At 48.0% G+C, this 287,032-nt stretch overlaps 4 protein-coding genes across 11 annotated transcripts in view; 3 read left to right on the top strand and 1 right to left on the bottom strand.

Moving 5' to 3' along the window:
* The window catches only part of SBK1 (SH3 domain binding kinase 1), an 83,254-nt gene extending 405 nt beyond the window's left edge, over positions 1-82,849 (bottom strand). The window contains exons 1-5 of one of the 3 annotated variants that reach the window (XM_030578640.1): positions 81,868-82,849; positions 13,145-13,347; positions 11,669-11,871; positions 4,792-8,477; positions 294-305 (exon numbers count right to left, since the gene is read on the bottom strand). In XM_030578640.1, coding sequence (XP_030434500.1) covers positions 7,689-8,477; positions 11,669-11,871; positions 13,145-13,347; positions 81,868-82,076 — 1,404 coding nt within the window. In that variant the 5' untranslated portion in view covers positions 82,077-82,849 and the 3' untranslated portion in view covers positions 294-305; positions 4,792-7,688. Of the gene's footprint in view, positions 1-293; positions 306-4,791; positions 8,478-11,668; positions 11,872-13,144; positions 13,348-15,289; positions 15,353-50,285; positions 50,528-81,867 lie in introns of those variants that run through there. The other 2 variants (XM_030578641.1, XM_030578642.1) reach the window with 2 other exon arrangements.
* Positions 82,850-132,940: 50,091 nt separating this feature from the next.
* XPO6 (exportin 6) lies at positions 132,941-233,885 on the top strand. 2 transcript variants are annotated; one of them, XM_030576759.1, is made up of 24 exons: positions 132,941-134,101; positions 166,458-166,548; positions 169,068-169,180; positions 172,998-173,195; positions 179,083-179,242; positions 179,888-179,965; positions 184,977-185,433; positions 189,247-189,373; positions 192,484-192,593; positions 198,330-198,438; positions 199,795-199,884; positions 204,773-204,842; positions 207,124-207,283; positions 208,017-208,109; positions 211,735-211,879; positions 212,464-212,610; positions 213,984-214,173; positions 215,394-215,549; positions 217,143-217,257; positions 219,186-219,357; positions 219,848-220,009; positions 223,780-223,878; positions 229,741-229,971; positions 233,170-233,885. In XM_030576759.1, the coding sequence occupies exons 1-24, from the start codon at positions 134,099-134,101 to the stop codon at positions 233,269-233,271; spliced, it is 3,378 nt and encodes a 1,125-aa protein (XP_030432619.1). In that variant the 5' UTR covers positions 132,941-134,098; the 3' UTR covers positions 233,272-233,885. The 2 variants fall into 2 exon arrangements, with proteins under 2 accessions (XP_030432619.1, XP_030432618.1); XM_030576758.1 differs by having other exon boundaries at positions 199,792-199,884.
* A 9,114-nt stretch (positions 233,886-242,999) lies between these two features.
* On the top strand, positions 243,000-252,968 carry NME4 (NME/NM23 nucleoside diphosphate kinase 4). Of its 2 annotated transcripts, XM_030576760.1 has the most exons (5): positions 243,000-243,267; positions 249,256-249,386; positions 250,321-250,422; positions 251,987-252,099; positions 252,535-252,968. In XM_030576760.1, exons 1-5 carry the CDS (start codon positions 243,120-243,122, stop codon positions 252,653-252,655), a joined length of 615 nt encoding a protein of 204 aa, XP_030432620.1. In that variant the 5' UTR covers positions 243,000-243,119; the 3' UTR covers positions 252,656-252,968. The 2 variants fall into 2 exon arrangements, with proteins under 2 accessions (XP_030432620.1, XP_030432621.1); XM_030576761.1 differs by lacking the exon at positions 250,321-250,422 and having other exon boundaries at positions 243,009-243,267.
* Positions 252,969-263,636: 10,668 nt separating this feature from the next.
* On the top strand, positions 263,637-286,047 carry DECR2 (2,4-dienoyl-CoA reductase 2). Of its 4 annotated transcripts, none has more exons than XM_030578531.1 (10): positions 263,637-263,720; positions 264,063-264,172; positions 267,613-267,681; positions 268,979-269,030; positions 277,650-277,785; positions 278,823-278,947; positions 280,449-280,542; positions 281,632-281,736; positions 282,575-282,763; positions 284,922-286,047. In XM_030578531.1, the coding sequence occupies exons 2-10, from the start codon at positions 264,075-264,077 to the stop codon at positions 284,954-284,956; spliced, it is 903 nt and encodes a 300-aa protein (XP_030434391.1). In that variant the 5' UTR covers positions 263,637-263,720; positions 264,063-264,074; the 3' UTR covers positions 284,957-286,047. The 4 variants fall into 4 exon arrangements, with proteins under 4 accessions (XP_030434391.1, XP_030434394.1, XP_030434392.1 ...); XM_030578534.1 differs by having other exon boundaries at positions 282,575-282,792; XM_030578532.1 differs by having other exon boundaries at positions 263,659-263,709.
* The last annotated feature ends 985 nt before the right edge of the window (positions 286,048-287,032 follow it).

Raw genomic sequence — 287,032 nt, 5'->3', positions numbered from 1 at the left:
TCTCTTTTGATTATTTGTTTGTTTTCCCTTTTCCAGGAGGGGGCGGGAGAAATCCAACGACAGCGCCGTGTCTGCTCATTTTCATTCTGTGACTGCCCCTCTCCAGGCGCACAGTGCAAGAACGGAGTATATACACCCAACCAGTTCACAAGGCTAAGTCAAAACACAACCAACGGGATGCAGTGATGCTTCATGGGGAGATCAACAAAAACAGCTGATGGAGAAGATGCCCACACTGCTGTAGAGATCAGATTCAGTTGGGGAAAATGGGATGTCCAGCCTGTGACATCTACTCTCACCATCTCCTGATCCATCCAGCTGGATCTGTCAGTCTTGCTCAGTAAGTTGTCCATTTAACACATGCAAGGGCCTTATCCAACTCCCATGGAAGCCAATGACCAAATACCAGTTGGCTTCAAAAGGAGCAAGGTCACTGTCCTACCTGCTCTGAGTTTCCTGGTGTGGTTGCTGGCATGCTGAATGTCTGGAGGGGTTTGCGGGGTTCAGTGCATGGATTTCTTTCACAGGTTCAAATCAAATAATGTCATGAACCCTAGCCCAAAATTCCTCAACTTTCCAAGGCTCGCTGCCCAAGTGAAGGGCTAAGCCACCCCCCATCAAGGAAATATCCATGGCATCCATATAGTCTAGGGTGACCAGATGTCCCAGTTTTATAAGGACAGTCCCAATATTCAGGGCTTTGTCTTATAGAGGCACCTATTACCCCCCATCCCCATCCCAATTGTACACCCTAACATAGTCTCAACCAGATGGAATGGGGTTCTCACCAGGGGCAGCCTGCCTGTGGGAGATTCCCAGCCTGGTTTCTGCTCCAAAGATGGTTCAGCTCGGAGCACATCCAAGCTCTTAGAAACTATCCCACTGACTGGGAGAAGAGCAAGGGACACCTTCTTCATCTGGGTTTTGCCTAAACAAGAAGCAAAGGCCTCTGGATTATTGTCGCCCCACCAATCAGAGCACTGCAATAAGGGCTGCAGCAGGGTCAGGGAAGGGCGACTGGTTCTCTGCTTGGTCACCTTTACAGCAGGGGGGATAATGAGCGCTGACTTGGAGAAAACCATATATGGGGAGGAATGGACTGTCCTGTCAGAAACTGCCTTCTCCCTACAAACCCTTCCCCCACACTGAAATGATGAAGGCTCTCAATCCTTATGCTCTAGGACAATGGTTTGGGTCAGGAAGAATTTCCCCTGGTGCGATAGGACTGCACAGCTAGGTGTAGTATGGAAGAGGGGACTGACACCTTGCTTCAAAGCATCTGGAACTTTAGCAGCCAGGATGCAGGGCCAGATGGGCCATTGAGCTGCTCTGGTGTGAGACCAGGCCAATCACTGGCTGCCAGCCTCATGTACTGGACTTAGTCTGCAAGGGAGCCAAAGGACAAACTCTTCTTGGGATATTTTGGGCTGGACTGGGAATCTGACCAGAAAGACTGTTTCAGGGACATGTCTAGCTGGATGGTCAGACGCTGACCGTTCTGGCTAAGCGGCTGGTCCTTTGCCAGTCATGGGAGACCTCTAACTCAAGTGGGGTCTGTGCAGTGTAGTTGAGGAATTGGATTCTAGTCCAGGGGCTGCATGGGCAGGTGTGTAATATATGTAGTAAGAGTGTCTGTTCTCTGCAGCACATGCATTCATTCCACTCTCCTCTAAGTGATGCCACGACGAGACTCAGGGAGGTTGTCAGAAGAGCTGGTTGGAAAATTTAACTTTTTTGGCTGACATTTCAACTTCCGCTGAAAAAACCCCAGGGCAAAATGTTTGCTAAATAAATAAAAATCACAGCCCTTTTTTTGGACCAAGAGTCAAAACACAGGCTCCAGCCCTTCCAGAAAGCAGCCATTACATTCAGTGCTTTTTGTGGTGGCAAAGACTCAGCCCCCTCCCTTCAAATGGGACAGCCCGGGGGAAAACATCACTGCATTGTTACAACAGAGAACCACTTTATTTCTTTTTTTGTTTGTTTTTTGAAGGCCTTCACATCCATTGAGTTTTTGCTTTTTTTTTTTTTAAACTATATCCATTTTGTTGTTTTGTTTTTTTTTTTGTCATTTTTGTTTTTTTTCTTTTTAACAGTGACAGGAACTGAGGTAACATCTGTGACACTATAACCTCTCCTACAGGAAGAATATCCACAACCTGACAGCCAAAGGAATTACCACCCCCCTCAACAACCTAATAACAACAGTGCAACAGAAAAAATATCTCACACACACATACACACACCCTGAAAATCAACGAACCAACCGGAAAAATTAAAAAAAGTTCTATGTGGTGTTCTTATTACTTATCTACATTATTGCACGAAAGATCAAGGACGTCGAGGGACCTAAGGCAAAAAGGAGAAATTGCGGCTCTATTATCTAAATCTGTGCAATGCTACCTCTAAAAAATACTCAAGCCCTGGTCTTCCCCAGAGCACAGGGTGACACCTAAACAAGAGGGCAAACAGACTGCGTTCACCCAAAACGTGGACTGTTGAGAAGGAGGAGGCGACACTGGGTGTTGAAATGGGGGGAGAGGCCCAGTGGATGGGATTGGTGACGCCAAGGAATGGCAGGAGATTCAGGGGTCAGCAAGCTGCTAGTTTGAAGGGTAGGGGAAGCCTCTCAGATGCTGTCCCTTCCTCACCATGGATAGGTAGTCATTTGGATGGATCAGTCCTGCCAAGGAATGGAGCAATGGGCTATCAGACATGGTGCCCCTCAGATACTGTACCCAGAGGTGCTGGAGAGTCACCACTGGTGCTCTGGCAGTGGTAGGGAAGGAGGCCAGGGCTGGGTGTGTGCTATGGTCAGCAATGGTTATACAGAAGACACACCCTCGCTTTCTGCTGAAGTCCAGTGGCACTGGCTGTCAGGTGCCCCGTGTGTTGGGTGCAGGGCTCAGACCGTGCCCACCTGCCTGGTGTCTATTTGTAAACTGTTGTTGCTGCTTAATAGCATGATAGCCCTTTGTGCAGTAGTGAGTGAGTTGGGCCATGCCCAGAGGCTGGGGCTCAGGGGGCGGGAGCTGCTGGCCAGTGCAACACCTCCACTCAGCCAGTCTAACTCCCCTGCCCTGAAATGGTCCCTGCTACGGCCCCTGGGGAGTGCAGCCAGCCCTGGTGAGTCTGGGACAGGGTGGGGAAGGGGAGGGCGCAGAAGGGTGGACAGCACAGTTCTGTGCCACTAAAGCACCAACGGATGGCAGGACTGAACCTGTCTGTGCCCACACTGCAAGAAACAGGCAAGGGGGCCAAGCCAGATGCTCGACAGGGATCTGCCTTTGCTGGAGTGCTAACCTAAGAGTCTACTCACTTCATCCTCCCTTCCCATTCCCACACAAGCCTGATGGTGCTTTACACTTGCACTAGCTGGCCTGGGCTATAAGCTAAAACCTGGGTGCTGATTATGCTCGGACTGGTAACCTGCCCACTTTGCAGTGAGGATGCCAGCTAAACCACTCATGTTCTGCTAGTCCTCTGACAACCTTCCCACAATCCCAAAAGGGCAGACAGGTTCCCCACAGTGCACTGTGAACGCATCATAGACAGTGGCTCAGCTCGCTGCAGTGCAAAGCACCATGGGATGGGCCACCCCAGAAGTCCTAGCAACACACACAGCGAGCACACCACCAGATGCAGCTGTATCTGGCTTTGCACAGTGGCTGTTCACATAAGCCTAGAATCTGGGCACTGAGAACACCCCACCTGTCACCAGTGTTAGCTCTTCAGGGAAGATCTGCCCTGAGGTGCAGGTGGGGTAGACACATGGCAGATCATGGGGGGTAAGTGAAGCCCCCTGTGGGATGGCAGGGACTGTAGTCCCTGATCTCAGGAGGCAGTCCTTTTGGTGCATGCCCTTGATTGGGAAAGAGCCCATACGCCTTGCTCTTCCAGTACCCTGGGTACCCTCTGCTCAGGGCCAGAGCTGAGATGCAGCAGAAGAGAGTCTGGAGAAGGCAGCTGAGCCAACCCTGTGGGCACTTCCTGGCAGAAGCCAGAGCCCCAGACACGCCCTCAGGGCCTGGGTCCAATGTTTGTGCATGGCCTCGGACTCTGCAATGAACTGTTTCCCCAGCCCCCGACCCCCAATACCCACAGGACCCTCTGTGGCTCTGAAGCACCCATATGTGTTAATTCAATCCCCCACCATGGCCCTGGGCAGGGCGTTCAGCCCCCTTGTCCCAGAGCCAGCCAGGCAGGTGCCCTGTGCATCCCGGTGGAGGGGGGGTGTTAGTTACTGATTGGACCTGCTAAGGCCCTTCCCCAACTTGCCCATGGAGAAAGCAACTCTGGCCTCCAGGTCTGATTCAACAGGAGACCAGAGAAGAGCTTATATCCACCCCTCCCCCTCACACCCTTCAGTTGCTCTCACACAGACTCCCACCTCTCACACACACACACACACACGCCCATCTCTCTCACACACACACCCTCCCATCTCTTTCTCGCTCACACACACCCTCCCGTCTCTCGCTTACACACATACTCCCACCTCTCTCTCTCTCATATACACACACACACACTCTCTCTCTCTCTCATTACCAGGGCCAGCTCCAGCGTGTTTACTGCCCCAAGCAATCGGTGGCACTTCAGAGGCAGCTCTACCACCTCTTCATCCTTTCGCAGCAATTCAGCAGCAGGTCCTTCCCTCCAAGAGGGACTGAGGGACCTGCCGCCAAATTGCTGCCGAAGAGCTGGATGTGCCGCCCCTTTCCGTTGGCTGTCCCAAGCACCTGCATGCAGTGCTGGTGCCTGGAGCCGGCCTTGCCCATTACATGCACAAACGCCCCCCTTCCCTGTGCCTTCCTGTCTCGGTACAGCCCTGCTTGTCACAGGTCAGTCTCCCAGTACACTCTGGCAGTGCAGTCGCCATGGGCCTGCCTGTGGCACCCTGCCACTACCACAGGGCTAGGGACGTCCCACCATTCTTTGGCCACACCGGGGTTTGCAAACCTTGCCTGCCAGTGACGGAGATGGGACCAGCTGAGTTAGCAGATGCCAGTCAGCCTCCTGCAGCTGTCACAACACAGCCCAGTAATGCAGGTACGTGGGGGGGCTGATCTCACAGCTAGCGAACAGCTGAGCACAGCTGGGAGATGAAGCCCTGCTGCTATCACTGGGCTATATACAAGCTTTGGGCGGCTAGGGTGCTAGCGGGCTCCGGCATGCCAGGGAAACCCAGCTGCCTGCCCCACTCAGCTTGTGGCTGTGGAAGGCTCACATTAAGAGGGGACCATGTCGGGGGGGGTCATTTCCACCTGCTTGTTCCCAAGCCACTAAAGCTACTGCCCCAGAGGTGTCTGTGCCTCCATCAAACAGCCTTGTCATGGGCCTCTGTTGGCAGTGAGTGGGCTCCCAGCAGAGCCCTGGCTAGGGGACAGCTAGCTTCAGGATGTGACAGTGGCTGAACAGGGCTCACCATGGCACTGGTGGGGCATGGAGGGTTAGGGCTGGGAGCTGGCCAGCAGCTTCCGTGTGGACTGGGTCTAAGTGGATGCATCCTAGAGGCCAGGGCAGCTCAGCCCATCTCCCCAGGGGCCCATGGTGCAGCAGCGCCTGGCATACCAAGGACATTGCCTCCCTGCAGCCCCACTCAGCCCTTCACGCTGCTCCTAGTGCAGTGCATGGTGAGTCATCCAGAGCACCCTGGACACAGGGCTCTCGCCTGCACTGTCAGTGCCACCACCTTCCGTCTCTTCTCTGCAGCTCCCCCGGCTGCCTCCAGCTTGTCATGGAAACTGGTCAGACTTTGGGGGCAGTTAATAGCTTTCCCTTCTGGCCACCACTTTGGGGTTTGGCTCCAACGCACCCATCTAAGGGGTGGGTGCTGTGCCAACCCCCATGCCTACTGGCTTGCCTTGGACAACCCCACCAGCTGGCTCTGTTTCAGGTTGGTCTCACCTGTCCCCTGTGCCTTCCACTGGTGTGCACCTCCTCCCCAGGGGCAGATGCAAGCAAGAGCCATCCAGGCCAGGAAGCAGGTACCAAGCCAAGCCCATCAGGGGTATCTGTGAGCACCCTTTCCCAGGCCCCTGCCTGCCATCCAAGCCCCAGCCCCATACGGCCCAGCACTGCATGCTGATGAGAGCCTAACCACTGCAGCCACCAGAAACTCCATGGAGCAGGGGATCCGGAGCCTGACGGCAGCTCTCCTGCTGCCCACGTCCCTCCAGTTAAGACCAAATGGGTTAGGTCTCTGCTCCTCACAAGGCATCATGCGCTATGTCCCCTTGCTCCCCATGTGGGTCCCAGTGCCCAGCTGGCCCATTGGGGTCAGGGATGGGGGAGGCTGTTCCCTGGGAAGGGTGATCATGACAACAGCCAGGCCTAGCCGGCTCGACACACACTGACACATGAAACACATCGACATTTGCTACATTTAGCGCTTGCTTCCCCCACTGGCACAGAGAGGAGTGTCCTCACGATCTCTCAGCAAGGAGGGGAGCCGCAGGAGCTGGGGCTGCCCCTGGGGGATGTGCCCTGGACATGGCAGGGCTCAGGCTGTCAGAGAACTGGCCTTGAGGACACTCCCTTTACAGCCAGGCCAGTGGCTCAGCCAGGCTTACTGGCTTCTGCTTTATCTCCTGCTCCCCATCACAGACAGCCCTCCAAGCAGGATGGCAGTGGGGGATGGGGCAAAACCATAGCCTGCTTGGTATTAAATAAGCTGGTGCACGCTGCCCCCCCAATATCTCCAAAGGCCTCCTCCACAGACTGGGCTCATGAGCCTTCCACCCAAACCCGCCAAGTCCGCCCCGCCAGGCCCCGCTCCAGGGAAATCACAGGAGAGTCGCCGGGCCTGAGCACGGACACAAAGAGCCAACAAAACAGCGATAGTGGGCAGTGCTGGAGGGCAATGCTGCTGCAGTGCCCGCTGGGACGGTGCTGGCCCCATGCTCTCTCACAGGGATCCTCTAGCAAGATCCAGAGCCTCAGCAAACAATGCACCAGTTTGCATACCAAGCCTTGACAGTGATACGATCCCTCAATGACCCCCAGAGGCCCATACCGGCTGCAGCCTTGTTGCTTATTAACGACAAACCACCCATTACTGGCAGCCCCACACCATCCAATCCCCCAACCCCCTGACACACCTGATGGTTGTGATATCCCTGCTGAGTCCCTGCTGCCCGCAAGATGGCCACCCATCCGTGTGTCCAAAACTTGGTGCCAATTTCCTCCTTCCTGCACCCCTGTGGCTTCCCGCTCTCATCCCTGTAAAAGTCCCTGCCCACCCCCAACAATGGGAAGAGCCTCAGCACTCCTCCCAGGCCCCACTGACAAAGCAGGGGCACAGCGCAGAGTGTCAGGGGAAACAGCCTCCAACCCCAATCATGGAAGACGTGAGGGGGAGGGGCCGCCATGCCACACATGGTTCTTCCCAGCCACCAAGCTGGGGCCTTTCTGACTGGCTCTGTGTCTGCACTCTGGCCTTTCCTCCAGGGTTTAGCTGTATGTCGCATCCTCAGTATCAGTGAGTACTAGCAGCGTGAGTATTTTTTGCTTCGGGAGACATGGCTCCTGGTCCCTTTTCACACAAAAAGGAATCCCCTCCGCCCCCCCTTGACTCCCATTCACCAGTGGGGCAGGGAGGCGGGGGTGCTGACATCATCGTTGCAGGCTGTATGGAGCAGAGCTGTGTCGCGAGGACCAGCTGTCCCCTCATTCCCACTGAGCCCTCATCAGACACAAATCTCTATTGCTGTGGCCAGGACCATCTGCCCTTTGCCTTTGTCCTGCCGCCCATCCGTCCGGCTAGCTCCCCCGGGGGAGGGCAGGCCTGGCTCAGAGGCAGAGGGCCGGGGGCCACTGCCTTCTGTCAGGATGGTTCTCTTGAGCGGGGTGGGGGTGCAGGAGCTGGGTGTCTCATGGCGGTGGGGGCCGGCAGAGAGCTTATCTCCGGCATGCTTGCGGGAGCGGTAGGAGGGCCGGCGGCGCACCTCTGACATCAGGTCATACTTGATGAAGTAGAAGACCTCCTTGACGGGGCAGCGCTTCTCAGGGTCCAGGGCCAGGAGACGCTGGAACATGCGCAGGGCGCTGTCTGTGAAGCGCCGCCACTGGGATGGCAGGCCTGCCAGGCGACCCTTCTGCCACCGCACAAACTCCTCGAAGAAGGTGTCCGAGGCAGAGGCTGCCTCCCAGGGGAAGTTGCCAGTCAGAACGCAGAAGATGAGCACCCCAAAGGCCCACACATCAATGCTGGTGTCCACGGCGAAGCCTTCGGCCCGGCCAGCCTGGCACACCTCAGGTGCCGTGTAGGGTATGGTACCACTGATGCGCTTCACTCGGCAGCCCACCTTGCGGGTCATGCCGAAATCGGCCAGCTTCACTCGGCGGCAGTCGCGGTCAAAGAGCAGCACGTTCTCTGGCTTGATGTCCCGGTGCACCAAGTTCTTGCTGTGCATGTAGTCCAGGGCCAGGCCCAGCTGCTGCACACAGCGCTTCACCATGTCCTCAGGGAGGCCCACCTATAAGGGTAGACACAGCACATTAGCACCAGGCACGGGGATGAGGGGTGGGGGGTCACACGTGGAGTCAGACAGGCAGACACTGGGGGTTAAGCCACAGAACAACAGAAGCGAATGGATTAACACAGGTTGGCTCTCCTGGGGACTGTCCATGACTGCCAGGCTGCTCACAAGGTGTCTGTGGTGGGTCCCATACATGTCCTGTTGGAACATTTCAGGTTGCAAAAAGACTCTCCCCTTAGGAGCTTGAATTAAGGAGGTCCTACTATAATTCCTTTATCAGAGCTTAAGTTCCTCTTTCCCCAGGTCTCCATGTGCCCTCACACAGATGGAAGTGTGTCACTTCGAAATGGCACATGCCCCATGCTCCTGATCACTGCGGGGATCACCGCCCACTCCAAGCACTGTCCCAGACCTGGCCACACTATGTGTCTCTTCTCTGGTCAGTATCTGGTAACGAGCTGCCCAGACCTGGCCCCATCATGCTCCATGGCATGGCGCCGTGGCTCTCCTCTGAGGACGCATAACCCATCCACTGTCACCCTTCAATCCCAGTTACAGTTCCCTGCTCCCAGTGCTGGACCCAGAAGTCAATTGGCGGCAGGATCTCAGTTGAGGACCTTCTCCCTGAGAGAGGCCAAGTCAAGTGCAAGTGAGTCTGGAAATCCACCTCAGCCTCTCCTCCTCCTGGGTCTCTCTCTCAGGAGATTGCAGTTCAATTCCCTGGTCTGCCATGGGCTCCCTGTGTGACCTTGGGCAGCAACTTTGACCCCTCTCTGTCTCGGTTCTCCACCCAAACAGGGTAGGGCTGTAAAGCAAGGAGCAGCCTACAACAGAGAGTTTCAGAGCCAAGGCTGGAGCACCCATGGAAAAAAATGAGTGGGTGCTCAGCACCCACTGGCAGCCAGCTCCCCTCTGCCTTCTGCCCCTCCAATCAACACCTCCTCCTCCCTCCCAGCTCCAATCAGCTGTTTCACAGAATCACCTGGTACAGGAGGTGCTGGGAGGGAGGGGGTGAAGTAGGGATGGGGAATGCTGGAGGGAGAGGGCGAAACTGGGTGAGAAGAGGTGGGGAAGGGGCAGGGGTGGGAAGAGGTGGAGTGGCGGTGGAGGCTTGGGGGAAGAGGTAGGGTGGGAGCAGGGTCTGGGGTGGAGCGGGGGGTTGAGCATCCCCCAGACCCGGAGGAAGCTGGCTGAGAAGAGCGATGGAGCTAGAGGGGCTGGTTGAGGAGGCAAGATGAAGGGTGCTTGGCCGAGGCGGTGTGAAAGGGAGGAGAGGAGGTCGTGGTGTTCATGTGGGAGCAGGGAGAGGAATTGCTTAAGGTGCTCTGGGGTTGGGCAGGGTAAGAGGAAGGAGACTGACAAAAGGGAAGTCTAGACTGAGCTTCAGGAGAAATATCTAAGGCGGAGAGGTCCAGGGGGACATACAATAAGCTCCCACGGAAAGTGGTGGCAGCTCCACTTAGCATGGGCCAAGGTCCTGGAGAACAACCCAACACTTGCCCCTGGGTGGGGAGAGGATGGACTAGGTGACCTAAAAGCCCTTCTCCACCTCTAGTGTCTCTGATGGCAGCATTGCCTCGGGTCCCTATCCATGTGCAACACAGAAGCTGGGTGGAAATTTGGAAAATGACACCATCCTGAAATGTCAGCCAACAGACTGTCTCCCTCCCTCCCTCCCACACACCAAGGGTTTGAGGGGGCAATCAGGCGGCTGGGTGAGAACTGCTAGCCACTGGACAGGGCTGTTGAGTTCAGCAGGGGTGGGGATACAGTTCCCCTTCTTTTCCAGGGGGGCAAGGTCCTTACCCCTCACCACCACCTTGGAGACCAGAGCAGGCCTCGTGGAACCAGTCCCGAACCCATCCCCCAGAGGAGATCTTAGCCAGAGCCCAGGCTAGTCTGAATCCCTGGGCCAATGGCAGACACTGACGCCAGCCATCCAAAGATCAAACTGGTGAGGGTCACACAGGGGCTAGAATTTCCTGGGTCACAAAGGAGAGGGCATTTCAAGGACTCACTCCCCCAGACACACATACATCCTGTCTCTTGTCTTTGCTACAGCACCCGCTGAAGCTGTATAATCACATTTTCCTTTATCCATTTTACATTACGATTTCATTACACTTCCAATTCAATTATGTCTAATTATATTTGGGGAGATCTCTTTCTCCTCTTTGGTCATCCTTTCTCCTTGGTTCTCTCTCAGTTATGTCTGCTTATTCCTCCCTTTCCCCCTCGCCTTGTTCATTAAGTGCAGAGAGGGGAAATGTTTTATGATCAGAGCAAGCAGCACTATGTGTCCCTTTGGGCTAGCTCACCCCAGGAGATGGCTATGAACCCCTGGTCACTGTTGACCCCCCCCCTGCTTTTGTAAGGATAATGAATCATAGTCATTAATTTCTTATTTTCATCTAGCATCTTTCAGGATCCCAAAGCACTTTGCAAATGGTGGAGACAAGAATCACTTCACCCACCACTGAAATGCAGCCCCCTCTGGGGTGGGACATGCCAGCAGTGTAACAGCGCACAGCATCACTAGGCAAAGGTTTAGGACAGGAAGTGATGCATAATGCATCCAGTTGCAACTGCATGGCAAACATAAGCAGGAAGGTTATAGTGACCCCAGTTAATATTCAACAGCTCTGCTCTTGTGAAAATTGCTACAGGCTCATTAACAGGACACATGTGTCTCATCTGAAGGCATGCTGTCCCCAGGGATGAGGTCTGATTGCAGAGTCGGGGGGAAGAGCACCACCTACTGAACACCCTGTACATGCGGGAGCCACTAACACCCAGGATGCTACCAAGTCAGAGCTCTCCACTCACTCTCACCTTGCCCAGGTGTACAGGAACCCACAAGGTGCTAACAAGAGGAGAGTCAGACCCAGGCGCTCTCATACAGGAATGTCAGGGCTTTCCTGTGGAGGTATTGCACTCAGGCACCTGCCAGGCCTGAGCCTGGTATGCTGACTCCAGTCAGCACCCTTGCTTAGCACATGAGATCACAGCTGGAGGACAGAGTCTGCCTTTAGGTCTCAGAGTAGCAGAAGTGGGACAGGGGTCTCGTGTAGGAAAGGGGTTTATTGTGCAGGGGAGCTGGGGCAGCCCCAGTTGAGGGCCATGGGTGTTAAAGCTCAGACTCTGGGGGGCAGGAGAGAGGCAGTCCAGGGAAGCTTCCCAGGCGGTACCTGTGGAGGGATGATGTCAAAGAGGTCCCCGCCAGGCGCGTACTCCTGAGCAAAGACGTAGCAATCCTCAGTCTCAAAGACCACGTCGAAGACCTTGATGATGAAGGGGCTGGAGGAGAGCGTGTTGGTGATGCTGAACTCCCGCAAGAAGTTCTTCAGCTTCGTCTTGCTCTTGTTCACGAATTTCAATGCCATTTTGGTGCCTACAGGACAAAAGGCTCAGGAGAAGGCTCAGCAACATAGGACTCCTCCCAGACCAGTGGGGAGGTTGCAGCAGACACAACGCTCCCCCGAGAGCTCCCAAAGTCACAGCCCCCGGCTCAGGCACCACCCATCCTAGCAGTGTGGTCCCAGCAGGTGCTGTTCTCCGTACCAACCCAGCTCTACATGGCTCTTGTCAGGGCCTGGCCCATATCCACTAGACCTCTGGAGAGGCATGTGCGGAAGACACTGGCCTTTGAGCACAAGGACTGAGATTCTCCTGTCCCTTGACCATTTTCAAGATTTTAAAAAATATTCCCATCCCAAATCAGAACAAAGAGTTGAAATTTCAAAAAAATGGGCAAACTGAAAATCTGGGAAAAAAATTGATTCAGGTCAGTGTAATTGTTTCATTTCCATTTTCTCCATTTTTTCAATATTTGTTTAAGTCTCATTAGCTTAAATTTCTAAACAAAAAGTCATTTTGAACCAGAAAAGTGGAATTTTCGAATTTTAAACTCTTTTTTCCAAAAATGTTTTGAGTGGAGAAGTTCATCGACGCCGCCCCTTTCCCAGGAAATGTATCCATTTGGATGAAAAACATTTCATTGAAAAATTGCTGACCAGATCTGCTGGGGCCAGTAGCTGGGCAGGGACACTAACAGGAGCATCTGGCACCTTCCCCAAAGGGCTTCGCCCCCCCAGAACTACAGAACAGCCTCAAAGCAGCAAGTCTGGTCCATTTGGAGCTGTACAGAAGGGATCGCCACAGCCTCAGCACACCATGGAGACCTCCACACCTATCCTGTCAGCTCACCGGGGGCAGAGGACTGTGGGTGTGCCAGAGAATAGCCAGTGGAATGGCACACAGAGTGGATCCCTGTGGCCACAGGCCCTGGTAAGAGGCAAGCAACAGGGGTCCCTGTCTGATCAACTCCTGACTCCCCCATGAGCTGAACCCAAGCTGGGATACAGGAGCCTGACACTTCCTACAGCTGGAGTGGCTGGAAATACCAAGAGATCAGCCACTCCCAGTGGGCATCAGTCAGTCTGCAGCAGACAGGCACCAAGCCAAACAAGAGGGACAAGAATCTTAGTGCTCCTCAACCTGCTAACAGGTCTGGGCTGAACCTCAGATGGCTGCTCAGTTCCTCCACCCCAGCTGTCTCTCCCCTCCCCGTCCAGCTGCTCCCAGTCCATGGCTCGCTGAGTTGCCAACAAGCCGTGCCTGCCCAAATGTCCAGGCCTGGCTGCTAGGAGCCAAGCTGGCCTCACCTGTGCTTTTGTGGGACACCAGGTCCACCTTGCCGTAGGTGCCCTTGCCGAGCTCGCGGATGAGGTCATAGTGCTTGTTGATGTCGGTGCCGGAGAGCGTGCGGATGGCCAGCGATTGCATGTCCTCGGTGATCAGGGGCACACCACAACAGGCCAGCTTGCGCGACGGCTCCTGCTCGATCGAGCCAGCACTCATCGTCGCACTGCAAGGCAGAGATGTGGTCAGGGGCATCGCCATATGCTGCACACCTGGGGGTCTGTCACGCACACTGCCTGGCCCCCAGCCAAGCACTCACTGTCATGTGTGCGGAGTCCTTTGGGGTCTGGGGAGGGTTGCAGGGGCAAGAGACCCACTGTGCTGGATAATTTCCCACCCACGTTGTACAGAAACAGCCCCTCCTGTCTAAATTCCCACCCATTCCCTCCATGGCAGTCCTGGTCTTTGCCACCTCTCTCACCCCTCTAATCCCTTTGCTGGCTCCCCCTTCTCCATCACCAGTTCCAGAGCTTCAGACCTCTGCCCTCCCTGCTCATCTGCCCAGGCACCATCTCATCAGCTCTGTCCATGGTGCCCCATTGCCCTCTTCGTCTGCGTCCCCTGTGGCTGTGCTTTCTTCCAGGCACCTCCTATACATGAGGCACCCCCTGCATCGAGGCTGGACGGCTTCTCTAAATCCCCCCAGTGGCCCCCCCTTCCTCCCACAAGGCCTGCCATAGCTGTAGGCAATATCCAATACACTTGTCCACCTCGTGAGTCAACCACTCACCTCCACAGAGGGAAAGGTCAAGCACGGGGAGAGAAGTCAGGACTCCAGGACTAATGCAGGGAATTCCTGGTGGGTGGGGGGCACAGGAGGGCTGAAGCATTTAATATGATGTGTATTGCGGTAGTGCCTTGGACCCTGTTGTGCTAGGTGCTGTACATTATTTATTAGGGGTATTACAGTAGCACAGAGGAGCCCCAGTCATGGATCAAGCCCCATTGTACTAGGCACTTTATGTTATTTATTAGAGGTGTGACGGCAGCACCGAGGATCCCTGGCCCCATTGTGCTGGGTGCTTTACATTATTTATTAGGGGTATTACGGTACACCAAGGAACCCTGGCTCCATTGTGCTAAGGTGCTGTACAAACACACAAAAAAGCAGTGGTCCCTATTCCCAAAGAGCTCAGTGTGTTGACTTTATAGAGCTCCCAACCCCTTGTAAGTGAGTGGCCATGTCCCGGGATCATTTGACCTGCGTGTTGCACCCCTTTCCCTCTCCCCTCAGCTTTTCAGTCTGTCAGCTCCTCCCTGGCAGTGTTTGGAAGTGTGGACTATGTTGCAAGCGCCTTGTGACAGGGCTTTCTCCTGGGGTCTGCAAGGTGTGGTACCCCTCTGCACACATCTCCCCTGCCCTGCGGCTGGCTATGAGCCACACCATAGACAGCGAGGAACTCAGACGATCAGGGAGAGCTTGATAGCAGAGGGGAGAGCAGGATCCCAACCAGTGGCAATGTCTCAGCTGGCTGGGGGTTTCCATAGCATCTCCCACAATGCTCTCCTGCAGAATTTGGTTGAAGTCACACTCACTGTGCTGAGGTGGGACAGAGAGCAGGGAGGAAGAGAGAGCTGCTTACCAAACTGTGAATGTTGGAATACCACAATGAGGCTGTCTGGAAAGACATTTGGTGTAAGCACTGGAGGAGCAGCTTTATTAAGGGTACAAAGAGCAGCTATCTGAACAGGTAGGAGTCCATCTAGCAGGGGAGAGTGGTGCATGCCCACATCCACGGTTTTGTCCAGCAGGATGGATGCTCTTGTGGCTAAGGTCTGGTACTGGGTCTCAGGAGATTGCAGTTCAATTCCCTGCTCTGCCATGGGCTCCCTGTGTGACCTTGGGCAGCAACTTTGACCCCTCTCTGTCTCGGTTCTCCACCCAAACAGGGTAGGGCTGTAAAGCAAGGAGCAGCCTACAACAGAGAGTTTCAGAGCCTAGGTTTTCAGGCCTGTGCAGTGGCACTAGAAAGAATTGTGTAGCTGTACGGGCTCACGCTCTGACACCCTGATCCAGGGGAAAGCTCACTGGAGTGGGGCTGAAGGGGCCTGAGCTGTGTCCTTCACTGCCACGGACTTGCTGCGTCACCGTGAGCATGTCTCCTCACCTCACTTCCCCGGCTGTCAAACGGGGAATTGTACATCCTGAGCACTAGGAGATCTGTGTGTGGAAGAAGAGTTAAGTATCATTCTAGCATTTGCTATACAATCTCTGTTGGGGTGAGGCGGGGGGGAGATGCCCGGTGCTGAGGAGGAGGGCAGGCTAGCAAGGTGGATTTCTAAGGGGCCCACATACCAGAGGATCTAGGCACCAGGAGAAAGTTACTGCTCTGCTGCTTGTCATTTGGGTTAGCTGTCATTGCCAATTCTTTAGTCTTCCCATAACACCGCATTACCCTCACTCCGGCAGAGAGGATCCAGATGCCAGCAGTACACAGCAAAAAAACAAGATGCTGTTACTTATCCCCATGAAACTAGTGGCATTTCTGTTCTGAAAGTAAGTCAGGGCACAGAGGCCCAAGCTGCCCACTCTCTCCCCCTCATTCACACTCACAGATGATTTCTGAGGGGGTGCTGGTTTAGGCAGGATTCAGGCAGATGCAGTTGGTGCTGGCCAGGATCTGAAATCCAGGAGATCCTGGGTTATAAACAGGGAGCCTTTGCGCAGTAGCAAATGCACGATGAAGGCCAGCTGGTGCGTGGAGTTTTAAAGAGCAAACCTCCCCTGCTATGCCAACGGGTTTTCATTCACAGAAAGATAGGACCTGATTATGTAGAGAACTGCCCCCAACACAATCCTAATCCCTTCCCCTAGGATAGCTGGTACTGCCTATGATCTCATAGCACCATACAAAGAGACACTAATTAAGCCTCACATCACCCCTCCGAAGCAGGATTGGATCTTTTATCCTCATTCTGCACATGAGGAAACCGAGGCACAGAGCCGTGAGGTAAACTGCCTGGATTCACATAGCAAGGGTGAGGCAGAGAATCAGATCGCCCAGCTTCCAGGCCTGTGCTCACACCACTAGCCCATCCTGCCTCACAGCATTCAATACTCAAATCACCTACAATGATTCTCTCACCAGCTTGAGTGTAGCAAGGACTAGGGTTGATGTACTGCAGACTCTGGATGCTATGGTGTGCTTCCTATAAAGGAAAATAGTCTGTGCCCCCTCTCCTGGACCTTCCCCCTCCACACATACGGTGCTGCTGCTGCTGCTGCAGGAGACATCAATCAGCTACTGCAGGGCCAGCTGTGTAGCTTATGGCCCATCTGTATACAATGTGACAAAGCTGCTTTCTCAGTTTGCTGGCTGACTTAGGGATTTGGTAATCGGCTGTAGAATTTTTCACTGGGTTACTGGTTCAAATCCAGCCCAGATCTGTGCTTATCCCATAAAATGGTTGAGGAGGGGTCTCTGCCACTTCCTTCTGTATCACAAAAATGCCACCGATAGCCCCTTTCTTGGTTGTCTCCAAACGTTATGTGAGGACTGAAGAGGGAGGTACTGCCTGGCCCGAGCAGCAAGTACACGGTGGTTTGCGAAGAGGGTTGTACAGCTGCTGAGGACAATCCAAGCGTTTCATGTTCCAGGACTGTTCTGCGACCGGGTGCCCATCGACTGCACAGAATTCACTCTGGAAATCACTTTAGTTAACAGCATTTGGGCAGAAGAAACCAACGCTGCAGTAAAACAATCCCAGAGACCCCAGCTTCCTGAGCAGGCTGATATGGCTCCTGCCGTTCCTACTACGAGTAAGAAGCAACAAGCCCAGCATGCACAAACTGTGACCAGAGCCCGTTGCTACCCTCCACCAAGGGAAGATTGTGAAATGAAAACAGGGATGCCCCTGTCTCAAGTCATGTTCTCACACACTGCAGCTAACGTCCTCCCCGGCCAGTGTGCAAGAGAGGAGTGTGACTGCCAAGGAGTGCACAGGTGTGTACAAATTCAAGAACAGGGGAGGGGAGTGTAAGAGGGATGTGTTTAAGTGCATGAGAAGTGTGTGTTGCAGAATGCCTGAGCAGGGTGAGCAAGAGAGGGGTGCACACATGTGAGATCTTCCTGGTGTGCCTTCCCCCACTCCCTGGCACAGAAGCACGGTGCACCATGGTTTAAGTTGTGCGCTACTGCACTTCCCTTTGAGCGGTTCTCTTCTTGGGCAGGTAGAGAAGCACTGTCGACAACTGAGTCTCTGCTCATCTTCTCCCACTGCTCATCTTCTGAAGGGCCCTGAAGGGAGTGTAAGTCCCACTGGGGCTGTACCAAGCTCCCAAGTACGGATACTCAGGGGTAAAGTGCCCCAGATGCTCAGCTTCTGGCTTTAGAGGCATCTGGGCTTTCCCCCATGCACTGGCCCTGCTCATTCAGCATTTCCCAAACTGGCTGTGGGGGTTCTCGTTGGGGAGTGCAAAGGGGAGCCCTTGCGAGCACTGGATAGCCAGAGCCCCCAAGGCAAGGCTGAAAGGCTGTTTTACAAAATGCCACTGAGGTTGGAGACCTCCATTTTTGGAAGCGCCTGACTTGGGACCAGGGGCTGGTTCCCATCAGTGCTGAGCTCCTGGCAGTTTCCATCGGAGTCAAGGGGAGAGGAAGGAAGTGCTCAGCCCCTGGGAAATCAAGACCCAAGTGGTCACAAGTCAGGTGCGCAAGCTCAGTGGCCATTTTGACCTAAGTGGCTGGACAGCCTGTGACTGCTGTAGTACTGTATGGCCCCTGCCATTCTAGAGCTCTGTGGAGCAAGAAGGGGCTAGGAAGTGGCCAAGTCCAATTGGCAAACAGGGGGCCAATTCGCCCCCAGGGGATGACATCAGCAGGAAGTACTGGTATTCCGTAGGAAGGGAATCAAGCCTTGGGAACCACCACTGTGCTGAGGTGTTTGCAAGGCTGTTTCTTGCTCTTCCCAGGCTCTGATGCTGCTTTGAGGTCGTGGTAGGGATTGTCCGGGGCACAGAGGGGCATGGGCAGAGGAGAAATTCAGGCTGAATCCTGAGATTAGACTGTCAGCTCTTTGGGGCAAAGACCTGCTAGTTGTTCTGTGTTTGTGCAGCACTCGGCACAGCAGGGTCCTGGGCCATGTTGAGGGCTCCTGCGTGCCACTGTAATACACCTAATAAATAATGTACAGCGCCCGGCACTAGGAGAGCCTGGTCCATGACTAGGGCTCTTAGGTGCACCCACATAACACATACTAAATAATAAACATGGTGGGATCACTTGGAGTTGTCTAGTGATGTTGGACCCCATAGTGAGTTTCCATGTTATCTCACGGGGACGGTTATCCTGCTGTGGTTGTGCTGTCTAATGACTAGTTAAAACTGCTATTCATTCACACAACAGGCAGGTGAACACCAGGACTTAATTACTGGTCATGATGGGGTTTGTATCCCACACACACCCAGAAGGGGTTAACGAGGCCTGGGAGGCCAGTGATGTTATGTGGCTGCACCCAGAGGGGGAGCCAAGTTTAACTGATCTTGATGCCCAACTGGGAAGGAGTGGGCTGGTTAGTAAAAAGCCAGGAAGTTGAGAGCATAAGGGGGCTGCAAGGAGAGAATCTGCAGTCACTGTCTGGGAACGGACAGCTGGTGAGGAGGAAACCTGGGAAGAGAATAAGCCCTGGGAGCCTAGCCTTGAAAGAAGGGCCAAGCCAGAGAAGCTATGGGGAAGAAGGCCTGTGAGAGGCGGAGTACAAAGAAGCCCAGGGAAACAGCATCTAGGAGTTGGACTGTGCAGACCTTGGCTGCCAGTTGCAGGGTCCCTGGGCTGGACACCAGTGTAAAGGTAGGGCTTGGGTTCCCCTACCACCTATTGAGAAAGTGGCATGAGCCCAGAGGAGAGAGCACTACAGCAATGAAGCAACAGGAGGGGGCGCCACATGGGGACACAGCCGCTCTACCATGCCTGGCCACAAGGAGTGCTAAGAGTGACCACCTTACACTTGTTCATACATAATACATATATTTTTAGATTACATAGTGTTTACACTGGAATTACTCTGTCATGTAGCCGCTGCCTTCCAGTTACAGGAACTGGTGATAAAAGCACAACCGCCACAGAACTTCAGTGATTGCTGCATAACTGTTGCAGAACTTCACTGTGTTGACAGTGTAGTTATAGTACGGCTTCACAGTGACTGCAGCAGAACTACAGGTAATTATGTTGTCATTGCAGCATAAATACCACACCATTACATTGTGACTGTAGTGCAACTACAGCATAATTACAGTTGCCCTATTATATCACCGACTGTGATGGGACAGCAGGATTTCACACAGTCTTGGCCACTCCCTGGGGTGACATAGGCACCCAGCTGCCCCATATGCATACTGCAGGGCAATCTCAAGAAATGATGCCAAATACAATAGGGAATTAAGTCCCATCCTTCCTCCTGGCCACTTGGATCTAATTGGCTTGGTCCCAGCCATATAACCGGGCAATAGGAGGCCAGCCTTGGAATATAAGATACGAAAGCCCATGAGGCATCCATGCAGCAAGAGGATCTCATGCACAGCTGGGGTAGGGAAGACTTTCTAAGCACCACTTCGAAGGTCATGCAGTTGTAATGCTGCCTTAAGACCAAGCCAACATCTACATGAAACCCCACTGGATGGATCCATCCAATATGGCCAGCCCAAAGTCTCCTACCAATGCTGACTTGCTCTTAAAGTAAACCTTAGATAGATTGCTGAGGACTGTTTCTTCATTGGTGCTTCCTGCTCTGAGTCCATATCAGGGCAGTAAAGGCCCCTGAAAGGCAGGACTACCACACAGCCCTGATGGAGAGCTATTAACAAAAATATGGATGGGCTTGGTCTACACAGTTTTTGCACTGCTTTCACCATATTGGTTTAGAAATAGATACAGCTAAAGTAGTATCAATCCCATGCGTGGATGCACTTATATTAGTATCAAGGTGCTTATAGCTGATTCCCACATGGGAAGGGGAATAAGTTATATTGATATACAGCAGCTTTATACTGGTACAACTGCAGCCATACTTGGAGTTGTAACTGGTATATTTATCGCAGTAACAAAAATCACAACCATAACATACAATTAGACTGGCGTAAAACCTGTGTGCAGAGCAGGTGGGAGAAACCAGGGCAGTGACAGAGTACTGCAGAAAAGCAGAAGCTGGAGCAATCATTGGAACACAAAGAAGAGCAATCATGACTATAACTGGCCCCTACATCTCACCTAGCTTTCAAGTAAAATAATGAAAACTAAAATTGTAAAGCATCCAAGGCCTCCCTCCCTACTGACCTGCACCACGTGTCATCCCCAAGTGGGTGTACAATGCTACTCAACTCTGAACAGTACAGCTTCACATCCACTTTGGATTCTGCATGGCTGTAAATGGTCTCACTAGTGCATTGGCCAATCAGACCCCAAAGGCTGGATGGAAACACGAGCATCAACTAGCACTGGGTGTTTGCAAAGAACAGATCTGCCCGGATAAAGCTGAAGGCTTTTCTTTTGCAAGATTTCCAAAATCACTGGGCAAGAGGAAAGCAGTTGCTGTACTACAGTTAGATGTAATTACAGTGGCTCATGACATCTCTCAACATTAATTCCAATTAGCTTGCATATAAACAGTGTCTTGTAGATGGAAAATGGTCTGCAGGGCCCTACGCCACGGTTTACATTATCACAGCAGCAAAGAGCCTAGGCTAACAAATAGCAAAACCATAGATGGCGGGGAGGTGTCTGCTGCCGTGCCCCAGGGATAAACCACATGTGATGGGGTAGACAAAGCCCACACTGGGCAAGAAGGAGTTAACAAGAGCCTGTGGACAGTCAGTCCTGGGAGGGAGAAGAGCTGATACTGGTTCTCATTCAGCAAGAGAAGCTGAGCTAAAAGTGGGAAGCTACAGGTGCGCATCTACACTGCAACAGAACACCCATGGCCAGCCCAGGAGAGCTGACTTGGGTTTGTGGGGCTATAAAATTACAGTGTAGACACACAGGCTGGAGGGAAGACAACTGGCCCTGGGTTCTCTGTGCTGGTAGAGGGGCCTGCAGGGAGCAGGAAGACTCCAGTTGTGTCAGGGACGGGCCTGCCAGGGGAGCAGAGAAAACTCTCCTGCAGCAGAACCAGCTGGGCGGCGGAAAGTGCTCTGAAGCTCTGCAGTGAGCCTAAGGGGAGAGAGAGAGCTGCCAATACACCCCAAGCCTGTGCAAAAAGTGGAGGCAGGAAGTGGTCCTGGGAGACAGTGGAGGTCTGCGCAGATAAGCAGCCAAGGCCTATTAGAGCATCCCTGAACTGGACGCCAGAGGACAGGAAAGGCCATTCAGGCGCCAGGGTAAGTACCCTTGCACCCCCAATACCAGGGCAAGGACAAGTGAGTCTGGAGTCAGGCTGATGTCCCAGGGAGAGGTCGATGGTGTATTGTTTGTTGGACTCTTGGTTTACCCCAGAAAGCATGGGGCTGTATGTTACCTGCCCAGGGGCCAAGCCACAAGAAGAAATGACCCACCAGGCTGTGGGGACTGTCTTGCAATGCCCAGCCACAAGGGGTCACTCTGGCAGCAAGCCACACACTGACACCACACAGTAATCCACATACCTAAGGCACTTCCATGGCATTCACCACATCTGAGCTCTTCCCAGTCCTTAATGTATTTACCCTCACAACACTCCTGTGAGGCAAGCCTCTTGTCCCCATTGTACAGAGGGGGAAACTGAGGCATGGAGTTGCTAAGTGACTTGCCCAAGGTCACAGAGAAAGCTTTAGCAATTCAGGGAACTGAACCTATGTCTTCAGAGTCATTTTAGGCTTCTACCTTTACCACTCGCCTATCCTTCCTCTCTAGGAATGAGCTGCAGCTGATACTGAATTAGGAGGTGCTGTGACTATAAGTGAGGGCTGATAAATAGAGAGGGACCTGGAGAGGTTACTGACATAGGCCCGATCCTGCAGTCAATCCAGTCTGACACAAGGGTCTATCCACGTGGATCCCATCCTGGGATCAGGGCCATGGGCAGGCAATCCCACTTCTAAAAATGCAGCTAATGTCCTAAAATTGTGCAAAGTCCAGGATCCTGGATGGGAGGGAGGAAGCTGGGATCAGTGAAAGATTTAGGGGCAATATCAGATAGCAACTTAGGCATAAGTATTATGGCAAAAGGAGTGGCCAATCAGTGCAATTTTAGGGTTGCACACCCAGGACAAGTAGATAGCCATCCATCTCAATGGGACCTGGCACAACCTCACCTGAACTCCTGGGTTTGGTTGTGGGTTATCAGAAAGACATCGATAAACTGATAACAATACAAACCATCCAGATCCTAGAGGGACCGACATGAGGAAAGCTGATGAGAGTTAAGCGCGGATTGCATGGCTAAGCAGGGGGACAAACAGAGGGTGCAAACGTCAAGAATGGGAGAGTAGAGCAAAGGGGTATAGGGAGGAATAGTGGGACATTTAGGCTAAAGATCAAGAATCTGTCCCGACTGAGATCTATGAAGCTTTGCAAGGGAACAGGTGGAGACCCCATGGCTTGGCCTAGGTCAAACTAGACTGGGTGAAACATTAGTAATTATACCATGTAGGGGGAAATCCTGCATTGGCAGGAGGCTCTGATCTAATAGGATGTTTCCATCTCTGCAGGAATCACCACCCTGGCACAGACCAATGGTCCATCTCTGCCCAGCCTATCTTCAACAGAAGCCAACACCAGACAGTTCAGAGGAAGACACTAAACACTCATAATGCACGTAAGTGTGCAATGCTCCACCCCGGGGGAATACTTCCGCCTGATCCCATCTGGAGATCAGCTCATGCCCGAAGACATGGTTGGGAGCCCTTGTCAGGTGCATTCTAACCAGGGTAACCACAGAGCCTGGCTCTTTTTCTGAAAGATCTGCTCTAGGAATTATTTGGAGACAGTTCTCTGGCCTGCGTTACCCAGGTCAGATTAGAAAAATCACTGTGGTCCCTTCTGGCCTTGGAATCTATGAATCCAAAACATTCTCCTTTACTACTAGAGATAGGGCTGCAGTAGCTTCCTCAGAATGAAACTGATCTTCCCGAAATGTCTCATGCTCCATCTCATCCCAGGGTAGGATTTTTCTGGGATGTCACAATCATACAGAGCTGTTTTCACACCATTACAGAGCCCAATTTCACATTCTCTAAATCTTTGTTTTTCAAGAAAAATACAAATGCCCAGCCAAGCACACTCTGCAACATATGAGCCCCTAGTGTTAGCCCAGCAGTGATTTTAAGAGCTATCATGCAGCAGGGAGTTCCAAAAATTAGGTCTAATGCTAATAATGGACTTAACAGAGCCAGAGCTTTAGAACCGACGGTTGCTGGACAGTGACCCAGAAGGACTTAAGTCACTTTTTAAAATCCCAAAATAACCATCCTGCCAACAGCTAACCCAGGCCCTCTGAGACACTGCATCATACATGGAATCCATGGCAGCGAGAGACACCAGGACTGGGTGCAATAAAGCCTCCCTTCATCCACAGAACAACTGGCTCCTTCTGCCTCGGCCACATGGTGGAAACAGCAGTGGTCGCATGGCAAAGGAGAGAGGGAGTGCCACCTAGTAGTTACAGAAGGAGACTGGGAGCCAGGAGACCTGAGTTCCACTCCCACCTCTGCTGCTGACCAGCTGGGTGACCTTGGGCAAGTCACTTAATTCTCTGGACTTCAGTTTACCCATCTGTATGATGAGGATAATTGACACTGACCTATCTCCAGAGGGGAGCAGGATTCATTGTTTGCAAAGTGCTTTGTGGCCCTCGTAAGGGAGCAATTTGAGAAAGGTTACAAGCCAGGGGGAGGGACTGGCACCAGCTCATTCAGTGCCACAATGCAAAGACCCTCATGAAGAGAAGCAGCTCACTGCATCTCCTCCTGCTGGTGACAGTGGCCTGAAGTGCAGGGTACATGTAACATTGAAAGGACACTCCACTGTCTGAGCCCTCAGCTTGCTCCTAATTAACCCCTGCACTGCTGAGGATGCTCCCACCCAGCCACTGACAACCCCAAAGAGGGCCAAGTCAGACCCTAGACTGTCTACTGCCACCCTAGCACCTCAGGTGCCTCCAGGATGTGGCCACAGGCACATCTGATGAGAAGGCCCCATTGTACTGCTGTGCATCATGGGTATGGTGGGGTGTCCAGCCCACACCAGCATGAATAGGAGCTCAGTGAAGCTACCTGGCTACACCCGGAGGCTGGGCCAGCCCCAGTGGCTGATGAGCTGGGGTGAGCATAAAGAGAGGAATGGGGAGCTGCAGAAGAGGGAGGAATTCTCTAGGATGGGAGGATGGAAAAGAGCCTGGAAGCTGTCACCTAGGGCCCATGAGAGGGATGAAAGGTCAAGGCTGAGGAGGGAGAAGGGGGGTTGAATTCATAATGTCCCACTGGGATTTAGTGGGGAGATCCCAGGAGAGCTCTGGGAGTCCTAGCCTTGCAAGACAGGTGAGCTGATGGAGGCTCTGGAGAGACCTACTGCCAGGCTCTGGAGAGACCTACTGCCAGGCTCTGGGGGGCAGAAGCCTAAGGAGGAAGCAAGGGATGGTCTGAATATGGGTAGACCTTTCCTGCTTGCTTCAGGGTCCCTGGGCTGGAATCCAGAGAGAAAGGTCCTGGGCTCCGTCACTAGTCACTAAGGAAGGGGCTGAGAGATCCCCCCCAAAGGACAGGGATGACAATGACCAAACTCTAGGAGAGGGGTGTGAGGACCACAAGACCCAGAAAACCTGACATAAGGACATTGGGCTTCTTGTTGGGTTGGGCTCTGTTAGCCCAGCCAGAAGGGGCAGGGCTTAAACACCACCTGGCTTGAGGCCAAGCAGCAAGAAGAGGAGCAGCACAGCAGGCCCTGAGCACCCGTCAGCAGGGGGCCCTAGAGAAGATGAAGCTGGTATGCCATGCCCAGCCACAAGGAGACGCTACAGTGGTGAGTCCAGTTATCTACACAAATGTTGAACACCGTTATTTATAGCTTGGGCTGTGACTGAGGTCGGGGCCCCCTCGCACAAGGTGCTGTAGAGATGCAGAGTGAGCCAGTCCCTGCCCAGAGCTGGCCACCGAAACAGACAAGACAAAGGGGGCATCCCTGTTCTACCAACAGAACACGGAGCCAGAGATTAAATGAGGGACAGAGCCTCACTCCCCAGCAAGTCTGTGGCAGACCCCCACCAGGCCTGCCATCGCTAAGGGCAACAAAGCCTGCCAAGTGAGATGAGCCAGCAGGAAAGGGTTAACCTGCTAGCTGCTGGCAAGCAGTTCCCCAGGTCTCAGGGAGCCCTATGGTGCCTTGCTGAAAGCCAAAGTCCCCCTGCCTCAGCTCACCCAGTGCTAAGGTGCCAAGCAGAGCTGGGGGCTGCACTGATGTCAGAAGCCCTGCAGAGTTGTGCCATAGGCACCAACTCTGTGCATGCTCCAGCGCTGGAGCACTCACGGGAAAAAAATTAGTGGGTGCTCCATACCCACTGGCAGCCAAGCTCCCCCCTCCTCACCTCCTCCTTCCCCTCTCCCTCCCTCCTAGCGCTTCCTGCTCCACCCCCACCCCCAAAACACAGTGCTTAGGACTTTCTGGCAGGAAGGTGGAGAAGCGGGACGCTGCGCACTCAGGAGAGGAGACTGGAAGAGGCAGGGCAGGGATGGGGCCTTGGGGCAAGGGGTGGAGCGAGGGTGGTGCAGGGAAGGGAAAAGGCACAGTTAGGGGAGGTCAAGCACCCACCAGGCAGAGAGGAAGTCAGCGCTTATGAGTCGCTCCCTTTGGCAATTCAGTGGGAAGAGGATCTGCCCCACAGGACAATGGAGAGCAAGATAGCTGACCTAGCTCGGGGGGGGGGGGGGGGGGGGGGGAACAAAAGGCTTCAGTCTCCTACCCTGTCCCCTCCCCGTGAGTGTCGGGGGGTGGGGGGGTTGAGAATCTCACACAACAAACCCATTGTGCGTTGCTGGGGCCCCAAGCAGCCTGGCCATGCCTCATTGACTCCTTGCATGCCAGGATGCCTGCTGGGCTGCGCTCCCCTCCGAGGGCTGGTGGCTGCCAGAGCTGGCAGGGTTAATAGCTCCACTTGTCTCAGCAGCGGCCAGCTCCTTGTCACTACATATTAAAGCCTGGTGCTGGTGTGAGAGGGAAAGCGCTTCCCCTAGGAACTGAGCCTTTTCGCTGCAGCCCCAGCCTGCTCATCTGGAGCGTATTTAGTTATGCAGTATGTGGGTGTCGTCCACAATGCTCACCTGGCGTGGCAGCCCACCTGCACCTGGGGACATGAAACAGACAGGGCTAGGGGGCACCGGGGGCTTGGGGAGTCACATGCTCTCAGCAAGTTCTGTCACTCGTTTCCGCCAGCCCCAGTACTGGAACCTTTCCTGGGCCTTGGGGACCTCATGTCCCTCCTCATCTCCATAGGCAAGGGCTGCATTGTCCTGCCTCTTCATTTCTCACCTGGACCAAGTCTAGATTCTTGTACATTACAGTAACTGGACTCTTCTCAATCTTCAATGGATCTATCCTCACACATCCCTGGGAGGCATGGCAATCATCCCCATTGTACAGCTAGGAAACTGAGGCACATAAAGGCTAAGTGACCTGCCCAAGGTCATATAGGAAGTCTGTGTCAGAGCAGAGAATTGAACCCAGGTCTCCTAAGGCCTAGGCTAGGGCCCTGGACCAGTCTCTCACTCCCTCATAGCTGACCTTGTGCTATTCTGCCCACCCTGTGTCAGCGACAGCACAGTGAGAACTCAGGGCCTCCTGCCACAAAAGCGGAAGGCGAATCTCCCTTAGCTGTTAGCACATGTGTAGCAAAGCCACATTGCTAAGCTGATTCCACCCAGGAGAGGGCAGCAGTGCACACTTACAGTGAGCAATCTATTGTAATAATATGGCATTTAGTCCACCTCCCCATCCCCCAACCCAGGACCAGCGCAACCCCCTCTCCCCAAGCCAGGACAGTCTCCCATCACTGCCAGCTCAAGCTGGGGTCTGGCTGTCAGGCTGGGCTCCCTCCTTAGCCGGCTATAGGGATGCCTCTGAGTGAGGCTGCTGATGTGCATGGACTCCAACTAGCCACACTCTGCAAGGCCCCGAGCAGGCTCACTCAAGCTGGGCCCTAGGAATGGCCCAGATGACAGTGCCCGCAACCCACTTTGCATGCAGAGACAGGGGATCCCTTACAGTGGTTAAATCCTGGGCAGGGCATTGAGCAGTCAGAGTTCTAATCCCGGCTCTGCCACGTTTGCCTCACCTAGCAGACCAGGTTCTGACAGAAACCTGCCTGCTTTGCTTTGCTTTGCTGCTGTGGAGCCTGGGAGTCCAGCCTCCAGGGCCATGGCTCCAGGACAGCCAGTTGGGTGGGCTGAAGGGTAGCTGGGAACTGGCTCCCAACTCCCGGTGGAAGATGAGGAGTACTTTGAGATCCTGAGACGCAGGTGAAGTGCTGTGTTTTATTGAGCGGGGGCATGCCAGATGAAGCAGTGGTGCTGGTGTCACCCGCTGGTCAGTGTGTGTTATGGTCCCCCTTAGTGTCTGACCCACAGAGGATCTGAATCTCCAGCTGGAGACCTTTAGCAACTCGCCCTTTCTGCATTGGCAATCAATCCCTCATTCAAATTGGCAACATGCTGGCCAAGGGGCAGTCATTACACTTGCACATTCACTGTACAGCTGCGCCCAGTCTCCACTGGGGTGGAAAGATGGCAGCTGCCATGCGAGGGTCTTGAGGCCAGGGGAAGAGGGATATACCACTCCAAAGTGATAAACACCAATGATCTAAACACACCGAAGTTCAGATCTGACAAGCAGGAACCTTAATGCAGAAATACTGTTGATGCTTGCTCTTTGGACTGCCCAGCACTAATATGAGCATAAATTGGCTGGCTGCTTTAAGCTGTGTTTGAACTGTCTTGTCTCCCAGCAAAGACTCAGTCACGCTGGAACAGAAAACTGAGGGGAGAGCAAAAGAATTCACAGGCATTCCTTTTGTTTCTTTTTTCTCCCACAAGCCTCCTCTCTTCACACTTTTCTTTCCTTCTGAGAAGACTGGGTTGATCCATATCTGGAGTCAGTCCTGGCTCTGCCACTGACTTTCTGTGTGACCTTGGCAAAGTCCCCTAATCTTGCTCCATGCCTCAGTTTCCCCATCTGTAAAACAGAGGTAACAATCCTTCTTTTGTCTGCCTTGTCTGTTAGATTGTAAGCTCTTGGGGCAAGGCCTCTCTCTCGGTAGGTTTCTGTACCACACCTGGCACAATGGGGCTCTGATCTCAATTAGGGCACTACCATCAGGTGAATAAAAGTGATTTTCTGTTATAAAACACTTGTCTCCTGCCATTGCTTCGCTCTGTCAGGTCAGTGAAAAGGCAAAGAGGAAATAGTATGGACAAGAGACACATGGGGTGACTTCTGGATTGTCGCTGTGTTCCCGATGGTATTTCGTCTGTGGAAGGGTGACGAGACAAGAGCCATACAACGTTCACTACGAATTTTGCAAAGCCTCTCTCTCCAGGTGTTTGAATCCCACGCTCCCCACAAGTGATGGATGGCTAAATGGATGGATACAATGCAGCTCTCAGTGAAGTGACAAGGGACACACCATGGGCTCCCTGGTGGCAGAGAACAGGAGCGCAGCAGTGCCTGCAGTGACGCAGACCGGAGGAGCCGTGGGGAGATATTTACCCCTCTCCCCCACTCATGAAATCACAATGCCATCTCTCTCCTGTTTATAGCAATTGTGTGAATAGTTCATTGGTTCTGCAGGAATGTGGCAGAGGCCTTCATCATGCATGAGTGTCACATTAGATGCATGACATTTGGTAGGTTTGGCAAGAGATTCCACCTCTTATGTGCTACTGCAGAAACACCTGTGGGTTTTTCAAGCCCCTAGAGGATGGGGGAGAACTCACTGGATTCAGGATGTCTAGGCTGCTCTCCCACAAGCCCCAGTATAGGGGTCATGTTGGGGTGGGGTGAGGAGTGGGAGAAGTGGGGGGCCAGAGCACATGGGCTGCCCTGGGACGGCTGCCATAACTTAGAGCAGCCCCAGGGATGATCAAGGTCTTACCTATACACAGTCTTGCACTGGTTTACAAAGGTGTGTTTTCCAGTCAAGTTTGCATGTAGACAAGGGCTAGGTTACACTGGGAACACCACTCCTGGAGCAGCCCAAAATTGGAGGCCTGCAAAGATGGCTTTGCACTATGCCTGCTGGACTGACTCGTGCAGGTGCAGCCCAGAACTGACTCCTCCACAAAGGGAGAGAAACGTGGTTTGGCCAAAGACTTGGGAACATACTTTCATTAGATCTTTGCCTCTGGATCCACTGTAAACACTGTGACGCCGCTCTGCAGTGGTTCAACCAGGGCCTGCAGGCCTTTTCTCCCAGGACTGGTCCCTGAAACACACTGGCGAACCAGGCTCTGCATAACCATCCCTCAAGTCAGAAGACAGCCACCGTTGTGGGCAGCAGCAGAGCCAGGTTTTGAGCAGGGGTGCAGGCAGAAGGGCAACGAGTCACTGGTGGTGCCATTTTCAATTATACCTGTTGGACTGAAAAGGTGCCACACATGCACCTAAAGGCCACTGGGGAGGACAGTGCTGCTGCCCCCTGCTATTAGCTCTGCCACTGACTGTGGGTCCTTATTTGTCACATTATCCACAAGCTGCCTTGTGTGCTGCAGCACTGCATGGAGCTTGGCTGCAGCTTGAGGCCCCAATCCTGCAGTCAGAGCTGCACTGCTTAACCCAGGTGCCCAAATGTACTTGCAGACAGGGCAGGAATCCACCCGCAAGGACCCGACTGCAGGCTGGGGGCCCACGGGTGGGTTGTGGAGGGCAGTTTGGAAGCTCTGCCGGTTTTGAGTTATTAATGTGCAGAAGGAATGTGCTTTCCCTGGTTTTACTCGACCCCAGCTGAAGTCTCACACTTGAATGATCTCAGGAAAACTGGCTTAGGGGGAAAAAATGGGGGAGAATTGTCTTAGATCAAAAACTTTTTTTTTTTTAAATTCTTGAGCAATTTTTAAAAAAAAAATTAAAAGGAAATCTCAAACAAAAAGTCAAACTGAAAGGTTCTATTTTGCCAGAATGTTTTGGGGGGGTTCGAATGAACCGGCTTGCTGAAAGCAACACGAAGCCACAAACTGTTTCACTGTCACCAATCTGAGTTTTTCATTGAAAAACAGTTTGGATCAATAAAAAGTTGGTCCTGATCCCCGGTCCCCTGCTCTAATCACTAGGCCTCACTCCCATTTGTAGGGTGGGGAAAATGTGGATACCGAGCTATGGGGAGCAGTGGGTCCCAGTGGTCCCCATTCAGTTGTCATGGGGGGGGTTGCAGGGAGTCCTGGGTTAGCTTCCAGTCTCCCTGTCTAGCTAGGAGTTGCCTCCTCGGCAGCTGCAGCACAGCAGGGTCAGATGAATGATTGGGTGTAAATCCACCAGCCCCAGCCCAGCTAGGGAAGGTGGTGTTTATGGACCCAGACTTTGGGTCGGATCAGGATCCACTCACCTGGCCCTTCCAAATATCACTTCTGAATCTCCTGCTGGGGGAGGGGAGCGAGGAGGGGGCTGTGCTGCACTGGTGCCATGCAACAATTAATGACTTTCCAAAATGCAAGGTGAGCAGAGTGAACGAGCCCCATCCATCTCCCTGCTCTGGATACGTCAGCCCCGGTGGCTGCCTGCAATGCTGCACCTGTTTACAGTCCCCGTGTCCTTTGATAAAAATAGCACAAGCTCCGTCCGTTCCTGCTGTTCCCAGAATCCTCACTGTTGTACCTTCTCCCTGAGATAGCAAGTGGGGCCAGCACTACCACAGCACTAGCTGGCCCTACAGCACCTCCTGCTGTGAGAGGTGGAACAGCAGGAGCTGGGAGCGTCCTCTCAGCTATGCTGCTTCTGCACCATTGCCGGCAGCACCTCCTGTGGGATGTAACGGGAACTACAGTATCTTCCAGGCAGCACTCCCACCCTCATGCAATGCCTCCTGGTGGGAAAGCTGCATGCTCAGCTTTCCACTGTGGCTAGAGGCATCTGCAACCTTCTATATCACCTGCCAGAGGTGCACATGGGGGAAATGGAGCCAGGGCTAACTTGCCAAGAAATCCCAAGAGACTGGATTCTAGGACAGAATCGATACTGCACCAACCAGCCTCAGGACAACTCTGGAGCAGTCCTCAGATGTAATGGTAATGCCCCAGGCTCATCATTTGTCGTCATCGGACCTCAAAGTGCTTTACCAAGGATGGAAGAATCATTGTCCCTGTTTTACAGATGAGGACACTGAGGCCCAGGAAGGTGAAGTGACTTGCCCCAATCCACATCTGATTGGAGACCAGGTTCTGTTCTCAGTTCTGCTGAGTCTGAGCCCAGTGCACTAGCTGCCAGACCATACTGCCAACGAAGAGGAAAGCGATGCTTCAGCCCCCAGGAAATAAGGCCCCTCAACATCACAGACCGCATCTAAAAAGCATGGCCCTGGTGCAATGAGTTCTACATACATGGAGGGAACTGTTCACCAGCTGGAGCCAGTGCCATGGCTCTAGCTGGTGAAATGAGTGAGCCATGGACACATTCACTGGGATGCAAGGAACACAAGAGCAGACTCAAAAAGGGGCAGGACTGAGCGCCTGTGCCTGCTGAGAGCCAGACAGCTTCTGCTTGGGAAGCTTTTGCTAGAGTCTGGCCACTAGATACAACCTGTCCCAAAGAGCTCTCAGTGGAAATAAGAAGTGCAGCCTCGCTTTACCGAGGGGGAACCAAGAGCGGTGGAGAGTAAGCGGCTTGCAAGGGTGCACAGAGGATGTGCAGCAGAGCCAGAAATTGAACCCACCTCTGAGTACCTGTCCAGTGTCTTAACCACAAAACGATCCCTCCTCCTGAGTTTTGCTCCACGTGCAAAGATCAACCCTCCCGTTTCAGCCTGAAGGGGTTTCTCTTAGATTCAGGGGAACCACTCACCAAAAGCGAAGTCTCTCACAGTTAGCGCAGGGTACACCATCCCAGCTCAGCAGAAAGTGGGCAACTAGCAATGTACACAGAACACGAGTGACAAATGCTGTACGTCACCCTTAAAGCCCAGCTCTGAAGCCTGTGGCTAACCCACTTCACACTCTCCAACGATGGCGATCCTATAACTCCCAGGTGGCAGCTCCCTCTGTGGGCTCAATGGCTTGATTGGTGCTTCCTACTAGTCAGACTGAAATTGTTCTCTGTTTAAGCACAGGAATCATTTATCTCATTGACTAGGGAGGATAATCCACCCACTTCTTCCTCACTCCATGGCTGCTGTATGTATTTATAGACAGTGACTGTCTCCTGTAAGCAGGCGGCTCTTCTCTGCAAGAGTCACATTTCCCGATGCTGCTTTGGCTTTGTCCCTGTTATCCGGCTCTCTGGTAGTGCCTGACTTTACCCCATGGCAGCCTGCCCACTGCTAGCTGACAGAGTGTTCTCCCTATTTTAGTATCACAGCCAGGCACATGCATGACGGAGACAGAACGCAGTGGGCCTGTGTGAGATGGAAGGGAATATAGCTGGGTAATGAGGGATGGGTACATGGGGTATCAGAGCAACCCCCAACTGCAGGGGCCTGGGGCAAGTTTGTGACTGCTCTGAGCACCCCCAGAGAAAGGCTACATACAGGTCGATCAAATGAGTGACATCCCTGGTCCCAACCCCCACACAGTGGCCAAGATTGATACTAGAAAATTGGTGAGACTTTGGGCTTCCCCCATCCCTAGCTCCATGCTCGGCCTCCTGCACGGACATTCCTGCATACCCACCCTGCAGCTTGCTAATCTCAGGCTGGAGAGCCCACAGAGCTGGGCACTGAGCATAGCTGGGCAAACAACAGATTTTTCAGGTCACTGGCAATTCTGAAGAATCGGAAAAAAAAATATTGCTTGGGGTCATCCCCAAAATGAAATTTAAAAAAAAATAAAAATTTGGTGAATCAAACAATAAAAAAAATCTTTTTCAGGTCAAACAAAACATTTTATATCCGTTCTGATTGTTTTTTAATGTTTTACAAAAAATTAAACAGCATTAAAGGAAATTTCAAAATAAAAAAATCATTTTCAATTCAGAAAAATCAAAGGCTTGTTCAAAAAATGTCACAAAATGTTTTGAACTTTTTTTTCCCAGACTGTTTTGTTGTTTTTCTCCCCTCAGCTGAAACCATTTGACAAAGCTGCCACAAATTTGTAAACCATGTCAGTGAGGCCAAATCTGCATTTTTCACCAAAGCAAAAAGTTTCAGTTGAAAAACGTTTGCCAAAAGCAGGGAATGGACAACAGGGGATGGATCACTTGATTATTAGCTGTTCTCTTCGTTCCCTCTGGGGCATCTAGCATTGGCCACTATTGGAAGACAGGATACTGGGCTAGATGGACCTTTGGTCTGATCTAGTGTGGCCGTTCATATGTTCTTTCACCCAGCTAAAGCCGTAGACAGCAGTGATCGGTGCCCAGTTCTACTACCTGGCTGGCATGTCCTCTGGTAGGAGACATCGCAGCCTGTGTTTCTGTTTGCCTGGAGTGGAAGCCAAATTCACCCCCAAAGAAATGGAGTTTTATTTGCTCCATAGCCAGATTTCTCCTTACAAATTCTCCAGAGGATCTGCAAGAGGTACATTTTATGGGGTTATCCCATAGCCCTGCTGGTTACTGAGCTGAGACTGCCAACATGGGCATAGTTTGGAGAGTCGGGGGGGGGGGGGGCATTGCTTCCCGCCCCAACTGCAGGTGGCAAGTGAGGCAGCAGCCCAGGGCACAAAGCTATGGGAGCAGTTACACGCGCTCTGTCTCTCCTAGTCTGTGTCCCGCGCAGATCAGGGCTGATCACCAGGGATCCTAGTTTTCCATGATAAAAAATCCAAAATTCTCCATTAAACAAAAAACAACAACATTCTGCATTTTTCCACAATTAAAATGAAATGCTGATCTTTGGATACCCTAGCCATAATATCTAGAGGTATCAGTTGAACACAATGTTTTACTGATATACAGCAGAACCCCGCTTATCTGAGCCTCTATTATCTGACTCTCTGCATTAACCAAACCCCTATAAAAAAAAGCTAATTCCATGTTTTTCTGTGGCAAACAGATTTCTAGGATCCCTGCCGATCACTCTTTAAAGCTTTGTCTGAAACTTTGCCTCAGTTACCCCATCTGCAATAGGGGAATAACACGTGAAATTTGTCAAGATATGGGATCTCTCTCGATGAAAAGTCCTATTTAAGTGCAAGTAGTAGCATAAGAATTGAGATCCAGACATAAAGTGGTTCTTTTCTGAACTGTCTTCCAAGGGCCCAGGGAAAAAAATAATTTGCCAACTACAGGTGGCCTTTAAATGGTTTTCAAACATGTCTATATTGTAGACTGCTTGAGAAGGCCTCTCGCATACACATCTCTTCCCAGATCGCTCGCCACTCATTCCCTGCGTGACTGTGCACTGTTTGGTTACACGAAGAAGTCATGGAAAGGCATTATTAAAGATACAGGACCAAATCAGCTTGCTTTCATTCAGTAGCTGGGGCCACATGGTTTCTGTCTGTCTGCTGTTTAATTTTAAAATGTTTCTAGCCTTTACAGTTGCGAGGTGTGTTCTAAATATAAACGTGAGGCAGTAGTGTCATGCCGGGTTTGCAGAGAGCATCACAGCCCCAGCTGCTGCTGCTCAGAGTTTTCCCAAGCAGCAGCAAATGAAACTTGGAAGACTGGCTGCTTTCACTGATGCAGTACAGAGCTCTGTGGCAGCAGTGGAAATGAACAGCATGGGAAAGCTAGAAGCCCTGGCTTTGCATTTGTTAGTACCAAATCTTTTCCCACAAGCCCCTTCATCTCTCCCTGCCATTCTGTGGTGCTGAATCAGTCTTCTTGTGTGTTAGAAAACACAAACTCTCCTTTGAAAATTGTCCGTAGGGCTCCCCGCTCTGAAAAAAGTCCACTCCCCGCAACCTCTAGTCAGCAGCAACTCCAGAGGGTCACTAGGGTTTGCTAATCTGCTAAGGGGGATTCACATGAGGAATGGTGGGAAGAACAATAACTCCCCCATGTGGATCCACCCCCCTTTACCACCTTCCACATTTTGTAAGTCTCCAGTTAAGTATTCATAAACAAATGGAGTGAACTAAGACACAAATGAGGCCTTTTGTTCTCCAGACCCAGAGTGAGGGAAGATGAGAAAGCACAAGGCTGCAACCAGGCAGGGCGAGCGGGGCAGCAACCCAGGGCGCAAAGCCACAGGGGCGGAAAAATGACAACAACAAAAAAGGGCCACCAGGGGCAGGCGCCCGGCCCAACGGGCCACCAGTGGGCCCAGCCCTGCAAGCCTTGGGGAGGCACAGAATTTCCCTCCCCCTCTCCCCCCGGTTCCATTGGCCTGGCTGCAGCTGCCCCCACAAACATAGAAGTAAAACTACTCCTACGGTTGCCAAAGAACAAATCAAGACTCCTGCTATCTCCTGCACAGGCCACTCTCTGCCTTGTCTTGCCCTGTTGGTGCTCATCTGTGCCTTGAGACTTGATACCTGTTTGGGGCTAACCTACTTCTGTCCAGCACCAGATGCACCTCTGTCACCTGTTGCATTATCATCAGTGCACTGTATTCATCTGACCCCCCTCCCGATGCCCTGGGAAAGAGGGCTGCGAGGAAGGCTGTTGTGATACTTAACAGGATTTAGGAGCCTGCCCCTGGGCAGCAAGGCCACCTACCCCTGGGCAGCAAGGCCACCTACCCCTGGGCAGCAAGGCCACCTACCCCCCACAGGCTCAGATTCCCAATAGCTCAGAGGCACAGGCTGAGAGTTATCCCTTCCACAGAGATGGCCTGGACTCCCTAACAGGCTTTTCCATTTCAGGGGATAGCAGCTTGGCTCCCACAGAAGGTGCTGGTGTGAAGGATGAGGCAGTGGGTTAGAGACAGACATTAAACCCCAATGCTTCCCCAGCATTCAGAGGCGACAGGTTTTTACTTCTAGGTGCAGCAGTATTTCAGCTCTGCCAGTAAGTAATTGGCCACTCGTTAACAGCCCTGGAGACCCTGTGACAAAAGCTCCCCCCAGGACATCAGCAGGGAGGGGCAGAGCATCTGTTTGTCAATTACAGGGTGGGAAACCTCAGCACCAATCAAAAAATTACAGGCCAGGAAACAACCTGATTATTAAATGGAGTCGAAGTCAATGGGTTCAGAGCTGGATCTAACATGAGCAGAGCAGGCAGATGCTAATGGAAACATCTCAGCGAGGCTTGGCTGTATGACAGTGGCACTGCCCAGACCCTCGCCAGGTGACCTTGGGCCAGGGGAAATAAATCAACCACCACATTGCCTGAGCTCTTCGGCCCTCACTCCATCCAGTCAGAAAACTGGGTAAAAGGCAGCAACCTAACTGCTTAAACCAGACTTTGTGTCTGGGGTGAGAGCTCCCTGGGGAAGGGAATGAAAGGAAAAAACACCTGCTTTGGAAACCTGCTACAGACGGTGTGAATTACAGCTTGTGCCATGGGAGAAGGCAGAAACTGGGCCAGAGCCCTAGCTGGTGTGAACTGCAGCAGCTCCAATGGGTCAATAGAGGGTGGGTTACACTAGGATCGGGCCCATTCTGTTTAACATCTGCGGAGTTTTGGTTTCATCTCTGAACTCTCACCTCATGGTCTGTCTCTGTTACACCCACTTATTAGGTACCCAACCCCAAAGCAATAACAATAATGAAATCCTCTGATTCTCACGCACCTTCCGCCTGGGGATCTCAAAGCACTTTAGCAATGTCCCTGACTGCATCTTTGGGGAGAGAGCATTATCCTCCAGTACACATGGAGAAAACTGAGGCACAGAGAGCAGAAATGATGGGCTCAATGCCACACAGTGAGGCAGTGAATAGAACAGTGAGCCAGGAATAGAACCAGAAGTCTCAGTTCCTTGTCCCATACTTTGGCCTCCTCCTTCTTTCTCTCTGGTGAAATTATTTTACAGGTAGGCTATTGCTCCCCGCTGATCACATGATGAAGAGATCTACCATGTCCACTGTCTACCTAGGCCTAGCTAGGAGACACCAGATGATGCAGCACAATCCCTTGTCACCCCACCCAAAGCCAGGGAAACCAGCTAGAAAGAGACCATTGGCCCAAGGGATAGCAGCAGCTGTATCAGGGGTCAGCCTGACCAAAGACGGACTCTCTTGTGCCGGCTCCAGGGGGCCCGCAGTCCCAGGCAAAGCTCTGCTCCCACAGCCTCCCACTTCTGAGCCTTCTGCTGCCAACAACCCCTGCCTCCATGCTAGAGCTACTGCTGAAGACTTGGGCTCTGATGGCCCATCAGCAGGTGCAAGTTCTAGAGCACCGCACGTGTCCGCTGGGGGAGCTGATGGCAGAAGTGCCATTGCTAACTGCAGCGGCTGGGGGGAGGGGAGGGAAATGAGGCTCCATCTGCACCAGCACCCCTTTGCTCCCACTGCCCTCTGTTGACATCACAGGTGGAGCTGCAGTGGTGGGAGTCCTAGTGGACAGAGCTCTGGACGGTGGCTGGTGTTTTAGGCACTGTGTTGTGTAGCCTTGCCTTGAGCAGGGCTGCTGCCTCGAGCCCTGTTTAGACAACACTCCCAACCCTGGAGCTGAATGGCAAATGGACCTTAGTTCGGACACAGCCATGGGAGAGTGAGGGGTCCCTGAGATCAATGGACCTTGGAGCACCTACTGCTCTATGAAGAGCCACCAGAATCTCTGGCTACTCCATAGTCCTGGACGCTGGTGTAATGAGCTGTGTCCCTGATTACACTGCCTGTAGGTGGAGCCCTGTTGACCAGACCCCACAGCAGAACCCCAGAGTTCCTCAGCATCATTAAACTGGTTTGCTGGCTCTTGTGATGTTTGCAGATGGCCCTGTGGGCTAGGGTCACTAATCCCTTGTAAAAGGCAGCAGCGACCAGTGCACCTGTGATTCATCATCTGTCCCCTAATTGGGCTTAAGAGATCTCATCTGGGCATCCAGAAGTGACACAGACAGGCCGAGAGAGCGTCAGGAGACAGCTGCCTGAGAACAGAGGAGAGAGTATAGAAAGTTGCCTGCAGGAAAGCTCTGAAGGTGAACAGTAAGTGACAGCTGTCGGGGATGAGTTAATGTTGAAAACTAGAGCCAGGTGCCTAACTCCCCTTGGCTTTCAATGGGCCAGTGCCACACCTCTCCAGGGTGCTTTTGAAATTGTCCCCCATCGGTTTGTATTTAAATGCAAGTGGAGATGATGGCACCATTCTGGGGCCTGGGCAGTGGAATAGTGGCAGAAGTGGGCAGCTCCATTCTATACTTACTGAAGTGTCTGGGTAGCTTCCAAATGGCCAGGCCTCATGCTGGCCCTCTGCACAGGGTGAATTTCACTCCCTGTGGGGGATCTAAACAAAGCACCTGCCTGTTGTTTAAGACCAGCTGTGCATCAGGCTACTCCATGACCATAGCTTGGACAGAAGCTTTCCTCCATCAGCCTGACCCTCAGAGGTGTTGGTTTGCAGCCCCACCTGGTGGATCTGAAAGGCAGCGGATTATGTAAAGCGATCCACCCCTCTTAGCAAACCTGAGATAGGTGCATACAAGCCTCATGCACCCTCCTAGAGCTGCCCCACCACTGATTACTCAAGGGAAGGGCACCTGCTTATAGTGACTGACCTGAACCCAGTCCAGCAAAAGCTGGGAACCTACAAGGTATTTTCTGCACAACTTCAGATCCCACTGGGACAGGGAAGGGAGTGCACAGCCTAGCCTCAAGGGTTGGACACTAGATTAGGACTCTGCAGACATGAGTTCTAGTCCCCGTTTGATCCCTGACCCACTGCATGATCTGAAGCAAGTTGCTTTGCTCCTCTGTTTTGTCTATTTAGGGCTGTCTCTCATGCTGGGGTTGGACAGCTCCTAGTGCTCAGAGCCCAGCAGTAACAGAAATAACAACAGGCAAAGCAGGCAGCCAGCCCTTCCAGCTTCCCAGCTGTGCTTCCCCACCAGGAGCTGTCTGCACTTTTCCCTTCGCTTCCTGCTGAAACGAGAAAGACCAAGGGCAGTTTATCACACAGCTCATCTCCCTGAGCACGAGTCCTTGTTCTGTAGGGTAGCAGGGCTGCGTAAATCAGTATTTAATTTGGGTGTCTGTGTGAGCTGAGTGTTCAGGAAAGCTGCCAGAGCAACACCCTGGAGTGTCTGGAGAAGTCTCTCTCAACACATGCAGGCCATGCTTCACACAACACCAGCATTTGCCAGTGCCTCAGTCCTGACCTAGAGGGACCCAGAGGCTGGAGAATGAGCCCTTCTCATCCCATTAGCCACAGCATTCTTGGGCTCCTTTAAAGCTGCTCAGCAGTACCAATGCCTGCATGTTGGTTTTAGTTATGGAACTGCTTGTCTATATGGAACAGGACTGGAACCGGTGAAGTCAGACCATAGAGAGATTAGACAGAGAGACCAGATTAGATTCCAGATTTCGGTCTTGACTGGAACCAAGAACTGCACAAACAAAACAATAAGGAAAAAATATAACCCATGTCAAACCTCCAAACAGATTCAGTTATCTGGGCAGGGACTGTCTGTTCTGTGTCTATACAGCACCTAGCACGATGGGGATCGCAGGCCCCTGAAACTCCTGGGTTCCATCACAATACACATAATCAATATATGTTTGTATTACAGAAGCTTCTAGAGGTCTGAGATGCGATCAGGGCTCCACAGCATTAGACACCAGACAAACAAACAACAAAAGATGGTTCCTGAGCCAAAGATCTTGCAGTTTAAACCAACAAGAGAAACAAATGATGGAAGGGAGGACCAGGAAAAGTGATCTACCCAAAGCTACACTGTAGATCTGAGGCACAAGTGGGATTAGAACTCAGCTCTCCTGAATCCAATTCCAATCGCCCTGCCTCAGTTTAGCTTTGTTTGATCCAAATCAGTTAATCCACCATTAATTTTTAAAGATGGGTGAAAACTGGATATTCCAGTTTGTGGGAAATACCACTACAGTTGACGCTTATTTGCAGCAACACTTTGTAAATGCAACCAACACTTACAAGTAACATTTCCCCCAGGAACACTTTCCCCTAGATGAATTGTTGACATTCCCCATAACAGCAACAGTCGCATATGGGAAACATAAAAAGAATGAGGAGTACTTGTGGCACCTTAGAGTCTAACAAATTTATTTGGGCATAAGCTTTTGTGGGCTAAAGCCCACTTCATCGGATGCATGCAGTGGAAAATACAGTAGGAAGATATATCTAGAGAGAGAGAGAGAGATACACACACACAGAGAATATGAAAAAATGGCTGTTGCCATACCAACTCTAAGGAGACTAATCAATTAAGGTGGACTATTATCAGCAGGAGAAAAAAAACGTTTGTAGTGATAAATCAGGATGGCCCATTTCAAACAGTTGACAAGAAGGTGCGAGTAACAGTAGGGGCAAAATTAGCATGGGGAAACATAGTTTTTACTCTGTGTAATGACCCATCCACTCCCAGGCCTTATTCAAGCCTAATTTAATGGTGTGCAGTTTGCAAATTAATTCCAGTTCTGCAGTTTCTCGTTGGAGTCTGTTTTTGAAGTTTTCCTGTTGAAGATTTGTGACTTTTAGGTCTGTAATTGAGCGATCAGGGAGATTAAAGTGTTCTCTGACTGGTTTTTGAATGTTATGATTCTTGACGTCTGATTTGTGTCCATTTATTCTTTCGCATAGAGACTGTTCGGTTTGGCCAATCTACATGGCAGAGGGGCATTGCTGGCACATGATGGCATACATCATATTAGTAAATGTGCAGGTGAATAAGCCTCTGCCATACCATCAGATATATATACACCTCTACCTTGATAGAACGCTGTCCTCGGGAGCCAAAAAATCTTACCATATTATAGGTGAAAATGCGTTATATTGAACTTGCTTTGATCCACCGGAGTGCGCAGCCCCACTCCCCTAGAGCACTGCTTTACCATGTTATATCCAAATTCATGTTATATCAGTTGCATTATATCGAGGTAGAGGTGTATATATTCCTAGTGTATTTTCCACTGCATGCATCTGATGAAGTGGGCTTTAGCCCACAAAAGCTTATACCCAAATAAACTTGTTAGTCTCTAAGGTGCCCAAGTACTCCTCGTTCTTTTTGCTGATACAAACTAACACGGCTGCGACTCTGAAATATGGGAAATACAGTAGACCAGTGGTCCCCAACCTTTTTGGCTGGCGGGCGCCGGCCGAAGGACCACTGCGGCAGTGGAGCACCCGCCGAAATGCCTCTGAATTTCAGCAGCATTTCGGCGGCGACACCTCTCGATGACGAGAGCGACGCCTCTCGATGACATCACTTGTCAGCGACAAGCGTCGTCATCGAGAGGCGTCCCCGCCAAAATGCCGCTGCAGGTGCTCTCCTGGGGGCCAGGACGCAGGCGCATTAAGATGTCCAAGGGGGCACCATGGCGCCCGCAGGCACCGCATTGGAGACCCCTGCAGTAGACCCTCATTAGTAGCAACATATCTATGCCCTTTTGCTATGTTCCTCCTAAGTGACTGTTGCTGTTATGGGGAGTGTCGACAATTCATCTAGGGAAAGTGTTCCTGGGGGGTAATGTTCCTTGTAAATATATATATTTAAGTTCCAAAACAACATACCCCCAAAATTCAAAATTTCCTGCAAAACACAATTTTGGAAAAAATACAATTATTTCAGGTTGATCAACACATTTCATTGCAATTTCAACTTTTAAAAATCTTTTTATATTAAAAACCTCCCCGATTTTTTTTTGTAACAAAAAAAAAAAAAAAAAACCAAAATGTCATGTTCTAAAAAAGGATGGAACAGGAATTTTGATATTATCAAAATGCTTTGTTTTGTTTTCTAAACAACATTTCACTGAAATTAATAGAGTTTTCTAAATGTTTCAATTTCAAACCAAAACACACATATTTTGGTCAAAAAACTATTTTGATGAAAGATTTCCAACCAGCTCTATTAATTTTTCCATGCAAATACTAGTTACATTCATATTCTTACTGCTGGATATTCTTGAGCTCTTTTCTGTCTTAAGAGGCAGTCAGTAGCTAGGTAGGTTTGTACATGGATAATTGACTTAGCCCTCCACAAAGATGGGTCCCCTCCCCCACCCCACAGACACATAAATAAATAATTATTTTTTGCACTTCCCTAGCAAATTCCATCAGACAGCTCATTACACATATTAATTAATTCAATCTCACAACAGCTAGGTTAAATTTTGCAGATGTGGAAACTGAGGCCCAGAGTTGCAAAGTCATTCACAAATGTCACAAGCTGAAACAGAAGCAGAGCCCAGGAGTCCTGCTGTGCTACTCCACTTGCTAAACCACATCCCCTCCTTCCTTCCTTCTCAGCAGCAACCTTCACTATAGATCACCTCAGCATATCTGTTCTTTGTATAATGATTTGTGTTTTTCTTTCATCCTCTTTTTTCCATGGATGCAGCTATAACCTTTAGTGTTTATTGCTTTGTTAATAAAAACAACACATAAATTACAATGTGGGGAAGAAAAGGACTATATGCATATATCAGGAAGGCAGTGTGGTGTGACTAGAGTACTGGGACTGCTGACCTGCTGTCTGACCTTGAGCAAGTCACATCACCTCTGTGCCTTTATATCCCCCCTCTTGCTCTAGTCCTTGTCTATTTAGACAGCAAGTCCATGCGGCAAGAATTGTCCCTCCATAAGGCCTTGTCTACACGTGGTGACATGTAGGGTACATGGAGCTATGCTCTGCAGTGAAAGGCAGGCTGAGTCCACACTCACCGTTATGGGTACACATGGCAGTGAAAGACTCCAGCAGCGGGGAGCTGCCGGAGCCTTTCCCCACTGCTGGAGTCTTTCACTATAGCAGGGAGAGGCTGAGAGTGTGGGGCACTGCGGAGCTAAAACCAGTAGTGTAGACATGGGAAGCATTGCTTGGGCATGCAGAGAGCCACGTGGGGTATATATCCTTGGCTTCAGGCAAGTAGAACCTCTGCTTAACTTGCCTAAGCCATGCCTCACCCTCCACACTGCTCTTTACACCCGTGCTAGCTGGGTTTGCAGAGTATGTACTCTATGCTTTCAGGGCATATAGCCGTAGACTAAACGTTTGTACAGTAGTCGACACGACAGGGCCCCGATCTCAGCGCAGACCTCGAGGCAATATTGTAATACAGACAATAATAATCTGGTAATCTGCAAAAATTACATGACAGCAATTCCTGGAGGGAATTAAGGCACTGATTCAGCATACTATGTCCTGCCACCAAACCCCCGAGACTGTCCCTCTCTGTCCCTAAATCCTTATCCAACGGACATGTTGATCTCAACCTTCCAGCCCCATCTCCGTGCTGACAGATTCCTGGGAACAAAGTCTCAGCTGCTGTAATCTGTCACAATTTGGTGGGAGTTAATGGAGTTCCACCAATTTAAACCAGCAGGATATTTGGCCCTTGGTTTCTCACTGACTCCCTACCATGACGGTCTCTCTGCGGCCACCAGCAAGCCTGATTTCAAAGATCCTGCTCTAACCCTCCCCTGGATAGGCCACGCCAACTGTCTCTTATACAGATCCGGCCCCTTACCTGGGCATCTCACGATCTTTAAATGTATTTATGCACACAGCACCCCTCTGAGGAGGGAAGTGCCATCATTTTATAGATAGCAGCTGAGTCACAGAAAGATTAAGTGTCCCCCCTAAGGTCACACAGGAAGTCTGTGGCAGAGCAGGGTATTTAACCCACATGCCTTGAGTTCTAGGCTAGCTCCCTGGCCACTGGATCTGGGTTCAATTCCTGCTCATGGATTATGGGATCTCTACCTGTCATTTGTCAATACCATTTTCTACACTGCTTCTTCTGGTAACTCAGAATCAGCATAAGTAATTTCCGATAAGGCTTTTGTACCATAAGATTCATCCCAAAAGCAAAAATTAACAGCCACATAATAGACCCTCACAGATTAGAATATGTGCAGTGTAAACAGTCATAAGCATAAATATTGCAATATAGCCCCTGGAAAACATAGGCATTCAGTGGATATTGTACTTAATTAACTGATTAGGAGCATAGGAGAAAAAAACCCTTCAGTTCATAATTATGGTATCATGAAAGCCCGGTCACTAAGATGTCATGGATACTAATGGCCAGCTCGGCTGGCCATGAGCAGTACAGTGGGCAGCAGAGTAACTCACCAGGACAGGTCATGTTATACAGATAACATGACTAGACTGCATCTCAGCAGAAATTCATTATTTGTACAGGGTCCGATTCATAGGAATTGCCACACTGGGGCAGACAAATAGTCCATATCACTAATATCACGTAACTCAGAGGATGGTATAACCATCACTGCCCAAAGAGAGCATCTACAGACGCAATATCCCATAGCGCAATATTTCTTCCTGACCCCAGTTGATGTTATGAGGCATTTAGATTGAGAGTCCTCATAACCAGTGTCACAAATGTTGCTATTCTTAATCTATCTGCCTTGGTGCATATACGGCTCCTGTCACTCATATCAGAGCAGCTCAAAAGATTTATGCTCAAAAAACCCCTGGGAGGTAGGGAAGTATTATGCCCATTTTACAAATGGGAAATTGAGGCACAAAAATATTAAGTGACTTGACTAAGGTCACAAAGGAAGCATGTGGTAGAGCCAGAAATGGAAATCAGATTGCTTGACTGGCTATCCAGTGACTGAGTCTCATTCCAAGACCATCTTCCTCACCCTGTATAAAGGTCTAATCATGCCTTAATCTTTCTAGCCTATTTACCTCAGTGATATCCTGCAGCAGGAAGTTCCACAACTTCCCCATAAAAAGCAGCTCTCTTCATCCATTTCAAGTATGCTGCCTTTTAATTTCCAGTGACCTTTTGTTCTCGTGTGATGATGAACTAGGAGCACGCACGTGGCACTCACTAGACAAAACTAAATCTGAATGTGACGCTGTTCAAGGTAATGATGTTATAACGTTTTCTGCATCATTCTCCATCCCCTTCCTATGTCATGCTAACACCTAATCCACTCCATTTTCATGGCTGCTGCACATTGAGCAGGCAGCTTCATTGTGTTGTCCACAATGATGCCTAGATAATTCTCTGTAGAAGTTACAACCAATTCAGATCCTCAAGGAGTGGACGAGTAGTTTCAATGATCCCTTGACAGGAATCACAGGTTGCCTGTGATAGCAGGGCACTGTCCTATGTTCCTTCCAATGGGCACACCTTTGGCATTTTTCTATGCTGAATTTCAAGTCACCTGATTTTTCCAGATTCTTCTGGAGAGCCTGCCTCATAATGCCTCTGAACTAAGTTAAATCATATAGGGCCTGATTCAGTTCATACACCGCTGTAAATCTGGTGCGACTCCTTTGTAGCTAATGCAATTACAGTGGTGTATGTGAGCTCTCGGTCCTGCTCTCTGTGTTGGGAGCAAATTTTTCCACTTTGGAACCCAGCCCCCCTTTCTAGGTTAATAAATATATTGGACACAGGTCCTGGTACAGACCCCTAGGACATCCATATGTAATGTTTCCCCCCAATGAGATCCCTTCATGTCTCACGTCAGCTTTTAATCAGCAACAGGACTTCACTATTCTCCCCATGGTTATCAGGGATCTTGAATAGCATCTTATGAGGCTCTTCCCCAGAAGCTTTTGGAAAGAGAAAATAACTGAGCTCCATCATTTCTGTTCTACCCATCAGTTTGATCATTCAGTGCTAACAAGTGAGACAAACACCTTTCTTCTTATGGAAGCCATCCCTACACTCATTTCAATGCTTTGCAATTCTCTCTTCCATAGCTTTTCTCTACTGTTTTCCCTGGCCTATTATTTCCAAGCACACCCTTAGTGTAGCACCTTTTTACAGAGATGACACAGCGTTGGCTGCCTTCCAGTCCTCCGGCTTCTCAGCACTTTTTAATGATAAATTATGAATCTTTGTTACCAGCTCAGTTCTCCATTCTTTAGCACACTCTGAAGAGCGACTTCAGTGCTGGTGATTTATGGGAACTCAATCATTTACTCTTCTTTCAACCCCACCACCCCCAATTCTTCCATCTTCTCTGGCAATGTCTCACTTTCATCACCCCATGAAGAGTATCCCGATAACAGGTATTCGCCCATCATCTTCTGTGATGGAGCATCAGGGTAGCTGACCTCTTCTTTATATGCACTGACGACCAGGACCCCTCACCAGAACTCTTCTGATGTGGAGGCTGACTACCAGATGTGTATTCTTGCGACCCGCATCATGAGTTTGGGTCTCCTACTCTTATCACTCGAGCAGTCTCTGTGGCATGGATCCTTTGGCTATAGCCCTGCTCCCCATGTATAGTTCATCAGAGCATCTTGCTAATCGCTCCCTTCCCACCACAGAAATGCCAGTGATGGCAAGATCTTACCCCAATCCCAGCCTTTCCAGCTCACCCAGGTATGTCTCAAACATTGCAGCTGATAGTAGCTGTGATTTGTAACAGGACAGCCCATTTTGCCAAAACTGTTGTTATACCTTATTGGATTATTCCTCCTTCTCCTCACCCTACCCTTCCCACAGGGCAATCCTAGCCCATTCTACTGGATACATACTGCAGTGGAACTTGTACCTCTGATGTCCCCAGCTGATGTCCATTGTCTGACTAAAGAGCTTCTCTATACCTGCCAGCTTTCCCCCTCCCCCCACCCTCTTGCACCCAATTTAAACAGCCTTCAAACTCTTCTTTGCTGTCATTGCCAGCAGTGATTAAGAGCCCTCCTTTCCCCACAACCTAATAAACTCGGTCCCTCCCCTGAGCCACAAACTGTGGCTCTTCTATCCTCCTGCATGTGGGACTAGAAGAACCTCAGCACACAAAGTCCCTAACCTCAGCCTTGTTTCTAAGCATCTACAGGAAGATCACAGGTGCCATATCCTACTAGTGCCTGCCACTAGTGGTGCCATTTACCATGCCCACCAATGCCCCAAGTCTCTGTAAAAGACTTTACATAGCTCATGAGATCCATCATCCCCCCTCTGATCACCCCACACCCAGCTCTCTCTATGCTGGTAAAAGCAACATCCATCCAATGCACCAGCTCTCTCTCTTTCGCCCAGAGGGATTTGCTCAGTCTAGGAGGAATTATTATCCTCCTCAGCCTATGCCAGATGGTGGCTCCCTGGACCCATCTCTTCATGCTTCTTTGATCTCCTTCCATCCCAACACTGGCTTCAACTGAAGGTAATTGGCAGGCCCATTCCAGCAGGTCTCTAGATGCCATGAACCAGATTCTCAGCTAGTACAGCAATCAGAACAAAAGCCTTATGCCACTTTATAGCAGCTGAGGATCCAGCCCCATATAGGCACATCATGCACCCTGCTGTCTATCTGGTAGGTCAGCAACCCTGACCTTGAGTTGCTTCTACCCTCTGCAGACACAATTTGGCCACATGGTAAGTAGGTGGTCAATGGGTATTTAACTGGGTCACTCTCACCCTTCCTAAACCATAGCTGATTCTTGAGCTAGACTCTAGCTCAATGACAGGTTCTTTCCACTGCATCCTGCTAAGAATGAAGATAAAAAACAAAACCCAATCAGCTCTCACCTTTCCTGCCACGCCCCTCTGTTTGTCCAGTTCAGGTGGGCAGCTCACCCCTTCACTGCCTGCCACTACCTAGCTTCTGATCCCGCCACTGGAGATGGCCTCTTGCTCCCCCCTCTCTTTTTATTTTTCCTGCCTTTTCTAGCCCAATCCATCAGCTCCATCCCAGCAATCAATTTCGTCAAGTCAACAGAGTCACCTCTATTCACAGTCCTCAACCAATCACTCCAGAGCAAAATCACTCTCCTGTCCTCAGGAGCCATTACAGCCACGCTCTCCCTCGCGGCTCCGCTGCACAGTGACTATCTAAAAGGCACATTTAGAAAACTAAAGCCCACTAACCTCTTCACCAGTCCTTACCCCTGGATTTCCATTGCCACTCAGGCTCCAACTCCTTTCAAGCATGACTCACTCTGTTTCCCTCTCTGGTTCAGAGTTTCTGTAAGCTACCAACAGGAACTGATCCCTGCTGAGATCATTTGGTTCCTTGACAATACAGCACAATCAAGCAATTGGGCTCTAGTCCCCTCCCAACCTGGGATGCCATCCCTAGGGTACAGGCAAAGCTGAATGACAAGCAGCACACTCAGGCTGGAAGAGAAGACTCCAGCAACAGCAGGATCATCAGGCAGAAATGAAAATAAATGCCCACACATGGCACAGCCACACCAGCTGCGTTCCCTGTCTCACCAGCTACCCCAAGCAACTGAATAGCTGGGCCACCTGGAAAGGCTGAGCCCAAGAACCGAGTGAGAGGAAATCAAGAACTATCTAGCTCTATGACATGTCCCAGGAGGTGATCACCATGCCATGCTTAAAGAACGTGCTGGGAGGCCCAAAGGGCAGGTGAGTCACGCCCCCTCCCCCCCACACACACCTCCCCTTAAGGCCAATGACATCAGGAGAAGTCACCAGGACAAGATATCTCCTTAGCTCACAAGGACCGCTGCTGTTAAATGGCTCCATTAACTAGTATTTACAGCATGTTGTTTGCCAGGAGAAAACAGCCCTGGCCAGTTCTCAAGGTGTGTAATGATGGAGATATTGCTCTGCACCTATGGAGAGAGGGGATATGCCACCTTCTGAAAATCAGCACTCCTCCCCCAAGAGAGATTGCCAGCTCGGCACTTTGACTTACCCACCTGGGGGTAGAGGACAGGCCATCTTTGGGACAATGTTTCCAGCAGGCTTGCCTATAGCAAAAGATTCTTCCAGGAGGGTTTCACAGCACAAACATTGGAGCACATCTGGAAGCATTAGAAAGCCTCAGAGGAGGCAGTGCATGATATATGGGGACTTTCGAATATAATCCCTCCTCCTGCTCTTCTTTCACTCACTCACACACACTCTCTCTCTCTCTCTAAAGCCAAGCCCTAAAATCCACACAGCAATCTGACAAAGTTTCAGCAATTCACAGAGGGGAGGTAAACAAGGGATCAAATAAGTAGCCCTAAGCAGCGCTGAAGATTCCCTCCTAGAACAGCAGTGAGGATTTAAGGCAACAAGGGGAGGTATGGGAGTGGCAGGGGGGGATTGTACCTCAGAACTGGCTACAAGGACCCTAAACTCACAGGGGAAGTACAGGTGGCAAAGAGGAAAGCTGCTGTGGGAGCAGGTGTGCATAATATGTAGGATCTCGCCACTGCTGGGAACTTGTCACCTCAAACACTGGCACCTGGATACACAGGTACTAACAGATTACAATGTGTCGATGGAAGAGACCAATTCAAACGCTGAGGTTGTGCCAGCTCTGGGAGAGCTCAGGGGTGGAGGGACAATAGAATTTGCTCCTGGTGCTGCTACCAGCTCACTGACATCCTAAACGGCCTGACAGAACCACAGCCAGAACCAAGCCATACCGATGCTGCTGTGTATTTACTCCAGTACCCATTACAGGGCGGGGGGGGGGAACACCTGGAGTGAACGGGGGAAATCAGGATTAGGCGGGATCGACAACCATTAAGAAAAAGGAGAGGTTGGATCCCTGTTTCACCGCCACTCCCCACCATGTCAATTTCCATGCCAGTAGTGGGGGGGGGGCGGTTTCCAGAGCAGGACAATGGGGGGAGGCTTCGCGCCGTCCCCAGGCAAAGCCCCGATCTAGCGCATGTAGGGCGTGTATGCAGAGCCCCTGTGGAAGGCTGGCCTGGGGCTGGTGCCGTCGAGCGCAGGCAGCCCCCCCCGGGAGCGACTGAGGAGGGGAGGGGGAACTAGGATTTGCACACAGGACAGACACAAAGGAAAGGGCCCTTCAGACGAACAGGGGGCTGGAGCAAGCAGCGGAAGGGGAGCTCAACCCTCCCTGCACCTGCCTCCGGCCGGAGCATCCGCCTGCAGCTGCACAATGGGGGACAGACAGACCGCCCGGGGGGTGGGGTGTCCAGCCTTCCAGCGACCTCCTTATCTTAGCAGGGCCCTGCCCGGGCTGGGGGCTGCCGCTGCATTGTCCGGCTGGGCGTCACCTGGACCCGCACCCACGCCGCGAAGGGGAGATCTGGGCCCCAGGGTGGCTCGGAGCGCGGCCTTACCTGGGTGGGGGCTGCGGCGAGCCCCCGGCTCCCTCACACACGTTCGCCTTCCCTTCTCCTGGCCCGCCGACGATCGCCCCTGCGTGCCCGGGCGGGGCTCGCTCCCTGTGCCCCTGGGGGGCCCCCGGAAGGGGCTCGGTCTCCGCCTCGCCTGGCTTCGCTGGGGGGCTGGGACATGCCCCCTCCGCCGCTCGCCTGGCTCCGCTAGGGGGGTCTGGTCCTCATGGCCCCGGGCACGGGGCAGCCGCCAGGTCGGGTCCGGAGCGCGGAGCGGGGCGGGCCGGGGATGGAGGGGGCGGCTCAGGCGCGGCGAGCGCCCCGGGCTGCTACAGCTGCCGGCGCCGGGCGGGGTCCTCGCTGGTCCCCGGACAGCAGCCGCCGCTCAGTCCGGCCGCCGCAGCCTCTCCGCTCCATCGCGGCGCCCCCCGGCCCCTGGAGGGACGGTCCCCGAGCTGCCTCGCCCCTGGGATCCGTGCGCCCCAGCCGCGCCGCCAACTCCCCGCTTTGTCCTGGCTCGGTGCGTGTGTCTGGGGATGTCCCCCCGCCCCGTCTCTGCCGGGAGAGCTCAGCCACTGGCCGCCTTCCTCTCCGCACTCAGGCTCCGCCCCCGGCGGGCAGAGCCAGCCGGGTCCTAGCGCTCCTGCGCCGCCGCCTTCCTCTCACCTCGCCGGTCCGAGGATCTAGGTCACACGCGCCTGGATCGGCTGCCAAAGGCCCGGGCTCGCCTTGGCTGACGGGCGGGGTTAATCTGCGGGCGGCTATGTTTGTTTTGGCTGGAGCGGTGTCACTCACTTGTAGGACTCAAGAGCAAGGATGAGAAGAGCTTGGCTGTCTCTGCAGGAGACACCCGTTGGTGGGCGCAGTGTCGTCCAGCTTCCCTGCCCCTGGACCAGAGCCGGAGCTACCATTTAGGCAGCCTAGGCAATCGCCTAGGCCGCCAGAATAATTGGTGGGAGGCATTTTGCCGGAGGGGGCGGCAGGCAGCTCCGGTGGAGCTGCCGCAGTGGTGCCTGCGGAGGGTCTGCTGGTCCGCGGCTCCAGAGCTGCTGCAGTCGTGCCTGCGGACTGTCGGTTCCTCGCGGGGCTCCGGTGGACTGCCCGCAGGCATGACTGTGGCAGCTCCACCGGAGCCGCGGAGCACCGGACCCTCCGCAGGCACCACTGCGGCAGCTCCACCGGAGCCGCAGGACCAGCATGCAGCCCGGCCAAATTGCTGTGCGCCTAGGGCGCTCAAACCCCTAGTGCCGGTCCTGTCCTGGACAGATGCAGTGAGCCACCCCTGCAGCTGCGAATGGCCACCAGGAGGCGCAGCTCAGGCAGTGCAGTCCCCTGCTCAAAGAAGATGGGGGAGCAGAACTCAAGTTATTTGGGGGTGCCAGTTATTCAGAAAGGGAGGGATACCTCTGTGGTTTGAGCATTGGCCTGCTAAACCTACAGGTTGTGAGTTCAGTCCTTGAGGGGGCCATTTAGGGATCTGGGGCAAAAATCTGTCTGGGGATTGGTCCTGCTTTGAGCAGGGGTGTTGGACTAGATGACCTCCTGAGGTCCCTTCCAACCCTGATATTCTATGAAAAGTGGAAACAAGAAGGAATTGCCATGGAGAAGTACAAAAGAACAGCACAAGCACCTGGGGACAAAATCAGAAAGACTAAGGCCTCAAATGAGTTAGAGCTGGCAAGGGACAAAAAGGGCAATAAGAAGAGGTTCTTAACTACATTAGGAGCCAGAGAAAGACTGAGGACAGTGCAGGTCCTGCACTTAGTATGGAAGGAGAACTGATGACTTTGAGAAGGCTAAGGTGTTTAATGTTTATTTTGCTTTAGTTTTCACTAAAAAGCTTTATGGTGACCAGATACTCAAAACAATATTCATAAGGGACAAGGAATGCAGGCCAAAATAGGGAAAGAACAGTTTAAAAATATTTAGATAAGTTAGATGTATTCAAGTCAGCAGGGCCTGATGAAATTCATCCTAGGGCAGAGGTGAAAGTGGGCCAGTACGGGCCGGTACAACAGTACCATAAGAAGTGGAAGTTCCGGCCTGTATACAGCCCACGTTAAAGCACTTTAATGTCACTGCCCCTTTTGTCTCCAATATCGTAAGTGTCTCATTTGACCTGGCTGACATAGTCAATTCAATTTTTTTTTTAATATTTCATTTAACTATTTGAATTAAAAACAATTTTAACAAAAACAAGCCTCATTTTAAAAAACTTGAATGTTTAACTAAATTCAAAATTTTATATGCTTGTTTTGTTAAAATATTATGTTTGCTGTTGAAGAAAAAAATCCAGAATACATAACATTGTTTTTTTAGTTAAATAAAACCATTTAAATCTCTGTCTGGTGATGTTCTCCTAATACAGCATGGCAAGAAAATCCTCCGTATATTAATGATTAATCTGTTGAACTGGAGATAGTTCACCTCCCAGTGACTTCATAAATATCTGCTTCAATTACCTTTGGTAAATGAAACAACCAACAATGTCATTTTCTGATATAGCTGTAAAACTAATCTGAAAAGTTTTCAAAATAAATCACTTTTAAAATGTATATTATGTACCTTCTAAAAATGAAACCTACATCTATCCCTGAGTTGTGAAGAATATATTACGGTTATACCAACCAACAAGAATGCACTTTTATATAGAAATCCATGATTAAACTGAGTCTTCCGGACTAGTAATTTAAATCATGATTTAAATCAATTTGATTTAAAGCAAATCCACCCTGATCACATAGCTGCAAAATGGGGAATAACCGGCTAGACAATAGTACTGCTGGAAAGGATCTGGGGGTTATAATGTATCACAAATTGCATATGAGTCAACAATGTGATGCAGTTGCAAAAACGGCTAATATTCTGCAGTGTATTAAAAGAAGTATTGTATGTAAGACACCGGAGGTAATTGTCCTGCTCTGCTCAGCTCTGGTGAGGTCTCAGCTGCAGCACTGTGTCCAGTTCTGGGCACCACACTTGAAGAAACTCAATACATTGGAGAGAGTCCAGAAGAGAGCAACAAAAATGATAACAAGGTTTATTAAACCTGACCTGTGAGGGAAGGTTGAATACCTGGGCATGTTTAGTCTTCATAAAAGACAACTGAGGGGGGACCTAATAATAATCTTCACATCTGCTAAGGGCTATTATGAAGAGACCAGTGATCAGTTGTTCTCCATGTCCACTGAAGGCAGGACAAGAAGCAAAGCAGCCAGAGGGATGTAGGTTAGATATTAGGAAAAACGTTCTAGCCATGAGGGGAGTTAAGCTTTGGAATAGGCTTCCAAGGGAGGTTGTGGATCCCTGTCATTGGTGTTTTTTAAGAACAGGCTCGACAAACACCTGTCAGGGATGCTCTAGGGTTACTTGGTCCTGCCTCAGTGCAGGGAGTTGGACTTGATGGCCTCTTGAGGTCCCTTCCAACCCTACATTTCTATGATTCAAGTTCCTTAACCATGAGGCCCTCCTTTCTCTTCCTACAGTCTCCTGCCTCAGTCACCAAACATCTTCCAGCTTCTGCAACAAAGGAACAGGAATCCTACAGATTGCAGCCTCCTACACTACCTAGTTCTGATCCATTCACAGTCCATCCTGTGCTCTGAATGAGGCAGGGGCCCCATGGAAAAAATAGTATCTGATCCTATCATTAAAGACTTTAGCATAATGCATACACACAAGGGGGCAGTATTAAGGTTGCACAGACTTCCTTAATTATGGCATTTCCTAATTTCTGAGTGCTTGACTTTGCCACCTTACTTGTGACTTTTCAATATAGTTTTATGTGTGTAATTTTCTAGGTTTTTAAAAAAAGCAAACTGAACAAATTCCATCATGTAAAATGATGCTGACACCCCCATGTGGTTCATCACATGGTCACTTTTAGATCCACCAAACAGACCTCGGCCAGTTCAGCTACAGGCGTAATCTGCAGCAGTAATAGATTGTCATCCTTTATATGGATCTGCACTAAAAGGGGGAAGAGAGACATACTTTGCATGGGGACTACTGAAAGCACAGGAAAGAGAGTTTCCCAGTTCTGGTGCCACAGCATACCCCAGCACCTGGGAGCAGCAACTGCAGGGAGAGACCTACTCAACAGCTGCATCCCTGGGCTGGAGCATGCTCAATGCAGACAGACTCTTCAGAGAGTCTGACAAGTCTCTACATAGCATGTGCAAAGAGAGATTTTTTCTAAAAACGTTTATAATTTGCCCAAATTTGGGCAGATTTTTGCAGGAATGGAAAAAAGGTGACCCACCCTCTCAAGTTTCTCAACCAAACAGCTAAAAGATCTTTTTAACATAGCAAAACAACACCTTTTCCCCTAATTTTGTTCTTAGAAATGACTGGAACATCTTAGCTGGACCTTGAAAAGAAAATCCATCTTGAGGCAGACACCCAGCATGGAAAATTTCAGTCCAAACAGCTGAAGTTTGGTAACGTTTTCAAACAGCCGACAAGAAGGTCTTTTATAACGGTAATCTTAACTAAAGGTGGTAGTGCAAGGTCTGCCTATAAATGTAGATAACAGATTAGATGAAAGGCAGTTAGATAGTCCTTCCTGAGCAAGCCCTAGACAAGTCCTCTCTTTCCTTTTATGTCTCCTTCCCACCCTACCATTCTTGGAATAACTGACAGATCTGGTCAAACTATTCATTACAAATAATGGGTCAGATCCTCAGCCAGTTTAAACTGGCATTGCTCTGATGTCAGTCAAGCTGCATGGATTTCCCCCAACTGAGAACATGGTACTGGATCTGTTACAAATGCAGACCTGTGTTTGGTTTGCAACTCATTTGAAAGCTCACTCTTTGTAAGTATTAGCTGAAAAATTTGGACCAATCATTTTCACGCCATGTGTTGTCCACAAATGCTTCATTCCAACTATTTTCTATTCATTATTCACATTCTGTGGTTGGTCTCTCTTAGGGAGGTATATAAACCCCACATCACCTGAGAAGGCCTGAGAGCTCTATTAGCTGCACCTTGTTATACCGGAAAGGGTGTGTCAAGCTCAGGGTGGAGTTAAAAGGAAGGAGCTGAGAGTGGTGGGGTGGTGGAGACCCAGGAGTGAGATGGCCTGGAGTGCCTTCTCCATGGGAAGGACCTGACTGAAGCCAGCTGGAGGAACAACTGTGGGGAAATGTACAGGAGTAGTGTTAGCTGCTGTGATGGGCCTTGAACAAGGAGTGAGGTTCCAGGGAGGGAGCCTTGTGGGTTAGCATTCAGTAGAAGAGTCGAGAACTGGGAGGAACATGAGATGGATGAAAGGCTCAAGTCTGAGATGGGTCAAAGTTGCTTACTTTGTATTTCGTCTGGTCTGGGGGATTTGCGAGGGACCTGCTAGCCAGTGTCCTGGAAGAAGCTTGGAACTGACGAGGTTCCCTGGAGGGTTTGAAGATGTTGTGCTGATTGCCATTATTTTAGGATACAGATAATGGGATGGAACCACAGTGTGACCTGATGGAGGACAAGCTCACCACTGAAGTCCTGGAGACGAGAGCAAGGCAGAATTGTTGAAACACCATGTCATGGGGGATGCTGCAGGACGGTGAGTTGATGACAGCCCCTAATGCGCATAGTGTTGTTTCCCTCCCCAGTTGGATGATTGAAATGGTTTAAGCAAGAGGATGGCTGATAATGAATAATGCACTTCGCCACAGGAGTATTGGGAACATCACTGGTGTTAAAATCCGCTGACATGTTCAGGCTTTGAGAACCTTTTTTGTGACCTCCGCCTGTTATCCAAATAATGAAACGGATAGCTCCCAGCGCATGTATTGTGCAAATCAGGGTTCCTTTGTCATTCTCATTGTCTGGCCCTTCAGCCATTTCCTAGCCAAAACATTCACTGTTCCACGCACTGTTGCAAGGCCTGCGATGTCCATAGACATTCCTGAATTAAGGGAAGCAGCCTGACTAGGGGAGGAGGAGGACCCTGCTGGAGAAGGGGATGAGGGAGTTTCTCCCCCTAACTCCACCCTGGGGGCATGTGCTTTTCCATGCTGGGACCTCCCTCCTGCACCCAAAGCTTGCAGGAGCTCTCTCCCTCAGCTCTAATCTAAATCTCGTTTAGTGCACAGAGCAGTTAGGTTTTTTATGAGTGACTTTAAACCAAGAGGCTAAATCAAGATCTGACACTTCTCTTTAATTTATTGCCAAGTGCTGCTATATGACACCAAGGGCCTGTCTGCACTAGGCAAAAGAGGCGCTGTCAACCAACCATTTCTTGGATGACTCGGCGTTTTCAGCACTTGGGCATCCCAATGCAGCGCTTGTGCTGGGATGAAGCTTCTAGCCCAGGCCCATGTGAACTAAGAGCTGCAATCATTTGGCCCCCGTGTAGCTGAGAAGTCAGGAACCGCATGGTTTCTCTGGTTCAGTCAATCCCCTTCAATCCATCCCACTGTGCAGTCCCCTGCTCCAAGCCACACTGATGGGCATCTGTTATTATTATTTCTATGGCAGTCGCATCTGATCAAGGGCCCTGTTGTGCTAGGTGCTATATAAACACTTAGCCAGAGATCGCCCCAGCCCTGAGGAGCTCACAATTGACATGGACAACGGAAATGTCACAGATGGCAGAGATATTATACAGCTTGCCCATGGTCACACAGGGAGTCTGTGGCAGAGCCAGGGAAAGAACCCATATCTCACACCCATGCCTCTTCCTCAGCCTCAGGACCATCCCTGTCAAAGTAAGTGTGAGCAATGCCACAACCCCACCATCATCCCTCCCACCAGGAGCACACATAGACAGGCTGCCACACCTGGGCTAAGAGCAGCTGGTTGTTTTGACTATGAGTGACTCTAGGCCCAACGGTTGTAGCATGGGGATCTTAGGGGGACATAGGGATTGGGACTCTGACCCAAATCTACCCACACCACTGGAAGCTGGTTCCAACCACTGGAAACTGATTCCAAGCAAGCCAAGATTACCCCCCATTGCTGCAGAGTCTGTGCCTAGCTTGGATACCAATGGAATTCATACATAGGATAAAACACATCTAATTTGTGTCTTGACTCCAAATCCTGACACCACTGATTTCTATGGCCTGACTCCATAGGCGAAGGGTATCGTAGGCCAGGGGAGGCTGAACCTCGCAAAACTGCCACCCGTGGCCCCCACTCACGCTCCACCCCGAGGTCCCCTCCTGCTTCCAGCCACGTCCTCCATGGCCCCAGCCCAGGCAGGCTGCTCCTCTTCCCCAAAGTGGACTGGGGCTAGGGCTGGCTGGCCTGTGGCCCAGGACTTGTGGGGTGAGGGCCAGTGCTGAGGCCACCTGGGGCTGGGGCAGGGGGAGCCGGCAGCCGCAGGGGGGGTGGGGCTCAGGACTGTGGCAGGAGAGGGAGGTGGAAGGGGCAGGGGAAAGGGGAAGGGGCCTTGGGCAGAAGCGGCAGGGCTGGGGACTAGTCTCCACGAACAGGCAGTTCATGTGCCACCCATGCTTGAAGAGCGGAATCATACAGCAGGCAAATGACTAGGCACCTTAAATGGAAGCAGAGAAAAACACATACACTTGCTTCGCCCTGCAGATCAAATGCTTGTTTCTGTTCCTCTGTAGAGACAGGCAAAATTGCAAGGCAGCTGGGCATGGAAGACATTCTCTGCACTTAAATATACACAAGATAAGGACTTGTAAAACCACTCTAGCCTCCCTTATGCTCTCCATGCTCAGATCCTGCCTGAGGGAGCTACTAAAGCAATTTGAAGCAAAAAGACCCCCCACACACACTAAACCATCTTCCATAGAATCCTGGAACCATAGAAGATTAGGGTTGGAAGAGACCTCAGGAGGTCATCTAGTCCAATCCTTTGTTCAAAGCACGACCAACACCAGCTAAATCATCCCAGTCGGGGCTTTGTCAAGCCGGACCTTAAAAACCTCTAAGGATGGAGATTCCACCACCTACCTGGGTAACCCATTCCAGTGCTTCACCACCCTCCTATTGAAAAGTGTTTCCTAATATCCAACCTAGACCTCCCCCACTGCAACTTGAGACCGTTGCTCCTTGTTCTGTCATCTGCCACCACTGAGAATAGCCAAGCTCCATCCTCTTTGGAACCCCCCTTCAGGTAGTTGAAGGCTGCTATTAAATCCCCCTTCACTCTTCTGTGGACTAAACAAGCCCAGTTCCCTCAGCCTCGCCTCATAAGTCATGTGCCCCAGCCCCCTTATAATTTTCGTTGCCCTCCACTGGACTCTCTCCAATTTGTCCAAATCCTTTCTGTAGTGGAAAGCCCAAAACTGGACACAATACTCCAGATGTGGCCTCACCAGTGCCGAATAGAGGGAAATAATCACTTCCCTCGATCTGCTGGCAATGCTCCTACTAATACAGCCCAATATGCCATTAGCCTTCTTGGCAACAAGGGCACACTGCTGGCTCATATCCAGCTTCTTGTCCATGGTAATCCCCAGGTCCTTTTCTGCAGAACTGCTGCTTAGCCAGTCGGCCCCCAGCCTGTAGCGGTACATGAGATTCTTCCTTCCTAAGTGCAGGAGTCTGCACTTGTCCTTGTTGAACTGCATCAGATTTCTTTTGGCCCAATCCTCCAATTTGTCTAGGTCACTCTAGACCCTATCCCTACCCTTCAGAATATCTACCTCTCCCCCAGCTTAGTTTTATCCTCAAACTTGCTGAGGGTGCAATTTATCCCATCATCCAGATCATTAATAAAGATGTTGAACAAAACCAGCCCCAAGACCGACCCCTGGGGCACTCCCTTTGAACCAGCTGGCAACTAGACATGAAGCCATTGATCAGTACCCACTGAGCCCGACAATCTAGCCAGCTTTCTATCCACCTTATAGTCCATTCATCCAATCTATACTATTTTAACTTGCTTGCAAGAATACTGTGAGAGACCGTATCAAAAGCTTTGCTAAAGTCAAGATATATCACGTTCACTGCTTTTCCCATATCCACAGAGCCAGTTATCTCATCATAGAAGGCAATCAGGTTGGTCAAGCATGACTTGCCCTTGGTGAGTCCATGTTGACTGTTCCTGATCACCTTCCTCTCCTCCAAGTGCTTCAAAATGGTTTCCTTGAGGACCTGCTCTTAATCACAAGACAATAAATGTTCTGCTGATAATCAACCTCTCAGGTCTCATTCTGATTTGAATGAAGATCATCCTGTCTGCTACTTGGAAGGAAAACAATAAAGTTCTGGAGAGCAAATTGAAAGATCAAATCATTTTAGACCCAGCACAGAGATATGCCAGACACCCCTAGGTCGGAGGGAAGAGGCCCACTTTTTTATTTTTTTAGCCACATCTGTATAATTGTTCCCCCATTCTGTGCCGCCATAAGCCTCCTCTCTGGTGTGTTTCAAGGGGTGGCTATGATTGTTTCACCAAATGTTTAGCTGTTTCTAGATCAAGAAGTGTTTAGCTGTTTCTAATTCAGGTCTGAGTAGCTATGTATACAAGCATGCTGGAAAAGGAGCTAGCCTTGAGGTGAAGGTACTAGAATGGCCCTCAGGAAATCCAGATTTCATTTCCTGCTCTGCCCAGGTGACCTCGGGCAAGTTGTAATTCTCTGTGCCTTATCTCTACTCAGCCTGCGAGCTCCCCAGGGCCTGCAGTGATCTTTACTAGGCGTGAACAGCATGGAGTACTAAGAGACTTTGATCTTGGTTCATGTGATATTGGTCACAACAAGGATAAGATCAGAGTAATTATAGCCAAAAACTCCTCTCAACAGAGGTCAGGAAAGCATCTTTCCCCTGCACAGAGGATGGTGAACAAAGCCAAGCATGCACCTAGCCAGCTGCCCAGTGATCCTGCATCTACCAGACTAATGGTTTGATCTAAGACAGTGAATCCTCTGCACCTGCATCTCTAGCCCTCCTGGTGTCACTCCGGCTGGCTAACCCCCATGCTGAGTGACACATTCCCCTCCTCACTCTTCAAAGACAAAGGCCTTGCAGGTTCCCCCCCCCGGGCACCAGAATCTTTCCAGGAAGTGGCTAATTCTTGGTTGCAGAGCCAAGCAGTTCATTTAGAGCAATTAAACCGGAGCTCAGCCCTGACCAGCTTAGCAATTGCTCCCCTGAGCAGCTCTGATGCAGCAGCTGGGGCTGTCATCCTGCTCAATGTACTTTGCTATGGAGCAGGCATGTGGGTCATGCATAGATTGAATAATAATAATAATAACAGCACTTAACATTTGCATAGAGCGCTCCATCTTCAAAGCACTTTACAACATTAACTAATTAAGATCCAAGAGATGAAAGGGGCCTGGTCATGAAGCCAGTATTGTTTCAAACACATTTCCACCTTACACAGTTTGAGGCTGCATCTAAACCATTTTATAAAACCCGACTCTAGTGCAGTCTCTCAGCAGTTTCAGCCAGGAGAGTTATTAACGAAACTTCCTGCCCACACTGTGGTAGCAATAAGGGTCCTTGGCGCTGATAGTTAGGGAGCGCACTAGCAAACAGGTGTTTGAAACTTTGATCAAGGTTCAAGACATGGTATGGACAGAACCTAAAGGTGGCTTGCTGGTCAGTTGGCACCTGTTGTAGTGACCTCAGCCTTGGAAATAACACAGACAGTACCCCAGGGACATGGAATGAGATAGACAGATGACCTCGGAGTGAATCTGTACCAAGGAATATAGAAGGCATGTTACTCTTGGAATAAATCTATCCATTGTTCTAGTAATGAATTTAAAAACTGCCAGGTATATTACAGTACCCCCGGCTGAGGAATAGCTACCTCTTAAATGGATGGGGATGGACACAGACCAGGAGTGGGGCTGGGAAGGGAACTGGCAGAGGCTGTACAAACTAAAACTGATTAGAGGGGAAACACATGGGAGAGAGATGACCCCAAGGGAAAGTCCAGTAGGTGCCATTAAGGTCCTTCGGCGAATCTCTGTTAGTGGAACCAGGAACCCCAGTAGGCCCATAGATCCATTGCTCTATCCCAAAACTTAGCTGGCCAACTGGAACCTGCTGGAAATTTTCAGTGGGAATTTCCCCTATGTGTAACTCAGCCCAGACATCAGAACTATGTGTAACGCTGACCCAAACATGGGCGTCAGCAGCAGGGATCAAACGTGGGACCCCTGGAGCTAAACATATGAGCTATAAAAAACATGTCTGTTAGCAAAGGTTATAGCAGGCTCATCATTCTCTAGGGCAGGGGTGGGGAAACTTTTTGGCCCAAGGGCCACATCTGGGAACAGAAATTCTATGGTGGGCCATGAATGCTCACAAAATTAGGGTTGGGGTGCAAGCCAGGAAGGGGTGAAGGCTATGGTTGGGGGTAGGGGCTCCAGGGCGGGGCCAGAAATGAGGAGTTCAGGGTGTGGGGATGAGGAGTTTGGAGTGTAGGAGGGCGCTCTGGGCTGGGGCTGAGGGCGTTGGAGGGTGGGGGATGGCTCAAGAGTGCAGGCTCCAGGCAGTGCTTACCTCAAGCAGCTCCTTGAAGCAGCAACATGTCCCTTCTCCAGCTCCTATGCAGAGGCGTGGCCAAGTGGCTCTGCATGCTGCCCCATCCACAGGCACTGCCCCTGCAGCTCCCATTGGCTGTGGTTTCTGGCCAATGGGAGCTTCAGGGGTGGCACTTGGGACTGGGGTAGTGTGCAGAGCAGAGCCCCTTAGCTGCCACTTCACATAGGAGCTGAAGTGGGGCTATGCAACTGCTTCCGGGATCTGTGTGGAGTGGCCCCTGATCCTTTTCCCCAGCTGGAGCTCGAGGGTAGGATTAAAACGGCTGGTGGGCCATAGTTTGCCCACAAGGCCGTAATTTGCCCACCCCTGCTCTAGGGGCCCTCGCCATCACGAGAGGGGGTCAGAGCACCACTCTGAGCAAGCATGGGATTACATGTTACCCATAGAACCCGCTGGCCAGTGTTTGTCATGCATCCCACTCTCTGCTGGATCTGTAGAGCTTGTGAGTATATCACAGGTCCCAGCGCTTCAGGGCAAGCAGTAGAGACTAGTGCGTTCAGCTCTGGAGGTGCCTGGTGCCAGCAGAGGTGGCAGCCATCACACCTAGCCTTTTGTAACAGTCCCCACCGCTCACCGACCTTTCTTTCTCTGCTACCTCCTCTCTGAGGATCTCAAACCTGCAGTAACCTTCCAACCTCCCTGGGATGCGAGTGTCTTTCCCCCATTTTGCTGACATGGGAATCGAGAGGGGAAATGGGCGTGGTTTTCATGGGTGCTGAGCACCCTAAATCTGTCAGAGTTCACAGGAGCTGTAGGGGCTTTCCCCACTGCAAACCAGGCTCCAGGCGACTTGCCCTCACCCAGGGCATCCTCGGCAGGCCCCTGCTCTGAGCACCAGGCACTCCCCCTGCGAGGGTGCTGCTGGGATGGGGTCTGGGCTTGGATGTGGTTGTTCCCTTTTCCACCAGTGGTGGCCCCTGATCTGCTGCACTGGGCGAGGGATGCTCACCAGGAGCTGCAGGCTGCCCAGCTCCAGTTGAACAATCCCCCTGCACTAAGGCAGCCAACAACCCCTTACAAGGGACGTCTCTTATGTCTTCCTCTCTATGCAGGAAGATCAGGAGTGGCGGAGTGCTGCAGAAAGCAGCAAGAAATAGCCCTGGTGAGCATAGATGAGTCCTGTTTATTGGTATTAATACTAATAACGATGATGATAATAATGACAATATCAGAGGAGGGATGGAGCAGGGAAGCTAAGCAAACAGTTTCTGAAATACAGTGTTCGCAACCAGCCCCTGCCCAGGCCGCACAGCCTAACCGAGTAGAAGAGTGACTGGATGCCAGCCCAACATGCTCCACCCACTCTGATGATGGGGGCTTTCGCTTGCTCCACATCCTGTGTCCTGGGGCATCAGAGCCAGCTGCCCCCTTCTGGCCCTGCTCACGTCAGATCTAGCTACCTCCTCTCCTCAGCACTTCTAAGGCACGTGTTGGAGATGTTTTCTGGCCTGTGTTCTCCAGGGCTCAGACTAGACTGACCCTTCTGGCCTTGGAATCTCTGAATCACCATGTCTCCTGGCGTGCCCCCGCTAAGGCTGACTCATTATCACCTGCCTCCCTGCCCTCCTTATCCCTAGCCTCAGCACTGCCGAGCCAGGATGCAAATCCTGAGTTACTCGTCCTCCAGAGGAGGGTGGTGTCCCATGGACAGTGCCACTGACCTCCAGCAGGAGGCCATGTTCCCTGGGGGACCAGTGGAGCCTTGTATGCGCTAACTTTAAATCTCATCTGGCAGCTGTTTATGCCCCTTTGATAGAAACCAGTCTGACCTGTCTTGGTGCTGGAGTCTCAAACCATCCACCCCAGCATCTCCTGGAATGTGACTGCATGTGGGCTGAGGGCAGCCCCCTGACCAGGACAGCACTGAGCTGGTTTGCTTTGCTATTCCGCCTATTACTCACCCTGGTTCGCTGTCTCCTGCTCACAGAAAGCAGCAGCAGGTAATGAGTCCACAGCATGGGAGCGGCTTACAAATGACAGCTCAACCCCACTGGTAGATGGGTGCAGAGCGGAGTTTGTAGAAACTGTGGGGGACAGCAGACGGGAGCACAGCCTGGTCATGCTGCAGCCCAGATCCACACCTGAGCTCACTGTTCCCCAGACGTGGGGGGGGGGAAGGGGAGCTGAGAAAAGCCTGCAAAACACTTCAGTGATCCAACCCCAAACAGACAGTGGGCCCTTTGCAGAATTCCACCAACTCCCCCCATCTCTACCAGGGTCCCCCTCCCCCTCCATGCCTCAGTACCGACCCTCCCCATCACATGAAGAGGCAGCCCATCTCCAAGGGCTAAAGGGAAATGGTTGGTATTTTAGTGCAACGATGCACTAACCTGCATGTTTCAAGGGAGAACGGTCTGAGCGGGCTTGATGGGTAGTTATGATGTAAGGCAGGGTGGCTCAGTGCATGGGACATAGGGCAAGATGGCTGGAGAGTCACAGATCTGGGTTCTGTGCCTGGCTCTGCCACACCTTCCCTATGTGACCTTGGGAAAGTCACGTGTCCACTCTGTGGCTCAGTTTTCCCTTCAATACAATAGGAATTCTCACCTTTGCAAAGTGCTGTGAGGGTTACAGATGAATGGTGCCGTGCCTGTGCTGAGGGTTAATGTAAATTCATCCCCATGCCTCAGAGCATAGGCTGATCCCTGGCTGAAGTCAGGAAGACCCCCATCCCCATGGTCAGGGCTGGTGCAAGGATGTTTCATGCCCTAGGCGAAACTTCCACCTTGCACCCTCCCCCGTCCCCAAGCCTCCACCCTGAGGCGCCCCCACCTGCAGCAGCTCCCCCCCTTTGCCCTGAGGCGCCCCCCCGAGGCAGCTCCTCACCCCCCACTCTCTGCCCTGAGGCACTCCCCCACCCCAGCTCACCCCTGCTCCACGCATGATCACGAGCACCCCGAGCACGCCGTCACTGCTTCACTTCTCCCGCCTCCCAGGCTTGCGGCGCCAATCAGCTTAGGCGCAGCAAGCCTGGGAGACAGCAGATGTGAAGCAGCCATGGCGTGCTCAAGGAGGAGGCGGGGCAGGGGTGAGCTGGGGCAGGGAATTCTCCTGTGTGCCCCTCCCCTTACTTGCTGCAGGCAGCCCTCCCCACGTTCCCCTGCCCCAGCTCCCTCCACCTAAAAGTCGGCGGTGACCAGGGTGGCCAAAGATCTGGCCACCATGGTCACTGCCAAAGAAAATGCCGCTCCCTAAATCCTAGCAGGCGGTCACCTAAATGGTTGCACCGGCCCTGCCCATGGTATACTGTATAGTTATGGAGTGCGGGGTGAGGGTTATACCTTTCTCTGAAGAATCACTGGCTTAAATGGACATTGGCCTTTTTTTGCTGAGGCAGACTATGGGCTAGCTGGACCCTGGTCCAGCCACATTAGCAGCATGATCCTGAGGTAGCAGATCAGATCCAAATCTTTACCGCACAGTGACATGTGACATGACCTTCAGTTCCAAATAATCGCCAGGAAGCTCCAGTTCAGCCACTCACTCGGAATTGTCCTGTTACCAGCTACGCATATCTCAGCCCTGACCTAGCCCCAGGTGCTCTGCACGGCCAGCCAGTCCAGTCTGCCCTCAGAGTCCTGGCTGCTCTAAAGCTGTGTGGGCTGGGAGGGGTCAGGGCCTTTAGTCTAGGGGGCACAGGGAGAGAGAATCCAGACCTCCTGAAAGTGTGTCTGTGGAGCCCCCAGACTCCAACAGAACTGCCACATGCAGCTGCCAGTCACTTTTTTCAGGTTTAAACCTCTTCATTAGGCATGAAAATAACTGCTGAGCTCAACCACTTATTCGGGGGTGGAGAGGGTCCATTTGCTGGGAATTTAAAGGGTTAAATTAGCCCCTTTGCCCAGTGTTTGTGCCTGCTACTTACCATTGCTAGAGCTCCCTCTAGTTCCCAAATGCCCTTGTGTTAACTCTTCAGATGCCAGGTCACCTTACAACTGAACAGAATCTCATGGACAGGCTAATTCCAGAACAGGATTAGAGAATGAATGAAGGGCCAGATCCGACATGCTTACACCTCTCGAGTGGCATCTTACTCCACAGCGAGCCCCATTGATTTCTATTACACTACCCCTGGAGTCAAATGCTCTGCATCTTGTTGGCAGAATCTGGTCCAAAGGAAGAGAACCCCCAGCAGCTAAAGGATAAAACGGGTTAGATGTGTTACAATTCCACAGGCCATAACACTGACCATTACAGCCCCCAGCTCATCTGGGAGAGAACACAGTGCCTGGAGAGCTTGCCAGGCGGGGGATTGCTGGGCCTCCAGGGAGGCATTTGTCTGTATGTGCCATGCACCTCCAGCCTAGAGGTCAGTGCTCTCTGAAGAGCTTGGAGAGAGCTGGAGAGGCCAATCACCATTTAGAGAGCAGATGTATCTGCCGAAATGGTGCATGTGCAAAATGTGGGATATTCAAACTGCCCTGCCCCTGCCATGCACAGGCCGCTCCCCTGCCCCATGACAGCTCCTAACACCAGAGGCAAGAAGCACCAGATACCAACACAGAGCCAGGGTTGCTCTGGAAATGGAGAACACCCTGCTCTGGCAGGAGGAGCTTTTGACTTAATCACCCTCTGCCAGGATATGGTATGAGCTGGCCCTTCCTGGTGAGCTGGGGCAGAGGAGATGCCTGCAGTAAAGCAACATGTGCTCAGCTCCTCCACACAACTTCTCCTATTGTGGGAATTTGAGGTTGAAGCGCCCTCTAGTGTGCATCCTGCTGTGCAGCAATGTGGCCTTGTGCTAGCAGCCTGCTCAGCCAGCGCTCCTGGTCCTTGGAGCCAAAAGTTAGTGTGTTCTTTGCTGTACAAATTGGGCAGTTATGGAAAGTTTAGCTCTTGGGTCACTGAGCGACAGCTCAGGAAAGCCAGGCCTAGTACAGACAGGTGACAGGAAAGCTTCATCCTCCCTGGATACCATGCACAGAGCTCTGCCTGTGCTCCGGGCGGCTCCAGCCCTGCCCATCTCCGGCTCTGCAATGCCCCTGGGTCAGGGACTGCAGCACCTCCCATAGCAGGCTTTGCTGCATGCAGGGGAAAGCACTAGCCGGAGACTATCCAGGCCCCACTCACCTGGGCTGGGGAGGATCTCAGCATTCCTGCCTCCCAGCTCAGGTTAAAGGCTCTGGTGATTCCCCACAGGCATATGCATAGGTCCTAGTTCATCCCAGTTCCAGAGGAGTCATGGAGGGGTTCCCAGGGCAAAGGGTGGGGCCTTACCCCTGATCAGATGTCCACGGGCTCCCCAGAGCTCTGAAGGAGGGGTGAGATCTGTGTGCCCACAACCCTCCATCTGCCAGTTCAGCCTTGGATCAAGGAGCTTAACCCTCTGTGATGGGCTGTCCTACAGGAGGTGGGCAGGCAGGGAAGGAAGGGGGTTCATGGACATATGGGGTTGCAGTTTGTGGCACTGGAATGACCCACTGTGACCCAGTCCTGTGGTCAGAGCTCTGCACATGGAAGGCTCCCCCACTTCATGTGACAGAGGCTTTTGAGTCAGACTGGGCCGGGACTGGCTGGTTCCAAATGTGACTCTGCCGTGGGGTGACAAGAGAGAACAAGCCCATCTTGGCCAACCTATAGTAATTGACTGCCTAGGTGTCTGCTTGGCAGCTAATTGACTAATGAGCACCTGGACTTGATAAAAAGCTGCTGTAGCTTAACTAAGGGAGGGTGCTCCTTGAGAGACAGACTACCCCAGTCACTGGGACTTGCCTGTTTGGTACACAGCATACTGCCCTGAGGAGCTACTGAATGTGGGAAAGGAAGCTGAACTGAACCCTGATGTGGACTCTGGAGGGGCTGGGACCTGAGGGTCTGAAAAAGAGGTGCTTAGACTCTGTCTAGGAGTTCATAAATCAGAGCCCCACAAAAGGGGATCTCTGCTTGAAGTACTTGGGTCTGAATAAGTCACTGAGGGAGTTTGGGAAAATGCAACTTCAGGGTCACCATGGAGTGGGTGTGAGGGTGGTGTCCCATTGCCGGCCTCCTGCAGCTCTGCCTGTCTGAGGCTGTGGCTACACTAGGGAGGCTCTTCCTGCATAGCACTGGAGTGTAGATGGAGCCTGCACTGACAGAAGGGCTATCCTGTGGGGTAGGAACCTCCCTGAGCAACAATAGCTAATTCAACAGAAGCATTCTTCCCTTGCCATAGCTGTGCCTAAGCTGGGGGTCAGGTTGACATGGGGGGGGCAGGTCCACACCCCTGGCTGATGTAGCTATGCTGTTGTAACTAGTCATTGTAGACTAGACCTGAGTCTGCAGGCAGCCTGAACAATAGCTCTGCGAGAGTGCTGAGCTGTTCCTGTTCATCCCAATGGGGTGCTCACCCTGAGGCCTCATGGTGGTAGCCTTGTTAACTCTTTTAGCGCTTAACAGGAATCCCCAGCTATTCTTGGAGTGTGAGTGGAGCTGTGAGCAGGCACCGCAGATGGTGAGTCACCTGGTCCTGGAGGCTCTGTTACAGGATCTGAGAAAACAGCTGCTTAACTTAGTTTCAAGCCCCATTAACAAGTGCTGTTTTATTTCAACAGAGGTGGCAAGCATCACTTCACAGCCCAGAAATAGCCAGGCACTTGCACCTTCCCAGCTGCAGGGCCCAGAGTGGAGGGAGTGCCTCTGCTTTCTGCCAGATCCAGCTGCTGCTGCTTGGGCTACATCCCTTTACTAGTGTCTTCCCCTCCCTTCAAGCCTCTCACCCCAGGACTCTGCCACAGCCTGTGTCTCCAATCCCCTTTGTTCCCACTCCCCAGCTCATTTCCTTAGCTCCACCAGTGCCCCCTGGTGGGGGAGAAGAGACAGGGCTTATCTGGAGTGACTAATGAGCATTTGTTACTGGTACTGCAGGACACAGACAGACCTTATGGTTCTCACAATAATTACCCCCACACAGCTGGGGTCTGGCCTGGAACGAGTTGCTTACTACACTGCATGGCTCACCAGCCCCCATCCTGTCCCATTCCTGGCTGTGGGCCTCCCTAACTCAGCATGCCTAGTGCCACCTTTCATCCTGCTTCTGCAACATCTATTCTAGTCAAAACAAAATCCATTGGTCTCTAACTGCTGCATGCCCAGGGCTTGGTGTGTTCAGGGCAGAGAGCTTGTGTGTCTGTGTCCTGGACAGCACTGAGCAAACAGCAGGCCATCTACAAATTCTAATCGTGTGTAATGATGCCTTGGGCTTCTATTCTGCTTGCTGCATATGGGGCTCAGTCAGAGCCTGGCTTGGCCTTGGCTACTTAAAGAGACAGACGCACTAATGAACAACACCCACATATCACTTACTGGCAGAGGAGCTCAAGGGCAGAGGGGTGTAATCAATCCCCCTTCCACCAGTGAGCAAACCGAAGCACAGAGCATGAAGTGATAGGCCCAAGGCCACTCAGTGGCAGAATGGGGCCTAGAACCTGCTCTTCCTGATTTGTAGCCTATTGTGTCAGCTGCTGGATCACCCATGGTCAGGCTGTAGGAATAGCCCCACTGCATAGAGAGGGTTGGTCACTCAGTGACTTCTTGCACCCTTAGCTGCAAGGCCATCCATCCCCATTCCCTGAGGGCTTCCTTACAGCTGGCCTTGGAAACATGATCACCATCCCTTTACAGGGAGGAGCCAGGACTAAACAGAGGGTGATGCCCTCCCCTAAACCTTCTGCTAGGACTGGAAATGCAACCTCCCATGCCTGCTGGGTAGACAGCCAAGCCCACCTGCGATGGTGGCAGGACAAGGCATATGCGCTTGCATCTCATTGAACATCCAGGCATGACAGGCGGCAGTGGCCTGTGTGGAGCTAATCTCCGCCTTGGGCCAGCCTAGACACCTGTAACCCCCAAATAGGGGATTATCTCACATGAGAGCGATGCTGTGAAGAGCAAGGAGAGGAGAGAAATATCTTCAGGGCCTGGGCTGTTCCTGTGGGGATCTTGGCCTGATCCCAACAGGGATTCTATGGATGTGACTGCAGCAGCACCTTCACCTGCCAGTGAGATCCGTTAAACCGCAGAACCATCAGTGTGTAGGACACATCCTGTGCAGGACAAAGCCCCGGGGAATATGCTGTCGGGAGCAACCCAACGCACCAGATAATCCCTGGACTGGAGCCTTGTTGCCCTCCATTTCACCAGGCATCACAGTGGCAGCCTGGGTCCTCTTCAAACTTAATCTCTCCAGCCACCCTGTGGAAAGGACTTAACTAAAGGCTGCAGCACGGCTGCAGAGCTGGGATGGCAGCATAGGTGCCGCTGGGGGACGAGTGCGGGGAAGGAGCCAAAAGCGGATCCACTTCAGCTCCATTAAACACGGTCAAGTCCCCAGTGATGGGGCCAGAATGGTAATGGGCTAAAGGGGGGTTGAATAAGAGGGAGTGTAAGGACAACTAGTACAACTCCGGCCCAGGCCAGTAGCAGCTGAAGTCCATTTACAGCCAACAGCTGATCCTGGCCTTGATGGTGGCATTACACCAGGGCTCGGAGGACCCATGTCCAGGTCAGAGGTTGCACTGTTAGCCCCCTTGCTAGCAGTCCCCACAAGGAAGGGCAACAACAGCGACTGGCTGTGGAAATGGAAGGCTCAAGGCATGGCAGAGTGGCAGCTCGTGTTGAGGCGACCTATGCTATGACTAATTTGAGGCTGTGAGGCTGAAGATCTGCCTGTCGCCTGTGTTTTACTGGAATTAAACACACAGGGGAAATGAACCGCATGAGGCCTCTAGAAAGGCACTAGGAGTGACAGCATAGGTGCTGACTTACTCAAATCCTGCAGGGTGCTTGACCTCTCTGCCACAGGCCCTGCCCCCACTCCACCTTTCCGTCCCTGCTCCTCCCTCCCAGCGCCTCCTGCATGACACTGAATAGCTGATGACAGTGGGTGGCAGGGAGAGAGAGGAGCTGATCAGCTGCTGGCGGAAGAGAGGCACTTAGGGGGAGGAATTGATGGGTGGGGCTGCCAGTGGAAGGGAAGCACTGAGGGGCAGGAATTGATGGGTGGGGCTGCTAGTGGAAGGGAGGCACTGAGGGGCAGGAATTGATGGGCGGGGCTGCTAGTGGAAGGGAAGCACTGAGGGGCAGGAATTGATGGGTGGGGCTGCTAGTGGAAGGGAAGCACTGAGGGGCAGGAATTGATGGGTGGGGCTGCTAGTGGAAGGGAGGCACTGAGGGGCAGGAATTGATGGGCGGGGCTGCTAGTGGAAGGGAAGCACTGAGGGGCAGGAATTGATGGGTGGGGCTGCTAGTGGAAGGGAGGTACTATAGAGGAGCTGGCTGATGCTGGGTGCTGAACACTCACTTTTTTTTTTCCATGGGTGCTCCAGCCCCAGAGCACCCATGGAGTTGGTGCCTCTGAGTGAGAGAGCATGGGAAAAGAGAAATGAAAGATAGGAGCCAACAGGCGACATTCGCTGAGAACAATAATTCAGGCCACTCCCTCCCTATAGGGAAGATCCTGGGCTCCTAAGCCCTTCAGAGCACAGGCCATGTTAGCTATCACAGCTCCATGGAAGTGGGCTGTCCTCTCCTCCCCAGGCTCACAGCATCCAAGCTGGTCAGTTTACCGTGTAATCTGAGTCCAAGGGGCAGCAGCCATCCAGGTACGAGTGTCTGGCCCAGGCCTGGCCCAGGATGCAGCTAGAATTGCTAACTCTGAAGGAAGCTATTCCGAGAGACTTTTTTCCAACATGACGTAATGTCATTTTCTTAAAATATCCTATAAAAATCTCCCAGCTTTCTTTCAATAGTCACCGGGAGATCTCTGTCAATTCCAGGAGACTCCAGGCCAATCCTGGAGGATTGGCAACTCTAGGTACAGCAAGGATCAGAGGCAGGCCTGAACCACAATGCTCAGCCCCAGATCACACAAGGGTGCTGGGATCCACATGCCTCTATAATCAGCCCTTGCTTAGGAAGCACCTTCCTCCTTCTAGAGTGATGCCGTCCCCTGTCCTACGCAAACAGCCACCTGGGTGTTTATTCCTGGGCAGGACTGTCATCACAAACAGTGACTCACAGCGATCAAGGCGCCAAAAAATAGGATTTACACTAAAGGAATGAATCCCCCAGCTTCCTGAGCTGGGCTGAGTCCTGCAGTGGGGTCTTGGCAGGGTTGCGGACGGGGGGAAAGACTGCAGCAGATCGAAGCCCGGGTCTGGCGAACGACACACAGGCGGAACATGAGGCCAGCTGTACATAAGGTACAGTCGAAGCGCCAAGGTTCTGTTGTTGTTTTTGCAAATAAGGCAGAAATCTCCCAGGAGATGAGGCAATGCTGGGCGAGCGCACGCACCCAGCCCAACGGCACCACGACAGCTGTAAATAATGCAGCAGGGGAAGGGGGCGAGGAAGAGACTCATAATTACCACGCTGTCAAAAGCAAACAGAGCTAATGGGGCCGACCGCAGAGCTGGGCTGCTCCAAGATGCCTATCGATAACAGGGGCTCTGAGCATCCTTAATAGCACTGGGGACGGAGCGAGCTGGGGAGTAAACAACACCCAGTCAATAATGCTGCTTCCCAGAGAGTCTGGACTGCAGGTGGGGACTAGGAGAGAAGGGCATGGATACAGACCCCCACAAGAGCTTTGTTCACAGGCTTCTCCCATCCCTGTTAATGCTTAGGAGGAAGACACACAAAGGAGCAAGCCCAACAGCAAACAGTAGCCAGGAAGAGCAGGGGTGGGGCTGGCACGCAGAGCAGGGCATCGCTCAACACACAGCTGGCGCTGTCTATAATGACTCGGGTGACCAGACTGCAAGAATAAAATATCAGGACACATGAGGGGGTGGGGCAGCCACAGGCTCACAGCCTCCACTGAGGTCGGGAGGGTGCACAGTCCTAGGAAGCTGTGGGTTAGGGGTGCGCAGCCCAGACTCTGGCCCCCACCACAAACTGCAGCTAAATCAGAGGCACATGGCCCTGGCTGCAGCCCCCAGCTGCAGTCCCACTGCAAGCCGCCCACCACAAGTTGTGGGTCGGTTGGGGGTGCATGGCCCCTGCTCTGGCCCCTTCTGAAAAGGGGGGGGCGGGTCTCAGGGGTGGGATAAGGGGTTGGATGCAGCAGGGAGTTTGGGGTGCTGACTCCGGAAGGGAGTTTGGGTGTTAAAGGGGGCTCAGGGCTAGGGTTTGGGGAGTGGGAGATGGGGCTCCGGGTGAGGCTTAACTCAGGTGGCTCCCTAGAAGTGGTGACAGCTCCCTCTGGGTCCTAGGTGGAGGTGCAGCCAGGTGGGCACCGCCCCTGCAGCTCCCATTGGCCACAGTTCCTTGCCAATGGGAACTGCAGAGCAGGTGCTCATGGCAGGGGCAGCACGCAGATACCCCTGGCTGTCCCTGTGCCTAGGACCTAGAGAGAGCTATCAACACTTCTGGGGAGCTGCGCTAAGCTGAGTAAGGAGCCTGCCAGCCCTGCAACAACCGGACGCCTGACAAGCAACCCTACAATATCGAGACAAATGGTATCCTGATCGTACATCGGTCAGGACATGGGACAAAGAGTTAAATATCGGGACAGTCCCAATTTTATCAGGACATCTGGTCACCCTAGTGCAAGGACGCCTGAAACCCAAGCTTAACCAGCCACTGGGGAATCTCCAGGTGGCCTAGAGCTGGGGTAGCAGCAAGGGGTATGATCCTGAGGCTGCTCTGACTAATGCCAGGAACCGGACTGATCTCCATGTAGCCCCAGAATCCAGAGTCACAAAGGAAGGACCCTACGTTTCCTAAGCCACATTGAGTGCAGCTGTACTTCAGTTTGGAATTGGGCCCTTCACTGGGCATGGTTTACTGGGTAGAGCAGGGAACTCTGAATTCTTGGCTCTGCTGGACAACATTTGCCAGGTCACGCCTCTGCTTGGTGCCTCAGTTTCCCCATCTGTACTCTGGGGATAACGATATCAACTCTCCTTGCAGACAGGGTCGCCCAGAGGATTCAGGGGGCCTGGAGCAAAGCGGGGGAGCTGTGGCATTTGTACTCACCTGGTGGCGGTCCAGATCTTTGGTGGCATTTCGGCGGTGGGGGGACCCTTCAGTCGCTCCACTTCTTCAGCAGCACTGAAGGGCCCCCCTGCCACCGAAATGCCAGCTGAAGACCTGGACCACCGCTGGGCAGGGCTCGCAGGGCCCCTGCGGGGCCGGGGCCTGGGGCAAATTGCCCCACTTGCGCCCCCTCCCCGGGCGACCCTGCTTGCAGAAGGCTAAAAGAGTAAGTGCCCAAAGCACATGGAGACCCTCAGAGGAAAGTCAGGTCCTGTCTGGATGTGACCTGGGGGAGGCTGGTCTGCCAGCCTGGGACTGGCTGCCCCGCTTTCCCATTCAGCCTGCACTGTTCGAATGCTGTCTGGCTTGGCTGCTCCCTGCTTCCCTTCCAGGGCCGGCTCCAGGCCCCATCATACCAAGCGCGTGCTTGGGGCGGCATGCCGTGGTGGGGGGGTGCTCTGCCGATTGCCGGGAGGGCAGCAGGCGGCTCCGGTGGACCTCCCACAGGCATGCCTGCGGAGGGTCCGCTGGTCCCATGGCTCCAGTGGAGCATCTGCAGGCACGTCTGCGGGAGGTCCACCGGAGCCGCAGGACTGGAGAGCGGCAGAGCACCCCCCGCGGCGTGCCGCCGTGCTCGGGGCGGCGAAATAGCGAGAGCCGGCCCTGTTCCCTTCCATCTGCCTGTTGAAATTTAAAGCACTGCCAGATATGAGAGGTGGTCCCAGTGCCAACCTGGAATAATCAGTCATTACATTCTGGGGAGGCAGCCAGCCCAGGCTTGCTGACTCCATGCTCAGCTGCTCTGTTCTCCCAGCCTCTTCCATCTTCACATGCTTCAAAGAAGCTGTAACTTCCCTGAGAGGACTTGCCACTCTCCCAGGGGCCTAGGGAGGATGCTAGGTACAAGGAATGTGCAGTGAGCCACTTATAGCTCTGCCAATCTTGGGAAAATACCCTGGGCTGCAGGCTCAAAAGATTATATGGGATGGGCACAAGGCCATCCTTGCAGTGAAACCAAGGGGTGCGCAGAGGAAGATGGGAGCTGTTTGGGAAGGCAGCTGTTGGCTGAGCGGGGAGGGCTGGTATACTGGATCACTTGGAAGTTGACTGAGCGGGATGCTGGGATACAGAGAACAGGATAGGGGCTTCCTGCTTAAGGTGTGATGGGCCCACCACTATTGGGCGAGCTGGCACCTGTGCCCTTTACCACAAAGAAGCCACTAAGCTCTCAGTGTCTAGGCAGGATTATTGTGTGCTGAGAGCCCATGGAGTGCTAAAGGATAGTGGGCATGCAAGGGCAAGAGGCCCTGGGCAACCCTAGCCCTAACAGCTTGGTCTGGTGGATACTGCAGGGGACTGTTCTGTGCAGGTTCTTATACTGCACTCATTGCGATAGTATCTGGGAGACAGGATGCCTGGGTTCTATTCCTGGCTCAGCCCCTGACCTGCTATGTGAGCTCAGGCAGGTCCCATTCCCCCATCTGTGCCTCTGGGGTGCAAGTACCAGATCCTGTGTTGTACATCACAGCAGGTGTGGAACAGGGGAGGGCTGTGTGTCACCTTTATGCCTTCCTCATTCAGGGCTGCTCTGTTGGCTGGATGCAAGTTAGAGCAGCCTGGAGGCTGCGCTAGAGAATGGCAGCTGCCTTCTCCAACTAGTCCCCAACACACCCTCGCCCTGCCCTTCCACCTACTCGATCAGATGAGCAGTGGGGATGGATGGATTGATAGATGACATAGGGTTGCCTATATTTTCTCTGTCCTGTAGGAATTCTCTGGAGGGCATTCTAGATCTTTTCATACAGGAGCCTTAGTCGGGGGGCCAGGATCTTGCCTAGCTACACTGAACACATGCATGGGAGGAGGATTGATGAAAGGCTGAGAGATGCTCAGGACTCCTTGGTGGAAGGGGCAGCCATGGGGATTTTCAAAAGCCCCCTGATTGTGATTAATTTCACACATACCTCCCCAAGAATGAAAGCCTCCGCCACAGCTTGGCTCCACCACCCAACCTAGGGTGACCAGACATCTGTCCTGATTTTGAGGATTTTGTCCCGCATCCCGACCAGAGTACGGTCGGGGCGCCATTTGTCCTGATATTTTGTTTCCTGATCTTCAGCGGCAATTTGGCGGAGAGTCCTTCAGTTGCGAACGGTCTTTGGTGGTATTTCAGCAGCAGGTAATAAATCTTGCTGCCAAAGACAGAAGCATCCGCCGTTGAAATACCGCCAAAGACCATCCGCGACTGAAGGGCTCTCCACCAAATTGCCGCCGAACTCCCGGACGGGTAAGTGTAAAAAAAATAAATGCCCTCCCTGTGACAGTCCCGATATTTTCCCCTTAACGTCTGGTCACCCTAACCCAATCCCAGGGAGCCTTACGGTCTGCTGGCCCTGGCACACACGGAGCAGGCATGGTGTGCAAGTAGACACACCTCCTTCCTTTGCCACCAGAACCCTGGTGGGCACAGAGGCCTGTACATCCCTCTCCCCAAGCACACACCCGGCTCGCATTATCGGAGCAGAGGGGATGGGGCTGCAGGCAGGCAGGCTCATGTACCAATGAGCAGCTGGCAAGTCTAATTTTAGGCCTCGTGACCTTGAGGAAAGCGACGCCTGTTCTGCTGAGTGTGGCATTGTGGCAGATGAGGTGGTGAGAAGCGCTGGCTGCTGAGACTCTGAGATAGGACTGAAAATAGCTAAGCCCAGCTCAGCTCAGCCGGTGGTTCCTCGCTGCCTGCTAGGGACAGACGCCTCACCAGGCCCCTCCCATGGCCCGATTCCTCTGTGCATGCCTCATGGGCTGCAACACTGGGCTCCAAGCCTGGAGCCTTGGCCTGCTCTGAGTAGCCAGGCCAGGGGAGAGGAAGAATCTATCCTAACCCAGAGGCAAGGCCACTCCACATGCCCCTGTGTGCCACACAAATCCTCCCTGTGCTGGTAGTGGGGATGGAAAGATTTCTCAGCCTGGCCATGTCTGTTTTTGCACAGCTCTGTCCCCCCCTCCACACATACACACACTCCTCTTGTGTAACTGAGCCACACTCGTGCTCCCTGCCAAGGGACCCTGCAGGACTGCCTAGATCTGCCTGCAATGATGCTCCATCAAAATTAGGGGGAAGTGGGACCAAGCACCATTATTCTGCCTAGCTGACCCTTTTCCAATGTTGCAACCAGCTGGTTGTAGCCGGCGCTGACTGTGAATCTCCAGACAGGGCTGAGCATCTCAGCATGGAGCTGCTGGAGAAGGGCAGACATTTCTTTGCATCCCCTGCTGTCTAAAGAGCCCAACAGATCCTTTGACAGTGGTGCCCTTGGGGAGCTTTCAGAAACTCTCCATCAGCTCTTGGTGCCCAGCGGACGCGCCAGGGCGAGCAGCATGAAGATGGCTGCAGTTGCCTGCTGGAGCAAGAACGCTGGACCTCAGACTGCAGCAGACAGCGCGTGACCCTTCTACTTGCCTGCATCGCAGAGCTCAGCATTTCTCCTGGCGCCTCATCAGAAACAAGCAAACAGCCCAGACTCAGCCCTGTCACTGCTGTGCCCTTTCCTGCATGGGCTGGCAGGGAGCTGGCCACCCTCAGCTTAGCCCCATTGAGCCCCAGCACCAGAGCCAAGTGACCAGCACAAGATGTGTAACTGGCATGCAGCGATGCTCTCCCAGACTCAGATCTCCCAGGCCCAGGGCTTGTCATGGTGGTGAAAGGTGCTGGGTTGATAGGCAGGGGGCTGCAGCTCAGGAGTGAGGAGCACTGGGAGAGTGGAGGGTGGGGAGGGCAGGCCTGGAGTAGCCAGGGGCTGTGGGTCAGGATTGAGGGGCACTGGCAGAGCGGAGTGTGGGTGAGGGAAAGTGCTGATGCCTGCCAGTGCCAATAGCTCCCCAACATTATGGGCACAAAGTCTCCTTCTTAGTCGGGCGGCGGGAGGGGTGTTGGGGGGAATGACAGCCAAGAGTCTGAGGAAAAGGAGCAGCAAAGTGATGAAAATAAAGGGATGCAACCCCCCACCCCATGCAGACTGGAGAGGGGCCAATGTCACTTGAAGGACTCAGAAAGACTGGAGCTGAACATGTCTCCCCCCCAACCCCAGGTAGAAGTGAGCCCTTGGTTCAGTGACTGTGCCCTCCGCAGACTGTTGTGGGGAGCAGCAGGTATGCTGGGGCCGGGGAGCTAAAGGGAAATGGCAGGCTGTAGGCCAGCTCCCATGGTGGGGGGAGGGAAGGATGCCCCCACCCCACATACACCTGGTCCTGCTCAGCTCCTGGCAGCCAGTGAGTCCTGCTGCCTGGGAGGAGCAGCCTGGGGAAGGCATATGCCTGCGTTTGCACCTTGCATCCCCGCCATCTGGTTCACTAATTTGGGGGCTGGGGAGCTGGGGCACGTGGCTTGGTTGCCAGTTGGGTGGGGGAAAACAATTCCCAAAGCAGCAGAGTGGAAAGTACAAGGGAGGGGAGCACCAGAGCCTCCGGGAAAGGGATGCCCCCAAGCCCAGCGCCTGCTCACAGGGAGCCCCACCCCCACCCCCTAGCCTGTGACTAGCTCTCTGCAAGGCCAGGAAGCCATGGGAGTTCACCACACACCTACCCCGGGTCTGTCTGGAGCAGCCTCACTCGTTCTGGGTTAACAGCAGTATCAAAGAGAGCAGAACCAGGTTCTGGCCAGAAAGCCAGGTGTGCGCTTACCTTCCACCCCTGCACTCCCCATTTATCACCTCCTTAACACAAACGGGGCCCAATTCTGATCTCATTGCCACAGGAATCAATGCAGAGTAACTCCTCTGATTGCAATGTGGGCAGGGGATCCGACTATGCCCCATGGGGTGGCAAAGCAACTGGAGATGGAAAGGGAAAGCTGTGGGCGGTGACCCTTGGCAGAGGAGAGGAAGGTAACCCTAGGGAGGGGAAGGATCTGGGGTAGTGCTTTGGAGGGGATGCAGCTCAGGAATGGGGAATGGGACTTGGGGGATCAGGAGCCAGACTTCCTGCCTGACCTTGGCCACGTCACTTAGGACTCAGTCACACTGGCGTAGATTGGGGGAAGCTCTGAGGAGGTTAATGGCATTCCGTTGGCTGGAGAGAAGCACAGCCCCAGTCTCTCAGGGCCACAGGCTCCCCAGCGTGAAATGGGAAAAACAGCCCCTCTTTTCCGCCCTCTCCGTTTGGCTTGTCTGTTGAGATTGTAAGGGCAGGGCAGGGACTCTGTCGCAGCACCAAACACAGTGCGGCCCTGATCTCAGCTGGAGCCCCCTGGGTACTGCTGGAATCTGACAATGACAATGAACAGCATCCAGCAGTGCAGTCTCTGTCCCGGGGGGAGCAGGGGGTGAGGGGGAGGAGCAGAGGGGATACAATCTACAGCTAATTCACTCCAGACCTGCCCCCCAAAGCTGTGGCCAGCCCACTCCAGATCCTGAGCAGTGGGCCCAGCATGCATCCTGTGGCAAAGCTGGGTGGGGCCTGGAGCTGCCCAGGGAGAGGGGTTACTCCATTTGCTGTAGCTTTGCTATGTACCTGTGACGGGGAGGGTGTCGGGGGGTGCTGGCTCCATCAGGGGCTGTGCAGTCTTTCTGATGGCTCAGCCTTGTGCATGCTGGGTGCCCAGGGCCTGGGGGGCTGGGGCCAGGACCTGAGCTTCCAGGTCCCACACTGAAGTCAATGTGCACTGTGGGCACTCAGCACCTCTGAAAACCAGGGATCTTGCATAGGCACTGAAAATTGGTGCCTCAGTAATTAGAGGCCACCTGTGAACATGTGTGGCACCCGCAGGATAACACCTCTGTGTCCAGCATCTCTGTCGCCCGCTGATTGGGCTCCACAGCACAAGGCCTGATGGGAAGGTCATCTGTAAGCCCTAACAACACGAGTAGGCAATGGATCTGGCAGGACCTTATTCATCCTCCCATCCACAGAGCAGTACAGTGTCAGCTAGCCCTGCTTCCCTCTGTCCCCTGAGCACTGTCTGGCCAGGAGCAGCTCTCTCCCTGGGCTGCCCTGCCCTGCTCTGCTCCTCCAGTCTGGCATGATTCCTGGGGCCCTGCCTGTAGGGGGCACTGTTTCCTGGGCTGGGGAATTTCCCATGGCAGTATTAACATGGGCCAGGTTATACTCTCAAGTCCAGCTGTGTGTGCTGAAGGATCCCGACTCCCTAGCACACAGAGGGACCCCTTGCACACAGAGTGGGGCCTGCTGGAGCACAGAGCGTGCACGCATTGGAACAGAGGTCCTGACACCAACCCCCTGCAGAGGCAGGATGCTAATTGCTACCCATAATCCAGTTTTATTTCCATTCTGCTGCTTGGTGCTTTATCTTCGCCACCTTGAGCTGGGTGCTCCGCCCCTCTCCCCTGCTATGGAGGTCAAGGCCGGCTCAGCCCTTAGATAGGAGACCTCGGAGGAAAGTCTAGGGGCATCAGAAGGGTTGCGGATTCTGGTCCAATACCTATGGGGCTCTGTGGGTAAGATGGGAAACTCCAGCCTCAGTCACATGCAGTGGTTAAGGGTCCCGCGGTGCTTTTCACAAGGGAAGAGAGGGTTAACCTGGCCCAGATCTAACTGGGACTGATTACACTCTGCCTCCCTAAAAGCCTGGTGCAAATGATTATGGTCTCTTCACTTCTTATCCTAGCTGGCTATGGTCTGTGAAACAGCTACTGCTGCATCCCAGCCTGGAGGAGGCTACATTTCACCCATCTCCTACCAAGCTGCACCTGCCACCAGGTAAATCCACAGTGAGCAACCATCACACCTGGAGAAGCCAAGGCTGAAGCTGTCTGGAATACACTTAGCCTGGCAGATAACATGCATCCACAGTACCCTGGGAAACACATCCTGACTTCTGCTATGTCAGCAAGCCAGCACCATAGACCTAGTCATTCCCTCAGTAACCTCTCGGCCCTATCTGAGGCAAGGACCTTCCAGGACAGCCATGGCAGGCTGGAGAGCGGCATAAGGGATGAGCAGACAATGCCATCTGCATCACTGGCAGAGGGGGCAGTGCTGAAGCCAGGCTGCAGCGCAGAGGAGCAGAGCTGCGTGGCACAGCCCAGTAGGCACTGCTTTGCAGGAGTTACCCCTAGGGAAAAGGCACATCCTAAAGAGGGTGGCAAGTGACTATAGGCTTCAGTGTGGAGGAAGGGTGAGGCTGGGGGAACACTAGGTTGGGTCTAATCAACAAGCAGGCACAGTCACCCCTGTAAAGGTTCCATGCGAGACTGCTGGGACCTGCATGGAGGAGAAGGGGCTGGCCAGAGGTCAGAGCCCTTCCCCTGGTTTAGGTCTATCTGCCTGGGCACTGCAAATGGCAGGAGGAGAAGCTGATACAGTCCTGGGTTGAGGAAGATGTTGGCTCAGGCCCTCTGAATACCCAGGTGCCACTTTGCCAGGGATGCCCCAGGATCAGGCCCTGAATAGGGATCACTGTCCCAGCCTTGGGAAGGCATTGACATGCACAGGAAAGGTGACACTCACCAGCATAGTTTGCCACACCCAGAGCTGGGATCCTGTTCCAACATCTGACTCTATGCATGGCAAGGAGATGCATAGATAGACACACGGGCACTGAGACAGAGATGTACCGGTCCACAAACACACTCCCGCATGCCTGAACGTGAGTGCTCCCCAGATGCACACATGTGCACTCCTAGACAGCCTGGGAAGGGCACACCCAGAGAGAGACACGCCCGCCCAGGCAGTTCTGTACAAACAGCCTGGATGTGCACACACACAGAGATGTTCACACACATGAACTCCATATGCCCTCGCACAGATGTGTGTACACATACACACCTCTCCCTTCTCTCCCGTATGCTGCAGGTTCCCCTGTTCCAGCTGGAAAGATGCCCAGGTCCCAGCTGCTCAAAGCCACATCCTGAGGGAAGATGGGGCACTTGCCTGAGAGAAACTTTTGACAAAGTGAGGTTTATGGGCCTGTTCCTGGGCAACACCCTGTGAGCTGGCCTTGCTGCCCCCAGGGCACGCATGCATCCCCTCCCTAGATCAGCTGGATAGTTCCATTGGCTTTCCCCACATGTAGGCCCACACCCCTCCTTCGGAGAATGCCCAGGAGCCCTTCCCTGCCCAAGCTCTGAGTGACTCAACGCTCCAGCCCCTCACTGGCCTGGGTGCTGGGGAGGGAGGGAGAGAGCGCAGGCAGTATTGAACTGACCTGTTCAGTTGCAAGGGCTGTAGCTCCTCTTTCTGGAGGCAAACAAAGCAGAAGGTATCCATTTCCTTGCCCTCACAATCAGTGCACCACAGTGGCGGCAGTTCCAGGCTTGGGCACGCCGCATAGGTGTTGGCATCCTCTTGCCCCTCACAAGTCTGCCCGGAGGCCAGTGAAGCCAGAGTCAGCAGGTCCTGGGTCTCCTGGACCATTTGCCAGGAAGCGTCATCGTGTGCTTTGTCTCCCAAATTACCCGTCACTCCTTCTGACAGGGAGAGGTCGTGGCTCCTCCTGCCTCATGCCCTCTGAAGTGATCCTGTGCCCTCGGCCTGTCCGACTTGGAGCGCGCTGGGACAGCACGATCCCACCCAGCCATTGTGACTCCTGTCCCACGCCGTCCTCACTCAGCAGCCAGACGGGACCCTGCACTCTCACTCCCATTGATGGCCATCTTTTGGGCCACTGCTGTCGCGCTCTCACTGTGGGACAAGATGGGGCTGTCCCCTCAGAAGGACTCCCTCCTCAGGCAGCTGGGGAAGGACAAGGAGGGCCCAGTCTGTAGCCTGAGGTAGAAGAACCTGAGCTGAGGAGTTTGGGGAGGACGCACCAGCACAGAGACCCTACAGCATCCCGCTGCTCCTCAAAGGCGAAAGTGTGAGAGCATGTGGCTGGATCAGTGGAGCTGCTGTCGCAGGTCCAGCATGGAGGGTGCCAGTGCCCAAAGGCAGATCCTCCGTGCCCAGCACTCAGCCTCAGCTGGACTTTGCAGCACGATCTGCCCTTGGGAAAGTTTCCCCTTCCCTCCGATCTCCTCATCAGCCAGCATCAGCCATGGCTCTCAGCGGCTCCGTGGGTCGGGAGGGGAGCAGTGTGCATGGGGGAGTGGAACTCCTTGGCAGCGTTTGGAGCCAGGGCTGGGGGAGCAGCCCGGGCCGGCAGGTACACACGAGCTCGCACAGAGAAAAGTTCTGGCCCTGCCGAGACACAGCTCTGTGGGCCTTGTCTGGATGACAGAGCAGCCAGCTTGCTCTGACAGATAAACCAGTGTGCGGGTATTAATAGCTCCAGATTCACGCGGAAAGTTTAACTCCTTAGCTGCCAGCCCCAGCCCTTGCTCACACAGGAGATGCTGCGCTGAGCAGCTACAGCACCAGGATATTCCCCTTTGGCTTGATTTGGGTGGTCAAGGTTGTCCCACATCACAGGCTCACTGCATTGACACAACTTCCTTCCAACACAGCCCACCTACGACACACTACCACCCACCCGGCCACCCCCTGTTCATCCAGCCAGCTGGATGGCTCTTGTTCTCCCCTCCCTATGCTGTCTAGATCCCATATAGAGTTTAAACCTGCTGCCTATTAATTTAATCAGGTGACCCCTAGTTCTTGTGTTATGAGAAGGGGAAAACAACATTTTCCTATTCACTTTCTTCTCACTACTCATGTTTTTATACATCTCTAGCATAACCCCCTTTAGTCATCTCTTTTCTAAGTTGAACAGTTCCAGTCTTTTACCTCTCCTCATATGGAAGCTGTTCCATACCCCTAATCGTTTTTTTGCCTTTCTTTATTTTATTTTTTTTGAGCCAGAATGACCAGAACTGCATGCAGTAATCAGGCTGTGGGCGTACCATGGATTTATATAGAGGTGTTATGAAATTGTCAGTTTTATTATCTATCCCTTTCCTAATGCTTGCTAACATTCTGTTACCTTTTTTGACTGCTGCTGCACATTTAGTGGATGTTTTCAGAGAAATATCCACAATGACTCCAAGATCCCTTTCTTCCATGGTAAGAGCTAATTTAGAGCCCATCATTTTATATGTATAGTTGGGATTATTTTTTCCAATGTGCACTACTTCGTACTTATCAACACTGAATTTCGTCTGCCATTTTGTATCCCAGTCACCCAGTTTTGCGAGTTCCCTTTATAACTCTTCATAGTCAGCTTTGAACTTAACTATCCTGAGTAACTTTGTGATAGCTGCACATTTGGCCACCTCATTGTTCACCCTCTTTTCCAAATCATTTATGAATATGTTGCACAGCACTGGTCCCAGTACAGATGCTTGAGATGCCCACTATTTACCTCTCTCCTTGGTGAAAACTAACCATTTATTCCTACCATTTGTTTCCTATCTTTTAATCAGTTACTGATCCAGGAGAAGACCTTCCCTCTAATCCCAGGACAGCTTACTTTGCTTAAGAGCCTTTGGTGAGGGACCTTGTCAAAGGTTTTCTAACAGTCCAAGTACGCTATATTCACTGGATCCCCCTTGTCCATATGCTTGCTGACCCCCTCAAAGAATTCTAATAGATTAGTGAGGCATGATTTCTCTCTACAAAAGCAATGTTGACTTTTCCCCAATATGTTGTGTTTATCTGTGTGTCTGATAATTCTGTTTTTTGCTATAGTTTGAACCAATTTGCCTGGTACTGAAGTTTGGATAACCAGTCTGTAATTGCCAGAATCGCCTCTGGAGCTTTTAAAAAGAAATCAGTATTACACTATCTATCCATCAATCTATGATGATTCCTGCTACACACTGCACCCATCACCCTAGTGTCTGAGCACCAGTTCACATTTGTTTCCATTCCAGAGGTTGAACCTACCATCAACATTCACTGCTGCAGTGTTCTAAAGCAAACCCCATGTACAACTGTCACTTTCTATATGTTTGTACTGCGCCCAGCACAATGGAGCCTTGACCTGGCTGGTGTCCAGGTACCACTGCAATATAAAATCAGCATCAGTATCATAGTACCATGACATAGCCATTGTTTCTGATGAAAGCAGAATAGAGCCGGGGTTAGAGTGTTCAGTACCCACTTGAGAACACTAGAGGGATCCTTACAGTGAAATCAGCATAGAGGCTGGAAAATTCCTGCTTGGCCCTCCAGGCCACCTGCTTCAGTCCAAACACTCGGTGCCAGCCACTCCACAGTCTTGTAATTTAAACATCTATATCTCAGGTAGGCCCTACAATAACAATAGGTTAATTAAATGGAGGCTTGGCGTTTGCTGCGCAAATATGGCAGTGAATTAGCAATTCTTCGTGAGGTTAAGCAGAAGCAGGCTATAAATAGCAGCATCCATGTGCCTCCGCACTGCCAGCCTCCAGGATGGGGCTGGCTGGGCATGAGGTTCCATTCAAAATTTACGCTGCCACTGGTAACCACTGGGGATCAGCCTCAGAGTACTTGATCTCTATAGGTGCTCTCATGATCTGGGTGTCTCCTGCACAGATCCCCCACTGGACCACCTGCAGTCTCCGGTACAGAGATTACAGCTGATATGGGGGGCATGGGGTTGAGCCCTGGGCTATGCTGAAGGGGTGTTTGGCAGTATGGGCAGCGTGGATCTGGCTTTAGCATGGGGCACGCCTTCCTGCTTTGGGACTCGTCAGCTTTACCTGAACATGCCAGTCACTGAGAGTGTTCCCTCCCAGCCAGTCCCACGCAGACATGGCTGTCAGCCTAACCCTCCACATGGCCTGGGCAGGGCAGCTCTGTGGCACTACTCTGAGGCTGCCAGGGTGTAATGTCAAAAGCCGCTACCAACAGATTTTGCTGCCAGTAGCAGTTACTGATGTCTAGGGAGGTTCTTTTTGCTGCCCTGTCCCAGTTTGCTACTCTCACTTTTGTCATCCTCTGATCCAGTGGTAGCAAAGACTCAGCTAAGGGATTCTTTTAAATACTCCGGGTGTGTGACACATAGTTTTTTGGTGGTGTATGGGAAATATTTTCTCCTATAGCACCTCAGAACGTTGTACCAAGTAGGGAAGAGCCGCCGTAGCTAGGCATGGGGATACCCTGTGCCGTTAATGACATAGCCCTGGGGAGAGGGTGCTAAGATGTACTGTCCTGTGGGGGGGGGAAGCCCCTCTGCCCCTCCCCCCCAATTTTTGCAAACAGAACAGGTGACTCATCCCACTGGGGTAACTGTTACCCCTCTGCCGCACCCCCATGCCAGGATTTTGCCCTTTTTCACCAGCTGGAAGTAGCTCACCCCTAGGCTGAACCCTGGATCTTACCCTCTCTCCCTGATTTTGCCCCTCAGCCCCTCTCCTTCCCCTGCTGCCTACATCTATTTGTCCCCCCTGTCCCCGGCACAATCAGTTTCCACCCCCTGCTAGACTCTGCCCATCCCACCTCTCGACTTGACCTCTTTGCCCCCTTTTAACCTCATGTGAACAGCAGGCAGCAGTTTTTAATCCCAGGTAAGGGCACAGCGAGGGCAGCAGTTTCAGCAGATGTTACTGAGCATGCTGTGTCCATGTGCACATGCTCAGTATAAGCCAAGCAGCAAATTCTGTATTCTGCTCCCTGCTCCACCTGTCTGATAGCCCCTGGAAGGCGGAGGAGTTACTCTGGATTTGCATGTCCAGGCACGGAACCTCTCTCCTATAGCTGAGCCAGCTTGCCTGTTGTGCATGGGGAGCAGCTGCTGAGGGTGTTTCCCTAGAGATCCAGCTGTGGGGCGCACAGGGACCTTTCGCTAGGATTGCAAACCCTCCTGGTTTGGCCAGGATTCTCCTGGAATCAGGCTCGATCTCCCAGAGGCTACTGAAGTCAATTTAAGAGATTTTAGGCCTCTAAACGTCTGGCGGCGCAATACGGCTAAGGCAGGCTCCCTACCTACCTTGGCTCCAAACCGCTCCTGGAAGCAGCTGGCACATCCCTGTAGCCCCTAGGCACAAGTGGGTCCAGGAGGTGTCTGCACACTGCCCCCGCCCCAAGCGCTAACTCCACAGTTTCCATTGCTGGGAACGGAGAACCACAGCAATGGGAGCTCCAGGGCTGAGTTACCATCCTGTGCATAGGGACTGCTGCTGAGGGAGACATGGGGTCTGTAACAGAGCAGAGCCAGGCCATCAGACTGCAGCTGGCAAGGGAAGGCCCCATGCTCCGCTATGTGATCCATTTAGTGTGCACGATGCCTGCAATTAGGGAGAGAGTGGTAGCCCTGTCCTTGTAGTGGCTCCTGGGTGGGGCATGCCAAGCAGGTTCCTGGCCCGTCCCTTACGTGGGTGTTGTCATTTCTCCCTGTGAATTATTTAGCATGACTCTGTTTGAAATGCTCTGCCCAAGCAAAGGGAAAAAATCAATAGCTTTTTAATTTACAGTGGCTGGGAGACTCCCAGCGCCGGCTTGCAGAGAACACTCACTAGGCTGTAGAGTCGGCTGTTCCCCAGAAGGGGAGACGGCATACAGGAGACAGCTCAAGCAAAGCAGGAGGAGGTATGCTGCCCAGCTAGGGGCTTTGGTTTGGATACAGTCCAGGATGTTTTACCTTCCTCCTCCACCCCTGCCCTCTCTAACTGATTCATAATGAGTTGGCCACTCATATCAACTTGCCACTGTCCAGCCCAGGGATGCAGCGGTGGGCTATGTATGCAGAAATAGTATGTCTAGGGGAAAAAGAATCTGAACTCCTGGATCCTGTCTTCAGGATATAAACCAGCCTCTAGATATTGGGGATTAGGAGGGAATTTTCCAGAGGCAGGGGGCAGTTATCCTGTAATTGACTCCTGCAGGGTTTCCTGTACCTTCATAGAATCATAGAATATTAGGGTTGGAAGAGACCTCAGGAGTTCTTCTAGTCCAACTGTTACCTGGGGTTCTTTGAACCCAAAGCTCTTGGTAATTTTTACTCTGTGCCAGGTGGTATCAGGAAAAAAATCGGGGAGACACGGCCGTCCGACCAATAGATGGCTGGCACAAACAGGACAGCACAAGAGTGCTTTCACTTAAAGCTAAACTTCACTTAGTCTCAAGCACTTACACACATCCGCAACAAGATTAGTAAAACATCCCCAACCCTTGATAATTACCAAAGCTGAGTGTGGCTTTTGAGTGACACAGCGGCAGGCTTCCGGTGGCCAAATCTTCCGTCTGCCGGTGGGGACTGCAAGATGTATCCAGAGGGAGAGTCCAAAAGGAGTCCAAAAGAGTCCCCAAATGAGTCCAACTATCTCAAGCTTTTTCCCCTTATTTATACATTAGTAATAGAACGACATGTCCCTTAAAGAAACCTTGTTAAGCAAGCAGTTTCAATGTTCAAGCAAGAGGTTCCTTCTGATTATTGATTAACCAGGTGCAGGTTTTTCCAGAGTTTGCATCCTTGAGACCTCAATAGACATTCTGGGGGTATAGCCTGCTCTTTTAAAATGCATGTATCAGCAACTTCAACACAATTCTTAGGAAGGACATGGAGTCAAGTTGCCCTTTCTGTGGCACCCAAAACTCCCCGCCCCCGCCTCCTGCCTTGGTCAAGCTGAGACTGTTTAATAGCTTGCCTTTAACAATAAGCCATAGTGGTTTTAGGCACTTTACTGGTTTGCCAAAGTCTCCCCATACACAGACCCCTGCTCAAAGCAGGACCAACATCAACTAAATCAGGGGTAGGCAACCTATGGCACATGTGCCGAAGGCGGCACGCGAGCTGATATTCAGTGGCACTCACACTGCCCAGGTCCTGGCCACCCGTATGGGGGGCTCTGCATTTTAATTTAATTTTAAATGAAGCTTCTTCAACATTTTAAAAACCTTATTTACTTTACATACAACAATAGTTTAGTTATATTTTATAGACTTATAGAAAGAGACCTTCTAAAAACATTAAAATGTATTACTGGCATGCGAAACCTTAAATTAGAGTGAATAAATGAAGACTCAGCACACCACTTCTAAAAGGTTGCCAACCCCTGAACTAAATCATCCCATTCAGGGTTTTGTCAAGCTGGGCCTTAAAAGCCTTTACAGATGGAGATTCCACCACCTCCCTGGGTAACCCATTCCAGTGCTTCACCACTCCCTAGTGAGATAGTGTTTCCTAATATCCGACTTAGACCTCCCCCACTGCAACTTGAGACCATTGCTTCTTGTTCTGTCATCTGCCACCACTGAGAACAGCTGAGCTCCTTCCTTTTTGGAACCTCCCTTCAGGCAGTTGAAGACTGCTATCAAATCCCCCCTCACTTTTCTCTTCTGCAGACGAAATAACCCCAGTTCCCTCAGCCTCGCCTCATAAGTCATGTGCCCCAGCCCCCTAATCCTTTTCATTGCCCTCCGCTGGACTCTCTCCAATTTGTCCACATCCCTTCTGTAGTGGCGGGACCAAAACTGGATGCAATACTCCACGTGTGGCCTCACCAGTGCCGAATAGAGAGGAATAATCACTTCCATCATTCTGCTGGCAATGCTCCTATTAATACAGCCCAATATGCTGTTGACCTGCTTGGCAACAAGGGCACACTGCTGATACATATCCAGCTTCTCATCCACTGTAATTCCCCAGGTCCTTTTCTGCAGAACTACTGCTTAGCCAGTGGGTCCCCAGCTTGTAGCAGTGCATGGGATTCTTCCATACAAAGTGCAGGACTCTGCACTTCTCCTTGTTGAACCTCATCAGATTTCTTTTGGCCCAGCCCTCCAATTTGTCTAGGTCACTATCCCTACCCTCCAGCGTATCTACCTCTCCGCCCATCTTAGTGTCATCTGCAGACTTGCTGAGGGTGTAATCTATCCCATCATCCAGAACATTAATAAAGATATTGAACAAAATCAGCCCAGGACTGACCCCTGGGGCACTCCCCTTGATACTGGCTGCCAACTAGACACCGAGCCGTTGATCACTACCCGTTGAACCCAACAATCTAGCCAACTTTCTATCCACCTTATAGTCCATTCATCCAATCCATATTTCTTTAACTTGCTGGCAAGAATACTGTGGGAGACCATATCAAAAGCTTTGCTAAAATCAAGCCATGGTCCCTGTTGTCAGCGACAGGACACTGGACAAGGGAGCCATCTGATCCAGCCTGGCCTTTCCTATGGGCTTGTGATTCTCCTGTGCCTTGCGCCTTGAGGGTCGGGTGCCTAATGTGTGTCTGTGGTAACATGGGTGCAGTGTAGTGCAGAATCAGGCCCCAGAACTTTCCTCATTGTATTGTCCCCAAGAATTGAACTGAGAGACCTGGGCTTTGTTTTTATCAGCAAAACACGGAGCATACATCGGGCAAGCTGTCCATGAGCATGAGTGCCAACGTCAGGGCAGACTGCTAAGAGGCAGGGCACAAGCTATAAGTTCTATACTGTGAGGGCTGTGAGTTCTACAGTGAGATTTCACCAACCAAGAACCCAGGGCCAGCTTTAGGAAGTGCGGGGCTCAATTCGAACAGTTTCAACTGGTCCCCGGCAGGGATGACTTAAAAAAAAAACAAAAAAAACACGTGAGGCTTGTACTCACCAAGCGGTGCTCCAAGTCTTTGGCGGCGGGTCCTTCACTTGCTCCAAGTCTTTGGTGGCACTGAAGGACCCGCCGCCGAAGTGCCGCCGAAGACCCGGAGTGCCACCAGGTGAGTAAAATTAAAAAGGCACCTCTAGCCAGGGAAGGGATTCTCACTGGGCACGGGGCCCTTTTAGGCATGGGGCCCGATTCGGGGGAATTGATGAATAGGCCTAAAGCTGGCTCTGCAAGTATCAAGCATAAACTCCTCTGGCGCTACAACAGCCTTAACAGGGAATCAAAGATAGTCCCCTTGGGTACTCCGCTCTGCCTTGTCACCTAGGCAAGCCATCCTCTAGACGGGCCCTTACATCAAAAATCACAACAATATCCAGGTACTCCCTGTCACTTACTCCACCTTAGATCTCACACCTTAGACACCTATAGCCAATCCTATAATAAACTAGCTAAAGGTTTATTAAGTAGGAAAAGGAAATTAGAGCATTATTTACCAGGTTAAAGCAGGTAAACATATACACACAAATGACTTATAGTCTTAACTTTCAAAAGATAATAGAGGGTTTCTATAATAAGAAAGCTCTGTATGTCCCTTAGGTTGACCCAGGCTAAACACCAGGGAACTCTTCCCAGAATGTGACAATGTCTGCCACCCATAGGTCCAATTTTTCCTGGCGCCGGTGAGTGCTCATGCCCCCCTGTCCCTGGCCTTGCCCCAACTCCACCCATGCCCAGGCCCTGCCCCACCCCCATTCCAACCCCTTCCCCAAAGTCCCCACCCCAACTCCGCCCTCTCCCTTCCCCTATTGGACTCCTTCCCCAAATCCCCACCCCAGACCCACCTCTTCCCCAGCAAGCAGCGTGCCCTCTCCTCCTCCCTCACTCCCAGCGCTGCTGTTTCACAGTGGCAAGCGCTGGAGCTAGGGGAGAAACAGTGCACTCAGGGGAGGAAGCAGAGGTGGAGGCAGAGTGGAGGCGGAGGTGAGCTAGGGAGGGGCAGGGAGCAACCAGTGGGTGCAGAACACCCACCAATTTTTCCTTGTGGGTGCTTCAGCCCCAGACCACCCATGGAGTTGGCATCTATGCTGCCACCATGCTCTCTGACTACAGGGGAATGTCCTATCTGCTCTGCACCCAGCCCCTAATTGTACAGTTCCCTGGCCTCACTCAAACACAGCCCTTCAAAGCTGGGGCTAGGACAGGCTGGGCACTGTCACTGCATGTTAGATTATTGTGTGAACTGTCCATCAGGCATCATGCTGCTCTCCCAGAAGGTAGAAAAAGCCATTCCAAGAGACCAGTTAGCTCTTAGCAATGCGGGTAGACATTATGGGATGCACCACAGGGGACTGGTGGAATGAGAAAGCTCTTAAAGAACCATTGGGCCATTGAATTGCCTGCTCCAAATTCACCCTTCTACCCACTGCAACTACACGGGCTCGGGGGGTGTACATTCAATGGTTCAATTCTCTAATTCCACCAAGGACTCCAGAGCTGCACTGCAGAGTCGTGAGAGAGATTGCAGTTCAAAGATTACATCACTCAGGGCCTCGCCAGGCATTTAGGCCATTTGCTCTGCAGACGCATACCGTAAAACCATTTGCATTATCACTGGGCCGTTCAATGATCTCTTGTTCTCATCTCACATTTTTAACTCTCCAGCATCAATAAGGGAACTATGAAGCCAGGTAGTAGAACGCTGCAGCTCATAGGAAATTCCCATTCATTGTCCGGTGCAACTGGACCAATGGGGGATGCTAATGGAGGGTATCTGGAACTGGCTGTGCTGGGCATGCAGTGCAGATATGCGCCACTTCCCATTTCTGTCCTTAGGGATCAGTGTCTCCTCCCTATCCCTTTTGGGGCAGTTTGTGTCCTCGGCAGAGCATGGGGACTGCGATTGCTCCCCCTCCCAGGTCAGGGACAAGACACAATTGGGTCCATAGACACTATGGAAAATGGCAGGCATCTCCCCATGAGCTCCATTTCCACTGGTGTTGGCAAAGGAACCCTGGATCCCCCCCCCCCTCTCCCTGCAAGGCAGTTGAGTAGCCCTGGCTTTCTCTGGAAGGGGACCTTGATTGATGCCAGGGAGAGAGACCTGTGGAGCGTGCTGTCCAGGAGAAGGGAATCCCTGTTTCTCCATGTCATAGAAAGTTCCCTAGCAATTAAACCAGATTGTACATTTGTGATGAGGTGCTGCCCTTACAGACCCAGGAGTGAGGAAAGAGAGCTGAAAGGCTAGATGAACAGTAGCAGCAGAGTCTGGGGCACCATCATCCCCTCAGAAGTCACTGACAGGTGCAAGTCTCACAGTCAGAGCCAGCTCTTGGCACTTGCTTTCCTGCAACAACAGGCCAGCCAGGTAACCTGGAAAAAAGCATGTCCTTGAGATAAATTCCAAGCCATGTTTGCCCCAAACCAGAACCAACTGCAGGGGCTACAGGTCAGGACTGACGGGCGTCTGCAGAGCTGAGCAGGGACCCTGAGTTAGAAGCATGGGGGCTGCGGGTTGCAGCAGAGGCTGCCGGCTGGGGATAAGGGGCATTCAGACTTGTGTGAAGACTTGCCCAGCACCTGTGTGCTCTAGTGTTTTTGTGAGTATTGTTATTAGTCCGCCCATTGCTTCAAAGCTGTGTTCAGTCATGAATCTTAGCTGCAATGTGGAAGCTCAGAAGCCTCCAGGCTTTCTGGGTACCTGAGCCAACCATCTCAAGGACAGCATGGGCCACTTGGGAGCTGGCTGCTCCATTAGCTGCTGTGCTGAGGCCTTGATGGCTATTCCATTAGCTGGCTCAGGGCTGGGCGGAAGGGCTGTCATAGTCTTGGCCCCGTTCCATCACTTGCCTGCCTCTGCATCTGTCCCTCCCCCACACCCATATGGGCTCCTCACTGGGAGCCCTTCTCCTGGCTTCCTCTCCTCAGAACACTTCCTAGCAGGGACAGTGCAGGAACTGCCAAGGCAGGTGAAAGAGGAGCAGGCTGCAAAGTAGCCACCCACATAATGACACCACTGGCCACATGGAAGGATCCCATGAGACCGATTTAGCCCATTGGTCACTGGGCAGAGGCCCGTGCAGTGACATGTGGGAAGGCTGTTGCCATGACAACACCAGGTCCCTTATTTTAATGGGCAGCACAATCCCAGAAGGGTGCTCCAAAGCAGCCGTGTCCAGGAGCACAGGTGGCCTGCATGGGGCTGGCTGGTCACAAGACCAGAGCTACTCCTCCTCCTCATTCCTGGGAGCTCCAGATGAGAAGCTGTTTGCTGCAAAGCGCAGCCTGTGTGTCTGTGAAAACACTGGGAGCAGTAGAAGGAAGGACCTGGCCTCTGCCAGGAACGGCTGTTTCCTAAGAGCAAAGGAAACAGAAACTGGAGCCTCCAGCGACCAGGGGAAAGGGATGTCCTGGAGAGGCAGCCATGCAGTATGAAAAGAGGAAAAGAGCCATGAACCAAGTGCCAGGGGAGCACATGCAAGGAAGAGAGGAACAGAGTAGGTGGGAGGCAGAGAGGAAATGAAAGATTTGTCCAAGCTAGCCCCAAGGGGACATATCTGGGGGGCTCGTCTCAGATGGTCCTGGGATCCCCACTGCCCCATATTTGGGAGGCTCATGCAGGCTGGCCCCAGGCAGCCCCAGTGCCCTGTATCGAGGGAGGGCTTATCCTAAACGGCCCTGGGGGGCCCCACTTCCCTGTATGTGGGGGGTCTGTCCCAAGGAACCCAGCACCCTGTTACTCCTTTGCCCTTCACTTGGGGTGTAAATAAGGTTCAGATTTTGAACAGTGAAGGTAATGAACCATTGGAACAAGTAGATGACCCCAGTGGTCCTTTCTGGACTTCTGCTCTATAAATCCTGCATCGCCGCCAATGCTAGAGCAGCGAGTGCCCTGTGGGTGTGAAGTCCCACCAGATCAAATGGCAAAGCCTGATGCTTACTTTGCGCTGGTGCAGAAAGCACTACCAGGGGCAGAGTGATGGCGGATTGGAGCCTCCAGCTGACCCAGGTGAGGAGCGTACAGCTAAGGTTGGAAATCCAAAGACATGGAAATCTGTTTAGATCAAGAGCTCAGCGTCCATCCAGAAAGCAGGAAGCTATTCATAGGACATGCACCATGTGGGCTAGTACTCACTCTACAGCCATCCAGGGGAGCCAGTTGGGGCACACAGTGCTAGGTGAGCAACGTCTCACCTACTCTCTTCCTTCTCTTGTTACGTACCCCATCCTGTATCTTGGCCATGCTGGCTGGATCCAGCCCTTGGCGCCAATTCAGAGAGACGCTCACCCAGGCACATGCCGCAGGCAGTCAAGGGAGCACCAAAATGTTAAAAATTCATGTGTCAGCTAATGGGGCCAATGGGAGGCAGTGCGATGGAGAGAAATCCAGGCGGTAATCGGGGGAAAAGAGTCTACCAACAAAGAGAACAAAACAATGCAGCGGGAGCCCCTGAGAGACAACTAATGAGTTCTGGGAAGGGCTAACGGCGTTGTTGGCTGAGGAAGGGCTCAGAGACAGCGTCCCCTTCCCTACATATCTAAGGGGATAGAAATCCAGCAAGCTTGACGTCAACTGATGTGATTTTTTTTCAGATTAGCGAGTGTAAAATGAAGACTCTTCAAAGAAGCACTCTGTGCAGAACAGGGGTCCTGCCATCTGACGCCAGTCGCCTGAGCAGCTGAATCCAGCCCCACCCTTGGTGTGAATACCATGCCAAATTCAATAAAAACCCATTCGTTCTAGCACAGCATCCAAGGAGACATGGGATGTAATAGCTAGTTGCATAGTTCCTTGCTCTGTGCTAGCAGATTTCATGCACTGTCACTTTACTAGTGAAGGGTGTAGGTGTAGAGCAGTGTAAGTGACATGGTGTTCCTTTAACGCTGCTTCATTCATGGCTACTCGGGATAATATGGTGAGAATTTCAGCTGAGATGTCTCAAATAACACCATAGAGTCAGGGTGTTGTGTAAACTGGGGACAGGCAAAGCAGGCTGGGTAAAATAATCATGGAGAGGCTGGGCCACGCAGTTGCATCATGACCCATTGGTGAAAAGGTCTGTGGTTTTGCCTGGCTAGGCACAACTTCTACTCATACCCAGTCAGACAAAATTATGGGTAACTTAGCTGCTAGGGGAAGGGGGTTGCACTGAGGAGGAGGCTGGGGGAGACAACCCTAGAGCCCAGAGGGATGGGGCAAGGTGCTGAGATGTTTCTGAACATTGGATTGAGGTTCTGCTGGCACTAGGCACTTCCCATGGGGATGGGCCTGGGGGGAGGGTTTGTGTGGGAGAGACAGGCTCAGGCAGGGCTGTGTAGGATGGACACTCTGAAGGGGCTGCCCCATCCCCATTCAGACAAACTCCTGACAAATAGGAGATGCCACCCTCATGGCAGTGCTGCTCTTGGGGGACTCTGCAGAGCCACTGGGCCCCTGGAGATGGGAGAAGGCACTCTGCCCATTAGTGGCAACCCAATGGTGGCAGCTACCATGGAAGATGCAAAGCAGCATCCAGGAGCAGGCAGCGGTGATACAGTTCAGACCCTGCCAGCCCAGAGGCTGCTGGGGAAGGAGCAGCCAGACACGTCCTCAGGAAGCTGCAGTCATTGGTATCTCGCCTCACCAGGCTTTGGCTGGTTCCCTGGGGGATACCCTGATGAAGCGCATTTGCACTGTGTGGGGTGGACTCTCCCAGCTCCTAGGAGCCCCCCTCCAGATGGGCTGTAGCTGGTGGCTCAGGATCAGCGTCATCCTCCTGTCTCCTTTCTTCACCCTGCATCAAACCCAGCATGACAGATGGTTGTTAGCACTTTGCACTCCCTTGAGTCCATCGACCCCAAGGGAGCCTTTCATGTGCAGTGAGGATGAGGCACTGAGTGCAAAGGGGATTCAGGGCACAGACAGTGCCTCGGTCCTCCCTGGGCCCCAGAGTAGCTACCCACATGGGGCAGATCCCTCCTTGTGCAGGTGCATTGGCAGAGCGGAGGCAGCTTGCATCACCCTTATTCAGGTAGCCCTGATTGCACCCCTGCTTCACTGGCCCTGATGGAGCTTTGCAGGGGTGCAGAATCACTAGGGTGCAGACCCCCTCCAGCCAAGTGCCCGCTTGTCCCAGATTCACCCTAGAACATGATCAGGTCCAGGGCTGGGGTATTCCACAGCAGGGGGCTTACACTGCCTCCAGCCCCCTCCCTGGTTGGAAAAGGAAAAGAGAAGCCCTGGGTGGCTTGAAGGAGGGTGTACCAGGGAGCGACCTGGTTGATTTCAGCTAACAAAGGCTAGCATCATGACCCATGGGTCTCAAAGCTGGGGCTGCAGGGTTTCTAGGAGCAGCTCCAGCCCTTCATCTAGCAGCCTACTGATGCTGGCATACCCAGGAACCATGAACCCCAACCCATTTGAGGCTCCACCCCCTACACTCCTATTGGCAGAGTCCTGGAGCAGCTAACTGGCTGGCGGGCCCTACTTAAGCCAGCAGCAGGCCCAGGAAGTTGTCTGAACATTATCAGAAGGGTAGCCGTATTAGTCTGTATCAGTGACGAGCTGCAAAAATTTTAACAACAGGTTCCCTCCTCACCCCACGAGGGGGTCGTTCTCCCCCCAGGGGGTCATGTCCCATCCAACCCCCCATGTTCCTTGACGCCACCCCAGGACCCCTGACCCATCCACCCCCCTTTCCTGTCCCCTGACTGTCCCCTGCTGCCCCATCCAACCCCTCCTCTCATTCCTGATGCTCCCCGGGACCCCTGCCCCATCCAACCACCCCTTCTCTCTGTCCCGGACTGCCCCCAACCACCCCATCCAACTCCTGCTCCTTCCTGACTGTCCCCCCGGGACCCTTGCCCCCATTCAATCCCCCTGTTCCCTGTCCTCTGACCGCCCCAACCCCTATCCACACCCTCACAACCCACCAAACTCCCCTGCCCTTCCAACATCCCCTCCCTGCTCCCTGCCTCCACTGCCTGGAGTCGCTCAGCCGGGGCTGGGGCTGGGGCTGGGGCTGGGGCTGGGGCCAGGGCCACTCGACCAGGACCGGGACCAGCAGCGGGGCCCAAGCCGGGATGGAGCCGCGGGGCTGAAGCCACTGGGGTCAGAGCTGGGGGTGCTTGGCCGGGACCGAGCTGTGGCACTCGGCCTGGGCCAGCTCAGCCGAAGATGGACTGGGCCACACCGTGCCTCCCTGGAGCCCTCCTCTCACCACCCCGCCCCAGCTTACCTGCCTGCTGCTTGTTTCAGGCTTCCCGCAAACATCTGATTCGCGGGAAGCAGGGGAGAGGGAGGAGAAGGAGGGCGGAGCAGTCAGGGGAGGAGGGCGACGTGAGCTGGGGCCGGGGGCTGGGTGGACAGCTGCCCGAGCTTTTGTTAAATTTAAAAGCTTTTTTTGAACTGGTTGCCCTGGAACAACCAGTTCTAAAAGGGCTTCTAAATTTAACAACCGGTTCCTGCAAACCGGTGGGAACCAGCTTCAGCTCACCACTGGTCTGTATCCTCAAAAACAATGAAGAGTCCAGTGGCACCTTAAAGATTAACATTTATTTGGGCATAAGCTTTCGTGGGTAAAAAACCCACTTCTTCAGATGCATGGAGTGAAAATCACAGATGCAGGCATAAATATACAGTCTGAGCAGCTGGGTTCTCCCTGCTCTGGAGTGCATGCTTTCTGCTGCATGCTTTCCTGGCATCTGATTTGTGGTTCTGACCCAGCCTGACTCTGGTTCCTGGCTCATGGTTCTGACCCCCAGTTTGTCTCCTAATCTCCTGGTATCCTGACCCAGTTGACTCCCAAACTCGTGTCTTGTGACCATGGACTCTGGCTACTGGGTCTGACTGCCCATGACCTGGCCATGACAGCTGGGAAGTGGCATAGCTGTGGACAAATATGACATTGACATGGGGGTGCTAAGCCTCTGAGACAGTAGGGAGACACTAATTGAAAGCTGGTTCCGAAGTCAGAACTCAATAAGATAAGTAGTTTAGGCAACTCCTCACAGAGACATGTAGGGTGATGAGGCTGGGGGATAAACAAAGTGGGACAAGACTATGGTCACATGATGCACTTTCAAAAGGAAAGAGGGAATCTGAGGGTCCTGGCCCTTTGGCCCCATCCCGTAGTCCTGGTAAATATACGCCATTGTGCTCTGTGCACCATGACATCAGAGGTGGGTGCAACTCCCTTGCTGCTGTGTTCTGTTCCACTGAGTGGTGGCTGTGCTTCGTGTCCACACTGATGCTGCTGCTATGGCCTTGGCTAAGACAGCAGGATCTCCCAGTTCAGACAACGTGTTTAGACTCAGATGTGCCAGGTTCAATCCCCATGGCCGATAACCCACTCAGGGAGGGCAGTGTAACACAGGTGCTGTAGGCTTGACAGATGGGACCTGAGAGTGGGTTCCCATTACATGCCCAGTAAGTAAAGAAGGATAATTCGCATGAGCTGGCAGAGAGAAGGCGCAAATACCTTGGGCATATGGGCTTGGTTACAATAAGAGAAAAGCAAAGCAGTTCCTGATCTGGCCTAAGAGTAGCCTTCTTCCATGGAGCTCCTCAAGCATAGTGTCTTAGCTGCCCCTTCTAGTCCACTGTGAAGTAGAAGGCAACTAGGGATTGGCCTGCAGGTCCCACTAACCAGGTGGTGTTACTGGAGCTGCTGCAGACTGCTCCCTCTGGCCTTCTCTGTTACCTCACACCTGTTGCTCACACACACCAGCCGTGTGTCTCCAAGAGTTGGAAAGTATAAGACCGGAAGTGAGCAGCATGATTATCTAGTCCAGTGGTCCCCAACCTTTTTGTGGCCAGTAGCACATTCAAGTTTTCAGAAGAGTGTGACGGGCACCATCAATTACTCACATACAGGGCCGGCTCCAGGCACCAGTGGGGCAAGCACACGCCTGGGGCAGCACATGCTATGGGGCAGCATTCCGTCCGTTCTGCAGAGTCGGAGCGTTTTTTGTTTTGGTTTGGTTTTGGTTTTGGGGTTTTTTTGGTGCCAGTTCTGGGCAGTGCAGAGAGAAGTCGGAGAGAAGCCAGGAGGACAGAGAACATGGGCACTCGCAGCCTGCAGTCCCGGAGTACTCTGTCCCCAGCAGGCGCGGGGCCCCAGCTTCTCTCCCCTGCTGGGCACTAAGCGGGCCCTGCACCTGCCAGGGACAGAGAACATCAGCACCCACAGCCTGCAGCCCTGGAGTTCTCTGTCCTCGGCAGGTGCGGGGCCGCAGCTTCTCTCCGACTTACGCCACAGCCCCATGCCTGCCAGGAACCAAGAACACCGGCACCCGCAGCCTGCAGCCCCGGAGTTCTCTGTCTCTGGCAGGCATGGGGCCGCGGCTTCTCTCTGGCTTAAGCCGCGGCCCTGTGCCTGCCAGGGACCGAGAACACCGGTGCCTGCAGTATACAGCCCTGGAGAAGCCAGAGAGAAGCCACGGCCCTGTGCCTGCCAGGGACCGAGAACACTAGAGCCCACAGCCTGCAGCCCCGAAGTTCTCTGTTCCCGGCAGGTACGGGGCTGTGGTTTCTCTCCCCTGCTGGGCACTAGGTGGGCGCACATAAATGCTTTGGCAGGCGCCATGGCACCCATGGGCACCACGTTGGGGACCACTGATCTAGTCTGACCCCCTATATAACACAGACCAGAGACCTTCCCCAGAGCAGATCTTTCAGAGAATGATCAGATCTTGATTTCAAATTGCCAGTGGTGGAGAATCCACCATGACCCTTGGGAAATTGTTCCATTGGTCAATTACCCTCAACGTTAAAAATGTACACCTTATTTCCAGTCTGAATTTGTCTGGCTTCAACTTCCAGCCATTGGATCATATTTGGATCTTTGCTTGTGTGGAAGTACAGAAAGAACTGACATGGATTTGTAGGGGATCTTAATGCATGACAGTCTCTGTTAGCCAGAGTTAGGCTAGCTGTAACCGTAATAACGCGAGATTTGTAAAAGCAAGGATTGTGTGAGGAGAGTGGAAAAGAACTGTGTGAGAAGTTGTTTTTCGACCTTGTGTAGATAATACAATATGTAGACTGGCATCTCTTAAGTGAGAAAAACAAGATATCAGGATGACCTATGTATAAACAAAATGCAGCTGTTGCTTATTATTGTCTATAACAAAAGTATGAATGCTTGCTGTAATTGTTTACCTGTTTAGAGACCTGTCTAGGAAGGGGAGACCCTATGTCCTAGTGCACTCTCTCCCTTTTGTAGCTGCTAAACAGAATAAAGTATCTGACTCTGCTGCACCCAAACAAAAAGTGAGAACTGAGTTTTTCTCCGACACTTGATAAAAGAGCCCATTATCAAATATTTGTTCCCTCATAGCGGTACCTATAGACTGTGATCAAGTCACTTCTTCCACTTCTCTTCGTAAAGCTCTTGAAGTCCATCACTCTAAGCAGGTTTTCTAATCCTTTAATCATTCTTATGGCTCTTCTATGAACACTTTCCAATTTATCAACATCCTTCTTGAATTGTGGGTGACTGAGCTGGACACAGGAATCCAGCAGTGATCTTACCAGTGCCAGATACCAAGGTACAATAATCTCTCTGCTCCTGCTCAAGAGTCCCCTATTTATGCATCCCAGGATCACATTAGCTCTGTTGGCCATAGTGTCGCACCAGGAGTTCATAGTCAGCTGATTATCCACCATGACTCCCAAATCTTTTTCAGAGTCACTGCCCCCCATCCTGTAACTATGTCCCTCCCGTGACCACTCTTCCTGTCTATCATCTGCACACTGTTCCAACTTGGTGCCATTGTTCACATCAGACTTTATATTTGCTCACCAAACCCAGACCTGTCTTCTTCAATCCCCTTCTCACAACTAATTGGTTCAGTGAAGCACACCAGTAAAAATCTCTTTAGGACCCATCCCTATAGGCCCTTAAAATGGCATATAAGGCCAGAACTGTGCCCCAAGGGAGTGGGGAAAAATTCCCCAGGCACAGGCATGGCTGCCAGATGTGACCGTACAGTGGCAGCTTGGCAAGCCCAAAAGCAGAGGGCAGGTGGATGAGTCTCTAAGTACCTGGTGCTATGGAGATTTTGGGCTGCGCTGGGGTATGGTGCAGCCTGTTGGCTGGTTTTATTTATGCCTGGGGGTTGTAGTGTCTCCAGGAGCTGCTCAGAACCCCAAGGGGGCCCTCCCAACTCCCCTGGGCTGCTTCGTCCTGCATTGCAGCTCCTTGAGGCACAGCACAGAATTTCAGCCTTTGCTAATTGCACAATACTACCTAGGCATCCTTGGATAGAATGTGAGATCCTTTGAGGTTCCTGGTTGCTAGCGTGACTATATAAGAAACAGCCCAAAATATCAGGATTGTCCCTATAAAATCAGGACATCTGGTCACCCTACCCCAACGTTTACTCTGAGTGCCGTGAATCCAGGGATGTGCAGCCTCTGCAGGAAAATTTTGGGTTTTTAAAGTTACAGGGTGATAAAGTGCTCAGAGGAGGTAACAAAACCTTCATGTTCCAAGGCATCAATTGATCACCCAGGGGTCAGGGAGCCCCATATTTTACAGCAGTGCATAGTTGGCCAAGTGCATTGTAGGTTTTTCTGAAGCAGTGCATGTTGGCCAGGGTCAGATGCAGGATAGCATTGCCCTCATTTGATCTGGAAAATGTTTAAGTGGCCCCACATTAGAAGGAGAGTATAAGGCAGCATATCGTGGGCCCTGTATATTTATGAGGCTCAGTGCACCACACTTTTTAATGATGACAAGGGCATCCCTGTCTTTGTCTTGATCTAAGCCCTGTCCTCGCTGTAATCTCTGGTGTGCTCTCCAGACTCCACACAGAGCACTGAGGCCAGATCCTCCCAAGGAACTACTTTCCCACACCTACACTCCCTAGGGCTGTGCATCACAGCCACCATCCTTCTAGCAATAAAGCTGCAGGATATTTCTCCTTCTCTCCATCACCACTTGCTTATTCCCTTCCCTAATAGAATCGGGGGAACTACTGAATCACATAAGATATAACCTCCCCAGGACCTGAGGGTTTTGCTTTTGCAGTGGAACTCAGGGACAGCTTTTTTGGGATACACAGCAGTGCTCTCCAGCATTGCTCTGAACTGTTATTAAGAGATGCCACACCTGAGGATGCTCTAGAAGAGATGGTGCTAGACTGGCCTCCGTATACCCCTCTAAGCTTGACCACTCTTCTACCTTTCCTTCTCTTTCAACCATTCTAGACCTTTTGACTGCCCCGTGACTGGCAGCTGTGCACACAGAGATCCTCCCTTTGGCCACAGAGCTGGTAAGACTGGCTGGTGAAGAACCAGCTTGGCATAGTTCACCTGCCTAGTTAGCAGGCAGAGGGAAGGAGGCTCCCATTCCTCACACAAGCCTTCTCTTGGCCTTACTTTATTCCTTCATTGGCATTGCATGTGCCATGCAGAGGTGAGTGGTGCCCTCTAGGGGTGCGTAGGGAAATGGCACCGTTGGGGTCCATCTACTGGCCTCTGTTTGAGCCTCTCCATGCAATGGATGACATCAGTGTCTTCCAGGCTGGAACAGAGGTCCAGTGCAGTTACTGATGCATACTTTAAGTTTTGCCTGTTTGTCAGTTTTGGCACCAGTACCTCAGGCAGCGTGCAGGAGGTGTGGGAGCTGAGGTTTAGTGCTGGCTAGTATTTCTCTCTCTAATAACATTAGTCACTAATAATGCTTTGTACATATTTGTCACTTTACATCTAAAGATCTCAAAGCACAAATTAAGTCTCCCAAGTCCCACAGAGAGTAAGTCAGGATTATTATCCCCCTTTTACAGATGGGGAAACTGAGGCACAGGGTGGGAAAGTTGGCATGCTATGAGGAGGGTCAGGTATAGAAACTAGGGCCCAAATCCAAATTTGGTCAGCAGTCCTAAGTCCAAGTCCCCCGTTCCATGATCTAGCACGTAGATTTGTCTGCACACAGAGAAGTCACAGTCCTAAACTAGTCCTTCTCAGCAAGCCCATCCCCTTGGCCCATCTAATAGGGGACAATCTCTCCTTTCTCCTTGGGAGGGAGGTTGGTTAGTTCCCTGCTAGCAGGTCGGGAAGGTAGGGTGACCAGGTGTCCAGTTTTCAGCTGGAACATACGGCTGAAAAGAGAACCTGGCAGCTCTGATCAGGACCACTGGTGTTTGGTTTTGTGTGAGTAGAACAGGGCCGCCCAGAGGAGAGGCAAGTGGGGCAATTTGCCCCGGGCCCCGCAGGGGCCCTCATGAGAGTTTTTTGGGGCCCCTGGAGCGGGGTCCTTCACTCTCTCTGGGGGTCCGGGAAAACTCTCGCAGGGCCCGGGCCCCCAGAGCTTCTTCCGTTCTGGGTCTTCAGCAGCAATTCAGCTGCAGGGGTCCTTCCACTCCGGGACCCGCTGCCGAAGTGCCCCAAAGACCTGCGGCGGGGGGTCCTTCCACCCCAGGACCTGCCGCCGAAGTGCTGGGTCTTCGGCGGCAATTCAGCGGTGACAGTGTGATTCCTCACTCTGGCTCTGGCATTTGGCCTTTGCCTCTGACCCTGGGCTTCTATTCCTGGCTCCTGACTCCAGCTTCAATCACTAGGCCGGACCACCTACACCCTCTTACCTGACAACCCAGCACTTTGTAGACAAACTGAGAAGACAAGGTGGAGTTTCTCTTCTAAATTAGGCACCATGCATGTGGGATGACAGTCAACAAAATGAGAGGACAAAAGTGAAATCAGTTACAATGTCTATGATTGCCTCCCTGCACACAGTTAAAATATGGTTCAGGGTCAGCCTTGGGCCTTCTCTGCAGCGAAGAAATGTGACTGTGCACCCCTAAGGCTCCGGCCTGCCTGTAAATCACTCTGCGTCCACACACACGTCTCCCAGGGGTGCACTGGCATTCATGTCACCATTAGGAGTAGACTTGCTGTGGGCAAAGCCAACCACCATGTGGCCCTCGCCATGCCAGTCCCCGTTCAGGCCTAGTATGGGCAGAAAGTGCCAGTATAATAGCAGTGCAAAGAGTCCCTCCTGGACTGTCTGATCTACGCTCTACATTGTAGTGGCCAGTGGCTACGTTTGCTAGAAGCCACTAACCAGTAGAAATAGCATGCACACCCTGTATTGCTCATTGGTACCTTATTGTCATCAACTTTCTCTACAATCGAGTTAGTCGATGCCGGTGCCAGGGAATCAGGGATTGGGACTGGAACGAATTGGGTCAGATATGTGTCTGACATTGAGTGAGGATCCTCTTGTGAGTTAAGATTCTGATAACCATTGTATTCCCCTGTTGTGTTGTGATGTTGTGACATGTACAGTACAAGTGTTTGCTGTAATCTTCCTCCTGGAAGCCACAATACTATATTGGGCCACTAGACAGCAGGAGCTTCAGGGCAATCCAGAGGATAGGGTCTCTAACTGGGAGTCAGGAGATCTGGGTTCTATTCCTACCTCCATTGCTAATTTGCCTCTCTGACCTTGGCCAAATCAGTCCCCCTGTCTCTGCCTCAGTTTCCCATCCCACCTTTTGTCTGTATAGATTGTAAGAACTTCAGGGCAAGGACTGTCTGTGCAAAACCTAACACAATGGGGTCTTCTCTAAGTGCTGCTGTAGTACCCTTAAATCGTATGTGTAGGAGCCACAGTCAGGGATAAGGGTCCCACTGTGCTAGGTACTGTACAAACGCAAATCAAAAAGATAATTACAATGCATGTAGGAAATACCTCTGCCTTGGGGCTGATCTGTAATAGTCCCTTGTAATTCACATGCAGTGTCACCACTGCTGTTCAGGTAGTTCAGTAAAGTGTTTGATCCCACCCATCCTGGTGCGCTGTTGTTACTGGGTAATTTGCTGCCTCACCTCAGGACATAGATGGGAACTGAGTAGCTGAAGCAAATTCTAGAGAGGGGTTTGCTATGGAATGAGGATGAAAAACAGCAAAATCCCAACACATTGGGCAAATGTGATCCTATTGATTAGGTGGGCAAAATGGTAGAGCCATAATCGGGGGCTGCCATTTAAAGAAAGAAAGGGGGTATCACGTGCAGACCCCCTAGCCCAGCTGGATCTGCAGCACATCCTCTGCTTGCATGGGGTTGAATGTTAGCTCTGTATTGTACTCTCCTAAATGAAAGGACCTGAAGGTTTCAGCCTGACTGCAAATGAAAGGAAACCCCTGAAGCTGGACTTCAAGCAGCGATAGAAAAATTGGCCTGTGCTAGTCCCCTTAAATCTGCCTCCCTCCCTCCTTGTCCTGTTCCTTGTCTCCTTGGCAACAGTCTAGTAGATGCAGGGGCAGACTTATTGGAGTTAATCCCAGGTTCTGACCAGAGGCTGGAGAAGAGGAAAGAGGGCTACAGCCTGTTCCCAAAGACAGATGGAGACCTCTCCTTCCCCTCCCAGGATGTTAAACTATGAGACTAGCACTGAGATCTAATACTGGACTGGGAGCACACAGATTGGAAAGAGCTTTCCTGAAAAGCGGAGCAATGGCCACTTAAAAACAGGACTCTTCCAACTAAAGGGAGAGCAGCTCTCACCTGGACTGTAGAGAACACACACGTATGTGCACGCAGGCTGGATCTATTACTGCTGACAGGCATGGGAGAGACCCATGTTTTCTGGCCTGAAGGATCAGGACTCCAGTCGTGTGTGTGTGGTCTAAAGCACATGGATTGGTTACACACACACTGCCACTGATGTATTGACCTTTGCTTGCAGTACCTCCATCACTCCTAAGGCAGATGTTCCATTACATGGCACCCGGTTGCAGATGAAGTAGGTGCTGGTAGACCAAGATCTAGTAGACTGGCTGTAGAACAAAAATCCTACCAGTGCCCATAGGAAATTAACAGATATCCACTGCAGTGTAACTGACATGTTCCTGCTCACACCCATGGATCCTGCCTGTGAGTCACCAGGCAAACCAATGCCTAAACTTCTCTAGCTCTTCCCACCTTGATCAGCTGCATGAATGACTGAGTGTGACACTCAGTGTGAAAGCTTGGCTGGGGGAAGCTAGTGCAGCTCTTCTGCATGTGGCAGCTGCCATAAGTCATGACCCTTGCCCCTGAGCAGGTCCCTTGGTTCTGTTGCAAGGGTGAGCAGACATGTTTGACTAGCCTCTGTTGCTACAGTCCTAGTTGTCACAGTGTAGACAATGTATGGGTCTGGGCAAAACATGCCCAGGTATGTAACTATCACCTGGGAAGGCACCTGGAAAGAAGAGTTCACAGTCTCCCAAGTTGCTGCCAAAATGGTCAGTCTCATCCCTTCTTTTCAATGTATCTCAGCAGCCTGCATTTCACATGACAGTCTCCCTTGCCTTATTGGGGTTCCTGTCAGGCTGTTGTACGTGAGGCACTGAACGGACATTGAATAGTACCAAACCATTAGTAGAGAGACATTTGCAGACAATCTGTGGAGACCCACAGCCCAACATTGCAGGTTTAACTTGGTGTCACCGGGTCACCCGCTGTGCTGCAGGATCCTGTCAGTGGCCAGGAGAGAAAAGGATACAGCTGCACATTCTCCCCCAGCTGGCTTAGAAGAGTAACCCATTGGTTCTTCTGGGCTGCAGCTGTTTACACTGCATAGTTGAGTTTGGGGCTTGCTAAACTGGTGCCAGTAAGCTGAATGTCAAATCCTTCAGATCCTCCCAGTACTTGCTTCTCTCTGCTGGTTGTGGCCAATAAAATGCCATCATGATAGTGGGAAACTAATTGAAAGGGTTGGGAGGCTGCAGTGATCAGGTGAGTGTGAATGGAGGAGGAAGGGTGGCAGCCTGAGCCTTTTCACTAACCTTTCGAGAGAAACCAGAGTTGCCCAGTAAGTTATTCAGTGGGAAATGGTTGCACTGCTGCCTAGGTGTATGGACGTGGATTAGACAAGATCACCCACCTCTGAACCCTTCCAGCCCAAAGGATTTTTTGATCCCAGGGCAGGGCCTGTTTATCTTTTCCTGGATTGCTGCAGATCTGTCCCAGCCTGTAGATCTCAAAGGAGCAAGACCATATCTAGTTACCATTTGAATGGGAGTCTTCTAGGGGCAAGCCTGGTCTTATGATAGGAGGTGGCACTGATGACTCAGTAGATAACACTCTTCCCCATGAGTCAGTGCAGCCTGGGCCCAAACTCCAGCCCAGTGCTAAGGAGCCGCTGGGCTGTGAAAGATGCTGTCTTTCAGAGCAGATATAAAACCCAGGTTCTGGTGGGTGATCCAGGGCATTGCTTTGTGAAAGCAATGGAGTTAATCCTAGCACCCTAGGGATATACCATGCCTACCGCTTTTTCAAAAGTAAGCAAGAGGCAATCTAGCTGTCATAAACAGATAGTTAAGGGTTAATAGAACAGGAATACTTCATGTCTCTTTTGCCTGTAAAGGGTTAACAAGTTCAGTGAGCCTGGCTGTCACCTGACCAGAGGACCAATCAGGGGACAGAATACTTTCAAATCTTGAGGGAGGGAAGTTTTTGTGTGTGCTGTTAGTTTTTGATTGTTGCTCTCTATGGGTTCTGAGAGTGACCAGACGTGCAACCAGGTTTCTCTCCAATCTTTCTGATACAGTCTCTTATATGTCCAAAATAGTAAGTACTAGGTAGATAAAGCGAGTTAGGCTTATGTTTGTTTTCTTTATTTGCAACTGTGTATTTGGCTGGAAGGAGTTCAAATTTGTATTTGGCTGGAAGGAGTTCAAATGTGTATTTTGCTGAAAGGATTTTAATTTGTACTTGTATACTTAGGTTGGGAGGGTATTCCCAGTGTCTATAGCTGAAAGACCCTGTAACGTATTCCATCTTAAATTTACAAAGATAATTTTTACTGTTTTTCCATCTTTAATTAAAAGCTTTTCTTGTTTAAGAACCTGATTGTTTTTTTATTCTGGTGAGACCCCAGGGGACTGGGTCTGGATCCATCAGGGAATTGGTGGGGAGAAAGGAGGGAAGGGGGAGAGAAAGGTTATTTTCTCTCTGTGTTAGGATTACTTTCTCTCTCAGGGAGAGTCTGGGAGGGGGAGAGAGGAGGGGAGAAGGTGGATTTTCCTCTCTGTTTCAAGATTCAAGGAGTTTGAATCACAGTGATCTTCCAGGGTAACTTAGGGAGGGGAAGCCTGGGAGAGGCAATGGTGAAGGAAAGGGTTTACTTCCCTTGTGTTAAGATCCAGAGGGACTGGGTCTTGGGGGTCCCCGGGCAAGGTTTGGGGGGGACCAGAGTGCACCAGGCACTGGAATTCCTGGTTGGTGGCAGCGCTACAAGTACTAAGCTGGTAATTGAGCTTAGAGGAATTCATGCTGGTACCCCATCTTTTGGACGCTAAGGTTCAGAGTGGGGATTATACCATGACACTAGCACTACAGTGTGTATGGGGGAGGGGAGAGATGGGTGCAAAAATTTGTCTGAAATTTGTTGCTGTTGCTAGAAATAGGCAAAATCACTCCTGACTATAGGTCCAAATGTTGTGTAAAGAGAACTTTTGGTCAGATACAGAACATTACTGTGATCTCAGTGTTTGTGTCACTCCTCTTGTTTCTTCCTGCAGCATTCTCCACTTTTCCATTGAGTTTGGAACATCTTCTCTTCAGTCTTTTCCAGTGCCTATCCTTGCCCTCAAGCAAATTTTTCTATATTGTCTTACTGGTTTTAAAACACCTTTTATTAATGACAAAGGGCTCCGTGGCACCTTATAGACTAACAGACATATTGGAGCATAAGCTTTCGTGGGTGAATACTCACTTCGTCAGATGCATGTAGTGGAAATTTCCAGAGACAGATATAAATATGCAGGCAAGAATCAGTCTAGAGATAACATGGTTAGTTCAGTCTGGAAGGATGAGGCCCTCTTCTAGCAGTTGAAGTGTGAACACAAAGGGATGAGAAACTGCTTTTGTAGTTGGCAAGCCATTCAGTCTTTTATTAACATAATTCTTTGCTATTCAAGATCTCCTTTGTTGGAGATTTCTTCTTCCTCTAGTTTCTTCATCTTGCATTTTCTCTCTCCGCATCATTATCCCTCTTCCCTCATTTTCTCTCTTCTTGCTCCTCTCCCTACCTCCCCCCTCCCTCATAATTAACTAGTCGGTCCTCTTGGGACCAGGACAGAGTGTAACTCCTATATCACTCTCCAGATGCAGGTGTTGAGGCTGTTTCAGACAGTGATTAGGTGACAGGATGAATGTACAGGCATCACCCTTCAAATACTGGTGAGACAACAGATCTGAAGAATTACCATTATCCTACCTAAATTCTCCCTGCCTTGACAACTGGCTATTCTATATTCTTATTTGGTTCCAGTGCGTATAGAGTTGCTATGTTCTACACTAGAAGTGGCTACCTTTCAGGGGTGGGTGTAAAGGAATTCCTGTAATTAAACACTTTGTAAGTGGCTTTGGGATCTTTTTGGAGAAGAGACACTAGTATTGCTATTACCTACTGGAGGCTGTTATGGTCCCCTTGAGCCTTATTAGTCCATAGATTCCACCTCTGCTTTTCTCTGCCTGTGCTGTTTTCCTTTGTCTTCTTTGTGTCAGTGTAAGGAGCTACACAGAAGCACCTTCTCTCCCTCTCTGATAACAAGCAATGTCAACAAGCATCTTCCTTTTTCCTCTGCCTTGGCATTTGATGGACTCTCTTTGTGTAACGAGTGACACGATGAAATGTACTAAGGAAGTTGTTGGAGAAAAGAAAACACCATCGAAACCTCGGTAGTAAACAATGAATCCAAGGCAGCATCGCTCTGATCCAGCTATTAAAGTGAGACAACGAGAGCAAAAGCCAAGGGAAGAGAAACCCCCTCACTGTCAGACACGCTACCCAGAACCAGATCATCCCTGATGAACAGGAATAAGAAAGTAGGTCAGCAAGGAATTCATTATAGAAGCAAGCAGGGCTGGTTTAGGCACCTGTGCTAGCCACAACAGGCTCTTGTTAACTAGGTTTTGAAGAGTGGGGCTGTTCCTAGCTGTGCATGCAGTGAGAGCAGCACCCGGTTTCGCCGTCCTTGCCTCCAAATGCCCCCACCCTCCCACCTCCGTCCCCTTCAGTCGCACTGTGGCATGGCTTATTGCAGGGGTCGGCAACCTTTCAGAAGTGGTGTGCCGAGTCTTCATTTATTCAGTCTGATTTAAGGTTTCATGTGCCGGTAATACATTTTAACATTTTTAGAAGGTCTTTCTATAAGTCTGTAATATATAACTAAACTATTGTTGTATGTAAAGTAAATAAGGTTTTAGGAATGTTTAAGAAGCTTCATTTAAAATTAAATTAAAATGCAGAGCCCCCCTGGACTGGTGGCCAGGACCCAGGCACTGTGAGTGCCACTGAAAATCAGCTCACGTGCCGCCTTTGGCACCTGTGCCATAGGATGCCTACCCCTGGCTTATTGCTTGGATTGCAACTAGTCCCTAGGGAAAGACTAGATGGCCCAGGGTTTTGGTAATGGGCTATTGGTAGGGATCCACAAATGGACTTAGCATTGCAACACTAAGCAGCACGAAGCCCTAACTTTTAAGTGCCTAGAAAATTCCAACCCCCTCCAGTGTAACGCTATCCCACATTTCAGCTCTGCCCATTTTCCCACTACAGGTTAAAAATGTTGACACCCAGAAAGAGAAAGTGAAGGAGAATAATCCCTGGTCTACACTACGAGTTTAGGTCGAAGTCAGCAGCATTAGATCTATTTAACCCTGCACTAGTCCACATGATGAAGACATTTTTGTCAACTTAAAGGGCTCTTAAAATCGATTTCGGTACTCTTCCCTGATGAAGGGATTAACACTGAAATTGACCTTGCCAGGTCGAATTTGGGGTAGTGTGGACACAATTCGACAGTATTGGCCTCTGGGAGCTATCCCAGAGTGCTTCATTGTGATCGCTCTGGACAGCACTCTCAACTCCTATGCATTGGCCAGGCAGACAGAAAAAGCCCTGCAAACTTTTGAATTTCATTTCCTGTTTGGCTAGCGTGGTGAGCTGATCAACACAGGTGACCATGCAGTCCCAGAATCGCAAAAGAGCTCCAGCATGGACCGAAGGGAGGTACTGGATCTGTCGCTATATGGGGAGATGAATCCATGCTATCCGAACTCCGTTCCAAAAGACGAAAAGCTGGAATATTTGAAAAAATCTCCAAGGGTATGAAGGATAGAAGTTATGACAGGGACCCACAGCAGTGCCGCGTGAAACTTAAAGAGCTGAGGCAAGCCTACAAAAGAACCAGAGAGGCAAACGGCCCCTCTGGATCAGAGCCCCAGACATGCCGCTTCTATGATGAAGTGGGACAGCTAAACACTGAGGATGGAGTGGAGATTAAGGATAATCTAGGCATGGCCTAATATCTACACAAATACTTTGCCTCAGTCTTTAACGAGGAGCTTAGGGATGATGGTAGGATGACAAATAGGAATGAGGATATAGAGGTAGATATTACCACACCCGAGGTAGAATCCAAACTCCAACAGCTTAATGGGACAAAATCAGGGGGCCCAGATAATCTTCATCCAAGAATATTAAAGGAATTGGCACATGAAATTGGAAGCCCATTAGCAAGAATTTTAATAAGTCTGTAAACTCAGGTGTTGTACCGTATGACTGGAGAACTGCTAACATAGTTCCTATCTTTAAGAAAGGGGAAAAAAGGTGATCCGGGCAACTACAAGCCTGTCAGTTTGATATCTGTAGTATGCAAGGACTTGGAAAAAACTTTGAAGGAAAAAGTAGTCAAGGACATTGAGGTCAATGGTAATTGGAACAAATAACAACATGGTTTTACAAAAGGTAGATCGTGCCAAATCAACCTGATCTCCTTCTTTGAGAAGGTAACAGATTTTTTAGACAAAGTAAATGCAGTGGATCTAATTTACCTCGATTTCAGTAAGGCATTTGACATGGTTTCACATGGGGAATTATTAGTTAAATTGGAAAAGATGGGGATCAATATGAAAATTGAAAGGTGGATAAGGAACTGGTTAAAGGGGAAACTACAATGGGTCATACTGAAAGGTGAATTGTCAGGCTGGAGGGAGGTTACTAGTGGAGTTCCTCAGGGATCAGGTTTGGGACCAATCTTATTTAAACTTTTTATTACTGACCTTGACACAAAAAGTGGGAATGTGCTAATAAAGTTTGCCGATGACACAAAGCTGGGAGGTATTGCCAAGACAGAGAAGGACCGGGATATCATACAGGAAGATCTGGATGACCTTGTAAACTGGAATAATAGTAATAGGATGAAATTTAATAATGAAAAGTGCAAGGTCATGCATTTAGGGATTAATAACAAGAACTATTGTTATAAGTTGGGGAGGCATCAGTTGGAAGTAACAGAGGAGGAGAAGGACCTCGGAGTATTGGTTGATCACAGGATGGCTATGAGCCGCCAATGTGATATGGCCGTGAAAAAAGCTAATGCGGTCTTGGGATGCATCAGGCGAGATATTTCCAGTAGAGATAAGGAGCTGTTAGTGCTGTTATACAAGGCACTAGTGAGACCTCATCTGGAATACTGTGTGCAGTTCTGGTCTCCCATGTTTAAGAAGGATGAATTCAAACTGGAACAGGTACAGAGAAGGGCTACTAGGATGATCCAAGGAATGGAAAACCTGTCATATGACTGGAGGCTTGTTTAGCCTAACGAAAAGAAGGCTGAGGGGAGATATGATTGCTCTCTATAAATATATCAGAAGGATAAATATCAGGGAGGAAGAGGAATTATTTAAGCTTAGTACCAATGTGGACACAAGAACAAATGGATATAAACTGGCTATCAGGAAGTTTAGACTTGAAATTAGATGAAGGTTTCTAACTATCATAGGAGTGAAGTTCTGGAACAGCCTTCCAAGGGGAGTAGTGGGGGCAAAAGACATATCTGGCTTCAAGACCAAGCTTAATAAGTTTATGGAGGGGAAGGTATAATAGGATAGCCTAATTTTGGCGATTAATTCGTCTTTGACTACTAGTGGTAAATATGCCCAATGGCTTGTGATGGGACATTAGATGGGGTGGGATCTGAGTTACACCAGAGAATTCTTTCCTGGGTGTCTAGCTGGTGAGTCTTGCCCACATGCTCAGGGTTTAGCTGATCGCCATATTTGGGGTTGCAAAGGAATTTTCCTCCAGGACAGATTGGCAGAAGCCCGGGGGGGGGTTCATCTTCATCTGCAGCATGGAGCACGGGTCACTTACTGGAAGATTCTCTGCACCTTGACATCTTTAAACCATGATTTGAGGACTTCAATGGCTCAGACACAAGTTTGCTACAGGAGGTGGGTGGATGAGATACTGTGGCCTGCATTGTGCAGGAGGTCAGACTAGAGGATCATAATGTTCCCTTCTGACCTTAAAGTCTATGAGTCTATGAGCCTATTCTAGGGGGTGCCCTTAAAACTACCCCACCCCTGTGCGTGGATTCCGTCAATGGATTCTCATGCAACAGGGATGCAGATTTTGGGGACGAGGAAGATGAGGAGGAGAAGGACGTTGAAGATAGCGCACAGCATGCAAGCAGAGAAAACGTTTTCCCTGACAGCCAGGAACTGTTTATCACCCTGGAGCCAGTACCCTCCCAACGCACCCAAGGCGGGCTCATGGACCTTGAAGGCAGAGACGGGACCTCTGGTAAGTGTACCTTTGTAAATATTGTACATGGTTTAAAAGCAAGCATGTTTAATGATTAATTTGCCCTGAAGGCTTGGAATGCATTCACGGACAGTACAGCTATTGGAAAAGTCTGTTAACGTGTATGGGGATGGAGCATAACTCCTCCAGGGACATCTCAATGAAGCTCTCCTGGATGTACTCCCAAAGCCTTTGCAAAAGATTTCTGGGGAGGGCAGCCTTAGTCCATCCTCCATGGTAGGACACTTTACCACGCCAGGTCAGTACCACATAGTCTGCAACCACTGCATTACAATTACAAAGCATAGCAGCGTATGGTCCCGGTGTTTTCTGGCATTCAAGCAACATCCGTTCTTTATCTCTCTGTGTTATTCCCAGGAGACAGATATCATTCATGGTGCCCTGGTTGAAATAGGGGAATTTTATTAAGAGGACATTCAGAGGTGGCCGTTCCTGCTGGGCTGTTTGCTGTGTGCCACACCGGGGGTGGGGGTAGGGGTGAAGCAATCATCCGAGAGAATAGGGTGGGCTGGGTGGGTTTAGTTGGGTTTGTGCTGCATGTTAACCTGAAAACCGCAGCTCCTCCTTTTAAATTGCGAACCCATTTTAAATGGCCAACCCAACGGGTGCTTGGTATGGGACATGAGGGCACTGCTGTTTGAAACATTTCCCACATGTTATGAAGCTTAAAGATGCCAAAAGACTGTGGCTTACCATGTCTGCCTGAAAGAGTCTACCCATTGTTCTCTAAAATGTGTCTTTTAAAATACTACTCTCCCTTTTTTTTCCTCCCACAGCTGCAAATGTTTCAACGTTCCCCGTATCGTCTCCGTCCCAGAGGCTAGCAAAGATTAGAAGGCAAAAAAATGCACTTGCGATGAAATGTTCTCTGAGCTCATGCAGTCCTCCCACTCTGAAAGAGCCCAGCAGAAGCGTGGAGGCAGACACTGTCAGAGTGCAGGAAAGCACAAAATGAATGCAAGGACAGGTGGCATCGGCATGATGAGAGGAGGCAGGAAGCAATGCTCAGGCTACTGGAGGATCAAACTGATATTCTCTGGCGTATTGCTGAGGTGCAGGAAAGGCAGCAGGAGTACAGACCACCGTTGCAGCCCCTGTGTAACCAACCACCCTCCTCCCCGAATTCCATAGCCTCCTCACCCAGACTCCCAAGAACATGGGGGGGGGGCCTCCGGGCACCCAACCGCTCCACCCCAGAGGACTGCCCAAGCAACTGAAAGCTGGCATTCAATAAGTTTTGAAGTGCAGTGTGGCCTTGTCCTTCCCTCCTCACCTTCTCCCCCACTCCTCTCGGGCTACCTTGGCAGCAGTTATCCCCCCCATTTGTGTGACGAAGTAATAAAGAATGCATGAATTTGAAACAACAATGACTTTATTGCCTCTGCAAGCAGTGATCAAAGGGGGCAGGGGTGGGCGTTTGGCTTACAGGGAAGTAGAGTGAACCAAGGGGACGGGTTTTCATCAAGGAGAAACAAACAGAACTTTCACACAGTAGCCCCCTCGCCAGTCATGAAACTGATTTTCAAAGCTTCTCTGATGCGCAGCGCGCCCTGTTGTACTCTTCTAACCACTCTGGCGTCTGGCTGAGTGTAATCAATGGCCAGGTGATTTGCCTCAACATTCCACCCCGCCATAAACGTCTCCCCCTTACTCTCACAGAGACTGTGGAGCACACAGCAAACAGTAACAATGATGGGAATATTGGTTTCACTGAGGTCTAAACAAGTCAGTAAACTGCGCCAGCGCACTTTTAAACATCCAAATGCACATTCTACCGCCATTCCGCACTTGCTTAGCCTACAGTTGAACATCTCCTGACTACTGTCCAGAGTGCCTGTGTACGGCTTCATGAGCCATGGCATTAAGGGGTAGGCTGGGTCACCCAGGATAACTATAGGCATTTCAACATCCCCAATGGTTATTTTCTGGTCTGGAAAGTAAGTCCCTTGCTGCAGCAGTTCAAACAGATCAGAGTTCCTAAAGATGCAAGTGTCATGTACCTTTCCTGGCCATCCCACATTGATGTTGGTGAAACATCCCTTGTGATCCACCAGTGCTTGCAGCACCACTGAAAAGTACCTCTTGCGGTTTATGTACTGGCTGCCTTGGTGCTCCGGTCCCAAGACAGGGATATGGGTTCCGTCTATCGCCCCATCACAGTTAGGGAATCCCATTGCAACAAAGCCATCCACTATGACCTGCACGTTTCCCAGAGTCACTACCCTTAATAGCAGCAGCTCAGTGATTGCATAGGCTACTTGGATCACAGCAGCTCCCACAGTAGATTTGCCAACTCCAAATTGATTCCCGACTGATCGGTAGCTGTCTGGTGTTGCAAGCTTCCACAGGGCTATAGCCGCTTGCTTGTGAACTATGAGGGCTGCTCTCATCTTGGTATTCTTGCACTTCAGGGCAGGGGAAAGCAAGTCACAAAGTTCCACGAAAGTGTACTTACGCATACGAAAGTTTCGCAGCCACTGGGAATCATCCCAGACCTGCAACACTATGTGGTCCCACCAGTATGTGCTTTTTTCCCGGGCCCAGAATCGGCATTCCATGGCAGGAACCTGCCCCATTACCACCATGATGTCCAAATTGCCAGGCCTGTGCTTTGAGAGAAGTCTGTGTCCGTGTCCTCATTATTCTCGTCACCATGCTGCCGTTGCCTCCTCGCCTCCTTTTGCAGGTTCTGGTGCTGCATATACTGCAGGATAATGTGTGTGGTGTTTATAGTGCTCATAACAGCCATGGTGATCTGAACGGGCTCCATGCTTGCCGCGGTATGGTGTCTGTGTGGAAAAAAGGTGTGAAACGATTCTCAGACATTGCTCTCACTGAGGGAGGGGTGACTGACGACATGGCTTACAGGGCTGGCTTACTGGGAATTAAAATCAACAAAGGGGGCTCTTCTAATCCCAAACAGCCTAGTCAGCAAACAGCACCAGGGAGTTTTTAAACATCCAAAGGCATATTCCACCACCATTCTGCACTTGCTCAGCCTATAGTTGAGGCTCCTTACTACTGCCCAGGCTTCATGAGCCATGGGAGCACGGGGTAGACTGGGGTAGGTGCAACTGCGCGGTGCTGCCGGCTGAAAGAGCGGTCTGAGGCAAAAGCCTCCAGCTCGCCCGGTATTCCAGGCAGGACCGAATCTCCATTAGATAAAACTTAAAGAAGCGAATGACCTAGAGTCATTCCCATTTTTGTTCAGGAGCCCCCGACTGACCTCACTGAGGCCAGCCAGGAGCACCCATGTCGGCCCAAGCGCCCCCTACTGATCTCACTGATGCCGGCTAGGAGCAACCAGGAGACAGCACCAGATGGTACAATACAGTTGCTAACCATCTTTGCTAACTTGCACAGGCAAGGAGCTGCTGCTGTGTAGCAATGCAGTACCACGTCTGTCAGCAGCACCCAGGAGATGTACGGTGACAGTGAGCTGAGCAGGCTCCATGCTTGCTGTGGTATGTTGTCTGCATGGGTAACCCAGGAAAAAGGCGAGAAACAATTTTTTGCCGTTACTTTCACGGAGGGAGGGAGGGGGGCCTGACAACATGTTCCCAGAACCACCCGTGACAATGTTTTTGCCCCATCAGGCAGTGGGAGCTCAACCCAGAATTCCAATGGGCAGTGGAGACTGCAGAAACTGTGGGAGAGCTACCACAGTGCAACGCTCCGAAAGTCAACGCTGTCTCGGTACTATGGACGCACTCTGCCAATTTAATGTGCTCAGTGAGGACACACACAATTGACTGTATCAAATCAATTTTTTAAAAATTGACTTCTATTACATCGACCTAATTTTGTAGCATAGACATATCCTCAGAAAGGTAGGGGGAGGCATGGAGACATACACAGAGTCCCTGGCACAGGGGGCACACAGAGGCCCTAGCCTGCTGGGAGAGGGGAATGCAGGACACACCACCCCTGACATAAGGAAGGGGGAAAGGATGGGTTGCAGGAAATCCCTGAACTACGGGGTGATGGGAGGGTGGCACAGGAAACGTGTGGGAGAACGAGGGATGCAAGCAGCACCTTCAGTGCACAACAATGAGCATTGCCCACAAAAGCAATGAAATGTGTGTCATAAACAGATAGCTAAGGGTTAATGTCTCTTTCACCTGAAACACCTGACCAGAAAACCAATCAGGAAACCGGATTTTTTCAACTTTGGGTGGAGGGAAGTGTGTCTCTGAGTCTTTTGTCTGCCTGCCTGCTTCTCTGAGCTTTGGAGAAGTACTTTCTACTTTCTAGTCTTCTGTTTCTAAGTGTAAGGACAAAGAGATCAGATAGTAAGTTCTATGGTTTCTTTTCTTTGGTATTTGCATGAATATAAGTGCTGGAATGCTTTGATTTGTATTCTTTTTGAATAAGGCTGTTTATTCAATATTCTTTTAAGCAATTGACCCTGTGTTGTATCATCTTAATACAGAGAGAACATTTGTATTTTTTCTTTCTTTTCTATATAAAGTTTTCTTTTAAGACCTGTTGGAGTTTTTCTTTACTTCAGGGAAATTAAGTCTGTACTCACCAGGGAATTGGTGGGAGGAAGAAATCAAGGGGAGAGCTGTGTGTTGGAGTGCTAGCCTGATTTGGCATTTCCTCTGGGTGAAGAGGAAAGTGCTTGTGTTCCAGGATTGGGAACGGAGAGGGGGAATCACTCTGCGTAGTTTCACAGAGCTTGTGTCTGGGTATCTCTCCAGGAGCATCTGGAGGGGGGAAGGGAAAAAGGATTATTTCCCTTTGTTGTGAGACTCAAGGGATTTGGGTCTTGGGTCCCCAGGGAAGGTTTTTTCAGTGGGACCAGAGTGCCCCAAAACACTCTAATTTTTTGGGTGGTGGCAGCAGTACCAGGTCCAAGCTGGTAACTAAGCTTGGAGGTTTTCATGCTAACCCCCATATTTTGGACGCTAAGGTCCAGAATCTGGGAATAAGGTTATAACATGGTGGCAGCGGTGGGAGGTCCAAGCTGGTAACTAAGCTTGGAGGTTTTCATGCTAAACCCCAAATTTTGGACGCTAAGGTCCAGAATCTGGGAATAAGGTTATGACATGGTGTAGCAGCGGCGGGATATAGACAGAATCCAGAAGCCAGTAGGAATATTATATTTTTCTTTTCTCTGCTAAGGGCTTTTTAGCAGAGAGAAACAGTTTGGTTTTAAAAGGGAACCAGAGAGAATTTTTTTTTTCTGCTCTCTAGCAGTTGTGGTTTGCATATTAAGCGAGAAGACTGTTAAGGGTCTTTTGTCATGCAATAGCCCTCCCATTAGGAGGCAAATACCAGCACTTATATGCATGCAGATAAAGTGGTTTTTCTGGTTTCCCTTAATTGAACATTAGATACTAGAGAGAAAAGGAAAAAAGCACTGTTGCTAGGCAGACTTCAGGAGGCAACAGAGAGCCTGCAGTTCAGAAAATAAACACCGGAGGGCACCCCAACACAAGAAAACAGGAACCATGACTTCTAAGGCAAAGATTGACGCCGAAGAACAAATCAAAGACGCTGAACACAGGCGACAGATGGAGATGAAAGAAAAGGAAGAAAGCCTCAAACTGGCAGCCTTCCAAAGAGAACAGGCAGCCCAAGAGGCAGCACACAAAAGAAAACTAGAAGAAGAAGAGGTGGCCCACCGAAGGAAGCAAGCAGAAGAAGAGTTGGCCCACAGACGAGAAATGGAAAAACAACAAAAAGAAAATGAAGAGAAGGAAAAACAGAGAAAACATGAACTGGACTTGGCAAAAGCTGGGCTGCATGTGCCAGCCAACCCTAACAACCCGGCGCCAAGTCTTGCTCCACAGCACAGGAAATTTCCCACCTACAAGGCAGGTGATGACACCGAGGCCTTCTTGGAAAATTTTGAAAGAGCCTGTCTTGGGTACAGCATCCCCGAAGACCAGTACATGGTAGAATTAAGGCCACACCTCAGTGGACCTTTAGCAGAGGTGGCAGCTGAAATGCCCAAGCCGCAAATGAATGACTATAAACTTTTTCAAACCAAGGCCAGATACAGGATGGGGATAACCCCAGATCATGCCCGTCGGCGCTTCAGAACCCAAAAATGGAAACCAGAGGTGTCATTTCCCAAACACGCCTACTACATTGCAAAAAACTATGAGGCCTGGTTAACAGGAAACAACATTCAAACCTTGGAAGAAGTGAACCTCCTCATACAAATGGAGCAGTTCTTGGATGGTGTTCCTGAAGACATCACACGGTACATACAAGATAGAAATCCCAAAACTATCGCTGAGGCGGGGGAGATTGGAGCCAAATGGATGGAACTGGCAGAAAGCAAAAAAGCTACTGTCAAGGGGAACGATTACCCCAGGGGGCACACAGACCATAAACCCTACAACCGAGGACAGCCAAAGACCCTCCATACCACCCAAGTAAAGCCACAGATACCCTACTCTTCAACCTCACCAGTCTCCAGTAACTCACCTCGGCCCAGTGACCCATCAGATGGAAGATGCTTTAAGTGTAATGAACTTGGACATATCAAGGCCAACTGTCCCAAGAACACCATGCGAGTGCAATTCATTACACCACCATCACCCCAAAGATCCCCAGGCCCAGATGCCTCTCAAATACCCTTGGAGCGAAGGGATAATTTGAGAGTGGGCGGAAAGAAGGTTACTGCGTGGAGAGACACGGGGGCACAAGTGTCAGCTATCCACCAATCCTTCGTTGACCCCAAATTCATCAACCCAAAGGCCAAAGTTACCATTTACCCCTTCATGTCACAAGCTGTAGACTTGCCTACAGCTGAACTGCCTGTCCAGTACAAAGGCTGGTCAGGAATGTGGACTTTTGCAGTCTATGACAATTATCCTATCCCCATGCTACTGGGGGAAGACTTGGCCAACCAAGTGAAGCGGGCCAAGAGAGTGGGAATGGTTACCCGTAGCCAAACCAGGCAAGCTTCCAGACCCATTCCTGTTCCTGAGCCGTCCACAGAGGCCCCGTCTGTGTTACCAGAGACCCAGACAGAGGTAGTGGACCCGGATTCCATGCCTACCACTGAAACAGCCACAGCATCTCCAGTACCAGGCCCGGAACTGGAACAGCAACCAGCACCAGCAAGTGCAACCACATCTTCAAACTCAACGCCAGTGGGCGCCAGCGAGCCAGAACTGGCAGAAACAACAGACAGCCATACCCAAAAGGCTCAGCCAGAGCCTGAAATACCCTCAGGTGCACCAGCGGAGAGTGGTTCACCAGCAACGGAAACAACCCCATCACCTACATCGCTTCCAGAGGGACCAAGCCCAAGTCCACAGTCTGAGGAAGAACTGGTGACCCCAGCCTCAAGGGAACAGTTCCAGGCTGAGCAGGAAGCAGATGACAGCCTTCAGGAAGCGTGGGCGGCGGCACGGAGCACCCCACTGCCTCTCAGCTCTTCTAATCGATCCCGGTTTGTTATAGACCAAGGACTTTTATACAAGGAAATTCTTTCTGGTGGACACCGGGAAGAATGGCAGCCGCAAAAACAGTTGGTGGTTCCAACTAAGTACCGGGAGAAGCTCTTAAGCTTAGCCCATGATCATCCCAGTGGCCATGCTGGGGTGAACAGAACCAAGGACCGGTTGGGGAAGTCCTTCCACTGGGAGGGGATGGGCAAGGATGTTGCCAAGTATGTCCGGTCTTGTGAGGTATGCCAAAGAGTGGGTAAGCCTCAAGACCAGGTCAAGGCCCCTCTCCAGCCACTCCCCATAATTGAGGTCCCATTTCAGCGAGTAGCTGTGGATATTCTGGGCCCTTTCCCAAAAAAGACGCCCAGAGGAAAGCAGTACGTACTGACTTTAGTGGACTTTGCTACCCGATGGCCAGAAGCAGTAGCTCTAGGCAACACCAGGGCTAACACTGTGTGCCTGGCCCTAACAGACATCTTTGCCAGGGTAGGTTGGCCCTCTGACATCCTTACAGATTCAGGGTCTAATTTCCTGGCAGGGACCATGGAAAAACTGTGGGAAACTCATGGGGTGAATCACTTGGTTGCCACCCCGTACCACCATCAAACCAATGGCCTGGTGGAAAGGTTCAATGGAACTTTGGGGGCCATGATAAGAAAATTCATCAACGAATTCTCCAATAATTGGGACCTAGTGTTGCAGCAGTTGCTGTTTGCCTACAGGGCTGTACCACATCCCAGTTTAGGGTTTTCACCATTTGAACTGGTGTATGGTCACGAGGTTAAGGGGCCATTACAGTTGGTGAAGCAGCAATGGGAGGGGTTTACGCCTTCTCCAGGAACTAACATTCTGGACTTTGTAAGCAACCTACAAAGCACCCTCCGACACTCTTTAGCCCTTGCTAGAGAGAACCTAAAGGATGCTCAAGGAGAGCAAAAGGCCTGGTATGACAGACATGCCAGAGAACGTTCCTTCAAGGTAGGAGACCAGGTTATGGTCTTGAAGGCGCAACAGGCCCATAAGATGGAAGCATCATGGGAAGGGCCATTCACGGTCCAAGAGCGCCTGGGAGCTGTAAACTACCTCATAGCATTTCCCAATTCCTCACTAAAGCCTAAAGTGTACCATGTTAATTCTCTCAAGCCTTTCTATTCCAGGGACTTACAGGTTTGTCAGTTTACAGTCCAGGGAGATGATGCTGAGTGGCCTGACGGTGTCTACTACGACGGGAAAAAAGACGGTGGCGTGGAAGAGGTGAACCTCTCAACCACCTTGGAACGTCTGCAGCGGCAACAAATCAAGGAGCTGTGCACTAGCTTCGCCCCATTGTTCTCAGCCACCCCAGGACGGACTGAACGGGCATACCACTCCATTGATACAGGTAATGCTCACCCAATCAGAACCCCACCCTACCGGGTGTCTCCTCATGCCCAAGCTGCTATAGAACGGGAGATCCAAAACATGCTACAGATGGGTATAATCCGCCCATCTACCAGTGCATGGGCATCTCCAGTGGTTCTGGTACCCAAACCAGATGGGGAAATACGCTTTTGCGTGGACTACCGTAAGCTAAATGCTGTAACTCGTCCGGACAACTATCCAATGCCACGTACCGATGAGCTATTGGAAAAGTTGGGACGTGCCCAGTTCATCTCTACAATAGACTTAACCAAGGGGTACTGGCAAGTACCGCTAGATGAACCTGCCAAGGAGAGGTCAGCATTCGTCACCCATGCGGGGGTGTATGAATTCAATGTCCTTCCTTTCGGCCTTCGAAATGCACCCGCCACCTTCCAGAGGCTGGTAGATGGTCTACTAGCTGGACTGGGAGAATTCGCAGTTGCCTACCTCGATGATGTGGCCATTTTTTCAGACTCCTGGCCCGAACACCTACTACACCTGGAAAAGGTCTTTGAGCGCATCAGGCAGGCAGGACTAACTGTTAAGGCCAAAAAGTGTCAAATAGGCCAAAACAGAGTAACTTACCTGGGGCACCAGGTGGGTCGAGGAACCATAAACCCCCTACAGGCCAAGGTGGATGCTATCCAAAAGTGGCCTGTCCCAAGGTCAAAGAAACAGGTCCAATCCTTCTTAGGCTTGGCCGGATACTACAGGCGATTTGTACCACACTACAGCCAAATCGCTGCCCCATTGACCGACCTAACCAAAAAGACCCAGCCAAATGCCGTTAAGTGGACTAATGAGTGTCAAAAAGCCTTTACCCAGCTTAAGGCAACGCTCATGTCTGACCCTGTACTCAGGGCCCCGGATTTTGACAAACCATTCCTAGTAACCACAGATGCATCTGAGCGTGGGATAGGAGCAGTGCTCATGCAGGAAGCAACAGATCACAACTTCCATCCTGTCGTGTTTCTCAGCAAGAAACTGTCTGAGAGGGAAAGTCACTGGTCAGTCAGTGAAAAGGAATGCTATGCCATTGTGTACGCCCTGGAAAAGCTACGCCCATATGTTTGGGGACGGCGGTTCCAACTACAAACTGACCATGCTGCACTCAAGTGGCTTCATACTGCCAAGGGGAACAACAAGAAACTTCTTCGTTGGAGTTTAGCTCTCCAAGATTTTGATTTTGAAATTCAACACATCACAGGAGCTTCTAACAAAGTTGCTGATGCACTCTCCCGTGAGAGTTTCCCAGAATCCAGTAGTTAAAAAGTGTTCTTAAAATGTAAATGTCTGTTAGTTATATACTTAGTAGTATATGTAAAGATGCATGTGTTGTATTAATCTGTTTATTTTCAAGTTCTAGAAGGAAATTGCCGCCAGTGAGCTTCCCCACTGTCTGCAATTTGGGGGGCGTGTCATAAACAGATAGCTAAGGGTTAATGTCTCTTTCACCTGAAACACCTGACCAGAAAACCAATCAGGAAACCGGATTTTTTCAACTTTGGGTGGAGGGAAGTGTGTCTCTGAGTCTTTTGTCTGCCTGCCTGCTTCTCTGAGCTTTGGAGAAGTACTTTCTACTTTCTAGTCTTCTGTTTCTAAGTATAAGGACAAAGAGATCAGATAGTAAGTTCTATGGTTTCTTTTCTTTGGTATTTGCATGAATATAAGTGCTGGAATGCTTTGATTTGTATTCTTTTTGAATAAGGCTGTTTATTCAATATTCTTTTAAGCAATTGACCCTGTGTTGTATCATCTTAATACAGAGAGAACATTTGTATTTTTTCTTTCTTTTCTATATAAAGTTTTCTTTTAAGACCTGTTGGAGTTTTTCTTTACTTCAGGGAAATTAAGTCTGTACTCACCAGGGAATTGGTGGGAGGAAGAAATCAAGGGGAGAGCTGTGTGTTGGAGTGCTAGCCTGATTTGGCATTTCCTCTGGGTGAAGAGGAAAGTGCTTGTGTTCCAGGATTGGGAACGGAGAGGGGGAATCACTCTGCGTAGTTTCACAGAGCTTGTGTCTGGGTATCTCTCCAGGAGCATCTGGAGGGGGGAAGGGAAAAAGGATTATTTCCCTTTGTTGTGAGACTCAAGGGATTTGGGTCTTGGGTCCCCAGGGAAGGTTTTTTCAGTGGGACCAGAGTGCCCCAAAACACTCTAATTTTTTGGGTGGTGGCAGCAGTACCAGGTCCAAGCTGGTAACTAAGCTTGGAGGTTTTCATGCTAACCCCCATATTTTGGACGCTAAGGTCCAGAATCTGGGAATAAGGTTATAACAATGTGTGATTCCCCCCTAGTTCATAACCTGCAGAAACTTCATGTACCCTAGTCCTGGGATCCCCTTAGGGTGACCAGATGTCCCAATTTTATAGGGACAGTCTCGCTTTTCAGGGCTTTGTTTTATATAGGTGATTATAACCCCCGCCCACCGGCCCAATTGTTTACACTTGCTAGCTGCTCACCCTGGTGTCCACCCATTCCTGTTGAGGCCCCTGAAGCCTGCTCAGCAGCTACCTCTGCTATTCCAGTGCTAGAGCTTTTCCCTTGCCAAAACTCACAAGTTTCTAACCTACTCAGAAGCACCAGCTAGATCAAGAGAGAGAGAAAGCAATAGGAAAAAAGAAAGGAAATCACAAGCGCCAACTTTCTTCTTTCTGGGTGGGTGCTCCACTCCCAGTCTGTCCCGAGACCCCAACCCCAGCCTGTCCCTTCCCTCAAGGCCCTACACTCACGTTGCCTTTTCCTAGCCCCTCTCTGTCCCCTTCTCCCAGTGCCTTCTGCCTGCCACCAAACAGCTGATTGGTGGGTGGTTGGTGGGTGCTCAGCACCTACTATTTTTTTTCCATGGGTGCTCCAGCCCCAGAGCACCCATGGAGTCATCAGCACCTATGCTGGAAATGATTTTAAAAATAATAAACCCGTGCTGCATCAGCACATAAAGCAATGCAACGTGACAGGCTTGCAGGGTTTGAGTCTTGCCTGTAGTTATCTCTGCATTTGCTCATCCTGGTGAACTTTAAAAACAGACAGTTCTTGCAATACAATTGTGTCGTCATTTTCTCTTCAAAATCACTGCAAAGATGAGGCCTCACAGGGCCAGTTTCAGCATTGGGGCGAATGAGTATTGTGCTCATAATCCCATGAGTCTACCAGTTATAACTGAAGGGATTCTAGCCGGTGCTAGGAAAAGGTTTTCCCAAAGGTCATTCCACCCTGATTCTCCGCTGCCTTGTAACCTGTGTTGTGACCTACACCTGTGCAAGAATAGGGGTAAGCATTAGGCCTTTAATTTCCTACAAGTATGTGTTGTGAAATAGAACAGAGTGGTCTTCCTGCTTTGGAGCAGATGTTTGTTTCTAAACTGGGGCAGCAGGATTTCCAACTTGCCAGCATTAGTAAAGGCTCTTCTGCCCGTATCCATGAACTTATTTAGACTCTGAATTTCCATGCAAATTAGGAGCTTAAATACCTTTATGGATCTGGGCCTTAATGCCAAATCTTGACCTTTTCTCCATGGCTCAGAGGAATCCCCTGGTTCAGGGCCGGGTTTAGGACATGTGGGGCCCGATTCGAAAGAGCTGCCACCTAAATGCTGCCGAAGACTGTGGCAGCAATTGAGCTGCTGCCAAAGATAGCGGCGGCAATTCGGCAGCAGCTCAATCGGTTGCCACTGTTTCCGTTGGCACTCCGGTGGAGGGTGTGGGGCCCCTCTTCTGGACACTGCGGGACCTTCTTAGGCACTGGGCCCAATTCCTGGGAATCAGGGGAATCGCCCTAAAGCCGGCCGTGCCCTGGTTGCGGAACAGGGGCAGTTCCCCTTCCCGAAGGGGCAAGCTATTGGAGCAGCACAGGCCTCAAAGAAAGATCCATAATGGATCCCTACATCCTAATCTGCTGAGGGAAGTCCTGGAAGTTAAATTGGCTCCCATGCAAACAGTCTGAAGTTAATAGGGGTGCCCGAGATAGATATCCACACATACAGCCTCTGAAAAATGTATTTAGTGTACAGTTTAAGTGTTTTATTGGGGTTCTTTATACACCAAAGTAATCAAACCAGGGATGATTAGGGAATTGGAGCAAGAGGATGGAGAGTAGGAGAGACAGAGAGATGAACAGTGTGGGGGGCATTATAAGAATCAGAAGAATGGAGGTGGGGGAAAGACAACCAAAGGTATTAAAAACTATTACCTAGAGGTGGCATTAGTGAGCTAACAGCGTGTTGGGACTGATGCTGAAAGATGGATGCTGTGACATCAGGAGGACTGCAGGAAAAATCCAGAGGCTTGAGCACTTTCTTGTTGACCTTCCCTGCCCCCTCCCTCACAGCTGCCTTGTTGCTACTTCAGTTTTCTAGTGGCCTGGGGGCTTGGCTGGGGGAAGCTGGTGCAGCTCTTGTGTGTGTGGCAGCTGACATAAGTCATGACCCTTGCTCCTGAGCAGGTCCCTTGGTTCTGTTGCAAGGGTGAGCAGACATGGTTGACTAGTCTCTGTTGCTACAGTCCTAGCTATCACTAACATATTTACAGTGTAGACAATGTATGGGCCTGGGCAAAACTAAAAAAAGTCAGTCATTTTCAGTAGGCCATTTATCTGGCATTTAATAATGCATATGGCAATGGGGGCAGACACTTTGTGACAGTAAATCCTATTTCTACCATCTCTGCCCTTTACCTCAGAGAAGAATGCTGCTGTCCCAAGTGTTTGAACTTTAAAGGTAAAAGACAAAGCAAAAAAAGGGGGTCTGCACTTATTTGTAGGTATGCAGGACTAAAAAGTTTTTTTTTCTCAATTTGTATTTTACAGGGTAAACTGGAGCATAATTTAACCTACAAGAGTCTGTGGATGACTGTTGAACTGACATCACGGATCCCAAGGAAGAAGAATGAAGGGGAAGTGATTTTTATTCAGACTTTCAAAATTGTTTTTGTTCATGCCCATTTAGCACCAATGACTAAGGAACACTTAGGAGAAAATCTCTCTCTAAAGAGTCAATACCTCACTCCTTCAATTGAGGGCTAAGAGAGCTCTTGGTCCATTTCTTTGAGGCTCTCCAGCAAAATTAGGGAAGATCTGGCTTGAAATTGGTGATGTTGAAGGGGAAAAAAAGAAGAAAATCCACAAATCTTTCAAGCTTTCTTCATGCATCATAAAAATGGATACATTCCTTTTTTCTCCTTTGCAGGTCATTTTTAATGACCAGCTGGTGTCGGTCTCTTATGCTGGGTCTCCCTGACCTTCTTTCTGCTTTAAACACATGGAATGATTTACATTCTGTGCAAGTGGGCTGAGTTTTATCTTGTTTCACGGCACTAAAATCAAAATCCTCGACAAACCTAATGCCAAAACAACAAGGTTTCCATGGCTCCCCAGACTAACATGCAATTGGAAGCTGAGTGCTGAGTGAAACAGATTTGTACTGGGAAGAAGTGTTTTCTGTGGATTGAAATATACAACCTAGAGTGCTTGTAAACAAACAACTCATTGGAATAACAAACTGTGATAATAAGATTAGTCCTTTAATGGTCACCATGGTAACCTGTCTTCTGAAAATGCTGCTATAATATCTTGATTTAATGATCACTGAAATAAATGGCAGCTTGAGGTGATTCAGACCATTAAATACTCTTGTAAACACGGTTCACAGCTCAGTTCAGCCTCACCTTTAATGGATCCTAATATTCTGCCATGCAATACACAGATTAATTCTTTGGCAAATGAGGAATACTTCTAAAGGATTTCTTTTACATGCAGCTCAGCCATGCCTTAATAAGAGCATGGATGCAGTTGGGACAAGTCTCTTTGCTGTGTCATGGTTGATTACGGTCATAAAATTTGGTTTCTGTGTTTTTTCTGCTGCCCCTTAAAGGCCCAAAGACTCCTTCCACACCAGGGAATCAATCATGTTTTTTAACCAGTTTGGTAACATGGCTTAAACACACTTACTCTGTGCCATGTGGTGGTCCAGGCATAAGTTTCAAAAACTGGCCAAATTCTACAAACTGAACTCATATTAGTAGCCACAGGAAATGCCATACTGCATCAAGACAGTGACCTAGGTAATCCAGTACTCTGGCTGACCAGTGGCCAAAACCAGATAATTCAGAGAAAGGTGTGTGACAGTGGTAGCAATTTCCTGCAATATCTTTGAAAAACCTTATTATCTTTGGAGTCCATTATGGTAAATGCAAAAGTTATGGTATTATTTTGGGTCAGGATGGTCAAAGCGCTATATTGAACAATGTGGCAGACAGGAATAATCTTTTACACTAAAGTGTGCAAGTTGGATTTCCTGGGAACTAGCTAGGAGGTGGTGAATGGAAATTCCACACTCCTCCTTACCTCAGTTATGCAAAACCTAGACATCTGAAGGTACTCACTAAAGAAGGGACTGTTGTCTACTGATTACCTGATCCTAGAACCTGAAGATCAAAGGCTCAGGTCTGTAAGATGGAAAAACTAACATATGCATGGATGTGCTTGTCCTGAACTGAAGATGTTATGAGCTTAGAATCATAGAATCATAGACTATCAGGATTGGAAGGGACCTCAGGAGGTCATCTAGTCCAACCCTCTGCTCAAAGCAGGACCAGTCCCCAACTAAATTATCCCAGCCAGGGCTTTGTCAAGCCTGACCTTAAAAACCTCTAAGGAAGGAGATTCCACCACCTCCCTAGGTAACCCATTCCAGTGCTTCACCACCCTCCTAGTGAAAAAGTTGTTCCTAATATCCAGCCTAAACCTCACCCACTGCAACTTGAGACTGTTACTCCTTATTCTGTCATCTGCTACCACTGAGAACAGTCTAGATCCACCCTCTTTGGAACCCCCTTTCAGGTAGTTGAAAGCAGCTATCAAATCCCTCCTCCTTCTTCTCTTCTGCAGACTAAACAATCCCATTTCCCTCAGCCTCTCCTCATAAGTCATGTGCTCCAGCCCCTAAACATTTTTGTTGCCCTCCACTGAACTCTTTCCAATTTTTCCACATCCTTCTTATAGTGTGGGGCCCAAAACTGGACACAGTACTCCAGATGAGGCCTCACCAATGTCAAATAGAGGGGAATGATCATATCCATCAATCTGCTGGCAATGCCCCTACTTATACAGCCCAAAATGCCATTAGCCTTCTTGGCAACAAGGGCATACTGTGGACTCATATGCAGCTTTTTGTCCACTGTAACCCCTAGGTCCTTCTCTGCACACCTGCTGCCTAGCCATCCGGTCCCTAGTCTGTAGTAGTGCATGGGATTCTTTTGTCCTAAGTGCAGGACTCTGCATTTGTCCTTGTTGAACCTCATCGGATTTCTTTTGGATCAATTCTTTTCTTTTTCTAGGTCCCTCTGTATCCGATTCCCATTCCTATCCTCCAGCATATCTACCACTTCTCCCAATTTAGTGTCACCTGCAAACTTGATGAGGATGCAGTCCACGCCATCCTCCAGATGATTAATGAAGATATTGAAGAAAACCAGCCCCAGGACCAACCCCTGGTGCACTCCGCTTGATACCAGCTGCCAATTAGACATGGAGCCATTGATCACTACCCGATGAGCCCGATGATGTAGCCAGCTTTCTATCCACCTTATAGCCCATTCATCCAGCCCATATTTCTTTAACTTGCCGGTAAGAATACTGTGGGAGACCATAACAAAAGCTTTGCTAAAGTCAAGGAATAACACATCCACTGCTTTCCCCTCATCCACAGAGCCAGTTATCTCATCATAGAAGGCAAATAGGTTAGTCAGGTCTGACTTGACCTTGGTGAATCCATGCTTAGTGTTCCTGATCACTGTCCTCTCCTCTAAGTGCTTCAGAATTGATTCCTTGAGGACCTGCTCCATGATTTTTCCAGGGACTGAGGTGAGGCTGACTGGCCTGTAGTTCCACGGATCCTCCTTCTTCCCTTTTTTAAAGATGGGCACTACATTAGCCTTTTTCCAGTCATATGGGACCTCCCCCAATCACCATGAGTTTTCAAAGATAATGCCCAATGGCTCTGCAATCACATCCGCCAACTCCTTTAGCACCTCGGATGCAGCGCATCCGGCCCCATTGACTTGTGCTCGTCCAGCTTTTCTAAATACCACTTCTTTCTCCACAGAGGGCTTGTCACCACCTCCCCATGCTGTGCTGCCCAGTGCAGAAGTCTGGGAGCTGACCTTGTTCGTGAAGACAGAGGCAAAAAAAGCACTGAGTACATTAGCTTTTTCCACATCCTCTGTCACTAGGTTGCCTCCTTCATTCAGTAAGGGGCCCACACTTTCCTTGATCTTCTTCTTGTTACTAACATACCTGAAGAAACCCTTCTTGTTACTCTTAACATCTCTTGCTAGCTGCAACTCCAAGTGTGATTTGGCCTTCCTGATTTCACTCTTGAATGCCTGAGCAATATTTTTATATTCCTCCCTGGTCATTTGTCCGCTCTTCCACTTCTCGTAAGCTTCTTTTTTGTGTTTAAGATCAGCAAGGATTTCACTGTTAAGCCAAGCTGGTCGCCTGCCATATTTACTATTCCTTGTACACATCGGGATGGTTTGTTCCTGCAACCTCAATAAGGATTCTTTAAAATATAGCCAGCTCTCCTGGACTCCTTTCCTCCTCATTTTATTCTTCCAGGGGATCCTGCTCATGAGTTCCCTGAGGGAGTCAAAGTTTGCTTTTCTGAAGTCTAGGGTCTGTATTTTGCTGCTCTTCTTTCTTCCTTGTGTCAGGATCCTGAACTTGGCCATCTCATGGTCACTGCCTCCCAGGTTCCCATCCACTTTTTTTTCCCCTACTAATTCTTCCCTGTTTGTGAGCAGGTCAAGAAGAGCTCTGCCCCTAGTTGGTTCCTCCAGCACTTGCACCAGGAAATTGTCCCTTACTCTTTCCAAAAACTTCCTGGACTGTCTGTGCACTGCTGTATTGCTCTCCCAGCAGATATCAGGGTGACTGAAGTCTCCCATGAGAACCAGGGCCTGTGATCTAGTAACTTCTGTTAGTTGCTGGAAGAAAGCCTCAATCACCTCATCCCCCTGGTCTGGTGGTCTATAGCAGACTCTCACCATGATATCATCCTTGTTGCTCACACTTCTAAACTTAATCCAGAGACACTCAGGTTTTTCTGCAATTTCATACCGGAGCTCTGAGCAGTCATACTGCTCTCTTATATACAATGCAACTCTCCCACTTTTTTTGCCCTGCCTGTCCTTTCTGAACAGTTTATATCCATGACAGTACTCCAGTCATGTGAGTTATCCCACCAACTTTCCGTTATTCCAGTCACATCATAATTCCTTGACTGTGCTAGGACTTCCTTGACTGTGCCAGTTCTCCCTACTTGTTTCCCAGACTTCTTGCATTTGCGTATAGGCACTTAAGATAACTCGCTGACTGTCCTGCTTTCTCAGTATGAGGCAGGAGTCCTCCCCTCTTGCGCTCTCCTGCTCATCTGAGCTTGGAGGACTGACTCCTACCACAGTTGCTGCTAGAGTTGGAGTGGTCTCTGGTAAACTTGTTAGCATGTGTGTAAGTTCTCCTATTATTTTTAATGTTTTCTCTCTAGTGCTTTCACCTTAAGAATAAAGGTGCTTGCTTAGAAAGAGCTATGTGATAACTTGTAACTGTGGTCAATTACAAAGAGAGAGAAAAGAGTGGATGCTGGCCTGTTTAGGCCTTCTAGCTTGCTGGGAATAATACAGTGTAGACAGGGAACTGTGCAGCCTGGAAAAAAACCTGTTCTGGAGAGACAGAAACATGGCTCCCCCCCTTAGAGAAGTGCTAGCTGAGAAGCTAGGAGCCCAGAGTGGGTGCTCTTGCTAGGCCACGGAGGAGGAATACAGGTGTAGTTGCAACAAGGGGAAGCTTCTTGCTAAGCCCCATCAGCCATTCCCTGCAGCATTTCCTTACAGCCCTTCTATTTCGTTAAATCTTCTCATGTTACTGTAGATGGTCTCATGATCTGTACAAGTATATAGTCCTTCCCGGAATCCTGCTAAGCTCTTGGCCTCAATGATACCTTGCGGCGTTGAGTTCCACTGACTAAACCTGCCCAGTGAAATATTTGGGCACTGGTTACTCTAGCGAGCTGCAGCCCGCAGAGCAGCCCCTGGGGAAGCGCTCCGCTGAGGGGGAAGCGCTGTCCCCTCACCTGCCGACAGGAAGCGACCACCCCAAACAAAGGCGAGGGGCAGCCCAGGGGCAGGTCTCCTTCAGCCCCGGAAGGGATGGGGAAAGGGGTGGGTGATGGGAAAGGGGGGAGTTGAATGCCCCTCACGCAGCGCCTCATTGCCCTTTACCAACATGGCGGCCGAGGCACATCGCCCGCGTTCGTGCGCACTGCGACACGCCCCGACCGGCGGCTCCGCCTCCGCCCCTGTCGACTTCGGATTGGTCCGGCCGCCGGCAGCCCGGCCAGCCTCGTTGTGGGTCCATAGGTCGCTTCCGGCGGGGAGTGGCGGAGGCTGCCCTGCCCCCATAGGCTGAGAGGAAGCGGCGAGGAAGGATGCGCTTGGTGCGGGAGCGGCGGTGACTGCGGGGCCGGGGCAGCGAGGGGGCTTCGTGCAGGGACAGCGGAGAGCATCGGTCGGGTAGAGGAGCGAGAGCCACTGGCACCGGGATACAGCCCCTCACCCCCGCCAGGGAGGGACACAGGCCTCCCCAACCCCGACACAGCCCCAGCCGCAACTCGGAGGGCCAGGCCTCTCCCGCCAGGTTACAGACCCCTCAGCCAGGGAGGGATACAGGCCTCCTCCCCATACAGAGCCAACCGCCACTGAGAGGAACAGCCCCTCCCCCCGCCAGGGAGGGACACGGGCCTTTCCCTGCCCCTTTCCCGGATACAGCCCCCGCCAGGAAGGAACACAGGCTCCCTCTCTCCTGATACAGCCCCCATCCTCCACTGGGGGGAACAGGCCTCCTCCACCCCTCCCTCGATACAGACCTTCCCGCCACTGAGGGAACAGGCCTCTCCCTTCAGGGTACAGATCTCTCATCCAGGGAGGGACACCGTCCTTTCCCCCCAGGAGGAGGAAAACACTTCCACCTTCTTATTGCAACCTCCCTTCTTTGACAGGGTCCTTCAACCACAAAAAGTTCTGTAGGAACCCTATTCCCTCTCCCCACACACACAACTCCAGTGAGGGCACAGGTCTTACATCACTGACTGCCCCCCCCCCAGGAGAAAAAACACCTCAGGGAGAGTCTCGGGACATAGGACTTCCCCCTGCACCACTAAGAATAGGCAGGTCCCAACACCAAGACAAGGGCATTGGCCTCTGACTTGTTCTCTCCAAAAAGGAAAAAAAAAAAAAAAGACCAGACTTTTAGGTGTCTCCTTGTTCTATTTTAATAATCGCTGCACTCCTGGGGAGGAGTGAACTTTTAATGACTCTGTAACTGGCTTTCTAGGGCTAATGGGTTGCTGAGGCTGTATGTGGGACAGGAGAGGAAGTGTGGGTTGTAGTATTATTTTTAGGGAGGACTAGGGGGCAGGTTATTTTTAGTTGAATGGATAGGAAAGGCCTGATAAAACTGCCTCTGACCATGACATGAACTGAGTGAGACAGCCGTACGTAAGAACCAAATCACCTGAAACGCCTCCAAAGTCACCATGGTAAGTGAGAGCAACGTTGGCCTGTGTGAAACACAAATTTGGGGGGTGGGTGTATGGTTTGCCCTGTATGAGTACCTGAAAAGCAAGTGGGGTCCCGGGTTGCTGTGAATAGATTCCTGCCTGTGTTTCAGTTGGTGAGTATTGATACAGTCCACTGTCAAAATGACTCTTCTTGGGATGGAGAAGTGATGTGTTTAAAATTGGGCTGTATTAAAGGTGGACCATGGATATAGGCCACAACCAGAATAGTAGACTGTAACAAAGAACCTTTGTAAGGAGTGAACACTATAGAAATGCTCCTTTTCTGCTTGATCAACTGATGCTAATATCAGTCCATTCTTATGGCACCATGTCTTGTCAGTATACCAGATAAAATACTCTTTCGCAATGTGTAACACATGCCTGCTAGGTGTGATGCTCTGTCCCTCTCTAGTGGCACCTAGACCACCTAAAGTGGTGGTTCTCAGCCTATTTACCGTGGTAGGCTACCTATGCAGCTCTTTTTGTGTTATACCTGTGAATGTTGCATGGGCCATAGCAGTGTGCTAATTGGGCTGCAAGTTGGCCATGGGTTGAGAACAACTGACCTAGAGATTAACGAGTCTGCTACAGCCTTATCTAAAAGCCAGTGACTTTTAGCTCATGCATTAGAGGCTCATACACTAAGCTTCAGAGGTCCCAGGTTTGAACCTGTCAGCATTACATATGCACCTGCTAAAGTATTCAAAAATGCATACTACAGATAATGGTCTAAATTCTGCGATTGGGTTCACACTAATAGAGTCTTATGACCACACAGAGCTTTGGGCTATGCTGGTCTGAGGTCCATGCATGCAAATACTGTTGCAGAATCAGCCTGAAGTTGTAATTTTTCTTGTAAGCAATTGCTTACAGATACTTAATGTTTGGCTTTTACTTTCAAAAGGACTGTATACAAGTAGATTATTCTTACTCATCTAATCTAGTGTATATTCAGAATTTGACTGTTGTCTTTAGTGAAAACAGTAAGTTTGCATTATTCATTACTTAAATGTCGAATGCTGTGGAAGAGTGAAATGGATTATTTCCTTCCTGTACATCATAACATAAGAGAAATATTAACCAAGTTCTGGGTATTAGGCTGCCATTTTTCTGCATTTTGCTTTGCACCTGTGTTAACTCTATAGCATTTGATGGCTCTGCAAAGATATAACATAGTTTGACCTACAGGCCTTCATTTCTGGTGGTGATGGGCAAAAAACCCCCAAAACCCAGCTTTAGTTTAAGCCTACAGTGAGTTTGAGGCTGGCTGTTAGGGGTAAAAATATTCTGTTCAAGTTCTTACGCTGTCCTCATCACTGTGCTATTGAAATGGCCTCCAATAATGCGTTAAATGATGTTGCTAGCATCTATCATGGCTAGTTCTTTCGTTCCTCTCTCTGGCAGAAAATTGCATGAGGACTTTTTTGTATGTTGAATTTGCAACTTTGTGTTGCAAAGACAAGCTCAAAGAAATATACCTTAAACTTAGATGTTAAGTAATGAGATTTGAGGTGGGGTTTTTTTTTTTTTTTGACCCTATAAAGGTTAATCAACAATTGTGGACTGGCTTCTGGGAAAGCTCTTTCTTGCACACAAGCTTTATCCTTGCTGTAGAAAGTTCCACAGTACCATAGGTGTGGAGTTCTCAACCACAGTTCTCATCCTCAAACTTTAGGCAGTCTCTTAGACATCCTGAGTTCCATGTCATTGAGTACCTTGAAGAAAAGACCTGAACTTTTGAATTAGATGTGATATTTTATGAGGAGATGATGTAGTGAGCCCAGAACAGGTTTGATGTTTGTTATAGCCTGGTTTTGCTGAGGAGGCTTGCTGCTTCTGCATTCTGCACTTGTTGCAGTTTACTGAGAACTGACTGTTTCATGCCCAAGTAAACTTCAACGCTGTACTCCCTTTGGGAGATGACAGTGTGTATTACCAAGGAAAGATCCTGATTCACCAGGATGGGATGTGGTCTCCTAGCTAGCTTTACATGGCAGAACATATTGCTTGTGGATGTGGCTCTGTTAGTGCATAGCATAAGTGATGGGTACAGGAGTACTCCTAAACTGCAGACTGATGTGACCAGTTGTGGATGTACATTTTCAGCCAGAAAAGGATGCCCCATGGCTGCAAACATCTCAGAATTGTTTTCCTGTGCCAATCAACATGACCTCATTTTTCTTGAGTTTAACTTCAACCAACTATTCTTCATTCATAAGATGATTTCAGCCAAGCATTGGGCTAGTGATGTGATAGTAAGGGAGTCATATGAATGGATAGATGTGTCACTTGTGTGTTGTTGGCATTTGAGCCCATGATGTCTCATCAGTTCTCCTGTTGAGTCCCTGTAAATGAAGAATAAGACCAGAAAGAGAGTTGATTGTGCAACTTTGGAAGCAAGGGGTCTGATGGCAGAGGGTGAAGTTCTACATCACTGCCGTTTGGGTGCATCTCTCCAGGAAAAAATGACCTTTTCAGTACGTTCCCCATGACTCTTGCCTGCTCCCTCAGCTGAAAGCAGTATTTCATGACTTTCTGCCTGACTTCGAGATGTCTACTTGTAAGCTGAACACATGTAATCTGAAATCAGTAAGGCACCATAAACATGGAACTCTACAATGCCATTTTTCAGAGTAGAACTGTCACCTAATAGGCAAACAAGTGGACTCTCCATTAAATTAATAGCTAAATACATCTAAAACAAACAAAAATAGTACTGCCCACAGTGGCTACTCAGCCTGGGGAAATCTCTGCTTCAGGAGGTTGGATAAATATCATAGCTGTATTTTTAAGAGGTGGAGTAGTCTTACGATCAATTACTTCTTTTAGCATGCATAGCTTCAGTTTATCAGATTTCATGCTTCAGGGTATAAACTGATCATCCCAGGTGTCAGAAGGGAATTCTCCCCTTCACATGCATACAAAATTGTGCATTTGGCCAGATGTATTACAGCTTTTGTTTTCCTTTTCTCTGAAGCATCAAATATTTGCTGCTGCTGGAGGCAGGATACTTATTATGAGGGTCATGATAAAGCATGGTAAACCCTGTTAATAACTATTAACTTTAAGATTTTTCTTATATTTCTACTTTGTGTATTATTTCATTTATGTAGCACTCATCTTTGTGTCATGTCTCTTCCCATCCAAAAAAGACCTTGGGAAAAGTGATGGAGAGATGCTGTACCACATAATGGAAACAGACATAAGTAAATATATTCCCCTGTTAACATATGTCCTAATGAAAATAGGTTACTTAATTGAGGTTTAGCTGGATTGAAATTGAAGGAAATAAATAATAGGACCAAGAATGGTCATTCTTATAGCTATTTTTCTCAAATGTGATTTAAGTTTATTTTTTTTAAATGGACAGGAATCAGTAGCATAGCTACCTGGGTTCAGTGGAAGCAGCTGCTTCCCCTCAGGGCAGCAGGTGCGGAAGCGGCACCTGCTGGCCGGCGCTGCCAACAGCATGGCCGGAGGAGCTGTGGGGCGGCAGGCCGACACGGAAGCGGCATCTGCCGGCCGGCGCTGCCACCAGCACAGCTAGAGGAGCTGTTGGGTGGCCGGCCGGTGTGGAAGCGGCGCCTGCCAGCTGGCGCTGCCACCAGCACAGCTAGAGGAGCAGTGGGGCAGCCGGCCGGCACAGAAGCACAGCTGAAGGAGCCATGCAGAGGCGGCAGACGTGGCCGGAGGAGCGAGAGGGCCGGCTCCTCGGCTCAGGGATCGGCGGCCAAGTGCTCCCTGCCCCTTGCTAATGCGGCAGGGGTGGGGAGGTGAAAGGGCCCCTGTGTCTTTAAGGCCGCCTGGCTGGCAAGCCCCGCATGGAGCGCGCCCAGCGCTGGGAGCAGGCCGGGGACAGGCGGTGGCGCAGACGGAAGGTGGGGGGGGAGGGTGTCCGACTGGGGGAGTGGCCAGAGGAGGAGCCAAGGGGGCATGGCCAGAGGAGGAGCCAAGGGAGGGCGCCTTTTTTATGTTTGCTTCCCCTGCACTGAAAATCTGGCTACGCCACTGGCAGGAATGATGGGAATTTCAGGGTACAGAACAAGTTCCATAGTGTAGTACCCTTCGTAGCCAGTGGGAGAAAACTGAATTCATGCAATCAGCTCAGAAATACCTATCAGAGTCTCATAGAGCAAATGCTAATGTAGCTAGACCTATTTCTGATAATGGCTTTAAAAACTAACCGTACGAATTTTAAAGTAATTTTGCTATTTCATCGGTAACTCATCAGTGAGCAGTACTGCTGCATTCAGAACTGCAAGTGATAAAACAGCTCTGCCAAGAGCTCTTTTAAACAACTCAAAAATAAAGCTTTGGGGTCATAATTGTATATGGTGCTGTTGTGAGGTGGTCACAAGACAAACATGGATAGAGCAGATCACGTAACTTGAAAATAATTTATTGTACCATAGGCTTTCAGTCCTTGAATGTTACCACTTTCAAATCCCATGAGTGACACACAATTGTCCATCGGAACTGATTGATTTTTATTTTCTTTCCAGTTACACCGGTAAAGTCAGTTAATCACTGAAATAGCAGTCAAAAGTCAATTACATCAAAAGTAACTTGAGTCCAGCATGATAAAAATGGTCAACTGTACCCAAACTAAAATCTGTGCAAGATCATTCGTGACCCTGACAAGTGCAGTTTTAACTCAGGTTGGATCCAACCCAGGATCTTAGTGCATTTGTCTTAGAAAATACACTGTTTTAGCATTTATTATTCATGAAACACTGTAGTATTAGAGCATCTCTTCAAACATCATTTTATGACATTTGACTGACCGAAAATGACAGTTTAGGCTGCTCTGTTGGGCACTGCCCTATGATATACCAAAGTGTGATTTCTGATCCTCTGCTTATGTGGGCAGGAATGTAGAGGTGTACCTTGGATCCTTTAGCAGTGTTCCCTGTCAGAGGAACAGTGTTGTCTGGTAAGTGTGTTTTGGGTTGTTTTTGTTTTAAGAACAATACAGGGAAGGGGGGACTTCCTCCAAGAAAACCCTCTTTCTCTTCCATCACCTGCTTTAAATACCTCACAGCATCCCATTCTTCTAGTCAGAGGGCCGGAGGCAGGTTGTCCAAAAATACATTGGTGCCGGTCCTAGTTTGCGTCAGAGTGATGTGAAGCACTCCCTCACTTTAGGCTGGTCTACACTAATGCTGTAAGTTGATCTAGGTTACGCTAGTTCAGGTACATAAGTTACATAACTGAAGATATGTAACTTAGGTCAAATTATAGCGGTGTCTGCATCACACTATGTCCATAGGAGCTGCTCTTCCGCCGACATAGCTTCCGCCTCTGAGAGGCATGTCTTCAGTAGACCTGCTAAATCTACACCACTGCATCCATCGCAGTGGTGCTGATTTAGCTGGTAGTGTAGCTATGGCATTTGGTTTTGGAGCAGAGAACTAAGTTCTGTGCTGCTCTTAGACCCCAACAGGACACAGAGAAGTAGGAAGGATACAGTGCAAGCAGCATCAGCATGCAAGTAAACAAAGAATGCCTAAATAAAACAGGGATGCACATGATAACTTACCACAGCTTGTAGAAATCAAAACGGACTCTAACTGTGTTTGAGCCTTTTTCCTAAGCTTTGCAGAGCAGGAATGTGTGTGTGTATTAGTACGTGCTATAAAATAACCTTCCAGATTATTTTTGCAACCATATGTACTATCACTTCCTTCTTTTTAAGTGAAAAATGTACTCTGCAGAAATTGGTTATGACTTAAGCCCCACATTTGCCTGGGGATAGTGCCCGGTTGCCACTGGCAAGTACATGTTAAGTCCTGTCTCTTTTGGTCCCTGTCCAATCTTGCTGGCCAGCTATACGTTATTTTGTAACATAACTACCGAGGAAACCTGTTGCTGTACTGAGGTGGTCTACAATTGTTGCATAAACAGTGGGCTGCTTTGTGTGTCCTAAAATTTTTCATATATTAAATCCCTTCAGTCATACATAACCTTAAAAAGAGAGCCCTTTTTAAACCATTCTGAGAAAATGTGGTCTAGTGGTGTCATGGTATAATTCCCCACTCTGAACCTTAGCTTCCAAAAGATGGGGTACCAGCATGAATTCCTCTAAGCTTAATTACCAGCTTAGTACTTGTAGCGCTGCCACCAACCAGGAATTTCAGTGCCTGGTATACTCTGGCCCCCCTAAAACCTTGCCCAGGGACCCCCAAGACCCAGACCCTATGGATCTTAACACAAGGAAAGTAAACCCTTTCCCTCACCGTTGCCTCTCCCAGGCTTCCCCTCCCTGGGTTACCCTGGAAGATCACTGTGATTCAAACTCCTTGAATCTTGAAACAGAGGAAAATCCACCTTCCCCCCTCCTCCTCTCTCCCCCTCCCAGATTCTCCCTGAGAGAGAAAGTAATCCTAACACAGAGAGAAAATAACCTTTCTCTCCCCCTTTCCTTCTTTCTCCCCACCAGTTCCCTGGTGGATCCAGACCCAGTCCCTGGGGTCTCACCAGAATAAAAAAAACATCAGGTTCTTAAACAAGAAAAGCTTTTAATTAAAGAAAGAAAAAACAGTAAAAATTATCTTTGTAAATTTAAGATGGAATATGTTACAGGGTCTTTCAGCTATAGACACTGGGAATACCCTCTCAGCCTAAGTATACAGGTACAAATTAAAATCCTTTCAGCCAAATACACATTTGCAAATAAAGAAAACAAACATAAGCCTAGCTTGTCTTGTCTACTTGGTACTCACTGTTCTGAACTTATAAGAGCCTGTATCAGAGAGACTGGAGAGAAACCTGGTTGCACATCTGATCCCTCTGAGCCCCCAAAGTGAACAACCACCAAAAACTAACAGAGCACACAAAAACTTTCCTCCCTCAAGATTTGAAAGTAGCCTGTCCCCTGATTGGTCCTCTGGTCAGGTGACAGCCTGGCTCACTGATCTTGTTAACCCTTTACAGGCAAAAGAGATATGAAGTACTTCTGTTCCATTAACTCTTAACTATCCATTTATGACAAGTGGATTGACCAAACAAGCCTAGGAGCTTTAGAGTTCTAGCCCCAGCTCTAAAATGTTACTTCCTTTTTTGAACGTTGGCAAGTCATTTAACTTTTTGTACCTGCATAGTCCCATTTTAACAAATGAGGGAAATACTCCATGAACACTGAGGCTTAACTAATTAATGGTTGTAAAGTGGTTTGTATATAAAGTTAGATTCCACTTACCTACTAATTTATACCCATTCAGTGCTATGACAAGATTACCTTGTAGACGTGTCCCAGAATGCCTCGTGCCATGATGCAACAGAACTAGCCAGCTGGTTATTTCTGATACAATGCAAACTTTGTCAAAATTCCACTCTGGAATAGGATAAGGCTCTGAGTTTACAGGCACACAAGTTAATTTTGGAAAGTTAGAGGAAAAGGGTATCAGAACTGATATTGCAATGGAAAATTAGGTTCGACCTTAACTAGCGGGTGGCACACTAGTGTAAGCTGAGCTTACTCCTTGTATCGCTCCATTCTACCTCACAAACTCACTGTCCTTTCCATTCCCATCTATTTTAGGGACACCCTGCAGCTTCCCCTAATCTTCCTCTGCCAGGGATGCTGTGCACCCCTTGTTCCCCCTCCTCCCCCATTCTCCTCCCTCCCTGCCCCCAGCAGCTCTGTGTGCACTTCCATTCCCCTCTGTGGCTGGGACTCTCTCCCATTCCCCCATCTCCCACAGCAGGGGTTACCCCCACTCTGTCTGTTTTATAATGTGGTATTTTTTGACTGTTGCATCTGATCAACTCCAGAATTCCAGGGAATATTCTAGGTGGCCAGAACCCTATTGATTTGATGGGAAATTAGTAAACCAAAAGGAGGGAAGTGGAGGAAATGTGAAGCCCCTGCCATCTGTTTAGCACCGCCACAGCTTTAAAGCACCTCTGCATTTGAAATGCCCATCAGGTTAAGTGTAAGGTCTTCACAAGCTCTGCGATCATTAAGAAGCTTCCCTCTCTTCATAATAAAAGCTTTTACTTTTAAAATAAGTTCACTGTCTCTGTAGTGCCATAGGTATGCTTTGTAAAAATGATGCAAGGAGTCAAGTTCAGTTGGCATGAGAAACATAACAAAAGTGAAAACAATGAGGAGTCCTTGTAGCACCTTAGAGACTAACAAATTTATTTGGGCATAAGCTTTCATGGGTTAAAACCCTCTTTGTCAGATACATGGAGTGGAGAAAACAGTAGGCAGGTATAAATAGACAGCACATGAAAAGATGAGAGTTGCCTTACCAAGTGTGGGGTCAATGCTAATGAGACCATTCAGTTAAAGTATAAGTGCACTATTCTCAACAGTAGAATTCCAAGGGAGGAAACATCACTTTTACAGTGATAATGAGGCCAATGTAATCAGGGTGGCCCATTTCAAACAGTTGACAGGAAGGTGTGAGTAACAGTAGGGGAAAATTAGTTTTTGTAGTGACCCATCCACTCCCTGTCTTTATTCAGGCCTAATTTGATGGTGTCCAGTTTGCAAATTCCAGTTCTGCAGTTTCTCCTTGGAGTCTGTGGGGTAATTACAAAAAGAGAAGGGACCAGCAGGGATGGGGGCTAGTTAAGGAGCCCACCCTGCTTGCTAAATTGGTAGTAAAACAGAGCCTGTGCCCATTTAAAAAAAAAAAAAAAAAAGGTTCATTGAAAAAAAATCAGGCCCAAACAGGCAGGCAGCAAACAAAAATTAAAAAATGAGTTAAAAGCCCTAAGGGCATAATGGCAAAAGTAAAGGGGAGGGGGAAGTGCAAACATAAAAAAGTTAAATCCCTAAAACAGTACTTAAAATGGTAAATGCTCAGTGTATAGAACAAGAGGCATGGTCAAAAATTTAGGAAAAAATACTTTAAACCAAGAGAATAGTTTTAAAGTACTTTTATATTGATGTACTTTTATAATAATCATGATTAAAGCTAGTCATTTGTCATGTTCAGTTATATAAAAATGTATGATTTGGTCATGAAAGGTCCGGGAAGAAGAGCACTGTTAATTTTAAGGTAAGCAGTCATGGTTATATAGTCAAAGCTAAATAGTCTTTATTTGATATTCAACTAATAGAGTAATGTCACTTAAAATCAGTATCCCTGTTAAGCCAGCAGGTATCCTGAAATAGCAGCAGCAATCCCTGCAAATTAGTCCAAATTTGGTTTTCTGCTTTCATGGCCTCAAGTACATCCCTGAAATTGACTTGGCAGTTCTCTCTGTTCTCATAATTTAGTTCAGCTGTTTACCACCTCATCCACAGGCCTCCTCTGCCAAAACAAAATTCTCAAAATGTCAGTTATACATCTGTTGTATGAAGAATTTTGCTTCATAACTTTTTTAATGGTTTGCTGAATTGATCACTCCAACCAATGCTGTGTTTTAGGAGTATGGAGTTAGCAATCTGGCTGAGAGAGAGACTCAGAAAAATGCTCTTTCAGATAATACCATCCAAGAAGCAACATGATCAGCTGTGCATGCTTTGCTGTTTCTTTCTGCAAATTTGAGTTCGGTGTTCAAGTGGGTCCTTGAATAAGAGACAGTCCGTTCTCGAAACACATGCACTGATGCAAATGCCCTACTCTTAGAATTCTCCAGTGATGAGCGTGTTAAATTTGTTAGGAAAGTGGATTCTACTCACAAGATACCTTTATTTCTAGCTCTTTTCTTTATGAAGTGCTGGGAAAATGGGATTGTCTTAATTTTATTGCTTACTTTAAGTAGGTCTTTATCCAAGTGTCCGATTCTCATTAGTTATGCTTAAGGAGGGGAAAGGAAGAATTTTCTTCTCTTCACTCCACCATAAGTCTCTCCTATAGTCTCTTTGAACAGAGCCTCCACAAATTATAGAACCCCTTTTAAGCCCCACAGGCACTTCTGTGTCTAAGAGCTTGTCTACACTACAGAGCTTTTGCTGGTATGCTGATGTAGCCCCTTCGTAGAGATGCAACATGCTGGCAGGCGGAGTTCTTTGGCTGGCTTGGCTACACCGCCTCTCTGAAAGACATTAGCTACGCAGACAGAAGCATTCTTCTGTCAGCATAGTTGCATCTACCCCAGGTATTATGCCAGCACAGCTATGTTGGCTAAAGGGGTGATTTTTTTCCCCATACTACTAGCCAACATAGCTATGCTGACAAAACTTTTTAGTGTAGACTAAGCCTAACAATTTCTGCCTTTCTCAATTTTCTTTTGATTTAAGCTCCAACTCTTTGTTTCAGCCTCCCCATATTTTTGGCAATATCTACAGCCTGGTCTACTCTGCAGGTTTAGGTTGAATTTAGCCACATTAAGTCAATTTAAAAATGAATGCGTCCATGCAACCAACCCCGTTCCGTCGACCTAAAGCAGCAGTTCTCAAACTTTTGTACTGGTGACCCCTTTCACATAGCAGGCCTCTGAGTGTGACGCCCCTCTATAAATTAAAAACACTTTAAAATATATTTAACATCATTAAATGCTGGAGGCAAAGTGGGGTTTGTGGTGGAGGCTGACAGCTCGTCACCTCCGATGTAATAACCATGCCACCCCCTGAGGGGTCCCGACCCCCAGTTTGAGAACCCCTGATCTAAAGGGTTCTTAAAATCAACTCCTGCACTCCTCCCGGCGAGGGGAGTAGCACTAAAATCAACTTTGCTGGGTCAAATTTGGGGTAGTGTGGATGCAAATCAATGGTATTGGCCTCTGGGAGCTATCCCAGAGTGCTCCATTGTGACCGGCTCTGGGCAGCACTTTGAACTCCGATGCACTAGCCAGGTACACAGGAAAAGCCCCAGGAACTTTTGAATTTCATTTCCTGTTTGGTCAGTGTGGCGAACTCAGCAGCACAGATGACCATGCAGTCCCCCCAGAATCGTAGAGCGTAGAATGTTTCTGGGCTCCCCCCATCATGTTCGTCCCTGAGGTTATCGCAGATTAGAAGGCCAAAAAAAATGCACTCACGATGACACGTTTTCCAACTCATGCAGTCCTCCCGCACTGATAGGGTACAGCTTAATTCAGTGGCAGAGGCCAGGAAAGAATTAAGTAAGCGTGAAGAGCGGAGGCAGGATGTGATGCTAAGGCTAATGGGGGAGCTAACGGACATGATGAAGCATCCGTTGGAGCTGCAGGAAAGCCAGCAAGAGCACAGACCCCTGCTGCATCTGCTGTATAACCACCTCCCCTCCTCCCCATGTTCCATAGCTGCCTCACCCAGACTCCAAGAACATATGGGGGTGGGGAAGCTCCGGGCAGCCACCCACTCCACTCCAGAGGATTGCCCAAACAAGAGAAGGCTGTTATTGCTTGTTGTAGCCACACTAAAAATCAATGTGGCTTTGTCTTTCCCTCCTCCCCCACCCCATCCCGGCTACCTTGTCCGTTATCGTATTTTTTTTTTAATGAATAAAGAAAGAATGCATGGTTTCAAAACAATAATTACTTTATTCCGAAGTGGGGAGGGTGCTTGGCTTATAGGGAATTAAAATCAACAAAGGAGGTGGGTTTGCATCAAGGAGAAACACACACAACTGTCACACCGAAGCCTGGCAATCATGAAAACAACGGTGACGGTGAGCTGAGTGGGCTCCATGCTGCACGGGTAACCCAGGAAAAAACGTGCGAAATGATTGTCTGCCATTGCTTTCACAGAGGGAGGGGTGACTGACGACATGTACTCAAAACCACCCATGACAATGTTTTTGCTCCATCAGGCATTGGGAGTTTAACCCAATGGGCAGCGGAGACTGCAGGAATGTGGGATAGCTACCCACAGTGCACCGCTCTGTAAGTCATTGCTAGCCACGGTAGTGAGGACGCAGTCTACTGACTTAATGTACTTAGTGTGGACATACACAATTGTCTGTATAAAATCTATTTCTAAAAATCGACTACTACAAAATTGACCTAATTTCATAGTGTAGACATACTCTACATGTTTGTAGATGCCTACATCCATTTTGTTGATTTGCTTTAATAGTTCTTCTACGTTTCTAAGATTTTTAATTGTGGTTTGAATTTCATTCTTCATGAATTTTAGCTCAGGTGCAACTTCTTTCTGTCAGCTTTTGTGGAAAGGGCATGTTTGGTTTTTTCAAATTGATTTTGTGTACTGGCTGATCAGAGAGCCAAATCCAGTATTGGCAACAGGTGACTTTTGCATCTTACCAAAAAAGTTTTAAAATTTTGGAGGATCTGTTTGACACTTGAAGTAGCACTTGTTTTTTTTCCTCCCCTTTTATTTATTTTTGCACCTTCTAAAATAAGAGTTTAACAATCTAACAAAAAAAGATTGTGCCTTTTGTTTACTTGTGGCAACATCAGAAGACAAGTAAATGCTTTCTTCTTATAGATTGAAGATGGCTTGGACAAAATTCAGCAAGGTTCTCTCTCCTTGAGCAGTCGGGCTCTGAGAGGAGTTGTTTAGAGCAACTTTTCCCGACCTGCAAAGCAGGTTCCTCAAAATACTGTTTCTTTCCCTTTTCCATTTCTTTGCTTGGGGGTGGTGGTGGTGTCAGAGTTTTCAGCAGTTCCTGCTGCTAGGGGAAGGAGAGGGAATAGAGTTCTTTCCAGTTGCTGTTGCTCCATCATTTTTTGACAACGAGGAGTCTGTGGCACCTTAGAGACTAACACATTTATTTGGGCATAAGCTTTCGTGGGCTAGAACCCACTTCATCAGATACATGGAGTGGCAAATACAGGAGCAGGTATAACTACATGAACAGATGTGAGTTGTCTTACCAAGTGTGAGGTCAGTCTAACGAGACAATTCAATTCTGCTGTTGATTGAATTGTCTTGTTACACTGACCTCACACTTGAACAGATGTGAGTTGCCTTACCATGTATTAATACCTGCTCCTGTATTTGCCACTCCATGCATCTAATGAAGCGGGTTCTAGCCCACGAAAGCTCATGCCCAAATAAATGTGTTAGTTTCTAAGGTGGCACAAGGACTCCTTGTTGTTTTTGCTGATACAGACTAACGCGGCTACCACTCTGAAGCCTGTCATGATGTTTTGAGGTGAGGTAGAAATAACATGATCCAGTGGCTGAAAATGGAAGTTTAGACATATTCAGACTGGAAAGAAGGCATACATTTTTAATAGAGTAATTAACCATTGGAACAGTTTACCAAGGGTCGTGGTGGATTCTCCATCACTGACTATTTTTAAATCGAGATTGGTTAGAGTTATTTTGGAAAAGTTCTATGGGCCTGTGTTTATGCAGGAGGTCAGAGAGTGGTTGCTTCTCACCTTGGAATCTGAGTCTGAGATGATCCATACCAAGGACTCTCCTATTCTTATGACTGGAAGTCCCCCAATCTTTTAAGCTCCCCTCTGTGGGTAACTGCGGGACCAGGAGAGTGAGGTTGATCTCTGTCCTGGGGGAAGGGTTGGGGAGAGAAAGGAAACTACCTTGTAGGAGCTTTTCCCCAAGGCTCTGGCATCAGTTTGTTGCTTCTCACTGGTGGTGGTCAAGGGGTGGACTAGAGTGCATCAACTCAGGCTGATCCATACCTAGTCATATATTGGCCACTTTGTTATACTTCCTGTTCCTCTAGTTCAGGGGTTCTTAAACAGGAGTTGCGAGGTTATTACATGGGAGATCGCGAGCTGTCAACTCCACACATAGTTGGGCTCAGACTGTCAACCGGAGCCCCTCCAGCCCAGCTCCATTCCCACCCCCTTTTGCCACCAGCATTTAAAATAGTGTTAAATACTAAAAAAATGTTTTTAATTTATAATGAGGGTAGCACTTAGAGGATTGCTGTGTTAAAGGGGTCACAAATACAAAAAGTTTAAGAACCCTGCTGTAGTTGAAATGTGGGAGGTCAGCCCTTCACTTGTACATGCATTATACATGTAGTGAGTCCCATCTGCAGCTGAAGGAGGATTCAGATGAATGAGCTCTTGTGTATTTAAAGGGATATTTCCATGCTTTTTTTCTTTGCTTCATCAGTGGACTAGGTACTTGTTCATCCTTTCTCTGATACTACTCCTCTGCAAAAACGGTACCATAATAGTATTATTATTTATCTTGAACCAACTTCTGTAGAAATAAATTAAGTGCCGCCAATGTGTATGTTGCTGTACAAGGCATAGAACTCTCAATTCCTGCCCAGAGGATCTTACAATCCATACATTCCAGTCTTTAATTCTGTGCCAATAGTGCGCTGTGTGTGGCAATGTGACAAGAGCATCTGCCCAAGGTAGTAGATTTGACTCTTAATAGGAATGAATGCCAGAGAACTACCTGGAGAATGTGAAATTGAGATTCCTCGATGCAATTAAAGCTCCAGCATTGGTTGCCTTTTGCAAACTGAGTTGATCAGATACTGGATTGTGCTTAAATTGGCAGTTCTCCTCAGGGGAATATGCTGTACTGTCAATTTCTTCTTCTGTTCACTTTCTATTTGTATTAATGGAAAGCTTTATGTCTAGTAAATAGGTAGGTGTGTATTTTTAGGGCTCTGTAGGCTTGTATTACAATCAAATGCAAATTAGAGTCCTTGTTTGCTTGTTACTGTGAGAAAAAAAATATTTTTTGTCTGTGTAGCTCTCAGTTCAGGTTTGTGTTCGCAAAATTGTAGGCTGTGAAGTGTTCAGACTAGTGCTCTTGAAAACGCACTAAAGCAGATTGTACAGTTTGTGCAGGTAGTCAAATGTGACACTGTGTTAACTCTTCTGCCACCCCCAGACTCTGAACAAAAGAGAGATGCAGCTGCTACTGTAGAATAGCTCATTAGAGAGAATCTTCTTTAAAAACAGTTTAAAATTGTGATGTCTTTGTGCTGATGAGCAGGTGCAGCAGTGTTCTGTTTTGAAAGTTCAGTTAAAAGCTTTACAAAAAAAAATGGTCAGCTGCTGCTGATTTTAAATACGAAGCTGAGGGACTTTGTTTAGTGCGATCCTCACCTAATTCATATTGTTTACTGTCACTCTGCATTGTTCGTACATATAATCTTCAGTGCCAATTGTGGTGGTTCATCAGAAAAGCAAAGAGATTCCAGACTTTACATTAAAAATCCTTTTTCAATGGCTAGCTTAAGTTTCCAAAGGCCAATACATGGCCAAAATATTGGTGATCTTCAGATACATGATGATCTCTGGATACTCTGAACATTCTTCCTCTTTCTGTTGAATATGGTTTCCTCTCTCTGAGAACTTTCACTTATTTATTCACTCAAAATTCCAATGGACTTGATTAGATAGAAATGGAAACTGGTTGTACACATTTGTTTGGCCTGTTGCGTGATCTTGTTTGTGCTTTTTAGATGTGCTTATCTAGGTAAAGGGGAAGTGATCTCACGCTGTGGTGGTGATAGACTTCTATCACAGATTGGTCCTTCCTACAGTAACCTTTCATTTTTTTTATTTTTTTTATAGCACCCAGCAGTGTGCTTTGGTGCTTCACAGGACAAATAGACCAGGTTCCTATCTCCAGGATCTTTCCATTCTTATTTTTGGTGTGACCCAATGATTTGGGGTAACAAATAGTAAGGAGGATGTGCAATGAAGGGCAGGACTGCAAAGTTGTTTGTTTTAGGCATATGAACTTCCAAATTTAATTAATAGGATTTTAATTGTTGAGTCACTATTTGCAGGTACTGAGGAAAAAGCAAGTCATCTGTTTAGTATCTCACCATCCATAACCTGGCAACTGTGTTAACTGCACTGGGCAAGTATTTGACTTTGTTCCGTTTCTGCTGACCTCAAAAGAGCATACATCTATTTTACTTGGGTTAACTAATTTGATCCATGCCAGTCATCTGTGATAGCTAGAAAAAAGCAGTTCCACTCGCAAAGAGCTGCTTATCTTGTATACACACTGAAGAAATGTGGGTAGTGGTTGGAGCTGGACTATGGGTTCTAGTATTAACTCTGATATTGAATTTACCTTGAGCAAGTCATACAATCTCTGTGCCTCAGCTTATCTAAAAAATGATATAGTACCGGGGTCTTCAATTTCTTGTGGTGTAGAATATATCTTAATAGTGTTTGTCTTGGACACGTCCCCTCTCATTTAGGATCATGCAACAGTCTTGTGGCAGCTATAGCAATTGCTTACATGGGGAAGTGATATATTTTATAATAGTCTCTTAATGTAGCTGGAATCAAGGCAGAAAGTCAGTGTCATGTAACCAGCCAGGACCCCACAGACCACCAGTGACCTACAGATCACAATCTGAGAACGGCTGATGTAAAACTCATTTCACAGAGGGGATGGCTTATACTTAATGTTTGTAAAGGTGCCATATAAAAACTTATGATGTGAATACCATATGCCGCTTAGTGTCATTATTCCAGCTCTTCTAGCTTCATTTGACAGGTTTCTCGAAGAAAATGTGGACGCTGAATATAACTTTTTTGGGGTCTGTAACTGAACACAAGAGCAATGCAAGATTTACTGTGCCAGCAGTGTTCAGATGGAGGTGGAGGAGCATACACCTCCCAAAAGGCAGCTGGATTGTATTTACTATTGGCCCTGATGCAATCATCCATTAAGATAGAATTTGACCCTAAACATTTGAGCCTCTTTTTCAAAACATGGCTTTAGGTTTAATTAACTGTGCTTCAAACTATGTCTGTACAGGAAGGTTTGAGAAATATGACCCCCTAGGTCAGGGGTAGTCAACAGGCGGACTGCAGGCCAAACACGGACAGCTAGACGCTTTTGAATGGACTGTGACATCTTTTATTTATTTATTATTACCATTATTGTTGCCATGTGAAAAATGTTTCGCTGAAGTCTGAACCTTGACTATGCCTTGGACAAGAAATTTGGAACTTGACAAAAAATAATCGATTACCATAGATATTCTAAAAGCTGATCATGCCAGCTTGAGCGCTTATGTGTATCAGAAGGTGCTTACAGGAGATGGTATTTATAATAGTGACAAATTTCTTGCATGTAAGATAGATTTCCATAGCACAGTCCACTCCAGAAGTGGCCAATCTGTGGCCACTTTTATTCCTTAGGTCACCGCTAAGAAAATGTTTTTTTTAACAGAAAATGAGCTCTGCCCTGGGATTTTTAAATGGAAATGTTGTTAAGTTCCAGAAGCAATTCCAATGCGACAGAGCACTCCAAACAGCTGCACTGTGGCTGCTCAGCAGCTCACATGCTGACCATCTTGCTCTGTTGCAGGTTGGGAGGAAGAGTAGCAGTTTTGGTTGCTCCATTGCCTGCTCCATCCTCACTTGATGTGTTTATCTTTTGTTATTGTGAGATACCCCAATAGTTTGCCATAATTTTCTGCAGTGGGTTTTGGCTTAAATAGTGGTGTGTAGATAAGTCAGTTTTGCAAATGGGGTGCCATGTTGATGAATTGCTGAAGCTCTGGCTCTTAAAATGAACGAAGCAGGTCACCAGATTGTGTTTGCAGTCTGCCAGTCTATTCAGATATACCATGAGTGTTAGCTGTTTCTGAATGTAAAATGAGACTTCATCTAGTTTCAATTCGTTAAACCACAAAAAAGTGCTTGAAGTGCAACAAGGAAATCCAGAATGAAGCCTGAAGAACACCTTTAATTTGCCAATAGTACATCAGTAATTTAGTACATATAATATAGGGATTATTCTGCTGGTGTATGCACTGTTTCAGACTTGTAACAGGAGACTTGCATTTGAGCATTGCAGATATTTCTCTCACTATTAAGGAGACCCTTCCAACATAATGTTGGCGCCTAGTGTTGCATTGTAGACTAGTATTGTCTAATAGTATTAATCATTCAGAAAATGACTAAAAGGTAATGTCTAAGTGCCGATTTTAGTACTGGTTGTTCCCCTTTCAATTCTGCCTCCGTGTAGTGCACATTTGACCTTTCTAGAGATGAGAAATTTGGTGCATAAGAATTTTGCATACTTGTTAATGTCATAATCCTACCTTGCATCGCTAAATGGTGCAAATTCAGAGGCTATGCTTCAGTGTGTCACAAATTACTGTTTCAGACTGCCATTATCAACACACTTGCTTCATAATTTGCCCAACTGCATCTAGGGAACTAAAAGTCTGTAAGGGTTTGGCTGGGTTATTTACAAACTCTGACACTAAAGTCACCTGAGGAAAGTTTATTTAAAAGATGAGCTTAAAGTGGCCCTTCTGATTTTTTTCTGATTCTAATAGCTTCTTTGAAGTTGTTCATATCCTCGTGTTGCCTTCAAGTTCTCAAGGAACTACCTGAAGATTTCCCACCAATTCTTAATATAAATTGGTTGATGTGAATTATTTTCCTGGTATTTTAATGCATTTGATTCAGTATATATTTACCTTCAGCTAAGTATTTATTCTTAAAAATGAGCTGCAAAGTTTTTTTGTTTGTTTTTTTTTTGTTTGTTTTTGTTTGTTTTTAAATAGCTGTAACATTCAATAAGGAGAAATAATATGGCTGTTAAAATATATGGGAAATCAGAGCTGTGGCCTTTTTGGTTTCTCCACTAGTGGGTGGTGTCTCAAACACCAACAATGCTATTTTAACAAATAAAATAGATAAATGTTTAAATTGCATTCGTTGCATAGTACCCAATGGCCCAGATTGACATCAGGGCCCTGTTGTGGCTTGTGCTGTCCAAATACCACAGAAAGCAGTCTCTGTGTTGAAGAACTTACAGTCTAGTTTGTGTCGCCATTGTAAAGAAAATTGAAAGAAGAGGAGAAGGGTGATGGGTAAGAAAATGCATTTACATAGACTTGGAATAGTTTGATGGTTCTGAATCACTGTTTTAAAAAATCAGCAGTCCTCAGTGGCTTTCTACTTGGCTATTACCAATTTATTTTCTATGGGCAGCGCAGAAATAGATGTAGGGGAGGAATTTGGAGGAGACGGCAGTGCTTCACAAGCTATTTCACTCAAGTGTTTAATCTATAAGTGGGCTGTGTGGAAGAATGTGCAAAGGAGAGAAATGAAGCAGCTAGTGGTTCAGGTTGACACAATTGGTTTGGCAGGAGAGGGTATAATTTGATAAGATACTGGAACAGGTAAGTAGGGAAGGGCTGAGTTGTGAAGGCCCAAGAGGTTTAAATTTGTGATGGAAAGGGGAGACAGTAGATGGATTCCTGGAGGAAGAGAGGAGGAGGGAGGTGACATCAGAATGATGTCCAAGATCCTAGTGGCTGCATTTTTAATACATTGGGTTTAGTCCTCTGACTAGTTGGTGGCTAAAATTTCTCAATGCTTGTTAATTTACAGTATATGGTGAGGCCATTTACCCAACACTCACTAGCCCAAGAAATAAGTCTAGTGGCCTCTGAAAAATATCTCTGCTGTCATAACCTCTCAGCACATGCAGATATTAAATAGGGCTGGAAAAGTCAAAACAAAGGAATGGGTGTTTAGATTCAAAATCTGACTAAAGTAGAGGTAGGGGGCAAATTACTTAATAAATCAATGGAGAGAGAGAGAGTTTTTTGTCCTTTATCTTCCTTTTGAGAGGGAAGATACCATCAGTATTGTGCCATAAAAGACTGGATGAACTGTAACATTCAAGGTGTGAGATTTGTGGGGTATAAAACCATTATCAAATGTCAGAGGAAACTGTCCCAGGTCTGTCTGACACACAACTGAAGTTGTATTTGTGATATTTGTGGATGCAGTTAACATTTTGTAAGAACACTTAGCTTTTAGTAGGTTTATCTGTATTTTTTCTTACCAGGATATGCATATCTCCAAATTCATACCTTAGGAAAGCAACAAGAGACACCAGTTTCCTCTTTAAAATGTTTGGCATCATATTTAGAGCATAGGTCTTGTTCTGATCAATATTCTATACTGAGCATTTAATATTAAACATTGAAAGGTTAACAGCTTGTGTTGGTATGGAAAATCATTAGAGACAAGCTTTTAAAAATATTCACTTCCTTTTAAAAAGCATTAAATCTTGAGAGCAAAACCTGAATAATTCAATCATCTCTATAGGAACAAATGTTTTCTGGGGTGGAGGACCTGAAAGCCTAATATCTAGATTTAGTTACATATTTGTGAAAGTTTAGTTAAGCTTTTTACAATGTGAAATGAAGGAAGAAGGTGATGCTGGGAAAACAAAAAACCCCAAAACCTTTAAAATGGAAAAGCTTTCCAGGGGAACACTTTAAATTGTTTATAAAGTAATAAGTAGTTTCTAATTTCTATTCTATTCAAGGGGAATATGTATCTTGATTGCATCTGAAACAAACTCATATTTAAGATAAATCTATGATTCTTTTGAACTCTAAAGCTTTAGACGTTTTTAATTGGATTCATGCAATGTTATAGCCATGTTGGTCCCAGGATTTTAGAGACACGAGGAGGGTGAGGTAATATCTTATATTGGACTAACTTGTGTTGGTGAGAGACACAAGATTTTGAGCTGATACCAGGGGTCGGCAGCCTTCTGCATGCAGCCCATCAGGGTAATCTGCAAGACATTTTGTTCACAGTAACCGTCCGCAGGAACGGTCCCCCTGCAGCTCCCAGTGGCTGTGGGTCGCCGTTCCCAGGCCACGTGCTGAAGGTTGCTGACCCCTACCCTACACAGAACTCAGCTTCAGATCTGGGAAACATACTTAGTTTCTCTGAGTAATAGCTTTCATTAGACCATTTTCTATCATGTCACCCACCTTGTCTGCCTAATTGGATATAGGCAGTTTTGGGGGCTCCAGTGGATGGTGGTGTAATTCAAATATGAAGGCTCAAATGTTTGCCTGTAATTCACATCTTGGCCTGTGCATACTTTATTGTAAATGCTGTAAAAACTTTGATTCAGAATAAATTGTCAGTCCCACACTGTTTGTAGCTTTAACCTATAATAATTCATTTTATGACTAAAACAATATACTATATATTGCAGTAAAATACTGAATGTGGCTTTTGAATATTAAAAAGGTATGTCAGTGACGTTATAAGCTACAATAAATCAGGATTTACAAAATCTAAGCTGTCAATTTTTGGCAAATCTTAATCCTCTGTTGACCTAGAAAATAACTAGAGGTTGGATATCCAGTTAATTGCTGTCAAGCCTTAAAGTAAAATGGAAGAATGATGGTTCTGAAATTAGCCTACATACCTAGTTTACTTGAATGCCTGGAAACTTTTGCATATGGATGGTCAGCATTCCAGAGTCCACAACTATTTGGTGACAAACTATAATGTTTGTTTCTTTGAAGTAAAGGAGGGAATTATGCTTTTCTGTAACTATTAATCAATTGTTTTCTAGTCATATAGGTTGAAGACTTTAGATTAGCAGATAACTAGGCTGAGTAAATATCTACACACCTCTAAAGAATCCTTATTAAACTATCTGTGGTAACATTCACAAGACAATGAAAAGGGAAGGGAGTAGGAATTAAAGAAATGGTTGAAATGTGTTCTAAATAGGGCTGTCAAGCGTTTAAAAAAATTAATCATGGTGTTTAAATAAATGGTATTCTATTGTTTATTTTTGGATGTTTTCTACATTTTCAAATATATTGAATTCAGTTACAACAAAGAATACAAAAAAACTACAACTACCCGACAAAGTAGTCAAGGTGGATCAACTGTGATGAACCTCTCCATAAGACATACCCCCTACTGGATTCAAACGTTCTCTGGTATCAGTGTGTGGATGTCCTGGTGAGATACAGCAATCTGTTTGACTACCAGTACCCTTGCCCCCGGGGCTTTGGAGCGGGGCCCGGAGCTGGAGCGCGGAGCTGCAGGTTTTTGCCTGGAGTGGAGCTGGAGCACAGCTCCAAAGCCCTGCTTGCCCCTAAACACCTCTTTCTCCATTGTCCTTTCAGGGCTCCATTGTTAACTGACAGCCACAATTTATGAGGCAGTGGGATAGGTGTATGAAACATCTTTTGAAAAAAGTTTGTGCTGAATCTGCCTGCCCGCCTTATAAATAATTTGTGTACTCTTATGCTGTGGTGAGACTGAGACTCTGTCCTAGTATCTGGGAAGTCCCAACCAATGGAACTATTTTGGGTGTTCTGTCTGCTTTGCAAACAGGATTGATTGGATGTTGAACTTTCACCCCCGGACTGTGATAGCAGGAGGAAACAAGTGTTCTTCCCTAAAAGTTCTAACCAGCTTCTCAATTAGAGATCTCTGATACGCAGCAGAAGAGTAAGACTCTTATGCCCTCTGCAGTTAGTGAAAGTGAGTGGGGAATACTTTGGCTCTTTATTGATGGGGATTTTTAATGCCTCCCCCAAGGTAAGGTGAATTGCCAGCTTCTACACAGAATAACTCGAAATCTTGCCAGTTGCAGCCCAGTCTCAAGCCTTTCTGGGGAAGGTCATTGAGGTGAGAGTTGGAGGCTGTCTTCAGCAGCACCTCGTGGTCCCCAGTTGTTTGGGGTGCAAACAACAAGACCAGACAAGGGTACGGCAAGGAAATTAGTTTCAGCAGTCAGTCTCCTCAAGGCAGTGCCCTGATTCCATTACTCAGCCTTGAGATGGGAATGTATCCTTTCTTATGTCAAGGGCCCTATCTATGGAAATCATTGCAGCACACTATGTGGAGCTAACCTTGAAAGCTACTCAGAAAGATTAGCAAATGCAGAATACTGCTGCCCATGTGAGTAGACCTGACTGGCAAGAGTTTATTGAACTTGTATTGTCTACCTACTGACAGCTCACTTCTGGGCAAATTCAGGGTGCTAGTTTCTGTCTACAAAGCCCTTAATGGACTAGGTTCCGGTTAACCTAGGCCATTTCTGCCATGCCACCTTCATTTGGTAGAAACCTTGAGCTCCATGTATCTTGCAAGCTGGGGAGCATAACAGTCACACCCGGGGGAGGAGGGTCCTTTTTTTCTTCTGTCCCAAATCTATCTTAGTCTGAGTAACTTTAGAGCACGCTTTGAAATAAATATTTTGTTCAGGCTTTCTATAAAATGCAATTCTGGGGAGCCCTGTTGTCCAGTGTTAGTTGTGTTTTCCAGTGTGTGGCACTCTCAGGAATGGAAGATTTGAGGGGGATACTGTATTGTTTGTTCCTAGTTTGTCCTGTGCTCTTTCAAACCTATGCATAGAGTGCCCATGTCCTATACCAACTGGCCACATGATGAATACATAGCTAGTTTTAGAAATCCCGTCCTTGGCTTTCTCCAAACAAATGTTAACACTAAATCTGTTTTGTATTCTTGGGTTTTTTTTATAATGAAGGCATAGATTGAGATTTAAAGAAGGAAAACCAAAAAAAGGGGGGGGGGGGACAGAGGATTAGGTTCTTGAATATGTGAACTGACTTTCAAAAATACAAAGTGCCTAGTAGCTCCCATTAGTCATTGGATAAGCTGCCAAGTCCTCAGAACTTTAAAAAAAAAAAATCATGTTAAGTAGGAGCTTAACTTTAAGCATCTGTTTTCTTAAATTGTCCATTGTGCATTAACAATTCTTTAGATAGGAAGAGCTGTCAAGAAGCTTGAAAATCATAGAATTGATTGTACCAAAACGAGGCAAGACCCGATGCTCCTAGATGAATATTAGTGTGTGTGGCTGCTGTGTAATCTTCTTGTAAGAGGCCTTCCTTCAGTGGGCTAGGAAGAAAAACACTTCTGTGGAGGAAATTGGCTGCTTCATATTGCTGTGGTCAGAGTTTGACAACTCACAATTCATTCTTCCTTATTTGACATCTGAAGCAGATATTGAGATGTAACGTTTGCCCTTCAGCAGCGAGGGACTGAATTGCAAAAGTGTACACTAAACTACTGAATTTGTACTTTTTAATCTAATCGAGTAGCCGATAATAGGGTAGGAAAGAATATAAAACAGGATGCAGTCTACAGAGAGAAAGGAATGTGTGGAAATGTCATAGTGGATATACTATATAATCAACTTTTGATTATTTTGGAATTTTTAAAAAATTGAATCCTCAGACTGAGATTTTATGCCAGGGTGGATTTGATTTAATTTAAATCATGATTTAAATCACTAGTCAGGAAGACTCAATTTAATCATCGATTTCTACACAAAAGTGCATTCTTGTCAGTTGTATTAACCTTAATGCATATTCTTCACAACTCAGAGATAGATGTAGGTTTCATTTTTAGATGGTACACACTATACATTTTTAAAGTGATTTATTTTGAAAACTTTTCAGATTAGTTTTACAGCTATATCAGAAAATGAATAATTGTTTGGTTATTTCATTTACCAAAAGTAAATGGTAAAAGGTAGAGGTAAATGAAGCTATTGGGAGGTGAACTATCTCCAATTCAACAGGTTAATCATTGATATTTGGAGGATTTTCTTGCCATACTGTATTAGGAGGAGAACATCACCAGACAAACATTTTAAATTGTTTTATTTAACTAAAACAACAAAGTTGTGTGTTCTGGATTTTTTTTTCTTCAACAGCAAACATATAATATTTTAACAAAACAAGCATATGAATTTTTGAATTTAGTTAAACATTCAAGTTTTTTAAAATCAGGTTTGTTTTTGTTAAAACTGTTTTTAACTAAAATTGTTAAATAAAGTGTTTTTGTTTTTTTTAATTAAATTGACTATGTTAGCCAGGTCAACATGAGAAACTTAAAATATTGGCTTCTGCAGCTAACTCAGTCATCTTCACTTTCATTTTCCTGCTTGTTCGTAATCTGGAAAAGAAAAACAAGCTTTCCTGCTTTTTCAGTTCACAAACAATTTCTCAATTTGGAATGATATAGTCCAAAGGAAAATGTTCTTTCTACGCCGGCAGAAGAAGCTACTGCTGTCAAAAGTGAGATTATCACTTCAACAGTCTCTGAATGCAAGTGCTTAAGTGACTTCCACCAGTTAACTGGTGTGACTTTCTTTAAAACATCATCAACAAACATATTTCTTGAATGGTTCACTCTTAGCTCTGAAGTTAATTATAGTTGGCATTATGGAGGGATGAGTGCTGGATGTCCATGTCATAGCCAACTCATACTTTTCAGCAGTTAAGGTTTGACCCTGGTACCAAGTATTTAGAATATTTACGAGAAAATGAGCTGGAGATGGTGCTTGTCCATTTGTTTTTTTTAATGCTTGTAATTTAATTCTGTCATTGAATATTTCTCTTTTTAAGATCTCACTCAGTTCCTTCCAAATTTCAACAACGTCAGCATTAAAATGGCTATTTCCCTGCATTTTGTTCAAGGCTACAGAAATAGGCTTCAGGGTAGTCAGCATGTGTTCAACACTTCTCTTAAGCCCAATGTTGAGAACTTTGGCTGTGACAGTGCCATCTATTTTTTTTCACGATTTTGTTCACAGACTGTCATCAGATTAGGCCAGTTCTTGATATAGTGCTCAAAACAGTCCACTACTGCATTCCAGCGCACATCTTATGGGAGAGTTAGCTTGGTTCCTCCCACTTCTTTCAGAGCAGCTGCTGCAAAGTAGTTGTTACAGAAATATTTTGCAATTTCAACAACAATCACCTTTATTTCTGGAACACTGAAGTCTTTGGCTAAGAGGTTCATCAAATGAGCACTGCAACCGTATGTTATTAGCTTGGGACTCTCTTCTAAAGTTCTTCTCATCTTGGATACATTTGCAGCTTTGTCTGTGACCAAGCTGCGTACTAGACATTTGATATATATTTTTCTCACAGTTTGTTATAGCTTATACTGCTACTTCTTGTAAGTATTCTGTGTGCGCATTTCCTGATGTATCGGTTGTTTCTGTAAGGAAGACATTCCCTTCTTCTGTTGTCACACAAGCACATACAACAGGATCATGGTGGACATTGCTCCACCCATTAAGACTCAGGTTAACAATTTTACCCTCTAGATCTTTTGCACACTGCTCAATTTCTCTTTCATACGCTTTATCCAGCAATTTGCCTGTGACGTCTGCTCTGTTGGGTGGACTGTATCCTGGTCTTAGTAACTGAACCATGTTAATGAAGTGTGGGTTCTCAGTCATACGGAAAGGAAAGTTTTTGTTGCATAAACAAACTGGGCAATTCTTTCATCAATTACCTCTTTTTGTAATCTGATTCTTATCACAAATTTATCTATGGTTGTTTCTGGATGATGGAGATTTTTTTTTCTTTTTTGCTACAGCTGATATACTGTGGCTATGTGACATAGATGATGTGACTGAAACACTATCATTGGCAGATAACTCTGAAACTATAGAAAATGATGGTGATCTTGAAAGTGGATAGTCTTCATAATCCTGTATGTTGAGAATGGATTCTCCTAAACAAAATAAGTCAATGTAGTTACATAATTATTACCATACTGCTCATTTATATTACTCATTGCATTCACTGACACTCAGATCTACTTTAAAGGTGAAATTGTCAAAGCAAGATCTGCCTATTTCAGATTTTTTTTTACCACAACTGCATCTAAAACAATAGTACCATAGAGTAACAATTATATTTTTTGCTCAAACATGAGAATTCAAGAATAGTTGAGAAGGAAGACAGGCAGTCCTTAAGAAAGAAGTATGAAATAAAAAAGTTTACCTGCAAGATCCTGCATGTTCAGACATGTTCCTTTTATCATCTTCAACGCAGCTTCCTCCTGAGAAGAAACAAGGAGAAGGACTAAGGGGGGATATGATAGAGGTATATAAAATCATGAGTGATGTGGAGAAAGTAGATAAGGGAAAGTTATTTACTTATTCCCATAATACAAGAACTAGGGGTCACCATATGAAATTAATAGGCAGCAGATTTAAAACAAATAAAAGGAAGTTCTCCTTCACACAGCGCACAGTCAACTTATGGAATTCCTTACCTGAGGAGGTTGTGAAGGCTAGGACTATAACAGCATTTAAAAGGGAACTGGATAAATTGATGGTGGCTAAGTCCATAAATGGCTATTAGCTAGGATGGGTAAAGAATGGTGTCCCTGGCCTCTGTTCGTCAGAGGATGGAGATGGATGGCAGGAGAGTGATCACTTGATCATTGCCTATTAGGTTCACTCCCTCTGGGGCACCTGGTATTGTCCACTGTCGATAGACAGATGCTGGGCTAGATGGACCTTTGTTCTGACCCAGTATGGCCGTTTTTATGTTCTTATGTTACTTCTCCTGAAGTTGTTTCATTCAGGCAACCAGGCCTTGATTTCTTTGTTGCACTGTTGCATTTTGCACGCATGCCTGTTTTACCCACGGGTAGAGGAACGTCATCAAAATGTTCCCAAACTGGGTCTCTCTTACAGCCTGCTGCCATTATAGGTTTTCCCTTCTGGTGAGAAAATGGTATGGTATATCTCAAATCAATGAAGGCTACACTCAGACCTCAAGACTTCTGGAATATGCTGCTCAAACAGTTTCACTTTTGTTTCTACTGCCTGTCACTCCCTTCTCACATTTATCTCCAGACTTCTCCTTGTCCCGATCTGTTCCGCCAGCAACAATCTTCTTCTATTCATTGAACTTTTTGAAACTTGGCACTTTTAGAGAGAAATAAGGGATTGACTCTGTGTACATAAATTTTCAGAGGGATAATAGGGTTGAGGTCTGTTATTTCTCACCTCTATTTATTTAAACACATTTTTGCTGTTAACAAGCATGTTATCTCTGGAGACACAAATCCACAGTTTGAGAACTGCAAAACTAAGCATCTCTGATGGTATCTTCTAGAATGAGCACTGAGTCCCATTGGGTAGATAGAAAGATTAACCTAAATAATCTATACAGAAATCCCTAGAACCCCATAAGATTGGGTCCCTAATCCATGAAGCATTGGAACTCATTTAAAACTTGTCTTAAACATTTCATGACTATATTGTCTCATACTATAGAATTTAAATTTATAATCACTATTCTATGATGAGATTCTTTGAGCTATAATGTATCTTAATTAAAACTATCTTTAGGTTTTTTCCTCAAACAGCATTTTATCAAAAAAATCCATTTTTTAAATCATTGATTTTTATCCAGCTTGCTTATGCGTAATTATTACTACTAGTAAGGGGAGACAGATGGAAAAAGTGGGGTAGCAGTTGGAAGGCACAACTTGAAGATTGTTTGTTGTGCATGCAACCTTTTTGCAAAGAAGCAAATCTATATGGATTTTAAAAAATAATGATGACCGGTGCAGTTGCTTAAAATGGAAACGTGACCTACGGCTTGATTGTTTGTTTGTTTTTAAATATAATTTTTCACTGTCAGGATGGGTTTCACAATCACAAGTGGCTTTTTCTAAGGAGCATTCGATTTTTGAGATGCACATTTTTCTGTTGTCCTTCCTCCATGTATTTTCTGTTCAGCAGCAGAATGCTTAATCTTACTAAACATGCATTATCAGTTGCTAGGAGAACAGCTGTATTTTTCTTAATCTTTTATTAAATTATTGGTTCTCATAGTTTCCCCATATCACAGACTTAGAAATATCCTCTCCAATTTGGTTCTGCAGTGGAACGCTAGAAAAACTGGATGCCTTGTGTGGAGCATGTGGAATTGGGCTTTAGCAATAGAGAAATTCATATTGCTTCTGTAGGTGATGTAGACTGATCTTCTCCCAGACCACGTCCAGACTACCCGTCATATCGGCGGGTTAAAATCGATTGCTTGGGGATCGATATATCGCGTCTAATCTAGACGCGATATATCGATCCCAGAGCACGCTTATATCGATTCCGGAACTCCATCAACCCCAACGGAGTTCCGGAATCGACAGGGAGAGCCGCGAACATCGATCCTGCGTGGTGTGGACGGGTGAGTAGTCCGATCTTAGATATTCGACTTCAGCTACGTTATTCACGTAGCTGAAGTTGCGTATCTAAGATCGATTTCCCCCCCCGGTAGTGTGGACCAGCCCCCAGAAGACTACCTGTCACAGTGCAGATAGTCTGCCTGAGGCTTTGTCTATACTACACAGCTTTTAGCAACAGGACCATGTTGCTAAAAGTCAGGCAGTGTAAACACTGTTTATCGGCACTTTTGCTGACAAAATACTTCTACCACCTATGAGCGGGGTTCGTGTTGTTGACAGGAGAGTGCTGCTGCCCACGATGAGCCAGCTACACTGCCATTTGCTGTGGCAAAACTTTTGTTGGGGGTGGGGGGCTTTTTAAGCACCTGTGAAATTGGTGGTGTAGGCAAAGCCTTGGTTTATGTGTAACTTTTTTTGTGCCTGAAATAGGACTGAACAGTAATGCCTGCCTGCGCCACTACCCTTTGTATAGTCCCAAGGAAAGTCTAGGCTTAAGTCTGTGCTCTTATTAGTGAAAGAGCAATGTGTTACCTGAAAATGTTGGAGAAATGACAAATGGCATGGCATGTCTCTTCCATAACAAAACCATTAGTGATAAAACTGACAAGAGAGGTATCCATTATATGGGTATGTCTACACTACAAGATTATTCCGATTTTACATAAACTGGTTTTGTAAAACAGATTGTAGAAAGTCAAGTGCATGCGGCCACACTGAGCACATTAATTTGGTGGTGCGCGTCCATGTACCGAGGCTAGCGTCGATTTCCAGAGCGTTGCACTGTGGGTAGCTATCCCATAGCTATCTCATAGTTTCCGCAGTCTCCCTCGCCCATTGGAATTCTGGGTTGATATCCCAATGCATTGTGGTGCAAAAACAGTGTTGCGGGTGATTCTGGGTAAATATCATCACTCATTCCTTCCTCCATGAAAGCAGTGGCAGACAATCATTTCACGCCCTTTTCCCCTGGATTGCTCTGGCAGACGCAATAGCATGGCAACCATGGAGCCCATTTTGCCTTTTGTCACTGTCACTGTATGTGTACTGAATGCTGCTGACAGAGGCGGTACTTCAGTGCTACACAGCAGCATTCATTTACCATTGCAAGGCTGCTGCACCATTGTAAATTGGAGATGAGATGACGGTTATCAGTCATTCTGTACCGTCTGCTGCTGTCATGGGTGCTCCTGGCTGAGGTCGGCCGGGGGCACAAAGACAAAAATGGGAATGACTCCCTGAGTCAATTCCTCGTTTATGGTTTATCTAAAAATAGTCAGTCCTGCCTAGAATATGGGGCAAATGTACTAGAGAACCAGTGTATCAGAGAACCAGAGAGCACAACTGCTCCGTGTCAGATCCCGCAGAAATGTTGAGCTGCGTGCCATTCACGGGGGGTGCCCCTGCAACAACCCCACCCGTTGATTCCATTCTCCCCCAATCTTTCTGGGCTACCGTGGCAGTGTCCCCCATTTGTGTGGTGAAGTAATAAAGAATGCAGGAATAAGAAACACTGACTTTTTAGTGAGATAAAATGAGGGGGAGGCAGCCTCCAGCTGCTATGATAGTCCAGGCAGGACTTTAAAAGGTGGCGGGGGGAGAGGAGCCCAGCATTCCGCTGCTATGATAGTCCAGGCAGTACAGAATCTTTTCTTTATACAGGAAAGGGAGGGGGCTGATGGAATTCAGCCCCCAGTTGCTATGATGAGGACAGTTACCAGCCGTTCTGTACCATCTGCTGGGAATGACCGGGAGTCATTCTTATTTTTACCCAGGCACCCCCGGCTGACCTCACCTGAGGCCAGCCAGGAGCACTCACGGGCTGATGATGAAGATGGATAACAGTCATATTGTATCATCTGCCACCAGGGAGGGGAGAGGAGAGGATGCTGCTATTAATTGCCGCAGCACCATGTCTACCAGCAGCATACAGTAGACATAGGGTGACATATAAAAAAGTCAAGAAACAATTTTTTTCCCTTTTTTTTTTTTTTTTTTTTTTTTTTTTTTTTTTTTTTTTTTTTAACGGAGGGAAGGGGGGTAAATTGACGCCATATACCCTGAAACATCCTGGACAATGTGTTTGACCCTACAGGCACTGGGAGCTCAGCCAAGAATGCAAATGCTTTTCTGAGACTGCGGGGACTGTGGGATAGCTGGAGTCCTCAATACCCCTTCCCTCCCTCCATGAGCATCCATTTGATTCTTTGGCTTTCCATTATGCTTGTCACACAGCACTGTGCTGTGGCCTCTGTCTATCATAGCCTGGAGATTTTTTTTAAATACTTTCTCATTTCATCTTCTGTAACAGAGCTGTGATATAACAGATTTGTCTCCCCATACTGCGATCAGATCCAGTATCTCCTGTACGGTCCATGCTGGAGCTCTTTTTGGATTTGGGACTGCATCGCCACCCGTGCTGATCAGAGCTCCACGCTGGGCAAACAGGAAATGAAATTCAAAAGTTTACGGGGCTTTTCCTGTCTACCTGGCCAATGCATCCAAGTTTGGATTGCTGTCCAGAGCAGTCACAATGGTGCACTGTGGGATACCGCCCGGAGGCCAATACCATCGATTTGTGGCCACATTAACACTAATCCGATATGGTAATACCGATTTCAGCGCTACTCCTCTCGTCGGGGAAGAGTACAGAAACCAGTTTAAAGAGCCCTTTATATCAATATAAAGGGCCTCGTTGTGTGGACAGGTGCAGCGTTAAATCGATTTAACGCTGCTAAAATCGGTTTAATGCTGCTAAAATCGGTTTAAACGCGTAGTGTAGACCAGGCCTAAGAGTTAGATGAGAAGGGCAAACACAGTGCCTCCCTACTGACTGGTTCAAGAATCATCCTAACTCTGGCTCAACATAATCATTCCATCTCCAGACACTGTGAAACAAATGAATTAGTCCCATTTATTACAGGTGGCCCTCCGGAGAAATAAAGCTGTAGCTACCTTGTAACTGCTCCATATTGAACCACTGTCTTTGAGGTCTTCTAAAAACCAAGCTGCAGCTGGCAAAAAAGGAAAAGAGATTAGGCAACTCATCCTCCCTGAATCAAATTATTAAACATTTGTGTAGCACTCAGTTGTCAAAGCTCTGTACGAACATTAATCCTTTAAATCCCTCCATTTTCCTGGGCCAAGTGGAGTATGTTGGTGGTGGCCCCCCCCTTTTTTTTTCTTTTTTAAAAAAAAACAGATGAGCACACTGAAGCAAAGAGGTGGCAAACTGACCATGGCCACCCGTTGAGCCAGGGATGGGAATAGAGTTCAGGACTTTTAGCATCTAGTCTTTTGTTCAGTTTGCTATGCCTTGATGCCTCTGAATTTCTGAAGTGTGTTAATCTGAAGCTGGTGTTCATGTAAGAATTATTCCAATGGATGAGCTAACATTTGTAACAAGAACAAGCCTCTGTAATTAGAGGGAAGGGGAACTTGCTTTATGAAGTGATGCTCTCATTAACAAGTTTGACTGAACAAATGAGACTTTAAAATAACCTCTGAGGCTTTTTACTCATCCTGGACATATTCTGTTAGTAGCCGTTGACTTCTTTCTACAGTTTTGTGAACTTCATATTAAATTTCACTCTGTAACATGCTGCTCTTTTGTTTGGTTGCTGAGACCGTTCATTCAGCATGCATTATATGGACCCCTTAGCACTTTGTCTTATAAGGAAATAAACTTTATTTTCAATTGAATGTAAACCAGAGGCACTTTCTGACCTACTTTTCCTTTCAATGTCATTGTCAGGCATCAGAAGAGGCCTCCCTGCGTGCTTTGGAGAGTCTAATGACAGAGTTTTTCCACAATTGCACGACAAATGAACGGAAACGTGAGATAGGTAAGTTCAGACAATCCCTTTTACTTCCTTGAACAACATTTTTTGGATTAGATATTTGATCTCCAAGCAACAGCAGCAGAAAACTCCATAGTTCAGTTTTCTGCTGAAGGTGGAAATGGTGAGAAAGGAACATGTTTCCCAGGCTGATGGAAACTTAGCTAGTTATGAGGGCGGGTACCTACTTCTCTGCCTACAAACTGCTGCGCTCCATGAAGAGCCTGTGAAGGATGCTGTGTGACAAATGACGGAGCAAAATGCGTGAAGCTTTTTATGTACTAAGAGGGGAATGAGAAAGATGTAGGAGAGCAGATCCGAAAGAGGAGGCATACATTACCCACACTGACACATTTGGGGTAGCAGGTGGAAATACACTTGTGTTCATACTGGTGGATCTGAGCAGATCCAGGCTTATGAAGACCAGTAGAAATAACTTGCATAATATGCAACCAGCAGCAGGATGGATGAATCAGGCCTGCAATACACTAAAAAATGAGAAGGTTACACAGTCTTCTGGTTCCTTTCTACGAGGACAGGCTATGTATTTATAACCTCTGAGACTTCAGTAATATAACCTGTATTCCCTCCAGGTTCACTATACTTGAAAATATATTCTCAGCATGTATACACGCTGTCTTCACCTGAAATTTCACCATCTGGCTAAAAAGGGTGATATTGACTCTTTCTTCCCTGGAGAAAAGGCGACCGTTCGCATACTTTTGGGTTTGTTCAACTTGTAGAACACAAACCCATGCAGCTTTTTCCCCAGGCCAGACTTTTACAAAAAGAGTAATTGGATGTGGTCATCCTAGAAACAGAATCTCTCTGAGCTTTTGAGAGAAATGTGTAAAAGACGGGGGATTATAATGCTTCACATCAGAGGTATATATAGATCTAAGAACAATTAGCAAAACAAAGAAAACTTTACTGCAGAATGTCCGTATTAGGGCAGTACATGGACATTTTAGTTTTGTGGCAAGCTCGGCTGTGAATCTATCCTGTGCTAGCCTGCCATAGAATGACTCTCCGTGTAGGCCCTTCTGACATGCATTAACAAACTCAGTTAGTCTTTGAAATGGGATTAGGTGAAAACTCATTAAACTGTTAATGCTTGTCAGCCATGTCCACACGGACAATCAGTCCGTGGCTGGCTAGTGCAAGATAAATTCACATCCCAGCTTGCCGCAAACTGTTCCTGTAGACAAACCCTTAAATTCTACCCAGTCTGTTTCACAGTGGACCAATATCCCAACTTTTGCCATTTGTTTTTCTTATTTGTTAGAGGCAGAGCTGGTAGTGCTGGCTATCATTAAGGTTGCCTGACACTTCCCATTATAAGGTGCAGTTTTCAGCTGCTCAGAACTTTGCCAAACTTTTCCTATTGGGGTTGAAATTTTGCAAGCTAGGTGTCTGCCTCAGATTTTCTTTTTTGAAAATTTAAGCAAAAAACAGTTCAATATTTGAAAACAATTAGGGAAAATACATTTTCTTAGGCATGTTTTTTTAAGAAAGTTCAACAGAGATTTTAGTTTGGCAGCTAAATTCAGAAGATTCCTTCTGCATTGATTGTTCAACCCTGGGATTGAGGAGGACTTTTCTTGCAATTGATGCTCCTGGGTAGGGTGAGCTGCAATAGCACTGGGCACTGGAGTTGAGAGCAGGGAAACACTCTCCTGTGGTCTTAGTGCTCCTCTACCCCTCTCTGCCCCTTTTTCTGACTCCCAGGCAGCATGGCAAAGTAGAAAGCTGTCTGACTACAATGCAGAGGGAACAAGAGACAAGGAGTCTGAGGTGGAGGAAAGACTGGGAAGAGGGCTTGGGAATCTACTGGAAATGGCTGGGCAAGGAATGGAGACTGGAACAAGGAGCTAGTGGTAGTGGTACAGGAAGGAAGTGGTACAGGGGGGACAGGAAGACTTGGACAGGAAGCTAGAAGTGATGGAAAGTAACAGGCTGGAGAACACAGGTAGAAAAATCTGTGCCCCCTAGAGCACATTCTTCTACAGAACCCACAACTGAAACCAAGGTTCCTGAATCCAAGTGTTGCTGACAGCAAAGGAATTATCTGTAAAGATCCCTGGCAAAGTAGATAATCTTGCTCTAGTGTCTGGTCTACATAGAATATGACAATCTACTGCTGCCACCTCATCCTACTGCTATCAGTGTCTGTTACCTTAGGGGGCAGAGACCTGCTCTGTGGATCTAAAGGTTCCATTAGTATCAAGATAATCTAACCCAAGTCTGTTGTTACATTATGCTTTTGGGAATGTTAAAATCATACACAACAAATTCTGATACCATGCACCTAGTCATTTTGGTTGCATTGAAGGTTATAGGTAGGTTTTGTGGCTGCTTTTGAATTAGCTCAGGTTGTCTGAGCATTATTAAACTGATAAATCAGATTGAAAAATATCTGAAGTTCCATTCAGATTTATGGTGCTGTGGAAACAAATATTGTCTTGGGTACGAAGACAACTTATGAATATTAATGCACGTGTTTTGTTGATTCTTGATTTTCCCAGAGGAGCTTCTGAATAACTTTGCCCAGCAGATAGGTGCCTGGAGATTCTGCCTCTATTTCCTGTCAAGCACAAGAAACGACTACGTAATGATGTACAGTTTGACAGTGTTTGAGGTGAGACATAAGAAAAAAGGGTGAACTTACCCAGAACACCATTATTGCCTGATTAGTGGATTCCTCTGTATTTACTCCTCTTTGATGTGATTTGTGTTTGGAATAGTTTGTATTAACTATAAGGTTTTTAAGATTAAAGTGAGAACCACCTGAAAAGCACATGGACATGGCTTGCTTTTATAGTTCTCTTGTAAGGGGAATTTTTTAAAGTGCAGTTTGAGAGGGAATAAAATGGAATATGAATCCTTGCATACAGATTGAGGAAATTGCTTATTGCTGACTTCAGATAGGAAATGTCTAGAATTTAGGATGCTGTCTTAGATTTTGATATAATTCACAGAATTATGGATGAATCCGTTACAGAATAGATCCTTCATATCCTTTACAGATCAGAAATGGTAACTCAGTTATGTATAACTAGATGCCACAAACTAGCATAAAGGATATGACAAAATTCCTTATTCTGTGGAATCTAAAAGATCTGATTGACAGCTCATTCTGCTTTGCCTATGAATTCGTCAAAGATGTAATATCACTCTGCTGGAAAACCACATGCCACTTGTTACCTAGCTATGAAAGAGAACGAAGTAAAAGTTTAAAAACCCAAACACTGGCGTGTGTAAAAATGTGATGTTAACTGTTCACAGGCTACAATCAACTGATGTATCAGTAAGCATGTGAAGTGTCTTGTTCTACCACATTATTCTGCATCATTACTTTTAGATCCTCTCTAAAATAATGATGCAAAGTATCTATTTATTGCATTGCAATGCCATAGTCAATGACATGCTTTACATTAATTAACTTAAAGCACTTTTGTCTTGCTTGTCTGTGTCACATTCCTAGCTGTGTTGATCATTCATGCTCTGAGCCTGATCCCAGGAAATGCAACAGGGGATGGTTGACACAGCTCAGAGTAACAAAAACTGCTCATCAATAGGCAAAGAAATAGTACCCCACTGGCTTCTACTGACATTATTGTAGACAAACCACTTAGGGCAATCATACCATAAGACTTTACTATGATTAAAAAGAAACTCCCTTACAACTCTTGCTGCTGGTGTATGTACTTTACTAAGTTTTTGGCAGGAAAAAAAAGGTGCTAAGAAAATGAAGCACACTAGGGGTGCATTCAAAGTTCCTCTCAAAACAGCTACCCAGATAAATAAGCAAGCTATTCTGGTGATGTCAGATGTTTTGCAATTCCAGATGTTTCCAAAAGGTGTAAGGACACAGATAAGATATACTAAAGACATCAAATAAAACATTGAGTAGGGGAGCTGAAAGCTGCACACTAACTTGCAACTGTTACTTATGGGACAAACCTTTTGCTCCATGGCAGTTGTGAGCCTTGCGGTGGAGGAGGAAATCTGGAGCTAAGAGGACATGTACAAAAATTATAGGCCATCCGGGTAAAGCAGACTGGGCCATGCCCAGAAACTGGGCTTAGTGCTGACTTGCTGACAAACCGCCGTCAGTGAGTGATCTATCTTAGGTACTTATACATCTTTCATTACCATAGTATAGTGACAAAGAGTCCTGTGGCACCTTATAGACTAACAGACATATTGGAGCATAAACTTTCGTGAGTAAATACCCACTTCATCATAGTATAGTGAGCACTTCACAGTATTTAATGTATTTATCCTCACAAGTCCACGGTGAAGTAGGGAGTGCTATTATGCCTGTGGTAAAACTGGGCACTGAACCAGAGTCTCCCATGTCCCAGTCCAGCACCCTAACCAAACTAAGACAGAAATAATAGGGGACTACACTGTTGTCTAAAGAGGAATTTTATGGAGCTACATATTCCAGCAATTAGAATGATTTTCATGGGTTTGGCAACCTAGCTTAATTCCTGCCCCTTTCTGCCTCACTGAAAAATATAGCTCTGAAAAATAATTGTCCAGAGCCTAGTAGAACAAAGAAATCACTGTCCAGTGCATAAACACTAAGGAAATAAACTCCAGCTTAGAGATTCAAATCTCTTTATTTAGAACCTGGAATTTCTAAAATTAATTCCAGCTATCTTAGTACTGTTTGATCGGTTATATGGGAATAGTGAATTTATCAGCAAAAGCAGGACAGTAAACCTAAAACTTATTCCAGGAGGTTTATGGGGGCTGATATTTTCTGGAAGAAGTGGAAAAATAACAGCAGAGTTTTAATGAAACTCCTTCAGCCTCTCCCACTGTGCCCACTTTTCTTTCATCTCAAATGGAAGCTGCTAGTTGATCTTCTGGGAAAGGGGAACTTGCTACCAAAGACATTAGGCAACTAGAGGAAGCTACCACTTTAAAATCTCATTTACGTGGGAGAAATTTCATGTACGCACAGTACCCTTCCGGAATTACTCTTAATACGGACTTTTTGTGAGTGTCCTCTGTGTTGTGGGTTTTGTCAGTGCCCTGTATTCTTCCTATAAGTAGTTCCTTTGTCACTGTTAAACTGTAGCTCTGGACATTGGCTCCAAACCATAAAATTTTGACCCCTTTTGGGAGACTTCATGGTGGCTTCAAGTCTAAATTGCATCAAAGCCTGAATACTATGAATTGGCTTTGTCATGCCACGAGTAAAGCTATTTGTCTTTAATTTCTGCCTGCCATGTGCTTGAAACTGGGTAGAGCATTGCTTCAGAAGCAGGCTTCCTGAATCTATTATCCTCAAACATCTACTTAATGGGCTAAGCTACTAGTAGCCACTAATGTTCTAGAGCTTCTAAATGGGGCTTCAGCACTGCAGGAAAAATACTTTATAACTCTGCCGTCTTATGGATTTTGCCACTAAGTGAGTTAAAACTCCATTACTAAACTTAGCCCTCTTCCATTAAAGGCCTATTAACTTGGACTTTCTGGATTTAAAAACTTCAGGAGGCCCACATTTCATCCAAAGCAGAACTTGCTTCTCATTCTGCCTTGCAAGAGTTATGATGATTCTCTATTTACTGCAACATTTCCCTTCTTAAAAGAGGAAACCTAGCTGTCTCAGGGTTAAGAGGGCACCGAGACTTTATATGCAAAAATCAGGCCTGCTCCAGTCTGAATTGTTTATACTGAAACTCGCCAACCAGTGACTGTTTTACAGATCCATAAAAACACTGATTCATTCAAGCCATGCTAGTAGAAAAAATGATACTAGGATAATGGAAATTGCCCATATTTCTCAAGACAGAAAATTGTTAGTGTATTGTGATGTGAAGCAGCATATGAAAAGGGAAGAACTCATAAATTTGACATTTGGTCTTTGAGCCTCTCTTAAAATAATCTTGTCTACCTTTAGAGTTCCCTGTATTCTATTTAACACACAATGCTGCTTACATTCAAAGCACTTTACAAACATTAAGCAATACATCCTCCAGTTCTGTGAGGGACCTATCCCCACTAACTCTGACCTTAGTTTCTTTATCTGTAGATGTGCCCAGGGCCACACACAATCACTGTCAAGGCCCAGATTAAGTTCTTGTGCTCTAGATTCTAATTAATTTGACCACTCTATCACATCTGTCCCAACACTTACCTAATAGTTATCTGGTTTGGGCAGTAATTTAAAGTAGCAATACTTGCAACTGCTTCACTTTACTGATTAAGGGTAGTTTTTCATCCATGCACTAGTTGAGGATAACAAACTTGTTGTAAAACTCTGCAAATGAAATGTATTGAAATGCTAAATTTTTCCCAAAGCTACTTGCCTGATGACACATCTTCTCCTCCATCTGGTTCTCCAGACATGGTGTCTAGCCACTGATTGTAATGTTGCGCTAAAACCAATTCTTTGCGCCTTTTAAGATCTGCTAAATCAGCGTGTGCCTCTCTTTCAGAACTTGATCAACAAGATGTGGCTTGGGGTCCCATCTCAAGATAAAATGGAGATCCGCAGCTGCCTGCCCAAACTCCTACTAGCTCACCATAAAACGCTGCCTTATTTTATCAGGAACAAGCTCTGCAAAGTCATTGTGGACATTGGCAGACAAGACTGGCCTATGTTCTACCATGACTTCTTCACAAACATCTTACAGGTAAGGATGTCTTTGGGAAACTGTGATGAAGTCAGGAAATCTTCGGTGCCACTTCATGGAACAATTTGTCTAAATTAGAGGCTACCTTTAATGGGAAGACGGAGTGGTTGAGTAAAACCTTTAAGTATCTTATGAATGTATTCATTGATCATTTTTATTTTGGAGAAAGCTGAAGAGGAAGTGAAATTGCTTTTCAGTCCCACCTCCCTTACTTTGACAAATAGTCAGCCATTAGCCTCATGCATAAATTCCTAGATTCCAAGACTAGAAGGGATCATTGTGACCATCTAGTCTGACATCCTGTATGACTCAGACCATAGAACTTCCCCAAAGTAATTATTTTTATAAAAACATCCAATCCTGATTTTAAAAATTGTCAGTGATGGAGAATCCACCGCGACCTCTGCTAAATTGTTCCAATGGTTAATTATGCTCACTGTTAAAAATGTATGCCTTATTTCTAGTCTGAATTTGTCTAGCTTCAACTTCCACCCATTGGATCATGTTAGACCTTTCTCTTCTAGATTAAAAAGCCTTTTATTAAATATTTGTTTCCCATGTAGGTACTTATAGACTGTGATTGTTACCCCTTAACCTTCTATTTGTTTAGACTCAAGGAGCTCATTGAGCTTATCTATCACTAGAAAGCATGTTTTCTAATCCTTCGATCATTCCCATGACTCTTCTCTTAATCCTCTCCAATATTTCAGCATCCTTCTTGATTTGTGAACAGCAGAACTGGACATAATTCCAGCAGCAGTTTCACACATGCTAAATATAGAGGTGAAATAACCTCTCTACACCTACTTGAGAATCCTCTGTTTATGCATCTCAGGATCACATTAGCTTTCTCAGCCACTGCATCACATTGGGATTTCATGTTCCATATACATCATATTCCAGTTTTTTGTAGTTTTAATTCAGTGCATCTCTTGTGACTTTTGGCAACAACTCCTGTTGCCATATTGATTGGAAAATAGGGAGAGGGATTTGGTAGCCTAGAGTGGCTGATTCTGAGTTACACTAAGGTCCCTTTACATCCACTTTTAGGCCCCTTTCCATTGCCAGAATGATGTCAAGGAGCCTTAGTGTAAATGTGAAATTCAGACCTATATAAGAACATAAGAATGGCCATACTGGGTCAGACCAATGATTCATCTAGCCCAAGCAGCAAAGAATCCTGTGGCACCTTATAGACTAACAGAGGTTGAGGAGTTAGAGCAGATGCGGTTTCTCAGACAGAGACCAACACCTACAAGATCTCCACCAAGCATTCTCAAAACTACAATACCCGCACAAGGAAATAAGGAAACAGATCAACAGAGCCAGACGTGTACCCAGAAGCCTCCTACTGCAAGACAAACGCAAGAAAGAAACCAACAGGACTCCACTGACCATCACATACAGTCCCCAGCTAAAACCCCTCCAACGCATCATCAGGGATCTACAACCCATCCTGGACAATGATCCCACACTTTCACAGGCCTTGAGTGGCAGGCCAGTCCTCGCCCACAGACAACCTGCCAAGCTGAAACACATTCTCACCAGTAACTGCACACCACACCATAGTAATTCTAGCTCAGGAACCAATCCATGCAACAAACCTCGATGCCAACTCTGCCCACATATCTACACCAGCGACACCATCACAGGACCTAACCAGATCAGCCACACCGTCACCGGTTCATTCACCTGCGCATCCACCAATGTAATATACGCCATCATATGCCAGCAATGCCCCTCTGCTATGTACATCGGCCAAACTGGACAGTCGCTACGGAAAAGGATAAATGGACACATCAGATATTAGGAATGGCAATATACAGAAACCTATAGGAGAACACTTCAACCTCCCTGGCCACACTATAGCAGACCTTAAGGTGACCATCCTGCAGCAAAAAAACTTCAGGACCAGACTTCAAAGAGAAACTGCTGAGCTTCAGTTCATTTGCAAATTTGACACCATCAGCTCAGGATTAAACGAAGACTGTGAATGGCTTGCCAACTACAAAACCAGTTTCTCCTCCCTTGGTTTTCACACCTCAACTGCTAGACCAGGGCCTCATTATCTCTAGCTTACTTGCATATATATATATACTTGCCCCTGGAAATTTCCACTACATGCATCTGACGAAGTAGGTATTCACCTACAAAAGCTCATGCTCCAAAACCTCTGTTAGTCTATAAGGTGCCACAGGATTCTTTGCTGCTTTTACAGATCCAGACTAACGTGGCTACCCCTCTGATACTTGTCATCTAGCCCAGTATCCTGTCTTCTGACCGTGGCCAATGTCATGTTTTTCAGAGGGAATGAATAGAACAGGTAATCATAAAGTGATCCATCCCCTATTGCCCATTCCCAGCTTCTGGCAAACAGAGGCTAGGGATACTTCAGAGCATGGTTTTGCATCCCTGCCCATCCTGGCTAATAGCAGTGCCTGTACTCAATAAGCTTCAGTTAGTGAAGGAGCCTTAAGAATTGTCTTCTGTTTGTTTCAGAACCTTTAAGTGCACCAAAGATGATTAAATCTAGATTAATGCTGTAGGTATTCTGAAAATGTTGAGCAACTATTGTAAATTAACTGTTAAACATAGTTTTTGAACATTTACTTTGGGTAAGGCTAATAGAACTGAGAGGATAGTGAGAATTTTTATCAATGCTCTCGAGATTTCTAAATATTTTCTTTTGACCATGTTTGAAACTTGCTTGCATTTTACAGGGGTTTTCACAAACAGAACTTGTTCACAAAGCAAATTTTACGACCACAGCTCAGATTAGTTAAAAACTAAATCTAAGATGATTTTGAGGAAGCAGTAGTTTTATAAAGGCTTGTTCATCCATTCAGTGAACAGGAACTATGGGAATTAAGTGATGATCACAGCTGAAATACAGAATAGTTGGAGCCAGCAATGCACAGACTGAAGTTTGTGAGCAGTTTTGTGTATTTGCAAATACCAAACAAATACGTAAGTTTGGATGCTTCACAAATATGAAAGGTCTGAATTCAGCTGTTACAAATTGTTCACCTGGTAGCTAAAGAAAAGCTTAAATCATTCAATTTCTACAAGGATCTCCAACCTCTTTATCACTGAATTATAGCTGGCCCTCCAAAACTAATAGAGTAGGTTGCTAGTAGATACACTTATCACTGTAGAATCTAAGCACCTGTCATAATAGACAGAGTTGCTGGTTTGAATGTGGCTGGTGTGTTAAGATTTTGTCAGCCCATATGGGAAGGCTTGGATAATCGTGAGAATGTCATAGTGTAGATTATACCAACACTACTTTAGTCACAATTCACCAATTTTCAAGCATCTTTGTAGTCAGTTTCGCTGGCATGTATTGTCTAAATGTATTAAATAACTTTGGGGGTCATTTTTGTTTTTAAATTAACCCTTGTCATATTTAGGAAAAATACAAACCTAAGTATAAACATGTACTCTTTCAGTGATTATAATCGAGACTTGATAAAATACTGTGTCAATAAGTAACAATACTGTAATGGGATTAGTTATACTTGATCATGTATGAGATTTCTAAAGTGTTGTGTACACACAAACTTGCACTGGCTTAAGTAAACCAGTGCAAAGCCTCTGTGTGGACATGCTTAGGGTGTGTCTGCACTGCCCATGTTATAGTGCAGCCGCAGCAGTGCTGTGATGTAGGCAGTGTAGTCACGCTTTATTGCTGGGGAAGAGCTCCCGGCAATAAAAAATAACCACCCCGAATGAGGGGTGGTAGCTTTATTGCCGAGAGCACGGCTCCCAGTGATAAAGCGCTGTCTATACTGGCACTTTTCAGCATTCAAACTTTTGTTGCTCAGGGTGTTTTGTTACACCCCTGAATGACTAAAGTTTTAGCTCTAAAAGTGGCAGTATAGACACAGCCTTAGTCTACACTCTGAACTTATGTTTGTATAACTACGTCGCTCAAAGGTGTGGAAAATCCACACCCCAAGCGACATAGTTGTACTGGCATAAGTTCTTAGTGTAAATACTGTGATGTTGATGGGAAGGCTTCTCCTGTTGACATAGCTTCCACCTCTTGGGAAGGTGGAGTACCTGTGGTGACAGGAGAAGCAGCACTGTAAGCGTAGACAATCCCTTATTTTGATTGAAGAATAGTTTGTTTGGATTATTTTAAAACTTGTTAATTGATTTAAGATGAACCAAAATGAGCCTAATTTAAACTGAAGTGTCCACACAGTCCTTTCCCCTGATGTGACTAAATTAATTTAAAATCACATTTTTAGTCAAACTGCTCTTCATGTAGACAAATCCCAATCCAGTTCTTTAAATCAATTAGCACCTCACCCCTAAAAGTCAAGAGCTCACTGTCACGGCGATGCTCTGGAACTGCTCCCCACAAAGCCAGTCAGGATTTTGGGGAGCCTCCTCTCCCTTGGAGCAGACTTTTTCAGGGCAAGAAGCTCACACATCTTCACCTCCTGGGTCTCTCCTTGGAGCATTCAGCATCCACTGCCCCTCCGTGCGCTTCCCACAGCGAACCCACCCCAGCAGGGTCCTGGGGAAGCCACAGGGTCCTGCACCCCCACTTTGCAGGCAGACATAACTTTCAACCAGCCAGTAAAACAGAGGTTTATTAGATGATAGGAACACGGTCTAAAACAGACCTTTTAGGTACAGCGAACGGGACCCCTCGGCTGGGTCCATTCTAGGGGGCAGTGAGCCAGACCCCCACGTCTGCACTTTACTCCTGGTCCCCAGCCAGCCCCTCCTCCTCTGCTCCGTTCCTTTCCCTGGCCAGGAGGTCACCTGACCTCTTTGTCTTCAACACGTTCAGTTGGCACCTTTGCAGAGAAGGGGTCCAGGCCATCAGTTGCTAGGAGACCGTGTCAGGCATTTATGTACATTGACCTTTTGCTCTGCAGCAATCGCACACTCTTATTCCACTACCTAGATACTTAAGAACTACATAGGGGACACTGAGGCATCAACACAGTATTCAGAGAAAACATTAAGAACATTCCCAGTTCATCACACTCACGTTACCACAAATGTACTTTACATTACTTGTCATATTGAGAAATATCAACTATACTTCGAGAGAGTAGTGAATATCTGGTATGTGATATTCTAGGCTAGAAGTAAAGGCTCCTTTAAGTTTTGAAAACAGGTTGAGGTTCAACACATTCCCCAGTCACTCACCACCTCAATTCTTGAATTTATTTAAATTGAATATCTTGAGGTATCTCACCGAGGCTTTAGATACCTTGAAAACATATGTACGGTAGTGTAATGTACTCTCTCTGGACCCACTTCATTCTCCTCTGCGCATGTTGGGGAAAGGAAACTTCCCGCTTTGAAGTAAATGTGACTTACAATAGTATTGAAGTGAGTATGCCAGGAGAGATTAGAAAATCCTTAATTACTGTTTGTTTTGATGTAATTTTGGCTGCAGTTACTTATGATCTAAATTTCCACTGATGTAGCTGCTTGGCTGGTGGCATAAGTTCCTACCATGAGAGAACTACTTCAGGAGCAACCTGTCATTTAAAGTGGTCTGTGATGCAGTCCTAATGACTAGCAACCTCCACAAAGGGAGAGGAAACAGACTCTCTGACTTGTAAAAATGTTGGAGCAGGGAATATGTGTGAGCATGAAAGCTCTACTGAAATCTCAAGAATTCCCATACTACTAGGATTGGTACATCAGGATGATGATCAACTGTTGCTTCAAGAAAACAAGAATCCATACTTATATTCCCCCGAAGTATACTGCAAAAAATGATTTAGTGATCCAGCATGGACCCAGACACTTGGGAGTGTCCATAAACTGTCAACATGAAGACTGATCTTGTGAGTTTCTGTAACAGTTAATGAACAAAATGCTAGTGACATTGTTCACATCTTGTTTGTTCTTCCAGTTGATTCAGTCTCCTGTGACCACTCCTCTTGGTCTGATCATGCTGAAGACTACATCGGAAGAGTTGGCGTGCCCCAGGGAGGATCTTAGCGTGGCACGGAAAGAAGAGTTACGCAAACTGCTCCTGGATCAGGTACAAACGGTACTTGGGCTTCTCACAGGTGAGTATAACTGCACTTGTAGGGTTGGAACAAATATCTGTCCCCTGCCTCTTTCTGCAACAGTGTGTGAATATGTAAAATGATGGCAGACTTGCAGCTGTGAAGCTGATCATTCAGTGAAATAAGAACCCCACTAGTTATGTAGTGACTGCGTCCTGCTGGCTGAGCTCTTAACTCTGCTGTGTAAATAGCTTCTTGAATAGCTTACGATGAAATGTGATGACTAAAACTAAATTACAGAGCACTGTAGCTGTAATAGCTGTGCTTGGTCATCTTTGTTTATAAAGATGAACTTAGACCAAGCAGATATGCTCGCATGCATGAGAACTTAGTGTTGTCTTTAACTCTTTATAAATGAAGAGCACTACAAGTTTTTTTTATTAAGTGTTGTATAAGTTCTACTGTCCACAACCACCTGTGACAATACTTTATTTCTTGTGCTGTCACTGCAGTTAAAAAGGAATAAAGATCTAACCTATACATCTGGAAGTGTCTAGCTCGGATGCACTTAGGTTTCTCTGGTTAATTGCATAAACCTTGAGGTGGCTATCCTAAATTAAGGAAGTTTGGGATACAGATAGTAGCCCTGTATAAAGTGTCTATGAACCTAGCTGGGCTCACAGCACTCTTCCACTTTCTTGGCAGGTATTTTAGAGAGCATCTGGGACAAACATAGTGTTACTGCTGCCACTCCACCACCATCCCCATCTTCAGGAGAAAGTGGTATGGATTACTAAAATTTAATACTTAATTTTTATATATTGGACATAGCTTTTGGTTGCCGACATAAACCAAAACCACTAAGGTACCCACAGTACATAGTGCAGATCCATCCCTGTTGTAACATTTCATTCCTAAATAGTGATCCATAGTCAGACAAATGTTTTACTGGAAAGATATGCCTTGTGCTGTGCTCTGAAAGATACATCTGTGCTGGCCACCAGATTTGGGTGAACGAGGAAGCCTGCAAAAATGCGGGGGGCGGGGGGGGCGGCAATCAACCATGACGGGCCAAATTTGACTGGTGCTGCAACCCTGTGTGGTAGGTAGGAATGCCACTCACGCAAATTCAGCCAAGCTGCCACTTTGTCATACCAATAGGGAAGAGGCTCTACCGTTACGCCATCCAACTCCAGTCAGCGCTGCTCCCACCTTCTGCGTCCTTGCCACATTCAGATTCTCAAAAGTGGGGGACATGGTGCTGTCTTAAGAAGTATGGAGGCTTGAGGGCAAGTCCCTTTTGTGCCTTCCCCTATCTCTGGCACATATGGGACCAGCAGAGGAAGCAATCTCCAGGGCTGGGGCCTCTCCACTGAAAATGTGCTACTTCCATTCAAGACTGCACATGTGGCATCTAAGCTGTCAGCACCTTTCCTGTTGTGGAGGTGCTGGGGAGGAAAGGCTGTTGAAAAATAGCCAGTTCCTAACTGTCTGGCATCAGTGTTGGCTTTCATCTATGAATTGCGGCTGTAAGTGCATGGGAAGCCAGGAAAGACTGCAGTCTTAGCTGATTCATAGATTCCAAGGCCAGAACGGACCACTGTGATCCAGTCTGACCTTAAACTTCTAATACAATATAGATGTGGCTTTCAGCTCCATATCAGTAACATATCCAAAAGATAAATGTATACTCTCTACCCACTTCCCCCCCGACTGCAGACACAGCAGCTTGCACAGCAGTGTTAGGACAAGTTGCTGCCTTTAGAGCTTGGCTATGCATCTGCTTTACAGCTGATTCATATACTTGTCTTCCTTAACTAGTTTTGAAAATGGAGCTTGCACATTGCTTAAATTACTAAGATGATGTGCATATTATAGATAGTCAATGCTTTTGCAATTTGGAGGAAAGGGAGCTTGTAGATCCAGGAGATTGAACAGGAGCAAATCCCATCCCATTGTTCTGAGGACCAACAGTTTCCTTGCTGTCTCGTATCAAATGGTCCGAGTTCAACTTGGCTTCTTTCTGCAGCAACTAAAGATGTCGTAGCCCTTTCTTCCTCCCATGTTCTGAGAAACAAGAACAAATATTGTGATGCAATTTCACATCTAGTTGTATATAGTAGAGCTTCACTGAAACAGCTTTTAAATTAAAAACCTCTCTGAAGTTGGCTGTACCCTCCACAGAAAAATTTCACAAACTTGTGCTAGTTAAGGATGTCTAAATGTCAAGTCTTGTAGAGAAAAGAGGAAATTCCTCTACCTAAACAATGACTTATTTCTTCATACTAGTGTTGACACACAGTTACAATAAAAGCTTCTAGGTCACATAGTGCATCCTGTGAATTAATACAGTTCTTCCACTGTAGTAAAACTAAAAATATGTGTTGGAACAGATTCCACTTTTCTTCTCATTTTCCATTAAGAACAATTACCCTGATGAACTAGTACAGATTACTTCACTGTGCTCAAACTTCTCTAGTAAGTTTACTTAGGCTGAGTCACTCCAAAGGTTGTCAAACCAACTGAAAGAACTAAAACTTAGCTTTGGGGTCTGTACATGTTAGGATATTAGTGTATGTATCTGAAACTCCTCTAGAAGAACAGTGGTACCTAGTTGTCAAGGGAAAAATTATTTAACCCTGTTGCAGGCTAAGTATTTGAATAATCTGAGTATTAACAAAGTAAAACAGTACAAAATAGCATATTGCAAGAGTGAACTGCATTGTTTGGTCTAGATTGGTTCCCTGTATGTAAGCTTGGCACTGATCTGGGTATGCCTTCCTTACACTGATGTTCAACTAGTATATTTTTGTAGTGCATTGTTGATTCGCCAAGATTATTGTCTTTGGAAAAACACTTGAGTAATGCTAGTTTTGACATTGCTAGTAGCAAATGACTCAAAAGATTGGAGTGATAAATAACATGGATAGGGCATTCATACAGAACAGCATGGATTGCTTGGTAAATCAAGCCCATTCAAGCAGTGTTTTTGTACAGCCAAAGCAAGGCCATGCGTATAAGAATAAAGAAGGCAGACCATGCTTATAGAATGGGGGACTGTATCCTGGATAGCAGTGATTCTGAAAAGACCTCTATAGGAGTCGTAGGAATAAGCAATTCACCATGAGCTCCTGTTCAGTACTTGGCAAGAAAGGGCTAAGGTGATCCTTGGATGTATAAACAGGGGAGTAGGAAGGTGTCTTGACCTGTGTGTATGATGTTGGTGAGACTGATACTGGAATAGTGTGTGCAGTTCTGGTGTCCATATTTTATAAAGAAGGTTGAAAATTAGGTTGCAGAAAAGAACCAGAAAAATGATTTGGGGGCTGGAGAAAATGCCTCAGTGAGAGACCGAAAGAGCTCAATGTTTAGCTTATCATAAAGAAGGTTGAGAAGTGATGTGTTTAGTTTACAAGTACCTTCATTGGGAGAAAATAACAGGTACTAAAGGGCTAGCGCAGAAAGGTGTAACCAGAACCAGTGGCTGGAAGTGAAAGCCGGATAAATTCAGATTCCCAGGCCAGAAGGAACTTTGATTTTCTATTAGCATAGATGGCCCTTGGCACTTTCCTCTTTTTTATGTTTGAATGTAATTAACTATATACTTAGGTATGAAACTTTCAAACAGCCATGATAAGGGCTGGGATCCTGAAGCTAAGCTCTGTAAATACGTAACGGCTGTATTTACAACCAGAACTCTTTTAGAACTTAGTAAGTTTGCAGTGTTTCCATGTTTTTTTCTAGGAAGAGCAAAGAGAAATCATTAGAAGAACCCTTAAATGTGTTTAAGTGGCATTTATGCACTGTAGTAGCGTCACATTTTCCATATTTGGGATATGTCTACATAGCCTACATTAAAGCGCTGTCTGTTAATGTGCTTTAACGGGGCTGTGTAGTCATGGCTTCGGTGCTGGGGGAAAGCTCTCCCAGCGCTGTAATAAAACCACCTCTGCAAGGGGAATAGCTCCCAGTGCTGGGAGTGCAGCTTCCAGTGCTGTAGCACTATCTACACTGCCACTTTACAGCTCTGAAATTTGCATTGCTCTGGGGAGAGGTTTCATCTCCCGAATGAAGAAGGCTTCAGCGCTGTAAATGGCAGTGTGGACAAGACCTACACTCAAGCCTAGAAACTTCTTTAACCTTAGGTCCTCTGGTGGGAAATACAGGGGTCTTTGAATCAGCAGCATGTTGCTGAATGATTTTATGTTCTCATCTGGCCTCTCTTAATGGTGTTGCTTTACTTGAAAGCGACTAAGTGAAAATGGTACTACTATAGTCAAATCTGTTTCTTGGGTATATTCAGCCATATGTAATGAACAAAGTGAATAAAAAACAATTAAAATGGACTGCCTCAGTTCTACTAACCATGCAGAATTTAACATAACTAGGAGAGAGGGACCTGGAACCTCTTTCTCCTTGTCATCAACATAATTATTCCATAGATTCATAAGGTTTAGTAGTTCTCAGTTGTAGCCGACAGGCTCCCTTAAAAGCTTTGAAGCTGCATAGTGGCAACTGAGAGCATAATTTCATGAAGTGGGTCTGCATATGTCACAGAGGACCTAATCTAATTTGCACAATGCTTTGCTGGTGGTGATGCACAAGAAGGTAAACCCCTTGTTTCATTTAGATTCTTTGGTGTATTTGCGGGAGGGGAGAAGAAGGCAGGAGAGCCGAACCAGTTCACGCTTCATTTGCAGTGTTAACAGAGATGTAAATGGTGCAAGGCTGTGGCAATCTGGAAGTTAAGATCTAAAGGACAGAAGCATCCAGTTACTCAGCCCAACAGCATGCGTCATTCACAGTGCTGAGAAGCACTTGTCAGAATAAACTAGAAAATGTGTGTAAGCATGTGTAAAGGGCCGTTCTGAAGCTAGTGGTGACAGCAGCCACCTTGCTAAAAATGGTGTCACTTGTGATAGGGTAGAAGACCAATAACAGGTTGTAAATCCCATAAAAACTTATTTAAGCACTTTAAAAGTAATCTGCTGAGGCAAGATGGAAACTGGTATAGTCTCATGCTACTAATGTCTCAGATTACTTCATTTTGAATAAGATGCTAAAAAAGGCAAAATGTGAATATAAATTTGAACTGTAATAGGTCAAGTGCTTATGAAGTGCTACATATTGCTGTGTGATCTGCATACTTTAGAGATACTTGTTAAATATGATCTAGTCCGCATTAGAAACAAATACCTTATAAATATTATTTTTTGTAAGTAAGCATTGTATTATAGATAGAATCCACAAACTTTATTTTATATGCATGGAAAACATAACTTTGCCAATGATTTAATTATGCAAGTAAATTTTATAGCAGGCTCCTAAACCCTAAAATAGGTTTATAATGAAAATGCTACCAGAGCCTTAATTAAAGCAGTGCTTGTGTATGCCATACCAGTAAAGCTGGAAATGTAACATGCTGCAGTACAGAGCAGAATTCTAGCTTTCATTCAATTGTTTTATATACCTCCTCTCAACTGCAGTGCCGCCTGCTGCGGAGTTTCTTAGCCAGACTGAAAGGTTTGGTCAGTGTGAAACTTTAGAACGCAAAGGAGGTAGCTGAGGTGAGACGGAGTTGCCTGGTATGCTTTGTAGAATCATATAGCTATTAATGGCATGTTGCATTGAATGCTTGTCTTTAGACATTTAACTTGTTAGATGCATAAAGAGCAGCAGTTAAACGCAAAAAATTGCTTTTGATTTTATGGTCAAGATTTAACTCTACACATCCAGTTCCCCTCTGTTTGGTATGTATACTGTGATTTAAGAATGCATATGCTTTATATCCTAGGTGGTGACCTGTTAAGTAGCCTGTTGCAGAGTCCCAGTGCAGCCAAATTATTGAATCAACCGATCCCTATCCTTGATTCAGAGAGTGAATATATTTGTTCCCTGGCATTGGAGTGCCTGGCCCACCTCTTCAGCTGGATCCCTCTGTCTACCAGCATCACTCCTTCACTCCTCACCACTATATTCCACTTTGCCCGCTTTGGCTGTGACACCCGAGCCAGGAAGATGTCCTCTGTCAATGGCAGCAGCCAGAATTCTGTCTTGGGTCAGGAGCGTGGTAGACTTGGGATCCTGGCTATGTCTTGCATAAATGAACTTATGTCAAAGAACTGCGTGCCTATGGAGTTTGAGGAGTATTTGCTGCGGATGTTCCAGCAGACATTCTATCTCCTGCAGAAGATTACCAAGGAGAACAATGCCCACACGGTGAAGAACCGGTTAGAGGAACTAGATGAAAGGTAAAACAAATCAACCAGCTAAGTAACTGTGGGAGGATCTTTCGCTTACTAAAAGACTGTCTATACTGACTTGCTGTCATGCATGGTGTGTTTAATCACCTTTTTTTACAGAGCTCTCTGCTGCTGAAGGAGAGCAGGAAGGTAGGTGTGTTCAGGTAAGTTGGTGGCAGGGGGGTTGACTTTGCAAAGTGACTGGTAGTGTAGGTTTGTATTCTTTCCTATCCTCTTCCTCCCCACTCCCCCATTCGTTACTGTTTGACTGCAGGTGTGAGGTGTCACGAGAGCTGAACCTGCCCTTCATTCAGTTGCAGCAGAGCAACAGAAGAGGCACAGTGAGGTAAAGGAATTGCAGTATTCCCTTTCCGGTTCATATCTGCCATCTGTGTGTTTAAAGTCTGTTTTAAAGGAGTGGGCAGCATGCTCCAGGTCACTCCATGACTTTGAAGGGAGTGAAAACTGGTCAGTTTCATACCTTATATTGGGACTTGAGAAGCGTATCTGTTTTTTTTGTTTTTGTTTTTTTTAAATCAGCATTACAGGATTTTGGAAACTTGAGGTTCCTTGGGGTGTTTATACGCTAATTAACCAGCCTTATGAAAGCAGCCCCAAAATTGAAGGCTCCTTCATGCATTTGTTAATTATAACTTCTATCTGTGTAAAGGCAGGATAAGTGGAAGCGTCTGGGAGACTTCTAATTCCATTTTCACTTCCAGAGGGATGCGAAGAAACTTGTTGCCTAATTCAATTACAAATCTTTGACTTCTTTCATGAAGATTCTTCTACTTGTTTTGACAGGAGGGAAAGTCATGTTGCATGGTTGAACTTTCCAGGTGTTGAAATAGTCATTAGTGTGGCATAGCAGACAACTACTGATGTTAGCTTCTGTTACAGCACTGCTGTCGGTTTTAGCTTTGGGAGCTCTCTCCTGATGCTGATGTTAGTAGGATATATTTTCTGATGTTGTAATTATGTGAATGTACCCAGATTCACAATTGTAGCCCGTTGTTGTGGATGCATGGTGATAGAAGTAGATAAGCACGGCACCGCACTGCACTACCAAACTTCTACTGAACCATTGATCGTCTTCCCAGACATGACACCCAAGTTTCAATCAAAAGGTTAATGGGTTTGCGCAACACAGGCACTTTGTAACTTCAACTCAGGTGGAAGTCTTGGTTTAGCAAAAACGGGTCAATGTATAATACAGATGCAGTGCATCTCTTTCTCTCAAATTGCCTTCAATCTTTTTCAGCTGGCTTCTTTAGATATATTTTAAACTCTTTTGGAATTTAAATCTAGATTAATAGTGAATTCTGATTATCCATTTTCTTGACTATCCCATTGGCTTCGACATTACCTAGCTTCCTAACATCAGGTGTGCAGTAGCAAAATTGAAATCTCTAATTGCATGTACATTTGGGCATATGGATAGAGAACAGATGATTCCAGGAAAGTGAAGCCAAGTTAGTAATGCTGCAGTGGGAAAGAGTTCTTTCCCTACCCCCGCCCCCCTGCAATGTGACAGATTTCAGTGCACAGGGATTTTTCTCCACAGGCTGTGGAAGCTCTGCTAGAGCCCAGTTTGCTTTTTACATGTTGCACTCATTTGGTGGTATTTTGATATAGCTCATGTTCAGAGATCTTGAGGTCCATAAATGAATCTCCCTTTTTGTTAATGCTTAATATGAATTGAATCAGGGATGTAACCTAGATATTTTGACTTAACTTTATAGACTTCTCTAGCTTTTTTCATGAGTAAAACATTCTCTGGACTGGTTGTCCTACAATCTATCCCTCCTGTGGAGTAAAGAGTCTGCAGTCTGTCACATGTTTTTTTTCTTTGTTTTAAGGTTAGCTACACTTCGATTTCCAAAACTTGAGTCAATTCCAAGTTTTCAAGTCAAGCTGTCTTCTCACTTGCCATTTTTAACTTGGCATGCTGCTGAACAAAGCTGACATTGTTGCAAAATAGTGTAAAATGACATAGCAATACCTTATCTTGTACCTTTAAAACCCTGATTGCCTTAAAAGTTCACTCTTATCTAGGACAGGAGTGACATGGGGTCATGGTTGGTTATCAGTTACTTTATTTACCATGGAATTAGTGCAGTTTTGAGCCTTGTTGATCTTGAACTTGCAAACTAGTACAGAAAATGTTAACTTTAACCATATTTTGCAATTTCCCATTTGTGTGGCATTTAATTTAAAGTTTCCAGTACCTTTAATGAAATCCGAAGTGTAGTAACAAAGTATAAATGGTAATTCCAAAGCTAACGACTGGCTTAGTGGCTTCTAGAGGTCTACATCCATATAAAACTTTCAGCATATCTTTGATTAGATCTTGGTTTAAAGAAAACACTGACCTCAGGATAACTGTTTCCCACTAGGTCACTTTAGTTTTGAAGTATTTGGCCAATGACCAGTACATACTTAGTGGGAGTTGCTCTTGCCAAGAGGACTGGTGTCAAATGAACTATAAATATAATCTTACTACCTCATGCATTCCAGCAATTGTGTGGGTCCACAGTTTCATAGTGACCAGTCTGGGAATGATGCAACTTGCTGTTCCTGTTCTTTAGTGACTCTGGTTTGGAGCTAGCTTTGTTCAACTAAAAAGAAAAAATTTTCTCACAGTGAGGTGTGTCGGACAAATACAGAGTTTCCCATCAGTTTAGATGTAATAAGGGGCTGTTGTTCCTGAGTGTCTTAGAATTTTGCCACTAAAATTATTTTGGTGTCTTCAGCTGTGTGATGTTTCTTTTTTTAAAACATTCTTGAAATACTTTTTGATATTTTAAGAACTCTAAACCGTCACACTGGTGGGAGATATTGGCTTTTCAGCCGTGCAGTTATGTAACTACATCGATGGGGTTCCTGGTATTAGAATGTTCATAAAGCATCCTGTGCAGTGATGGCATACAGGTCGTTGTTTTTTGCAGTCAATACGTAATTAAAATCATATCCTAAACTCTGGTGAAGCTCCATATTGCATAGTGGATGTTCACTCCACATTAACAGCCTACACTGCAGTGGCCTTTATCATTTGTTTTAGCAATGCTTTCTTGAAGATTTAACTACTTACTCTGCCATGAAAGTGTGTCTAAATTTTGGTGGTGGTTTCCTTTTTGGGCCTTTCACTTCATATACTGTAGCATCAGAAAGACACAGTCTTAATCATGGAACTGACTAATCCTAGATGTGGGGGGAAAACTGACAAGGAGTGTTTAAATCAAGACTGCCTCTCTTCGTAAAAGAGATGGTCTAGTTCAATCACAAGCTCTTGGACTTGATGCAGGAATTACTGGGTTATATTTCCGCAGTCCCCGGAGTACTTCCTATTTATCTCTGTGATATGAGTGTTGCCGTTGGTGTGTTTTTAATACCAGAAAATCAGTTCCTAATATCTGTGTAATATCCCATTCAACAGTATCTCCCCAAATGCTACATTCTGTTGACTGACGCCATCCATATCCATTCAGCTATGATGGGTCTTGCTGCTAAATATTTGTAGCACTAAGGGGGTTGCTTATCTGAAGGCCTTATTTAATTCATATTGTTTTATCTGAACACTAAAGTTGCTTTTGACTAGACTGTCTTTTCTGCTGTGTTTCAGGTGTTAATGGAATGAAGGGTTGCCCATCCTGTAGGTAATTGTTGCAGGGCTTTATATTTTAATTGTACTACCAGCTATTAAATGTAGTTTTTATTTAATGAAACGGTTTTGAGTGACTTTTTCACTATTTCAATTAAATTGTTTTTCCCCCATAGCTTCCTTCATGTTTTATCAGTTGTTTTCTCTCTTTTTTCCTCTAGCTACATTGAGAAGTTTACAGATTTCCTGCGTCTCTTTGTGAGCGTCCACCTAAGGAGGATTGAATCATACTCTCAGTTCCCAGTGGTTGAATTTTTGGCTCTCTTGTTCAAATACACCTTTCATCAGGTACGGCACTTACACTGCTTTTATCGTATTCCATCCTTCTTTGTATGTCCTAACCATGTATGAGATGAGTAAAGGATAGCTTATTTCCCAATAAGTCTGAAGGCTCAAAGGCAGCCCACTAAAACTTCAGTTTCATGCCTAGGGTAGAAGGGAGTACAGCAGAATAGAGACAATGGATTTCAGGAAGGCGGATTTTGGTAAGCTCAGAGAGCTGATAGGCAAAGTCCCATGGGAATTAAAACTGAGGGGAAAAACAACTGAGGAAAGTTGGCAGTTTTTCAAAGGGACGCTATTAAGGGCCCAAAAGCAAATTATTCCGATGGTTAGGAAAGATAGAAAATGTGGCAAAAGACCACCTTGGCTTACCCTTGAGATCTTGCGTGACCTACAAAATAAAAAGGCGTCATATAAAAAATGGAAACTAGGTCAGATCACGAAGGATGAATATAGGCAAATAACGCAGGAATGCAGAGGCAAGATTAGAAAAGCAAAGGCACAAAATGAACTCAAACTAGCTATGGGAATAAAGGGAAACAAGAAGACTTTTTATCAATACATTAGAAGCAAGAGGAAGACTAAGGACAGGGTAGGCCCACTGCTCAATGAGGAGGGGGTAACAGTAACGGGAGACTTGGAAATGGCAGAGATGCTTAATGACTTCTTTGTTTCGGTCTTCACTGAGAAGTCTGAAGGAATGTCTAATATAGTGAATGCTTATGGGAAGAGGGTAGGTTTAGAAGAGAAAATAAGGAAAGAGCAAGTAAAAAATCACTTAGAAAAGTTAGATGCCTGCAAGTCACCAGGGCCTGATGGAATGCATCCTAGAATACTCAAGGAGTTAATAGAGGAGGTATCTGAGCCTCTAGCTATTATCTTTGGGAAATCATGGGAGACGGGGGAGATTCCAGAAGACTGGAAGGGGGCAAATATAGTGCCCATTTATAAAAAGGGAAATAAAAACAACCCAGGAAACTACAGACCAGTTAGTTTAACTTCTGTGCCAGGGAAGATAATGGAGCAGGTAATCAAAGAAATCATCTGCAAACACTTGGAAGGTGGTAAGGTGATAGGGAATAGCCAGCATGGATTTGTAAAGAACAAATCATGTCAAACTAATCTGATAGCGTTCTTTGATAGGATAACGAGCCTTGTGGATAAGGGAGAAGCGGTGGATGTGATATACCTAGACTTTAGTAAGGCATTTGATACAGTTTCGCATGATATTCTTATAGATAAGCTAGGAAAGTACAATTTAGATGGGGCTACTATAAGGTGGGTGCATAACTGGCTGGATAACCGTACTCAGAGAGTAGTTGTTAATGGCTCCCAATCCTGCTGGAAAGGTATAACAAGTGGGGTTCTGCAGGGGTCTGTTTTGGGACCGGTTCTGTTCAATATCTTCATCAACGATTTAGATGTTGGCATAGAAAGTACGCTTATTAAGTTTGCGGACGATACCAAACTGGGAGGGATTGCAACTGCTCTGGAGGACAGGGTCAAAATTCAAAATGATCTGGACAAATTGGAGAAATGGTCTGAGGTAAACAGGATGAAGTTCAATAAAGATAAATGCAAAGTGCTCCACCTAGGAAGGAACAATCAGTTTCACACATACAGAATGGGAAGAGACTGTCTAGGAAGGAGTATGGCAGAAAGAGATCTAGGGGTCATAGTGGATCACAAGCTTAATATGAGTGAACAGTGTGATACTGTTGCAAAAAAAGCAAACATGATTCTGGGATGCATTAACAGGTGTGTTGTAAACAAGACACGAGAAGTCATTCTTCCGCTTTACTCTGCACTGGTTAGGCCTCAACTGGAGTATTGTGTCCAGTTCTGGGCACCGCATTTCAAGAAAGATGTGGAGAAATTGGAGAGGGTCCAGAGAAGAGCAACAAGAATGATTAAAGGTCTTGAGAACATGACCTATGAAGGAAGGCTGAAGGAATTGGGTTTGTTTAGTTTGGAAAAGAGAAGACTGAGAGGGGACCTGATAGCAGTTTTCAGGTATCTAAAAGGGTGTCACCAGGAGGAGGGAGAAAACTTGTTCACCTTAGCCTCCAATGATAGAACAAGAAGCAATGGGCTTAAACTGCAGCAAGGGAGATTTAGGCTGGACATTAGGAAAAAGTTCCTAACTGTCAGGGTAGTCAAACACTGGAATAGATTGCCTAGGGAAGTTGTGGAATCTCCATCGCTGGAGATATTTAAGAGTAGGTTAGATAAATGTCTATCGGGGATGGTCTAGACAGTATTTGGTCCTGCCATGAGGGCAGGGGACTGGACTCGATGACCTCTCGAGGTCCCTTCCAGTCCTAGAGTCTATGAGTCTATTTAGTAACTGAACATGTTATCATACAGATTTCTACTGGCTTAACACCTTGGGACTTCTTGGAAGCCTTCATGCACTTTCTAATAGCATAACATGCAGGAAGTCTTGCTCCTGGCCCCAAATAGTTGAAAAACGATCAGATCTAGTTATCTTGCATGAATGACTTGGCTGGTTTTTGTCTTTGTTGCTGTTTTAATTGGGTTTGGAGAAACTTTTTTGAAAAGTCTCTGTATAGCCCCATACATCTATGCTGGAGGATGGCTTATTTGTCACTTCTGAAACTGTTGCTTTTACAGCTTCTCCCAGGCTTGGTGGGGGATGATTTTTATCTTTTTATTTTTTTTCCCCCTCACATACCATGACCTAGAGTGTCACCTTAAACCTGCTACAAGATTAACTGCTTTCACACCATTCAATTAAACTTGCAACCTTATTTGCACTTGTAATTATTCATATGTTGTGACAGGGGAGGGAACTGTGAAAGGAAAGATACTTGCCTAGTTCATGGTCACAGGAGGAGTCAGTCAGAAGCAGGACTAGAGCCTAGGAAGTCTTGGCTCCCAGTCCTAATCTCGGACCTCACTCCCCTTTTGACCGTTCAGGCAAGTAGGATTTTTTCCAAGTGTCACAGAAAATTCCTCACTAAAGCAGATCTGCATCACTTAATGGAAGTGTCCTCCCATTCTTGAAAGTTACACACTAACTCAAATTCTGGCTACACATAACCTGTATTTTATTGAAGTTCATGGTGTTTAACATGGGGCTTTGTGTATTTCAGCCTACCCATGAAGGTTACTTTTCTTGCTTAGACATTTGGACACTCTTCTTGGACTATCTTACTAGTAAAATTAAAAGTCGTCTAGCAGACAAAGAAGCAGTACTCAACAGGTAAGCAATGCCAGCAACTGTTCACAAAAAAGAGCTTGAGATACTGCATAAAAATAGCTTTGTCTGTGTGGAGCTCATGCTTGCCTGCTGGTTATTCCTGAGTCATCACACTAAGAGTGAGTCTGTCTTGCATTTCCTAATTATTTTACCTGCAGAGGCTATTGTAACAAAATGTAGTTTGGGAGTGATAAGTTCTACATGCTTGTGCAGTTCAAGATCTGACACTAAAGCAGAGGCGGGCAAACTTTTTGGCCTGAGGGCCGCATCGGGTTTTGTAAATTGTATGGAGGGTCGGTTAGGGGAAGGGGTCATGGCCCGGCCCCCACCTCTTATCTGCCTCCTGCCCCATCCAACCCCCCCCCCCGTTCCCTGATGGCCCCCCCCGGGATCCCTGCCCTAGCCACACACCCCCACTCCCTCTCCCCTGACTGCCCCTGGACCTCCACCACCCCGTCCAACCCCTCCACTCATTCCTGACATGTCTCCCCCGCCCCTCAGACCCCTATGCCATCCAACCACCCCTTCTCCCTGTACGCTGACTTCCCCGACTGCCCCTTGCCACCCCATCCAATACCCCCTCCTTCCTGACTGCCCCCTGCCCCCAGAACCCCTACCTCCATTCAATTCCTTGACCCCCTGACTACCCTGACCCCTATTCAGACCCCCGCCCACCACCCTGAATTCCCCTGCCCTCTATCCAACCCTCCCTGCCCCCTTACCACACTGCCTGGAGCACCGGTGGCCGGCAGCACTACAGCCACACCGCCCAGCTAGAGTCAGGCCGCGCCACCACCACACAGCACAGAGACCAGGTCAGGCCTGGCTCCGCAGCTGCGCTGACCTGGGAGCTCACAGCCCCACCACCCAGAGCATTGCGCCGGCTGCAGGGGAGGGGGAACAGCGGGGGAGGGGCTGGGGCTAGCGTCCCGGGCCAGGAGCTCAGGGGCTAGGCAGGACAGTCCCGCGGGCCGGATGTAGCCTGTGGACCGTAATTTGCTCATCTCTACCCTAAAGTAAAGAAGCAAGAACTGATACTTTGGAGAATAAAACCATATCCTAGCCTGGCAACCTTGATTATAGAATACTGGGTTGTCTGAATTGTATTTGTTGATACGTGGATGACATCTTGCTGTGTTGGTTGGGTATCTAACAATAGCCTGTTAGACATCATTCCTGGCTTTTGTTGGGACTTTAATATTCACCAGTTTGACGGCTAAGAATGCAATATGAATTCTGAAGCTTTGAAATATTGCACTCCGCTGTCTTTATGCAGTATCGCACTTTATTATTTTTGTGCACAAATTAACGTTTTTCCTAAAGTTGTTTAATCAAGCTGCATTTTGTGTATAAACTGTATTTTTGCTTTTATGTAATATGACTATAGGGAAGAAAGATGGTCCGCTGGTTAGGTGCTGACTAGGACTTGAGAGCTTTGGGGCCAAGTCCCTGATTTACCACAGACTACCTATGTGACCCTGGGCAAGTCACTTTGTCCCTCTGTGCCTTAGTTTCACCAACAGTAAAATGGGGATAATAGCACTTCCTGCCTCATGGGGTGTTGAGGGTAAATATTCTAAAGATTGGGGTGCTTGGATATTACAGCAATGGGAATCATTAAAAGATAGATTAAAAACAACTCACACTTGATGAAGCATATGACTGAACATAAGAACAGCCATAATGGGTCAGACCAATGGTGCATCTAGCCCAGTATTCTGTCTTCTGATAGTGGCCAATGCCAGGTACTTTGGAGGGAAGGAGCAGAACAGGCGATCGTCAAGTGATCCGTCCTTTGTCACCCATTCCCAGCTTCTGGTAAATAAAGGCTTCAGAGCATGGTTTTGCATCCCTGCCTGTCCTGGATAATAGCAACTGATGAACCTAACCTTCGTGAACTTATCTAGTTCTTTTTTGAACCCTGTTATAGTCTTTGCCTTCATCCTCTGGCAAAGAGTTCCACAGGTTGACGGTACATTGGGTGAAGAAATTATTTCCTTTTGTTTTATACCTGCTGCCTGTTCATTTCATTTGGTGACCCCTGGTTCTTGTGTTGTGAGAAGGAGTAAATAGCACTTTCTTATTTACTTTGTCCCCACTAGTCATGCTTTTATAGACCTCTATCATATCCCCTCTTATTCGTCTTTTTTTCCAAGATGAAAAGTCTCAGTTTTATTAATCTCGCCTCATATGGCAGCTTTTCCATACCCTTAATAATTTTTGTTGCCCTTTTCTGTACCTCTTCCAACTTCAATATATATTTTTTGAGATGGGGTGACCAGATTTGCACACACTATTCAAGATGTGTGCATACCATAGATTTATATAGAGGCAATGTAATATTTTCTGTCTTATTATCTATCCCTTTCCTAATGCTTCCCAATATTCTGTTCACTTTTTTGACTGCTGCTGCACATTGAGTGGAAGTTTTCAGAGAATTATCCACAGTGACTCCAAGATCTATTTCATGGGTGGCGAATTTAGACCCCATCATTTTATACATATAGTTGCGATTATGTTTTCCAGTGTGCATTACTTTGCATTTATCAACATTGAATATCATCTGCCGTTTTGTTGCCCAGTCACTTACAGCTTTAAGTGCCACGCTCTTCAAAAGTGATCCTGACTCAATGCCTTTGTGGTCAGACTATTCAGGCAATGGGACTCTGAACATCAGACCCTGAGGGGCACTGTTTCTCAGTTGTATTTTCATTTAAGCAAAAGTTGGGTGGAAGTACAGAAAACACTGAACTTCCATTGTCTGAAATGCTTCCTGGTGAGAATGTTACCACCACTGTATTGTGCTGCTGTTGAAGTATGAAACAGTGAACATCATTCACTATCAAACAGTTGACAGATGTTTCGTGTCTAGATTATTTCTTTTAGTGGGATCCTTGACTTAATATATTTAAGCGAGCCTATCATAAAGTGGCTATTAAACATGATTTTGAAGACTGTTTTCAGATCAGGTTAAAATAAGGTTAAAAATACATGGTATGTTTGTTGAATGACTTAATACATATGCATGACCATAGAAACCAGGAAAAAAACAAAAATTTGTTGATTACAATCTGTGATTATAACATTTTCTGACAAAAAGTCGAAAAGGAGCTCAGTCATATGCCTAGCTTTAAGACACATAGTAGACCAAGAATATAGCTAGTGAATGATAATTACCATTAATGAATCAGCAAGTTTTATGGCTTATGGATTTTAAAAACAGTCACCTGGTGAATGGTTCTCTATTAAGAGAAATGCCTTAATAGCACCATCGATGTCAGAGAATGGAACCTCTAACACAATGCATCAGGTAAGCTAAAGTTAGCAGTTTCTCCTCTTTGGCTGCTTGTCTGCTTAGTTTAAAGCAGACGGTTCAGCCCCTGTTCCATAGATCCCTTTTCTGCCACCATCTTGGCAGCTCTGAACAAGAATCTCCACTAATGTCTTAAAACTACCTAGCATGGGGACAAGGGAGACCTATATTCAAAGTAGGCAGATTTAAAACTCTCCATTACATGTCGTGGTTTGTGCTAACTACAAGAAGACCCTTCCTCTCCCAGTGAACATGCTAAATATAAATAACTGATGTGTTGCCAGAAAAGACATTGACTGGATCAAGGGCAAAACTAGCTAACCCAGCCAGCCCTTGTCTGTTCAGTGCTGGGAGTTGCTTTATTGGATTTTTCAGATGAGTTCAGATGTGAGAACTTGCCAGTCTCAATAAACTGTTCACCAAGCTGCACACAATTATGCTGAATTCTCACTGGTCACGCCTCCTCTCCCTCTTTTCCCACAGTGATTGTGGGCACATGCCTTGCCTAGTTCTATATATTCATTTTTTGTGATATGGGAAAAAATCAGAGTAATAATTAGCTGCTTTTGTTGGAGGTAACATTTCTGATTTTCAAAGAAAGAGATTCTATGAGCTGCCTAAACTTGTATTGCTCTTTCTGCAAAGGTGCCTGGTTTTAGCTAAAGTTTCTCTGGCTCTATCAAACATGCAGACTGTTGAAGTGTTTATATGTCTTAATTTGATGATGTAGGTGTGATTACACCACAGGAATAGCGTGTGAAACTTCCTGTTCCCTGTGGTTTATGAATTTTACATTTAATCCAGGAGCGTAACATACAAATTACCAAATCCAAGTTTACATCATCTTTTCAGTAACACCGCCGATAATATAGCAACCCTTCATTGAAAGCATCTGGCTGCTCAGTTATGGGCACAGCTGATTGGACTGTCCCTTACATTGCACCATGCTCTGATTCTTCTTGTTACTAGTATAGAGAAATTCCTAGCTTTTGAACCTGCTCTTTCCTGGAGAAAGGCATGACCTGGAAATTCTTCAGAGCACTTGTTTTCTGAAAGGATGGTAGGAAACTTTGGGTCTCCAGAGCAACTTGACAGTCCTGTGTCACCACTGGTGGGTGCTGGCTATGTTCCAGCCCTGGGCTGTTCTGTGTTGATTTTGCAATTTGGCATTACTCGTGGTTGATTGTGGGGGGAAAAAAATCATTTTTGACTTTTGCATGCTACATTTCCGTTATCTTGAGAGTAAATAAAATCTGTTGCTGGCTGTAGTGCTATAGTAGGGGTGAAAGAATTATCATGACTTTCTTGCATGAGAACGGGTCAACTTCAAAACAGCAAAACAAGTATGATGTCAATGGGAGCTACAAGGCACTAAGCACTTAACAAAATCATACCACTTATTTAGATGCCAAAAAATAGGCACTTAAGTTTTTTAAAATCTTAGCCTAAACCACATGAAGGCACTGGAAGATATAAGTACCCTGGGGTTGACTTTCTAGTTTAAACCATTACTATCTGGCCCAAAATCTTGCTATATATCTGAATCTTTGCTGTATAGCGAAGACTGGAGAATTGGTTTTCCTGCCCTGCCCATTTACAAGTTGATCTCTCCCTTGGACAAAGGTTAATCAGAATAATATGGTGGTCAGAGCAAGTGGTGTTGCAGTTTTGAAGTTGGTTGCCTATCCATATTATAGGATTTTGATAACTGTGGTTGGCATCTCTGCTTGGCTTTTTAGCAGCAAGAAGCAGAACTTGACTATTAGTTATAATCCATCTTTGCAGGTCTAAGTTGGATATTAGGAAACACTATTTCACTAGGAGGGTGGTGAAACTCTGAAATGGGTTACCTAGGGAGGTGGTGGAATCTCCATTTAGAGGTTTTTAAAGCCTGATTTGACAGAGGCTTGGCTGGGATGATTCAGTTGGAGTTGGTCCTGCTTTGAGCAGGGGGTTGGACTAGATGACCCCCTGAGGTCTCTTCCAACCCTAATCTTCTATCATTTAAAAGCACTGTCCACTCCTCGAAAGAGGCACAGTTAAATGGCTACTAGCAAGCAGGAGCCACAAATTAGTAGCAAGTTCTTTCAAATGGAGGCCATTCATTTAAAGCCTGCCCTGTCATGCTTCAATATCTTCCAGATCTTCTTTCTCTTCAGCTCCCTCTATTGCTGTTAGTTTCCTGTCTAACTCAAAGTTGAGTGGGTTATCAGTTCTTGCTGCAGTTTCTCTGCATCATCGTATGGCACATACTATAACTTAGAAAAGCTGTTATTTACAATTTAACGCTGCTGTGGCTGTCTGATGTCTCCCCAGCAAACAAGTCTGTAAGGCAGCCTCAGTGGAAAGGGGTGAGGGTTCGCAAGAGTATTCTACTAGAACTCCCTTTCCTCAGTCTTGTGCTTTTCTTCTTTCACTCATGGCAGGTACGAAGACGCCTTGGTTCTGCTGCTGACAGAGGTTTTGAATCGAATACAATTCAGGTACAACCAGGCACAATTGGAGGAGCTGGATGACGAGACTCTAGATGACGATGTAAGAAACTCAGACTTGGTAGGAAAACTGCATGCCTCAATGCTAAACTGCTGGGTTGTACTGAGTACCTCTGAAACTTCCTGCCAGGATCTAGTCACTTTTCCAACAAGCAGGCTAGACCAATATTTCACAATAGTAATTTTCACCTCTTGCTGACATCTCTTGTATCTTAACAGTTTCAATGCTGCCAGGATAATGCATGTGTCTAAACAACTTGTCAACATCCTCATCATTCCAGATCAAGAGCATTAAAGGATCAGCAGTGCTATGATTCCCCACTTAGCCTCTCTGAACCCAGATTTTAAGTGCAGAAGTATATTCAGTTCTAAGGCAGCTGTTACGTGCATGAAGCAAAATATACAGTGCTGTGTGGGTTTTAAGGTTGAAAGAAGCATGAAATGTTTTCACTAATGGACTTTGTGTTGCTGTCCTGCCTGACTGTTTTTAGCATGCACTAGAGGCAGAGAATTTCCATTTGTAGTGCAGCAAATAAAATGAAGCAGAAACAAATCAGCTTTAATTTAAGAGCCTTTTGAACTCTACTCTTTCCATTTGCATATGATATTTCTTCTCAAAGTGACATGGTAGCTGTAGTGAGTCTAGATGATGTTTTAGAGTGATTAATGATATGGCTGGGTTGAGTGAAGAGGCTGTGAAAGTAAAACAAACTGTGGGCTTGTCACAAAGGGAAACCAGGCTGTGAGAGCGTACAGTCAGTCCAGTTTCTATATAGCAAAATAATCTTATGTATACTTCTGCAATAACCATTATTTGTAGAAGTAGGGTTTAGTTCCTCTGGGTTTCGGTGGGTGGGTGTGGCTTTTTTTTTTTTTAAACATACTTTTTTTTAGACCAAGGCAGAAAATGGTTCTTTGATTTCGGACACTGTTGTCATATAACACATGCAGACACTTAGCCCTTATTTGATATTGGGCCTTTTATCAAGGGAGGGCATGTTTAAATGGAAGACAATGTTTGAAATTTTGCTCTAGATTAACACTGATGTGCTCCAGGATAAGAGCATACAAACAGAATAAAGGACACCACAGTTAGTAGAAGGCCAGAAAGTGATATGACATGGATGCACAATTACTTAGCATTGTTAACCTCCTTTGTCAATGAAAGCTTGCAAATCTTAACTCCAGCTCAGATTGCTGACTAAGTAAGAAACTCCTATAAACTATATATTGTTTCAATTCTCAGATGTTCAGACAGAAGCCAAACCCTGGTAGGTACAGGTTAGTCATTTCTCCAGTACTTACGGCCTACCAGCTTATTAAATATAGGCCAGCTCTTTCCACTTTCCGCTTGGAGGAAAATGAGAGGTGATTACCCTGGTCTTTTTCCTCACAGCAGCAGACTGAATGGCAGCGGTACTTACGCCAGAGCCTAGAAGTAGTGGCAAAAGTCATGGAGCTCCTGCCGACTCATGCCTTCTCTACACTAGTAAGTAGTCGTTTTGCTGAGAAGCTGAGATAAAGCAGCTTTGCAACATATGACATGAGCTCTGCTCTCGAGATTTTGTTGTACAAACACTGGTAGAAGGTTGCTGTGCAGTGCTTACAGAGAAGAGGCACAGGGATGTGCTTTTGGATTCAAATCTTGGTAAAATCAAGGCCATAAATTTAAAAGGCTTCAGATTTTCTTCTGGGCTTTGAGAAGTTTTCTACCATATCTTGGGGGGGTCGTGCCAGAGCACACTTTTGTGCCTCACTCACTGAATGTCCCCGGGGCATTTGAAATTTAGATCAGTCTAGAGGTGAAAACTGGGACAGAGCTACACACTCTGCTGTTACCAGTTTTCACCTCTAGGCTGATCCAAATTTCAAATGCCCCTGTACATTCAGTGAGTGTGGCACAAGTGTGCTCTGGCACTCCACCCAAGATATGGTAGAAATCTTCTCAAAACCCAGAAGAACACATGAATACACTGAAGGGTCAGAGCTGCACACTCTGCTCTAACCTTCAGCATATTCATCTTGGCCTTTCCATAAGGTGGAGGTACTGCGCATAAGGCAAATAGTGAGATGATGTTCCCAGGAGGGTGGAATGTTAACTTAAAATACATGGCGGTACATAGATGAAGATCATAAGGAGATAGGGCTCTGCAAACCATAGGGAGGGAGAAGCAAGAAATACTGAAAATTAGGGCTTGCAGTTCTCACACGATTAACTTCAAAAAATTAATTGCAATTAATTGCTGTTAAACAATATTGTACCAATTGAAATATTTTTGGATGTTTTTCTACATTTTCTAATATATTTATTTCTAAAACAACACGGAATACAAAGTGTACAGTGTTCACTTTATATATTTTTTACAAATATTTGGACTGTAACAATGATAAAAGTAGTATTTTTCAGCTCACCTCATATGAGTACTGTAGTGCAGTCTCTTTATCATGAAAGAGCAACTTACAAATGTAGATTTTTTTGTTACGTAACTGCTCTCAAAAAAAAAAAATTAAAACTTTAGAGCTTACAAGTCCACTCAGTCCTCCTACTTGTTCAGCCAATTGTTAAGACAATCAAGTTTGTTTACATTTACAGGTGATAGTGCTGTCTGCTTCTTGTGTACAATGTTACTTTAAAGCGAGAACAGGCATTCACATGGCACTTTTGTAGCTGGTGTTGCAAGGTATTTATGTGCCAGATATGCTAAACATTCATACGCACCTTCATGCTTTGGCCACCATTCCAGAGGATATGCTCCCATGCTGATGATGCTTGTTAAAAAATGTTAATTTTGTGACAACTCCTTGGGTGAGAACTGTATATCTTTGGCTCTGCTTTACCCGCATTCTGCCATATATTTCATGTTATAGCCGTCTCGGATGATGACCCAGCACGTTTGTTTTAAGAACACTTTCACAGCAGATTTGACAAAATGCAAAGAAGATACCAATGTGAGATTTCTAAAAATAGCTACAGCACTCAACCCAAGGTTTAAGACTCTGAAGTGCCTTCCAAAATCTGAGAGGGATGAAGTGTGGAGCATGCTTTCAGAAGTCTTAAAAGAGCAACACTCAGATGCGGCAGCTACAGAACTCGAACCACCAAAAAGGAAAATCAACCTTCTGCTGGTGGTATCTGACTCACGATGATGAAAATGAACATGATCGGTCCACTCTGCTTTGGATCGTTATCGAGCAGAACCCATCATCAGTGTGGACGCATGTCCTCTGGAATAGTGGTTGAAGATGAAGGGACATATGAATCTTTAGCGCATCTGGCATGTAAATATCTCGCGCTGCCAGCTATAACAGTGCCATGCAAATGCCTATTCTCACTTTCAGGTGACATTGTAAATAAGAAGCGGGCAGTGTTATCTCTTGCGAATTGTAACCGAGTTTGTTTGTCTGAGTGATTGGCAGAAGTAGGACTGAGTGGAATTGTAGGCACTAAAGTTTCACATTGTTTTATTTTTCAGTGCAGTTGTTTTTTGTACATAATTTTACATTTGTAAGTTTAACTTTCATGATAGAGATTGCACTACAGTACTTGTATGAGGTGAATTGAAAAATACTATTTCTTTTGTTTTTTAGTGCAAATATTTGTAATAAAAATAAATATAAAGTGAGCACTGTACACTTAGTATTCTCTGTAATTGAAATAAATATATTTGAAAATGCAGAAAACATCCAAAAACACTTAAAAAAATAATATTCCATTATTGTTTAACAACGTGATTAATCACAATTAATTCTTTTAATTGCTTGACAGCCCTACTGAAAATTTGTCTTCATCTGTGACAATGTCACTATCTTGGCATTTAAGATGGCAGTGCTGTGAAGTAGCCTTTTCTTGTAGCTCTGTGGGAGAAAAGCAGTTAGAGTGGTTCTCAAGCTGCTAATTTGGAGGCATTAAACTATTGAGATCAGAAGTGTAATAATTAGTATTGTTCAGTGCTCCTTCTGGATGGGAAGAAAAGTGTCTGAATTCACTAGGATCACTGATCATGTGTAATTACTCTGCTGTGGTACGTCATGGGGCTGTCTACGTACCTGAAGGCATTGAACACATTCCCTGAAAAGCAGCAAACTTGTTTGAGAGAAGAGAATGAAGTTCACTTGCGTTTTCTTACTGTTCCACATATTGGTATTGTCAAGTCCCAAAAGCATGTTTGTGAAAAATCTTTTCTAAAACTAGCACTAAAAAGTCATGGGAAGATTTCTGTTTAATTTTAGTGGAAAATTGTTTGTATGAATAGAAACGTTCCCCTGCAGTGTTTGCAGCCCGTTGCTAATGCATGAGTCAGCAAGTGAACCTTACTACAAACAAAAGTGAAAGGGCCTGGTCTCCTTTCACTGTACGTGCAGAGTGAAATGCAGAAAGCAAACAGCATTTGGTAAAGAACACATGGTTTCGAAAAACATTTCCCTGGTTGTTAATATTACTTGGACTTTCTTAAAAAGTTCTAATCCTGTGGCTGTGTTCCTTCATATGAACTCCTGTTTCAGTATTAAGTATCTTTCCCTGGAGCCCTGCTCAGTTCATTCTAGGACATTAGATAACCCAAGAAACACTTAATGAGTCTCATACACGTGTTACAGTAGTTTGTGAAATGCGCTTGTAACATGTGACCAGCCTTTAGATCATAAATCCAGTAAGTGAAATAGACTCCAGAATAAACTGAGTCACTGTAAATCTGTCTCTAATCTGCTGGACATTGTGCATGTGGTGCCTGACCCTGGGGAGTGAATGACCACACTTCAACAGAGTAGATATCTAGATTTGTGTAGGGAAAAGAGAAGTGCCAATTAAGTCCCAAGAGTTAAACTGCTAAAACTTTAGCATAAGCCATGTGTAAGGCTAAGATTTAGTCATGGATACTTTTTAGTAACAGTCATGAACAGGTCAAGGGCAATAAACAAAAATTAATGTCCCGAGACCTGTCCATGACTTGTACTATATATCCCCGACTAAATCTTAGGTGCCCTGGAGGTGGGGGGGTGTTCTAGACGGGGCGGGGGGTGGGGGGGAAGTGGCGCGCTTTGGAGGGGGGGGCGGACCAGGGAACCGCTGATGCTCTGGGGCAGGAGGTGGCCTGGGATCATTGCTAGAGGGAGAGGTGCTGGCGCAGTAGCCAGAGACTGCTCCAGCAGTGGCCAGTGTGGCTGGCTTGGGTAGCCCTGGGGTCATTTGCACCGGCAGTTGCAGAGTCACAGAGGTCCCAGAAATCACAACAAACTTGCAGCGTTAGCCATGCATGCTTTTGGCTGTATTCAAAGCAGGAGAAAGTTCTTGTTGGTAAACTTCTGTCCATGCTTGTAGGAATCAGAGGAGAATTATTCCAGGTTAGGGATGGAAAGGACCTATTTTTCTTGATTTATCTGTTATTAAAGCTAGATCTTGAATTCCAATGGAATACATTAGGATTGACTTAGCCACTGACAATGTGAACAGCCTTACAGTATGCACAGCTAGAGTAACATGGTCAGTTGGGGAACCAGCCAAGATATTTCCTACACTCAGTGTTTTGTGTGTAGCATCTTCCTTCACATAGGCACATCCTGTTGGCAAGTTAGTGTTCCTAGTAATTGGTAGTGCAGCTTGCCAATGACTTTTGTGTTATGGGGGAGTTTAATGCTCTGAATACCTGGCCTTGGAGACAGCCTCTTACACTGGTTGTTCATTCCCTTGGTTCCTTCCGTTGTGGGTATCCATCCACTCCTGTTACTGTTAGCAGCTTGCCAGCAGAGTGGCTGCAACATTTTCACCATATGCTACATCAGGGAAGGACTGAAAACACTTGGACTCAACCCTTTTTTTTTTTTTTTTTTTTTTTTTTTTAGTGGAGGATATTGGGGGTGGCATTTTTAACAGTTGTAAAGAGGACAAACTGTGGAGATGGTGCAATGCAAGTTTTCCACATCCGTCCCTGCATGTGCACCTCAGTCCTGATCCGCAGCCCCACCTTCTGTTCTCTCCTGCGTCCCATGCAGAGCTGCATGTGCATCTCAATAATGACTAGCAACAGCCTGTGCTGTGCCATCACTGCCCTTCTCAGGGAGCCAGTCATGTCAGCATTAACTATCAGTGTTGATGTGGAAAGGACAGCTGTTACTTGAGGAATTTTTCTAACACAGGGACCTTTCTGGTTTTGATGCTAGCTGTCTAGAATAGAAAAGCTTAGGGTATCAAATCCTCCAGAACCTACAATCCTTCCCTTCTTCCAGATGCCTTTTGTGAGACTAACTGGGGGGAGGGAGGAGGAGAAAATGGGAAGTAATTGTCCTCTGGCCCAAATTAGACTTACTGCTTCTCCATTACAATTATCTGCCTTAACATTAAAATCACACCTATGTATTGTGTCCCTTTTTTTCCCCCCCAGTTCCCAGTTCTGCAGGATAACTTGGAAGTATACCTGGGACTGCAACAGTTTGTGGTCACTTCAGGGACAGGTAATATCACTCTCTGGTGTTACATTTCTCAGTTCTTTATACACTTAGCTGTAAAAATGTTGTGTTCATGCATTAAGCTCCCGCTTGCTGTCAAACTGTCCATTAGTACTTCAGCATCAATATTCTAAAGGTTAACCCTAAAATTCTTCACACTAGGATGCTTACACACACTGCATAAGGGCTCAGCATTCAGAAATCTGAGTTTGGTGTTCGTGCTCTGAGGAATCTGCTTTCTTGTTAGAAATGTGATTTATATTGATATGTTTTCTCACTGATTCTGGTACTTGAAACTGGAGGGAAGCACAGAAATGTTGGAGTAATGTAGCATGGTTGATATAGTTAAATGACTATCAGCTTTTCCACTGGAAATGCCATTCAGGAAGGGCTTGTTTTAATTTGGTTTGGGCTCAGACTCAGCATCAGGCTCTCTCAATGTGGGAGCATTTTTATTTAGGATTGAAGTAAAATCAGTGGAGAATACTTGAATGAAAAACTTGCAGAGGCAGTAGATTTAGCACTTCTCTACTAACTGCCATTCCAAGCACCTCTGCATCTTGGTGGGAAGAAGGAATAAAACTATTCCTAACCTACCAAAAGAGTTTAATCCCACAGGGAGAATCTGGACCCTCTTTTAGGCTGTTGGCTCACCTTGTGGGCTCGCTGTTTCTGACAACCGAGGAAAGGGTGGTGGGGAGATATTAACTGGGTGAGAGCTTTAATTGGAGGGTGTACAATTTATACTAGCTAGACACGTGTCTTTAACCCTTTAGAATGTATCCCTTCTGTTAAGCCTTCTGACATGGCTGTTAGAAGAATCTGCTGTATGCTAAATATCACAAGATGTACGTTATCCACATCATTTTCACTTAGAGAAGTTGAACACAAACCACCCAATATATTAAAATACACATATTTTAAATGCACTAAATCACTGCAGTGCATGCTGATGGGAGTCTTCATTACTTCTAAGCTGTTCAACTGTTGCAAATCTGGCCCTGGCTTCCAAGTATTTTTTTTCTAGTACTCTGGCTGCCCTGATGGGTCAGTAGAGTACAGTGATTTATTGCACAGACAAGGCTCCAGAAGCTTACCATGCCAGATATTAGCAATTTGTGGATTATGTTCTGCACCCAGGTTTATGGCCTCTTCCCACCTTGAACAGTCACTACACATGTTCATGGAAGGCTTATAGACAATGGTGTATAACAGAAGTTGGTTCAGGAACTGGCTTTTCATCTAAGGGGGGCATGGATCAGAGCAGACAGCTTAGATTCAAGTACAGCTTCAGGATCATACTATGTAATACCTGTTTTAGCAGTTTCACATCTTGCAATCTTGATGGAAATAGCTCCTACTTTTCAACATCAGTGCTGAGACTAAATCAGCATGAGTGGAAAATATATGCTGTTTTAATACACTTATCTGAACAGTTGAAAGGAAAGCAGGGAAAATTGTTCAGCTGTCCTCGTTGTCCTTAGGCCTGTGCATTACGATATGTATTTTCCAGCAGTGTGTCTCATACCAGGGAAAATAGAAATAAACATATACATTATCCGTATGTTTACATAGCCTATTCTATGAAAAAAAAAATTCCAGGATTTAGTGTTACATGTATCTGGGTGCTGCTGTGAGTGTAGATAGTTAGCCACACATTGTGTTTGCATCTGAATTTAATTCATCCAGGTTACAAATGTAGTTTTGTTGTTGTTCCTCTAGACATTTGTATACCCTGTTGCTATATAGACAAACAGCAGAGGGAGACAAACTAACAACCTTATCCCCAGAGCTGGGATCATCATTTTTTTTAAAAAGATGCCTGTTAGCTACAGTTTAATCCAAAACAAAACAAAATGTACATAAGAGAGCCAAATGGCTGGGGAACTTTCTTTTCAGTCTTTTATAAAGAGAATTACTTACATCTACCTGCAAAAACTATATTTGACAGCGTCCACTTAAACTTGTTTTATTCATTCTTTCCATCAAATGACAGTGCTCAGAGCTGAACTGTGATCCACGGGATAGTTAATTTAAAGAGACTGTTTGTAATGAAATTAGCATAAACTCTGCATTTCCTGTAGCTACATAATTGGGTTTCTCATCTGAAAGAGCTGTATTTATTACAGATATAGCTTACATGAGTTTTGTGCTTAAATTTTATAATTGAGAGAGAGAGAGACTCCAGACTGCCTGAATGTTAATCAATGATTAATAGCAAACCAAAGAGCATTTACACTTGAATCTTGCCTTGCTTTATGGCTAACCGACAACAATGTCATTTCAGGTCATAGGCTGAATATCACTGCAGAGAATGACTGCCGACGCTTGCACTGCTCCCTACGAGACCTTAGCTCCCTGCTGCAGGCTGTTGGCCGTTTAGCCGAATACTTTATTGGGGATGTTTTTGCTGCCCGGTTCAATGATGCCCTTACAGTAGTGGAGAGGTAGGCAAAAGGTCACTGCATCAGACAATAGTGCTGCCATCCCTCCACCAGTGCAGAGGAACTGCTGACCAATTTTAAGGCCTGCCACCCCCACAATGAATAGCAAAAAACACAAACTTCCTTCTTCCACAGAGTAACTGAAATGTCAGTCTATCAAATGCCAGCGGTATTGCTTCACCAGTGCTAAATTTCTCAAATAAAGCTCCTGTAATCCTTTAAATACATATTTTAGAGATAAGCAATAATTGATTACTTAGATGTTCAATTCTGAACAATTACTAGGAAAGTCAGAGTCCACTCTCATGATGTAATTGCAGCTATTCTGACCTAATGAAACTAAGGATATAATTTGATTGCTTCAGGTCGGCATCACCCATAACAAAATCTCCATTGGATGTCTGTCTGTCTCTGATAAAGTACATGTAAGAGCTGGAATCAGATTTCCATTTAACACTTCTCCTCAACTCCCAAATAAGCATATGTTTAATCACAGCTTATACATAGTCCTGTGCTTACATTCAGAAATACTGTACCTATTCCTTAGAAGAAATTTGCTTGTGATGCAGAATGGCCCTGTTGTGGTAGACAATCTAGATTGTGTGAACATTTAGTCAGTGTGCAGTCTAACAGAGTGCCATGTTATGATAAAGTATATTCTGGTTGTTCTTGATGTACATGCACATCTGTATTTTACAATTCCTACACACTCTTTGATTTGCTTCTTTATTGGCAGGCTGGTCAAGGTAACACTGTATGGGTCCCAGATTAAACTGTACAACATTGAAACTGCTGTGCCATCTGTATTGAAACCTGACCTTATTGACGTGTGAGTATGAGACTTTTACTGCAAAACCAAAATTATACTGTAGGCTTCCGAAGCGTTATCCTACTATTGGTGTTCATAGGACCAGAAATGATGAGTGAAAGTAAGACAGTGTCTGAATTTAGGTCCCTTATTTCGTCTCCCTGGTGAGGAAATACTGGAATCCCAAAGACTTGTCAGTATTTTTCTTCAACTTACTTCCCATGCCAAGTGATACACATTTATCCTCCAGTCTTTCCTAGCTGACCATAAAGAAGCTTTATGGTCACTGTCCCCAGATCAAGGCTAACTAGCTGCTCTTCATACTCATACCACTGTTTCCTCCAATTCATGTACTTAGCCCAGCTGCCCAGTTCCATTCATATAAGAGATTTAATTAAAAAAAAAAAAAAGAGAGAAATCAGTTAGGGTCAGAGATGACAAACAGCTGCCATGTTGGCTCTAAATGCAAAGCAGTGATAACAGCCCATAATACACCATGTACTGACCACGAGGAAGTTCAGTTCGCTTGAAGTCTTAGGGTAATTAAAGTAATCCATGTCAAAATGATGGCATCTTACATCCCTGCTCCGGGTATGTAATCTGGATTTACGTAGCAAATGTTTTGTTACTTCTGTTAATGCTGCAGAGCCTGTACTACTATGGGAAAGTGAGCCATGTTCTTATCCGGCTCAGGCATTAATAGAACTGTTAACCAAGTTACAATTCCAGAGCTAAATGCTGCCCTTGCTAAATTGTGCAATCCCACTTAAGATAATGCACTTGCATGGGTGTTACTAAGGATGGGAATTTAGTCCTCAATCTTTACTACTATTTGTGATACATGAGCCCAGAATACAGCTTAACTCTCAGATTTCAGGATGAGTATATGCCTTGAAAAAAATGGGTTTTATAGCTTACAAGTTATAAAATGAGGAAATTTGATCCACAAGTTAAAACTTGAAAATAGCATTGAGATGCCACATTTAAATAGAATACCACTTTAATGGTCTTCATCTCTCCATTATGCTCTGTTGAATATGTCTTTTTCTGCCAGCTGACCTTGTGAGCAGGGTTTAAACATGTCCTTTTGAAAAGTTTCTTTTGATTTGTGATTGCATATACTGTATATCAAACTTCTGAGATTCCATGCTGGTAATTGGTTTTATCACTAAGTCCCCTGAGTCTCTCTCTGCTATGAATCCAAACTGAGTGTTGCTTACATTAGGTTCAAACTAAGCTTAACTTTTTCATGTTAAATAGCTCTGTTGTCCCTTTCTCATAACAGCCCTACGAGGCTGGAATTCTTCTGGATTTGTTGACCTTTTTCATCCACTTGCTATCAATAAATCCAATCCTCCTGTCAGTCAAAGCAGAAATCCGTATTGCCCTAGCCTGACATCAGTTTAAGACACGTGCTTATTTCATTCTGTTACTGAAGTTGTGTAACTTTCACCTCCATCTTCTTTCCCTCAGCACTATCAGTAAGGATCATTCTGGTCTGTAGCTTTTGACATGGCATTGAGCCTGAAATACAGATCACTTGAAACAGCAACCCAGCAGTTTATTTTAATTTGACCTGTTGCTAACTGTCCTGTATTCCTAACGTATGCATAGTGGAGCAATAGTGCAAGAGTCGGTTATGCCACCTGTCTCAACATATCTGGTGGGTGCAGGTACTAGGGCAAAGGCAACATTTTAAAGGAACTGCACTCACTTACTGTTGATTGAACTCCCAATTCATGTGCTAATCCTTGGCAAAAATAGTCTAGAGTTCAACTGTAAACACTGAGGGAGGGGAGCAGTTTAAAACAACAAGAATTAAACATTATCTTGGCAATCCAAAATTAAGTTAAAGCTAAAAAGGATATTGAAAGTCAGCAAGATGTAAACACTTTTCTCAACTTACCTTCCCCTTGTGGACACCTGTTAGCGGGATGGAGGTTTTGATAAAGCCATTCAGTTTGCTAACATAGACAGCAGAGATCTTAGAAATCTGCTCCATGTGCTTTATTTGCAGTGTGCTAGACATATCGGGATAGCTCAGTGGTTTGAGCATTGTTCTGCTAAACCCAGGGTTGAGTTCAGTCCTTGAGGGGGCCACTTAGTTGGGGATTGGTCCTGCTTTCAGCAGGGGGTTGGACTAGATGACCTCCTGAGGTCCCTTCCAATCCTGATATTCTATGATTCTATGAATGCTGGAGAGTGGGGCTATGGTTTAATGCATAAAATATCTGGCATGCCCATGTGAAGCCCACTATCAGGAGTCTTTGGCATGTAAGCACTCTACTTTTTGCTCCAGCTCTCACTCTTCATAGTTTTACAAACAAGATCTTAAGTCTTGCTGCATGACAACTTGCACGTTTTAAATCCTGTAAACTCCTGGGGAATGGAATCTAACCCGGTGTCTTTGGCTGAAAGGTGCAGCAGTTTGACTGCATATAGCTCAGAAGAAAAGCTTACTGTGGTTATTTAAAGACTCCCTTCTGTTTAAAAGATGTGGAAATGTGCAGTCTTGACTTCTTCTTTATTCTGGCTGATAGACCAGTTAAGTTACTGGTCAGTGTTTGGAATCTTTGATGTTGATATCTGCAACCTCGACGCTCAGAGTATCGCTTGGTTTTCCGTTCTATGGGCAGAGTTAAGGTGGACTGAAAAACTTGAAGTACTTCCAAACTTTCAAGTGACTTAAGTACAGCCTTCACATTGAATTTTCAGGCCTTGCAATGTTTTGGGGTTTTTTTTGTATGGACTAGAATTTTCTCAAGGTCGTCCCCTGTAAGTAACTGATAGGTGTTTAGTCTTAAATGTACCTTAAAGTTCCCAGGCTGGAAGTTTCCTTAGGTGTCTAAAATATATATATATTGAATTGTTCAGTGTTGGGAGTCTTGCAGTCTCCAACCTGTGTGGAGCCAGCCCCCAAACTGTCCTGGGAGGAGGTTCTCCTTTCTACCACCAGTCAGGTGGATAGGTACATGAGGATAGGACACGTAAAATGAAACTAGTTGGTTTGGGGAGTGGTCTCTAGACTGCTAGAGGGATACTCGTTCATCACATGGGCAAGAGCTGGTCTAGTGTCCCTCCCCGTTCTCCCGTCTTGACTGCCTGCTGCTTCTTCCTGTCCATCCCTGTTGTGGCTGCTACCATTGAAGCCATGCAGAGTTAGGAACTCTACCGAATTATTCATGTCCCCATAAATTGCTTTTATTTCTTCCCACATGCACACCTAATAAAAACCTTGGCAAACTAGACTGATATCAGGCCTTCTCAGGTGCTTAAATATGGCCATGAGTGGGTTGCAATCAAACTGAATCAAGCTTGGCCGACTGTTGTGCCAAACAAAGTTCTAGAAATGTTCCAGAAGTGCAGCCTTCCTATTTCCCTCTCTCAAAAAAAAAAAAAAAAAATCTTGTCCAGGTTGCCTTAAAGTTTCCAGAAGTTCTAATGCATGTGTTAAACTTCAGACATGGACAGTTCTGGGTGTCTTATAATGGGAAAAGCTATTGTCCACCTTAACTTAAAAGAGTGCCTCTCTGTAACATGTCATCAGAACTACTTTACTGTGTTTGAGACTTCCGCCATCCTGTTGTGGTCCTTCTGGAATGCCCTTTATCACATGTTTGTTACAATTGTCTCTCCCTCCTTCCAGCCACGCTCAGTCACTGGCAGCATTGCAAGCTTACTCTCATTGGCTAGCCCAGTTCTACAGTGAAGTTCATCGGCAGAATCCAGAGCAGTTCATCTCTCTAGTCTCCACCACCCTGGAAGCAATTACTCCACTCATCAGCTCCAAGGTACCTTCATCAAAAAGGGCAAATACTTCTCTGAGAAACAAGAGGGTAAAACCTGACATTAACATCCAACTTTCCATGCAGATGCTACTCTTGTCTCTATGTATTTAGCAGGTTGGTCCTCAGGACATGTGAATCTGCAGATGAGAGGTTCTGTTTATTTGCCTGTGCAATGCATTTGTCTGCTTTCCAAGAACATGGTGAAAAACTTGGTGAGGTGTGGAGGTAGTGTCTTCAAGACAAAAGCTGCCTTAAATAGCCTCATAGAAATAAATGACAGCCAATTGCTGCAAGAGCAGCTTCTTAAGTAAAGATGGATTAATAAAGGTCTAATTATATTGTGGCTCCTTTAACCTGGGAGTTGCGAAATGTTCACACCTCAGTGGTAAGGGGCTGATGTGTGTTCTGATTAAAGGCCATTGAATACTGACTTGTGCTTGAAGGCTAGTTTGTGTGAATGTTCTGTCTGTCAGGTTCAGTGTGCTCTTGAATACCAGTGCTGTGTCCCAGAAAGTCCGCTGTCTCTTCTTGACATTGTGTGGGACTGAGTTACTGCAGAGCCTAACAGCACATGCTCTCTTTTTCAGGTGCAAGAGAAGTTGCTGTTGTCTGCGTGCCACTTGCTGGTCTCGTTAGCTACCACAGTGCGGCCAGTGTTCTTGATTAGAATCCCAGCAGTACAGAAAGTTTTCAACAGGATCACAGATACTTCCGCTCAGCGGCTGCCTGATAAGGTGCTGTTTGACTCTAAGACAAATGCAGAATGTCAGTTTAATTGGGTGCCCTGAGGAAACAATACCACAGCTTTTACCATCATGGTACATCAATTTCAGGGAAAGAGACGTTACTCCTGGGTTTTATAAACATTATGTGCAGCAATCAGAATGTCTTGGATATGTCCATGGCCTTTAATTTTTAGAGTAGAAGTACTAATACTGAGGAAAAGCATAAAATTGGAACTCTCAAATCTCATTAAACAACATCTTAACTTCCTGTAACTTGTACTTGATGTCCTGGCTGTATTATGATGGCAAGAGCTCTGAATTATCTACACTTGATAGTTTTGTCTCTGAACCTTTGCGTTCTAGGGCTGGCTATGACTCATGGGGAGGAATACTTCCATTCAGCTTCCTTATTTGCATTCCCAGTTTAAATGCTGATTTGTATTAAGTAGTACTTAATGGCCCTGGCAGAGATCAGGGTCGTCTTGTGTTGAGGACTGTACAAACCTACTATGCATCTGTCCCAAAGAACTTACAATATAAATAACAAGACAGACAATAGTTAGGAGCAAGGAAGTATTATCCTTGGGCTTGTGTACACAGTGCTGTGGACTATAGAAGGGCCAACTGCAGAGCTCACCGAAGTGTTGCAATCTAACTGCCCTGTGTGGACATTACGGGCACAAACTAAAAGATGCCTAGTTTGCATTAACGCACGTCCTCTTTCAAACAGGACTCTGTTAATGCAAGCTAGATACCTTTTAGGATACATCTACACTGCAGTAAACAGTGGCACACCTGGGTCAGGTGACTGTGGCTAAGGGGCTATAAAATAGCAAAGGGGAGGAGGATTTTAAAGCCCTGATTGCAGCCTGAGCACAAACATCTACAATGTTATTTTCAGCCCTGCAGCAGGAGCCCACTGACACAGATGTCATGCTGCAAGTTTTTTTTTATTGCAGTATAGACACATACTTCACGCAGGACAGTTAGATCACAACACTTTGGTGGGCTCTGTAATTCACATCCCTGTAGTCAACGCTGCTGCGCAGTGTAGACAAAGCCCTCATTACTCAGATGCAAAACTGAAGCACAAAGATTGAGTGAATTGCTCCAGGTTATCCAGAGAGTCTGGGAACCGAACCCAGATCTGAGGCTGGGTCTAGTGCCTTAATCCCAATATTCCCCTTCCCCTTCTAGTTTGTAGAGTTGCAAGATTTCAGATGCATGTTGGGCTTAATGTCTCTCTTATTAAACTGGATTTCTTCAGTACTTATGCTAGAATCACACTTCCATGTAAACTGAGAGAGGTCTCCCTTAAGTGAGACAATAGCAGGTTCTTTGAAACAACGCAGCTTTAAGGCTTAATGTTTCGTTGGTTCCAGGCCCAGGTACTGGTGTGCAGAGCGCTCTCAAATGTGTTGTTGCTGCCATGGCCAAATCTCCCAGAGAGTGAACAGCAGTGGGCAGTTCGCTCAACCAACCATGCCAGTCTGATCTCTGCCCTCACAAGGGAATACCGCCATCTGAAATCCAGTGCCATCCTGCCACAGAGGAAAGTGCGGCTGGAGGACAGTAAGTGCTCTGTTTCCTGATATGAACCAGCCACCAGGGCAGCAGCTGATAGGGAGTCATTAAGCTGAGTTGTTCCAATAACTGCACTAGCTAGAAAGCCTGTACTCAGAGTCTTATTTGGGAGCTGAAGTATGAGCAGTTTGACGAAATGACTGTTAATGTGACTGTGCTTCCCACCTTTTCAGTGAGTGTTTTAAAGGGAACTTTTGCTCCAGTGAGTTGTCAGTACACTTCTTCACTGCTCTGAGATCAGGATCAAGTTGTCATTTTTAACCTTCTAGGCAGAAAAGATTACATTATAAAATACTCTAGCTGGCTAATGCAGTAGTTTGGGTGGCTACCATTAAGCTATTATGATGGAAATCTAGGTTGGCGGTAAAGTTCCCAAAGATTTCAGCTATGAGAAAATAGTAAGGATTTTGTCAAGACTTAGAAATAGAGAACCCTTGTTGGGTTCAGGGGGTTGAAATTTCGTGTTCTCTGCTAGCTAGAAGGATTCCTATACATGTTGCGGGGCTTTAGTTTTGAGGATCATTCTACTAAATATTATTTGGAATCCTAGATTATCACTTACAGCTACAGTATAGACACAAGGTATTCAAACCTGGCACGTTCTGGAGAGCAGTGGTCTGCTTTATATATGGGACAAGTGTTGGGGGGACTGGGCTGTCTCAATCCTAAAAGGACAGTTGTACTCATTTGAAAGCTGCTGTGCAGCTTGAATTGGCCCAGTGTTTTCTCTCCTCCATTGATATTTACATAGTGCTTGCTTGTAATGTCTTCACTGCTGTTGTCATTGTCATGAGTACTAAATTGACCCAGTGTATCCCATTGTTCCAGCATGTTTGTTCTTTGCTTTCTTCTTGTCTGGTGTTACTTTAACTAGCTGTGTGTTTTAAATGAGACCACTAATCTGACTTCTCTGTGCTCCCATAGTCTCTTAATAGAAGTAACCATTTGGACAAGCAAGGTACTTGAACACATGGCTAGGATTAAGCATGAGAGTTGTTGACTTCAGTGGGCCTATTTGCTTAAAACTAGGCACACACTTAAGCACTTCTTGCATTGGGAACTTGAGCTGGTGTATAGTCATCTTGTCTGTGGAAAGGCTTCTAGGTTTTGGCCATTGTAGATGTGAGTGAGTGATTTCTGCCGCCTGGTTAGTTTTCTTAGTATCTCTGGAAGATCTGTCGTAACTCTTTCTTCATCTTGATTTGCAGCCAAAGTGATCATTCACCAGACACTTAGTGTCTTAGAAGACATCGTGGAGAGTATCTCTGGAGAGTCTACCAAGTCTCGGCAGATCTGTTATCAGTCACTGCAGGAATCCGTGCAGGTCTCACTAGCCCTCTTCCCAGCTTTCATTCATCAGTCAGGTATAACAATAGGACAAGCTTTAATGCTGTGAGTAGCTCTTATGACCTACTGATAAACACCTAAAGCCCATTCTGATAAAATTAGCCATGGCACATACATGAGGTGCATAGATTTATTTGCCCAAGTGGAATGTAAATCAGTACTCGGGGCAGCTGTTTAACTGCGAACTTTTAGGTTAAGCTGCATCTTGGATCAGGAAAAGGTCAGGGGACATTTGATAGGGAAATGGTATTAAATTGCTTAAACAACTGGTACTCCAGCTGATGAGGACATAGTCATGAAAGCGTGTAATATACGGAATCCTCAAAATGCCCTATACCTGCTCGGGAATGGTCCCTTCTCAGACACACAATGGAACAAACCTGGCTAAGAGATTTAAAAGCAAAACATGTTTTGCACGTAATGTCATCTGGCATTTAGCATATCTTCAGAATCTTGAAGAGGTGTGGAGGTGTAGGCCCGTTCAGACTAAGACAGATCGTTCTTGAGACTGCTTGTGAAGCAAAGAATGCTGGGTCAGAGCCAGGCCCCAGAGGTCCTTGCTAACCAGTCTTATCCTGAGTGGGACCCTAGTTAATCTTGAGAAGCAGGCTTTGTATCGCACTAAGGCAGCTGGCAGCTACAGCCCCTGGAGTACCCAGCATCTTACTAGAAAAGAGGCAGCAGGGCAGCCAAGTGAGACCATCGTGGGTCACATCTAGTACCCCAAAGAGAGGTGGCAGCTTCTGCGGTGGAGCAGGAATACACAACTTTCCCCTGGATGTGTAGAGAAATAAGGAGCTGGGAGGTAGAGGGAAGAGTAAGAGACAGGACAGAGGATAACTTTAAAGGCAAACTATATCCAGCAGGGTGAGCTGGTGTCACAACTCCCTGATTAACCATTCTGGTGAATAGCTAACAGACAAGAGAACAGTGAAATTACCTTTGTGAACAGTCTCATGCAGTTGCAGTATTTATCCATGGTGGGACATGCGCAGTGGAAGAATTGAGCAGATGCAACTTTAACATGATTACCCAATCAAGTGTGTGAGACAGTGCTAGCACAAGACTTGACTCTGCAGTGATAATCAGTTAAGCACACAGCCATGTGCTGGGAATTACCTCTGAATTCAGCCGTCTCTCTTTAATAATTACAAAAATCAAACCAATCAGTTTCCTTTTTCTCCTCCTCCCTTCCCCCACCTCTTAAAGGCACAGAGGCACGTGGCTTTTGAATTTCATGTTACTTCCTGTTGATGCTGTATAAGCAGTGAACTGACGGAGTGTGGCCCAAGAGGCACCTGAGTACTTTCCATGTCAGTGGCTCAGACTAATTAAGTGGGTTCTCTGCTGTTAGCACTGTGTCATGCTGGCTGTATGTATAAAAGGCCACTCCAGTTTGCCGCTCCCACCAGGTGTCAGGTTATAAACCTTTCGTACCAGCCCTTAGTCTCTCACTTGCAATGGCAGCCCTGCTGGTAATCCCAGCATGAATGAGTAAAGGGGAAAAGAGGAGAAAGCACAGGAGTAAGATCATTAACAAAACAAACATTTGCAGTGCTTTACAGCTGTCTCATTAACACCCTCCCTTGCCTTTCTTCTTTCTGTTATAGATGTGACAGATGAGATGCTGAGCTTCTTCCTCACTCTCTTCCAAGGACTGAGGGTACAGATGGGAGTACCCTTCACTGAGCAGATCATACAGACCTTCCTAAACATGTTCACCAGGTACCTGTCCCCCTGGTTGCCTAACACTGGTGAAAAGTAGTTCTTTCTGGATCCTGTGTGAGGAAGCTCTTTACCTTGAGAATGTCTGCTGTATGAGCACCTTGCTGATTGGCAACTTCGCTAAAGCGTCCTTTAATATTTTCATCCCTTCAAAGTGCCTGGATTTTTTCCCAGGACTGAATCCATTGGGGGAAGGAGGCAAAAATGCTTTTTAAAAAGTCCAGATGACTTGGAGGGAGGAAGCAGGTTACAACATCAGGGGTTGGTCCTGGGGCTGGTTTTGTTCAACATCTTCTTTAATGATCTGGATAATGGGATGGATTGCACACTTAGCAAGTTCATGGATCACACTAAGCTGGGGGGAGAGGTAGATACGCTGGAGGGTAGGGTAGGGTCCAGAGTGACCTACACAAATTGGGAAGATTGGGCCAAAAGAAATCTGATGAGGTTCAACAATGACAAGTGCAGAGTCTTGCACTTAGGACGAAAGAATCCCATGCATCGCTGCAGGCTGTGGACTGACTAGTTAAGCGGCGGTTCTGCAGAAAAGGACCTGGGGATTACAGTGGATGAGAAGCTGGATATGAATCAACAGTGTGCCCTTGTTGCCAAGAAGGCTAATGCATTTTGGGCTGCATTAACAGGAGTATTGCCAGCAGTCAAGGGAAGTGATTATTCCCCTGTATTTGGCACTGGTGAGACCACATCTGGAGTATTGTGTCCAGTTTTGGGCCCCCCACTACAGAAAGGATGTGGACAAATCGGAGAGAGTCCAGCAAAGGGCAATGAAAATGGTTAGGGGGTTGGGGCACAGGACTTATGAGGAGAGGCTGAGGGAACTGGACTTATTTAGTCTGCAGAAAAGAGTGAGGGGAGATTTGATAGCAGCCTTTAACTACCTGAAAGGGGGTTCCAAAGAGGATGGAGTTTGGCTGTTCTCAGTGTTAGCAGATGACAGAACAAGGAACAATGGTCTCAAGTTGCAGTGTGGGAGCTCTAGATTGGATATTAGAAAAAACTATTTCACTAGGGGGTGGTGAAGCACTGGAATGGGTTACCTAGGGAGATGTTGGAATCTCCATCTGTAAAGGTTTTTAAGGCCTGGCTTGACAAAGTCCTGGCTGGGATGATTTAGTTAGTGTTGGTCCTGCTTTGAGCAGAGGGTTGGACTTAGAGGTCTCTTCCAACTCTAATCTTCTATGCTTCCAAGAACACAAGAAGCCTTCCTCTGCTAGCAAACACATCACATTCCCAAGCTCCTCTCATAAATAGGTGGGAACAGATCTTGTATGAACAAAAGGGGGTGTTTTGCTTCTCTGAATCCGAAACAACATTCAGGAATTGATCTCTGCCTCTGGCATAGGCCAAGACTGGGAGCTTCTACTTCTGTGAAGGAAAGAACTTCTCCAGGCTGCTGCACCTTGTATGTGACCATGATTTCGCATCTGTGCCTTGCTCAAGAAAGGATAGCCTTTCCAGCTGCAGGATATGTGCTGTTGCTGTTTATAGTGGCCTAACTGGATGGGGGAATTGATGGCCCACCAGTCCATTAATCTGGGGCCTGCACGCAAATGCTGTGAGGCATATTAAGAAAATGGCAAAGCTATTGTAATGCCTTATGGTTTCATCTAAGACAAAAGAAATATTGCAGAACTGACTTCATGTCCCTGTTCTTTGTTGCTCTTTAAGGTCTGGATCAGGAGAATATTGAGTATGCCCTAATCATCCTAAATGTGTGGAAGCCTGGGTGATTTTGTGTCACTTAGTCACAGAGCCAGCTCCCTTCTCAGATTGGCTGCAATCAGTCTATAGCGACACCTCAAACTAAATTAATGGTGGTTGTCTGCTGCTGTTGCCTTCAAATCTTTTAATGTGTCTAAACATCTCTCAGACTTCTGACAGTGTCAGTGACTTTGTTTGTGTTCTAGAGAGCAGTTAGCAGAGAGCATCCTCCATGAGGGCAGCACTGGCTGTCGTGTGGTTGAGAAGTTTCTGAAGATTCTGCAAGTGGTGGTACAAGAGCCAGGCCAAGTGTTCAAGCCTTTCTTACCCAGCATCATCTCGCTGTGCATGGAACAGGTCTACCCCATCATTGCAGAGGTAGGTCTACTCCATACCACGGGCGGAGTTGGTGTCCAATTAAAATCCTGAGCGGGAGAGGAGGGGAGAAGCAATTTCATTGTTATCCTTCATGCTTTTGCAGTTTGAGCCACTAGATGGGGCGAGCTAGGACAGAATTACTGTTAGATCTGGAGCCTGATCTGGGTTGAGGTCATTGCATAGTAGCTGTGAAGAAGCTAAATTTGCAGCTATATTCAAGGCAAGGCTTCAGGACTCACTATATGTACGGTGGGTTTTTTGCGTAGCCCAGATGAGCATTGGGTCTCATGCTTACCCTGAAGGAAAATAAGCTTGAAATTCTTGGTCTTCAGCTCAGCCATGCCCTTGCTATAATGGAACATCTCTGGTCAGAAATACTGTTCTGGATGACCACCTGCATGTTATGGGGAAGAGCTATTCATAGTGGAATCCACTGAAGTAGCTGCTCTCCACCAGAGCAGTCTGTTCTAAGAGTCTGTTTCTCCCCTAGCGCTCATCTCCTGATGTGAAAGCAGAGTTATTTGAGCTGCTTTTCCGGGTCCTCCATCACAATTGGCGGTACTTCTTCAAGTCTAGCGTTCTGGCAAGTGTCCAGAGAGGGATAGCAGAGGAACAGATGGAGAATGAAGCACAGTTCAGTGCCATTATGCAGGTAACTCAACAGCTCTCACAACTTGAGAACTTAGGATTTCCTGATGGGAGGTTATGTCGTAGTGACCAGACAATTAGACACTCTCAGGGTTGACTCAAACTAGGTTTAACTTGTTTCGTTCTTGTTGCACAGCTATGGAAAGATTAGCTCACATGTGGGATTGTGTAGACAAGATACAGACTATCTTACCCTATAGAATGTAAAGGGATAGTAAGCATCTCAAGGGGTCACTTTCTCAATGTGGATTTGTGCACTACAATGATGCATCACACCCCACATCCAGAACTAAAGCATCACTGTTACCTTCACTGTTACCTTTACCACCACAAGTCTCTTGATGTGCAATAGGATAGTCTAGTAGTGAGGAAAGCTTCTATGGTACTAAGATGTCTCTTTTTGGGTTTACATTGACTTGTTACTCTAAGATGTTCCACTATATCTGGTCCACCACATCTAGGAAAGAACAGTTACTGGCTATTCTTTAGCAGTGGTGGGCATCTTGCAGCCCATCAGGGTAATCTGATTGCAGGCCACGAGACATTTTGTTTAAGTTGACTGTCTGCAGGCACGGCCCCCCGCAGGTCCCAGTGGCCGCGGTTCGCTGTTCCCAGACACTGGGAGCTGTGGGAAGTGGCGAGCCGCAGGGATGAGCTGGGAGCTGCAGGGGGCCGTGCCTGCGGACAGTCAATGTCAACAAAGTGTCTTGCGGCCTGCAATCAGATTACCCAGATGGGCCGCATGTGGCCTGCAGGTTGCCAACCACTGTTCTGTAGGCTGTGGTCCTATGAATAGAGAAGGGAAATGAAATATAATAGCCTGCAGGTAAAGCCTATAGCATTCTTTCCAGCCTGGGGAGCCAGAGTCCTAAAAAGCATAAGACTTCCTTGTTTCAGATTTTACTCTGGCATTTATCAAAACTGCTCGAGCCTGTGGGTACTTACCTCTTTAAGAGCAAGATGAGCTCTCCAATGGGTTTAACGCAACTTGCAACAAAATTCAAAACATCATCCCAATCGATCGCCCAGTCAGGCTGCCTGATGCAAAGCTCGTTACCTCCAGCCTACTTCAGAGTAAACAGAGCTTTGCACCATGCCCTGGGAGCTCACGATCTCTTGGGTCTGCCAGGCCCGCACAGGGCAGTGAGTTCAAGAGGGCAGGGCCATCCATTGAGAGGTCAGATCAGAGACCTAGTCACAAAACTGCCTGCAATTGAGAGCTCACAGGAGTAGTCCTCTCTATGGTATTAGAAGTGGAGATGTTTCTTTCTCATTCGGAGAGTTAAACTCTGTATTTTACTTTCTCTGTTCTGCCCTTTCTGGTATCCTGTGTATGCGAATAATTAGTGCATGACAAGCGGGGGTTTAAATCTTCAGTGCAGTAGCCTGCAGCATGCCAACTGGCCACGTGGACTCTGCTGCTGCACACGGGAAGTTCCATAGTATGCTGTGACCTGCTACTGCTTCCAGGGTCCATGTGGTCCACAATAAGTGCACAGCAGGCTGTAGATTTACAGCTCAGCTTGCCAAGCACTTAACTCCTCAGATAGAGAAGCCCTTACTTTCCACTGAGATCTACTAGGACTCATGGCTCGTCTCTGCATTACCACCCAGGCTATGCAGGGCTGCCTGAGCATGTTTGGTTTTGCCCCTTCTCTGACAGTGTGACTGGACTGAACCTTTCAGCTGCACCTTTCTAAAGTGGCATTTAATCAGTAATTGAATATTAGCTGCCAGCAATTCTGGGCGGCTTGGTTTTACTAGTTGGCTCCTGCTCTTTTGATGGAAAGCTGTTACTTAATGTTCTGCAAATGTTCTCTATGGTAAGACCAGCCTGTGTTATCCAGCGGAATGCCAGCCTGGGCACTTGCTGCCCTATCAGGTCCAGGACTGGCTAGATTCTGAAAAGCGCTGGGTTATTTTTGACCATTAACACTGAGTTGCATGGCTATCAAGGGTGATCTAATCTCCTGCTACATGATGGAAGCTGTGGTACCCTATGGGAGGCAATATAAAAGCAGCTTCGCATGTGAGACTGTCACACTCCTGAAGCCTCAAGTCTTTGGCCTCTATCTGCGACAAGATGCTAGTCCAGTCAAATCCAGCAAACTTTATTCCTAGACCCTTTGTGGCTTGTCTTTCAGCTACCTGCTAGCTGCAGTTCTAGCTCCTTTTGTTTTATTACTTGCTGTAGTAATGTGTTATATCTGCCTATTGTCCTGGCCTCTGGGCTTATCCAGATGTTTAAAACAAAACATCAACATGTGTACTCTCCCTCTTTCCCTGCCCCCACAAAGAGCTGACCAGATAAAAGCACCTCATAATCTAGACCAGTGGTTCTCAAGCTGTGTGTTGGGACCCCAAAGTAGGTCACTACCCCATTTTAATGGGGTTGCCAGGACTGGTTTAGATTTGCTGGGGCCAAAGCCCGAGAGCTTCAGCCCTAGGTGGCGGAGCTCACGTTACACGCCCCCTGCCTGAGGCTGAAGCCTTTGGGCTTTGGCTTTGGCCTCCCTGCCCGAGGCATTGGGATTTGGGCTTTGACGTCCCCACCCGGGCAGCAGGGCTCGGATTTTGGCTCAGGCTTCAATCCCCGCTCCTGGGGTCATGTAGTAATTTTTGTTGTGAGAAGGGGGTTGTGATGCAATGAAGTTGGAGAACCCCTGGGCTAGATCAAATCCTCCAACCCGCCCATACAGCCAGCAAACTTGGGTCCTAGCTGACTACCAAAGGGAGAGAATTTAATCACTGGCCGTTCCTTCAGTGAGAACAGTCTGGCTCCAGTTCTCAAGAGTCTTAATCAAAGGACTATTCAGAGTGTCTCAGATGTGCTTAGACTTCAGTTGAAGTTTGATCATTTTTTCTGGTCTGGTATCTGCATGGTTTGTTAAGCAATCACCTCTGCTCTGTGGGTTGACTGGAGTTAGGATTGTCATGAGAGGTTCTTGTAACTCCTGGAGGGTTTGTCCTGGGACATGGGCTCTTCACTACTCTGGATGGGTTTTGCATTTGATAGGGTTCTGCCTGTATCCTTGGAGTCTGGCATATTAGATACAGGAGTGTCTCCGGGAGCTCCTTCAGGATATTTCCTGATGAAAACTCAGAATGGGTCCTGTTTGGCAGGAACATTACTTGAAGGGTGAGGGGTGTAAATGGTGCCTTTCTGGAGTGCCAAAGCTGAAAGCCACACTCTGGGGTTGGCTCTGTGTGTGAGGTCAGGTTCACAATGAAGGCAAACAGCTGGGAGGCAGAGGGGTTGACTGAGACAAGCTGAGCCAGGTCCATTTACAGTTAACAGCTGGAAGGGTGTGAGTGAGCTCATGAAAAGGAGGCAGGTCTTTCAAACAGCGCTCAGATTCTGCGTTGGGAAGAAGGGGTGGTTGAAGCACTAACTCTGCACTGGGCTGACTTCTGCAGGTGTCTGTTTCAAAGGAGACCAGTCACTTGCCTTCCTGGCCTGGGCACTAGGTAGCAATTCCCCGCAGGAGAGCGCGAGACGGATTAGGGTATAAAGGCAGTATATCTAGTATGGGAATGGGAGTTGAACCTGAAAAGCTCAGACAACAGAAGCCTCTGGGCTGACGGAGGGCCCTGCCAAGTGATATGTACTCTGATACCAGGAGATCCAGTTGGGCACCAAATACTCTAATATATAGATCTGCCTTTGCCCAGCACTTGATGTCACGCATTCCAGTCCTGTCTGGCAAACCTGTATGCTGGTCTTTAGGCATGTTGCTACTCACTCCATCTTCTAAGATCTATCTTTTTCCATAGGCATTTGGCCAGTCCTTCCTGCAGCCTGACATACACCTATTTAAACAGAATCTCTTCTACCTGGAGACACTGAATACCAAGCAGAAGCTGTACCACAAGGTGAGTGCCAGTTGGTCAACTCCTATATGTGCCGTATGCAGCAGCTAGAGGACACTGTGCTGAAATCGGCTATATAGCAAGTCCTGAGCCACTGCTAGGCTGAGCAGTGTGACAGTATTATGGTCTGGTATCTTGTGAACCTGGACTGCTAGAAATTACTGCTTGATGGCATTGGAAAGCTGCAAATCCAAGTTCTTGGTGGTATACAGCACCCCTAGGAGAGGTTTTGGAGTAAAGGCTGTGGGCGGGGGGTGCAGCAGACCTAGAGTCATCATGTTTCTAGAGGTGATTGTGCTAGGGGCATAGAGCTGGGGCCACAGCATGGATTAAATCAACATTCCCCTCAACCTGTTACACTGGTCACAGTAAAAACCTGGTGCGCTCTTCAGCAACAGTAGGGAAGAGGATGGAAGAAGTCACCCAAAATGGGAGAGGAGGAAAGGATTCACTGGGGCAAATCTTCCCTCCTCCTTTGAGCACAAGAGGCACAGAATGGGTGAGCCCCCAGCATCACTTAATCTTTCCATGTCATGGAGAGAAGAGGGGAAGAAAGCAAGTCCCGGATAGGAGCCTCCCCCTTGTGGAGGCAGAAGAGGGAAATGTGCCATCCATCCCAACAGCCAGGAAGGACTGGGTTGGAATGAATGGAAGGACTAAAAGCTTAGGGCAGGCCTACACAACATGCAGCCCGTGGAGCCTCACTGTGTGGCCTGCGGGGGTATTCTAAATCCCCCACACACGGTGCTCTGCGGGCAGCCCAGAGCCCTTTGAATCCCAGCTGCGGCCGGGAGTTAGAGGGCTCTGGGCTGCTGGCAGCCACCGGGAGCCCTGAGCCCTTTAAATCTCAGCTGCGGCCGGGAATCAAAGGGCTCTGGGCTGCCGGCAGAGATTCCCATCCGCGACTGGGATTTAAAGGGCTCAGGGCTCCCCACGCAGCAGGCACCCCAGAGCCCTTTGAATCCCCGCCCGCGGCCGCTGATTGCCCTCTCCCCCGGACCCCTGCCCAACTGACTCCTATCTAAGCACTGCTGGTCCTTTGTCCCCTGATACCCCTCTCCCAGGACCCCTGCCCCTATCTAAATGCCGCTGCTCCTTGTCCCCCGATAGCTCCCTCCTGAGACCCCTGCCCCTTGGGACTCCAGCCCCTATCTAAGCCTCCCTTCTCCTTGTCCCCAACTGCCCCCTCCTGAGACCCCCCCAACTTCCCTCCCAGGACCCCAACCCCTACCTGTCCCCTGATAAACCCCTGGAACTCCCATGCCTGTCCAACTGCTGTCTGTCCCCTGACTGCCCCCCAAACGTCCGCCCCATCCAACGCCCCCGCTCCCTGTCCCTTGACTGCCTCCTGGAACTCCCTACCCCTTCTCCAACCCCCAGCCCTCTCACCGTGCCACTCAGACCAGCGTGTCTGGCTCCGTGCAGCTCCAGACACGTTGCTGCCATGCTCCCCTGCGGAGCCCACAGTCCCCCTCCCCCCAGCACCTGCCTTCCAGATTTGAATACCTCAAAATTCAGGAGTGCTCAAGCTCAGTTTGGGCAGCTGTTACTTCATTTCTCCCAAATCAAATATCCTGATCCACTGTAACTTGCTGTAGAGAAAGTAGGATAAAATTGAGCAAGAAATGCTTCCCAGTGGTTATTAGGACTGAAATTGCTATTTTCAACAGCCATTGCCTTTTTGTTTGTTTAAAAGGAAGACGGTGATATTGCATTGGCAAATTCCCCATAGAAAGAAGGAGTAGAACAGAAGAATAATAAAGGCACCTCAATTTTTCCTCGTTTATGGAGGACAGTCTTATAATATGCATCCAGATATCCTCCAATCACACAAGCTGAAAATTGTTCCACTTTACTGCAGCTCTGTAACCATATGGGAACCAATCCTGTCTGTGTTTTGTGCACATCCAAAATTCCTGCTGCATTGACCCGTCCTGGGAGCGAGTTACCAGTGACCCAGGGCTAGGGTGGCAGGAGGTTTGCAGGGGGGTGCGGGGGGGAAGGGCACTGGTGGGGAAGAAAGGCAGAAGCCCAGCACTGGGGCGGCAGGGGGTGTGTGGGGGCGGGGGAGAGCCCAGGACTGGGGCAGCAGGGAGGTACAAGGGGGAGCCCAAGGCTGGGACAGGGGGCAGCCAAATTTTTTTTTGCTTGGGGCAGCAAAAAACCTAGAGCTGGCCCTGCTGGGTTCCCCCAGCCGCCGGAGCCCCGGGCCCTTTAATTTGACTCTGAGGGCTCCCAGTCACCTCTTCAGCCGGGAGCCCCTGGTTGATTTAAAATAAAGTATCACCTCCCCACCCCCAACCTTCCTTTTTGGCCCACAACTGTTTTGGTGGGGCGGTGCTGGGGAAGATGGGTTTGTTTTTACAGGGCTGGGCGGCCCTGGGGCGGGGTGTTTCTGTGGGGCCGGGAGGTTTCGGCCCTCAGCTGTTTTCTTTGGAGTAATGTGGCCCTTGCTGCTTTACGAGTTGTGCAGGCCTGACTTAGGGGTTTGAACTGGCTTAGGGGTTTGAACTTACTTAGGGGTTTGAACATGGAAAAGGACGACTTTGGGGGCTGGGATTTGGACTAGGGCTGTCAAGCAATTAAACAAATTAATCGCGATTAATCGTGATTAACCACATGATTAATAATAGAACACCATTTATTTAAAAATTTTTGAATATTTTCTACATTTTCAAATATATTGATTTCAATTACAACACAGAATTCAAAGTGTACAGTGCTCACTTTATATTTATTTTGGATTACAAGTATTTGCACTGTAAGAAAAACAAAATAAATAGTATTTTTCAATTCACCTAATACAAGTACTGTAGTGCAATCTCATCATCATGAAAATTGAACTTACTTATGTAGAATTATGTGCAAAAAAATCTGCATTCAAAAATAAAATAATGTAAAACTTTAGAGCCTGCAAGTCCACTCAGTCCTATTCTTGTTCAGCCAATCGCTCAGACAAATAAATTTGTTTATATTTGCATGAGATAATGCTGCTCGCTTCTTGTTTACATGTCACCTGAAAGTGAAAACAGTTGTTTGCATGGCACTGTTGTAGCTGGTATCACAAGATATTTACATGCCAGATGTGCTAAAGATTCATACGTCCCTTCATGCTTCAACCACCATTCCAGGGGACATAGTCCATGCTGATGACGGGTTCTGCTCAGTAATGATCCAAACCAGAGCAGACCAGCGCACCTTCACTTTCATTATCTGAGTCAGATGCCACCAACAGAAGGTTGATTTTCTTTTTTGGTGGTTCAGGTTCTGTAGTTTCCGCATCGAAGTGTTGCTCTTTTAAGACTTCTGAAAGCATGCTCCACACCTCGTTCCCCTGAGATTTTGGAAGGCACTTCAGATTTTTAAACCTTGGGCTGAGTACTGTAGCTATCTTTAGAAATCTCACATTGGTACCTTCTTTGCATTTTGTCAGATCTTCACTGAAAGTTTTCTTAAAATGAACAACATGTGCTGGGTCATCATCTGAGACGGCTATAACATGAAATATATGGCAGAATGCAGGTAAAACAGCAGGGAACATACAGTTCTCACCCAAAGAGTTCAGTCACAAATTTAATTAATGTATTTTTTTTAACAAGCATCATCAGTATGGAAGCATGTCCTCTGGAATGGTGGCCAAAGCATGAAGGGGCATATGAATGTTTAGCATATCTGGCATGTAAATACCTTGCAATGCCAGCTACAAAAGTGCCATGTGAACATCTGTTCTCACTTTCAGGTGACATAAATAAGAAGCGGGCAGCATTATCTCCTGTAAATGTAAACAAACTTGTTTGTCTTAGCGATTGGCTGAACAGGATGTAGGACAGAGTGACTTGTAGGCTCTAAAGTTTTACATTGTTTTGTTTTTGAGTTCAGTTACTTAACAAAAATATCTACATTTGTAAATTGCACTTTCACCATAAATTGCACTACAGCACTTGTACACAGTGAATTGAAAAATACTATTTCTTTTGTTTATCAATTTTGCAGTGCAAATATTTGTAATAAAAATAATATGCACTTTGATTTCAATTACAAGACAATACAATATATATGAACATGTAGAAAAACATCCAAAGTATTGAATAAATTTCATTTGGTATTCTATTGTTTAACAGTGCAATTAAAGCTGCGATTAATCACAATTAATTTTTTTAATCACGATTCATTTTGTTGAGTTAATCGTGTGAGTTAACTGCGATTAATCAACACCCTAGTTTGGACTCATCAGTGGAGGAAGGCTAATGATCTCTGTTTGAAGCATTTGGCTCTCACCTTGACAGGCTGCAAGGTATTTAACCTTTAAAATCAAGTCATTCTGATTGTCATGTGGCATTCCTCCCCTACACACACTTCAGTTCTGGCCTATTGGCCATTGTCTTGAAAGACTGGAGGTAGAATCTGGGCTTAGCCCTCCTGACTACCGGATGAAAGCAGGGACCCCAGGTTAGGACCAGCTACCACAGAGGAACTCTGTCCTTGACCTGTATCAATAGCAGTGCCACAGCAGGCTGTTGTGGCTGGTGCAGTAACTAATCTTCAAGACTTGTTGGGACCTCTGGTGTTTTCATAAGCATCTGGCATTGGGTGGACTTCTGATGGGCTGGAGTGAGAAAGGGACTTCTTAATCTCCTGCTCAAGTAGTGGATGTTTAAACTGCCATCGCTCTTCTGAGTCCATAACCAAGGGGTGGGCAAACTTTTTGGCCCGAGGGCCACATCAGAGTTGTGCAACTGTATGAAGGGGCAGGTAGGGAAGGCTATGCCTAGCCCCCACCCCCGACTGCCTCCTGCAACCCATCCAACCGCCCTGCTCCTTGTCCCCTGACCGACTCCTCCCAGGACTCCCACCCCCTATCCGACCCCCCTGCTCCCTCTCTCCTGACTGCCTTGACCCCTATCCACACCCCTGCCCTCACAGTCCCCCTTCTCCCTCCTCCCCCCGCCGGACTCCCACCCCCATCCAACCGCCCTCTGTTCCTCTTCCCCTGACCACCTCCTCCTAGGACCCCCTGCCCCTAACTGTCCCCCAGGGTCCCACCCCCTTTTCAAAGCCCCCTGTCCCCTGACTGTCGTCCTGACCTCTATCCACATCCCTGCCCCCTGATAGGCCCCCTGGGACTCCAACCCCCACCCTCCCTGTTCCCCATCCCCTGACTGCCTCCCCAGAACCTCCGCCCCATCCAACCACCCCCTCCTCCCTCACTGCCCCCCAGGACACCCCACTCCCTTACCCAACACACACCCCCACCCCCTTACCAACAGCAGGAGCTCATAGCCACGATACCTGGCCAGAGCCAGCTGCACTCCCCACGCTGTCCAGCAGGAGCGGCAAGCCAGAGCACGGCCCACGTGGGGGCATTGCTGCAAGAGAGGGGGGACAGTGTGGGAGGGGCTGGGGACTAGCCTCCCCGGCCGGAAGCTCAAGGGCCAGACAGGACTGTCCCGCCAGCCGGATGTGGGGCCTAGTTTGCCCACATCTGCCTTAACCATTGAGCTGAATGGTGCCAAATTCACCCCCTGCCTTACACCAGGGATTAATTTGGCTCACTGTTCCAGTCCCTGCAGATTCAGCACTGCCATGCTGGTTCACACTTGGGATGTTTTATGCACTGTCAAAGGGGCTAGTGGCTTCTGTCCCTAAGTGAAAGCTGAGCTCCTAGAAAAAACATTGAGGCCTCCAGCAAAGTGGTGGTCAGATGCAGCTGTGTTTACTGCCTTGATCTGGCCTTCGCCCTGGAGAATTGCTTCTCCCCTTGGTGGGCATGCTGACATGGCACTATGTAGTGGCTCAGTCTGACCCCGCCCAGGAGGCTTGGCAGCTTGGGAGGATATGACTGTGTGTGCTTCTCTCACCCTGCAGAAGATCTTCCGGACAACCATGCTGTTTCAGTTTGTGAATGTGCTGCTTCAGGTGCTGGTCCACAAATCACATGACCTATTGCAGGAAGAGATTGGCATTGCAATCTACAACATGGCCTCAGTGGACTTTGATAGCTTCTACTCAGCCTTTCTCACGGAGTTCTTAGCCAGTTGTGACGGCGTGGACTCCAACCAGAAAAATGTACTAGGAAGGAACTTCAAAATGGACAGGGTAAGGGGGAGTGACGCTGCAGAGAGGTTGCCTCTGGGCCAAGTACTAGCATGCATCACAGCAGGGTTATGTCATGACACATTCACTACCAGCTGGAGACCTGACCCCTACAAATTCCCCACCAAACAAAAGGGATTTCTCAGAATTGTCACTAAAGATGGGTGGCATTCCTATTGTCCTCTGTGCCTGCAACTGGAATTTCCTAGGGCTGCTAGCAAATCCAGCCGCTGTCTTGTCTCTGATTGTCTATCCAGCTGTGAATGAATTGATATATTGGGGGAATAAACTTCACCTGTGGCACTTCCTCACAGGGCCAGGACTTAACTCTTTCTGGAACAAGGTCAGTCAGGCCTTGCCCAACCAAGAGCTACCCTAGCAATTTACCTGCAGCTCAAGAGCTATAGCAACGATGTATAAAATAGTGTAGCTGCAATCTCATCCATCTCCTGCAGGCCTCTCGGATAAAGCTGGAGTAAGTAGGGGGCTGTAATCTCCCCAGTGTGTACATCCTTATGAATAGGGCTGTCAAACGATTAAAAAAATTAATTGCAATTATTCGCGCCATTGAACAATCATGGAATACCATTTATTTAAATATTTGTGGATGTTTTCTACATTTTCAAATATATTGATTTCAATTACAACAGAGTACAAAGTGTACAGTGCTCACTTTGTATTTAGTTTTGATTACAAGTATTTGCACTAAAAAAACATAGTATTTTTCAGTTCACCTAATACAAGTACTGTAGTGCAATCTCTTTATCATGAAAGTTGAACTTACAAATGTAGATTTATGTACAAAAAACTATAATCAAAAATAAAACAAGGTAAAATTTTTAGAACCTGCAAGTCAGCACAGTTTCAGACAAACAAGTTTGTTTACAGCAGGAGATAATGCTACCCGCTTCTTGTTCACAATGTCACCTGAAAGTGAAGAACAGGTGTTCTCATGGCACTGTTGTAGCTGGCATTGCAAGATATTTACATGTTAGATTTGTTAAAATTCATATGTCCCTTCATTCTTCAGTGACCATTCCAGAGGACATGCGTCTATGCTTATGATGGATTCTGCTGGATAACAATACAAAACAGTGTGGACCCAGTGCATGTATGTTTTCATTATCTGAGTCAGATGCCACTGGCAGAAGGTTGATTTTCTTTTTTGGTGGTTTGGGTTCTGTAGTTTCCACATCGGAGTGTTGCTCTTTTAAGACTTCTGAAAGCATGCTCCACACCTCATCCCTTCAGATTCTTAAACCTTGGGTCATGTGCTGTAGTTATCTTTAGAAATCTCACATTGGTACCTTCTTTGCATTTTGTAAAAGCAGCAAAGAATCCTGTGGCACCTTATAGACTAACAGACGTTTTGGAGCATGAGCATGATGTCATGCATCTGAGGAAGTGGGTATTCACCCACAAAAGCTCATGCTCCAAAACGTCTGTTAGTCTATAAGGTGCCACAGGATTCTTTGCTGCTTTTACAGATCCAGACTAACACGGCTACCCTCTGATTCTTTGCATTTTGTCAGCTCTGCAGAGAAAGTGTTCTTAAAGTGACCATCATGTGTTGAGTCATTATCCGAGACTGCTATAACAGGAAATATATGGCAAAGTATGGGTAAAACAGAGCTGGGGACATACAATTCTCCCCTAAGGAGTTCAGTCACAAATTTAATTAACGCTTTTTTTAATGAATGTCATCAGCATGGAGGCATGTCCTCTGAACCAGTGACTGAAGCATGAAGGGGCATATGAATCTTTAGTATATCTGGCACATAAATACCTTGCAATGCTGGCTACAAACGTGCCATGCAAATGCCTGTGGTCACCTTTCTGGGGATGTAAATAAGAAGAGGGCAGCATTATCTCCTGTAAATGTAAACAAACTTGTTTGTCCTAGCGATTGGCTGAACAAGAAGTAGGACTGAGTGGAATTGTAGGCTCTATAGTTTTACTTTTTTTTTTTGAGAGAGAGAGCAGTTATGTAACAAAAAAAAATGTACATTTGTAAGACAGAGATTGCACTACAGTACTTGTATTGAGGTGAATTGAAAAATACCCTCTTGTTTATCATTTTTACAGTGCAAATGTTTATAATAAAAAATATACACTTTGATTTCAGTTACAACACAGAACACTATGTATGAAAATGTAGGAAAATATACAAAATATTTAATACATTTCAATTGATAATTGAATTTCAGTTGGTAATTGGTTTACCAGTGCGATTAATCACAACTAATTTTTTTTAATCACAATCAGTTTTTTTGAGTTAATCGTGTGAGTTAACTGTGATTGACAGCCCTACTTATGATATATACCTGGCAATAGCTACAGACCAGCTTCCAAGCTCCTGGGAGCACACATTGCCTTTGGGTGCTCCTGATTTAGAAGGGATTTGTATGGAGGGAGGCAGGAAACTTGGAAGAAATAAGAATGGCCCTACTGGGTCAGACCAAAGGTCCATCTAGCCCAGTATCCTGTCTTCCAACAGTGGCCAGTGCCAGGTGCCCCGAGGGAATGAACAGAACAGGTAATCATCAAGTGATCCATCCCCTGTCTCTCAATCCCAGCTTCTGGCAAACAGGTTAGGGATGCCATTTCTGCCCATCCTGGCTAATAGCCTTGATTTCCTTGCTGTCTTCTAAAATAGCCAAATGCAGTTGGAAAATAGGAGTCTCTGTTTCCATGTGTCCTGTAGCACTAGGAAACTTGGGAATTGCCCTGCGTGGCTTCACTGCAAAAAAGCATACAGGTTGCTGTTCCAGCAGATGGCTCCTCCCCTGGCCATGTGATGCCAGCTCATGTTCTGCGTGCATAGGCACACTAAGAAATCAGTCCTGTAAATAAAATCCAGGATTTTCAAACTTCTTTTGCAGGGAATTCCATTCTCAATAACTAGCCATTAGATTGAAGAACTATTCCAGGCAGAGAAGTGGCTTCTCTCTTAATATGAGATTTCAATAAGAGCATATTTACATCAAGAATTTGCCCTGGGATCAAGCTGTCACAGGGAACTGCCATAAGGTATTCTCCTGGCATCTACAGGAGAACTGAGTTACAGGTGAAATAAATAGAGGCTTTTGTCTTCGCTCACTGATTTACTAGGACGATGCCAAATACTGCTCCCTGTGGTAAGATAAGTACTTGCAGGCACTAGTCCATTGTCAATATCTGTGTTGCTTGATCTTTCTCCAGGACCTGCCATCTTTTACCCAGAATGTGCACAGACTGGTGAATGACCTGCGCTACTATAGGCTCTGCAATGACAGTTTGCCCCCTGGAACTGTGAAGCTATAGTTTCTGCACTGGACTCATGTTTTGATCACTGTAAAGAATGGATTTGTACTACTTTTGTCACCACTTCCTCTCCTCCCTGCTCTTGTCAGTACTGGAGGATGATGCAGTGTCTTGCGCCTGGGCACATGTTCTTGGATTCACGCACCACCACGCTTCCTTACCCAACTCAGAAACCTCCCCGTTGAGTCAGCAGCACTGCCTGCAAGAATGCGTCTTAACGCCAACCATAGGGCATTCCCACCGTATGAAAAGTCATCTTGCTGGATTCTTGTTTTACTAATGTAGCACTTTGTTGCGTCCGGAGATTTCAGTGAGTCGTCCTGACAAATCTTGTGTGTGTCAATCATGAGGCAGAAACGCCAAAGACTACTTCAGACATTCGCACCTTCGCATCATTCCACCTTCCCGCCCCTGCCCTGCTCTTGGAGGAGAATTGTGATGTCGGGACTGGTTCGGCACTTGTCACTCCCTTTCGTTTTAAATTGCCTTGAAGCCTCCCTGCTATTTTCAGGGATTTAGAAACTTGTGGTTTTTTTAATGTTTTCTCATCATTCCATTGTGATACTAAAACAACGTGCTTAATGGAAATAAAGTGCTTACTTTGTTGTTTTAAATAGCTTCTTACCTGTTGGCTCCATCAAGCTGCTTTGCTACTTGGAAAAGCATTTCTTACCATGGGAAATGTGAGGGGGAGAGGCATTAGGTTCTTGCCTTCCTGCCCATCCCAAAATGGGAAGAAACTTTCAAAGGTGCATGATGCTGCAGCATGGAATACCTGGATTCAAGGTTAATCTTGGAATAGACCAAGGGGTTTTTACCTTGGAGGTTGAGTGGTGGGTAAAAAGTTCAACAGGCTCCATTCTGACTGGGCCAAAGTTAAGCAACTGGTACATGGTCTTTGCTTTTATGGTCTCTAACATCTGTAACAGTCCTGTCTAAAGTGTTACTTCACCATCTGATCCCCATTAGGGTGGTGAGGCCATCCAGAGCCAGGGTTGAATGATTCACGTACCCTTGATGTTCTTGGATTCACATGCCAGTGCTGCTTGTTGGAAGAGAGCCGTTGTTTTGGTGCATCCTGAAATTTCAAGCTAATTTCCTTTAGGCAGTACATACCTGAAGGAGTCTGCACCTAGAAAGATGTGCAGGTTGATCTTGCACTGTAGTATTGGTAAAGGAGACTCTAACAAGGAGCCTTGCAGTAGCATTGCCAGTGTGCACAGTGTTCCTAAAGCAGGCATTTTTGGGGAGCAGGAATATTCTAATACCCAGGTAGGGGAGAGAGGGCTCAGTCCTATTCTGGTACTGAGAGCTCCACTTCCATCTCGTGTTTCTGAAAACAGTCCCCTCACTTGTACAAGAAGGTAGCTGGCTGGGTGCTCAGGGCCTTGGCAATGCCTGTGTGTGCACTGAAGTATATCCAGTGGGGGTTGACTTCTGCCATGGACACAGCACAGCCATTTCTGTGCACTGCTTCCCAGGCTGGCACCCATTGTGTGTGTCTTTGCACAATACTTAACAGTCAGCAAAATATTGACCTGGGATGAAAGTGCATGTTTTCCCCTGACTGAACAATTAAGCAAGGGTAGGATTCTGGAAGGAATCCAGGCTTGGGTGATGGCCCCACTGGAGCTCATACTAAAACTACCAAGCCTCATTCAGCCATAAAAAGAATCAAAAAGGCCACAAAGGCAATTGTTTGCACTTTGTAGGTCACCTGTAAGGTGGCTAGTCTCACTTACCAAAGAAGGGGTTCATCTGGGGTTCATAATATCCCTATATCTGTGACTGACATCTCAAATTGCTGAACGCTAGTATCGGTCACCATGTAGTTGGGTGTCTGTCATCCATCTTTGTCACACAAGGCCTCTGCCAGCATATCTGAGGTTACTATAAGTTCAGACAGAGTTGGTCTTCCATGATAAAAGCTTTGGTATCTGGTGGTAATTGAAGAGACTGATCTTTTTATTTTGTGGGCTGTCCCGTCCTTAACAACTGTCGGCAGATTTTCCAGGCGGTTTCCTAGTATGCCTCCACATCCTGACTGGCAAGCAGACAGTGCATCTGCTGTCCCTCCCCATCAGTGCTGTGGGGCATGGGAGCAGCCTGCCAGGCAAGAATGGGCACAGCCCTGCTGGCAGAGAAATGCCATCATGGAGTGGGAAGGTTGTGCCCCAGCTAATACCGCACCTGGAAAAGCCAAGGAAACGTTTGATTAAAGTTTTTAGATTCCTGCAAAATTGTAAAATGTTGTCGTTCCCTCCCCCGCCTCTTGCTGTGCTCTTGCTTCTGTGCTTGTCAGCAAATTCCCCATATGGCAAGGAGGGGAGCTGCATTAACATGTTACAATGTGTAGGTGAGACAATCCACAGTGAATGAAGCTTTATTGTGAAGGGGGGAAGTTTACACTAACCACTGGAGATCACTGAATGGACTCTACTACAGGGAGAGGGGTGACACTCAGGCTACAAGGACTGGGTGAGAGGGTACTGGAAACATAAGGCCATCTATGTTCCCTTTGTGATGTGTCAGCACCAGGATAGAGTCCTTGATACTTAGCTTTTTTAAAAGAAAACAACTTTCCTGGTGCCACTGTTCTGGGAGCAATGACCTACTGCATTGCAACAAGCTGGGCCATTTGCCCCTTGGAATGCAGCCAGACAAGGACTGTAGATCAATTACCAGGTGGCTTTTTGGAGAGTGTCTTTAGCTGGCTTCCCTCAGCTAAAAAGGTTTTGTGTCTTGAGGAGACTAGCATAGAGAAGCTGAGCCTGATGAGAACAGGCCAGGAATATGACTAGTGACTGAGTATCAAGTGGCCTTGCTTTGAAGCCCTGTGTTGGACTGGAAGGGGGAAGGAGGCACCTTCTCCACTCATGAGAGAGCTGCTTTGGAGCAGAATTCCAACACTGTTGCTTTACAATTTTGTAGCTCTTTTCCAGTTGTTTTGGGAGAAAATGGACCGGTCTTCATGGATGAAGCTCTCCTTATCTAGCTTGAAGGCTTGGCTACTTCAGAGCACATCCAGCAGCCCCTTTGCATGAGCAGCACAATTGTCTCTGGTTGCATTGACAAATGTGGGTAGGATTCTCTGTGGATAAAAGGCTTGGTGTATCTGGCCTTTCAGTCTGTCCAAATGAGATTAATTCCTGTATAACAGAGCTGCCTCTTACTTCAGCCATGATAACCAAACTCCCTTGTACACTTGGTGATGCCCCGCCATTGTATATTGGAATCATCTGGAACACAGGTGGGCAAACTACAGCCCACATGCCACATCCGGCCCACCAGCCAATTTAATCTGGCCCTCGAGATCAGCTGGGGAGCGGGGTCTGGGGCTTACCCTGCTCCCATACTCCAGCTGGGAACCAGGATCAGGGGCTATTCCACGCCTGCATGCCACAGTTCTGCACAGATCCCAGAAGTAGCAACATGTCCCCTCTCCAGCTCCTACATTTAGGGGCAGCCAGGGGGCTCCATGTGCTGCCCCCGCCCCAAGCGCAGCCCCCGCAGCTCCCATTGGCCAGGAACTGCGGCCAATGGGAGCAGTCGGGGCAGCACGCAAAGCTGCCTGGCTGTGCCTCTGCGTAGGAGCTGGAAGAGGGACATGCAGCTTCCAGGAGCTGCTTGAGGTAAGCACCGCCTAGAGCGCCCTGAGCCTCTCCTGTGCCCTAAACTCCTCAGCCCCACCCCAGAGCTTGCACCTCCAGCCAGAGCCCTCCCCAGCCTGGAGCCTCCTGCACCCTGAACTCATTTCTGGCCCCACCCCAGAGACTACACCAGCATTCATGGCCTGCCATACAATTTCCATACCTAGATGTGGCCCTCAGGCCAAAAAGTTTGCCCACCCCTGATCTGGAAAGCGGTGGGAGTTGGAGAACAGCCCTTCATCTTTGTCACCCATTTAAAAGCCAGTGGTCTTAGTCAATTTCACAGTGCCTGCTTGTTCACATCCAGCAGGGCTCCAGAGAAGTTACAGGTCGAAGGGACCCAGAGATGGAACTCCCATTTCGTTTATGGGACTGGTGCATCCATGAGCAATGTGATGTCAGGAAGTTGTGACTACCTTTGCTGGCTCTGTGCATCATGTGTCTGCAGAGCTCAGTCTGTGTACATCTCCCTTCCTTTTCATTTGCAGTAGCCTTGACTACATTGGTATGTGGCTTCCACTTACAGGAAGTGGGAAGCAAGACCTCAATGGAGTCTAGCTTTGGTCTGTCCCTTTCTCAGCTGTTTGTCCCCTGCATGCTGGAAGCATAGAGCTGCAGTTACCTCAGTCCTCTTGTCTCCACTCCCCCTGATTTCTTCTTGTCTTCTAGAAAGGAGACAATGAAGGAGACAAGGAAAAGGCAGGTCAGGGATCAAAAGGGAAAGTGATGGTGATTCTGCCCCTTCTCTGGTCATTTGCCTTCTCTGTAATCAGAATGTAATGGCTAGGCTGATGGTAGCTGAGAGCGCCTGTTCTTCCAGAGCTGTGCTGGCTTTGCAGGGATCGTATCCGTGTGCTGGCAGGACAGTGAGCGACACTGGCCAGAAGGTGCCCAGGGAGCATGTCTTGAGTGAGAGGGGCATTGATACACAGCCACTCCCTTTAATCCTCCGTTGCACCTGAAGAGGGATTGGGCATCTGCATTTCCCTGTCCCCAAAGAACAGCCCTGCTCCTGGGTATGTGGCCAGTCCTTCACCTGCTTGGCCACTGCCTCCAGACCCTAAGAACTTTGGTTGCATTTTGCCTCAGTTGTTGGCCACCACCAGCAAAGTGTGAGATCTTCCCCTAAAGCCCCTTCCCTTTTCCTCTCTCATTGCTTCCAGCTCGTGTCTTTGGTATCTCCGTCAGCATGGTCCAGAGCAGGTAGACAGACTCCCCTCGATTGCCACTGGAGTTCAGTGGGGCTGTAACAGGGATGGAGGAGCATGTTGGTTGGCCCAGCCTTGCTCAGGTGCTAGCTGTCAGCCAGCTATCCCCTCTGGAGGGCTGTCACTGCTGGAGGCCAACCTGTGCAGTTTAGTCAGAAAAGAACTGCTACTGTCAAAGGGAGATTTTGAAAACAAAGTTCGACTCATGGGAAGAATCAAATCAAAAGCACCAGTGTCTGCTATGTGCAATGAGTGATCAGGAAGATTAGGCCGTGTGTTCCCTTCTTAGGAGCGGACAGAGCTAGGTATTTTTTGAAGGGTGGGGCAGTTTGACTTGTAGGGACAGTTTAGCTCTTCATGCCCCTGGGATCTGAAGAGGGGACGTTGTCATGGGTTCTGATGTAATAGGAAACTTCTGAATAACAGTAGCACCTAATTCTTCTGCGTCTCAATTACCCTATCTGGGCAAGGCTATTGTAAGGCTTAATTTGTTGTTTGTAAAGGGTCTTGGAGATCCAGTGAGCACCGTATGAGCACACAGTAGTATTAATTAGCACATGCACACAAATGTGACTGGAGCATTCTGGGAACTAGTTCAAATGACCTCCTTTAAAGAAAACAGTGACTACAATTTTCCATCAACTTGGAACTGGTTAAATAAAAATGTTTAAGTCAAACAGTTGTCCTAAGAAGAGTCTCAGGAGGCTTATGTGTATGGGAAATAACTGGATGAATTTTATCAAATTAATTACAGGAAATTAATCCCAGCTAGGGGGTTCTAATTACCATTTTTAGCTCTTCTCTTGTGGTTTGTTGTCCCTAGAGCCACTTTCTGAGCTTGCAATGGTCACCAGTAAAACAGCAAAATTTGCCAGCTGTCACCACTCTCTCATAGCTGGGTTACTGCAGTAGTCCCCTATGCTTTACCATGAGCAGTAACAGTTCTGTGACGGCTACCACTGTCAGAAGCGATTGGTCTTTTAATGGTGATCAGAGATTTAATAAAAGCAAACCATCTTCTGTACAAAAGATCTGTAACCTTTCTGCCCATCTGAGTTGGCAGCAACAAGGGCCAGGTTCAGTATCTAGGGGTTCCGTTTCAATAACACAATGCAAAACCTGGGACAATTACAGACCACCCCCCGGGCGCCTCTAAGAGGCAATACTTTCCCTCTCGCAAGCCCCGAGTCCGAGTGTAGCAAAATTCTTTCAATAAAGGAGGGAAACAATGTGGCATTATGTTGGGGAAACACCACAAACAGGATTCGTAACACAAGCCATGAGCAAAAGACCTCCCCTCCCACCCCATAAGTTTGGCAGTATCCTTTTCCCCTCAGGGTCTTAAGTCCAGCAACCCAAAAGTCAGTGCAGCCCCAGACTTCAAAAGTTTATCTGCACAGTTTTACCTCCCAGCCTGAGGGGCATGCAGCAGTGTTAAGCAGCATCTTACATGGTCTGAGGCCAACTGCCCCCCCCTTCCATGGGGTTCTGCTGCACCCTTCACTACAAGTTGCTCCGCTCCAGTCATCCCGCAAACTGCTCTGCTCCACCAGCTGCTCAGCAACATATCTTCAGCCCCCCACTCCCCCCCAGCACTCAGTGATTTCAGCTTAGTAATTTTAGCTCTTTAGTGATTTCAGCTTGTATTAGGGAAGCCTCACTGCTGGTGCACCATTGGCCCAAAGTGAAAGTCAGCTCAGTAGGCTGTAACTAGACTTCTAACAATTAAAATTAGCTCTGATATCCAACTACAGAGAGAGGAGGCAGTGCAATTGGTATTTTGGGATCCATATCATCAGGTACAAATACCTATCCCCAGCCTCTCTTAATTCACTGTGTTTTGGAAACCATGTCCCTTGTCTAACGGGTGCTACATAGTTGATGGTGAGTCCCTCTGTCATAAACAGTTTCATTGTCCTTGATTCACATAATCAGGGTAACAACACTTTATTCTTCCTGCCCCAATAACAGAGAAACTGGGGATCCCACACCAGCCAAAGTGACCATTTGGGCTCATGCTAGGCAAGGTGGGTGTGCCTATGCAAACAAGATCAGTCCTTGAAGTTCTTTTCCACAATTCACCACCAGATATCAGGGTAGAGCTCAGCCTGACTCCACTTACACATCCATGAGACACTTTTGTGGTGACTGCAGCTGTGATGCTATCCACTAGCCACCATCCGATGCCTGTTGGTGGACTGGGAAATGGGTTGGGTGGCAGGAGGACCTAACTTCTGTTCCCAGCTGTGCCCTGACTTTGTGTAACCCTGGGCAAGTTGCTTTAGTTTCTGTGCCTCTGTTTCTCTGTTTGTAAGAGGGAGATGATGCAAAGTGCTAAGTGTCCTCCATTCCCTGTTCTCCTTCAGATTTGCCTGCTTAGACTAAACTCTCTGAATGTTATGTGAAACATTCTTTGGAGCATCAGTTTTTAAATGTTACCCTACTCCCCCCTTTTCATATTCTAATGCAAACTTTTGGTTTTGCTGCCTCATTAGTGAGACTTCCCAGGAGTGTGAACCTGTCCCTGACATTGTTACAGAGTGAGAGCTATTTTCCAGATTCTTGTTCAATTAAATATTTCTATTAATTGGGAAAGGCCTCCAACTGGGCTTCTGGCTAGCTTGGGTCTCTTTCTTTTGTTCCCCCAGGGATGAAGGAATCATGCTGATATCTGTATTTCCAGCAGCATGCATGGGAAGTTGATACTCCCACAGGATGTCTGCTCACATCCCTGAATCCCCACACACCTTGGCACTCTGTAGGGGGAGGCTGGCAGAGAAAAAGCAGGTCAGGCCTGAGCTGCAGCAGTAACGCTGTGTTCTGGTCTATTCATATGCTGTGCTCATCACTGGAGTACGAGTGCCTTCCAATAGCGAGTTCAGTGACGTGACTAACAACTGTCACATATGTGAATGGGGTGCATGGGCACTGCCAGGAGAGAGGAGCTTGCACTGCAGCTGCCTAAAATTTAAAATCTCTTTCCAAACATGCACAAGACCAAGAGTCAAAAGTAACCCAACCCAGACTATGTGTGATGATGCAAATTCTGACTCAAAGGGGGGGTCAGATAATGGAAGATATCTTCCCAGTCAGGTGGGAAGGCTGCTCCAGAATCCAGAGGAAGCTGCTGCAATGAAGGCTCTCCTATCACTGGGGGCAGGACAGTGTGGAAGGACAGACATGCCTGAAGTGGTGAGTAAGCAGCGACACCAGGAGACCTGTGGAACAATCCAGGGAGGGTTTTAAAACCAGCAGAGGTACTTCTGCTTTGAGAGGATGGGGGATGTGGCTGCACTTCCTTATCCACAGGACCAAATCACAGAATATCAGGGTTGGAAGGGACCTCATGAGGTCATCTAGTCAAACCCCCTGTTCAAAGCAGGACCAATCCCCAACTAAATCATCCCAGCCAGGGCTTTGTCAAGCCTGATCTTAAAAACTTCTAAGGAAGGAGATTCCACCACCTCCCTAGGTAACCCGTTCCAGTGCTTCACCACCCTCCTACTGAAATACTTTTTCCTAATATCCAACCTCAACCTCTCCCACTGCAATTTGAGACCACTACTCCTTGTTCTGCCATTGTAAGTAGGCTCCAGGGAGGGAGGGGCAACACTCCCACAGGTGTGACTGGGAAGGTCTAAGGTGACAGTGCCATGCAGGCAAAGAATTTTAGTCAAGGCCCCACCCTTTGCAGGCATCATGGTGGATAGTCCCCACCTCTCCTCTGGCCCAGCCCACAAAACCAAATAACTTACCCACCATCCCTCCCAGCAGTGTGGTTCCTAGGTGCTGTGCTGCATCAACTCCCTCCTGGAAGCACAGCTCACACCTTGCTGCTCTAGCTACATGCCCAGGCAGCCTGAGCCACCTACTGCCCCAGCCCCACTTTGGCTTGTAAATCAGGGGGAGGTCATAGCTTCCGGCCCAGGGGAGAGCCTAGGAGGGAGGTTGGGCTGGGTGGATGAGCCATAAATGGCACAGGGTCTCTCAGGGGGTTGGTTGAATGACAGTTGCCCTCCCTTCCCAAGGGGGTTTGCAAGGGCTGAGGATTTTAGGGCTCTCCAACCTTGGGGTAACCTGCACCCAGACTAGATTTGCTGTGCTGGGCCTCCACGTGCATTGCGAAGGGGAAGTGAGGCTCAGTGGGAGCCTAAACCCTTCATGGAGATTCCTGGGCTGTGCCCAGGGCCAGCTCTAGCCATTTCGCTGCCCCAAGCATGGCGGCACGCCACGGGGGGCGCTCTGCCACTCACTGGACCCGTGGCTCCGGTGGACTTCCTATAGGCACCCCTGCGGAGGGTCCGCTGGTCCCGCGGCTCCGGTGAACCTCCCGCAGGCGTGCCTGCGGATGCTCCACCGGAGCCGCGGGATCAGCGGACCCTCCGCAGGCAAGCCTGCAGGAGGTCTACTGGTGCCGCTTGCCGCCCTCCCGGCAACCAGCAGAGCACCCCCTGCAGCATGCCACCCCAAGCACGCGCTTGGCGCGCTGGGGCCTGGAGCCGGCCCTGGCTGTACCTATCACCTTGGCCTCTGGGTGCAGGGGTCAGCAGGAGGACAGGCCCATGGCAGCTGGGGAGGTGACCAGGCTGAGCAGGATTCCAGGGGAGGGAGCCCCGGGTGGGGGGGACTGCGTGGAGAGGGGTGGGCTCTGCTCTGGACTTGCTGCACTCCAAGGGCAGGAGCTGTGCGCACGGGGGGGCTGGTATCCTCCATGCAATGGGCGGGAGCAGCTTGGGCCCCCTGAGGCCGGTGCAGGGGGGCGGGGGAGGGAGCAGCCAGCGCTGCGGCCTGTGGGGCTGGCGTCCGTTGTAAGGGGTGGGACGGAAACCTGACACTTCCCTTGTTCCTCGCGGGGCCCGGGGCGGGCCGGGGGCGGGGGCCTTCCCCTCGAACCAGCCTGGGGCGGGCTATAAAGTCCAGCTGAGGAAGCCGAGCCCAGCAGCCGGGCTGGGCCCTGCTGTCCAGGGCCGCTGGGAGGGGGCCGCGCATCATGGGCTTCTTCCAGCGCTGCGTGGCCAGGAGCCTCCTGCAGGGTCAGCGGAGTCTGGGCGGCCCCGCGCCGGGCTCGGAGCGCCTCAAGCCGGAGGCGCCAGCAACTCGCTCGCTGGGGCCTGGCTCCAGGCGCCCCTACAGCGCCGGTGAGTCCGAGCTGTGCGGAGCTAGGGGCCGACCCCCCCCCGCAGCGCCGGGGGCTTCCCGGCCTCCCATCCCCCAGATGCAGCGCCGGGGGCTCCCCCCGCTGGGTGTTTCTCCGCTCGGGGTTACCCAGCAAGGCACCAATCGCACCCCCGCCCCGCTCCCCATCGCAGCGCCGAGCAGCATCAAAGCCCGGCGGAGCCCTGGTATGTGAATGGGACCAGCTGCTCCGAGCCCGGCCGCCCGGCGGAACTGGCCCTCTGCACCCGACCGGCCCTGAGGAATGTGCGGGGATGTCTGTAAACCAACAACAAAGCCCCCCGCTGCTCTGATCGCTGCCGGCTGGGGCGCCCCCTCCTAGCCTTTGTCTCGTAAGCACAATATCTCCACGTGCATGGGGAATACCGCCCTCCTTTCCAGTTTGTTTGCTTTGGTTTCCAGTCCCTCCGTGGATGTGCCTCCTCTGCTGCTTCTCAGCTGGGTCATCAGCTGGCTGGGTCTGTGATCTCACTGCCTGCGATTGCTCCCTCTCGGCTAGCCCCGTGCCCAGAGCTGCAAGCCCCAGGCATCTGCTGGCCAACAGCCCTTTCGGTGGGAGGGGGCTGGCTAAAACTCCAGGGACTGAGGCTGCCAGATCATGCTGCTGCTTTGCACTGGGACCCTCTTCCACCACCAGTTCTCAGGGCCGGGACTCCTTGCTTATAAATAGGGTATGAAATCCTCTAGAATGAAAAATGCACAAATCATCCTGGTGAAATTTTTCTCCCATGCTGCTTTATTGGGAGGTTAAACTGTAACCTGGAACAAAGAAGGCAGGTTTGTTTACTTCTATTTTGTTCCTCAGAATGGCGCTTCGGGCGGGGGGGATTCGATGCTGAGCGCTGGTCCCTTTGTCACTGTGGAGAAAGTTGATGGGTCTCCCTCTGTTGCCTGGGCCAAGAACACTCAGATGCCTCCCTCCAGCCAGCGTGATCCCCGTTTGCCGTGTTCTGGGCAGGGTCCAGAATGTTTTCCAAGTTTCTGGGAGGAAAGAGAAAGTATTTAAAACAGTGGAGCTTAAATGCAATCAGCCCTTCCCAAGTTGATGAAGGGGGTGGTGCTGGCCAAAAGATGAAAGCTACCCCCATCCTTGGACTCCCCTCTGCATTTGGCACGTGTCCGACAGTGCCTGCTCTAGAAAATTCACATCCTTTCTTTCAGCTGCTCTAGTGCTAGCAACAGCGCAAGTGCTAGGATAGACTGGGTCCAACATCTTCAGCAGTGTCACAGCCCCCTAAGTGCCACCTGCACCAGCGCCTGCACCATGGCTAGGGATGCGTCTGACACTGGAGCCTTTTCCATGGATGAGGGGCGGCTGGGGGTGACAGGCTCTGTGGGTCCTACATCCCATGCTCTTCCTACTCCTCTTTTCCCTGTATTCTCTCCTCCTGTTGCAAAGGCTTCTGCTTGAGAGAAGTGAGAACTTTAGTTCCTTCCAGTTAAACTGGAATTTAAAGCTTTTGGATCTTTCAGAAATCCCCTGTAATTTAGCAAATGAGGGAAAGATTCAAGCTGGCCAGGTATTTCATTTGGCAAGCAGGTTCTCCTCTCCAGTCCCTCTGTCTGGTCTAAGTAAAGTGCACTGCCCTGGGGCTGAGCATAGGCCAGGCCTGGGTTACTGAAAGCGTGCTGTGCTGCACTAGGCTGGAGCCTCTGCTTACAGTCACCAGCTGGCTGCAGTTCGAGCCTGGCTCCAAGCAGTGTCAGCCCAAGACCCAGCAATAGCTGCAGCTCAGCAAACAATTGGGCATCAAATAATGCACAAGTGCGATGCCCCAAGTTAAGGTGCAGCTCTGACACGGGCCTTGCTGCACTGTAGAACTAACTGTGTGTTAGCCCTGATTACTGGGGCTCGTTTGTCCTTTGTGCGTGGATGGGATCCAGCTGAGACTCAGAGACTAAGGCCAGAAGGGACCATGTAGTCTGACCCAACCCTGTAGCACTGGAGTCCCTGAGGACTGTCCACACCATGAATCTGACAGGGTTTAAGCCTGCACTCAAGTTTAGCTCTGCCTGTGTAGGTTATAGCTACATGTGGGGCAAACAAATGGGGCTGAGGGGGAGATATGTCCAAGTCTCCTGAGTCCCCGTTCCATGATCAAACCACAGAATCATGCCGCTGCCTCCATCAATTCTCCCTCTGCTTTCCAGTGGAGATGGGATGAGCCTTCGGCTTGGTCTGACTTTAAAAGTCATGTCGACACAGCCTGTCAGATGTGAATAAACCATGTTGCTATGCTGACCTACCCCCCCAGTGTAGATGCAGCTGTGTTGAGGGCAGAGTGTCCATTGCCAGAGCTAATTTCCTCTGGGGAGGTGGTGGTCCTACACCCATGGAAAAACCCCTTCCAGGGGTGCAGGCTGTATCTGCACGATGGGATTGTGCTGGCAGAGCTATGCGGCTATGTCCATGTGGGGTCTTCCTATCCTGGACCATTGTTTAGTGTTGCCGGTTCAGAGGAGCGGCTGCAGCCTGCCCCGGGGTGGCTGACCTGATTCTTTGTTGGCATACAACCTGTAAAGTGTGTTGGGACCCCACAACTTAATGCAAATCACATACATTTTGTGTAGCCCCTCGGAGGCGGCTGGCGAGAACACCCAGCCAAGTCCAAACCCACCCAAAAGCCTCCTGAGTCCTGTCTCCCTCTTTGAGGCCAGGGGCTACTCATCCTTCAGCATCTGGGAAGAGATTGCAGGCTGGAGCGAGATCTAAAGAGCTGTGTCCCTTCCCCATGGAGCTGGCTGAGCCCAGGACTGGCCTGTGGGAGTCACTGGTTAATACCAAGGGGCTGAGCTTGGAAACAGATGAGTCCCATGAGGCCTCCAGCTTGGTTCCTTCCAATTAGCAGACAGCTGAGCCTCAGCTGTCTGAAAGGGGACAGGTGGGATCCCCTTTGCTTGGTAATTGGGGGGGGAATCCTGCAGGAAGATGTCTTCCCATATCCTGGGGAATGGCTAGCTTGGCCCGTGTGCTCCCTCTGGTACAGTACACACAAATCCAGCCAGGCCCTGTCCCAGCAATCAGACCCATGAGCCAGGAGGTCTCAGGAAGCTGGAGTGGAAATCCCTCATACACTCCCCTCCCCCTGACCATGGTAGGAGTCAGGGAAGAGAGGGAAGGTTCTGCCTTGGTGAGCTGGAGTGGTCAGGTCACCTCATGCAGCAGGGAATGAAGGGTGCCCCCTATGAGACAGGAGTGGGAGAAGGAAATAATTGGGCTGCCCAGACTGGCAGAGTAGGGGCAAGGCAATGGGCCAGATGGCAGAGCTGAAAGTGAAGAATTCAGCCTGGATAGTGGGGGGTGGGCTATGGGGAGGCAGTGGAGGGCAGCGATCTGGGTGGGAAGGAGACTGGAGTGGTGTCTGCAGCTGTTTGTTGGAGGCTGGCACCGTGGCTCCTGCTTAGTAGCTCTTCCCACAGAGATGCTGCAGGCTGCGATGCTTCGTGCTCCCCCTATTCGGGAGCACTTAGCACAGTGGCTTGTTTCTCCGGCTCCCTGCAGCCTTGACACAGCTCCAGCCCCAAGCCCAGCCCCTTGCTAGTTCAGCCAAAGCAGTAGCCCTGCGGGGTAGGGGCTAAGCTGAGAGGGGACCGGGGGGGGGCACAGAAACCATTCCTCAGTCTGAAGACCCTGCAAACTCCTGGTAGGCCCAGGGGCTTCCTGCACATGTCATCTCTCCCCACCTGGCTCTTGCATGGGGAGCTCCAATTGTAAGCTCCTATTGGATCCAGAAATCTTCCCTCCTGCCTGGTCTGTGCTCCCTGTGCTCTCTCACTGCAGAGAGTCACCAGCAAAGGGGAACTGAGCACCAGCTGCCTCCCTCTCACCCCTCCGTGTTCCCTGGCTGAGCCAGGCCCTTCCAGCTGATCCAGTGACTGCAGGATACAAGGCACCACAGCCCTCAGTAGTTCCAGCTGGTGACTAGAGATTTGGCTTAGGGATATGTTGTAGTTCCAAAAGGTGAGGTGTGTGAATAGGTGAAGATGATCCAGCTGGAGTGGTGTCCCTCGCTGCCAGCAGAGAGCAAGAGGGACATTCTCCTCTGCACGTCCCATGGCCCTAGGGGCTTGCTCTGCAGGAGCCTGGGGCTGGCACCTGAGCAGAAGTGAGGGCTGAGGAAGAGGGGCTGCTAGCGCTGCTGCCGCGGCCTGTGCCTCTGGCTGCAGGCTCCAGTCTGAGCAGTCCAGCCCCAGTTGCACCTTGTGTAGTCACAGGCTTGGGAAGGGAATGTTGCATTTGAGGCAGTGTGGCCTAGTGGGTGGAGCACTGGACAGGGACTCAGGAGACCTGGTTCTATTCTTGGCTGTGTGGTTGGGTGATCTTGGGCAAGTTACTTGTCCTCCCTGTGTCTTTCCCCCTCTCTAAAATGGAGGTGAGGATACTGCCCTGCTTTGAGAGCTGAGGCTCCTGAGACCACAGTAACTGTCTCTGCCCACACTCAACCACCATAAGCCTCCCTGCTTTCTGGACAGGTATACCCTCAGGCAGGCCAGCAAAGGGCACAAGGCAGAGGGGGGTACCTCTTGGCCAGGCACCCTTCCCTGGTACCTACCATCCAAGGAGCTAAAAGCCCTTTGCAGACACTAACAAAGTCAGTCTCTCAGCCTGGTGGGTCAGTGTCATTCTCCTTATTGTGCTGATGAGGAAACTGAGACATGGAGCGGTGATATGACTTCCTGCAAGTCAGTGACAGAGCTGGACATAGGCCCAGGGATTCTGACTCCCAGACCTGTGCTCTATCTGCTGTACATCACTTCTGCAGGTCAGCCCTAAGGCACTGCCTGCCTTTCCTAACAACCAGCCCCCAAGGCTCTGACCCTTGTGCCTTTGCACTGACTGCGGGAGAGTCCCGCCCTTTGGCTCTTGGGGGCCTGAGCCCAGCTCCCAGGGCTGTGAGTCCTCACTGAGCAGGAACGATGTTTGCATCCTGTGCTCTGGTTGGGCTGCTGCGATTGGCTTGTCCTCACAGGGTATTGACTGCAGAGCAATGCCGGCAGGTCTCCAGGCTGGCAGGGCCCCCAGGGAGAGGGCATTCCTGATCTGCTGATGCCCATGGGCAATGTGCACCGTGCTGCCCAGTATCCCAGAGGATTTTCCATCCTGCATCTACCCATTGGTCCCACTGGTCCGGCATCCTGCCACTAGCTGCAGCTAGTGCCCACTTCCTTCAGAAGGAGGTGGGAATCTTGCAGTGCACTTGAACAATTGGACGGTTACAGATAGGTGGGGAGTGGGGTTAATTCCCTTGAGCCTGCTGCTTGGCTTGGTCAGTCCTTTCATTAACACCCACAAGATCCATGCTGGCGATGACTGAGTCCACTGTCCCCAACACCGTGTCTGCCTAGAGAAAGGGTTTGCTGGGTGGTTCTAGGAACAGGTGTTGATCTTCCAGATTCTGTATTCTGAGCTCTTGCTCCAGGAGTTTCTGCTCTTTGGCCCCGCACACCCACTCTCTTCATGTGCCAGCGGAGTACTGATGTTGTGCCCATCACCATGGTATCTGAGCGCCTGGGCTTGTCCATCTGCTGCTGCCCCAGGGGGATTTTTGAAGGGCTCAGATTCCTTAAATTGTTCCCAATCCTCAGTCGTGAGAGATGCCAAGCACCCACAGCTCCCATTGCAGGACCAGTGAGTGCTCAGCACCTTGTGGGAGCCAACCCTGTGAGAGAAACCTACCCATCCTGCATTACCCAGGTGGGGCCAGGCAGCAAAACTCAGGCAGTGCTGGGAATCCTGCTCCAACTTCTGGCTCCTCCTGCCGACACCACGGGTCTGAGCAGCATAACCAGCTGCAGAGTGAAACCAGTAACTCTTGTTCCCTGCTCAGGTTGGGTCCTTGCAGGGCTCCCTGTGCAGCTGCTGGGAGAAGGATGGTGCTCAGTTTCGCTGTGTTTATGGACGGGTGACCTGGGCTGTAACCTACCCTTCTCCCTTTCTCGCTGCCCATTAGGGATCCCGGGGATCCAGGAGCGGACGCTGGTGGCGGTGAAGCCAGATGGAGTGCAGAGGAGGCTGGTCGGTGACGTGATCAAGCGCTTTGAGAGGCGCGGATTCAAGCTAGTTGGCATGAAGCTGCTCCAGGTACCTGCCTGCCACATCCCAGAGGACAGCCTGGTTTTCTGTTCCCGGGCCAGGTGACTAGAGACCTGGACAGACCAGCTAGATGGCAGGGGGACGTTAAAACATGGCCTGGATTTCTGTTCTGATGGAAGTGAGGCACTATCAATGCTGGCCTGAGCCAGGCCATGATGGCAGGAGCTGTCTAACCTTCCCCAAGAGTCATAGCTCGAACATGGCCCTCAGCACCCCCTGCTGGTCCAGTCCGGAGCGTAAGTGTCTCCCAACGCTTCCTGCAGCTCTGGCCCTCCATTCCCTGCTGGTTCTGTCCCTCTACACTCCACTATTGCAGGCTTGAGCCTCACCCGCACATCTCCCGCAACCTCTCCCACTGCATCGCCTGGCCTCCATTATTGCAATCCTGCAAGCCCCAACTCTGTCCTTGCCCTTAAATCCTGGCCAGCTGCCCCCTGCTATTCCAGTTTCAGGCTTTCTGAGCCAGAGGCAATTGCCACTAGTATGCTGTTTCGTGGTATGAATACAGGCCCGCTAGGGATTAGACAGAGTTCTCCAGGCTAAGCTCCTTGGTGATTTGAACCAGAATCTGCTGGGCTGTGAGTCCAGTCCATTAACCCTTTGTCCACTGACCTCTAAGTCCACACTCCACCCCCTCGGATCCACAGATTGTGGCCAGAGGCAATGAGACACCCCCTTCATTGGTGCAATGGAACAAACAAGAACTGAAGTTGTTTGATCAGCGGCTCCTGCCTCTGCAGCTCCCCCAGAAATCTGCGTAGAGCCACTCTCTGCACAGGGAAGGTGCAGAGGAGACACTGCGTACTGGGAGTTGCTGGATGAACTCTCTCTTCTGGCCATAGGGAGGGGGTATTGATTTCCCATGGGGTCCTATCCTGGGCTCAGGGCTTGCTTCTTACTTTGGGGTCCCCCCTTCTTCCAGGCCAATGAGGGGCTCTTGGCAGAACATTACCATGAGCTGCGGAGGAAGCCCTTCTACCCAGCACTGATCCATTACATGACCTCAGGGCCAGTGGTTGCCATGGTAAGGCTGCAAGTCCAGTTGACGTGTGTGCGTGTGGTTAGGGGCAAAGGGTGTGGGGGAAGGGCACAGGGGAAGGGTGGGGTGGGTTAAAGGTGATGGGTGGGGATGGGGATGTAGGACATTACTTTAGTTTCATTGTTGATTTCTCTCAATGAAAGGGAATCTTCCAACACGTTCTGTCCTGGAATCCACATTCTCTGGGGCTTTGGTTTCTAAAGTCGGTTTGTTCAGCCCCAGATCCAGCCCCAGGGCTGGAGCACTCACAGAAAAAAATTGGTGGGTGCTCAGCATCCACCGGCAGCTCCTCGTGGCACCACCCCGCCCCCCGCTCCAGCTCACCTCCGCCTCCTCCGTGAGCGCGCCGCCGCGTCCTGCTTCTCCCCTCTCCCATCCAGCGCTAGTGCCATGAAACAGCTGATTCACAGGGCAGGAAGGAAGGGGAGAGGAGGGGGAACGCAGCACACTGGGGAAAGAGGTGGGTCTGGGGCAGGGATTTGGGGAAGGGATCCAATAGGGGCAGGGAGGGGGCGGAGATAGGGTGGGGAATTTGGGGATGGGGTAGGAATGGAGGTGGTGCCAGGGGAAGAGATGGGGTGGAGTTGGGGTGGGGCCGGGGCAGGGGGGGCACAGGCACCCACTGGCGCTAGAAAAAGTTGGCGCCTATGCCTCTGGGGATGCCACTTCAGAGCCCCGGCACCTCTGGGCTTTCTGTGTCACTTGTGGATATAAGACAATTGCTTGAGCCCCCGCACCTCTTGCATTACAAATTAAGCACGGCCCAGGAGCAAGTGGAGAATGTTTCCTGCCCAGTGCAATACAGGGGACCATATACTGGGTGGACCTGGGACCTTCCCTTGCTGTGCTGGGAACCAGCACCTGTCTGTCCCCCATGAGCACGGGAATTGGAAAGTGAGGATGACCAGCCTTATGTGCCCGCCCCAGCTGGGTGAAGCTTCAGTGTAAACACCATGAAAGCCCCTTGCTCCAGTGACCTGCGGAGGGGCTTAGGATCATGATGGGTGGGGAAGCCTGTGGTGACATCAGTCCCAGGTGCATCCCCTCACCCAGGCCCAGATCTTGCTGCTTTGACACTCGCTCAGCCCTTTTGGCTTAGACCTTGGTTTCCATTCATTTTTCGTCCCTGCACGTCACACTGTCTCTGTCCTCTGCTCCGCTCCCCTCCCCCACAGAATCCGCGCTCACAGTGCCAATGCTGCCAGTGTAGGCCCAGGACTCTGCACTGTGGCTAAGCTTGGCGTGGCCCTCCCCTGCCTTGTGCCTGGCTGGCTGTCCCACTCTGCTTCTTTCACACCAGGTAGGAGGCGTCTGATGGGCCTGAGGAGCTCAACATGATCCCAGGCATCCCGGCCTTTCCCAGTACTCACCCCTCTTCTGCAAGACCCAGACAGTCTGCATAGACCGGTTCATGGCCCTGAGATCGGACCTGAAGGGGGCACCCAGTTTGGCTGCTGGAGCAGAGTTCAGTCTCCCCACAGTGGTTGTGGAATGAGAGTTTCTGTGCAGCTTGCCCTGTCTCAGCTCACACAGCCTGTGTATATTGCAGGTATGGGAAGGTTACAACGTGGTCAGGACTTCCAGGGCCATGGTAGGAGATACCAACTCCACTGAAGCCAAGCCTGGGACGATCCGAGGAGATTTCAGCATCCACGTCAGCAGGTACAAACCACACCGAGCCAGCCAGCCAACTAACTCCGGCATGCTGGGTAGTGCCATGTGCCATGCTGGGCAGTCCCACAGACCTGAACCTCCTTGGCAGCACCCTGGCATCTGAGACAGTCTGTGTCTTGAGCCTCCTGTAGACCCATCTGTGGACAGCATTACTGTAGAGGGCCAGTTGCCCCATCCCAGTGGCATGGAGTGAGGAGAGAGTACTCACAAGGAGGGTAGCTAATGAAACTGTGGGGAGATGCTGGGGAGGAGTGAAGTAACACTTAAGTGACCAAGGCTATGATATGAGCATATCATCCATTTGTGGTGGCCAGAGGCAAGGGGAAGGGTCTCGGCTGCAGGACCATGTTCCCAGCGGCACCCAGGTTCTGCCCTTGAGGCTGCATATCTGCCATCCTTATCGCGGGTTTCTCTTGGCTGCAGGAACGTCGTTCATGCCAGTGACTCAGTTGAGACGGCCCAGAGGGAGATCAGTTTGTGGTTTCACAGCAACGAGTTGGTGGAATGGGACTGCTGTGACTACAGTAACACTTATCAGCTCTGAAGGCCTCTCCTGTCCATGTTGCCTGACCCAGGATCTACTACCTCTGACAGCGTTGCCTTTCTGTAGTTCCTCGGGGCCCAGCGAGCATGCCACAGGTCCTGACGCTTCAGAGTGGAGGCCACGGTTCCTTCGCGTTGACTCTACTAGAGGGCTGTACCTCCCTTCACCCTGCTGGCTACCAGATGTGGCAGACTTGCTCCTCTTGTCAGCCTAGTGCCAATAAGCCTTTGGGGATCTGATGTGCATGAAGGAAGAACGATGGGGTTAAGTCCTTGAAGGATTCATATTAAAATCTAATTTGTTACAAATGTGACTCTGGTTTCCCTTCCTCTTTTGTTTTCTTGCCTTTCTTGTGGGGTGAGGTTGGAAGTGCTTGTGGGGCCAGCAACCACCTCTGTTGTAATATGCCACATAAATGGAGTAGCCAAGGGGCAACCCAGTCCAAACCCCTGATTTTTCCTAGATCTATTATTGTGGAACAGTCTGAGGTAGCTGGGTAGTTGGCACTGTCCCCCATATCTAGCAGCATATTGGCAGCTGATTTGAGCTTGGCAATGCGCCCTAGTGGTTGGACAGAGACGCAGAGCAGGAGAGTGGATAGGGCTGAGCCTGGTGGGATTCTGCAGGTAGGCTGTGGAATAGGAGGAGCAGCTGCCTGTCCTGACACTCTGGGAATCTGTCTGGCGATGAGCAGAACCTTTGGGGGACAGCTCCATCAACTGGATCCAACAGAATCCACCTGGGTAACGCGTCCTGCTCCAGAGCTATGAGACCACCTGTGTGTGCATCTGTGCCACAGCCTTCTCAGTGACCTAGTCCAGCAAGGAAAGCTAGCTAAAGAGATGGTTTGAGAAGATCCACAGACCCCATTCCGAGTGTTGGCTGGACTGACACATGCTCTAGGCCTCCTGGGCAGTTGCTCTCCTTGAGTGATATATTGACCACACCAGTGCAGAATGGCCCCAGGTGTTTGTCACTTGATTTCGCAATCCACAAGGGGCACAGACATCCCATAGTACTGCCAGGGCCTCTACCACTCTGACTCAGGAAATGCTAACGGGGGTGGCATGGTGCTTGTCTGTCCTGTTGTGGTTTCTGCTGCTTGTGCGCTTAGAGACCTTTGCTGATTTTTCCCCCCAAGTTCAGTATGATAGCAAATCTTTGCATTGGGTGATGCTGAGCTCAGAGGTGTAGCAGTGTGGCCTGGTGGTTTTACTATTAATACAGTTCGACTACTCAGGATTTTGCTGTGGCTGTGGTCAAGTGATAATAAGCTGTCTTGTCTTCTCATTAACTCCTTCTGTCATAGAGGATCTGATGCTGATGGAGATTTCTGCCATCCACATATAGGCTAGACACCCCTTTGTCTTGCCCACAGTACCCTATGTTCATATTTACTATGGGCCACAGGCCCACATTTTGAAGAGTGCAGCAGCCACCCACTCCATAGTAAGCGAAGATTTATCATCCACTTGTCCCACCATCCCACTGTGACTACAAAAACTACAGTATCTCATATCACAGGAGCTCGAAAGCTGCCAGCAGCCTGGGACCTTAAGAACATAAGAATGGTTGTACCAGGTAAGACCAAAGGTCCATCTAGCCCAATATCTGTCTACTGACAGTGGCCAATGCCAAGTGCCCCAGAGGGAGTGAACCTAACAGGCAATGATCAAGTGATCACTCTCCTGCCATCCATCTCCATCCTCTGACGAACAGAGGCTAGGGACACCATTCTTTACCCATCCTGGCTAATAGCCATTTATGGACTTCACCACCATGAATTTATTCAGTTCTCTTTTAAACATTGTTATAGTCCCAGCCTTCACAACCTCCTCAGGTAAGGAGTTCCACAGGTTCACTTTTATTTGTTTTAAACCTGCTACCTATTAATTTCATTTGGTGACCCCTAGTTCTTGTATTATGGGAATAAGAAAATAACTTTTCCTTATCCACTTTCTCCACATCACTCATGATTTTATATACCTCTATCATATCCCCCCTCAGTCTCCTCTTTTCCATGCTGAAGAGTCCTAGCCTCTTTAATCTTTCCTCATATGGGTCCCTCTCCAAACCCCTAATCATTTTAGTTGCCCTTTTCTGAACCTTTTCTAGTGCTAGAATATCTGTTTTGAGGTGAGGAGACCACATCTGTATACAGTATTCAAGATGTGGGCATATAATGGATTTAAATAAGGGCAATAATATATTCTCAGTCTTATTCTCTATCCCCTTTTTAATTATTCCTAACATTCTGTTTGCTTTTTTGACGGTCTCTGCACACTGCGTGGACCTCTTCAGAGAACTATCCACGATGACTCCAAGATCTTTTTCCTGACTCGTTGTAGCAAAATTAGCCCCCATCATATTGTATGTATAGTTGGGGTTATTTTTTCCCCATGTGCATTACTTTACATTTATCCACATTAAATTTCATTTGCCATTTTGTTGCCCAATCACTTAGTTTTGTGAGATCTTTTTGAAGTTCTTCACAATTTGCTTTGGTCTTAACTATCTTGAGTAGTTTAGTATCATCTGCAAACTTTGCCACCTCACTGTTTACCCCTTTCTCCAGATCATTTATGAATAAATTGAATAGGATTGGTTCTAGGACTGACCCTTGGGGAACACCACTAGTTACCCCTGTCCATTCTGAGAATTTACCATTAATGCCTACCCTTTGTTCCCTGTCTTTTAACCAGTTCTCAGTCCATGAAAGGACCTTCCCTTTTATCCCATGACAGCTTAATTTACGTAAGAGCCTTTGATGGGGGACCTTGTCAAAGGCTTTCTGGAAATCTAAGTACACTATGTCCACTGGATCCCCCTTGTCCACATGTTTGTTGACCCCTTCAAAGAACTCTAATAGATTAGTAAGACACGATTTCCCTTTACAGAAACCATGTTGACTATTGCTCAACAGTTTGTTTTTCTATGTGTCTGACAATTTTATTCTTAACTATTGTTTCGACTAATTTGCCTGGTACCGACATTAGACTTATCGGTCTGTAATTGCTGGGATCACCTCTAGAGCCCTTTTTAAATATTGGCGTTGCATTAGCTAACTTCCAGGCATTGGGTACCGAAGTTGATTTAAAGGACAGGTTACAAACCTTAGTTAATAGTTCCGCAACTTCACATTTGAGTTCTTTCAGAACTCTTGGGTGAATGCCATCTGGTCCCGGTGACTTGTTACTGTAAAGTTTATCGGTTAATTCCAAACCTCCTCTAGTGACACTTCAATCTGTGACAGTTCCTCAGATTTGTCACCTACAAAAGCCAGCTCAGGTTTGGGAGTCTCCCTAACATCCTCAGCCGTGAAGACTGAAGCAAAGTCTTCACTGAAGCTTCCTGCTGGAGAAGCTCCCTTTCCCCCTGTATCATGCTGCCATTACTGAGATGATCAGGGGAGCTCCTGATGTAACCTACTTGCTGATATTGTTTAAAATGATGATAGTGGCCAGAGGCTCCAGCTGAAATCAAAGCCCCTTTGTGCTGGGCACTGCCCAGACCCATAGCATGAGACAGTTCCTGTCACTGAGTGCTCACAATTTGAAGTGTACAACACAGGCAACAGCTGTCAAAGCGCTCTCTGTGTCGTTTCCTTTTCCTTCAGGCAGAAAGGAGTCATCCTCCAACCAACGTCCAGAACAGCCTAAACCTGGTGACCCTCCAGACCTGTTGAGGGGGCAGTGCAGGGGAGCTGAGTCTGTACAGGTGGAAGGGGAGTTCTGATCCATGCTGCTGATTAGAATAAGATGTAGTTGGGGTGGGGAAGGGAAAATGCTGCTGATTTCACGGGCTGTGGTTTGTAACGCCTCTTACAAATCTATGGCACAGGCACTGCCTGGAAGGGCCTTCTTTGGGGTGGAGAGTTTCGATCCAAATCAATAAAATATCTTACCTGTTATATGCAGTCCTGACGCCTTCCTTCATCCACCATCCCACGATGGACTGGAGAGCCCATCTTCCTTTTCCTCCTCCTTGCATGGCCTGGAAACCCCACTGTACCTCCTGCTTTCACTCTCCCTCGAGGAACTGTGAATTCCCACCACACACACTCCAGAGACCTCCTCCATGCCATAAATAATGGCCACAGACCCATGAGACAGCAGGCTGTATAGAAGTCCTGCTACCTTCTGAGACTGCAGCCAGCATCTGTCACTGCCAGAGTGCAGGCCCATTCAGGTCAATCAACAAGTCATGTAATATAGCCCAAAGAGGTTGAATACACCCAGTGTGTCTCTTATTCCGCTATCTAGTCCCTCTGGGTCCTGTGTATTGCTCCAGCAATCAGTTGTGTTCTGTCAGCTTGCAATTACATTCTGTTTCCCAGTAGAGGTTGGAAGGGTAGGAGCCTGGTCTACGCAGTGATTCTCAAGCTTTTGTACTGGTTACCCCTTTCACATCGCAAGCCTCTGTGTGCAACCTCCTTTTAAATTAAAAACACTTTTTATATATTTAACACCATTATAAATGCTGGAGGCAAAGTGGGCTTTGGGGTGGAGTCTGACCGCTCGTGACCCCCCACACAATAACCTCACGATCCCCTGAGGGGCCCCAACCTCCAGTTTGAGAACCCCTGGTCTACAACTAAATACCATACGAATGGAGATCATACACCCAGCAAAACAGAGGGATGGCTTTCTCTGGGGATCAGTGCAGGGCTCCAGCCCACAATTGGAGAGAGGGAAGGAAGTGGGTGCAGAGGCAGGGCTCGTGCAGGAACTGCAAATTTCCCATCTTCAACCATTTAGGCTTTTACCTGAACATCTATTAGAGGGTCTCAACTGTAACTTTCTCACCTAGGGATTGAGCTCCATTTGCCTTCCACTCCCCAATCCTATAAAACACTCCAAATCCTTAGGAATCAGATGGCAGTGTTCCTTGCTGTTTGCTGCAACTCAGACTTCAGTAGCATCAGCAAATACTCTTTTCAAAACCCATCCACCAACTTTTGAAAGTCTAAGTATTCTGTAGCCTCTGAATATCCCTTGTTCACCCTGGCAGCATTACATTCCCAGAACTGCAGCAGTTAGTTAAGCATGACCTCCTATGACATTACCCAGAGTACAAGCTGGACTGATGGACAGCTGTGTCACCTCAATTCTCCAGTCTGGGGTGCTTTTTACACTGCTTTGTTGTGAGAGCAACCACTCCTGGCCTGCTCTCACACACCCTCCAGCATTCAAAATCATTCCCAGCTGAATTATAAGAGTGCTTCTAGCCAGCCATTCCTGAATTATATTGCAGAAGGACATCAGCGAACTCCCAGTCCCAGATTTGTGCCCAGAAATATGCATTGTGTAGTGCCCAGCTTTCTCCTTCTGGACAATACAAACTCATAGAAAGTCCATAATTTCATTAACAGATAATGATATGCACAAACCCTCTCAAGGATAGGTCATTTCAAGTGGAGGTTCCTCAGCACTTCAATCCAAACACATTGGTTTAGACAAAACAATAAAATAAAGTTTATTAACTCTCAATAGATAGATTTTAAGTGATTACAAGTAATGAGACATAAAAGTCAGAATTGGTTACAAAGAAAAAAAGAAAATGCAAACTGATATCTAACTTTAAAAGCTAAATGAGTTAAAAGGAAAGGTTTTTCTCACCACTTGCTTTTTGCAGTCTTTAGTGGAGGGAAGCTTCCCCACCAGGATTCCTCCCCCAGTTCAGTGTTCTTTCAGGTGCTGTTAGACTTGCTGGAGCCCAGGGCCAAAGCTAATGCCTGGGGTCATGTAGTAATTTTTGTTGTCAGAAGGGGGTCGCGGTGCAATGAAGTTTGAGAACCCCTGGATTAGATGATCAGAATGATCCCTTCTGGCATTAAACTCTAAGAACCTCCTGTGCTCTAACTACTAGATAAGAGCTACTCTCCCTCACCTGCGGGTGTTGGTTCTAATCCAGCCCAGCCTAGCAGTGCCGGAAGGTCATTTACCATCCGATGGCTGTTACGAAGCGTGTGCAGGGTAGGTGGAGGGCCTAGGTCTAGTTCACGGGGGACAGGTATTCCCACCACAAAGACACAACCAACTGGTACTAGCTGAACCCTTGCTTAGCAGCCACTGTAGAAATGAGAGTAAGAGAGGAAGGGATGAAAATTAGAGTAGAAGAAGAAATAATGAAAAGCAAACTACAGAACACACACAAATAAGCCCAGAAGGATCTTTCTTCAAAGAATAAAAGGAATCATTAAGCCTGTTAAAAATTAAAGTGGATACCATATGGTGGGGATAAAGAAAGAACGTTGTTAAACAGTTACTTTGCTTTTGTCTTTTCTGAGGAGAAGGGAAGAAATATAACAAAGTCAGGGATCAGGTTCTCAGAGTGGAATCAGGCAAGGTACTGATAAGAGAATGGGTTATACAAAGTTTAGCTGTTCTTAAAGCAGCAGTTCTGGGTTGCATGCCACATGAGCTGTAAAGGAGCCAAGAGGGGAAACCAGCAAACCTTCAAAGCAACAGACACTAGTAAACTGCATTAGAGGGGTCTTGGAGGGACTGGACAGCAGACCGATAACTCCAAAGGCAAGAGTCAAAATAAGAAACTACAGAGCAGTGAGTTTACTGTGTAGTATTGGGGAAAGCTTAGAAGTCCATGGCAAGGGCTGGAGGGAGAACCCCTGGAAAAGTATTTTGCTAGAGGGTAGTCAGTGTGGATTCAGGCATGGTAGGTGTGGCAGTCTGTACTCTTATTTTCACCTTTTTCCCAAGACTATGATAAATTTTGCGTAACGTATGCCTTGTAAGGTATCATTTGAAAACTCAATCTGCTGAACATTATTGTCCTGGTAAAACGTGTGTCAACATTGTATGTAAAGTTTTAAGATTCTGCTGTATGACATTGCTGAATATGTTCCAAGTTTAGAAAAACAGCGTCAGATCATTTCCCCAGAGAAAAAAGGCTAGCCACCACCTCAGTCAGGTGTCAACATAATCAAATGGACTATCACCTAGCAGACCTGGCAATCCCATTAAAACTGGGTCCTGACCCACTTTGGGGTCCTGACCTAAGTTCCCTGTAAACTGCGAGGCATTCAAAGAACCCGCCCAGGGACCCACTGGGGGAGGGGCGCTCCTTTCCTTGTTCCCACCTAGCCTGACCCCCAACGTGCTGTGGCCAGGACATGGGGAGCCTCTCCCCCAGCATCAACTCTGCTGTGATGCAGCCCGGGCCGGCCCCAGGCACAGCCAGAGCAGCCAGTTGTGTATGGGTCGCCCAGACCTGCTGCGGTGGTGCGGCCGGATCAGGCTCAGCCATGGTTGGGGAGGGGCGGCCCAGCCCCAGCTGTAGCCAGGACGGCACAGCCTAGGGGTGGCCCAGACCTGGGACGGCGTGGCTGGAGCGACCCAGTCCCAGTTGGAGCGGCCCAGACCCAGGCATGCCTGGGGTGGTCCTCTCCTAACCCAGACCTGCTGGGCCTAGGGTGGAGCACCTATCCTGCAGGCCCAACCCCAGAGCTGCTGCAGCAGGGAGAGGTGCCTCTCCCTCCCAGCCCAGGTGCTGCAGCTGCAGGGAGAGAGAGCTGGGGGGAGTCCTCTCTCCATACATAGCCCCTGAGCACCCTCCTAAACCCCAAACCCCTCATTCCCGGCCCCACCTGAGAGCTCACACCCCCAGCTGGAGCCCTCACATCTCTGCACCCCAAACCTCTGCCCCAGCCCTGAGCCCTCTCCCATACTTTGAACCCCTCGGCCCCACTCCCACCACATGAATTTTGTTATGTGCACCAATATGAAGGTGATGTGTCACACATCACCTCCATATTGGTGCACATAACAAAATTCATTCCGCACATGGGTGGGAAAAATTAGAGGGAACCCTGTCCTGACCCACAGTTTGAGAACTACTGATCTAGTCTGAAATTCAGCACCACACACGCCAGAGAACCTTATCTAGTAATTCCTCCATTGAGCCCATAATGTTATGTACTACTCGTATCTCCTGGGCGCTAGAACAGAAAGGCCCCCATCCTGTGCTGTAGGATGGACAACTTACAGTGCATAGCTCAACATCACTAAGCTCCACAGAGCCTTCTTTAGTGCTATCTTTATAACCTCAAAGAAATGAGCTTAGGTTAAGAGCTGCTTAAATGTACTGTAAGTCATAAAAACATTTATCACCCTTTTGCCAAGAGCGGCACAGTTAGTTTTTATTAGGAACTGTGAACTCCCTGTGGCGTTGTCTTTGCATCTGTGCGTAGCTAGTCATTTCAGACCTGATCTGGGGCCTCGTTCTGCAATCAACTCACTGTGTTGGCAAGCCACATCACTTCCCAGTGCCTCAGTTTCCTTGAGAGGTATCTGCTATAGCCTTCCTTTTGTAAAGCTCTCTGAGATCGACAGATGAAATGTTCAGTGTGTTCTGGTTTTAGTTTTTTCTCCCACTGTCAATCCCTGAGCCAACCCCTCCCACAGCAGTAAACCTTAAACACATTTCCTCATTTGATTTAAAATTCTCTCTTTGACTTTATAGCTTTTTTTTAAACTTTACAGCTCAGCATCTAAGGTTAATAAGACAGTAAAAGTGACACAGGCTGGAATGGAACAGTTCTGAAGCAATACAGCCTACGCAATTTCAATGGCAAACATGCACATTATTTCAAAATTCTCCACAATAAAAGCTCAGTTTAGTGCAGCTAGATGCATCATAAAAAAAATGGAACTGGGTGAAAATGCTTAAGCCACTCAAATGGTACCTTATTCAAGCACTGTGTGGTTTCCTTTGGGAATTAGCATGTAAACTGGAGGAAGGAACAGAGAGGACATGTGAAGAGAAAAGACAGATGTATTAGAATAAATGTTTGATTTGGGCCAGAGTAGAAACATCCAAATCCAGGTCCAAATCTTCCCTAAATTTTAAGCTGTTTGGATTTGGGGTTCTCATCTGGCCACTGCCAGAGAAGGGACAGTAGTGAAGGTGAAATTACTTCCCTGAATGCTGGGATTGTTTAGATCTCTGTCCTTCTTTGGATCACTAATCAGTTTTGTTCAGTGTCGTACTAGACCAGGGGTGGGCAAACTACAGCCTGCGGCCACATCCGGCCCACCAGCCGATTTAATCCAGCCCTCGAGCTCCCACTGGGGAGTGGTGTCTGGGGTTTGCCCCGCTCCCGCACTCCAGCTGAGGAGTGGGGTTGAGGGCTGCTCTGCGTGCCACAGCTCCCGGAAGCAGCGGCATGTCCCCCCTCTGGCTCCTACATTTCGGGGCAGCCAGAGGGCTCCATGCATTGCCCCATCCACAGGTGCCGTTCCCACAGCTCCCATTGGCTGGGAACTGTGGCCAATGGGAGCTGCAGGGGCGGCACCTGCAGATGGGGCAGTGTGCAGAGCTGCCTGGCCATGTCTCTGTGTAGGAGCCAGAGAGGGGACATGCTGCTGCTTCTCGGAGCTGCTTGAGGTAAGCACCACCCATAGCCTGCTCTCCTGACCCCCTCCCATCCAACCCCCTGCATTTGCCCTGATCCCCCTCCGTCTGAACCCCAGTCCCAGCCCAGAGCACCCTCCTGCATCCCAAACCCCTCATTCCCAGCCCCACCCCAGAACCTGCCCCCCCAGCTGAAGCCATCCCCCCACACACCAACCTCTGCTCCAGCCTAGAGCCCCCTCCCACACCCAGAACTTCTCATTTCTGGCCCCACTCCAGAGCCTACACCCTTAACCATAGCCCTCACCCCCTGTACACACCTTGCCTCTGCCCCAGCCCTGATCCTTCTCCTACCCTCCAAACCCCTCAGTCCCAGCCTAGAGTACCTTCCTACACACCAAATCCATCATCTCCACCCCAGAGCCTGCACCTCCAGTCAGAGCCCTCATCGCCCCCACACTCTAACTCTCCGCCCCGGCCCAGAGCCCCCTCCTGCACTCTGAACTCCTCTTTTCTGGCTCCACCCCAGAGCCCTCACCCCCAGCCAGAGCCCTCACCCCCTCCTGAACACCAACCCCAATTTTGTGAGCATTCACGGCTCACCATACAATTTCCATACCCAGATGTGGCCCTCTGGCCAAAAAGTTTGCCCACCCCTGTACTAGACTGTATTGTACAGTCCCTCCCCTAGCACAAGCGAAAGTAAGGGAAAAAAGAAAACCATTGCTGAGGGTTACTTCCCATGATCCCTACACATGTGGAGATGGGGACCACGTGAAGATCAGCAATGTGGATGTTCCCACTGGAAGCAAAGCAAAGGGATATTTGAATGACACCTACTAACCTTAAATCAACGAGTATCAGGAGGTAGCCGTGTTAGTCTGTTTCCACAAAAACAATAAAGCATTTGGTGGCACCTTAAAGACTAACGGATTTGTTTGGGCTTAAGCTTTTGTGGGTAAAAACCCACTTCTTCAGATGCAAGACCTTAAATTAGACTCTGGTAGGACAGGGATTTTATCAATCTCTTTTCTGCATGGACTTTCTCAAATCAGTTCCTAGAGGTTCTCGTGTGGGAGAGAGAAGACCCAAGTGATCAACTCATCTCAAGTTGGCCACGTTAATGAGCGTGAGAACTACATATAACGTTAGGGGGCGAGGCAGTGTTGCCTAGTGATAGAGCAGGGGTCTTCCTGGCTCTGCTGCAGGCTTCCAGCTGACGGGGCCCCCGGGGGCCAGTTATTGCCAGTGCTGGACCCAGAGCCGCGCCTCCGCCGCTGGGACGGGGCGGGCTCCCTGCTCCGCCTCCGCTGGAGGGGGGTGTCTGTGCTCCGCTGGGGGCGGGAGGGGGCATCAGCCTGGCCTGGAAACCGGGCTGTGGGTGTGTCCGTGGCGAGGTCCCTCCGCCACGCTCTGAGCAGGCCTGGGGACGCTACGCCACGTGCCCCGCTTTCCCGCACACAGCACCGCCGCCACCACGCCACAGCAAGGCGAGCAGCGCGCATGCGCCTCCAGAAACACCGCCCCCCCAACGGGAAACGAGGCCCGAGCGGGAAAACGAGCCCCAGAATGTCCTGTATGGACTACAAATCCCGGCGTGCCCCGCGCGGAGCCAGCCGGTGCGCAGCCGCAGTATACTGGCGGTGAGAGAGAAAGACCTGGCTCCGGCGGACCAGCTGACGGTGGGTGCGAGGTGCGTCCCGACCCGAGCAGGCGTCCCTCGTGCCCCAGGCCAGGGAGCGCCCCCGGGTGGGGGTGTGACGTGCGGCTCCCCAGCCCCCGCGAGAGCCCCTCGCCGTGTCGCTGGGCTGTGCCCGGTGGGCGGGTGGCCAGAGTGCCGGGCTGGCGAGCGCTAGCGGGCTGGGGCGGGCTGGCATGGGCCGTCCTGGGTGGGAGCGGGTCCCTGCGGGCCGTGCACGGGAGAGCAGGTTGGGCATGTAGGCGGGCAGCACTGGCTCGGGCGCTCTCCCCGGGGGCTGCCCCTTGCCCATGTCGAGCTCGTGGCTTGTGCCTGATCCTGTCTCGTTCCGTGCAGTGCAGGGAAGCCATGTCCCAGCCCGGCTCTGCTTGCCAGCCGCCGCCTGATGTTGACACAGATGACTGTCTCCAGGACTATTCCTACCTCTTCAGCCCAGATATCCTCAAGTGAGTGCAGGGAGAAGCGGCTATTTCTGGGCCTCAAACATTCTAGCTGTTCGCTGGCCCATGACCTGTATTAGTCAATGGTTATCTGCACTTTGCTCCTGTCCTGTGTACCATAACAACCCTGCCTCAGGCCTTTCAGCCTGAAAAGTGGGGGAGGGTGTTTTCTGGGGGAGCCTCCCAGGAATTGTCTTTTTATTTAGGAATATAGGATTTGTTATATCACAGCTGCCCAGTGGTCCATCATATCCAGTATTGTGCTTCTGGCCATGGCCAATATAATTCTATTTATTTGCACAGCACATGAGTGTGTGTGGTCCTTCACATGTAATGATATATTAATATACAGTTTTATTCATCAATATATCTCAAAGCTCTTTGCAAAGCTGGTCAATATCATTATCCCCATTTTACTGATGGGGAGACTGAGGCACTGTAGGGTGACGTGACTTTTTTGCAAAGTGACTCAGCTGGCTAGTGGCAAAGTCAGGATAGACTCCAGGTCTCCTGAGTCCCAGTCCAGTGCTCTATCCATTAGACCATCGTTTCTGCCCTATATACATAAGGTAGCTTATACTCAGAGGTGAAAGTAAGCTGGTACGGGCCGGTATGGAGGACCGTTAAGAAAAGGAGACTGATTGACTGAGGGAGGGAGGGAGAAGTCTGCTCCCTGCATAAGAATAGTTTAAACTCAGCTGTTCCCTGATGGTTCAGCCCTCAGGGATAGGTTTCTGGCATCCTTGTTAGTTTCACTCACAGTAGCAGGGGGGAGAGGGTTGACTGGAGGGTGTGTTTGACCATGGCAGGGGCAGTCCTTTCCTGTCCCTGGGATGAGGGGATCTCTCCAATACTAATATACACAAAAAATACAAGAATTTGGCTGCACAGCTTAAATCCAGAGCTAATAAAAACAGGTGGAAGGGGAAAACTTACTGTCACATTGGTTTCTCGTCTCCTCCCTCCCCCTCCTCCAGCCAGGCTGCGGACAAGGCTCTGCATTCCTCCCCCTCACCCACAGCAGGGGTTCTCCTCTAGGCTCTAGCTTGCAGTAGGGGCACTGGCTGAGATGCCTGCTGCTGCTGCCTGCAAAAGAACAGTTTAAACTCAGCTGTTCCCTGTGCAGTTCAGTGCCCAAAGTTAGGGGCTGTTTCTGGCATCCTTGTTAATTTCACTCCCAGTTGTTTGTTGGGTGTGTGTGACCACGGCAGGGGCAGTTCTTTTCTGCCCCCGGGATGAGGGGATCTCCTAAACACAATCAAAATCAGGAACCCATTCCAAGTTCAAATCTATCCCATTCCCTCCCCAGCAGAGGATCATGGTTGTGATGTCCAAACTGCTTGCAAATCCTCTTTGAAATGTTACTGTTTAAAAAGAAAAACAACACAAAAAACATGGAGAACATGGTGGAAAGATGTGTCATGATGATTAGGGTTTATTTTGGGCAAAGCAATTTTGCTAAAGCAACTAAAAATTCATAGGGAAAGCAAATATCCCCCATAGACAAAACCATAAAGGGATTGGAGGGGAAAACTGAATATTCAGGGAAATTATTGTGCCTCCTTTGAAAGAAATAGTAGTTTTCATTCCAATCCACCCTCTTTATATATTGATTTAAACACCTGAAATGTCCTTAGGACATCTGGTGCAATCTCAGATCTCTTTTTGTTTTGTCCTGCCTGCAGAGTGCAGAGGCTGAAATTGACAAAAGGTTCTCTAAATATTTTGTATATTTCATGAAGGCTATTCCAGTTGTCCTTCATTCACCCCTGACTTCCCCTCCCCCGCCCCTCTCTGGCTGGCTGGCTGGCTGGCTGGCTGTGGTTTTTGCTTTGGTTACTTACTCCTTGACAGACTCAGCCCAGAGGCATCTGCCGGCTCTCTGCAGGCAGTAGCCCACAGGGGCCAGTTGCTGGGGTCGCTGCTGGTCGGTGGCAGGCTGCAGCTGCATTGTTTGTGACACATTCATACACATACACATACATACAGTCAGAGGTGAAAGTAAGCCAGTCTGGTCTGGTCCGGCGTACTGGCAAGAGCCAATACGCCATGCTGGACTGCATCGACTTCTACGGCGGGGACTGAAAGGGCTCTGGGCTGCCTGCAGCTGCGGGCAGCCCTGAGCCCTTTAAATCCCAGCTGCGGCTCCGGCGGCTGGGCTGGGGCAGGGATTTAAAGGGCTCAAAGCTCCCCGCGGCTGCGGGCAGCCCAGAGCCCTTTGAATCCTGGCCACAGCTCTGGCGGCCGGGCTGGGGCCAGGATTTAAAGGGCTCTGGGCTTCCCTCAGCTGCAGGCGCTCTGGGCCCTTTAAATCCCTGCCGCAGCCCTGCAAATCTCAGGGTTCCCCCTGGCGGCCAAAGCCCCAGGACCTTTAATTTTCCCCTGAGCCTCGGGAGTCTCCCAGCCACCTCTGCAGCTGGGAGCCTCTGGTTGATTTAAAGGCCCTGGGTCTCCTAGCCATAGCTGATTCCCCAGGGCCTTTAAATCTTGAGAGGCCATGCCTCTTCCGGATGAGGCCACACACCCCTCAGGACTCCAGCAGTACCGGTAAATCCTGTAAGTTACTTTCACCCCTGCTTATACTCTACAGGCAGGGCTGTCCCTAGGTGGGGTGCAGGGCCCGGGGCAGAAATGATGAATTCGTCTCTTCCGGGACTAACCGTGACGGCCAATTGCACTGGTCGGAACCCCCCCTTCAAAGCCTGGGGCCTGAAGCGGTTACCCTGATTCACCCTACCAAGGGACGGCTCTGTCTACAGGTTTCTGCTGCAAAGATATTATGATCTAAATTTATGCTTCAGAGAAAGTTGACCCCTCCACTCATATAGTTAAAGACATCTAGCCTACGGTGCAGTGCTGCATATGTGGGAAGGGATGTTCCTTCCGCCACCTCTGGTGGTCAGCTCATATCTTGAAGCATGCGATTTAATTACTCTTCTCTTAGCACGTATAGATTCAGATTCCTAATGTTATTCAGCTCCTTGGATTTGGATTAACCTCCCCATTTATAGATTTAAAAGTACTGTGTCATCAGAGAAGGTGCTTGAGAACTGCCCTCTCTATGGAAGGGTTTCTGCAGACAGACAGATTGCTATAGCAGATGGACATCGCTGCCTCAGTAGATTCAACCTCAGGAGTCTCTCTAAACTGACCCTCCTATATTCGGAGTCTGGGACTAAGTGTCCTGAGCATGCTATTTAACATGGTGAGTTCTAGTATCTGATCTGCTTCCTAAAGCAGCCCCCATGCCAGCAGCCCACTGTCTAACTCCAGGGGGTAGGCTATTTGTTGCTTCTGTGAGATTGCTGTGCATGCACTTCCCGTCACTGCTGTGTCTTTCGCTTTGATCAGAATTGTTGCCCTCTGTGACTGAGGCAGGGAAACATCTAGATTAATTCCATGTGTGAGAGTTTGACTTTGAACGGCTTTACTTCTTCTGCCAACAGGGGCAAAGTTGCGTTCATCACTGGAGGCGGCTCTGGGATTGGATTCCGTGTAGCGGAGGTTTTCATGAGGTATGGATCTCTGATCTTCCATGACAGTTTTGTTCCTAGTCCTCCCCATCTGCTTCCTCTACTTTCATATTCCACGGCTTCCTCCATTTGTCGTTTAGCTGAACCAGCCCAAAGTATTTCGCACAGTATAGTGTGTGATTCCTGAACTCGCCCTTTGGAAAAGCCTAACTTTTTTATTTTTGTGACTTTTCATTTTGCTGCTGGATCCCAGCTAGCTTTGTATATACCAGAATCTATTGAGAGAGGCCATTCTCTTGTGATTTCCAGCACAGTTTTTCATGTTCAAACAGCTAGTGCTCATATATTTTCATAGCAAATATTATCTTAAAAACATAAAGTAAAATCACTCCATGGCATCTGAGCTGTATCCTTTGTATATTCTGATATGTATAGCTTGTCCAGACGGGATCCATCACGTTAACCAGATGGATGATTGGAGGAATGCTTGTGTTCCATTCCTGTATTTCAGATCCTGCCAGTTAGATTGTATCAAATGCAGAGAGAGACTTCCCTGGTCATGTTAACCATCTAACTTGTTTAAATCTCTTTACTTTTGTGCACTGAACGTATTGTTGGTGCTAAATTAAATATTAATGAATGTCTGTGATTGCTGGACATTCCTCTCTGTGCTTTCTGGACAATTTACTCGGTAATCTGGTTGCTCTCCAAAATAACTGCATAATAGTATCTTTACTTCTGATAACATATGTAATAGCCTTCTAACTCGGATTGAATTTAACCTGAGCACGCTATGGATTGAACATTCTGAATTCTCTCCCATGCTGAGCCCTGTCGGGCTCTCTTTGCTACAATTTCCTGCTGTACTTTTCTTTGGATGATGAATCCCCTATGCACTGTTATTGACGCATAGATTTTAGGACCAGAAGGAAGCATTCTCATCATATAGTCTGACCTGCATAACACAGGCCAGAAGACCTCACCCGGCGATTCCTGCATCCTGCCTTTAACTTCTGTGTGAGCTAGACTAAATCTTTCAGAAAGAAAGAGGGAGCCAACTTACCTTTACCAGGTGCCTATTGTGGAGAGTGGAAGGCACATCCTGAATTATACCACCTGCTCTCAAACACTATAGAAAAGAGATGTGAGCTCAACCTGTCTCCTTCCCCTGAAAGCACTGTGGTGAGAAATTCCTAGGCATTCCTGTGGCAGAGTTCAGTTTCAGGTTTACTAAACCACTGTGGGTGTCACAATTTAATCTCTGTAAAGATTTTGAGGTAGATGAGCTGTGTGCAGTCCGTACAATGCATTCAGTGTTGCCATTGGGGTTTCTTTGCAGGCATGGCTGCCGTACAATCATTGCCAGCAGGAACTTGCAGAGAGTAGCTGAGGTGAGTAGATGGGAGTCTGGTGGGAAAGGAGCTGGGAAATCCAAGACCATTTTTGCATATTTCCAAAGAGACCAGAATACGGTAGGGGCAGTAAGGCATGCTGAACCTAATGAACTCCACCCTCTTTTGTCTCCATGCACATCTTGAGGAGTATGGTCCGTTCCAGGCACATTGGTATCCGAAAGATAGCCAGTGAGCTGAGGGGTTGTGAAAAGGAGTATTAGGATATGGGTGAGCTAAGAATTCCTCTTGGTGAGATCTGTTGCATTTTGGATTAGTCTTCCAAGGGTAGTGGTGGAAGTTTCAGTGCTTGAGTTATTTACAGCAGGACTGGATGGAGCACTGGAAACAGAACAAGGAATAATGGTCTCAAGTTGCAGTGGGGGAGATTTAGATTGGATACTAGAAAAATTTTTTCACTAGAAGGGTGGTGAAGCCATGGAATGGGTTACCTAGGGAGGTGATGGAATCTCCTGCCTTAGAGGTTTTTAAAATCAGCTTGACAAAGCCCTGGTTGGGATGATTTAGTTGGGGATTGATCCTGCTTTGAGCAGGGAGTTGGACTAGATGACCTCCTGAGGTCCCTTCCAATGCTGATATTCTGTGATTCTAAAAATCAATTGGAATAACACCGCCACCCAGCGCTTATCTAGTGATTTTCATCCATAGATCTCAAAAGTGCTTTACAAAAGGGGTGGGGTTCCAGTATCATTATCCCCATTTTACAGATGAAGAAACCGAGGTATAGAAAGGAAGTGACTTGCCCAGGGTTACCTGGTTAAACCAGTGGCAGAGCTGGAAATGAGACCCAGTTCAGAGTAGGGTCTAATCCTGTATTGGCTCCAGAGGATGGATTACCTGGGACCTAGCAGGGTTTTTCCAGTCACTACATGTTGTTTTTTGCATGGTTAAAAGGCAGGTAAAAAAAATGAAATTCTAGAAAGTAGAGGAAGAAAAAGGCATCTTACACTAGTAAGTTTCTGTGCAGTAAAGCAGTTTTCTGTGCTATAACTCCTAAGGTGTGTACACTGCCAAGCTACTTAGTGCTCAGGAACTGTGCAGTTGCAGCACTTAAAAAAGGCATATAGCTTTCTGCGCTGGGAGTACAGTGCCTGGTAGACACCCTGGTCAATTACAGTGCTGCAGTTGGCCTCCGGGAGGTGTCCCACAATGCCTGTTCTTGCCTCTCTGATCATCCGTTTGAACTCTACTTGCCCTGCCCTCAGGTGACCAAACATCATTCTCACCCTGTAAAATCCTTTGGAATTTTGAAAGTCTCCTTCCTGTTTGCTCGGTGATGCGTTCAGTGGTCTCAGCGCATCTTTCTAGGTGACCATGCCTGCTCCATGCATGAGGCGATCCCCCGCTTGGAGCAATGCCAAGCTGCTGGACTTCATCAGCATTTGAGGAAAGGAAGCTGTCTAGTAATCTTTATTCTATTCATTGAAAGTAAACAGAGCCATGCAGAGCAACAGACAGTTATCTTAAACCTTCATATTGCATCGTCTGCACCAATCACAATCACCTCCTAGCACTACAAGCACTGCAATCCCGAGCATAACAACAAATATTAGTGGCTTTCAGCTTCAGATTACTGCCTTCCCACAGCTCTTAGTGGCAGAAGAGGAAGAGACGTTCTGTGGGATAGCTGCACAGAATGCACCTCTCCAAATACCGCTGCAAGTGCCACAAATGTGAACATGCTATTGCGCAGGCAGCTGACAGTGCGAACACGCAACAGCGATTTCCCTTCAGCGCTCTGTGAGCGGCGCTCTAACTTTGCCAGTGTAGACATAGGCTTAGACTTGACTACACATGAGGAGGGTGACCTAAACTGACTGACTCTGTTAAATTGAGCTTTATTTGTTTTATTTCAATTGACTCAAAGCCTCCAGTTGTGAGTTGCTGATTTCCAGGCAGATTCAGAAAGTAACAGCAGAACATCTGATATAAACCAGCATCCCCTTCACCCTGTGTAGAATTCACTGAAATGGAACAAAGATCCAGATAGAAACTGGAGAGTGAATCGGTGTGACTGATGGGCTGCTTAAGGTGCAAACCCCAAACACTTGAAAAATCATGAGTTGGGCTAAAAAAAAACCCTACACAATTTAAAAAAATGTTTTTTTGTTTGGTTCTTTTTTGTATTTTGGGGTCTGAGTCTTTAGGGGCCACTAGGTTACATTTTCAAACTTTTCTCTGGAATTATGAGGGCTAGAAACTTCCTTGTAATTTATTTATGGAATAAAAGCTGAGCGTCTCATGAAATCACCCGACTCCAGGAGCTGGGGCTCGAAGAGAAACATCAAATGTTGTGGAACTTGTGCTAAAATTGCAAGAGTTGGCAACATGGCAGTCAGGGGCATGCATCAGCCTATTCTGATGTGCACTTAATTGTTTGAAGTTGTGTGGGAGGGTGGAAAGGCCAGCAAATAAAAAAGAACATCCTGAAAGTCACAAACCCTACCTCTCCAAGCCAGGGGTCGTTGGCCGTTCTCACCCTGCTCATGTGGGGGTGGGGGGAGGGGCACTGTGATGCTGCTGCAGCTGATAAGCACACAGGCTCTGCCACCCCACTCCTTTCCTTGCCTGCCCAACGCTCACTGGCTCCAGGTCCCTGATACGCTTCCATGGGAGAGGGGTTGGGAATCACTGCCTGGGTTTTCCCCACAGCAGTAGCAGCACGTGGGGTTCTGTCAAAGCTGCAGCTCCTCCAGGGAAGGTGGCGTATAGGTCAAGGGCAGCCTGGCTGTCTGTGGTCCACCAGCACCTTGCTGGCCTTGCAGCAGTCATGTGCTGTACGTGCCCTATGGGATCTGTCCCCTAGTAGGGGGCTGGAGCAAGGAGAGGCTGGAGCTGCAGGACCTGGCTTGAGCATCAGGGACATGAGTCATAAATGTGAGGGCCCCAAACTGTGCTTTAGGGATTTCCTCCTTCACTCCTGGGACTGGCCCCATCCCCAGGAATGGGGGAGAGCGAAGACTGGTCGACTCCAGCCCTGGTCATTCTGCTAACTGAGCCCTGCCATGTGTCGGGGGGGGGGGGGGCAGAAAAGACAGAAATGGTGTTGAGGGAGAGGGATCGAGAGAAAGACACATGGGTGGGGAGAGAGATCAACGGGCTCAGGAGCTGCTGCAGGAAACCTGGAAATGGCTGGACAAAGAGCCTTCCGGGTTGAATGAGGCATGAGAGAGGGGTGTCACGCAGGGGATGGGGTGAGACAGTGATGACCTCATAAGTCTGTAGTGGGGGAAGGGGGCAGAGTCACTTTGGATGTGAAGGGAGACACTGACCTAAGAGTTAAAGGCCCCTCAGCCAAGTACCACATTCCCCTCAACACAAACACCAGCTCAGGCCCCCTCTCATCCAGACCTGTTACACTACCCAAACTGGGCCCTTGGCCCTCCCACTCTGCTCAGAACCTTATTGATTATGGTGAAAAGCAGAAAGCCAGAGTATCCTTAATTGTAAGGGAAACCAGTCTTTCCCATCTGCCTATGCCCAGGAAATAGTTCTGCCCTGTCTCATCTCTCCTTTTCCTGGGTTCCTCACCACCTCCCCCAGGCTCTGGGGGACTGCAGCTGGGTCCCCTACCCATTCCCAGGCAGGTGCTGGGGGTGGGCAGAGGAGCCTAGTCCTGCTGCTCATAGGGGGAGTGGCTCTTACCACTCCCCAGCCAGCTCATGGTGGGAGGGAAAGCTTCACTGGCCTTCTGCAGCAGCAGCCCTGATTGGCTGCCCCTCTCCTGGAGGCAGCTCAGTGGGGCAGGCAGCCAATCAAACAGGGGCTTCTGCCCCTCTCCCCTCCCACCCGGGAAAGGTGGAAAATTGGGGCTGGGCAGGAGCATGTCACATCATACCCAGATGGCTCCACCCCAGCACATCGTTGACTTGGGGCAATGGGGAGGAGGGGGAGAGGCTCCCTGCTGTCAGAGTGGGGCTGCCCAGCCTCAAAAGGCCCTGCCTTCCTTCTCGTCATTGGCTGCAGCTCTGGCAGGACGGGGCACAGGATTCACCTCCCCTGGTCCATCACACAGCACCTTGGGGTCTCCCAGCCTTGCTGCTCTCTTGGTTTCCTGCTCTCCCTGGCTGTGCCCATAGATCATTTGTTCTTTCCCCTTCTTCCTCTTCCCGCTGGCGCATTAGCTATGTAGAGGGTGATGGAGTCCGATCGTGCGAGTGATGTGACAGAATGTGGCCTCGTATTCACACCCTACACGCTATTGTAATGATCTTTGTACAAGGCACGCCTTGGGATGTATCATTTGAAAACTCGTAACTTGCTGATCAGTAACATGCATAAACTTTATGAACATAAGCTGACATCATTGCTGTCCTGTTTCTAAACCAGTTTCTCTGAGACAAAGGGCAAGCTGATGCCCCAGTCAGGTGTCAACAAAGCTGATGGGCCATCACCAGTGAAGTGGCTCTTGCTTGGCAAGAAAGGGATGGCAGGGACAAAGAGATCTGGATCTTAGCAAAGAAACAGCATGAGGTCTCCTTCCTCCACCAGCCGCTGTCTCTTGGTTCTCAGCTGGAAATGTTTTTCAGAGAGGGACTGAAACTATAAAAAAGGACAAACACTCCAAGAGGCTCCTCCTCTCTCTCCCTGTCCGTCTCACTCTTTGCATCTGAGAAGGCAAAAGAAGCAGCTGTTGGACTCTGTGGGAGGGGTCCTGACCTGAAAGTTTGGCCAGCAATACTGTTGTGGCATTGCCAACCCCAACAGTTCAGAAATCATGAGTCAGACCCACAAAATCATAAGATTGGCCTAAAAATCATGAGATTCTTGTAAAAGATTAAATTGTGGGTTTTTTTAGTCCATGTTTGGGTTTTTGATCTCCCCCTGCCTACTCTTAGAGGATCTGTGACTAGCACAGTACTGCCTGTTCCTGCATATTTCTTGAAAGGAAGAGGATTTTGGCTCCTGCTGGAGGAGCTCTCTCAATAGTACAAAGAGCTCTTACCTTTATGCAGTTATGGAGCAGGACTTGCAGGGTCCACTCTCTATCTCTTGCCCGCCCAGGCCATGGCAGTCACCTGTTCCCATAGCTGTCAAAGTGTTTGCAGCTCCGTGCCAGACATTTTGCACCAGTGTGAAAAAGTCATTAGTCTCCCCTAAATGGTCCCCTGCCACTGTTTGTGGAGAGACAGCTACATGAGGCACATTAAAGACACGCGCATTGATGAGGAACATCACAAATGAAGCTTCACAAAACGTTACTTCCTCGCATTAGTCTATGAATGCCCCATACCTTTTGTGGCTCTATTATTGCCTCATATCCTGCTGCTGTCCTGCAGGAAGCCCTCACTCAGGACTGGGGGAAGCAGAGGAAGAGGATGGAATTTTAACTCTGCCTTGCTCCTGGTCAGAAGCAGCAGCAGTGCCCAGAGCCGAAAGGAAAACCCTGGGGAAATGAGAAGGAGGTGCTGGTGGAAGCTGAGCTCCAAGCAGCTGCCCGGGGAGGCACTATGCAGCCCTGGCAGAAGAGTTGTATTGAAGGGGCTCCCCAAAACAATGTGCATCCCAAGACAGTGGGAAGAGGTGAGGAATGGAGGGCTGAGCCAGGACAGTGGGATGAGGTGGGAAGGACAGAGAAGCTTATTTGACAGCAGGAGCCCTGGCCGCCCCGGGTAGTCTGATAGCAATTTCTAAGTAAAATTAAGCCTGACTCTTGAGAGTTCTAAGGTGAGCTCATGAGTCAGGCTTAATTTTACTTAGAAATTGCATCTTTCACAAGTGATTGGCGAGCATTGGCATATCTGCTGTTGGAAGCACATGGTGAGAAGCTTTTGCTTTGAATCTAACATAGTTTGTTAAGCTCAGCACTAGAAGTGTGTGGGCAGTGCTAGGTCAGTAGAAGAATTCTCTTGACTTAGGCCTCAGTCCTGCAATTGAGTCCTCATAGTGACTCTTTATGCCTGCATGGAACCTTATTGTGCCTGTGCAGATGGCAGGATTGGGGCTTCATATTGTAATTCTGTCAATAATGAGATGAACCTCTTTAGATCTGTGAGATTCTTGGAGTCTTAGATATGCTGCAGTATAACAAGACTTCATAGAAAAGGCAGAATGTTTTGTTCTGTAAACCATTTTAAACGCCAACTCTCTTTTCATTCAGTTTCCAGGGGCGATCCTGGCAATTACAGGCCAGTAAGCCTAACTCCAGGCAAATTGGTTGAAACTATAGTAAAGAACAGAATTGTCAGAAACAGAGATGAACACGATATGTTGGGGAAGAGTCAACATGGTTTTAGTAAAAGGAATCATGCCTCACAAGTCTATTAAAATTCTTTGAGGGGGTCAACAAGCATGTGGACAAGGGTGGATATAGTGTACTTAGATTTTCAGAAAGCCTTTGACGACGTTCCTCACCAAAGGCTCTTAAGCAAAGTAAGCAGTCATGGGATAAGAGGGAATGTCTTCTTGTGGATCAGTAACTGGTTAAAAGATAGGAAACAAAGGGTAGAAATAAATGTTCAGTTTTCAGAATGGAGAGTGGTAAATCGTGATGTCTCCCAGGGGTCTGTACTGAGACCAGTGCTGTTCAACATATTCATAAATGATCTGGAAAAAGGGGTAAATGATGAGGTGACAAAATTTGAAGATGGTACAAAACTACTCAAGATAGTTAAGTCCAAAGCAGGCTGTGAAGAGCTACAAAAGGATCTCTCAAAACTGGGTGACTGGGCAACAAAATGGGAGATGTAATTTAATGTTGATAAATGCAAAGTAATGCACATTGAACAACATAATCCCAACTATACATATAAATTGATGGGGTCTAAATTAGCTGTTACCACTCAAGAAGGAGATCATGGAGTGATTGTGGATAGTTCTCTGAAAACATCCACTCGTGCAGCAGCAGTTAAAAAAGTGAACAGAATGTTGGGAATCGTTAGGGAAGGGGTAGATAATAAGACAGAAAATATCCTATTGCCTCTGTATAAATCCATGGTACCTCCCACATCTTGAATACTGTGTGCAGATCTGGTCATCTTATCTCAAAAATGATCTATTGGAATTGAAAAAGGTACAGAAAAGGAAAACAAAAATGATTAGGGGTATGGAACAGCTTCCATGTGAGGAGAGATTAATAAGACTGGGATTTTTCATTTTAGGAAAGAAATGACTAAGAGAGGATATGATAGAGGTCTATAAAATCATGATTGGTGTGGAGAAAGTAAATAAGGAAGTGTTATTTACTAATTACACAAGAAATAGGTGTCATCTGATTAAATTAATATGCAGCAGGTTTAAAACAAGCAAAAGGAAATATTTCTTCAAACAACGCACAGTCAACCTGTGGAACTCTTTGCCAGGGGATGTTGTGAAGGCCAAGACTATAACAGTGTTAAAAAATAACTAGGTAAGTTCATGGAGGATAGGTCCATCATTGGCTATTAGCCAGGATGGGCAGGGATGCAAAACTATCCCCTGAAGTGTCCCTAGCCTCTGTTTGCCTGAAGCTGAGAATGTGCAACAGGGTATGTATCACTTGATGATTACCTGTTCTGTTCATTCCCTCTGAAGCACTGGCATTGGCCACTATCAGAAGACAGGATACTGGGCTAGATGGACCATTGGTCTGACCCAGTATGGCCATTCGTATGTTCCAGGTTGTTGGCCTGTTTCTCAATTAGATGCTCCTGTGTGGTCCTGCTAACCCATATGATAATGATGTCTACTGAAAGCATTTTTTAATGGGTGCCAGTTCTGTGTTTTCTGATGGAGCTTTGAGTCTGCCTTTTAGCAAACGGCTTATGAGAGATGCTCTGTGAGATTTCTCTGGAGACTTATCCACGGGAGGAGGGTGGAAAGAACACAGAAAGAACATACCGTAGTCAATGTGGCTCAAGAGGCACTGATGACTCTTACTTGGCAATGAAACAGAAGAGTTAGAGATGAAAAGATCTAGCAGCCCAGCCCTAAGGGACTGAACAAGATGGTATCCTGCAGTATCATCTTCCGTGCTTTGTCTGTTCCAGTTCAAATGACACAGGCAATGACTCTTTCCACAGTCTGGTAGATCTGGTAGCTTTTACTGAGCCTACATTTTACTTTTCTTAGTTTCATTCTATTGCCTCTAATTACATCCCCAGCCTAAGCAATTCCTCTTTATTACACCCATCAGATACATCCTCATTAGCCATTGCCTAACCAAGCTTAAATTTTAGCTCTCTCAGTCCTCCAGTGTAAGCCAGTGCCTGCAGCCTCTATTATTTTTTCTTGTTCTCTCTTGGATCCCTCTAATGTGTCAATATCTCTCTGGCAATACAGTGCCCAGAAGTGAACACATTTCTGCTGTGATCTTTCCAACAGAGGCTTGATGTCAACATCCCACGCACTCGACAGAGTAATGTATAGGTTATAGCGACATACAAGAATCACTTCACTCACCACCAAAATGCAGCTACCTCTGGGGTGGAACATGGCAGCTGTTTAACAGCACAGTCATATGACAGGAAACACAAACAGCTGCCCCAGGTCACGACAGGACAGAAGGTCCTTCTGCCTGATATGTCCTTTCGCTGATGCCAGAGTATGAGTCTCCCCTCTGGTTCCTAACAGCAGGAGGTAGGATTGGGATCCCTAATACAAAATCTTTCTCTTTTCCAGGCTGCCAAGAAGCTGGAGGCTGCCACTGGTCAGCAATGCCTGCCTCTTTCTCTAGATGTCCGGCAGCCCCAAACCATCTTGGCAGCGGTGGACGAGGCTTTGAAAGAGTTTGAACGAATTGACATCCTCGTTAATAGTGAGTTGCTTGCAAAGCGGGAGAAGTGACAGGATTTTACAAACCCGTGTGTTTCAGGGAACAAACTCATCACCAACTGAGGGTCAGGAAGAAATTTGCCCCCCCATGGAGGCAGTGTTTTGTTAACATCTGGGTGCATTGCTGGCATGGGTACCATCGTCTGAATGCTGGTCACGCTGGAAACAGGATCCTGGACTAGAAGGAATATTACTCTGTTCTGGGTAAAGCTTCCTATGCTCTCACTGCCCTGTGGGAGCCTGCAGAACGAAGTGACATGAGAGGCTGGGAATACTGGTCCCATGGAGGTAGCGGACTGACAACTGTCTGCCAGAAAAAGAAGCGAGGAAGGGGGCAGTTAAGCATCATTCCCTCATTCCCAACCCAGCAGGGTTCCCCACTCATCTCTGTTTGACTCTACTCTGCTCTGTATCGCCTACTTAAACAGCAATTCAAGCAGCCCTTGCTTGGCTGATCTGGAAATTGATTGCAGCCATCCCTTTGATACCCAATTGTCCCAGTAGCCAGGGGTGGCGATGCCAAGGGGGCACCTGGACGCTGCTCTCTGAACAGTGAGCCCTTCACCCAGTTCTGGGACATGCTCAGCTACTGGATATAAAAATGTATCCCTGCCTGTAAGGTCTGTGCGCAGCTGACTGCTCTACTGTTCCAGCGAGCTAAGGACTTTCCTGACTAGCACAGCAGAGGCCTGAGGGGCATTCTTAAAAATGTCCTTTGCTAACTAAAGTGGGGGCAGCTAAGGCAAGTTACAGTGCCCCCCCTAAATCGAGGAGCCAGAAACCATTACAAGTTGCACGGGGCAGCCTGTGTCAGTGTGGCTCTGGGTTGGTAGCCTCGAGGCAGATCACGTGTTCTCTATATAGTGAACAGTTATGAGGATTGTACATGTGCACACACACCCCGTCCCTGCTGCAGAGGAAGGGAGGGAGCAGCACCCTATGCCCCCCTGATAATAGATCATAGCAGTCTCACTCCCCCGCTGCCCACTAACTGTGCCCCTGGATGCTCTCCCTCTCCAGATGCTGCTGGTAACTTCCTGTGCCCGGCCAGTGCTCTCTCCTTCAATGCCTATAAGACAGTGATCGACATTGACACCCTCGGCACCTTCAATGTCTCCAAAGTGCTCTATGAGAAATGCTTGCGGGTAAGTTCATCCTGCACCAGGGGACGCGCTGCTGGGGAGTCCGTCGTGTTGATAAGAGGGCGGGGGTTCGGGTCCTACCATGGATAAGCTGTTAATAAAATCCTTGCTTGTTATTACAGCGATAAACAGTTACGTGTAGTCTGGGGTTCAAGGGCATGTTATCACCAGTGACTCCCTTTGTACCAATCACCACTGAAAAATCTCTTTAACCTTTTCTTAAAGCAGAGCGAAAGCATTTGAAATGTAAAGTATTAATTGTAACACTGTTCCTTGGTCTCTTTCCATTCAACTGCAGAGAGTCTTTTGGGGGGAGCCCCCCGTTTGCTAGGTGTTTAGATTCGGGGGTGGAGGACAGAAGGAGAGAGAAAGGGTTAGCTTTGGATAGTCTATTGAAGTCCAATCCTGTTTCCTTTGGACAGAACAAGATGAACATGTGCTTGTATCCATCCTTTCAGAAAGCAACTGCAAAGATCCTTTTCCTAGCCTATTGCTCTGACCACATCACCCCTCTCTCTTTCCATCACTCCCCTGGCTCCCTCTTTTCTGGCGTATCAAACATATGCACTTGCCTTCACTTCCAAGGCCCTGCTCAGCCCAGCCCAGCCCCGCCCCACCTGTCATCTCTCAACGAGTATCGAAAGGCTGATTCCAGCCACAGTGGACCCACGATGGCAACCTCCATCACCCACTTGTTAAACTTTCCAACAAGCCCCTTTGTGCTTTCTGCCAGGCTGCCCCTCCTGCTTGAGAAGAGCTCCCCTTAAACACCCCCAAAACGGCCTCCTCCTCCTCCACCAAACCCCTCCTTAGAACTCTCCTTTGTTGTGATGCATACAAAACACTTGACAATGATTAGGCTGCTGGTGTGCTAAGACCATAGCTGATCACGCTGATTTATCTTGTCTCATCGGCAGCCCCATCTTATATCACCTCTCTGTCTACTTGTGTCTTTCCTGTACCTTCCATCCTCGCAGCAGAACCTTCCCCCAACACAGCCATTCACCTGGGACAGTGAATGTGGTTCAGGCGGCCTCTAGAAAGTGGCTGCCTGCAAAATGTGGGTTATACTGGGGAGAGGGTGACCTTGACTTAGGAGAAGTAGATGGAGGGTGACGTGAGCCAGTGAAATACAGATTCCTTTCCCATCCCAAATCCTTCCATCTCCTTCACTTTTCCTTGAGGCCTCTAATCTTCTGCCGTCTCCTGCCTTCTCAGGGTGCTTATACCTTTCTAGAAGCAGGCTGCAGATTGTGCTGGAATGTTCTAGCACAGCCCAGAAGGAGAGTTGTCCTATGCAGGCCCCAAGCAGGGAGGTGTTCAGAGAGCCAGGCAGAGATGCCAGAACCACAAGCGTTGGGCAGACAATCCCTATTCCTCACCAGACCAGTTTCGCCTTCAGGGTGTTTCTCTGGTCAGTCTGTTGCATCGCACGCCCAGGTCCTGCTGCCCCAACAGACGATATCTCTGCTCTGTTCCCTAACTCCCTGTCTTGTTTATCCAGGACCATGGCGGGGTTATAGTTAACATCACAGCGACCTTGAGCTACAGAGGGCAAGCTCTCCAGGTGCATGCTGGGACGGCCAAGGCGGCTGTAGGTACAGTAAATACACCTGAACCATTTGGTTCCTTTCTGTGTCTTTTCAAGCTGCCAAAGCCCAGCCAACTTACTGGTTCTTTCAGAGCCTCTGATGGAGACTCTTGGAAGAACAATACTGGGATCTTGCATAGTAGTCCCCTTAGTACAGATAGGCTGAGTCAAGCCCAGATCTCTGCAGCACCCTCCCTGACCAGGCTAAGAGGGGTCACTCGGCCTGGCTTAACAAGTTATTCCCCCCCTTGTGCAATCTCTACTTGCCACTTTCCAGAATGTGACATTGCAGAAAAATTGCAGGATGATGCATTCTGGGATACCACCAGCAAACCGTGATTGTACAGAAAGGAAAAATAACTGAAAGGAGCCTTCCGCAGATCGGTGCCTAAGCACCAGTCCAAAACCCACTGGAGTCAGTGGGAGCATTTTCACAGACTTCAGTGGTCTTTGGATCTGGCACTAAGTGACTTGCCAGGATCACACTGAGTTGGTAACAGAGTTATGTTTAGAACCCAGGCCTGTGCTGGGCTCAGTCCAGCAGACCACGCTATGTTGCTGGTCTCCACGGCTTGTTAATGCCAGATGACGTTAGTTACATGGCCTGTGGCACATATGCACAAACTCACACGTAGTCAGGGCGACTGCTGGGACCAGATGGCAGTGATAAAAGGCCCTCTGTCAGCAGGCAAGCACAGCTCCTTGGAGAGGGTATCTGCAGGAGGCCAGCTGCTTCCCCAGTCCTGTGAATTCTGACTCCTCTGCTTCATTCAGACACTCAGCACCCGTTGTATCCCTGATCTGCCCTCTCTGGCCCTGCCAGTAGTGCTCCGTGCTGACTTGCAGCAGCCCTGCTATTCCAGCCTGTCCCCCCAGCCCTCTGCCATTCCATATCTGGACACACAATCCCCTCCACAGCTCTGCCTAAGCCCCTCAGTCCTGACCACAGGACCCTCTGCTAGTCAGTCCTGACCACTTTCACCCCTTTGCGTTTCAGACTTACATCCCCCGCCTGGCCCCGCCTCTGTTCGCTTTGCAATCCCTTCACTGTCAGTTGCTCTGTTTTTCATTCTGCTTTGAATGTCCTTCCTCCCAGATGCAATGACCAGGCACCTGGCAGTGGAGTGGGGGCCCAACAACATCCGGGTCAACAGCCTGGCACCAGGCCCCATTGCGGGCACCGAGGGATATCGGCGGCTCGGTAAGGGGCTCCCAGAGAAGTCCTCAGGTGGAGGCTTCTCCTGAGAGCGGGGACTCTCTCTGATTAGTGCAACTATATGTGTGTAAGGGGGGAGTTTAGATGGTGTACCAGCCCCCAGAGCTCAGAATGCTGCCTCTGCCATACCCTGACCAGTGTCTTGCTACAGCGGCTAGTGTGTGCCCTGATGCTCGCAAGCCCTCTCTTGTGGTGAAGCTGGGCAGGGACTTTGCACCACCTTGTTACTTTATCCTGTGGCCACAGGAGCTTAGCCACTATGATTCTTGCCCTGGATGCTGTACAAAGGCTTGTTTCTTGCACTCATTGTCGTCCTGCAATGTCTCACAGGTGATCTAGCACTGCCTGTGCTGCCCCAGTCAGCATCAGCCTGCTGTCTTGTTTATGAAAACATTGGATATATTTCCATGATAATTTAAGAGATCGTAAAGGTGATGAGGTCACCTAATCCACCCTCCCTGCTGCAGAATGGTTTCTTCCTCTGTATTCTTCAGGTATCTGTCCTGTCCTAAGCAAGGGGCTTCCACCATCTTCCAGGGGAGGCTGCTCCCCAGGCTAAGAGAGCTCCTTGGTAGAACTCTGTCTTGCTCTTCAGTCTAGATCTTCCCTTCTCCACTCTCCTCTCTGTGCCCATGGGCAGATCCTCATGTATGTTTCTGCATCTGCTCAAGTTTCTTAGTGTGGCTCCCATCACTATAGTATCTGGGCTCCTTATAACCCCCAAACAGTGCCAGCCAGTTTCAGCCTTTTGCCCTGGATAGGGGAACAGCATCCTGCTGGATAAAGAGTCCAAGGACCTTTATTTGTTTTGTTCTCTCTATAGGTGGCGCTCGTGCGGAAGCGGACAGCTACCTTGATACACTGCCCCTTCATAGGGCAGGGAATAAGACGGAGATTGCCCACAGTGTGCTGTACTTGGCGAGCCCCTTGGCATCCTATGTGACTGGCACAACCCTGGTGGTTGATGGGGGGAGCTGGCTGACCTCTCCTAACAACTTCTCCGCACTGTTGGGTATTGCATCACACTCTGCTAAGCTCTAGGTGACGTGAATTTCCCCCTCTGTGGAAATAGATATGCTGTCCGGGCTTAATGTCTGAACACTTCGTTATGCTGGAAGCAAACCAGTGACATTGGCACAAGGGGGTTGTCCCAGGCATGATGCATTCACAGTGAGTGCGTTCTGGGTCACCAGCACTCAGGGTCATCATGCACTCGTCAGCAGCGGGCATGGTAGCCCTGGACTTTCCCTGCCAGGCAGGGGTTGGGCCTGTGTTGCGCTGGTCAGTGGTTGGTGTGGACCCCATGCTTCCTGTTGGTCACACTGCTTTTCCTGTCAGTGCCTCCCCACTGCACATCTGGTTAATAGCGGTTACCATTTTCCTGGTGCTGTAGTTAGACGGGGTGAGGGTGGCGTCACATCCCAGAGGAGCCTCTACCCTTCCCATGTAGACTTCCCAAGATCAGCAGTATGAAATACCTTGTGCTGTGGTGATTCGTGTGCAGATTCTTCATAGCCCAGGGCCACAGGTCATGGGTGTGTTTGGCTCCCAAGTGTGTGAGGCCTCTCCAGAGGTCCTGAAGGCTTGCAAAAACTCATCTGGGATACCTCCCCTGCCCAAAGAGTCCCAGCTGCCAGCCTTTGCTGAGGAAGATCGACAGCACCAAGTGTGGAGGTTCCAAGCTAGGCTTCTTGAGAGAAGGCTGGCCAAATAGTTAGGAAGCGCAAATATGTGGTTATTAAATCTGCAATCTCCCTCCCCAAAACCCACGTGGGAGAAATTCCAGGCCAGTTGATTTAGTCTGGGCACAATTAGAAAGTGTGTGTGTGAGAGGGTGCACGATGGAGCTCTGGCCAGTTCTACCAGCGCAGGATCTGCCCCCAGGTTTTCAAAGAAGGCCAAGCCATGTAATACAAAGGGGTGTAAAGGACAATGGCACCAATCTGCCAAGAGGGGCTGGTGCATGCTTGCCCATTGAATTGGATGCATCATTGGCAGTGGGAATTAATCCTTAAGCCTCTGGATCTTAAAGCAGGAGCGGCACCGATTGAGCTAAAAGGCCGAGCTCTGTTAGCCAAGGCTGAAGAAGGCTCATCATCCACTATATGCGGCCCAGCTACACTAGGGGGGATGGAGCCCCACACCGACTGAACTGCCCATATTCACAGAATGCCCAACGAGCTATTAGTTATAGCTGGAGGTGGCAGACCCAGGCTCGCCCGACCCAGAGCTGGGATTTGGACCTGGGTCTCCCATGTCCCGGGTGATGGGCCCTGATCGCCAGGTGCAGAGTCAGTCTCCCTTTGGCCCAATGAATATTTTGTTATTTGTACGAAGTGGAATAGCTCCAAGACGAGAGATTAACTGACTCTTAGTGGTTATGAGCTGTGCTGGTGGGTGGTATCTCTCCCTCTGTACCCTGCAGGCCGCCCCCCATTTCACAAATCATTTTGGGAAGGCTTGGTCGAAACAAAAATACATTTTGAAAACTCTAAATGTTCGGTGAAAGAGAGCTGTGGTTTTCCAGCCAGCCCAGGGCTGTTCATCTGGCACCTGTAACTAGCACCATTGGCCCCTGGAGAAGGCGAAGTAATGAGGTGCCTTTTCCCTGTGCTCCGACTGCAGGCTCACTGTGCAGACACGTGCAGGTGTCAGCCTGCCCTGCCCCCATGCTCTGTCCTCTCTCACCTTGCCAAACCCACGGACTGTACAACCCAGATCAGCTCTGAGGCACACAGGACTAATCAGAGACCCACACAGAAGTGTCCCCTGTTTAATTCATAATGTTGTTTAACCAAGCAACACACCAGCAGGTGGAAGGGATGGGCTTGTCCTGTCTCCAAGGGCCCACGTTATGTTAATCAGAACCCACATTAATTAATAGGCTTGCCTGAACATTTACTCTGTTTTCAGAGCATGGGGAAGGTGCACTCTGTTATTCATCCCAAAGAGGTTTAAGCTGTGCTTTAAGCACAAGTCTTAAAGCAGCCTTAACTGTGGAGCTGCCATGGCACCTTCGCAATAAGCTACTGATGTTGTTTGAATAAGGGGGCTCCCTTCCCCCCCGGTCCCCATCCCCCAGTGCTCTTTTTGAGCCCTGCCTCAGTCTAGGCCAGTCCATGATGGATTTCACTTCCATTTCATTCCCTGACTTCTATTCTGTCTTACAGATCACTGGGCCATGGAAGTGAAGAAAGACAAATGATGGACGACCAGGGACTGACAGACAGGACACTGAGCAAACACTACAGCTTTGGACATCCCTATGACACAGGGTCAGGGGCCAGCCATGACCTCTGGCCATCAGCCGTTGGGATGACCTCACTGGGGCAAGAGTGAAAATTGCAAAGTTGAAGATTCAATGTATGTCTTGGTGGGGGTGGAGTTAGCGGGGGCGGGGGAGCTTCCAGAGTCCTATCCAGAGGGGAGCTGGGCCCAAGTTTGCTCCTGATTTTATATTTTGAAGCTGGTCTAGCAATAGGTGCAGTGCTGGTGATGGGTCTGTGAGGTGCAAGGCAGGTTGCTGGAATCTTGCTTCCCTTCACTGTGCTGTTTTCATTTCTGTTACATCAAACCCCCTGTTTCTCTGCTGAGTTACTTCGGTAATGCCAGAGAGCAGTCCTGCCACCCCTCTGTCTCAATTCCCAGCTGATTTTTCCCAGCTTTAACCTATAAACTGCTGATACCTTTCCACATCACTGGTAGATACCTTCATCTGGGCAGATGTTCTCTACAGATGGGTGTTCCAGAAAGTGTGTTGCCCTTCCCCATTGCAGACTCAGTTCACTCCCATTCGAGAGCTGAAGGCAGTAGTGATCTGCTCCCAAAACTTGCACCCAGCTTGCAAACTGATCTCTCTGTGGTGCATGCCCCCTGAGGCCAGCTCTGAATCTCCATTCCCTTCCTGCACTTGGATGAGCTGGTGACCATCCAGAGTGTGCACTGTGAACAGGCGAGAGTCCACATTCCCACCATTAAAAATGGCCCTCAGCAAGCTGCAAATGGCCACCTCCCACTGACAGCAGCATGTGCCCTGCTATCGTTCATCCGTGGATGTGAGCCAGATCACTAGCCCTGCCCTACTGCAATGCCTTTCTGTACGCTCAGGACCGGCACTAGGGGTTTGAGCGCCCTAAGCAGACGGCAATTTCGCCGCCCCGCGCACTGGTCCCGCAGCTCTGCTAGAGCTGCCGCAGTGGTGCCTGCAGAGGGTCCGGTGCTCTGTGGCTCAGGCGGAGCTGCTGCAATCATGCCTGCGAGCGGTCCACCGGAGCCACGCGAGCAGCCGACCGTCCGCAGGCACGACTGCGGCAGCTCCACCGGAGCCGCGGAGCACCGGACCCTCTGCAGGCACTACTGCGGCAGCTCCACCGGAGCCGCGGAGCACCGGACCCTCTGCAGGCACTACTGTGGCAGCTCCACCGGAGCCGCCTGCCACCCCCTCTGGCAAAACGGCGCCCACCAATTATTCTGGCGCCCTAGGCGATTGCCTAGGCTGCCTAAATGGTAGCGCCGGCCCTGTGTACGCTCCAGCACTCAGGAGCAGTATTCAGCAGCCCAGACCCTTGCATTCTGTGGCACTCCAGCACAGCAGGGGAGAGACTCTGTAGCAGCTTCAAATACACTGTGGAGTGGTGTTACTGAGTTATGAAAATAACCAGTACAATGTCTACCAGACTCCTTGTGTGATTCACTAATGGGTCTTCAGTCTCTGGGTGCTAACGTGCCCAGAACTCCCATTCATCTCCACTAGAGTCATAGGTGCTCAGCACCCTGGAAAATCAGAGCCTGTGAATTTTTATTTTTATTGTACTGCAGGTCCATGTGTCACCAGTGCATCTTTGTACTACAGATATTGGGGACAGCAAGAGGTTCTGGCAGTTGGGGAATGTGCAGCAGGCAGTTTGGGCTATAGGATAAGCGCCCAAGTCAAATGATAAAAAGAGTGGCAGTAAAATAGTTAATGTGGACACTGGGATCTTTATCGTGTAAATTTCAAACTCACCACTGAGATGGATGGAGCAGTTCACACCTCTCAGGCTGTGGTTTCAGGCTGCCTGCACACTCAAGCAGACAACATGTCAGTTACACTCAATTCACATTTGAAAGGCTTTCTTTGCAACCAGGAGAACTAAAGAAGCTTTGCTGTTTATTTAAGCTTTGCTGCTAGAGCAGGATTCTGCATTGTGCATGGGGCCCTGACTGCGGCAATTAGGGTATATCTATACTTGACACACTACAGCGGTAGAGCTGCAGCAGTTCTGTGTGGACAACAGGGACA

Source organism: Gopherus evgoodei, chromosome 10, assembly GCF_007399415.2.
Source record: "Gopherus evgoodei ecotype Sinaloan lineage chromosome 10, rGopEvg1_v1.p, whole genome shotgun sequence".
NCBI lineage: Eukaryota > Metazoa > Chordata > Testudines > Testudinidae > Gopherus > Gopherus evgoodei.
This window is presented reverse-complemented; position numbering and strand designations above follow the sequence as displayed.

What these genes read in the sequence shown, in the direction of transcription:
- XPO6 (XM_030576758.1), top strand. An exon ending in GCCCTTACAGTAGTGGAGAG is followed by an intron (nt 207,284 to 208,016) that starts GTAGGCAAAAGG and finishes CTTTATTGGCAG; the next exon opens with GCTGGTCAAGGTAACACTGT. An exon ending in TCTACCCCATCATTGCAGAG is followed by an intron (nt 219,358 to 219,847) that starts GTAGGTCTACTC and finishes TTTCTCCCCTAG; the next exon opens with CGCTCATCTCCTGATGTGAA.
- NME4 (XM_030576760.1), top strand. Translation starts at nt 243,120, where the DNA reads ATGGGCTTCTTCCAGCGCTGCGTGGCCAGGAGCCTCCTGCAGGGTCAG. An exon ending in CAGGCGCCCCTACAGCGCCG is followed by an intron (nt 243,268 to 249,255) that starts GTGAGTCCGAGC and finishes GCTGCCCATTAG; the next exon opens with GGATCCCGGGGATCCAGGAG. An exon ending in CAGGGCCAGTGGTTGCCATG is followed by an intron (nt 250,423 to 251,986) that starts GTAAGGCTGCAA and finishes TGTATATTGCAG; the next exon opens with GTATGGGAAGGTTACAACGT.
- DECR2 (XM_030578531.1), top strand. Translation starts at nt 264,075, where the DNA reads ATGTCCCAGCCCGGCTCTGCTTGCCAGCCGCCGCCTGATGTTGACACA. An exon ending in ACTTGCAGAGAGTAGCTGAG is followed by an intron (nt 269,031 to 277,649) that starts GTGAGTAGATGG and finishes TCTCTTTTCCAG; the next exon opens with GCTGCCAAGAAGCTGGAGGC. An exon ending in AATTGACATCCTCGTTAATA is followed by an intron (nt 277,786 to 278,822) that starts GTGAGTTGCTTG and finishes CTCCCTCTCCAG; the next exon opens with ATGCTGCTGGTAACTTCCTG.